The 204,895-nt window shown below is 38.2% G+C and overlaps 5 protein-coding genes across 5 annotated transcripts; 2 read left to right on the forward strand and 3 right to left on the reverse strand.

Moving 5' to 3' along the window:
- Window positions 1–73,942: 73,942 nt before the first annotated feature.
- Window positions 73,943–91,000, reverse strand: LOC135467106 (cdc42 homolog). The gene is made up of 3 exons (XM_064744867.1): window positions 90,368–91,000; window positions 83,733–83,791; window positions 73,943–77,122 (listed from the first exon to the last, which is right to left on the reverse strand). The coding sequence occupies exons 1-3, from the start codon at window positions 90,591–90,593 to the stop codon at window positions 76,616–76,618; spliced, it is 792 nt and encodes a 263-aa protein (XP_064600937.1). The 5' UTR covers window positions 90,594–91,000; the 3' UTR covers window positions 73,943–76,615.
- A 1,292-nt stretch (window positions 91,001–92,292) lies between these two features.
- On the reverse strand, window positions 92,293–108,491 carry LOC135467430 (lysophosphatidylserine lipase ABHD12-like). The gene is given in 15 exon segments (XM_064745203.1): window positions 92,293–94,944; window positions 97,946–98,074; window positions 99,065–99,156; window positions 99,454–99,544; window positions 99,968–100,013; window positions 100,016–100,049; window positions 100,624–100,683; window positions 100,685–100,704; window positions 101,525–101,562; window positions 102,102–102,231; window positions 102,570–102,646; window positions 104,288–104,407; window positions 104,766–104,868; window positions 105,863–105,990; window positions 108,312–108,491. Coding segments are annotated over 15 exon segments (1,236 nt in total). The 5' UTR covers window positions 108,434–108,491; the 3' UTR covers window positions 92,293–94,898.
- Window positions 108,492–108,621: 130 nt separating this feature from the next.
- LOC135469034 (DNA replication complex GINS protein PSF1-like) lies at window positions 108,622–116,182 on the forward strand. Its single transcript, XM_064747550.1, has 7 exons — window positions 108,622–108,749; window positions 111,812–111,876; window positions 112,837–112,932; window positions 114,338–114,428; window positions 114,802–114,918; window positions 115,374–115,448; window positions 116,061–116,182. The coding sequence occupies exons 1-7, from the start codon at window positions 108,675–108,677 to the stop codon at window positions 116,127–116,129; spliced, it is 588 nt and encodes a 195-aa protein (XP_064603620.1). The 5' UTR covers window positions 108,622–108,674; the 3' UTR covers window positions 116,130–116,182.
- A 3,495-nt stretch (window positions 116,183–119,677) lies between these two features.
- On the reverse strand, window positions 119,678–196,247 carry LOC135469273 (WD repeat-containing protein 62-like). The gene is given in 35 exon segments (XM_064747888.1): window positions 119,678–122,110; window positions 122,383–122,456; window positions 123,180–123,472; window positions 124,827–126,843; window positions 129,686–129,803; window positions 130,692–130,808; window positions 132,363–132,428; window positions 134,367–134,397; window positions 145,266–145,435; window positions 147,049–147,161; window positions 148,774–148,874; window positions 150,817–150,998; window positions 152,418–152,519; window positions 153,982–154,058; window positions 154,654–155,036; window positions 155,657–155,770; window positions 156,346–156,597; window positions 157,000–157,118; window positions 157,338–157,534; window positions 161,613–161,704; window positions 162,226–162,340; window positions 162,594–162,660; window positions 163,095–163,198; window positions 163,201–163,240; window positions 163,975–164,088; window positions 164,516–164,591; window positions 165,447–165,607; window positions 166,294–166,476; window positions 166,854–166,949; window positions 168,772–168,888; window positions 172,949–173,041; window positions 182,060–182,180; window positions 186,031–186,122; window positions 194,843–195,039; window positions 196,175–196,247. Coding segments are annotated over 34 exon segments (6,396 nt in total). The 5' UTR covers window positions 194,927–195,039; window positions 196,175–196,247; the 3' UTR covers window positions 119,678–121,795.
- Window positions 196,248–196,607: 360 nt separating this feature from the next.
- Window positions 196,608–203,992, forward strand: LOC135468410 (serine racemase-like). Its single transcript, XM_064746656.1, has 9 exons — window positions 196,608–196,821; window positions 197,278–197,319; window positions 197,930–198,096; window positions 198,821–198,905; window positions 199,153–199,279; window positions 200,581–200,631; window positions 201,590–201,717; window positions 202,140–202,190; window positions 202,947–203,992. The coding sequence occupies exons 1-9, from the start codon at window positions 196,642–196,644 to the stop codon at window positions 203,085–203,087; spliced, it is 972 nt and encodes a 323-aa protein (XP_064602726.1). The 5' UTR covers window positions 196,608–196,641; the 3' UTR covers window positions 203,088–203,992.
- Window positions 203,993–204,895: the final 903 nt, after the last annotated feature.

Consider the following 204,895-nt stretch of genomic DNA (forward strand, 5'->3'; position numbering starts at 1 on the left):
AGACAAACGTCGTCTGTCTTAGGGAAACTCGTCTCTTTATATGACATTCCAATCTATCGTGTTACAGTGATAACACACAGTGCAAACATCGTGAATATTACCAAATATTCAGATGGTCTACAACACATACGTTCTAAGCTTAAATATTTATAATATATAAACACTGACAGAATATATATAATTGCCATAAGCTATATACTAGTATTGCTCAAAAACTATATATATTGACAAATCTTTTGCTAAAAAAAAATACAGTTTTTTTTTTCAATTTTTAATTTTTAGGCATACATAAATATCGTAATATCTGTGAAGCATTCAATATTTTAATTGATAATATGAACATTAAACAGTGTTTAATTCTGTTTGCTCCAGAAATGTTTTGTCACATGAGTGTATGTTAATCTTGGAAATGGTCTGATTGGAATTTACTCGTGTGTATTGCCAGAAGCCGTGTGCTTGGAGATGGAGAGCGGGCCTTTTCCCTTATGGACGAATCCCCCTACGAACATTTTCTCCATCAGACTATTCCCCTAATACACACAACTATAACCAGGAAAAGAGCATGTATATTTTTACTTTAATTTGATACAATTTAACGTCTATCACTGTTTATATCATGCATGGTATATTTGCATAACTTAACGTTCATTACAAAAAAAGACAGGCCAAGCAATTTGATAAATGTCAGGCCGGCCGTAAGTGGGAAGGTCTGCCAGCAACCTGTGGATGGTCGTGGGTTTCCCCCGGGCTCTGCCCGGTTTCCACCCACCATAATGCTGACCGCCGTCGTATAAGTGAAGTATTCTTGAGTACAGCGTAAAACACCAATTAAATAAATAAATAAATAAATAAATAAATAAATGTCAGACTGGTAATCTGGCATCTTATGTGTTGGCTGGCATGCTGCAATCATAAAGTCTTCGTTTTTAATTCCCGGTCTTTGTGTGGAGTAGTAGTACACAGTCAGCAAATATGCACTTTCCCCAAGATTTTGCATAGTTTCATGGAATAATTAGTCAAAATGTGCTGCAAAACCCAGTAGTTTGGTGGAAATACAACTAAATCTACCATATGATATAACAACAAATGTACACATAAAATATACTTCATATTTTATCGAAAAACTGGGTTAAATAAATACATGGGAGGAAATGTCCAAAGAGCAAAATATGTCCGTAGAGGGAATTGTTCATAGGGAAAAATGTCCGAAGGTGGAATTGTCCAAATGGCCATAGGGGGAGATGTCCATGGGATAAATGTCCTGGGGGGAAATGTCCAAAGGGGGACATGTCCAAATGGCAAAATGTCTTTAGGAGGGTGTTATTAGGGGGAAATGTCCATAGGGGGAGATGTCCTAGGGGGAATGTCTAATGGAGGAAATTTCCATATGGGAAATGTCCATAGTGGGAAATTTCCAAAGGGAGAAATGTCCTGGATGTCCGCTTGGGGATGTATAGGTCCTACTCATGGAAAATAACTGACTTTTCTCGTGTATATATGATTGCTTTTGTCTTATCGCCACTTACAGGCAGTAGACCTATTCCGGCGAAAAATTTGCTTATTTTGTTGCGATAAATTCCCCATTCACTCAATTTTTACAATGCGACAGTTATTGACATACTTATGATATACTGATATATAACTTGACATTTCTTGAAAATGTGGATTCTGATAAAATTATTGCTTGTCTGTTCGTTGATAATTAACCACTGATGTGTCAAGATGCGACACAACGCTGTCGAGGATATTTGAGTTTGGCTGTATGATCCATACAAAATAACGCATGCATGAGTTCTCAACAACCCGTTAAGAGGTTAGATTGTCATTGACCATCCCAAGTGTTTAAATCTTCATAACCGTCTTGTTCTCATGCAGCAATATATAACATACACTTCAAGATTAGAAAACACAACCCGACCTCTCAAATCCTCTCTGTTTTCTTATAAAAATCATTGCTAGAGGATAAAATGGATGATCTAATGGAATGTAGGAAGGACACGATTGTTGGGAAACACAGCGACACCTGACACGGGAAGACTATATGCTTAATTTTACACAGCAGAATGTAATCAAAGATTTTTAAAAAGCTCGCCTCCTCTCGCCCTCCCCTCCTCTCGCCCTCCCCTCCGCTTTTAAGGTGTTGAACGTGGGTGCAAGGTGTAGTTACGGTTCAGGTCATCAAACGGCCCAGCAAATCTGTACCCTTGAGATGACATGCCTGTTCAAGAGAGGTCGCCGTGTCCTGCAGCTGTAGAACGGAGCCGGCGTTGACGGCTACAGACATACGGCCACCTGTCAACTGTCACTCGAATCTGGAATGTCTTAGACTGGCAGGCTGTGTTAACTTCAATGTCACTCGTCTTGTATTGGATTAAATTTATATGCCCTGTGATATCCACCATTTATATGACATCCGGGTGTCTTTTGGTAATGTGTCCTCTGTATACACTGAGTATACAGAAACTGAGCTATGTCTGAACAATGTAGTCCAACTTTCCAAAAAAAAAAAAACATGCACATAAACAATGTCACTCGTATTTTCCACCAAATTGTCCTTTACGTTGTAAATACCTGGATTTAACGTCATTTCTGAGGAAGGTTGAAAACAGACGTAAATGGTCATAACAATTTTGTTCTAGCATGTTAACTCTATAAATCAACTTTTAATATTGACTTCTCATACGAAACCATGGGACGCTCGATTTAAAAGAAACCTGAAGCACGACGTTGTGTCACTCTTACCCACGATCATTTGGGCTGAAAGGCGAAAAATCTGAGTTCAGGTGATGCCAGCGGAAACAGCTGTGTCATTGCACCTGTTTTTAACTATGTTTAAGCCATGGGGCGGGGTGTAAATTGTTACTTTTGAAGTATTTAGATGAACAAATGGAATACATTCCTAACTCAGGTAATCTGACAATTGGTCAGATTTCTCCGGTTAAGCCTACATTTGTCAACCATTTTGTCACACAGCCTTCGTTGCCCCAATTCAATCCTCTATACCTGTATGTATATGTGCATGTACATGTAAGTACGTATGTATGCTCTGAATGACGGCGAGGGGTCATCAGACGTGTGTACACACGGTGTCTTTTCTTAGCCACCATTGAAGCATCATGCCGAAGACAACCCACTCATTCATATTAAACTGACACCGGTCCTAACCAGTCCTGTTTCCTTGATTTAACCTCTCAGTGCTGAGCGCCAAGCGAGGCAGCAGCAAATACCATTCTTAATGTTTTTGGTATGACCCGACCCGGGTTTGATCCTAGGACTCGGGAACACAAGACGATCTTAATCTTAAGTCAAAATTGAACTTGGTACATTCTTTTTTAGCTGAAATTTGATTTACAGTAACTTAACGAGAATTTATGTTGTCAAGCAGTATTTTATATCCAGAGGCCTGGTGTCCCGACTTATAACTTTCTATGCTGTAGTCTTATATATTATAATCTATTTCTTTTAGAGAGTCGTCTGTATTCAGCTCGTAAGTGGGAAGGTCTGCAGCAACCTGTGGATGGTCGTGAGTTTCCCCCGGGCTCTGCCCGGTTTCCTCCCACCTTAATGCTGGCCGCCGTCTTATAAGTGAAATATTCTTGAGTACGGCGTAAAACACACGTCAAATAAATAAATAAATATATTGAGCTCTCTGTAAAATCAGTCATAACCCCTACCAAAGTTGGCTTTAACCACTTACGCGTAATAACCCAAGTTGTTATTGACATGTTGAACGTCAATTATAAGGAACGTCAATTATAAGGAAAATGCAATTAGAATACTTTTTTTAGTTCATAATGTTAACCTCCATAAACTTATTTTCGACACCACGAACTCTTTGCCTCAGGTAACGTATTAATCATTGAAAAGCATGTTGCATACTGGACAATGGACGTGGAGAGTAATTTTTTTTACCACGGCTGCACCAGCAAGCGGTTAAAACAACTCCACACAATAACACAGCCTACACTACAGTCTTTGCATGGAATAGACTGCACAGCGCCTTAAGATCATATACTACAAGAGATAAAATAAAAATCATTTGTTAACGTTATACACCGAAACGTGTAAAAACTTTCAAATATGGCAGTGTCAGTAAAAGGGTTTTAAGTTACGCCGATAGTAGTTTAGGTAACTGTTATTTTAATAACTATGACGTCATCCGAGGCAAAGGGTTCTTGCCGTCGAAAACCGAGCTTATGGACTTTGACATCATGAATCAGACAACTTCAAGATGAAAATGTAACTCCATTTCCCTTGCAATAATACAGACTTCCAACGTATCCATGTGTACAGTGTGTGTTGTTACGTGTCGCTGACTAAAGACAATATTGGTAGCAAGTATGGCTGATTTTACAGTGAGCAGAATATAGGCGACTCTTTAAAAGAAATAGATTACAACAGTTTAATTCCAGGTTTTCAACTCAGTGATCTAAAATGGAGTGTTTCATACGTTTTTAATCTGGGCTCTTCTCATCCAGACGATATTCATGGGGCTGTCATTTTGTATAACACCGCAGCAAAAAATTAAGACAATATCCAAGTGGGTAATGTTCCGACAGAGATACCTGTGGGGTTTTCCCTGTAATGGGTGTGGCTGTGACTGTCTGACAGCAATGAACCGCTTGCTGGAGACTATGACAACTTATAACATGTATAATACAAGACATTTCGGTGTGAGTATTAGCATCGTTATCGGGAAATTAACATCTGTACTATACATATAGGCTGTTTAAACCTAGCAGATCATCAATAAACAAGTGAATGAGAAAGATATAGAACACGTATAGGTTAATCAAAATGGAGGGAAGGACGGATGGGGGGGGGGGGGGGGGGGGCACAACTTGCACCCATCGGAATACCTATGCACTGTTGATGTATGGTTTCTCCGAAAATTCACATAAATGTTATTAATGAGAAATTCAAGTAACTCGAACAACGAACGAAACATCCCGTGGATGGTAACCTTTGTAACAGTAGTTGGGCACCACAACGTCGGTGTGTTAATCGGTGCGTTGAAACAGAAATTGGTATACCACATGCGGATCGATATGGACGTTCCAGGTCAATAACCGCAAGGTCAATTCCCCAAAAGACGTTTAACACAAACCACCAAAAAACAAAGAAAGTATATAAAGCACGAAAATTATGAAGGAATGGTGCAAATAGAAGCAATCAATAGTTTTCAGTGAAGGAATATTCTAGGCGAATGAATGTAATCAGTATTCAAATAGTATGTACCATGCCACTATTTAAGTTGTTCATAATGGAAATATGTATCTCAGAACGCCAGTGATTCTGGACACTTTGTACCATATTTACTTACAAGAGAATTATACTCATTGTAAAACTGGGTGTTTGGTAGAATACTAGTAATCTTGACACAGCAATTTTTGCAGTAATACCTGGTGAAGATGATTGAAACCGTCGTATCACACACATAACACACATAACATAACAGACGTATCTAACAAATACTACAGGAGGAGATACGCTCCTATGAAGGACCCCTGGGTATAAAGTTATAAGGATAAGGATAATTTACAATGTCAAAATTGAAACTATCCATCTTGTTGTGTCTGTAACACAGGAACTTGTAGTCACTGTATTCCCCACAATCACCCATTTCATTGGCCAACTCTGTATATAACCTATGCTGTTGATAGCTTCTGACAGAAAGAATACTGCATGCAGGTGTAACATAAGCCAGATTTATTTATTTATTTGATTGGTGTTTTACGCCGTACTCAAGAATAATTCTCTTATACGACGGCATCCAGCATTATGGTGGGGGGAAACCGAGCAAAGCCCTGGGGGACCCACGACCATCCGCAGACTGCTGACAGACCTTCCCACGTACGACTGGACAGGAAGCCAGCATATTTATTTATTTATTTATTTGTTTATTTATTTATTTGTTTATTTATTTATTTATTTATTTATTTGACTCGTGTTTTACACCGTACTCAAGAATCTTTCACTTATAGATGGCAGCCAGCATTATGGTGGGAGGAAACCGGGCAAAGCCCGGGGAAAACCCACGACCATCCGCATGTTGCTGTCAGAACCTCCCACGCAAGCATGAGCTGGACTTTAACTCACAGTGAGAGGCTTCTAGGTCAAACCTAATTAAAGCCTCCATAATGGCCAGTGTAACGCATTTTCCTATAAACAAGGCCACAAATGTTTAAATAATTCTGATGAATTAGACTTCAAAAGTTTAAAATTGGATAACAGTAGACTCTTATTCGTAGCTCAGATGTGTTTGGTCAAGAGATAAAATTTCATAGAGGTGCCATTGTTCTACCTTGTCTGACTTTCTTTCTATACATGGCAAAATGTTATTTCTTCTCTTATTAGTGTCATCTCATTTCATTTGAATTTTAGATTGTTTTTGTGCATGTACTTGCTAGAAAGGCAGTAATAAACCACTGTGCGGATACGAGACGCCGTGCTTCAGGACTCCTGAAAATGCATAGCGCTTCACGTGGCTTCGTAAGAATTCCATATTAATGATTGATTTATAGAGTTACCAAGTATGTTAGAACAAAACGGTTGTGGTCGTTTAGGTCTGTCTCACACCCTCTCCAGAAATGACCAAGGTTAAGTTATTCGTTGTCTTTTCTTTTACGCAATAAATATATTAAAGCAAATTAATTTCCTGCAAATGGCTTAGAAGGCATCTCCGGCCATCGAAGATTGTTGAGCTTCCGTCGTCTGTTCCCTCGTCTGTTGTGCTGTGATAGTCATAAGCCACATGCCTTCTTAAAGTTGGGTGATCATAAGTTAGGTGACTTGTTCATCATAAGGTATTTTGTTCAAAACGTGTATAAATTTTTTTCCTTTATGGAGCATAATCGAGTTTATTGTGCGTAATCATTAACACTAACCATTATAAGTGTCAGAAACCCCTGTATATTCATATGCAAATTAATGACTTCATGATTATACTAATTAAATTTTATTCATTTTGCTATTTGCAAATTAGTGATTTGAACAATTTCAGATGTCAAAAAGGAGATAGACACTGTTACCAGTGAACAAATCAAATTTTGGTAAGCCACGCAATTCTAGAACGATAATTACCTCTATCATTTTCAACAAAATGCGGTCAAATACTTTTTTTTGTTTTACAGTTACAGAGTGACAACAACTGGAAAATTCTTCAGGCTTTCTTCGACATTTCAGAGGAGCACCCAATTGCCTATGTTAGGCCAAAATAATTTTAAAATATATCCTGTTTTTACTTTGCAAATATATGCTCATTAATTATGTTACTTTCATGCATTGTGCTGTTTTCTAAATTACATGGAAATGGCAATGTAACCTTCAAATATGCAGATTATTACGACACCTGGCAACTCGATCAAATGGTTACATGTTCTGGGTAATCCAATCCCTATACTTAGACACTCTGCTGGAAACACCGTTTTTTTCATGGTTCACACTTCTCGTTTACAAACGAGGCAATCCCAGCCAGGTTTATTTCTCTGGTTGCATTCCTCACCACGCAGATCAAAGATCGCCTCTGTCTCCCTGTAAAAGTTTTATATGTAATGTATATGTAAGTTTAGCAGATTTGCCTTATTTGCATTATCATATTCGTAACCATCATTGTCTGGTAACAGAGGAGGAACTGAACTATCACTGGAGTTACTCTTCTTAAAGTAAGATTTGCAGAGCTTCCACCATACCTTACTCCCAACATTTCCGGATTCTATTTTCTCATTTAATTTGTCTTGGTGAGATTTCTTGGACATTTCTAATCAGTGATTAACGTGATTTCTCTTTGTTTTGTAAGCGGTGATATGGAGTTAAAATTCAGATTTGCGCCTTAATTGAGCAAGACTTAATTATTTCTGTCTTAATTGTCTTGTCATGAGGATTTATTGTTACCTTTTCCGTTTGGAATATTTAAATGAGCTGAGTCTAATAAGGCTTTTGTTATCAATAGGCACATTTCGTCAACATTGTCAAAGGAGATTTCTTCCCAGTTTACCGGTACCTGGGACAAACATTATGGTACCCGTTCCAGTTTGCTGCATTATATTGCCAATTAATCTTTTTTATTTTTGCATCTTCGGGATTGTAGATCTCAAACAGACAAAAACAGGACAGTGATCACTTCAAAAGTTTGATATAGTCCCAGACTCTATTACCAATCCACGCTTGTTGCATATAATGAGATCTAGCAGCGTGTTAGCAACAGGACTCGTCGGTTCATCTATTAACTGAGTCATAGCAAAGGTAGTGGTAATAGTTGACAAATAGTTATCACATGGATTCAAGAGATTTTCACTCAGGTCGCCCGTTAGAATTATGTTGTGATTTTGGAAAGTATCAGTGACAGATTCCAGATTAACACGTCCCACATCCCAACTCCTGTTCCTGGAGGTATATAGATCACGCCAAGTAATGTGGATGGTTTCGCGCTCTTCTATGAATGGAGGAAACCGACATGCACGAAGTAAACCACCGACTTTTGCCGAGCTTTCCCACTTGTAACTTACGTCATATTGGTGTAAGCCAACGAGTCTCCAGCAACCGTCGTGTAAGTTCACACTATGAGCAGCGTCGACCTTGTCTTACCACGAGAATGAGATTGAAGTCACCAAGTGTTGGGTGATCAAAGAATGAGAGAAAAACTACTTAAAACAATCAGTCATAATGAGAGGATTTACAGGACTGATGCTATACGCGAAATGGCGGGCCGCATTGGACCAGTAATTAGCGTGCCAGAGCGGCACAGTGATCCTATTACAAATGCGGTTGCTGTGAGTTCATGTCCAACCCTTGTTGGCTTCATCTGCGGTCGTACATGGAAAGGTCTGCCGGAAACCTGCAGCAGATCCTGGGTTTCCCTAGGCTCTGCTCCGGTGTCCGTCCATAATAATTCCATAATGCTTGTTGCCGTCGTATTCTTGAGCACGGCGTAAAACAACAATCAAATAAATACATAAATAAAAAAATAAATAAGTGAAATATCTGAAACGTGAATCCGCCCCTTACAGTGTGATTTTCCAAATTCCATTCTCGTTAAGACTGTAAGGTCGTTGTTAATATCCGCAACAAGATGGCCATTTTTTTGTAAACGAACTTAGGGTCCTGAACTATGATTATTTGTTATAATAAGATGTATTTTCATGATGTATACACATTTAATGTAACTGAACAAGGCAATTGCTTATGAACACAAGAAGACACAATATACATACACACACCTAGTGACTCCTCGTTGTCATGAATAAAAAAGTGTTAAGTGCATCGTTAAACCCCAAGCATGCATGCATGCATACATGCACACATACATACATACTTACACACATACATACATTTATTTATTTATTTATTTATTTATTTATTTATTTATTTATTTATTTATTTCATTGGTGTTTTACCCCATACTCAAGAATATTTCACTTATACAACAGCGGCCAGAATTATGGTGGAAAGAAATCGGGCATAGCCCGGGGGAAACCCACGACCCTCCGCAGGTTCCCACGTTCAGCCGGAGAGGAAGTAAGCATGAGCTGGACTTGAACACACGGCGACCACGTTGGTGAGAGGCCTCTGGGTCAAGGCGCCGCAGTTCAAAAGCAGTTGCAGGGCGCGGCTTTACACGCTTACCATTTGATAGGCTATTTCCTTGCTTCCAGTTAACACCTGTAATATCACCTGATTTTTGATCGAGTGAGGCAATTTCTCCAATCTTCTCAGTTATGTAGGCCTATATATTTAAAGAATCTCTCTCATTCTTCACATCACGGAGAGGCGAAATTCTTTCTGGGCTTATCTTGCTCACATTACATGGTTATCAAAATTACAAAACAGGCAAAGAATTAATCACACACTTTCAGTGAATCGCTGGAATCTCGTGTATATTAAACTCAAGAATAAACAGATGATGAAACAATCTATTTTATCTGTCCTTCCCAACTGACGGTGACAGAAAGTATGGCAAGTCCTGGCCGAGGGTCAGTCAGCTGTTTTCAAAATATCACAAACAGACACATGCCGGTTAAAAGCTAGATAGCTGACCAGTGATAATAGTGCATGTGGGTATTTATACAAGGTGTAGTGCATGGCAAAACCGTCTAAATGTCCTGTGTGAACAAACCTGTTAAAATTTTATGTGAAATCAAGCTGATTGCTTTTGCAGTGAAGATTCCTTCGTTTTCTATTTAAGCTAGTTGCAACGTAACCAAAACACAAATATCCTCACCCATAGAAATCTATACCGATTTACACTGAATTAAAACTACACATGGATGTATTGTTTTAATGTAGTAGGAAATCACTCGCACTCAACAATCCTCCAACGCTTGAGGAGTATGAACAGGTCCCTTTGGTCGTAACAAATGTCAGAATAGCAGCAAGTTTCATTCACATAAAAAGAACACTTGTGTTGAAATATAAAATAACTTGACTTTTGTTGGAAGGAATACAAGTTTGTGTTCTTACAACACAAGTGTTTTTGTAGGAGATACTTTTTGTGTTATTATAGGAGATACACCAACAAAATATGTGATCTGTGATTAAATATTAGCTGTATATAGCAAACGCTGTGAAATATATCCAATGTTGCTGGATTTGAAGCAAAATACAGGCTCCTACGTCTCAATGGGACAAAACAAAGTCCACAACGGTCCACTCACTGTACGAAAAAGGGATAGTTTCGATTTTAAACATTGTGAAACATTACGTAAGCATTATATTCTGTTCTGTATAGTGCAACATTTCTGTTTTCCTTGTAGGTCGTGTCTGTAGCCTTACATATATACAGGTTATGAGCATCCACAACGGTCCACTCACTGTACGAAAAAAGGGATAGTTTCGATTTTAAACATTGTGAAACATTACGTAAGCATTATATCCTGTTCTGTATAGTGCAACATTTCTGTTTTCCTTGTAGGTCGTGTCTGTAGCCTTACATATATACAGTTTATGAGCATCCACAACGGTCCACTCACTGTACGAAAAAAGGGATAGTTTCGATTTTAAACATTGTGAAACATTACGTAAGCATTATATCCTGTTCTGTATAGTGCAACATTTCTGTTTTCCTTGTAGGTCGTGTCTGTAGCCTTACATATATACAGGTTATGAGCATCCACAGGAACACTGATTTTAGTCATGACACACACCACACGTTAACAGCAAATTTGAGGTGGACGTATTCTGTTCACCGAGCCCACAGGCGAGAGGTCTACGTTGGTCACCTTTTACTTCAAGTTTGCCTCGAGTGCAAAGGTCCTATTCTTTTTACCCAGGAGACCCCAGGGTGGTGAACTTTGGTGACAGGGTATCGAATTGAATAGAATTAACGCCCTTTTCAACCAGACTTAAACATACTAAACCATGATTATCGCTGTCTAGGTTCGTTCACACCTGTATAGATTATCTTGTAATCACCCCGATCCTTCCCAGCGTCTCCCTTAGATGTTGCGATCTTCATGAGTGCAGTGTTGACGCATATGCCGTGTTTTTTGTCAAGATGTCAACGTGAGAGTGATTGATCGTTAACTAATATACGACTATACCTGAGAAAATCATCCAAAAGCTTTTTGAACTCGCTGATTACCCTGGCTCTTATCTTGTAACTGCTTGGTTATACAGTTTCGTAAGAGTTTTTTTTGTGTGTGTGTTTGTTCAAGCTACATTACAAAGACACAAAACGTTACAAAAATTAGGTCATTGTGTAAACAACCTGTATTGATCGATTTAAAAATCGGAGACACGTGAACAGTTCGTGATCAGTGAATGGAGAGCTGACGTCATTCGGAGAGTATGTATATGTATGTATGCTTGCACTTTAACGTCGTACTTAACAATTTTTTAGTCATTCATAAAGTAAACTCCCGTGGGATGACATATGCCAGTGATACATGACTTGTATACATTAACTTTATACTTTGAAAGATCAAGTTCATATTTCTTAAGTCAATATAGACCTTTTCAAACTGTGGAATTTATTTATTTATTTGATTGGTATTTTTCGCCGAACTCAAGAATATTTCACTTATACGACGGCGGCTTGCATTTTGGTAGGAGGCAACGGAGCATGCAGAGCTCGAACGAAACCCATACCCATCCACAGGCTGCTGGCAGATCTTCCCACATACGACCTGAGAGGAAGCCATCAGGAGCTGGACATGAGCTGAGTCAATGCGACACGCTGGCACGCTAACCACTCCGTCAGGGAGGTCTGTACAGCAGTTACAGGGTGTGGCTTTACAGCCATACCCATTCAGTGACCGCATTAGTGAGGGCTGCTGGTCCCTGTATTGCTCTAGCAGGCCGTAGAAAGTGCACATGCATATAGTATTTTACCTGTTAGATCTGTCTAATTCGATTAAGCAGTTTATTCATTCATTAAATGTTTTATGGATGTTCTCATTGAATGAATCATGCTAGTGGAAGGCAATTGATCTGTACCTAACTGAATCCAAGGCCATCTACCTAACTGAATCCAAGGCCATCTAAGCGCTCACTGAATGCTTTTGGCTGAAAAGATTCCCAATTCGTGATTCGTTGATTGAAAAGTTCGTTGGTTCAGCCATTCAAGGAAATAGGTGTATGGATCATGTATTTAAACGTTTCAGAGAGTTAAAAGATACCAGAAATTAAAAAAAAAATGAAGACAGGTCATCCACATCAAAGAAATCATTTAAATGTTTCAATAGTAAGGTCGGCTTAATGGATCATATTTGGTACACTGATTTGAGCTAAGTCATTAGTTTCTTTCCAAATTGCAGTTTTCATGAAATCTTTCATTTAAATATAGTATATAACTAAAATCACATATAGAACAGTCAGTTTGTATTGTACCCGGATTACGATGAAAAAGACAACACCTGATGTTACAGTAATAAAACAATTTTTTATACTAAAATATATCGCATAAAACCCATTTTACAGTTTAGAAATTTAATTGAACTTTTCCTGATAAAACAAATTAATAGAATTTTGACAAAACAGAACCCAAAATTTTAGATAACAGTTTATTACGTTCTTCGTGTTGATGTTTACCTCAAGTTTTGGTTTTAACCTCCTGGGGTCCGCTTTAACCTTCTGGGCTCCGTTTTTCAAAACTGTTCAAGGTTTAATAAACTTTGTGCCAAATTTTCAATTTTGTATGTAACCCTAAAAATAAATGTGGAACAGTATATAAAATATGACCTAAATCTGCTACTGTTATACGTTGTCTTTGGACAACCACATTGGCTGCTGAATTTGGTTCAAATTTAACTTGCTATTATTACCTAATGCACTTTCGAACAATTGGGCCCTGAAGGATTAAGTGATAGACGCAATTATTGATAGAGCGCTTTAATCGAGGTTTGACACCTGTTCTTACAGCTTTTCCTTTTAAGGACAAATAGTATGTCACGGATGAATGAATCTGATAAACATAGCACTGGCAGCTGTAAGGTCATGTCAGTTACTAGATCCAGCGTTTTATTGAGTGGGAGAGTGATATACTGTTTGGCATGCTTCGTTCATGAGTGCATGGTTTGTTGATTGATCGACTGATTCATTGAACGCTGTTTGGCATGCTTTACAGATGGGTGGTTCATTGATTGAGTTATTCATTTGACGAGTGAAGCCTTAATTTTGCATGCTACATTGATAATTATTTAAATGTTTGAGACATTCATTGAATGAGCTAGTGATATGTTGGTGATCCGTTGTTTGGCGAGTTTCACGAGATGAGATGATCAGTTTCAGTATATCATAGTAAAAATCCATGTCAATAAGTGGACATTAAAAGTTACGAAGACACTGATGTAATCTGTAAAACATGCATTTAAAATCGATCATTTTAAATCCGAAGTCAAGAAAACTCCCGTTCCTGCACGTGGACATTCATACAATTGCTGTCACGTGTTCACTGTTAGGAATTAGCGTTCTGTAGGAATTTGGTCAAGGCTGTTCAACTTGTCACAACGCAAAGAAATACACGTAACGTTTGCGTAACACACAAAGTTGCCAAGTATATTTATCTCACCGTTACATATGCTTTTATGTTATCTTACATGAAGTTCGTTGAGTTTGGTGGATATCACTATCATACCTTGGAAAATTCGTCTTTACTTTGGTTGGTGATTTACTCAGGCACTACAGTTTTCACTGGTTCATAAAGGGACTATCGTATATGGTAAATGGAAATCAGGGTGTTAAATAAATATATCTGTACGTAAGTATGTTTGGGGTTTTACGTCGCACTGAACAATTTTTCAGTCATATGACGATGAGGAAGGTATGTACTTATACTATGTCTTCTTGTGACCAGGCAAGCCCATGCTGCCAAAGTGCTGCCGCCACTGAAGTATCATGCCGAAGACACCAGACATACCACACCACCGTCTATACTGACACTGGGGTGACCAGTCCCGTTTCCTTGCTCTAACCTCTCAGACCTGGGCGCCAAGCCAGGCAACATCAAGTACCATATTTATAGTCTTAGGTATGACCTGACCGCGGTTTAATCCCAGATCCTGCGGATGGTCGTGGGTTTCCCGCACGCTGTGCCCGGTTTCCTCCCACCATGATGCTGGCCGCCGTCATATAAATGAAATATTCTTGAGCACGTCGTAAAAACATCAATCACATAAATAAATAAACAATCCCAGATCTCCTGGACTTCGATCAAATAAATATATAAATGTTCGATTAATGACCATTGCCTAAATGTTTCATGCCACAGAGACCATGAACGGCTCGTGAATCTGAACAACTGATTATCAAGAAGAGTTCAAAGGCTTAGGCAACTGTTCAAGGGCTGATGTCAGTATATACTAGTGTGGCTGCATGTGTGTCGTGTCTGAACTACACTAATCATCTGGATGACATGACTGAACTAATCGCCAAAGTTCCATTCCGCACGAAGCAAACGAAGTCCCACAACATTTTTCACAGTCTGCATATAGTCCAAGAAGTTATCCGTCTTTATAGCTGAAACTCATGTGAATGTGAAATAGCGGTAATGCCATGAACAGAAAAATCTAGAGATGCATTCCTTAAGGAAATGTGAGATTGTGTCAAAATCATCTCTGACAAAACGGTCTCTTTCCATTCGCATTCCGAAATAGTTTCTTCCTTTGTAAGCAATGCTTTAATGATCCGACCGGAGGTGAAGAGGACAAAGGGTATAACGTGTTCAACACGGAACAGCTTGTCGACACGCAAAAGTTGCACTTAGTCCTCTGAACGGGCCAATGAACCCAACGCTGTGTAACGTACACACTGTTTATTCCACTGTATAGTGACGTTTGCGTGTAAAACTGTACCATGCATTGGGAATCAACATTCAAACTTACCATATTAATTGTTTCCTACTCACTGCTGAATAACGCTTAGGAACTAAACAATTAATCATGTGTATATATATATATATATATATATATATATATATACAGAGAGAGAGAGAGAGAGAGAGATTATCATCACACCGTCCTGATATATTTATATCATTTATATATTCTACTGACAGTTGCATTTATTTGGTAACATTGTTTTCATCAACAATAAAGGTTTTCATCTTAATCTACGTTTCCTTAAAATAGATTTCATTAGAATTCAAACAGTGATAGAACAAGTCCCCAGTGGTCTTATTCCTTCTTTTCCAACTGACATGTTGTATAAATATGTTGTAAATGTTTGCTGAATTTTTAAAAATTAAAAAAAAAAATTGTTCTCACGTTAATGTGGTTCACGTGCATGCATGCACCCGTAAAAAAACAACTTTGTAAGCCAGGCCAGTCTGGCTAAAGCGCCTGATGTTTAAAGGAAAATGTCAGGGAAGTTGGTATCCCGGTCTCGTAGAGAGACCAAGATTTGATTTTGCATCTAGTTTTTGTCAAACGAAAGCAACCGAGGATTCTAGCCATGTAGATTGGGGCTTCCATTTTGGCAATCACAATAACCGACGTGATTGGATAATTCATCATCATTTGTCCTCACTCAAAGGTATACTTACCAGGACCTGTATAAATGTCATTTAATATATTTAGTCATCATGGTTTCTCTTTTCTTCCCTTTTTCTATTAGCTTGCCTTTTGTTTCTCTTGTCCACTAAACGATGTCTCCATATTTGGTATAATGTTATGAGGAATCATGACAGTGGATGTACTAATGCGAGGGTTAAACATCAGACAGGTAATTTGACTTCTATCTTTCCGGAGTATTTAATTTCCTGGCTACAAAAACAAACCTTGCTCTGTGATATTTATAGTGCTTATATATGTGGACAGTATTTGAGTAACTTGTCAATATCAGTAATGTGGCACGCAGGCCATCTTGGACTATGTATTAAAGTCGACTTTTTAACCCAGATAAGCACGGTGCCTCCTAACGGCCATTAAACTGCTTTTAACATTAACTTTTCAGATTTGAATTTCCACACATACACTGCTATCACCCAGATCAAAATTAATTTACAGCCATCCTTTTTTTGCTGATACAAACAATGTTGTAGACGCATGTTATCTTTCCATGCATGCTTTATTAGGTCTTCTCGCGTGCAGGATGTAAGACGTTGTTTGCGGTTTCGATGGGGAATAAGCCGGCACAGATCAGTTTAATAAGGTGTCTGATCTATTTTCCTGAAAACCACTTAGTCATCATCTTTGAAATTCCGCGCAAGTATGGACACCATGAAATCAAATTTGACAGAGAAAAGGCTATTGAACCAGGCTTACCTTATGTATAGTCTGATCTTCAGCGACTGTTAAAGTAAACTATCGATCTAGTTCAATCCTCAGAAACTGTCACACTAGAAGTATACTGAGCAACAGTGTGTAGTTCATCGGACATTAGACCGAGATTGCTCTGACGATAGGATTGGCTAGGCTGTTACATGGCGCATACTCTGACGTTGGTTTGTGTCCTTCCTTGTTCGAACATAATTTTCCCCAAACTTATAATTAACGCCAGGGCAGTCTCCGACTAATTGGATATTCCGTCAAATCATTAGTGCTAATTCGCTTCACTAAATATAACTTTATTTAAGTTTTCGCAAAAAAAGTGGACAGCAATGACCTTGGTGTTACTGTGACTATTATACCTGTATTTTGCGTCAAAATTGACGTCTTAGTTATGATACTTTCTGTTAAACTGTATGTATATCTTTTCTGTCATCAGTATGCATATATCATAACCTATGTGTCGCTTATTTTACCCTGAAAATAGTGCCACATTATACATGTTATATATACAGGATCTTATAACAATCCTGTTCTATACGATTGCGCTTTTGTTGAAAAAAATCCTTTCACCAATTTCTAAAGTCAAATAGGCCTACATGACTTGCGCTGTCCGGTAGATTTCCTCAGATAAGTACATGTATATTTGTTGTCGAGTGGGTCGTCTTTTGAATCCCGACGGTGACTCAACGTCTAGGCACGTCTACCCGCCTATTTGAATCACCTGAACCCTGGGGACAATCGCTCAAAACTCACACAAAAGTTCCCATCAAGGGTTGAACCGCTGAACAGAGAACAAAAGACTGAAAACAGATCCTGAAGTCGGGCTGAAATGTAGTACAGGTACCGGTATACCGATATATTCAAAACACTAAATACTCCTTGTTCCTGTCACTGAACAATTTTTACCCGCGAATAAGCAGCTTTATAAGTCAGTAGTTCTGTCTATTTCTCGGTAGGTTGTTCAAATTTGTGAGTTCCTATCTTAAAAGGAAAAGACCTCTAAAATTGAAGTGGGCATCACTAAACAGACCACTTAAAACTATGCATAAATATACTTTCACTTATTTTTTAGATTTAAAGAGTTAAAGGCGCTCAAACAATTGAATTCTAAGGTGCGCTTATTGGACCATGTGATCAGAGGTTACAGGAAGTTTATCCAGCTCTAATCACGACACTGAATGTTGGAATAACCCATGAGTAAAAAGATGACTGATATAATGTTCCCAAAATTTCCTTCCTTCGGGTGAAGATCAGTAAAAAAAGGTGATGTGACGTTAGAGTTCCCAGATACCAGCAGTATGGCTCATAAAGCCCACCTGGTATTCAGATATATGAAAAAAGAAATTAAATTATTTTTACGCATAGTTTTTGTTTTACTTTAAACGTAGGTATTTCAAATAACGAGAGGCCTTATAATGTTGCAACTATTGTGAAATGGGACTTATTTTAGAGTAATTGCAAGCTGAGAACATCCAAATAAACGTTACAATTTTTTATGATCATTATGCAAGTTCGTGTTGCGTACAAATGACTTGCTCGACAAAAACCAATGTAGAAATCACCATAGTGTAATTTATCCGCCTGCTTATATGCCGTAGACTAATACACTGCAAATGTTAACGACGCATGACATGTATTTATCAAAAACACACGCATTAATGTTGTTGTTGTATTTATTTGAACGCAGACGTCTTACCCATAAAAGCGTTACATGTATATGGCGGGTCTATACAAGACTGGAATCCTTTTTCTAACATTGACTTTTTTAGTAAATCATTTCAACGTTTTCTCCAAAACATTGGTGTTTTATAGAAAACATGTGACATGCCTTCTACAGTGATCAAATAGCCTTCTTTATTTTAACGTGTGTATATGCCTATAAGTTTTTACTGTGTATAATATCGATATGCATCTCTCTGATATTTCATATCAATTTAATAATAATACATGCTTACATGCACTGGGACTTCATGGATCAGCCAAACCGATCAATGATACACAGGTATTAATTGAAACTCACACGTGACATTAAAGTGACATGGTCGCCCAGAATTTGGATTTTTAGACAAATTTTGAGTACGACGTCTTAACGAAGTTTTAAAGTTCGTTCATAACTTAAAACACTCACACTGAAATAAGAAAAATTAAAAGTTATTGAGTATGTAGCTTGTATAAGGGCGGAGAAGTCGTTATTCGAAGTCAACACAAAGAGGCCGGGCCCTCCTCCCCTGCCCACAACAACAACAAAATTAGCACCCACCTATCAAGCAGTAGTTTTGCGACATTTTCGTGCTGCGTGGGACACTTTTCTTTCTTCAGTGTACTCCACCGTTCAAAATGACCACCAATTACGCCGACAATTTACCGAGCGTTGTGCGCATACTCCATTTCCACTGAAGTGACAGCGCCTCATTTAAATATACTGGCAAAATTTTCATTTTTAAGATTTTTTGTTATTTTTACACGTTCACTCAGCGTTCAATGCTAGGGGTGGGATTAACGAAAAGCTTGTGACTTTTACTTTTTGAAAAAATTACTCGATAGTCATGTCATTCTGTAATAAGGCAAAAATACCTCATATTTGGGCGATCATGTTACTATAAGTAAACGTGTTTGTTGTGGCATGATACTATATACGTATATAGTTTGAATCTTAAGTGTAAATTAAGTGTGAACACGAAATGGATACCATCCGGGTGTGTTATATAGTGTGAGTTTGCTAAGATTGCAAAGTATACGGATCGGGTTACACTCGAACAGATTATTAAAACATAATCTTCGTGAATAAATGTAATACACGACATGTTCAAAATGATTCAGGAAGCAATGTGTTTGTGACTGTTGCCCCTATATATAGCCTCCAGATCAGACTGAAGTATCGTTATAGAAGGCTTAGCAATGTATAGTTCATTTGTCATCGATATTTTCCACACTTTTTTGGTGGTAGGAACTTTCCAGTTCATAAAAGTTTAGATTTATTTTGATCTGTAGGCCACAAATTCGTAAAAATGCGTTTTTGCATGTTGCATAGAAACGGGAATACTAATGATAATGTAAAAAACGTTGCGTAGAAATGGGACAACCAATGATAACATAAAAAAATATGTCGACCAACGAACAATTATACATTGGATAAGCTGTCTGTAAGTGTGGATTTGTATACAGAATCGAAGGACACAAATAGGGCTGACCCTATTTTTGGACGTGAGTCCTGATCCCACCACAAGGAGACATCTATACTTTGATGATGTCAGAGAGAAAGGAAATGATAGTGGTTCAAATTGTGTTAAAATAACAACAGAGACGCTTTGATCTTAAGCGGGCGTGGACCCAGTTAACATAACAGTTGTATTACTCACAAACGCGTATTGTCAAAAGTTACTGCCTAGTCACAAAGTCAAAGCAAGTATACCCTTACTAAATTAATTAAAGTAACCAGAGGGAGTTAACCGGTAATCAGACTTCAAGGGCTTTAGTTTCCTTCGCAAATATACGGAATGCGTACTTTTTAGAAGGTATGTCTATCCATACTGTATTTGACTTAAACATTCGTCCCAAAAAGTTTATCTTTAAAGGGAAAAGAGTTCATAAATGCTACCTTTGGTGCGGAAGTTTATTTTTTTACCAGTAAGATATCATGCTGTGTTCCAAGCACACATCAAAACGCCTTTCTAACTCTCAGAATAAGGCAGAATGAGTAATTCAGTGCTTGACGAACTTTTAGATCGAATACAGTATACTTACAGCCTTCTGCAGGCAATGTCTAAAGTTCTGAATACAAGTCAGTGAAGCATTCGTAGTGTCAATATGCCCTCAGACGCTACTAATTTTCCATAAACGACAGTGTTAACTTTTAATTCTATGATTCATCCCCAAACATTCCGTGGCCAGTAAGCATTGGTGCCCACCTTGCCCAGCCTGTGTGAAAGCAGCCATTAAAATGTTTACATAGGTACACCGTCAAAATTTCCATGCCTTCAGCTGGGAGAGATGCCTAGCAACATCAAGGGAACGCCACTCGCAGCCTTATCACCAATTTCACAAACTTTAATCAATAAAGCTCATACTTTCTCAAAGTTTAAACAATTTCCACTGTTTCAGTAATGTCAAACATGCACTTGTACATGAAAGATGGGGGCCTTTTTTTCGAGGCAAAAAAAAAAAGAAGCTTTATGCCCTAAACACACAAATTACATTGGCACAACGGAAGTTGTAATAGAGTCCAGATTCCATGTATATACATATACATATAGCCCAAGCTAATAACCTGTAATCAACTCATCTGCTGATCTGTATACTTGTCTGCCCACAGACTATGTTTATACCGAAACCGAAATGGTTCCTGTGCTTGTATAGAAATCTTATTAAATGCATGAAAAACGGGTAATAACAGCCTCAGATGATGCCTTGTCAAAGTACTGACAGGCTGTATCAGATACAGTGGATATACCTCTTCACATTGGCTGGTTTGTCTGCGTGTTCCTTAAAGTCGCGATTATATCTTTTCATGGAGGACATATATGTGCTAAAGTTTACTAACTATAAACAGGGGAGACTTGAGTGCTATAGTCGCATATGTTGGTAATTGTGATAACATCAACAGATAGTGCACTGATGAGCGCCTTCCCGAACTACTTTTGTCCGTTAGGTTTCAATTCTGCGTGCTGCCAACTACACGTTTCAACGTTGTTTTTCTGGGTCATTTAAAATTAGCTAAGGTAGGCGAAATAGGCCATCAGACTGACTGAAACCAGAAGATACTAGTTAGATATAAGCTATAAGATATCATGTCTTTCAAAACGTCTTCTTTCTGAAAATACAATTCCTGGACATTACCGTCTCTCATTGCAGGATATGGCATGGTTAAACTTTTCTATGTTCCAATTAAGGAAATGACAGAAACTTTAGAGTTAGACTGAATGTCTTGAGTATGGAAGCTGGTTAAGGACATCATATCACCATTGTGTCATCCGACTATTGCTTGACGATGGTACGAAACGATGGGACGTTTGCACTAAGCGATATCTGACAATGATACGAAGCCATAGGACGAAAATACGGGGCCATGGGATGATGGCACGAGGCGATGACACGATGAGCATTGCGTCGTATCATCGCATACCATTACTTCGTGTCATTGTGGCATGGCTTCGTTCCATCGTCGTGCGATACTGTACGATACAACAATGGTATATTATGGACTTAGCTTTCTTACTGTGGAGATTTGCGCTGTCCTTCATTCCGTCGTCGCCATGTATTCCTTCATGTTACTAATGTCGGCGCAATAACTTCTTGATTCATTGCCTTCCGATTTGGACAGTGGTATAATATCACTGAAAGTGTTAGGTGAAGTCTGCACAAGATTTTTGCACAACACTCAACTCCACATTCAAAGCTGCACGAGCTGCACTCTGGCGAATATGGTGTTGAATGTGTGTTAGAATCTTGTGCCAACTTATCGAGCTCACTGACTGGCAGGTTTGGATTGTTTTCACCTATTTGCGCAAATTGATATGGTTGCCGCGGCCATGTTAGTTTCCCGAAGGTTAAACTATGTAAGCTTATAACCTGAACATTTTGACTCATCATTGCCTTGTGATTTGGACAGGGTTTACAGGGATTAGTTGCCACATATATATTGATTTCCGATCATTAAACTTTGATCACTTGAGAACTTTGTGGCCGATTGCTTTCAGATTTCGGCAGTATAGTATGATATTTGAGAAGGTGAAGAAGAAGGCTTGGATTGGTTTTTATCTTTGTTCAAAAAACCAACGCGGCCATCTTCCTTTTTCGGGCCGTTCCATTTTTGTTGAAATATACATGTAAATGTATATTGATAGCAATGATACTCTGTCATTGCATGGATGGACACGCATCTGCATGTATGACTCTGATAGCTTCCTTTATCATATTAGCTGATTTATTTATTTTATTTGTTTTTTACGCCGTACCCAAGAATATTTCACTTATACGACGACGGCCAGCAGTATGCACGGAGGAAAACGGACATAATCCCGATGTAAATCCACAGCATTCCGCAGGTTGCTGATTAACCTTCCCTCATACGACCTCAGTGGAAGCCAGCATCAGCTGGACTTTAACTCACAGCGAGTGCACTGGCCACGTGGCGACGGTTCCTGGATCATTGTGCTGCACTTGCACCCTAACCACTATATGCCACACAACATGAACATGTACATAATGAAATGAATGAATGATTATGACTTAACGCCACTTTGCCAGTATTACATATCATATCGTGGCGAATGAAGGCTTATACTTAGAAAGAGAATATTTACATCTTTTGCGCTTGTAGGCGGACGATCTGGACTTAATGTTGGTGTATTTTTTTTTAGATGTTTTACCTTGCACCAAATCAAATAATCTGACAGAAGCCCCGGTGTATGTAATCGTTTTAAGAATTGACGTCTTGACACGAAAAATCACAGGTGATTAAAATTTTTATATCATTTAATAGTTTATAGGCCTGTGGCACAAATGATGTGTTATATTCACCCATAATGTTGGTGTATTTTTTCTCTTTTTTTGGATGTTTTACCTTGCACCAAGTGAAATAATCAGAGAGAAACCCCGGTGTATGTAATCGTTTTAAAAAACAAAACGCAAGAATTGACGTTTTCACACAAAAAATCACAGGTAATTAAAAATTTTATAGCGTTTAATCGTTTATACGCCTGTGGCACAAATGACGTGTTATATTCACCCATAATTACCTCCCTTCTATGAAATAAAACGCCTAACTTCACGCAACTCTGACTCATTCAAAGAAGCAACTCTTTAATGTTTTATTTTTTTCACTATATCAAAAGAATGTGCGATGTTTAACCATATATAGTGCTAGACAAGGCCTCTGGCTGCGTCTTTGATGGTGATAAGTATATAAAGGTTTTTATATTACTCCTTGTTCTATATCATCGATATCATAATTTATAAGCCTCAGCTCACTATAGCAAGCATTTCCCCCATAGTTAATAACACTAACATGTTCCACTGAGGTCACATTGCTGATATCATTATCTTTGATCTTAATACCTTAAAAAAAACCATTTATCCTATTGTATTAGATAAGGTACAGCGGATTATAGACTGTGAAAGATAACACCAAAGACGAATTCTCTCATATTTTTTTTTATATCGATACATTTCTTTTTCGGTCCGTGAAAGTTTTTCAATATGTAGATTAAAACAACAGCTGATAAAGCACGTGGAAATGATCAGCTTATTTATACATCAAATAACGTGCCGAATAATGTGACTTACATGATAGAAAGTGATTTATTTATCTATGTATGTATGTATGTATGTATGTATGTATTTATTTATTTATTTGATTGGTCTTTTATATGAAAGCCGATAGAGGACATCTCGCTAGCAAACTACCTCGATCTATCTACTACAGGGCGGGCCAGCGACGTAACAAGGTAGCGAAGCGAGGTAAGAGGTAACGAGATGCCCTCTATCGGCTTTCACATAAAAGATCAACCAGTTATCTCACTGCCTCGCCCGGTATAAGAAAAAGGTCGGTGCAGCGAGGTAGCGGGATGTCCTCTATCGGCTTCCACAGTTTTACCCCGTGCTCAAGAACATTTCACTTATTATACAGTGGCCAGCGGTATAGTTGGAGGAAGACGGACGGAGCCCTGGGGGAAACCCACGACCATCTGCAGGTTGCTGACAGACCTTCCCACGCATTGCCGGAGAGACAGGAAGTGACGTCATATACATGTAAATATTAGTAGAGGTCACATTATATGTACTAAGCTCAGAAATGAACGAATTGTTCAATACTAAAACTCTTTCAGAGTTAACTATAAGCTAAGTCTTAACTAACTAAAACTACTAAAACTTATATAGTAATAGTATTATATTTGTAGTAACAGTCTTATTAAACATATATCTAGACTCCATGCTTATATGGATTTATAGCTGCTTTAATAAAAACTATGATCTAATACCACATATGGCTATAGTATTAGATAAATACAAATTTAGAACAACCACACCTACTTTGTTACTAAGTATATACTGAGCCATGCTTTTCAAAACTTAAATATACCCACCGCCATCCGCATGTTGCTGGCAGACCTTCCCACATAAGTCCGGAGAGTAAGTCAGCATGAGCAACTCACAGCGACCGCATTGGTGAGAGGCTGTATGGTGTGTGGCGTTAACCAGTTCGGTCCATCGTTCCATCGTTCTAATCACCATTCTAATCACATATACAGAAGTATATATAACGCTAATCTAATGTCTACGAAGGTCAGTGTACATCTATATAGTGCACTGATATTCTTTTCGTCCATTTCCGTATAAGATACAAAGAGAATTAACACGTCTATAAATTAGCATTGTGATCAAAACAGGAGATAAATTATTTATAGTTGAATATCAATGTCCAGTATATCGTGTGTGGCATTCACAGTTATTCCGGCGCCCGTATATAAATATATCAAATTAATTTTATACAGTGCTATATTTTTTTCTGTACATGACTTTTTTTTCCAGTGGTCAGCTATCTGACTTAATCTGGGTCAACAGCAGGACTGGTGATAAATGTCACACATTTTTATTATCTCCCCATGGCAAGTTATCTCAGTCTGTATGAGGTAGGTGCTCGCCACGACGACCTGATGTCTTATCACATTACACAGGCTACAGAACAAGTATATACACGGTATTTAAGTATAAAATGTCTGAGCGATATCCACTAGGTGACAGTACATATAGTCACACATACAGGTATGTAACCTACATCTTGGCTTGTTCACTGTTGCCAAGCCACATTATGTACTGTCCAATTACACAATATTATACTCTTTTTTACAAATCCCATATTAGGGGGATTTTACGCAGTATACTTGTGGATTCCCATCAACGATCGACGACCCTAGTGAGGTCATTTGCTCAGTCTAACGTTCGAGTGCATATATCTGTGTACGTCACTCTTGGTAAAGTTCTTCAGCAACTTGCCAAAGGTCGATGGTTTAACCCGGGCTCTCCTCCCATAAAACTGACCTCCCTGCATCGTACAAATCAAACATTCTGAGTATGGCATTAAACAACCGTCAGATATATAAGATTTATATGCAGGTGCTTTACTAATTCATCCATCTATAATGATGGATTCGAACGTGAAACCAAGCCTGAACGTCAGACGGTGGCAATTACGCCAGTAACTTGGTAAAGGTCAGTGCAGAGTTTACCTCGAGCTCTCCAATTTCTTCCACCCACAAAACTAACCACCATATAAGATATAATTATAAAAATCTTGAGTGAGACATTAAACATCCATAAAATAAATAAATAAATCAAAGTGAAGCCTAACATGCGGTTTTAACAGGTGAAACAGTTGAGAAATTTTATACTGCATGTCATGTGCCTGGAGGGCGGGTAAGGCTAACGTGATAGTATCAGAATATCGCATGCAGTATCGTTCCCTGACGTTGGCTTAGCATTATCGCTATAATGTTGTTATACGGCATCCCCTGTGTCCCCGTATTTCGATTCATTAGTATGCATGCTTGGTCATGCGACAGTTAATTTCAGTTTTAATTGCATCCCAATTGATCCTTATCTACAACTTTATTGTCTTTTCGTCTGTAATGAAACTAGGATGCCAATGCATTGTGAAGGGAGCTAGACGGCGACATTGTACATACAGTGTATGTCCGGTGGCTGGATTAAAGAACATCCCTTATATACTCATCTGACAACAACAGAGGAAGCGCATCCTTTATAGCATACAAACAGAAAACAATTTATATTTGATGTAGCCAATTTCGTTAGAATTAATTACAGCGTCATTATTATAACTAAGAACACAAATGGCGTCTGTTTGAACGGTATACGTGAGTCTGGTCAGGCCTATGTATACGTTTTGGCTAATTTTGGCGAAACACAAAAGGCGCTTGTTCCATTAGGTCCGTTATTACCTTTACTGGGAATTATTAGGACATTTTTTCAGATAAAACTATCAGGTGCCGCATTTTGACGAGAGAAGTAGTGAAATTATTATTACTGAGCGAGCTATATATAGGGATACTAATCATCCCTGTATATAGAACTTAGATAACACGCACATCATGCTGCTGTCGATCCTTTAATAGACCTATGGTTTAAGATCGAATTTTCATTATACATTTGTAATGAAATGTTCTCCTTACTTGATCGTATCCAGATTATGCATGCATCTTTTTTTATTGTAAATATGCGATTTTAGTTACGATATGGACAAGCTGTATATTGTGTACAATGAACCTTGGTCCAAACGTATCACACCAAATGCATGTGGTAGTATATGGCTTTTGAAACCGTTCCCAATATATACATACATATCAACATCGATGTCAAATACCCCCTGTATCAAAAACCCTAATTAGGGGAATCATCTTACTTTAACAATTATGTAATTAACTCAGTATAAATGATAAATTGGATAATTAAACTCATAAATAAGATAATTATACATACAGATCGATGTTAATTTGTAACAGGCAATACGGAACGGCACACGTGTTTTTAGTACATTTGCTATAACATATAGCCATGAAGAGGCTAACAATACCTATGGGGTAGTTGCTTAAATACCTTAAATTAGGTAAAACTCAATTTAGTTGATACTGTTTATAGACAGAGGTAGTACATGCATACCAAAGAGACAAACCCGCTTTCGTTCCTTTTCATGTTTGCCCTATAATTCAGCGCATGTATTGGATATATGTACAATTGTTTTGTATACATGTATAATTCCAGAATGAATATCAGAACTGTCTATAATGCTAGCCGCCGTCGCATAAGTGAAATATTCTTGAGTACGGCGTAAAACACCAATGAAATAAATAAATCAAAACGGTTTGCTATATTGGATGACTTCAGTATTTGTTCACGTTCATCACTCTGAGGAGTTTGAAATATTAAACATTTTGACCCCTAGATGTGCGCTTGTACTGTTTTCTCACACCTTGTCTTTGCTAGCTGGGTACAGATACAGAGCTGAAGTGGCCCACAGCTTCGGGGCAGGTTGATGCTGATAATGACAATATTGCGCCTTTGATGTGAAGGCTGAAGGCGAATAGAGGTCGCTGGGTGGGTAAAAGTGGCGAAGACAGGTGAAAAAAAAAACTAAAAAACTAACCGCCGCTTGCTGTTCGCCTCATTTATTCTGACGAATTTCACAGCATTTATAACCATTACAAGTGCACAAGCGCAAAACATGAAAATGGTCACACCATGTCCGAAACAATTAACAAAGACACAAAGATTAACCAGACGTATAATTGGCCTCATTGTTCGCTGACTTTGCTTTTTTAGGTGAGTGCAGGCCAAAAAAAAAACATCTTTTAGTCTCTAAAAGCGAAGGTTTTCTATAAATACATACAGGGCGTATATGGGAAAGGGTCGACATATGTATTAAATATATGCATTTGCCATCAAAGCAATATTTTGCATGATCACTGCGCAAGAGAAAAAAAGCCACTCGGCCTGTATAGATACTGTATTTGAAGAAATATGAGCACCATAAGACACGATTTGTGGGATAAAAATTTGTTTACTATTATTTCATTCCTTGCAGCAAAAAGTTATAGTTCTTCTGGAAACTTTCTATTTTCAACACGTCCATGCGGTTAATGCTGTAGGGGTGTGGTGTTAGACTAGATGCATTGAGGTCCGCAGGGAGATGATATTAGCACCCAACTTTGAACAAGCCCCCCAGGGTTAGATCATAGCATTGTGCGCCTGTATAATGGCGAAGTTTGGCCTCAAATGACCGGGGATAAATCTCCCAAGCAAAGTATCATCACAAGTTGATTGGGTAAAACCCACCCTTGAGATTTAACATGTCCCCGTGAAAGTAAACATCACATGGACCAAACAGAATGTTTTTTACTCAAATTAACGCATCTAAGGATCAGATTCTATTGTAAAAATCATGTCCAACGACTTGGCGAGTAGACGGGAGAGTAAGGGAACAGCTTGTTGTTGTTAGCAGAGACAGCGTTGTGTAAAGTCCCTCAAATCGCTGTGTTTGTATCTCTCTTCAGTAGAGACGTGTGACAGAACAACAAGTGTACAGCCAAATCCAGGCCATTGTTTGTCTGAGCAGACGACATGGTTCCCCTTACGCGAAAGTCAGCTGACTTGCAAGAAGACACATGAACGTATCGGAGGAAGACAAGCCGAGTGTATACACGCCAGAGAATGGAAGGAGATTTGTTAGTAAAACGAGTAGAGAACGCCTATAAGCTTCTATATACCACCCACCCCTTGCCTTGTGCAAGATCCAGACATAACACGTGACGACATGCATTTACACATGTTCGTATCCGCTTTCAATATGTATTCCACGCACGTCAATCTATGTAAGGACATCACATTGGACTAACGTCCACAGAGAAAATGTGACATTCTTGAGACGCTAGATAAAGAATTTCACGCAAAAAATCTTCTTGCATGCAAATACACAATTATATTGAAGGACACATTACGGCTTGGTTTTAATTACATAGAAACAAATTTCTCTAGGCGTCTTTTTCATGACTTTTTTTTCTTCCTAATTTCATTGAAGACATATACATTGTAATAACAGGCATTCCCACTGTTACAATTTAAGCATTGTTATGAACAATTAGAATAAAATCGTGACTGAAAAAAGATTGAATAGAAGGACTTCATCGAAAATATCTCAGTGTTTATCTGCTATATAACCGTGTCGTTGTTTCTTTGGTTCACTCAGTTAGGCATGGGTTTTGAGTCATCCATATATTTATTTTATCTTAATTTGATTGATGTTTTAAGCCGTACTCAAGAATATTTCACTTACAGGACGGCGGTCAGCATTATGGTGGGAGGAAACCGGACAGGGTTTTCCATATATGTTTTGAGCTAAGCTTAAACCCCGATGGGACTATTAATCCTTGGAAATAGGGACGGCTCAATTAAATACTAAAAATGCAGAAAAGAAATATTTGTCGTTCATTTTTTATTTCATGGAAACTGAGCAAAATGGCTCTCTAGCCTGTTGCAGATCAGTCACATCTTATATCCAGAACAGCAGAAGAGATACCATTTTGATCCGCATGAAGACCTTGTGTAGTCCAAAAAAATCCCAATCAACGGATCTCAAGTTGTAATTGTGCAAAGCGTTTGTTTCTCTTCGACAACAGTACAGCAGTGTGAAGATAAAGGATCATAATTATGTATGTGTATGTAGTAACGGCCTATGAATACAACATTTGGCATATTTGTTGAGGAGACCATTGATGTGAATTTATCGCCTTAAACGAAATAAATAAGGAATATACAAGCCCTAAAACGCAATGGTTATATACGAATTTAATAAGCAAATCAACATAGATGATGATTCAGTGTTTATTAGACGCAGGGGCTAAGCCATTAAGCTGCTTACATCCACGCTTATCTGATTTAGTTATTCATGTCACGCTAAGAAAAAATGAAGGCTAAATGTTTGTCTAATGGCGGTATTTCACGTGGGAACTCAGCGACAATGGACTTGCTTGGACTGACGTAATTTGGCGTGAATGATCAGAATAAGTCTGTTCAACTACCGAACATGTTTTTAATACTAAATAGCCCCTGGACAAACTGTTGATATGGTTCAGCCGTTGTCCTCAGGCCTTTTATAACTATGTGTCATTTGTTTTACAGATTTAGAAATAATCTTTACCTCGTAAAATGAACTAAAACATGTCACGCTAAGAAAGGTTTTTCCTTGTCTGATTCATTGCGTTGTCATTTGAAAGGTCATTAAATATATATATATATATATATATATATATATATATATATATATATATATATATATATATATATATATATATATATATATATATATATATATATATCTGTTACATAAAGTTTATGTGTATAACAATACAAGATTATTGTGTTTTCAGGCCTAGAGAGCTATTGACTTATATTTCTATATATGCAGTAATTGACTATTGTAGGGGGTTATGTATGATGTTAACTGATAACTAAGCCTTTGAGCCTGTAAAATATATACTTGCTTTCTTACGTGAAACGTTTCTTATCTTCTGTTAATTAGAACATTCTGCGTAATCCAATGAAATATTTTCTAAGGTCAAACTGTTCAAACAAGTGTAGAATGAAGTTTGACGTACTTGTAGCACATAACGCGAAATATTTCTTCCGTTTAATCAGTTTTCATGAGCTGGATTTATTCTAACTGTTCATGTAGCACCATGACGTAAGTAGAATTAGGTAAAAAGGTAAAATTCAGTGATGTTAATTGCAATTTATTACCCGTCACTGGTCTAGAAATACTCAAAATGCTGTCTTGTCATCACATTTAACATAGGCCTATAACAATGCATAGGGATCAAGAACTAAGAATATATATAAAATGAAATTGGACGGATTGAAACAAAGAAAAACAGTCGACAAGTTTCAGTGAAGACTACGAAGATTAGTGTGCTAGAATCAAACCGGTGTTGGTCTGTCAGTGAAACCTTTTAAGCTGGTTTATACGGCGTACATGGTACAATGTATGGTTATACAGCAAGCCGTATAAGTTTGAACATGCATATTCAAGTAGGTATGTAATATTATTTATTTCATTTTAACTTAAGAACTGTCGGTGGAGTATCCACAATAAAACACCGATCCTTTACAAGTCACTGACGAACTTGATTTCACCTGGCGTTACAGATGAACAGGTAAGCGCATCATCTTGGTGGAGGCCATGCGGTGTTTAATGAACGTTAAGCAGAAAAAAACTGACACACATGACACCTCGACCGATTATTGTTACCACTCAAAAAGGCTCCGCGAGCAATGAAAGCGTGCAGGGGAATCCATGTTAAATTCCTTTCCCAAGGCCAGGATTGAACTCAAATTTCAAGCATCTTCACTTGGCCACAACCCGCTCCAGAAATGGGATACTTCATATCCTCTAAACAATGTCATGGTTTGTTTCAAGTTATTCATTGACGTGTTCGGATATATCTTACATGTGTTTAAAACGTGTACACCTAACAACCGGTTTTCGATTTCTTTGTTATCGTTAGGTGTAGATTGCAGTTTTATTGATGTCATATTTGCGTGAATAATTGATTAAGCTGATATAGGTGTGGCTGTGATTAAAATATTTTGTTTATAAATTAGAACGTTGACGTTAAGCTTTCAACTGCCGGATTATTATTTTGTTTGCACCTAACCACATTGCGTTAAACCAGAGTTTATGTCAAGCTTATCTCCAGTTAATTAAATTGCGGTTTAAGTGCATCCGATCATATGTGAACACGAGGTGTTCACGCCAAGGTGCATGTGTGAATCAGACATATCTGATGGCGCAGTTGACGTCACCCATTATTCGCTATAGTACAAAAGACACCAGCACGCAGGGTAGCGACGACAGTGTGATGGTTGGCAAAGTAACCAGTGAGTTTAGCTCAGTTATTTTGACTGTTCATGTAAATGGTTAAAAAGTAGCAACTTACACGAGCACTATACACCACGGGGCACGCGGAATTAGATAAAGGCAAATGCAGTTACTCAAACGTTCTATCGTCGTCACACTTATTGAATATTTACATGGAAACAATGCAGAAGAACCAAGCCCCAGAGAATCCATTTAACACCCCAAGACATTCAGCACATTATAGAATGTAATGTACTGGCGCATGCGTAATTTATTTTCTGTGCATCAGAGGGCCTTAACGACAATACACTTTTTTTTTGCACGAAAGAACTGGCCTTTTGCACGAAAGAACCTGTCTTTTGCACGAAAGAACCTGTCTTGGTGTAGATATAAGTGATCCAACGAAATCAATTACATGCATAAATGATATAGCCGAAATGTAGAATAACTTTTAATTAATATGTAATTCTTGTTTAATGCCATAATTAATAATTTTTCACAAATACGAGGGTGCATGATCCTGCAGTTGTATAGTAGCAGGAGTAAACCATCAACGTTTGTCGAGTAAAGGGCCACTCGGTTTCCACCGAGTACGATAATCGCAGCGATTCCCGCAACGGTTCCCGTTACTGCACCCGCAGTGGATCACTTCTAACATAAATAAGCACAACCATCTGCAGTGTTTTCCGCATCCAGTCACTCCCTCGACTGATTTCACTGCGTTTCCCATTTCGTCTTTTGGTTTGATTGGCTGGTAGAAATCAGAATCGCAAAAGAATTTTCCATGTCAATTATTGAAGTAGCTAGTAGAAATTTGCTTTTCCCGCGCTGTGATTTCCGGTTAGAACCGCAAGTGGTGGGAACACTTCACCTTACGTTAAACGCTACGGGAGCCGCGGCGGGAAACGCAGCTGCTCTGGTAAGCACGGCCCTTTACCGGCCAATGCTCCAACGCTTGAAGAGGAAGTACTCTGCTGTGAACTTCATGCAAGACCACACAAGAATGAGGGACGGTCCCTTTTTGACCCAAGACCCCGAGAACAAGGATAGTATGGCAATCCTGAAAACTCCTTGTTAGAGAATGGGATTAATCCACGTCTCATGCCTTAACGATTAAAAGCACCATAACCACTCGGTCACTGGTTCCTTTGCATTGCTGCAATGTGATTGTGTATTAAATATGATGACAACACAGTATCTGGAGTAATTATAGACCAGTGACGTCTAATATATTGCACTTAACATCCACGCATAATTTTTTTACCTAATTTAGCTGTGTTAATATAGTTGGTTTGTCTGAGGATCCATTCATCTACCCAGGATTGATTAAATGTATAATCAAGTGTTTGGTGATGTAGGTACATTGAAATATTAAGTGACTTTATTATTATTTTAGGTCCTGGGCTCTTATTTATCATGCAACTTAAGACTTCAGTCATAAGTTGCAAGTGCCTAAAAACTCACTGCGAAGTGCTACAAACAGGAAGGAACTCAATTTAACGTTGGTACATTGCTCTTCTGAATCAATGAATACACATTTTAAACTTCCTTGATAAAAACATTTAAATTGTAGCTGTGATTGAATTTTTTATGTAAATCTTAAGGCGCTTGATAAAAATGTACCTGGTAGCGACCTGTCATTTTGGATATCACGGTAATGTAGTAAATGATTTTGCAGAGGAATATACATACTGCATGTGGTATGACATACCAGGTCAAACCACACTTAGCTGACTTAGAAATGAACAGCCAGAAGTAATGTGAAATATGAAGCATTTCTTGCAGCTTGATTAATAAATTTGCGGTGTATGCATTGAGAACAGTAATGACTCACAGAAGTTAGTAGCAGATTTATTAATAAAGTCACGATTGTCACCTGTCGTCTAATTCCAGGTAAGATATGTTACACCTGTAACACCAGACATTCTCAGTGCGATAGTCTGTGCTGATGACGTCACAAATGCTTTATTTGCGCAGCATAGTACGTTGTCCCCAGGCTAGACAAGTCGTGAAGAAAACGCATAATAAATCATGTGAAATTTATTGCCGAATGTAGACATAAATCTGGTACAGTTTATGGCCATTTAATTGCATCGCCTCAAATAGTGTGTGAAGAGAATATAAATTATCTGGACACCTCAGAGCCAGATACTGACCGAATTTCTGGCAAGAACTGTCACTAAACCTCAAAAGGGATGCTGTGTTCCACGTTATACTCTATGGTGTAGTCTTTTATATCTTTACGATATTTTTTTGATGTTATTTGAGGCATCGCTGGTTCGGAAAGTTGAAATTCATGACACATGCGATCGCGAGTTCGAATCCAGCTTTCGCAGCTTCGACTATGGCTTCAAGCCAGGAGATTGGTCAGCTACCAAGAGCCAAGGGCGTTGATTTGCATCGGGCATTGTCGTTTCGTTTGCCCATTAACATGACGGCAGTAATTGCTTTCTCGTCTATACATGCTCAGTATTATATGGGATAAACAAGGCATTGTATATCTTCTAATTCTAGTACGTACATCAGTAAAGCGGAAAGCATGCAACAAATTACAATTCTCAATCGCTTTTTTGTGGGGGGGGGAAGTAAAAATATATGTCACAATTTTAAGTATACTGAGTAAATGAACACATGAGATGTCCCAATAATAAGAAGAATGACAGTAATCTCAATGTTAAGTGTGTCTGGGTAGCTATAGGGCGTCATGTTTGGTGTCTTGGGCATGATGTTCCAGTGAGACAGCATTACAAATATATCTGATGTTAAGCCACACGCCACCGATATGACTGAAATAATGTTTTCAAAGAAGGTACAGAAACTTTTCCGACCGATGGTGCCAGATGCAGTCATTTTCCTATTTTGGGTTTAGTTATAAAAGGATATACTGACTACCGATATACTTCATAACTCTCATTTTTGGTAGAATATTTTCGTAGATGATTTCGTCTACAGATTAATGCACCCTAAGATGACCTGATTTATGAGGAAAATTGCTAAAAAAAGGATTAACAAAGTTTGTGAAAGTGGGTTGGGTCACAAAATACCAATTTGTTCTCTTTCTCACCCGGGATACAGTATATATTTCTATATGCGGTGCTGTGAAATTTAGTTGAACTCATCTTAAGCCATTGTCTTGGCGGATCCAGATGCCTTGTCTTGTCTGGGATAAGACCAATTTCAAATACAACTAATTCTATTTCTTTCGTCGGGATTTACATTGGAAATATCATCTAGGTCTTGGCCTCGTTTATATTTATCTCTTTATTTGATTGGTGTTTTACGCCGTACTCCAGAACATTTCGCTTATTCGACAGCGGCCAACATTACCGTGAGAGGAAATAGTACCGAGCACAAGGGAAACCCAAGACCATCCGCAGGTAACTGGGTGCCTTCCCACGTACGAGGCTCGTTTATAGGAAATTTCGCGAGAAAGTGATTGGCGTTAGAATGCCGTCTTGTTTACTTCACACGTCTGGAAGACATTCACACCTCAACAGTTTGGCCTGTCAGAACAGCGTTGAAGCGTGGATGACGCTGGCCAGCTGACGGAAGTGTCCGTGAATGTTACTGCCACCAGATACTGTGTGACAACCACAAAGTCATCCGTTACTGTCGCCAAGGCTGACAACAACAGATGGGCAGATGTTTTGTTCTTAAGACTGGCGTTCATGGTGTTGTGAAGATCCCGTCATAATATAGCGGTCGAGGTGTTAATAAAGAAGACTGACATACAGTTGTGTGAATTATGTCCATGCCTTTAAGATGGATGGATTACTATAAAGAAAAAGACTTATTTACTTGACACTTGTTTTACGCCGTACTCAAGAATATTTCACTTATACAGTGGCGGCCATGCAGCATTATGGTGTGGTTAAACCAGGCAGAGCCCGGGGGCAAACCACGACCTGAAAGTTATTCACGAACCTGTCTTCCCTGCTCTAGTTTTACTATCCTTGTTTTACCCTTTTGTATTGCGTATATCGACTTGAAATACCCATTTGTGGTTTACGAGTACAATAAGACGATGCTGCTTTAACCGTGGGGCTATGGGGCGTGTAATTCATATACTGTTGAAGCATTTACATGAACATTTAGAATAACTTGAACAGAGGCCTTCGTCGCTGCTCTGGTTTTACTCTCCGTGCTGTCAGTCTTATATTGACGTTTCGATCATGATGAAGTGGCAAAGTGTCAGATGAACAGCCACAACCGATCAGGCCACGAAGAGGTGGACTTGAACACTCGTCCCCTTTGGTCAGCGCTACAAGTATTCTTGAAACAAGATCCAATCGACCGCCTTCCTAACCGAGGCCAATAACCATGTTTCCTTACTCAGTTTCTGTATAAAATACAATCTGAGGAAAACAACATGATATCCTCAACATGTATAGATTTTCTTCTAAATGTTAGCTGAAAATGACGCACATATATATGTATGATTATTGATGATCTAAGCTATAGGTATGCAAAGACTGGCCAACATAAAATACGTATTAATAGCCTGGTTTGAGAAATTTATACAGCAGTTCAGCTGATATGATGAAGAGGTGAGAAAGGACAAGTAGAATAACTGCTAATCCTTAACACAAGTATATTTAAGTTCAGAACGACAGTCGATGCGTTCTTCGTGTGAATGGACGAAGGATGTTTCTCTCTCTCAGATATCATCCTCAGTCGAAATAAAACTCGGTCCATGAATACGCAAGTTTTATTTGCTGATAGCTGACATTCACGTAATAGGGCGACCCACTCTGTTGATACAACGTGTGTTTGTGAAATCGGCGAATTCCTGGTCATAGCGCAGAGAGGCCTCAGAGCACGGACCAAAGATGGCCGCCACATGACTTGCATAATTAGACGTCAGGGTGCTGCGGCTTAGTCACATTCCCACCACGTTCGACTGAGGTTGCAAATTTTATCCAGTTGCCTTTACTCGACGGCACCTGACGCAATCCCGTATTCCTCGAGGCGAAATCCAAATAGATGTGATTCTGGAAGCTGACTAAGTATTGCTAAGCCCAATGACTACCTACGTCTGAAGTGTAACATCAAAACAACACGTGTTGTAACACTGAGAACTGGTCTTCTCGCCCAATCCCGAACCTCGTGTAATGTGGACCGGACAGGGCCATGTGATAGACAAGAGCTGTATTTAACTCCCGTCAGGTGGTTTTGTCCTGGGTAAACTGTGGTAAGCTCGACCAACAGACCTGATCTGAGGGGAGATTCAGCCAGTCTGCAAGAGGACTGCAGTGTGGATGTACACACGTATTAGTGGACTCTTGTAGAAGTACACGTGCAAGATATGCCCTGTGTGTGTGACAAAATGCTCTATGGCACAGCTGAAATAAATAAAGAACATATCATGTATGGCCGCCGTTGTATAAGTGAAATATTCTTGAGTATGGCTTAAAACACCAATCAAATAAATGAAAAGATAGGTAAATAAATAAATAATCAACGAATCTGCACCTCTGCATGGGAGAGTAGTCATGAACGTATTTATGCCTACATGTATATACGGCTTTATTTTGTCACCACGTGACTAAAATTTGCCCGTAAAATACAGCCGCTACGCATATGTATATGTTTTTCAGTCACACTTTTATTGTGTTTCCCACAATGCTAAATTTATAGCATATATAAATTACTGACTGGGATTGAACACCACATTGACCATGATTGAACTAAATATTGTGCTTGGGAAAATCAAAATTATAGCATTAAAGCACATTACTTAACACCATGGGTTACTAACAGGAAGAAGAGAAAGGTTATATGAAAATGAAATGAAGCATACCACTCCATAATCAGACAGTGCTTTATATAAGTTCATGGCAGAGCCTTATGTTAAGGAAGACAAGACGAAGAATGTATGCATGACGAAAACACCTCGTCTATACAGGGCGAGGCCAGAGAACGTTTCCAATTAATAAAAAGCTCTCATAAGCAAATGATCTTGAACTAAATTTCTCCGCTTTACCTTTCTTTGTTCATCGATTTCCATGATTGAAAGGTCGTGTACTTAGGTTTCTGAGTGAGCATCTTGAGAAATCCCTTCTGATTTATTTATTTATTTGATTGGTGTTTTACGCCGTACTCAAGAATATTTCACTGATACAAAGGCGGCCAGCATTATGGTGGGAGGAAACCCGGCAGGGCAAACTTTCTTCTGAGACACACTCATGACATAAACACCAGTTTATAGTTTGAGATATACGCTTTTTTTCCAGTACGGTATATTTCACTTTACGAAAGCCATCTAATCATTTGCAATTCCAAAGACCTTCTTTAACAATTTTTTTACGTATATTTTTGGTCAGTGATGTTGACTTTCGGTCCCTTTTCCGACGAAAATTGCCACACAGTGGAATTGCTAAGGTTCATGAACACCAACAATCACAAAAGTTTCTAAAACAATAAATTCCCCTCCGGGCTTCTCCCGGTTTCCTCCCACATTAATTTTGCCCGCCGTTGTATAAGTGAAATATTCTTGAGTACGGCGTAAAACACAGTACGGTGGCTAAGCAACATAAACATTGTTAAATCTAGTAACATGCAGGTTATCATGATGTAGAACTATGCAACTCTAAACACTTGCATCAGCTAACTGCACTGCTAGCGAACCATTGCGAGACTGGGAATATGGCCCGAGCTCACTAAACATACGTCATGATATTGACTCTGACCAATCCACGCGCAGGAGTCTTGTCAGGAATTCACAGGTCAATCCCCATCAACGGATGTACACATGCAAGAAGATAGAACTACAAGATATCTCGATATACTTCAGCCCGGTACAGACATTTTGACCTATCTTAACAACTGTTCTCATTCCTCAAATCATCTTTGTTACAGGTCAAGAGGACTTACCTGGGTAATATGTCTGACTGAACCTTGACACGTTCTAATCACGACTGTGGAATTCCTAGGGCAAACGCGTGATCTAGTCCGCAGTGGATTATCCGTATGTGTCCCATATATATACCGGTTAAATTGTCCTGACCTGACAAACAATTTTACAGAAATTATAAATGTGACATATCTAAATGTATATTATTAAGCCGAAACCGATACATTTCACGTACAGAATATATATGCTACGAATTTCTCCATCGTTTGAAACTATTTTGAAATAATAAAAAAAAATGTCTTCATTAAAAATTTGTTTAACACGCTAAATTTCTTTCATGTACAGTGATCAAGTTGGCCGTATTATCACGTTTTTGACCCTATATGGCTAAGGTATAAGAGGTCATTGAACGGTCTGGAGTTGCAATACGTTTATAACTCACGGCGGTCCACGTATAACCTTTTACTTCATCATGTAAACGCAACACGGTGGAGTTTTGTGCAAATCATTTATAACATCGTTAAATTAGCCCAGCTATATAATGAACCTACATATTAAACCTATTAAAGTCATAATCTCTTTTTCATCAGCAAGTCCGATGTCTAGGTTAAAATGGTCAAACTTGACACATTGACCTGAATGCACATTTATATGCGTCACAGAATAAAGGCCTACTTCTAACAGATATAGATCTCTATACATATATATACTCATAACTAGAATTAATAGGTACTAACTGACAAAAGCCTTTTAGCGGATAAAAAAGTGGGAAATTCATGATTGCATTACAGGGCTTTGTATACCGAGATTATTCAGCAAGATAGAGTACCATAAACTGGTTTTAAAGTGACACATGGGAGGGCGATAAGTATTGCCTATCTTCTGTTAATAAACGCTCAGTAACCTAGATAGGTCACACTAAGGTCATCAACGGAAAAGTTAACGTTTGTAATGTTTGGTAAAATCTCCTTTAAGTGAATTCTGGCAAAAAAAAATTGCAGATAAATCCAGTTAAGCATGTCCATCGCCGGCGATCTACAACTATAATACATTAATATAACAATAATATAAAAGAAGATAAATGGATGAATGTAGGAGTCCTCGCGCCAATGGTTTTCCTCTCTGAATCCGATCTGACTCCATGGTCGCGGGCTCGAAGCCAATAGTTGCTGTTTCGTCGAAGGCTTCGATGGGAGGGTTGACAGGCAGCAGGTCAGAATGCTCACGTCTCGGATACTGTTTCCATCAAATTCGACCTTTCTGTGCATAAGTACATTCTATAAGTACATTTCTGGCTAAACTTACGAATCGACGATTGATCCATTTTAATATGTCATTGCAAGGTTTTCTCTTTTTTATTTTCGCTCCCTCTCTGTTTCTCCCTTCCATGTTTCAACAACTATAAATTTTCTGCCACATGCACGTCCATACTCCCCAGAGTGCAGATTTTAATAAGAAGGTTTGAACTACTAGTATAGCTGCAGTTTTTGGCCACCCTTCCATTCTTTTTAAAGTTTAATTTTTAACGACTGCAGTCTTTCGGCTACACTTCCATACTCCTCACAGTGCATGTTTCAGTTGGCAGAATACCACTTATTATTCTTTTATTCGTTCATTTGGCGTCATCGATCCAGCCCTGATCAATGGGGTAATTGGTTCAAATCCACCTCTCGCTGGTTTGGCCCGGGTTTAAGGCTAGGGTTTGTGTCAGATGTCTGGCGAGGTGTGGTACCATGATTCCCTACACCCTAAATGTGGTGTGGAGGATTAACACACTTTGGAGACACCTGAAAAGGTTTGACATCTCCCACTATGTATCAAGATGTTAAAAATGACTAAGTATCTGTTTCATGATGTTTAATTGCTAAGCACGATTAGTGTATTCATGTAATCGTCGTTTATTGGTCATAGCACATTTGTATGAGCACATCCGAGCTAAACACAAAGATGACACAAAGTTAAGCACTTATCTGTCTAAACATGTGAAATTGCTTCACGGAAAAGTAGGCACATTGTTAAGAACACAAGTAACAGCTAAACATGTCTATATGACGATGTTTATGACTACTATTTAGTTCAGTTCGTTTATGGCGCATGCTCGCCATGCTCAATAAGAACGCGTGATCTTATTGAAAACGAGGCTTGTCGCCTGCTCATTTTTGGAAGAGAAGATGTCGAGAAGAGTATGTATTAGCGATACCGGTACTGGTATGTACTGATTGTTTTTATCTTTTCTTATAAAATTGTTTGTGTTTGTGTCTGCATTTATGTTGTGTTATGCATCATTATATACGTGCGAAGATTTTGTGGCCAGTAATGACCTCCAAATGGTGGGTGTGTTGTAGTTGTAGGTTACATTTGGGACTAATAATCATTATTAGTTAATAGCTGTTAATATGAGAGATAAACCCAGATTACATGAGGGTTTCTTTTCACGTGATTTTCAATTGTATTCTCCACATGGTAAACCTGTCATCATTCACTGAAACAATATGTATATATCCATAAGCTTTCGCGTGGTACTATATCACATGCAACTTGCACTTTTCTGTACACCATATAGAAAATTCAAGCCTACAAACACCCAACGGTAGTTCTACCGTGCACATGTGTTACTGCTACTAGTGCTAGCCTATCAATTGTCACCATTAATCATGGTGACCTCTAGAGAAGTGGGTAAAAAACCATTGACAAACAGTTTACAGTTCTGTCCAGATCATGCAAAATTATGATATATCTTAATTAGTTTTAAAATAACATCGGTATAACCACATGCAGCGTTGGATGAAGCAGTCCGTATGTTCATCAGTATGTATATGTGTACGATGAATCCAGGACAAAAGCCCCGGTGGACAAAAGCCCCAGCGGACAAAAACCCCAGCGGACAAAAAACACCGGCGGACAAAAAACACCGTCGTCTTAATTAACCGACAAACTATATCCGATAGTCTAACAAACATGATGTTAAATAGTTGTTGACGGGAATTCGTATGGTGTGACTTTGATTTCCATCTAAAAAGGATCTGGTGTGGTAAGGCGGGGAATCGGCCCCAGTGCAAGAAACTGTGAACCTCGAGTAGCGAAACTGACTATAGCTGTGAGTGACAGCTGCTGACACACTTGTCTGTTTTCAGTTTTGTTTTGCTTGTCTTTTAATGCGACCTATGCAGCATGCGGCTTATAAAACTAAACATGCACTGAAGCGATGCATAGGTCATAAAATCGAAAACTTGTAGCCGGTTTTCTCTTTTCTTTTGCAGTAGACACTGTACTACAAATATAACTTTCTGAAAAATTCTTGAGCACGCAATTATGCACCAATCAGTTAAATAAATATATAACAAATGTAACTTATAACTAACAAATTCAACCTTATACTTCCTCTATGCATAACATATTAATGTTAATGATATGTTGTGGACCACATATGCTCTCAGCCATGATTCACGTATGATGTCGCCATAGTTGCCAAATTACCATAGCTTATCCACTCTAATTCATGATAGCCCTTTTTAATACAAGACGGCCAAAGATAAAAAAAAAGAGCCACAAAGATTTGAACACTTCCCCGATGTGCAATCTTTTCTACGCAGCAACTTCGTTAGTCCCCTGTTGTGTGGAGGATGCCTGTGGAGGATGGCAAAAATATACATTCTAAACTTGCTAAAATATGACAAAACTCATCACATTATAAAGTTTATGTTTTACATCTGAAGACAAACGTTAAACAAAACGAAACTTTGACAGCATGTAGAAATAAACACATGAGGGTTTCAGTAGAGATGTTTTTTTCTGGTTAACGCTGATTTTCATATTGTAAATTAAAAACACAGTTACTCGTTCAAACGAAAAATTTGTGTTTTTTTTATACAGAGTGTGTTTTTGGAAGGTTATTACTAAATAACCATCTCTTTTATGGCGTTATAACTCACTTGAGTGCTTTGGCCAAGTTTATACATGTACTTCTGATTCTGAAATTTACAGAATTGTGCTGGGATTTGGAAAATGGTACTTTCTTTTCGCACCTTTCTGGGGCCGATTCTCTACCTTACCGTACAAGGTCCTTAAAACTTATATATACATGTAATTCCCCGGAATCGGGCAAAAAAAGAATGCTGGCTGCATGTGTTTGAACATCAACACTCTGAATCGATTTATTTCTTTTGTTTTCTGTTGTTAAATCCATCACAGCTACAATTATTTGGAAACAACCATTTTCTTTCGAGGCGTTAGGCTATAACATGTAAATTGTATGTCCGGGATAAGAACAACAGACACGATAGCTCTACGATGTCGTCAAAAACGGTTAGAATACATGGAGATAGAGCGAGTAAGAAGGGGCGCTATTAATTGCAAACATGTATTGAAATCTGAAATCTCAGGGAGAATCAGCTTTTCTCAAACAAAAAACAACTTATGCCATTTACCATATACACTTAATACTGATCGACGGGCCTATGTCCACGGGGTTTTTGTCCGCCGGGGGTTTTGACTGCGGGGCTTTTGTCTACGGGGTTTTTGTCCGCCGGGGCTTTTGTCCGTCCTTTGTGCATGATGACTCATGTGTTTAGGCAGTATGATACTGACTCCATCTCCAAACTTTTCAGATACTGCTTGAATCTTAACATCTTAACATGAGGAAAGTACTGCGAAGCAATGTATGTAGAAATAATGAGCTGATATGCTTGGCGATCTGTAATCAATCTCCAACTGTGAATAGAAGAATGGGGACCGAAATTTTAAAGTAAGTTTTAATTGATTAAAGGTGCCTTTTCCTTGATTTGGGAAAATTCTGTCACAGAACAGATACTTATAGGAATCGAAGTGAAATCATACTTAGAAACAAACATCATAGCATTGAATGTCCATTGCAAGGTGTCTTGGAGCACTAGTTTACCGGAGGGATACAGGTAGGCCTACAATGCGCCTGTGTATTTGTGTTTACCGGGGAGCAAAATATTGATATTTATTGTCAATAGCAATATCTCGAAAATGAGGCTGTACGAAATTCATTCATGCCGTTTGTTTTCCATTTTAACATACATTAATTTAGTGCAATTTCCAAGTTATATGTAAGACACTGCGCATGCTAGGACCTACATGCATTATCCCATGCAGGAGATGTGAACCTGGTAAGAGGTATTACTGTGTATCCTTGATTCACAGATATAATATATTATTTTTACTTATGTGTAATATATACATGTATTATTATATACTTATTTACTAGTTTATTTGCATTTCCAAAGGAGTGACAGCAAGGTATATGTGAAGTGAAATTTGGAGCATGGTTATTTTAGGTATAAAATGGATACAAATCATTCAGTTTATGAACCAGTATATGTACGTGTATGAGTATGTATGAGTAACTTTAGCCATAAAGGGATGAAAACTTAGAAAAAGCTCAGTTTCCAAAAAATTACATCGGTTTTTAAACACCTTGACAAAATAATTTTTAAGGTCATGTTCCGTCATCTTTCAGGATTGGCCGCGGCATCTTTCATCGGTAATTTCAAGTATACGAAGCACGTCTCAATCGATGAAGTGCTAGAGCAAAGAAGGTGAGGTGGCCAATTTCATTGACCGTCTTAAGTATGCACCTTAGACGACAATCACACTTGTATTTTCTATAGGAGCATGACAACATGACATGTGACTGAATGTATGTGCTGAGTCTGAGACGAGCTTTCAGTGACTGATTGACCTAGATAAGATTCACATTTAACTAAGTCGAACTGTATGTCCCTGCATTCTTCAATTCAACCAAAGGTCCTACTGCAGCGAAGCGAACATGACGTTGGATTTGTGAAGGTGGTAAATTGAAGAAACAATTGAAGATAGTCAGTTCATTATCATAATATCAGGACAAGACTGACAGTTTTAGTATTTAATGACCTACAAATAATGTTTTCCCGGACAATGTCTGAGTTGTGTGTTTCTGAAATTTCTCTGAAATCATCATAATTGCACAATGACACCCACTGAGGTTATGTATTGCGCATAAAATACATGTACGTTATAACATTATGTTTATTACATGTAGTTGTATTAATTCAAGCTTTCATGTGCACAGAGTACACTTGTATAACTCGTTATTATCGTTGTTTCCATAGTAATGTGATTCCATGGACATGTTAATTTATTACTTTTGCAATATTAAAGCTTAAATTTATGATATCTTTTGGTCAGTTTTTATCTTCTTGTTGCATTAAATATTACGCTATCATATGAAAAACAGTAACTCGCAGCAAAAACAACCCTGTGATAGGACATCGGTTGGCGTAGAAGCGTGGTGTACTATTCAGGTAGAATGGCTGTAGGTCTTGTGAAAGGTTTGTTTGTTTGCTACGGTTTAATGTCATTTTCAACATTACCTCAACGCTTTGTGCTGAATGGTTAAACGTTGCGTACTTTTGCATACCTTCCATAAATACTGGTGTGAATGAATACATTTAATTCCACCGTAGAACAAGCTAAGCACCTCCTTTGTATACAAGCTTAAGTGATGACATGTTAAAAAAGTAGAAGCAGGCAATGTGTGGAGGTTTGCAGTTGCTTTGTGCTTAGGTATCCAACATGTTTAGCATACCATATGTTTTGGGGTAAACATGTTTAGGATTTCTTGACTAAAATATTTTGGGTCCTCCACATGTTTAATGCCTCCACGTTTCAAGTTAAACATTTTTTTCTCATTACATGTTTAGCAAATTATGTGCTTAAAAGGGAAAGCAAGATTGTGTGGAGCTTTGTGTTTAGGCCCTAAACACATATTTTAGAGTCTAGGACTATTTGTCTTCATCTATAATTAAACCAGATTATACCAGACAATGAGAAGACAACAGTGGTTTGAATCAGCGATAACCCTTTTATTAGTACGGTATTTGGTGGAGAAACACAGGTGAGTGCATGCAGTGAGTAAAGCAGATCGCATCACAGATTACGCATAACAGGTGAATACAGGCTGTTTAACCAACCTGTTAGTAAGACTGATTTTTTCATGCATGGGGAGTGGCTAAAACTTCAACAACCATTTCTCCATCAAGTCATTTCATCCGTGCAGTACATACGGCAATATGCCCTTTTGTGTTGGCCATCGTACAGGGTGTGGAGGTTTGTTCAAGTTAGACAGACCAGCAAAAAAAACACACACTTACATGCACGACAAAGATGAAAAGCGCTGTGAGCACACAAACTGATATGAGCGTGTGCCAGCTACACATTTGTGGTCGCCCTGACCTATCACGAACCGCCGCTATACTTCCCTCATCCTGCCCATCTCTGGCTTTTCTCTCCCCAGCAGACCCTAAAGTCAGCATTGTGCACCGTGCCATGGATAAGCAGAGTGTCACTGTGTAATTGCATGGGGTCGTGGTTTACCACTCGGATCTTTCATCTACACACTCATCTTCTTTTCAGCTCCCTCTCTTCTGTTTAAATGAAGAGTATCTGGTTGGTGTATACATACACTGTTCCCCCCTGGGACAGGCATTACATTCTTACATCTTTTTTAACTGTCGTGTTCTCTATAAAGGTAACTCTAGCTTTGAAGTATTGTTATCACAATTCGTTATGCACTAGATATGGTTAAACATTACAAACATTATATATATATATATATATATATATATATATATATATATATATATATATATATATGATAGATCAAAAGGTTTGTACGAAAAATTTTGGTTTGCAAGAGTATATTGTGTGTCCTGACACGTATAGACATCTTCACCTCTTGAAAGTCAGGGTTCGTTTTTACCTTTGTTCCATGTGTATCCACAATTCACGTTAATTTTAAGCATACTAACATGTACAGCCATATGCAAACCTGAAGATACCTATACCTAAATTATACATCGCCGTCTGAAATTTTTTTCATTGCTATCTTAAAAATCTGATTTAATGCATTTCTGACATGTTTGATGCCTCCTCCAGGAGTTAGAGAGCGAGGGGGGGGAGGGAATGGGGATGTTGGTTGAGTAGTAGAAGTGCCAAGCGATTGATCGGTGTCTAATGCTGCAGTCAAAAATATTTCACTTCCAGTTCTGTAGTTTTATGGGTGCTTGGAGGAAAACAGTATCCGGTGTAAATAAGCCATCTTTGGCAAGTAACTGTACAACCTAACTGTGTAACCCCGACCCGTACCCTTAAAACAAAAGACACCATGTTATAATCTCTGAGTTAAGTGGAGTGGAAATACACTTAAATGGCTACAGCCATGGTGTTCTGCCGGGATTGGTAATTCCGTACATCAGCTTAAAGTGGCTTTTCTCTACGCTCGCTTTATATCATTGCTACCATGCCACAAGCACGTGGGCTTGTGTAGGCTTGGCCTCACCACTTGGGTCCTGTAATCAGCAGTCATCAATAAAACTGTGTCATTTGGTCGTTAGAATCATGTTGAACATACTTTGGATAACGAGAATGCATGTGCATCATGTATTAACAGAAATAGAGACAGATACTTTGTATTTTCTGACATCACCTCCCGCTTCATCACTGTGACCACAATAACCTCGGAGTTGTTCAATATTTCTGCGCAAACTTTGCAAGCGGTGGTAGTGATGTAAAGCGAACGCAGGGAGCGGCGCATGGGCTGTAAGGGGTAAGGTGTCCCACGCTCATTTTGCTACAAGGCAAAAAAGGGTTCGCGTGACATAACCGGAAACAGGTTCGTCTTCGGTTTATAGAAATAACTCAGGCCTGAATGGTTAAAATTGATAACAATGCGGCGTTTTCGATTTTATCAATGCCCGCGTTTGTACATGTATACTTTTGATCTAGAGTTGTGTTTTTTCAAAAACTTGTGACATATATATGTCACCACATGTCATGTTGACGCGTAGTACATCTCGTTATGTTATATTCAAGCAAGGTGACATTCAGATGTTAAAACTGAAATTATACCTTGCTTGTGTTGGAAAGGAGACAAAGAGGCTTGTATGGGATAAGTGTAAAGAAAATGTACGATGGCTTAAAGAAGAATCTATGGAAGGAACATTCAGACCTAAACTTTGACATATGGCTTTCTTAGATTCACAGGTATAAACATGAAAGCTCCAGGAATTAAATTTCATATAGCAGCGAGTGAAAAGTCTGCCTGTAGATGATTTATATGGCGTGTGATACGAGGCCGAGTTCATTAGTGCGATAAAAGATTAGTCAGACTAAAATATTAAAACAAGTGTCAAGTTATTATTTAGACTACTCTTAACAAAGAGGTTATGACACACAACAATGTAAAAAAGAATGCTATATGCGGCTTATATAGCAACTTATATATAATCATGCATAAATATGTATGGACCGTATTTGCCCCAAAAATTCGCCCGAATAAGTCCATTTTGGAAAAACCATTATTATGAAACATTAATTACCGTAGTGAAACTCGTATTTTTCAGTAGGATATTTTCTTATTTTCCAAACAAATCTCAAGATCAATAAAACTCCCATAATACGGCAAAATGAGCAACTTAGTGATGGGCGAAATCGGAGGTCCAATAAGGTATATATGCATCTGCTGTTTCCCTTTTTCGTTGGCATCCGTCACACTACTTAACCTCTATTTAAGCTATGTCATAACAGGTGTATGGCAATATGAACCACATAATCTGTTTCAGCGCAAAGAATTCCTCGCCCCGCTGTTTTTAGAATCGTTCTTGTGCCGTCCATTTCCTCCTTGGCTCGCGCCCACTGCGTTCTTGTAGCCGACCTTAACCCGTGAACCGCGTTACGCGCTGTCAGTGAGAGGCTTCGTCGTGCTGCCGTGGATTTAAGCGCGGGTGAACAATTTTCACTGAAATCTACTGGAAGGCGTAACAGGACGGTTAAGCTTGCCGGTAATCCACCAGTAACCCAGTCACAGGTATAACGGGACCGTCTGGTGACATGTGCCCGGACAGGACAGTGCCTTGGATACAGGTTGACTGGATCATATCCCTGCTCTAGATACAGCCTCTCTTTTACACTACAGACGACTAGCTTAACCCTCCCGTCTAAGAACGCCACATAAGCTTCCGTCTTCGGAGGATTATCTCTGCCATCGGGATCAAAAGCTCGCCATCACGGAGTTGTTAATAATGACAGCTTCGGTGACAGTCCGCCCGATCATGACACCACCTAACCTCCGTACCAATCTCACTCTGCACCGCCCCCACCCCAATCCCCCCCTCCTCCTAGAACACTTCCTATACAAGGCAGATAACACACTGGGTCAATACATTGGTATAGATGTGTGCACAGATATTAGCCCTGATCAGGCGGTGTCATTTACCATCCACAACCAGATACCATCTGTAACCCTGCCCTCGGGAGTGATAGCTCAAGCCCCTATGGGATCTTCTTGTCTTGTAGACTATAGGTTTGTATTTGTACCTCAATTATGTGTGCCCCATATACACCCACCTCTTAACCTTCTGAACCGTAGGTCAATGGACAAACTATGTTCTTCAACGGATCATTCGTGTTTTCGAAAATAAATAATCAAACTGTAATAGGCCTATATTGTGTCAGAGGCCTCCGTATCCGAGGTGGTTATACGCCCGCCCGGCGCAATGACTCAAGAGCCTCTCACCAATGCGGTTGCCGTGAGTTCAAGTCCAGCTCATGCCGGCTTCCTCTCCGGCCATACGTGGAAAGGTCATACAGCAACCCGCGGATGGTCGTGGGCTTTCCCCGGGATCTGCCCGGTTTCCTCCCACCACAAAGCTGTCCGCCGTCGTATGAGTGAAATATTCTTGAGTACGGCCTAAAACACCAATCAAATAAATAAATAAATATATAGTGTCAAGGCTGTACCTATTCAACTCCTTGCATATTACCAACATAGATTGATGTACCCAGATCTGCTAAAGCTGCCTTGACACGATGCGATTTGTCCTTCGAAATAAAACAGGACAAAGGCTATTTCACACGGTATACAAGAACATTTTTTTAGTCCTCATTTCAATCGAGCGTACCAAATAGACCAAACATACGAAGCACACGCAGTATAAGTGTAATAAGGATTAGAGAGATATGTAATAAATAATGTAATAGATGCACATATTTACACCATTTTAAATAGTTTATATACATTATGTGCAACTTCTTCCTATACAAAATAAGTGCGAACTCATCACTGATTCTGTCATACCGCTATGTCTTCTTTATCAAAAGAAGTGTAGACACACAAGAAAACCAATAATCTTTCTAACTGATATCAGGTAGGGTATTCAACCCGATCACTTAATTGGAGATGCTTATATTCAGTTGTATTTCGTGACGGCTTGCATCGTTATAGGATAAACACCACAGTGATACATACATAAATAATTGGATCTTCACACAATTTTAATTTGATGAAAATTTGAGTGACATATGGTTGCTTCTAGTTCATATCGTGAAAAAAAAATAACATTTCGCCAATTGTTCTTTAGATAAGGTTTAATTGGAATACCACTGCCTACATCTAGGGCATGTCACTGAATCATGTTGATAACATTATAACTCTATCAAACTAGCAACCTACGGATGGTCTTTGTCTCCCTGCTCCTCTCGCTATAACGCTGAAATATTTTTGACTACGGCGTAAAAAAAAAACAATCAACCAAACAAATAAATAAATCTTTGACTGCATTGATCAGTCCATGAATGAATAAATCGAATGAATGAATGAACGAAGCATTCAATTTATCAGTTGTTAATCGATCGATGTAACGGTCAAAAGTACTGCAAGACAAGAATTCACTCATCTATCTCATCCGTCAATCAGTTAGTCAGTCGATCAAAATCGATGATGGCTTCAGTACCAGAAAGATCATTGACACACGTCAAAATTGGAGAAGATAGAAGACATTTAATTTATTTATTCTGGACGATTTTGATCAATCTTTTCGCGTGACCATAGGAAAGGGTTTATCTATCAAATCTCCCTGGGTAATCCACGGGGGTCCATGAGACGGGTCATAAATCATGGCAGAGTAGCAAAACAAAGACAGATTTCGATTATTTATCAGTGTCTACTGTCCAGACACGAAATCCCCAACAATGACCCCTGCTACAATAACCTTTGACATTTCACCTTTGGGCGGGAGAAAGGGTCGTTTTCGAAAAGGTGTCAATGGGGCAGTGAGGCTACCCAAACAGCTGGGTGCCAACTCTGATAGAACAGGACTGGTAGGATCACGGTAATATGCCAAATTTTCACCCCATTGTGCCTGTTACAGGTAACCAGTTGCCGATTGTTCTCAGTGACAATGGTACTCCGCCCGTACTACCTATTCGCTGGGGAACTCATTGTTGCCTGGGATGATCAGTAATTCCTTTAGCATGCGTGCCACGCACAACCCCTCGGTAGCCATGTCATTAGTTTACCTGTATCCGCGGGCCTTTGTCTCTTATAAAAACGATCATGAAAGAAAAGCGAGAGACAAAAAAAAAAACATCGACAAGACTGTTTCATGGAAAATAACAGCCATACCTGAATAATGGACACAGACCGTGGACAGGCTCCAACTTGAAGTAAATTACACGATTCCTGAAGGGTCACGGTCTTGAGGAACAAATCCTATCAGCACGTTTTGACAGAGATGTTTGGGCTAAGAGTTGTAGAGCAGCCATATTAACAAACCCACGGACAATACAGGCGGTAATTAAGCCATCAAGGTGTGAATATCCTAAAAATTACCCAAGCGAACAAGACCTTGAACCTGGTCTACTTCAGACTTCGGGGATCTATACAGTACACACCCCCACGAACTGTAAACCGGACTCTATACAGGAATTAAGACCTGCCCATGTGGTAACTAAGACACTATAATTAACCTAATAAAGCCGGTGATAAAGTACCCACAATTTACTGTCGGTATACCTTATGTAAGTGCTATACTTGGGTTGTGCTATAAAAGAAAAAGGTTCCAGGTCCATTCCTTGGCTTATGATTTCTAATGAGGTATCATGGAATTTATGACGATGAATGAGTATTAACCATTCCGTTTTTTTGTTTGATTCGTTGTTTTTTCCTCTGAGATTACCGTTGCTTTCTCATTATTTTCGATGTAGCCTACATATACACTGTAAGTGCATGGCCTATATGCATATTTCTTTCGGGCAATACGTTTAAATCTTCTAACCAAACTGCGATAGCATGATCGAGCACCTGAGAAGCCGATAGTTGGTTGATCGATTGACTGATTGATTGTATGGTTGTACTATTTTAATGTCAGTCAAGATTCTTTTCCCATGTTATGGCGGTCAGCTTTATGGTTACAGAGAGCCCACGGTAAACCTCCGACCTGGCAAGTGTATCGTTGATAGAGGATCTAGCTTCAATACCATCTTGGGTCAACCTTACGTATAAGACATAAGAATTGGTAATTGGTAAGAATTGCGTCACTGAACTGTGACGATAGGTCGGGCGTCATTGGAATTACGCTCCACTGAGGCAGTATGTAGACATACCACAAGGAGGGTGTCATTGTCATATTACAATGTATCAAAGTTGTGTTAAAATGCGATGCTCGAACTCCTGTCAAACAAACACCTAACAGACACACATAAAAATGATGAGAGTTTTCTTTATTAAATGGACAATGTATTGCACCTTGAAATTGTTAGACATGGTTAGATGTTAATGATTTCAGTGTTACGTACACACTATACACAGTTTGAAACTTGGAATGATTCGCTGTGAGAAGTTGTCGATATCAGTTTCCTTGGTGGCGTTTAACGCCATAATTAACGACAGTTAACACGTTGGACTCCATCCAGGACCCAGTTTTTCGAAAGTGTATTAGCTATAAAACTGGTATTGAGTCATATTTTAAATTTAAAATTTTAGCCAATATACAGTTGTCCAAAGTCAAAAGAATAACAACAGCAGTTTTAATTCAAATTTAATATGCTGTTATTCAATTATTTTTGGGCTATGTACAAGATTGAAGCTTTGGCTTTTAGTTAAATCTGTTAAAGTCCTAAAAAAAAGTTTTGAAGAACCGGTCCAGGTCAGATTTTTCCGAAAGAAACACTGTGCAGATCTCCTGAACAGTCATAATAACCTCGTGAGGGAAAGCCATAGTCGATAAACTGAGTGTAACACTTTACACCAATCGGCCAGGGGTCGATGGCCTCAGCAAATGCTAAACAGTTTTGTTTTCTTGTTTACGGACCACTTTTCACATTTCAGACTGGTAGTTGGTCGAGCTGATGTTTACTTTAAGAATGCTTCACAAGAATCTAACAATAAAGTACTGCATACATTTAGTGATCAAAGATGACTTGGTAGGAGGTCATGCAACTTTTTAGAACTGAACGATGTATTGTAGTGTGGGACAGTGAGTGTTTTTGCTTCATGAAAAAAAAAAAACCCTGGCCATTATATCAAGTGATGAACCGTGAAGTCCTGTGGTAAAATCTATTTACTTCTCGTCAAAGAAAGCTATTTCTGTGGAATTCCTGTTCATGTTTGGATCGGTCAAACGACTGGGTGGGCCAGACGGTATCAGGGTACGGCCTAAGTGAGAGAGGCGTCTTAAAGGTTGTTTTCATAACATCTAGTGTTGCCTGAAGATAAATCGTTGTAGTTTCAAGACGTGCTGATGCTAAGTGTGGGATCTGGTCAGTTGTAAAGGCAAGTTGTATTGGTCAGCCAACAAACCCAACAGTATTAACAACCAGCGCAAAGCCCGAGTGTTGTTTACATCACGACCCAACGTCAGCCGTGAACCATCCACCGCGCCCCATCCCCCTCCCGAGATAGTTCGCGCCTTAAACAAACTGACTTTTTATTTGCCCTGTGGTTATCGTACATTGGTTAGGCGACAGCTTTGGGGTGTGAAAGAGGAGTGTGAAATTCTAAGGTTGCCAGTTATAGGGTGGCAATGACTCCCCAATCCCACCCCATCTAGTAGGCCGTGCGAAAAGAAACGGACGACAAGCGGTAGCGTAACCCTATCCGCAAACACAGCGGTGAGCCAAGGGTTTATTACTAATTGAAGGAGACATGGGACTGACACTGGTATTGGTCAGTGACCGCTGTCCCTGAACATTTGATCATGCGTGTTTTCGCGGGTCATTAGTTTCACCAGCTCCGACCACCCTTTCGCCATGATAACTTACATGTTTGAAAACTTCGTCCGTTCCTTTCCGTTCAAGAAAACATTGATAAATTCAAATATTTGATTTTGACTCTAATTTCATAACAAGTGCCCGCGGGGCACTGTCGGAGAGCGAGCTGTACACAACATCTAGTGTGAAATGAGCATGGAAGGAGCCTAAGATTATAATGACCTCTTCAACAAAATACACTATGCTTAGCCTTCCATTACTGTATTGTATAGGACTGTCAGTGATTTATTTTTCTATTTGTTCCCCTGTGTTTCTGTCTTCTACAAATTTTTATTAAACCCCGCAAGGTGCTGTAACAAATAACATGTTTGTGAAATGTAAATACTTTTAACGAAGACTTATATGTGAGAGCTATATATAGCCTATATTTCCAAAAATAGATTTTTTTAATAAAATTCTTCATGGGAGGTATACTTTGAGAAAATCCGAAAATTATAACCTTAATAACAAGAAAAACGTTCTTTTTGTTAGGATTTATTAAGAGTAAAAGGCGAATAGATAACAGCATTATGAAAGGAATGCAAGCTTCAGCTTATAAACCCGCTATATATGAACAGCAAATATGTGATTCTGGATTTTATTTTATTTTCAAACCTCTCGCCAAATAATGTAATAGATTTCCATATTGACAAAATCAGTTTAAGTCTTTGATTAAATGAAGTCTTAATAATTTTAATAGACGTTAAAACTGCTTTACTCCTTCGGTCGGATATCCATTTTCTTCTTACCAAAAATAATATGCTTTTCTATGTTTACACCGACCAGGCGAACAACTTGGCATCGAATGGGAATATTGGTTACGGAAACCATGACGTTACTTCAAAACGGCGAATTTCACATTCATATATGTGTATATATAGTAAGTTAAATCCCATGTAGATAATTTCTTTCTAAATAAACTGGTCTTGAATTACATCCACAAAATGTTAAATCACAAATCATGCGAATATGATCATACCAAATAAGACGTCAATGCTACATGTTATAGCAGAGCGATAATCCCGCCCATGCAAGGTGAAGGTCATCGATGTCAACACAGCGGACATTTTGTCAATAAAAGAATTAACTAGTCAAGTAGAAATAATCCTCACTAGAATGTGTTATCCAGAAGTCTATCTATATATAACAACGTAACACCCTGGTGAAGAGTGGGATAAGTGTCGTTACTAAACACATTCCAAAGGCTACAGGATTATCGCTTCCACTTCATTAGCACACAGTCGTGCGTTATTAGCGGAAGTCGGAAGTGCTTGAGGATAAAAGAACCAAGTACTTAATAAGGGATTAGTACTTGTGACTCAGCGACGTCCGCTGGTGCTGTTACCATAAACAACTCGCATCCATTCACAAGTAGATCTACATTTGGTCATTCTTATAAAACTAAAACAAGCAACGATAGAAAAGAAAGAAGGTAAAAATATAAAAGAAAAATTGTCCAGTTGCTTTGGATATATTCCAAAAGGTCTTGTACACATGCATGTCAATTGCTTTTCAACACCAACTACACACACAAAAAACTTGTGTTGAGATCTACCACAAACACTTTTGTTGTTTTCATTCAACACAGAAATGTGTTACCCCGACACAAACATGTGTTATATAAATGTGAAGTACACATGTTTGTGTAACAAAATAATAAAACACAGACTGAAAGTGCATATAGATATGTATTCTAAGCTGTTAGAATACTGTCACGAAACATACAGTCTTCAAACATGAGGTTTATGGCAACTGTTAATGATGGGAGTTACCATAGCCTTGGTGATGTAATTTATAGGTACTTTCAGTTGTAGATTTAGTAGTTTTGAGTTGAGAGAAAGCTTAGATTAGACAGTGGCTGGGGCACATTGACAACAGTCCCGTCGTGCATATTCACCGTAACTGTTACATCGCTTGATCTGTGATATAGTATTTTTTATCATATCTGAAGTTTCTTATCATGGTAGGCTGACATCCTGAAATGATGCACTTCCGCTTATTATGTCGGCTAACGACCGAGTCGACCGCACCGACTTCCACGTCTTCGTCTCGCTGTACTTTACCTGTGGCTCGCACAAGGCCGTGTTTAGCTCGGACTGAGTTTGAGTGACAGGTGCACGTGTCAGCAAACTACACTACATGCAGTGGCCATTGTTAATACCATGCAGCGGTCATCCTTATTACCATGCAGCGGCCATCCTCAATACCATACAGCGGCCATCCTTATTACCATGCATAATGACCCAGGAGCCTCTCACCAGTGCAATCACTGTGAGTTTCAAGTCCAGCTCAAGCTGGCGTCCACTCCTGACGTACGTGGGAAGGTCTTCCAGCAACCTGCGGATGGTCGTGGGTTTGCCCCGGGTTTTGTCCAGTTTTATCCCACCATAATGCTGGCCGCCGTCGTATAAGTGAAATATTCTTGAGTACGGGGTAAACACCAATCAAATAAACAAATAAATAAATATTACCATGCAGCGGCCATCCTTAATACCATGCAGCGGCCATCCTTATTACTATACAGCGGCCATCCTAATACCATACACCGGCCATCCTTAATACCATGCAGCGACCATCCTTATTACCATACAGCGGCAATCCTTAAGACCATGCAGCGGCCATCCTTATTACCGTACAGCGGCCATCCTTAATACCATATAGGGGTCATCCTTACTGTCATGCATCGGCAATCGTTAACACCATACAGCGGCAATCCTTACTACCACATAGTATAAATCCGTAATACCATGCATCGGCCATCCTTATTACCTTGCAGCGGCCACCCCTACTACCATGCTGCGGAAATCCTAAATACCATGAAGCGCCCATCCTTACTACCATATAGCGATCATCCTTCATACCATGGATCCGCATCCTTATTGCCATACAACGATCATCCTTATTGCCATACAGCAGCACTCTTTAGTACTATGCAGAGACCATCTTTAATACCATGCAGTGGCCATCTTTATTACCATGCAGCAGCAATCCTAATAACACGCAGTGGGCTATCCTTATTACCATGAAGCGGCATCCTTAATACCATGTAGCGGCCATCCTTAATACCATGCATCGGCCATCCTTATTACCAGACAGCAGCAATCTTAATACCATGCAGTGCTTATCCTTATTACCATGCAGCGGCCATCTTTAATGGCATCAGCCATCTTTAATACCATGCATCGGACACCCTTAATACTATGCACTCGGTCATCCTTAATACCATGCATCGCCCATCCTTAATACCATGCATCGGCCATCCTTAGTACCATGCAGAAGCCATCCTTATTACCATACAGCAGCAATCCTAATATCATGCAGTGGTTATCCTTATTACCATGCAGCGGTCATCTTTAATGGCAGCAGCCATCTTTAATACCATGCAGCGGCCATAATTATTACCATGTGACATCTTTGTGGCTCAGTGCATCGCTTGTTATAACCATTGTGGAACCTTTGTACAAAACTCACCATCCCTTAAAATTGTTTCATAAACGACGTTGCACGGCTACGATATAAGGAAACTAAAAAGGATCACTTGATCACGAGAAAAGTGCTTTGGTGAACTTCACGGCTGGTTGATTCTTGACAAGATTCAAAAAGAAACCACAAAATGTTGAAAAACGTAATAACCAAAATTTACCACTTTATTACGGTACCATAAATATGTGACGGGCAGAGATATAGTAACAGCAGTTATCCTTATATAGTTAACTCATTTATCCCCATCCAAAACACAACTGCGACTGAGGACATCTGCACACAAAACACAAAAGACATGTAAATTCAAGCTTATAAGTAGAGTGATAGTTGTTCAAAAAGGTTGGATTCATATTTGCTTTTCTTGAACGATTAAGATATGAATAATAAAGTTGTCACGAAAATATCCCGTCTCTTGTGATGTCACATGTCAGGGGGATTCTCATTGCTTGAGATGAATGCTATGATGTCTGGTTCTGTCACGATATCTATTGATGGTTTTCATTGGTTCAGGGTCTCGAGGTGACCGGAGTGGATTAACTGGCGCGAGTCATCATATCTACGGATCAGCCCTGACGGCCGCGATTACCCTGGCCGCTTTGATCTTGTCACGAAGGCTGTAATTTCAAAGATGACTCAATCATATATTGATCAAAAGTAGCAATTCTCTGATAAAGCCATGGCTATCCGACCGAATTACAAAGGTCTAATAACAGGCTGTAATGACACTGCCCAAAATAACTGGCGTCTCTGACGAAGAACAACTGTGAGAAAATTGATAAAAGACAGAAACCACAAAGCTTCGGAATTTCTGGCTATTTTTCTTCCATTCATAACAATCAACTGAAGTCGTCGTCATCTCAGTGTATGTGTATGGGAAGAAGCTTTCCCATGGCGGCCTGTATACATTAACTATGTAGTCCCCATGATGAGTTTCTCTCCACTGCCTCTGGCTATGTTTGTTCTGTACACGACTCTTAATCATACTTCCACTAATACCATAATAATACCACCTTTATCGAATCGTTCTATACCGTCATGTTTCGGACAACTCACAATGAACCAACAAAAAAACGTTGTGACTTATCACAAGTTCGGCTCGGCTACAAAAGACGAGGACGTGCAGTAAGAGCGGAGCAGATGTGACGAGGGAAGACCATTTGTCCAGTGATAATACCTGACTTTACCGCCGAGATCAAAGTCTTCTCACATGACACTCTTCTGTCCATCACGTCCAGGTCACACAGATAAACACGGCAAATTAACCATTAACCAGAATGTTTGACTTCGAGGCATATTCAACCCATATACAAATATTTCTGTTAACTGTGGAAACTCCGGCTTCGAATAGCTTGACGAAATTGGTCATATATTCTGAGGCCATAAAAACAAACTATAGTCAGACAGTAGCCATTAGTTGTCTGCCTTGTGGCCAGGAAACAGTTTATAGTCAGACAATATTAATCACATGTCTGATGCCAGGGCTTATACAACGTCAAATATATACTCGGACTTCATTAACATTTTATGTTTGTAGTCAGGAAGCATCTTCGAGTTGTTGGACACCGTTGGTCATGTTTCTTGAGGTATTTTAAACACACAGCTTCGAATAGCTTGACGCATTCAATCGTTTGTCTTTGAGGTTAGGGAACAGCTTCGAGTAGTTTAACACATCTGGTTGTTTGTCTTTAAAATTAAAAGACAGATTCGAATTGCGGGACAACGTTTATCCTTTGACTTGAGATCAGAAAATTGATTCTTATAGTTAGACAAATTTTGTTCTTTGTCATGAGGTCAGATGACAGCTTTGAATAGTCGGATACCTTCGGGCGATCATCTTGAGGTCATGAAATAAGCTCTGCACATTTGGATACCTTTGGCATTTTATCTAAGAGGTCAGGAAACCACATCTACTTGTTATTAAGACCATAAAGCATAATCAAATAGCCGGGCAACGCGAGTCTTAAAACTGTGTATCAACCATCATCAAACACAGCCATGAAGTGTACCCATGGCAGACCTTTACACATATATGACGAGGCTCGTAGATTGTGTGGTCCTACCGGCCGACTAGAACTGAACAATATCTTACACAACAACCGGAACTCTTTCAACATTAAATTATCATACATGCGGTTCTACCGACCGACTAGAACTGAACAATATTTTACACAACAACCGGAACTCTTTCAACATTAAATTATAATGCAGCGATAGTAATACGCCGAGTGTATGCAGTGGTCAACGAGTCGTGAACGCCACCAGGTCATCTGTCTCGGTCTATGCATAAGATATATGATAAGTGACTGTTATTTAAAGGAACATATTGCAAAAAGATTGTGTACGTCATCTACAAATAGTTAAGACCTTCCGTATGTCTGCTGACATGTATCTGTCCTTGAGTGGACAATCGAATGTTCAGTTTTATCCGGGGATTCTCTTCGGCCCTGGCTCCACGCACTCGCTCAAATCGCTATATTTAGAAACGTGGCCGAAGATTGACTCTTTTGACTGATTTACCTCCCCTTGTGGCGCCACCTGTAGTAAAGACGATAGACTCGTTTAGCACAATTCAAAACGATAGGTTGACACGTACCAGTATAATGGCTCGGTGGAGCATCTTACTTGCCTTCGTTAATTCGTCTCAGTGAAGCAGCATTAGATAAAAGAGCGGTGGAAATCCTTCTTGCAACAATGAGGCACATTGCAAAGAATTTAAGGACTCCTTCTTCGTCATGTGATTGCTAAGTTCGACGCTAAACCCCAAGCACTCACTCACTTATTATATGCAAATGTTCCCACAAACTTAATGTCCGCATTCCAATGAGTCAAACTTATAAAAAATTAAGAAATATATGGTGTAAATGTGACGAAAGTAGTGCACCTCATGTCACTATCATACAATTTCCTCGACTGGTAGACGTTTCCCGAAGTTAATGAAAGAGTAAGGAGCAATGACTTGTGAAGCAAGTGAAATTAACACAACTCATGTCTTGCACAAAGCACAGCGTTCCCAGGTCTAAACGTTTGCAAATAAATTAATTTCATGTAAATGTCATCAATCACATGAAAAGCTGTTTTTATTTTCCTTTTAGTATACGAGCAGACCTTTCCCTTACACATTTCTTTATATTAAATTTCTGGAGAATGGAATGCACCCAAATTATCGTCCCCTTGAAAGCTACATGAAAACAGGTTTCTTGGTTATAATTTTATTGCCATATTAAAACTCCTACATGTCATAAGTCATATTTTTGTTCACGAGTCAGTGTAATCCTATAAATTAAATAACGTCAATGACCGTTAAGAAACATTAAGTTAATGAGTTTTCCAGAATAACATGAGCATGCAAACACCTGCGGTGTTATCCAATGTGTTGTTATGTCTATATCCCTCAGGTGTTCGCGTCAATTACGCAATGAGCCTGTCACTGTACAGCCATTATGTTTTTGTGTACATTTCACCACATGACATTTCAGCAATCGCTTTACAAAAGAAAAAATAACGATCAAACCATGCAAAAGCACCATATACCTTTTCGTGATCTCCAACGGACAAAGCCAGCATTGTTTCTGCGTGCTAAATATTACATGCTCGATATATAAAACAACTAATGCATTTTGCACACATTTGCTGCCATCAGCTAAATATTTACGTAGCGGGGAAACACTGTATTGATATACGACAGTGAAGCAAGACATTGTTTGTCATGACTTATTTTCTCGCCTTGTTTTTTTTTTTTCTTCTTCTTTTATACTCAAGAAATATATAGACTACTGTAATAAGGTATGAGTCATCTACCACTAATTGGTACGGAGTACATATGGTGAGCAGTATGGTGAGCATATGGTGAGCAGTTGAAAGCCACAGTCATATTTCCTTACATTCTTCACATCACCACGCGCACGTCACATGTAAACGCCGGGTTGTAAAAAGTCTTGTCTATAGTCCTAAAGACAGCAAAAACAACGACTTACGACCAAGCTTAGTAACGCCTGGACCACTGAACGAACGATTCTTAGCCCATTTGGACCACACAAGAGGATTGATTTTACCCATTTACAAATATGGTACACATCCTACCATCCATTCATCATCAACCCATGCAGTGTGTGACGTATATTATGGCGCTAGTTCATGGTATCTTTGTCTCGTCGTTCACGTTTCGGCGGGCTCGATTTACTAAGATGTAGTCCCAAATCGAAACTTTGGAGTTGAATTACACGTGTCTTTTGTTACACCAGAATACTGCTAGTTCATGGTGTCTTTGTCTCGTCCGATTACGTTTCGGCGGGCGCGTTTTACACAGTGTAACACAGGCACACATCAATTGTAACAAATTAATATAGGAACATCAATGTGTGCCATGCATACTTCATCATTATATACCTACACTTTTACAGTGTACGAAACTGTAAATGTGATGCGCGTCGTGTTTACACGTGTATAAAACGATACACGTTTGCTTTTCGAGAGTATAGCATCTAGTACATAAACCATATTATTTGATGATAAGAATAAATATTGGTGCAGTTGCACGTACAAACAGCTGGATTAAATGCTTATTAAACCACAGGCGAATCGGAAGCATGTATTGCTTGTTTAACTCTATCGACCCAACCATGCAGAATTCCACTGACCTGAGACCAGCAGACATGTGTTAAGTTTGAGCCCTGCAGTCTACTCAAGAAAAGAACCTGTTCTCACAGCCCTCTCTTGAAAAAGAGGAAACGAGTCCGGGTGAAACCCATGACTACCGGCAAGTAGCTGTCAGGCCTTGCCTTGTACCGCACTGATCAGACCGCGATGGCTCCTGGGTCATTGCGCTGCACTGATGGTAACCACTAGGCCACGGAAGCCCAACAAGTTTATAACCACGAACCATTTCCCCGAATCATCTCCCCCCCCCCAAAAAAAACTTAACAAAAAAGGTGATCATGCAACACAAGCATCTCTTCTAGCAGGTCTCTCCAGAAATCATCTTTCAGCTGACCATTCTTCCACAGCATCTCTCCAAAAACATCTCCCGAAGTAAATCACATATCTCTTATATCCCCTGACACTCCCTCAGCAAGAATAACCGAATGCGCATATATACATTATGTGTTCTGAAATCTTGGGGAATGTGGGAAAAACCTTAAAACCTTCACATTTTTGTCTGGCTGATTTTTTCCTCATAGACATATTTTTTCCTACAAATGTATTCATTTTTTAAAAATGACATCTTTTCTTTTATTTCTTGACGGACGGATTCAGGGAGCAAAGAAGCTTCTTGAAACATTGAATTTATTATTTTTTCCACTTTGAAGATGCAGTATAAAACCCTGATGTAGGATAGACGTCATACATTTGAACTACCAGCTATCAGCCGTGAGTGAGTCAAATACGTGACTCCAGGTGATCACACCGATTAGATAGTTACCTTAAAAATCACGTCTGAATGACAACTGTCCATATTTTAGTAAAGGGGAGTGAGAAATTAAATGCGTTATTTCAGGTTATTTTAGACTTTTTGAGCATTCATGTGACAGTTAAGTGAGATTTGCAAATAATATTATATACAACGCTTTTCCTCACGTAGATCGCAGTATGCACATGAATGAAACACGCTCAGTTTGTAGATATATGACGTTGTGAAGAATTAGCGGTGTCTATACTATGCTATTTCAAATAAGAAGGTACAGCTTGATAAATTTATAAATCTATTTATGTCTCCGTGCTCCAGCTGAAGCTACATACAAGTGATGTGGGTTTATTGGACGTATCTGTGTGTACAATAGTGGGTTAATGTTTAAATGTAAATCTTTATAAAAGTCGTTCGTCAACCTTACGTCCACTGTTATAACGGCCTATGCCCGTGTTATTTACCAAGAGTTTAATTACATTGGTGTGATTCGACTGTTTTGAGGTTTTAACAGGAAGTCCTTTCTCTATAATAAAGTATGTCTGCACGCATCTGTCAAATATATTTAAATGAATGGGCCAATCGCTTTATTGACTTCCATTATGTGCGGAATTCTTCCGTGGGATAATCAGCGTTAATGTATACTTTCTAGTTTTAACCGGGAATCAGGTATGTATATATTTAATGATTAAACGTGAGTTAAAGAATGTATGAATGCTATCATTAATTTTTGATACATCACTAGGTGTGGAAGTTTGCCAGATGCCTGCCAAAGACCGGTGGTTTTACATAACCGCTGTCATTTGACTGCTAAAATCTTGAATACGTTATCAAACGCCGTTCAAACAAATAAATGCATCTCTTGTTTCCATGTATCAATCGCTCAAAGACGCATGCACATAGAAAATATGTCATATACCGTTTCGCAACCATTGAACCTTTGTATCAATGAAATATTTATTTATTTATTTATTTATTTATTTGATTGGTGTTTTAAGCCGTACTCAAGAATATTTCACTTATACGGCGGCGGCCAGCACTATAGTGGGAGGAGACCGGGCAGAACCCGCAGGAAACCCACGACCACCCGCAGGTTGCTGCAGTCGACCTTCCCACTTACGGCCGGAGAGGAAGCATGAGCTGGACTCACAGCGACCGCATTGGTGTGAGACTCATGGTTCCTTACGCTGCGCTAGCGCGTTAACCTACTGAGCCACGGAGGCCCATTATCAATGAAACAATTTCGAAGCCGTAAAGCCTTCCTGTCAGCAAAGTTGATATTGCGCTAGCTTGACTAAATGGAAATGTACATAAAGCATATACCAGCTATATCCTGTATTATGCAGTATTAGAATGTCAGGCCCACAATACAGAGCAGCGTATATGTGGCTTATACGCAAATATGCCTACTGATATGTCTCTGGTATATATATACTTAAGTAGGCTATAGATGTACATAATAAGCATTAATACGAACTCTGCCATGAACGTATCATGACAAGAAAACCACCTGGTATCAGGTCGCTGTATTATGTCTGCACGGCTCAGTACAACACATCCAAGTAAATGCCTGGTCAGCACACATTATTGTGCATTGTATGTGATCAGCAGCGATGCACACATCAACTAGCAAACCAGACGGTCGTTTTCACGGTAGAGTGTAGAGGTCACCAAGGTCATGATTCAGATGTTCTAGTCGCCATGCATATATAGCTGATTCATTCTCATTGCCTTGCATTGCTAGGACACACGTGGTCAGAGTTCAATCCCAGCCTTGGGCAGTGGATCTTTGTGTGGAGCCTCAATTGACAATAAGTGGTGAGCGACGCTCTTTTGGCCGTTTGCGCCGTCTAAGCTTCGTTTTAAAATCACTTTTCTTTCACTAATATAGTGTGCATCACTCGTTTCTCTGTAACTTGCCAACGGCCGTTGGTTTAAATTGGGCATTCCGTTTTCCTCCATCCATATAGTTGACCGCCACTGCATACAAGTGAAAAAAAAAGTTGAACACGACATTAAAGAAGCTATTTGAGAGATTTTGGGCAAAAATCGATCAGTGCAAATCCAATCGAAATCCAGTCCCTCCAAAATCGCTCATAAAGCTCCCAAAATTTATGAGTTTTACTGATATTTACTGAAGGGCAATACTTTGAAAATGTGTCCTGAGTAAATACAGAAAGTTTGATTTGATTAGCAAAAAAATTTCCGGCAAAGCCTCCTCTAAACTACAATCAAACAGATAAAACGCATTAATATTAATACCAACAAAGTGAACTGGAGAAAAAGAATATGGCTTACATAGAGGAAAAATTGAAGCACAATTCTGTAATCGATTTTCCAAAAATCAACTTGAAAGCTGATCAGGCTTCATTTTATTTGCACTCAATGAAGTAATTATTTGATTCAAGCATGAAAAGGGCAAATCAGAACAGGATTCTCCAGGTGGACTAAGCATCCCCGAGGGCTGGTCTCTTTGCATGTTTTTATACGATTGTGTGTTAAATGTGATGACAACAGAGCATTTTGAGTAATTCTAGACCTCTGACATTTAACAAATTGCAATTAACATCTCTGCATATTTTTTTACCTAATTAAGCCATTTTTTTTTCTAATTAAGCCATGCTACTAGGGGCTACTTCATGAACAGTTTGAATAAAACCTTGACTCAGTTGAATTGGCAAGAGTCCGTATTTTACCGGTTACGTTTCACCATTTGCCAACTGTAACACTGCTCACGCTGCCCAGGTTTTGCTTTCTATGTTGCACGTCTTTAATCATATTTGTTCACGTCTTCTCTCTTCAACAGCTTTTGTTTTCAGGAACAACAATTTATGTTTTCAGTACATACTGAGTAATAGTAAGCTTAAGGGGTATAATGCGCGAGATGGGGATGTGAGGATAGAAACAGGATGTTCATATTTGCGTCTAACATTTTTAATGAGTGAGTGAGTGAGTGCTTGGGTTTTAACGTCGTCCTTAACAATTTTTCAGCCATATAACGACGAAGGAGACCTTAGAGTGCATGGAATGTGCCTCCGCTCTTTTATCTAGTACTGCTTCACTGAGACGACTTATCGAAAGCAAGTATAAAGCCGTCCAATCCGAGCCTTTATACTGATACGTGTCAGTTTGTCGTTGCAATATCCCCTTCATGCTGAACGCCAAACGAGTTACAACTTCCCCTTTAAGATCGACCCAGGATTGACCCTGGATCTACCGCCTCCCGAAGCTGATGCTCTACCAACTGTGCCATTGGGGTCGGTCATTTTTAATTAAGGATTTAACTTGTCAATACAACACAGCGTCATAGGTTTTCGTGGTATTAACACTTTGAGAAACAAGGGTAGAAGAAGTTTTAAAAGTAATAATTACTGTTGGACATCCAATACCATCAGCAGATTGTTTACCGGAATTAAACTCGTTTTGGTAGAGGTAGTCAAACGATCCAATTCATCCTTCGCTCATAATCTCGTGTTGGCATTGGCGCGAAAGTGTGAGTATCACGACACGATACTATATCGCGCCATGCCACATCGAATCAGTTAATGCGCGAAATGGTGATAAAGTATCTAAGCATACTCCTGTCCACAACGTCTGAGAATCGATCATGTTTCAAGCTGTTATGTAACAGAGCACTGAGGACACTTACAGACTGTAAGCTGCAGTCCACTCGGAGCTGTCGTTGACGACTTCGTCAGCATTTGTTTGTTTTCCCGACCGGCAACCTGGCGTGTTGTGTAATGTTTGTCCGCCGTCTGAATTTGGACAGCCCAAGCATATCTGCAAAATAATGTATATTATCGAGATGTTTGATTTCCTAATGGAAGTAAACATTTGCAATTTGCTTTTCTCCAGTGAACAGATTTGTCTTTGGGGCGGGAAACATCACAGCTTTTGAAGTCTGCTTACCCTTAGTGAGAGTTGCGCCCTATGAGAACTGACCTGCTTGCGTAGAGCATGAATTCAATTTTACCCTTTCCTTACAATTTAATAATAGGCAGGCAATAAACGTACATCCACTTAGCATACTGTCCCACTAAAACATGCCTCTCACTATGCGACAAAGAAAAGGTTTTCTCTTCGAATTCATTTTCATATTGGGAAACTACTGGCTTTGATAATATAAATAGCCAAAAGGTAATATATTTTGCTTGAATCTGATTGATTCATCCATGTTATGGATGTTCAGAGTTCAGAGTATTTTGCAAAGTTTTATTAACTTCTAATCAGAAAAACTTAAGGGTTTGCATCAAAAGTATCCAGTTAAGGTCTTTGTGTCTTTCTGAAAGTGCATTTTTCTGATGACAACCTATAGGTGATATTGTTTACAGACACGATAAATACTTTTGACATTGACAGATCAAAGCAGTCACGATTCTGTCGATAGCCTGAAACAGTAAGGATACTGCTGGCGTCCAGGGCAGTGGAAATACGTCCAGGAGCAGTGGAGATACTGCCAACAGCTCAGAAAATGGACAATACCGCCAACAGCTCAGAAAATGGACAATACCGCCAACAGCTCAGAAAATGGATAATACCGCCAACAGCTCAGAAAATGAACGATACTGTGGACAGCCCAGAACAATGACGATACTGTGGTCAGCTCAGAACAATAACGATACTGTGGACAGCCCAGAACAATGACGATACTGTGGTCAGCTCAGAACAATAACGATACTGTGGACAGCCCAGAACAATGACGATACTGTGGTCAGCTCAGAACAATGACGATTCTGCCAACACCTCAAAACATTGACAATATTGCCAACCGTGAACAATGACAATACTGTCAACAGTTCACCACAGTGTCGATACTGTGGACAGCTCAAAACAATGACAATATTGTGGACAGCTCAGAACAACGAGATACTGTCTAGAGCTCAGAACAATGATGATACTGTCAACAGTTCACAACAGTGTCGATACTGTGGACAGTTCAGAACAGTGATGAAAATGTGGACAGCTCATAACAAGATACTGTGGTCAGCTCAGAACAATAACGATACTGTGGACAGCCCAGAACAATGACGATACTGTGGTCAGCTCAGAACAATGACGATTCTGCCAACACCTCAAAACATTGACAATATTGCCAACCGTGAACAATGACAATACTGTCAACAGTTCACCACAGTGTCGATACTGTGGACAGCTCAAAACAATGACAATATTGTGGACAGCTCAGAACAACGAGATACTGTCTAGAGCTCAGAACAATGATGATACTGTCAACAGTTCACAACAGTGTCGATACTGTGGACAGTTCAGAGCAATGACGATATTGTGGACAGCTCGGAACAACGAGAAACTATCTACAGCTCAGAACAGTGACGATACTTTGGACAGCCCAGAACAACAAGATACTGTCTACAGCTCAGAACTCAACGACGATACTGTGGACATATCTGAACAATGACGATACTGCCAACAGCTCAAAACATTGACAATATTGCCAACCGTGAACAATGACAATACTGTCAACAGTTCACAACAGTGTCGATACTGTGGACAGCTCAGAACAATGACGATATTGTGGACAGCTTGGAACAACGAGATACTGTCTACAGCTCAGAACAATGACGATTCTGTGGACAGCTCCGAACAATGACGGTACTGCCAACAACTGAAGGCATTGACAATATTGCCAACCGTGAACAATGACAATACTGCTAACGGTTCACAACAGTGTCGATACTGTGGACAGCTCAGAACAGTGACTATACCGCGGACAGTCACGCTGACACCCCAGAAACAATGACGACACTGTGGATTGACAGTTGCTTATAGGACAGTGAAGATTTAACCGGCAGCCAGCCTGTCCGTTTACTCAGTAACTCGGAGTTGCGCGACCTGGTTGTTTTCGGACTAGCTAGACCGTGAACAAACAGTTGACAAAACCTTGATGATAGTACAAACATTGGAAGAAGGAGGAGAGGAAAGCCTGGTGAAGCCGGTCCATAGATGCGTCCAGACTGGCCAAGTTAGCTGCCTTCTTTCACATTAAACACAGAGAGGAGAGCTACAGGATATGTCCTCAACCCCTAACATTGTAATCAGAGTCACTTTCAGTGCACTTTCTCGTCACGCAAGACACATAATTCAGTGAAACTCATGTTTTAACTTCAGACAGATACATTAAACAGGTGTCTGTAAGGCGAGATCGATTGGCTGGCTTAGTTATCAAGGTTGCTGATTTGTTGATTCTCTATACATATAGTGCAAGTGTACCCAAAGTGGTGTTATCAGTCGCAATACATGAAGATTGTTGAAGTGACCTCTTTTTTTCTTCGTTTTGTTTTTGTTCAGTTCTGTATATTGACAACAATGACATTTGTATAAATGATGAGAAAACGACCGCAAAACCGGAGTTTTGCATGCCTTAAAAGGCCTCAAAAACCTAATATATTGCATCCTTGTATTTCAGAGCCATACTTATTTGAGCGACATCTGCTTGGTGTCATACAGACCACGCATTACAGCAGGTGTCATTTAGATCGAAGTTTTTGACTGATTTCCTAGGGAACGTCCATTAGCACAATATCTGAATTTTCCCAATCATAAAAGACTAGAGAGATGTCTGCTTAATTCCCTCGTCATGCATGTGGACGGAAATGCTTCTTCCCGACCACAAAAGACAATACACAGATGTCTGCGTTATTCTCTCGCCATGTGGACGTAGATGCCAGTTCCTGGTCATAAATGACTACAGTGATGTCCGCAAAAGCCACTTAATTCCCGACCAGAAAGGGTAGCGATGCCTCCATGATATTCTCGGCATGTGGTCGCAAACGTCACTTCCCAACCATGAAAGACTACACTGATGTCTGCGTGACTTTCTGGCCATGTGGACACAAACGCCACTTTTCCATCATAAAAGACGACATTGGTGTCTGCGTGATTCTCTGGCCATGTGGACGCAAATGCCACTTGCCGATCATAGGACTACAGCGATGTTTGCGTGAATCTCTCGCCATGTGGGCGCAAACGCCACTTTCCTATCATAAAAGAATACAGTTAAGTCTGCATGATTTTCTTGCCATGTGGACGAAAACGCCATTTCCCGATCATAAAAGACTACAGTGATGTCTGCTTGATTCTCTGGCCATGTCAACGCAAAGGCTACACCTCGACCACAACAGACTACCCAACCATAAAAGTTTATTTTCTGTCTGCGTGATTATTTCGACGGGTGGACGCAAATGTCACCTCCTCATCATAACATATTCTCTTGACGGAAGGATGGATTCGTGCTAATGCCACTTTCGAGCCGTCAATGTGGTTCTGAATGCCGTCAATGTGGTTCTGAATGCCGTCAATGTGGTTCTGAATGCCGTCAGCGGTTCTGAATGCAGGAGCTTAAACATGGTTTTTCTCGACCTTCGACAATGATTTTATCTCAAGTAATTCTGAATATGTATGTAGGCTTGCTGCTTTACGTGTTACTTAACAATTGTTCAGTCATATGACGACGAGGAATCATTGTGACAGGGCGAGTTCATGCTGCCAAAGGTCCAAGACACCCGACAGGACACATTATACTGACACAGAGCCAACCAGTCCTGTTTCCTTGATCTAACCTCTCAGTGCTGAGCCCCTAGCGAGGCAGCATTTTTACAGTGTTTGGTATGACACAACCTGGGTTTGATCCCATGTCTCCAGACTTCGTCAAGTAACGGAAGCTAACTGCACACACATACATAGCGAGGTGAGAAGGGCACACTTTCAACGACCCCATATAAGAGTTGTTTACACCAACGGTTAACTCTGGGGGCGTGGTGCGATTAATGGGTGATTATGACCAGGTATGGTTAAGTTGAACCTTTAATTCAGACGCCCTTTAGCGGAATACCCACGGCCGTACATTCCTGTGGTATTAACTAAAATGCATTCCTTTTCCTGGTAGCTAGTGAACTGCGACCGTCACACAATGACAAATGAACGCGATGTCCATTAAAGCTGCAAAAACATAAGGTGGACTTACACATATAGACCATTGTCACTGTTCGACAAATATACATTATTATCCCCGCTGGGCGGGCGTAAAGTGAATACGTATCCGCTTGGCTAAGTCAAGCAAGTCGTCACTCTCGCGGCAATTTGCAGCCCTTCGCCAATGAGGTGACGTGTTTTAATCCAGTTTAATACTGATAGTTCGTCTGCGACTCTAAGATTACAGTGTAAGGCCACGGTTAAACGAAATAATTAAAAATTTTAAAAAGTTAAATACCCAGATGCAGACAATTAGCAGTAAAAACTCATATGTCGTTTGTAACTTTGAGTATTATTTGTCTCCGGCATCGACAACTTTCAATACATTGCTTGATTTGTTTGTTTGTTTGATTGGTGTTTTACACCGTACTCAAGAATATTTCACTTAAACCACGGCAGCCAGCATTATGGCGGGGGGAAATCCACCACCATCCGTAAGTTGCTGGAAGACTTTCTTAAATACGGCCGGAGAGAAAGCCAGCATGAGCTGGGCTTGAACTCACAGCGACCGCATTGGTGAGATGCGCCCGGGTTACTGCGTTCGCGCTGGCGTGCTAACACACTCGGTCTCGGAGGCAGCAGCATTGCTTTATGAAGAATGAACAGTTTACTGACTTTGACAAATGTCAGATTACTGGAGATTTGTTTGCAAGTTGCTTAACACCAAAGAATTTTTCACTTCTGCCATGACAGAGGAAAATGGGCTGTTCGGGGTAAAGCTATGCCTTAATTAATAGGACAAAAATATGGGGATTAATGAAAGGACGCCGCCTGGACACCGCCATAGCTATGGCATTATACAAGAAAGCCATAAAGCTACTTAAACGGTCAGAATCCGCACAGGATGAAAATATAATCCATATACCATGACGTTATGGTTGATCGAAACAGATTAAAACGGGTCATTAGAAACTTTCCAATACCTATATTCGTAATTTCAACTTCCCCGTTACATAATGAAACATTCAATAACTAATTTACCTATCACAATCTCCATAGAAATTAAAACAATCCATATGGACGTTTTGCCTGGTTTGTCACAACAGATGACCGGGGAATTAGAAGCCTGCCAGATCCCTGTACTTTCCCATTACGCTATCAAATTTACATAATGAGTTGATTGGTATTTTACGTCGTACACAAAAATATTTCATTTATACGATTGCCCCCAGATTTATCGTGGGTTGAAATGGGGCATAGCCGTGGGCCCTCTTTCACAAAACTTCGTAAATTAAGTTTTTGTAACTTTTCTCGTAAATTACGTCGCCTTATGACACTATAACCTAGGCAACTTCTTTTACGCAAAAGTTAGGAGAAATGTGACTAACGAAGTTTTGTGAAAATGGCCACTGAGAAACCTTCAGCCTTCAACAGGTTTATTGCCTTATCAAAGTTTCAGAAACCAAGAACACGGGGAAAGGTATATTGCTAAATTAACATACTGAACGGTCGATGTTTTTTTTATCTCACTGGAGGAACCAGGAAAGAGGTCGGGGGAAATCAGTAGCTCCATGTGCATGCAGGAGAGAGTATGCGACAACCTACCTGAAACTTTTAATTGAAAGTATACTATATTCAGGAAAACAAAAAACACAATGCGAAAATTAGCGACAAGATGAAAGCTGCCGAAAACAAAAGCTGGCTAAACCAAAAAAAAACTCGATGAAGCAGGTTTGGTTGAGTTTGACACATCACACAGCGGACGAGCATGTGTATAACCACAATTTGATATTCATAATGCTAATGTGTCTTGCATTACGAGAGCATAGTGCAAGAGAACTGGCTTAGACTGCTCCACGACGCATATATTTTAACTGCGAATAACTCTGTTTTGTATTTACAGAAATGACTAGCATGGGTCATCTATCCTCGCTTACATGTCAACCGTCCCAGTGTGTTTATCTACGCTCAGTTTGGCCGACATGCGTGCACAGGCTGTTTGCGTACATGCTCAACTCAGAGCTTTGCAAGACACACATGGCTTGGAGGACACGATCAGTAAAAAGTTTACAGCGCTGAAAATACACATATAGCCCGAGGGAAATAGTTCTAGGTGACGTCACCGATCTTGAGACGCTCGATGGAGATTGAAGGTACCTCGGATGAATCAGACTTCCACAAACAGCTCGGGGGTCAGCGAAGTCCCTGGAAGCTTTAACACCTGCCGTACAAAACGGTCCGTCCTAACAGCTATACATACCCATCTCAAGGGGTTATGCAACTATTGTACGTCCCAGTGAAACACCACACAACAGGCGCCGTCATGAAAATGGTAATTCTGACAGCTTATTAAAAGATTTATGTGCGTTGAGATATCAGTTGACAATGTGTCATAATAAAACTATGCACACTTTTTATGGTCGAACAAATAAAACTGTCATCGGAAAACTCGCGAGCTGAGAAAGATCCTACCCGAGCAGCGAGCTCGACGACAAAGGTTCTTTTGATCAAGACGCACGATTTGTGAGAGGTCAGGGGTCATCGGTACACGACGAATAATGTTATTGCGTCATGCAATTACATTACATAACAGGTATCATTACATAATTATTGGTGAGAAAAATTGTATCCACGGTGTATCCTGGAATCACCGTATACTGGTGGAAATCCTGATACCAAAATGCAATTGCAATCCTTGCCAAACATTTTGCCATTAAATTCCCAGCAAGGTGGTACGCTTATAATACAGTGAGCCATTACACTATATACTACATTTGATCAAAAAATTTGCCCAGTTGGTGCATTTTTGAGACAAAGGTCATCATTTAACACCTTTGTGGTGAAACTTAGATCACACTACCTTCCAAACAAACCTCAAAGATCTTTCTAAGATGAACACAACTCTAACCGTCGAGCTGTACTGTACTAACATAGTACCCGTACGCATCAGTCATGTCTGACTCGGCTATCAGAATCTGGCAAAATGAGTGAACTTAGTCATGGACGAAAACAGACTGAGTAATTTTAATTAACAATATGGGAAAAACAAACAAAAATTTTCTTTCAAGGCAAAGATGCAATAGCTTTAATGTTTCTCTATTACAATAGAAAAGTGGAATGTGGTACAAATAGCCATTGGGTGAAGCGACTTGAACTCTGAATACAATTGTGACATGTATAAACATATAAAAACCACCGGCGTAACAACCACGTGGTAACGCTAACAAAACACAAACACTTTGATGACATATACATCCTATACAGCAGAAGGCATATTGCGCGTCAACACTCTTCACGGAAACAAGCGTTCTTAACAAAAGAAACGAATACAATGTTTTTAAAAACTGTGTTACAAAAGCAAGACATCACAAGACGAAAAGGTGGTACACGAAAATGGTGACATGTTGGCATTCTGTAGCACTGAACAAGCTAGGTTTTGTTTATATAAGAGGGTTATATTAGGGTTCTGGATATAAGACAGCAAAGTTGTTAGTTCTTAAGTTAAGTGCTAAGGTACTGATCTGGAGAAATGTCAATATGTGCTTGTGAAAACTAATACTTGTGTGTAATAAACCAATTAATTTAAACAAGAGACATTAAAACTAAGAAGTGAGTGATAAAATCTGACACGCATGTAATTGCTAAAGGCTGAACAGGGGCTCCCTTTATAGGAAGAACCCTATAATGATCTTCACGTGGGGTTGAACTCTTTAATATGTTTTAATTTACAATAAAAATAGTCTGTACATCTCAATATTCACATAATTTTGCATTGATATAAATATATATTTATACATAATGATATTTTTATTTGACTACCATCAATCTGTATGAAAATACAAAACTATCTGCTCTTTTGTGGTGATATCCACCTTCACACTATCAGTATAGAAACCATTAGGCTGTGTGTACCGTCATCGGAAAAAAGCAGGAAATTAGCAAGAAACAGGCCATGTGGTCAGGAATTTTGGACAGATCAGCTGGCAATATTACAATGTCAGAAACACATCTAAAACACCGGTGGAAGTCAAACACAAGCCCGAGGAGAGGAGAGCCTAGACTGGATCTAACCAGCCACCAATCACGATCGCTTGGCAATCTGTTTTGTTAGGGCATGAGAATCTGACAGCTTCAGTGTTGTGTGAGTATGGATGGAATTAGCACCTCTGTGCTAGCGGTGACTGGTGGTCAGTAGGCTACAGGTATTAAAGGCCTCTGGTCAGACACCAAGCAGGACCCGTGCCACCCTGAGTCTCCCTTTGTTCCGCTTACCCCATCCCACTTCTGACACCAAAGGTATGTCACATTCATGTCCCAAGCCTGTGTTCAACAAAGCAAACAGAACTGAAAATACCAGACACCTGTCTTGAGCCACAAGAGGACAAATGGTGGCCTTTAGCCACATCTGACTGTAAAGTCTTTTAGATAAATTCTACAGCGTGACTTCAAAATCATGGTGATAAAAAAAGAACGAAAAAAGCCCTGCTATCCCATCGGGTGTTGGCACGGAATAATAAAGAAACTGTGAAGGTGGAAATCACTCTTAAAACTTACCTTAATGAAGTTGTACTGTCATAAAAATACTTATCTAAGGCTTAACAATCTCTCTGACATTGAGATCTTCTTGCATTCTATAGTTTATCACTTAAAAACAAACACACACTACTACTTCACCATTTATACATCTCGAAATCTGAAAGAACAGGGCATTATATTCACAACATGTTTAATGCTTTAATACATAACATGATCACAATCAGAATTGAAACAGATCATGGACACAGTTCTACTAATTTCACAATCTGATATTTGACCTTAAAAATCACATTTTCTGAAAAAACAACTAACCAGGAGGAGGTCAGAAGGCATGCAGCGCTCTATGAGCATCGCTAAAAGTAAGAAGTGGGCAGATTAGAATTTGAGTGCAGTGGCCTTGGGGGCAATTAACATACACATGTGCAGCTGTACAACTGTGTGTGAAGCTAGGCTAGGCTTGAGAGCGGCAGCAACAATTTGAGACTAGCAGAGAAGGCTCTAAAACAGGTAACCTTGGAGGGATAGAGCAGGTTCTACACACAGGTATAAAAGTCAACCAAAGCAATGTCCCTCCATGCTGCTAACTAACTCAGGACAAGACCCAGCTACAACATGCACACAAACCGAATAATATTAAATAAAATAGCTTCTCTCTCGCTGGTTGTTCTTTCAAGCACTTTGCAAATGTTGTTAAAATCACTCTACCACTATTCTATACAACACCACACCACATAAAATGTCCTAGAAAAAATATGGAACAAATTTCTATTGGGGTTTCATTTGGAATTGAACATGATATTCTGTTAAGATGTTTTACAAATCAGCAGTGTCCATTTGGAATGGAAGACACGTCAGCTAAGATCCTTCATGTAGATTTTTGAGAAAAAAATCATTGAAACTGTCTGGTCATCTCTGTTATTTGAGCAAGTTTTTTTAGAGTGACTTTTTCAATCAAAAGCCACTGATGACAACTCACTTGGAGTTCCCACAATCACATATCACCATGGCAACGAGAAAGCAGTAAGCCACATGACTGTTTGAACAATGACCTTGGCATCATGATCAATGTCAAACGTATCTGATTGCCAGGTATGACCAGTTTTCTTACTCTCTTCAGTACTATATGCCACTATACTTATACAAACTACTTTTTTTTGCACAAAAACTCCGGAAGAATTCACAAGATGCCATGGACATCATCAGGGAACTAGGCAACAGAACCTCTTCCAACCTTTCTGCTTGGCCGCGCTTACTTGTGAGATTCCAGACTGGGTAAGCGATGTTCGGCTTGGCTCATACTGTGGCTTATTTTTCGATCTTTTGCTGCTTTTCCTTCGTTTAACTGGTCGAGAAAGTCTCAGAGAAGTGATGATTGCGGAGTCAAACACCTCTTTAAGGTTCTTTTGGGTAAGTGCGGAGCATTCGATATAGGTCATGGCTCCGATCTGCTCTGCCATGTCTTTGGCTTGATGCTCTGTCACAGGCTGCTCTGTGTATTTGGCCAAGTCAATGATTATTTTGACGTCATTTCTCAGGTCACACTGAGTGCCCACCAGAATGATGGGTACCTTAGGGCAATGGTGTCGCACTTCAGGCACCCACTTGTCAAGGATGTTATGGAAGGATGTGGGCGATACAACACTAAAGCACAGCAGGAAGACATCGGTACTGGGATAACACAAGGGTCGCAAAGAATCAAAGTCATCCTGTAAAGACAAAAAAAAATTTTATTAGAGAACATCCTATACCTGGATCTTTCACTCTTCAATCAGTTATTTATTTGATTGGTGTTTTGATTCTGTGCTTAAGAATAATTCACCTAGAGGACAGCAGTCAAGTTTTATTGGCAGAAGAAACCGGAGCACCAGAAGAAACAGAAGTAAACCTGTGACCTTCACCAGGTACTTGAGAAAATAACTTTACTAAAACACAGAATCTGCTTGATTCCTTTCAGTTTTTGGGAATGTTTTTAAGAACCACTAATGTAAAATCCCACCACAAAAGTTTCAAGTATGGTACAGTGCAAACAAAAGTCTTTTGTTTTGTCTGACAGTTATAAACTTTGAAGTGTAGTGGAGATGCAAACAAGGAGATATGTGCCAGATAATTATAAAAAGTTTTTCGTCTAACTTTGGTGAAGTACCATGGCTTGGTCTTTCACATCAAGTTGTCTGTTTATCGACAACTATTTCCACAGATAATCCCCACTTTCAACTTCACAGTAGGCCTGAACAACACACTTCTCAAGATCTCTTTGGTTAATCCCTATATTTACCACTATTTACTGTTTGCAATAAGATAATGTACTGCTGTTTATCTGTCTAATCCTTTGTAAGTGTATCAAAAGTTTTAAGTTGTGATGTCACATATTGTCTGGGGCAGTAAGTTGGGCAAAAAAAACCAAAACATTCCAAAACCATTGAAGTTCTGTAACATCTAAAGTGAGCAATTCTGTGGAGTAAACTGCATATCCTTTTTTGAGAGTCTCCACTTGAGAGACAAAATGAATACTACCTCTGCGCACTCAGGCATAATCTTGCTTTTACAAATGTGTACAACGAAAAAATGTCATAGGTCTAAAGAATTTCTCCAAAATTCTGTTTATACAGAACAGTAAGAGTTTCTGAGCGTGCTGCCATCAATTACTTTAATGCCATTATCACGGGTCTATTATTCTCTTGTCATTTGTTTGTGGGTTTGCTTATGTGAGGTGAATGCTGCTTTACCAGGTGTCTAATACAGGGAGTCCCTGAGACCCACCTGCTAGAGCCGACAGTGGGGAGTGGGGGATCAGGTCCTCACAGAGTGGGGACAATACTGGCCCATGGCCAGGTGAGTCAGGATTACACAGAACTCATAGGGAAAACTGTGGATTTCTATGCACAATCTAGCCTCTGTTAGTCTCAACTTAAAAAACTCGATGGCAAATCGTGAATGTAAGGGGACAAAAGATTAGACCATGTTTATACCTCTGATGAATATAACATCAAGCCCAGTTCAACTTACAGCCTTTCATCTGACACTGTCATGAACAGTGATTTATTTATTTATTTGATTGGTGTTACGCCGTACTCAAGAATATTTCACTTATACGATGGCTGCCAGCATTATGGGTGGGTGGAAACCAGGCAGAGCCCGGGGGAAACCCACAACCATCCGCAGGTTGCTGTCAGACCTTCCCACGTATGGCCAGAGAGGCATAAATAGTGATTCTAATTTAGGAGTTTTTCGTAACTATTCTTAAACGTTCTTAAATGCCTCAGACAGTAGTGTTACCAAAAAAATCTGATGTCTACTCATCACTGTCATAAATTTGAATGAGCTTAAAGTGTATCTTGAAGACCAATAAACCTGAGGCAAAGCTAAGAAACTGAAGAGTTTATTTATTTCATTGGTATTTTGTGCTGCTTCAAGAATGTGGTGTGTCTAAATTGTCATCACCCAGGCTACTTCTCAGTCATGTTGATATTTATGCCCAGGCCACCTGGTGACATCACCAGCTCTATCCACTTATTTTCTAACACAAACTTTCAATGGGAACTATTAACAGTACTCTTAACAATATTTATCCATTAAGCCATGATTTCTCCATTTCTGTACTGTGCTGATTTCTATCTCCAACACAAAACAGTTCCAACTGGAGCCTTATCAAGATGCATTCACCATGATCACAGACAGCGACAAAGTTAATGCCAAATCCGTGACTTGCCTAAATGGGATTCTGACATGCCACATTAAGTTTTATCTCCAAGAATCTTGTCATGTTCATATTCAGTCAGCCATTTCTAGTCCTTATCACCTGCCTATTCAACGCTCTGAACAAGCTTGACCCAACCCTCTTTTCAAGTTCATGTACCACACTTTCACTACCTGTAAATGGCTTTGTTCGTAAAAATTCACACATCTGTTATGACAAAACAGACGGAAATATCTGTAACATGATGTGAATACAGACTTAAGAAGTTGCTTATCCCTTTTGGCAGATCTCGAATACGTCAAGTATAATTTTGTCAAATCTGCAAAAACTTGATGTATATGGAATAAAATATATCTAACACATATTTGTACATGTATGCCAATGTGATCTTATAAAAAAGCAAGATTAGTCAGATGTAATTTATACTAGCTATCCAAAATGTAGAACATCTAAAACACACACACACAAAACAAAAAACAAAAGCAATTTGCACCCAAAAACAATTGAATAATGTTGAGCTTCAGGATAGTTTTTAAGTAGACCCATAAATAAAGTCTATCGTTAAACTGTGAAACTGCTTCATAATACGGTTGTTGTTTTGCAAGTTGTTTGCAGAGTTTAATTTAAAAAAAAAAATACATATCACTTAGGATGAAAGAGTTCTGTCACTGTTTGTCTACAAAATTTGTTAGAATGTTGTAAATGATGCTTACTGCTTAAAAAAAGATGACCTCAATTCTTAAAATAATTGTAAAGAAAATCACCCAAAATAGATATTAAACCTTGACATGAATTTTTTTTTTCAGTTTTACATTGCAAGCGATCACTAAAATTCAATTCTGCAATACCATACATACATTAACTTGAATCTACGCAACTGATATGTAGCCATAATTTGGAAAGGACACATTTTTTTTTAACTGTATCTTGGTGAATTTCTGACTGTCATATAGATAAATTTTCTCTGAAACAATGCAATGAAAGCAAGCTGTCTGATCCATATATCTAATGTACATTTATCTTCAAATTAATATTATTCATACATGAATACACCCTAAATGACCACGAATTTCGTCCATGACTAACTTGCCCATTTTTCCTGATTCTGAGAGTTTAGAATGGTGTTTTGAGGTTTGCTTGGAACATGGGATTATATTCTCCTGGAGAATTGTTTCAGCACCAAAAATTTGTGACATTTGTTTGCCTCCAAAAATGCACTTTTGTGGGCAAAATTTTAGGTCTTTTAAGGTACATGGTGTTGACATGCCTGATAATTTGCCCACTTAAATATGCAATAAATTTTAGGAATAACCTATTTAGGTAATCAGGCATTAAGCTTCAATTAAACAAGTTTTTGTTTTATAACATGGCAAGCAAAATGTGCAATTGTTCATGCACGCACACGGCTTGTCGTTCACGTGAACAACATGCATCCTGATCATTTATAGCCTATGAATCATCCATCCAATATGATATGTCACTAACATAAAAATAAGAAAATGTGCATCATCCCTCTGGTATATAAACTCATATGCATATAATGATGTAGACTTGGCGAAAAAAGCGAACATGTATAAATGCTAATATAACCACACAATGAGGAAGCCAGTTCAAAAAATTTATGACACCCCATTAACAAAAACCTCACGCACATGACCGTCATGTGGTAAATTTACCACCAGGAACATTGACGTCATTCCATAAATATTCAGTCTTTCCCTGTTTCAAAACAAACGTTTCTTTATATTTCCGATTTGTAGACAAGGTATACTTTCAATTGTTAGCTTCAATACATTTTTGAACAAACCTCACCTGTGGTATACCTTCAAGGATTTCATAAGTGACATTTAATTTCAACTGTTTATATACTGATACTAATGTTATTTTTAATTCTTTTTATCACTGACTTATTTGTAAGTTTTCCTTGTTAATAATGTGAGTTACTCATTTCTGTTTATTTTGTCATATTAGATTTAGCATTTCTGTCACTAAACAGAACTTATGACCTTAAGACAGGCATGCATTTTAATTACATATAAAGTCAAGTTTAATGTCACAGTTTACAGATCAATCTGACCTGAGCAGGTTAACTTAACAAAAAAAAACTGTGTCAGATGTCTTGAGATTACAACATCTCTTATTTCCTGTCAGCAAAGAAACATGTTCCATTGACAGTTATCAAAAAAAAAAAAAAAAAGCTACGAATGAGTCATAATTTAGAGCAAGAAATCCACTAAAAAGGAAATACATATATCCTAACCAGACTGTCATAGATGATGTCACTGTCACTTCTATTTGAGTACCCTAATTTTACCTGCATAAATTTATACTTTAATGACAATTCGGTGGTTTTGACAGTTTGTTAAAGTATAATGTAAACCTCACACAAGATAAGTTATAATTAAACAAGCACATCAGATACTGTCTTGTCATGAACAAAGAAATACCCTTACCTTTAACGCCAACACATCAAAATACATATCATTTATATTAAATTAAACTGATAGATAAATATATTTTACTGCTGCTTACGGTTCTCAGGAAGATCATTGACAATGTCATCCCCAAGAAAAAAAAAAAAAAGAATTAAAGACCACCCATAAGTCTACAGAATCTAGTCTAGAAATGGATAGCAGCATTATTAAATCTGTCGTTAGTTTAATCTCTCATTTCATAAGAAGTTTGAACGATAAAGTTATCAGATTCAAATCAACTGCCAAAAGTCTGGTTTCAGTCCAACAGATCTTTGCTACAGGTAACTATCTTGAGAAGGTATCTGTTTGCACAGGAGCTCACTGACTCATTGAATTGACTGACTACAATTTCAAATCAACTGCCGAAAATCTGTTGTGTCCAACGGATCTTTGCTAAATGTCTTAAGAACATCTATCTGTACAGGAGCTTACAGACTCACTGAACTAACTGACTAAAGTTCCAAGCAAAAAAAAACTTAAGACTGTTTGGCTGAGCTGTTTGCTGTTAAGTCTACGCTGGCATTGATTTCCACCCTCCACCAGGAAACCGCGATCACCAACAAGGTGAATACAAACATAGTAACTCAATAGGCCATGTCTGACAACTTCAAAGTCTCGTCGGTTGAACAAACACCAGCTTCCTCTAGCGGCCATTTAGGGACAACAGAACGCTTGGCCTGGCGAGTGAGGGAATGCTGGTGGAATGACGTGGGTACAGCCCCTTCCATGAGGCCAGCACCCGCTTCACAGCCACACTGCAACACCGCTAATTATTACAGACATCCACGGAAAACAAATCAAAAATTTATTAGATGTCCCGTGATTGATGGCAGGCCTGTTTGTATGCATTATGGGAGCGAAACCTTGCAATGACTTCCCAGAAAGTAAAGATTGTCAGGGCATGGCTTGACAGCCAAAGATGTGTGTGCACATGTGGGAAAAACAACCGGAACAGCATTACGAACCACATAAAAACTTCCAGAATTATTTGAAAATAAAAAGCAAAATAATATTGCGGAAGAAAAATGTTGTAAAAATTTAGGTTGCATGCATGCAGTTGAAACTGTGCGATGCAGAATAGGCAAGATTTTATTTCCTTTGCAAACTGCTCAACAAATCAGATTTGAAGTTTAGACAGGAAACCATGTTATAATATTGACTTTTTTTTTTGTTATTTGGCTTTATGCAATATTACCCAGCTGTGTACAGAGAAGGCTGGCAGTGTAGCTTTAGCATAGCTATATTAGGACCAGATCATCATTCCTATCACAAAAGGGCTATGGGCTACACACAGCAGTCTAACACACAGTTACTGAGTCATCTTCACCTGGTTATGTCAAACTTATATGACACACCGCTGATAACGCAACTTTATATAAATCATATAGACCTACATTTAGCGCAAGCCCGCCAGCTCTCAGGTATGAATTCATACACCCCTGTGTCAATACAGTGTTCAGTCTGAATACAAAACTTCTCACCGATCAATACACTTTTGCCGCATTGCATCCTGGCAACGCATACACCCTGCACGAACTAATTCAGTTTACACTTTTTTTTTTCCAGGGGTATGATTTAAAACTGCTCAGATGTAACGAGGTTGCGCCTCTGCACTCCAATCAGCAGGCTTTGATAACAACAGAGAATTTACGCAAACATTGACTGACAGACTTCAAAATTAATTCGATAAACAAAACATCAATCACCACTGGCAAGGGCGTGTAAACTGCCCTTTATGTCTCTTGTATTGCCATAATTTTTAAACTTTGATAACACATTGTCATTTAACTGTCGCGCATTGGAATTGATGGTCAGGAAAAAGTCTGAAATTTCTCAAGAAAGTCTGAAAATACCTTACCCTACCTCCAAATTACATTAACAAAGCTGCTGTCTTTGGTTTTTCAGGTTTTAAACTGAAAAGTCTGGAATCAGCCAATCAGAGGAAAATTCCCAAGCCACTGTTTTGTTTGGTTGGCTGGCATCTTTTACCATTGTATAACCCACCAAAATAGAATCATTCAAATTTTCACCTCGTAATCATCACTGCATAGCTCCTAGTGGACTAACAACTTTACTGACCATCTAGATAACTGACCACCTAAATCACGGACAGAAGATCAAAGATTCAGTAAAGTATAAACCTACCTGACCAGCTGTATCACAAAGCTGAAGACGGACAGGTTGATTGTCTACTGTAACCACCACTGAAAACAACGGAAAATGAAAAATATAAATATAGACATATGCTTTATATGTATATCTCTTCCCCAGTTGGCCCAGTTTCGTCCCACCATAATGATGAGCACCATCTTATAAGTGACACATTCTTGAGTACACCAATCAAATAAATAAATCAATATGCTAATGCTACTGTTCTTCTAAAGTTTCAACAACAACCATTGTATCAATAAAGTTACATTTATATCACAAAGGAACAATACTGTATGTTCCTTTGTGGCATCTAATTTATTTATTTATTTATTTGATTGGTGTTTTACGCCATACTCAAGAACATTTCACTTATACGACGGCGGCCAGCATTATGGTGAGTGGAAACCAGGCATAGCCTGGGGGAAACCCACGACCATCTGCAGGTTGCTAAAGACCTGGCATCTAATTAAAGGTTGCATTACAAAACTTTTTTTTTTCAACTTTTGCAAAGAAAAAAGTGTTAAGTCTACTTAATACAGATATGGCACCAAACAAGTGACCATTACACCAAACAAGTGACCGTTACACCAAACATGTGACTGTTACACCAAACAAGTGACCATTACACCAAACATGTGACCATTACACCAAACAAGTAACTGTTACACCAAACATGTGACTGTTACACCAAACACTGAACTGCTCGCAGAACTACAAGTTCATTACTTAAACTGCAAATACAATTTCTGACTTTGATTTAAACATTGTTGCACCAAAGTGCGAAATGCTCATGTGTTCAGTCAGCTGGAGCCAATAAATGAAACACCTGTGTAAGAACCAACTTTCATCGGTTACAAAAATAAAAGAGGTCAGCAACAACTGCTGTACAAACAAAAGAAGCAAACATGAGACTGATTCTCTTGCCGGACACTTTACATCTTTAAATTAGTTGAACAGTTAAACCTAGATTTAACCTGCTTTCCAAAAAGAGCATTCTAACATGTCAAATGAAGTATATAAATAGAAACACAGATGGATAAAAGTTGACTTTCCCTACATTCCATGTGACACCTTTAATAGAGGTCTGTAACTTTCAGTCTGATGTGTATGTAAGAGAAAAAAACTTACTGTATTCATAAAGTTATCCATAATTAAAATCATTTCAGGATACAAGAAAAAAAAGTTTAGTGCTGTATCTTTACGCTTCTCAATCCAGATATTACTAGATACGTTTCAGGATGTAACATTAACATTATAAATGGTTAGCATGTTTTTAGAGACTATATAATACAGGATGCTCATGGTTTAAAGCCAGTCTGTCTATGGGGCCGATGAACAGGTCTGACGTATATACCTGCTCACCAGGTTTGTGTACTTATTCCAGATCTACTTAAAACTCTATAGAGGGTATATAATACAGGCGAGCTGAAGTAGCTGAGGGCTGTGGGTCAGCCCATAGCTCCGCATATCACCCGAATAAACAGACAGTTGAATGAGACGAACCTTTCTCATGCCCCTCCATTAAGTCTCATGCCTATATAGACGATGACACAGTGGGCCATTCATTAGACTGGTTTTCTCAGCTTACCTTTAATATACGTCGACCGACACAAATAAAGCTTCAAGTCTGCACCCAGGTTTTTACCTGTATTTGGGGTCAGCCTAGGTGAAGCATAGGTACACCTGTGTGCGAATCCGCCTAAGTGTCATTGCGTTCAGTTTATGAATGGGGTAATCTTACACCACTAAACCAAACCCCTTAACTTAATACAATCTTCGTAGGAAGTTAATTGTGTTTTTTTTTTATAAGGGGGGGCCCCCCTGCAGCAGAGGTATGCTTATCAGTAGGCACATTTAGCAGTAAGGTCTAGAAGGTACAGTCAAGTAAGGTTAGTTTCTCATGGGTTACTTCTAGAAACGATATAATGTTTAGGCAATAATTATAAACTGCTTGGGTTGCACACACTAATCTAGAATAAATACTGCAAGTATTGGTATAATTTTGGTGGATGTTTTGTTCATGTTACTAATCTAGTACAGGTATTGCTCATCTAGTACAGGTATTGCTAATCCAGCACCGGTATTGCTCATCTAGTACAGGTATTGCTAATCCAGTACTGTTATTGCTCATCTAGTACAGGTATTGCTAATCCAGTACAGGTATTGCTAATCCAGTATAATGAATGAATGAATGATTATCAGCATAGCTTTACGCCATCTTGGCAGTTTTCCAGCCATGCTAACATAGTGTCTGGGTTGTTGCCGTTTCATCTAGTACTAGAACAGGTAGTTCCAGGCAGAACACTTGTGTTGGTGTTGTATTCTAATCTGCCACTGTAATTCTTCAACCTTTTCGCATGTTTGCTAGGTGTTTATTCAAGCATATTCTAAAGGCATTATTCTGTGTTCACTAATAAAATTATACTCTGTGTGAAGCCCTGAAACCATCCAATCCAACCCACGTAATTTTGTTCCCAAAATCAAATCAAAAACGAGCATAAATTGCATTGAAAACTGATATTTCATATATAAGTCCATAAATATAATGTTTGAGTGGATGTTATATTACAGGTTTATTACAGGTATAGTCCAAGGGGTAATAATGTTTTGGTGGGTGTTCTATTTTGATTTATTACTGGTAGTTCCACATAAAATGTTGGGAAAGGAAATAGTTCTAAGTGTTACTTACAACTTTGCATTATGTCAATCTACTTTTTCAAGGTATGCTGTTTTTTTTAGTAAGTTTAGCAGATGAAACATTTCGGTGGATGTAATATTCTAACAGCTACCCTCAGTTATCTCCAGGTCTTATAACTAGAATGACTGGGGAACACAGGTACTGCTTACATTTAGTGCATGGAGATCAGCTAAGGTAGTTCATAAGCGCCGCAGAGTTAATAACACCTGGCCTTGATAAGTAAGGTGCAGGTAAACCTGCCCTACGTCAACAGGACACCAGAATTTATCTGCTCCACGCCCTTAGGAAATGTACAACAGGTAACTAATCACCTCCTACCTGTCAAGTCAAGTTTTAACAGAGTGGTTACACCTTGGGACAGAATTAGTGATCAGTTTACACTGATCCTATAAAAAGTCACATTATCCTAAGGTAATGAAAAATGTGCATGTATAGATGATAATATCATATATACAGTGGATAAATGACTAAACTATTAACACTGGCCTTCAGAAAAAAAGAAGTTTTTTTTTTTTCTTGTCAACCAGTAATTTAATCTGGATATAAAAAGTGCAACATTTCACGTACTTTAAAATACTAAACTAATTCAACCAAAGACACATTGCATGTTTTGGCATATCAGGAATGTCATTTTATCTGGACCAATAATTTCATAATTTATTTGAGGTTTAACTGTTTCCCCATGTGAACAATAAAGTTTACTCTTATGAATTTTGTTTCAAAATTTCCACTAATGCATACTTGAATTTGGTGCCATGAATGAGGCTTTAAGGTGTGTTGCACATCAGCTACGATAATGAAAACAATGCCAGCAGTACAGGCGTTATCCTCGGGCCAACTTTTCAGAAAGATATACAAACTTTCAAAGTTTTATCTTCCTACAAAGGCAGGGTCAATAATCCCAGAGCTTCATCCCAAGACTTGCAAGAAGATTGTTGGTTACATCCTGGGGGTCTGACTAAATATCCTACCACATTACTATGGAGTTGGGGGAGCATTCTTCTCACAACCCCTGATCGATCAAGCAACTGTTGGACCAGAACTCCCAAGTCCTGGCCAAGCTAAATTGATTTATCTACAGAATCCCTGGAAATCAAGCCCTGGGATCTGGAGCGTTCCTTAACAATGCAACAGCTTTGGGAGGATTTACACTGGCCACACACATAACATGGCCTGTAGCTTGTATGCTCTCGGGCAAACCTGTAAGTTATATAGGAGTCTATAAACTCCAGTGTAATGCAAGCTTGTAACAAGTAGTCAAGCTCTGTCAAACTACTTAAGACCTCACTTTTCGTGGCTTTGAATACCTATTACAGTCCATCAGAGTGGATTCACTCCCAAAATCAAAAGTCAGTAAAATGCAACTTTAAAAACACTTGCGGAAATCAGAGCAAGCAAGTACAAAATAATTTTCTAAAAAAAAAAAAAAAAATACAAACCTTTTAGTTGTTAACAGTCAAATGCAGTGAATGCAATAAAAAAAAATGTCAAAAGCTTCATCCAATAGTGAAGAACAACATGCAACAGATGTTACTGTTCACATGTAAAAAAGAAAATAATACTCTAAATTTTTTAAAAACTTATAGCAACATGTATGTCAAATGTATTTCAGTGATAGTGAATTCAGGAACTGGTCTAAATGCATACTTCTGAATTATTGTGATTTATGTTATCCAGTTAGAGAGAGCTAAGTTGTCAAATGAAAAAATAAGAAACAAGAATATGGGAAAACAATTTTAAAACATAATATTTATATAAAAACTTTATTTTTTCTTTAATTTATACACTATACACTATATAAGTACAACAGCTTAGATCTTTTTAAAAAAATTGTTATAACAGCCATTAAATACTTTTTTAAGAATTAAAAATGGTTATTTTAAATGTAAAAGTTTTACTTGACATTCAATTAACAATTAAACTTGCTGATAAATTTTTGGCAATTTTAATGTGCTGTTTTTGACAGTAAATGTAGCCTAAACCTCTCTCAATGAACAGCCCTATTTTTTCCACTGATGTTTTGGCTGTGTGCACAGCGATGACTTAAACGATCACACTTATAAGTCAACAATGATTAAGTGGTTTGTGTGGTTCTTCATGAAAAATTTATGATTTTACTATGTTCAGATTTAGCACTTAACCGGCAATAATGACCATAAATCACAAGAAGTAAGAGGCACATAAAACACCTGGGTCATATTGCCACACTGAGGTGTGCCATATTAAATATTCATAACACAGGTATGCACTTGACCAGACATGCGCTGCTACAGTGTTGAAATAAATATATATTTGATTAGCAAAGTGGTATTAATGGTAACAATGCTCTTAAAATTAAAATGGTTGTCAAAAATATACATTTCCATTTATTAATATGCAATATTTGATTTTGATAATTATATGGCATACTTCAGAGAGGAGTGTGGATATTTTCAGACAAAAGCCAATTCATTACATAATGACAGATCAGTGGTATAGCTTAATGGGTATATGGATTCAGGTGTCAGCTGTCAGATACGGGGTCACACAGCTGTGACCAGTGGTCAACTCCACAGAGTGACCAGTGGTCAGTTATAGGGTGTAGTCACATATTCATCTTAGGACCAAGGGGCATGGTCAGTTTATAAACACAGGTTATTGCACTCTTTTCTTATTTTGTGTACATTCTCAGTTTGCAGAATCTGTGCAAAAACAAACAAAAAATGTCAGAACAAAAGGATCTTGTTTACTTTTTGATGGTCATTGGTCAACTGGCAACTCCAAGCCAACAGCCCAAGCTGTAAACATGTCAGCACTCACAGTCCATCATCAATGGGCTCAGTGAGGAAAAAAGGTGTTAGTTATCAGAGTGATGACTGAATGAAAACCAGCAGGACAACTTGTGGGGTGTTTTCTGTAATTGCTTGACTGCTGGATAATGGAGCGGTGTGGAGTTTCACACATAGCCTGTAGTCTGTCAAACTGCTATAATATGACTGTCAGCTGAGCAGTTTAATTTGTGCTGTATACAATGCCAGCGGCCATTTATACCAACAAACACACCCAACATTTATAGTTCTACAGATAAAAATATTCCCTCTTACGGTTGCAAATCTCTTAGTGTCTCACCCGGCCCTGCATTCAAATATAGTCTTTCAAGATGACATGTGGGAAGGTGGGGGTGGGATTGGTTTGGATAAGTAAAGAAATTGTGTAAGGCACTAATATATTGTGGTTGGATCAGTGGGTTTGTCCATTAATATGTATCTTTATGTTTGATATTCTTGAGTAACGTGTAAAACACCAATCAAATAAATAAATAAATAAATCTTTATGTTTGTTCTGGTTGCAAAAGAAATAAACTGTAATATGTTTAAGTTGTTCAATCCCTTTTGATCAGTTAGGACATATCAGTTTCAACAAGAGTAGGCTACATTATTGCAACACTGTAATGAACCAGTAACAAATTAGTTGATATCAACCTAATAATACAGTAAAATACCCCATATATATTTATATAAAGCTTTTGATAGGAAGAAGAAAACCGGATTCACTGTCATTCTACACTGCATTAAGTAACCAACATATTAGTGATTAACTTCAGCATGGATTGGATATGAATAAAAGTACATATTTAACGGCTTAAAACAGATTACTAGTTTCAGAATATTTACCTAAAAGATCTATCAAAATCTATACATGTTTACTTTCCACACCTCCACACCTTTAGGGCTTAATGCCAGGGATATGATGAAAATATCTTTATATCTATATATACAACTTGTCACTGATTTCAGAATATTTAACAAAAGCTCAACAGAATTGATATGATTAATTTCCACACTCACCTCACCTCACCTCTTGGACTAAAAAAGTCAGGAAAATTATGAAAATATACACAAATTGTCTGAATTTATTTTCTCATTAAAACGTTATGTTAAAGCAGTATTACCTGAATAGTTATCAAAAGCCGTGGGTACATATTCCGTGGGATAACCGTTGGTTGTGTAACTGACCACTAAACTGGTCTTGCCCACTGCGCCGTCTCCGATGAGGACACATTTCACACGGGCCTTGGCCGGGGGTAGGGACGACTTGTCGCTGTAGTCCGAATCCAAACCCAGTAGACCCGCTGTCGTGTCCAGATTTTGTAAAGGCATGGTCCAATCTTTACCCATCAAACAGTCAGTAAACACACACGCACGCTATCACAGGCAAACAAAACACTAACAGTTTAAATTATGTATAGCACTTTTAACTGCGGTCAACTTGGTCACTTCACACTGGCTGGGTGTGTGTGTATAAGTTTGTCGTCGGTGTGCGCCGAGACTCCAGCTAAGGCGGCCCGTGTCAGTTTAGCCCACCTGTATATACGGCTCACCCTGACAAGTCCCTCAGGTAAGTTCCACAACACAAAGTAAGGCTCTTATATGACACGTTTAAACTCTCCGGTAACGTGTTCCCTTTTCCTCAGATCTAAAGTATGCCCCAGCCTACATGTCACAGCTTCTCGGGAGGGGCACCTTAACACGGTGTTGGGAGGGTAATGAGCAGAGGTTTCTGGGTGACCACTTCAGACACCTGTACTGAACTCGAGCTGGTCGTTCACTGTGTAATCAATGGCATTGCCAGCTGAACACGGCTTAGCCCCGACAGTCAGCTGTCACCCGATTGGTCAGCTTGTACAGCTGACATCACATGCTCGTGACTCATTGGTCCAGAGTTTAGTGAGTTCTAAACTCAAGTTTAGGATACACCGGCCCTTCAAAAAGATTTGCAATGTGGAGACAATTGAGCTGTTTGAATTACTGGCCCGTTTGAATTATTGGCCCGTTACATAATGTTTATATATTTCATATCCAAGCAAACAAGACTTCAGCATTTGCGCATTTGACCAACAAAGGACACTCCCCAATGTTCACACAGCCTGGGGTCATAGCCTAAAGGTATGAATTGTTGTTATTTGGTACAACAGGTAACTTGTAGGACGTGGACAGGTAAACAAAACTTCAAAGGCACCGCCCAGCGGTGTGGACTTCTTCACCCCGGTTCGAAACACTTATACACTTCACTGATGCTACCGGAGAAACACATATATGATATTGTTCATGAAGATTTTTTTATGTAGATGAGTGTAAAACATACCATAATTTACCAATCAAATCAACAAAGAATCACTTTTACGATAAACCTTCACAAAGGCAACACACCTACTATGAACCGTGAAGGAAACCATAAACCAAGTTATGGGTTATGTTAAAGATAGTGTCTTGGCTATTACCACTCAACTATGGTAACCATATGTGTGTGTAAATATGTTATTGAGTCTATGATTCATCAACTCAAAGCAAGCGATTCAGCGAAGATACCTACAACATAATTCATGCAAGAGAGAATCCTGCTGGTTTGTTTTTTCTTTATCCAGTTAGACATGACTTAAGTTTCGAACTCACGCCCTTGAACAGGTAACCCAATGCTGTGATCAATCTTGCAGTCAGAATCCTGAGCATAAATATTGTTGTACCAAATTTGTAATTTTCAAAATTGTAACCCTTTTATCAGATCCCTTGAACCCTTGAAAACCGTTTGACAATTTTCAACCAGAGCAGGTTACAACGTAAGCACAGGTCACTCACACCAGGATGGGTGTAAGAGTTATGTCCCTTGTTTCACTGGGTTTTTTTTTCTCTCTCGTCTTCTAACGTATGGAGATAGTTTCCATTTATTCCAATACATCATTTACATACTAATTTGGAAAGTTTCTGGTAATTGTAATATATTTTTTTCTAAAATTGTTTACACAGTTTTTGGACATTCTCGACAACTGGATGAAAAGACAAATTCCAAGGACAAGCTGAACTGTTAGGGAGCGGAGCATTCATGTTTATTCACCAAGATTTAATCTATGGATAAATAGGTTAAACCAAACTTGAATAAAGCAAATTTATAGTGTCTAATCTACCGAACAATAGGGCATTGGGGAAAATATTCAAAAACAATTCACTACAACAAATAATGAAGACAAATTACGAGTATGACCGTCGATGAAATGGCAAGGAAAAGATTAAAAATAAAATACATGTATGTAGGTGTAAACATTAATTGTAACTTTACAGTCACTCAATTTACCTGCATGATCACTATCCACAATTACCTCAAAATGAGGTGAAATAATTTACCTAAACCTGATTATCTGTGATGTACATTCTTTAGACAAACCAAAATACAATGTCTCATATCTGTACTGTATTGGCTGTGCACATCTGCTAATACTTGTAGTAAAAAAAAGAGAAAGACAAACTGTTTTTTATATAGGAACTTTGCTTGAAAAAGATCATAACTTGCACATCAAGACAATTCATACCAGATTCCTGTAAGCTCACAACAATATTCCCGCGCATCAGTCATGTCAGGCAAAATCACACTTTAGTGCCAGATTTGCAGCTTATTGGATAGACTTGTGTTCATGAGTCAGTCCCATCATTTTGAAGGAAATTCACCTTGAGAAGTGGGATTTCACATTGCATGAACTGTCACCCAATATTTGTTTTAGAAAGAAAATGAAAGATTTGTCCAGCAACAAAATGGTTGTGAACTACAATTTCTGCAAAACTAAAATCTTTGCATATCACCTGTATGTGATTGAAAAATCATTTCATTTTACCCCCAGTGTACATCAATAATGTAATCTAGACAACGGACAAGTGATTATATATCAAAATGTGTTATATACACTATAGGCTGCTGATGTATAGTAAAAATGGATTTAAGTCTAAAAGTGCTTTATGCTTCAGATCCCACAATGCAATGTGCATGATTAGGCAGTGCAGTCATTATGCTACAGGAGCTACTTTCACAAAACTTCATAAATCAATTTTCTCGTATCTTTTTTGCCGAACTATGATATCTAGGTTTATAAAAACACCATTACAAGGAAAGTTACAAAGTTTTGTGAAAGTGGCCCCTGGGCTATATGTAATCACAGCTGGGTATGCTACACATGTATGTACAAGGGCCACTGACTTCACATATCAAATTGTGTATACTTATCACACTTGAATATATTAATCAAATCATATAATCGCATTACAAGCTTGCATAATTGCCATCAGCCATTTTGTCTGTAGTATTCAGCCAATGGTTTTATCACATTTTAAATTCATTTCATTTCAAATATTACAATCAGAAAACCCAGAAATTATCTCCTGATGATTTTAACTCCATAGTTTTCAAGGCATTCCAATAATTTGTATCAATGCTCCAAAAAGTGTCAATTAATTTAAATATATTAAAATTTTCAGTATGTCATCCAGCAAAATATATACAGCCAATTAAAATTCGTACATATTTAACAGCAGTATTAAAATGTGCACAATTAAAACCAACAGCATGTTCCATCATATATACAAATTTATAAAAATTCTTTGAAGAAACTAAAAGAAATCATGCAACAGATGTTTAAAAAATTCAGCAGGCATAAACCCATGCTGGGCCAGATAATAATTGCTTAAATCTTAAAACCAGCTCCAAACAGGAAAAATAAAGAGAGATCATACAGCAGATGGTGTAAAGTTCAGCAGGGTTGACATGGCTGGTGCAGAAGGATTGTCCAATCTTTTTAGCAGTTCAGCAGCCATGCTGTGGCAGCCATACAGGGGGTTTCCTGGACGTGACAATACTTATCTGCAGTTTATGTTCTAATAAACAATCACAATCAATGTTTCTGCTGAACTGAAAACCTAATCTTTCACAAAACCATATGTAACTACAATGCATCAACATATTTTTGTTCACCGTATGCAAGGTTTTGACAACGTTTTATTGATTCACTCATAATGTTAAAATTTGTAAGGTTTGATCTTGGGCTTTTGCATAAATGCTGCATTCAGCCTGCACAAACACACAACTAACACTTGGCTTTTCCCTAAAGGATTACTCAACTTCCAAAGAGGTTTGCTTCCCACCAAGAAGGGCTTGCTAAACCTGCATACAAAACAGACGGAGCCTAATTGGATTATAGTCTGGTCTCACCTGGTCACAGCAGCAACAAGCTAAACAAGGCTTTGTCTAGACTTAATCCAATATATCCGCTAAAGTAAGACCCCACACTTAGTTCAGTTAATCCCATTTTGCCAATTTATTCTAGCCATTATTCAACTAGATTAAGATAACAACAACAAAAATCTAAAACTATTCTATTCACACATTCATGGCAAACACCCAAAAAAATTTCTATATTAGTTAAAATCTCAGATTTAAAGATAAAAAAACGTTCTAAATTATGCTTATATCAACTTCAGACTTCACAAACAACAATTAAAAATAGCTTTTGAAAAATCTGATGTATTTACCCTGTAAAAGATTCACTGCGCAAAAGCTTATAAAAATCACAGTTAATTTTAAAAGGAAAATCCTAAGAGATTATTTAAAATAACAACGTAAATTGTTAGCCATGTATAAGATCATCTGAGGAACACTTGTCTTCATTGTAAACCTTCATAAGCTTCAATGCTTTCTGTCACAAATTTCCTGAAAAGACATGAAATGGAAAAAAGTTCATGATTAAAATCAAGCATTTAAATGTCCATCCTTTGACTCACAAAGTCACATTAAAATTACATGTGCCACCTTTAATTCCAATCATTTGTTGAAAGAGATCTGTTTTAACAGATTTTCACCTGTCCAAAGGTAAAAGGTGGAGACAACATATTTAGTGGGTGTTGTGCTAATAGGTTTCAGGTCAAACTAATTAGCAAAGCTGTAGACTGAGCGAGGAAAGACAACAATGACAAAAAAACAACCTTGGAGAAATACCAAGTGTACCAATGAAACAGATCCACTGACAAAACTAAAAGACACATGCTTCAATGATAAAATAACCAGATTTCCAGTAAATTCTGTCCAATGTCTCTATAGGATTGTGGAAAAGTCCACACAACTAGCTCAGGTTTAGTCCATTGTCATTACTCATGCTTTTAAGATAAAAATTCTCATTACAAATGTGTTACCCCTGATCGTCTGCCTCTTCTTTCTTTTCAGTTTTGGAATAATATTCATTATAATCAATTGTGAAATTCAAGTTCAATCTTGTCCCACTGCTTTGTGGACCTAGTCCATAGCAGATACAAACTACCAAACAAATGTGGAAGGTAATGGCCGTGCATGTCGACAACCTGGCCTCAAAGAGACCAAGGTTTCAGGAATTCAAAATTTTTTTTTTTGTTTTTTATTTTACATGTACGTTTGGTTATTCGAATTCAACCCCTATAAATTGGGGATTCTCGCCAGCTTAATAGGGGAATTGTATTTTGGTAAATCGTATAATTTATTTTACTCATTGGTTGGCAAGATGGCTGCAGCCAATGCCTACAGCAAACTGCACTTTCTCTAACATATACATGTTTTAAGCTAACCATGTTGAAAATAATTAATGATGGACTTACATTTTCACTTTGCATAGAATTCTAATTGAAACTGCCTTTGACTTCCCAAATTACAGGCTCAGGCAAATCAAATTAACTGTTTGAGTTTCAGTGTTAAGTTATTTAGGAAGAACACATCACACTTATTCCTGTAACAATAGACTACAAGGTTACCAATTCTGCACACCTAGAACACAGGCCATCAGTACCTCTTGGCTATTTATCCTAACAGTGGGGTGTGGAACATTGATTGATTAAGGAGTTTCAGGTTGTTACATAATTACTTTAGCTGATAAGGCCAAGTCCACACAGACCCGGGGGGGGGGTGGGGGGGGTCAAAGAGGCTAGTCCTCCTTACAGGTAATTACCCCTTAGTCAGACCACAATTCTCACAGCTATATGCTCATTTCTCAGGTAACTCTATGTAATCCACAGCCCTGAAAGTATTATCAACACTGTGTACAAAAGAGCTGAGCATGTGACAATTAAATGGTCCCTAAACCTCTTAACTCACAAGCCTCTTACTTCAATACCCCTCACCTCCACCTGTCTCTTTACCACTCCTCTCCTACCGCATGCATAAAGTCCATACAATAACTATACTGAGGCTGAGATATGGACAGGCTCCACCTGTCTGAGCACTAGCCCTGTCACTTGTAAGTTGAAAAGTCAACTTGTTTACAAACCATATGTTCTCCAGTGTTAACAATTAATACAGGTGTATTAATCAACCAATTCCCCACCACAACAACATGTTAACCCTTGACCAATCAGAACGGCTAATATACACACTCCAAATGTTTAAGGGCATTAACTGTTCTACCCGCTGAAATACAGGTGTTGTTGCTCAAATCAGGTACATGCATAATAATTTCAACAACACAGTTTACAGTTATTATATTAATTTCAGAAACTATTACTGGGTCATTATTATTCAGAGACTGGCAATTAGTTTCCCCATTTTGTAGAGATAGTATAAAGACTTTCTGTCAGTCCCCTCCATTAAAAAATACACCATAAACTGTCCTCCTCCCCTAGTCATACTGAAGGGCACATATAACTCTCCATGTATATCCCAAATGACTGGTACCAAAAATTAATCCACTGCACAGGTGTAACTAATTGAATGAAGCCTTTGAATGTGACAAAACCACCTATTCAGTAAACTGAGAATGATAACAAACCCTCCACTAACTACAATGAGAATAACATAACAGTTTTGACTCTGGGAAAGCCAATGCACTGACAATAAATACATAACAGTTTTGACTCTGGGAAAGCCAATGCACTGACAATAAATACATAACAGTTTTGGCTTTAGCAAATCCTCTGAATGTGATAGAACATCCTACATTTATCCTATTTATTTGATTGGTGTTTTACGCCATACTTAAGAATATAAGATGGCGGCCAGCATTATGGTTTGAGGAAACCGGGCAGAGCCGACAGAAACCTACAACCATCCGGAGGTTGCTGACAGACCTTCCCACATATGGCAGGAGGGGAAGCCAACATGAGCTGGACTTGAACTCACGGCGACCGCATTGGTGAGGCTCCTGGGTCAGTAGGCTGCTCTAGTGCGCTAACCAACTGAGCCACGGAGGCCCCAACAAAACAGTTTTGACTTGACAGTAAAGGGCTATGAGTGTGATATAATCACTGACCCTACACTGCAATAAATACATAACAGTTTTGACTTTAGTAAAGCCTTTGAATGTGACAGAAAAACTGACACAATAACTACTCCCTAGCTAAATTCAGAATTTTCACACAAGTTCTGACTTTGGTAAAGCCTTTTAATATCATGAAACAAAACGGCACTTTAACCACCCACACACAGCACTGAAAATGATTACATAAACGTATTTAACCTTTTGAATTTGGCTGCATGGTTACTCTGAAAGCTTTGACAGAGGAATATATTTGTCTTTATGAAACGCACACTGGGAACTAATGATTCAAATGCCTAAAATCTTAATTATGTCTTACTAAACTGGGGTTGAAAAACTGTCTTAATAAATGATAACTTCAGCTTGACTTGCATCAAAAACAAGTCTTACATTTCCCACCTATCATGATCAGCATACCACCCAAAACAACAAACTAACCTGATGATATCTGGAAGTTCTGGAGCTTTGAAGATGTGCTTATGGCCGTAACCATGGTGATGTTTGAACTCCACAAATGTCAAGCTCTCAATTTCTGTAGAACGACCTGCTTTTGGCTGCATCATATAGCTGCAAAATGAAACACAGTCAAATGGAATGCAAAGATACAGTGAAATGTTAATTTTGTTTTTGGATTTGAAAAAGAGACTAGACACCAACCCAATCATATAAACATCACACCACTTCTGTCAAAAAACCAAGCTGTCCCTGTTAACATCATTTCAGCCATATTCAGTAAGTGTCTCCTTGGAGAAGGCAAACCTCAATGTTGACACTGTTTTTTCAGATAAAGTTTGGTATTGAAAAGCATTTTAAGAAGCACACGAAGGTCTTTACATCATACTTTTGATGCCAACATAAAAGTTTTTTCTCATAAGAAATTAATGAAACTTCACCACAACAAAAAATTCTCACATGGCCTTGTAAGGTGGATAAATCAATCCAAAGCAAGTAAAATGCATCACTTGCAAAATACTAAACTGGGTGAAATATAGCATTCACAATGCTGCCTCACTGACAGACAAACCCAATCCACACAACATGATGAGCTATCCAACTTTACTGACCTTGCTGGAATGTAACTGGTCTACCTCCCTACGATTACTGTGCAATCATGAAGTTTTTTTAGTCATGACAAACTCAGTATTGAATCCAGCTGTATGTTTTCAGCTACGTTAACACTAGGATAAAAATCTGTCCAGAGTGTGAGCCCTAACATTTTCAGTGTGTTGCATTCATTCAATCAATCAAACATATGGTATATAACACTGAGTGTAACACTGAGTGTGATTATGAAATTTATAATTTAGTGTTACATTTATGGTACTAAATTTAAATCTGTTTATCTTTTTCCACGTAAAATGTACCACATGGTTTTGTCTATTAAATATCCCAAGGCACCCAGTTTTCGATACTAGCAGAAAGTACACTAGCCAAAAAATCAAGTTACTGCTGTCAAATTTCAAGCATAGACAGAGCAATTTTATTTCAAACATCATCCTTTCAAACAGGATGTGCAGTAATTTGTTCTTAACTTCAGCAATTAACAGTTCAACTCACTTGTTGCTCGTTGCCATGAAGTTGTTTTGTAGGTTTACATTGTCAATTCTAGAGGTCAGAAGTAAATTTCTGTCATGATTATCTTTCCTGAACTGAAAAAAGCGTGCCATCTATCCAAATTCATTCTTGGGCATGAGATCAGTTACAGCGCGTGTGAACAGTAATATGTTCTAATACGTTATCTATTTCCCAATTAATCTGTATAGATTTCAGTTTACACTCCTGACCGACTTCCCGATATTGTGTGAACGTGCTGAAGGGTCATGTTTAAGAGTCACATGGTCCAATCAAAAACAGCCGTCAAACAGCAGTCATAGCACACGGAAGAATAGGTTGGTTGTGTTGTGTTACCCTGGGAATTATGACAGCTTTAAACTGTGGCCATGTACACTGTACTTACTCTCTTCCCCCAGCTCAATTGGAACGATGCGATCATCATGTGCGTGCAATATCAACAACGGGGAGGTGACATCAGCTATACTGAAAACAGGAGAGAAAACGAGTTCAGTGGTACAAAATCATGTACAAAAGCACACAAGTATGAAAATAAGCAGCAGGATAGGACAATGTCCTGTTCCAAGTAGTATTTTGACTAGGGTTAACTGCTTGGTGCAGGACAAAAACTGTCATGCACTGTAACTTTGTAATAATGTGAATAGCTCTGAGATTTACCATTATGTCCTGCACCAGCTTAAACACGACTTTCAGGTTGGATGCACTGTATACATATAGTGGTAGTTTACAACACAACCACAGCAGATGAAGCAGTTGAAACATACATATCAGCCATTATTGAAAGAAGGAAGGAATATTGATAAGGAGATGAATTAAATAAAAAGCATGATGAAGTATTTATTCAACAATGAAGCTTGTAATAAAGATAATAATAAATATCTGTCTTACTTTTCATCACTTGCAAAATGGATATCGTGGTCTCTGATCGTGTCAGGAAGATGGAGCTGAACCCAGGTAGGTATTTGTAGGGCTGTAAAGTCAAGAGAAAATTCCATGGTACATGTAGGATTATCACCAGTCACACGTAGTTTCACAAAATGACCTAACATACCCTAATTCTTCAACCTTTTCAACTACCATTGTGTCCAATATTTTGAAACATTCTGAGAGAACTATGGGATGTAGAAGCAGTTTGATGAAGTTTGCATCTTTATTGACACAAAAAAATCATTTTTTTGTTCATTTATGTATACATAAATTCAACTGAAAAGGTGCTTTGGTGGTTGAAAATATTGAAGATTTACATAAATCTTTGTGTTCCTCATATAAGAAATGACTAGATTTCACTCATCTGGTGGAGGCTCTCCCATCACACTCAAGTTAAATATTCTGTCTGTCTGTTGAAGAACAAGTCCCTACGACTTGATACACTCTCATCTCAATAGTATCTGAAAACTTAATATCTTACATGAATTTTTAAACATTTTCTTTCACAAAATCAAATGTCATCATGAGGATAAATCCAGAGATCTAATCAGAGCGAACTGCTGCTTCTCCCCAAGCTGAATACAGAAAACAGGTCAATAACTCAGTTTAAGACTTACTGCAGCAAACGGATGGCTGGTGGCAGCATCTTGTATGTTGTTAAATGGAGATTCAAGTACAAACACCCACAGGAACATCATCTGAAAAAAAAGGACATGACATGTTACAGAATCTGATGGGATGCACAGATCATGAATGAGACAAGAACTAATTCATGTATTTGGTATTTCATGCTGTACTATTGCTGTTTTAACAAGCTATCTTACCTTGGGCAATGCCAGTTGAACAGCTTTTGCACTCTTTACAGCTAGAATCAAGCTACTGACAGTTTGCTTAATTATTTTCTATAATAGAAGAGCTTAACCGGGGATATTTTATTCATATGATGGCCATCATGTATATGGCTGAATAAAACCATGACCACAGGGACACCAGGTAGAACAACAAACAATCCAAGTAGAGATCAGAGGAAACCCTGGGGGAAAAAACTAGGAACAGACCCAGAGGAAACCAACCAGAACCAAGAGAAAACAAGGTAGAGCCCCAGAGGAAATTTGGCAGAATCCCAGGGAATACCAGACAGAACCCAGAGGAAATCTGGCATAATCCAAAGGAAACTAAAACAGAACCCAGAGGAAATGATGTGGAGTCCAGAGGAAACCAGGTAGAGCCCAAAGAATACCAGGCAGAACCCAAATGAAACCAGACAGAGCCCACAGGAAACTAAGGATGTCGGGCAGAACCCAGAGGATGTCAGGCAGAACCCAAACGAAAACCAGGCGAATCCTTGAGGAAACCAGTTAGAGCTCAAAGGAAACCATGCCACTCATCCATCAAGTAACAGAAGAAAAAAAAAAAGAGACTGACCTATGCCTGATGTAAAGCAAGAATGAGCTGGATGCTCTATGCTTATTCCTCATACTTTGTTAACATACGGTAACAATTTAAACAAACACTTACCTGTACTTCGCAGCATTTTCGCAACCTTCGTTGTTATCCTACAAAAGAAGAAGAAAAAGTATGTCGCTGAGAACATCAAAATACACGACACAACGCGGCGATAATCCATGATAATCCAGATTACAAATATCAAGCATCCACTGCCTACAAAGGTGAGAAAAGCACAAACTGCTTATAACCATTCCCCATTCACCTGAGGTATAAGAAGGCCCTCGCTGGTATGTTTGTCAGGTACCTGGTGAACGGTGGTGGTTTACTTTTCTGCCTATAAACCTAACTGACCTATATAACCAAAAATTATTGAGCTGGCGTTAAATGCCAATCTAATAAATAAATTAATCAAGATTATTGTCATCTTGTAAACTAGAAAGACTGCAAAAGTATAACATGTACATGTACGTGGTGAAAATGTCAAACTTTAAAAGTTCTTAAATACAGCTAAACTGAATTTCTTGTCACCAACCCTTTCACAGAGTGTTTACAGAGTTGTACCCCCTTTAGTCTGACCACTGACAGCATTCACAACATGGTCATAATAACAGTAAAAAAAATCAGAACAGGATTTTCAAACACTCACCCTGTGCCCAGAGAATGTCCCCACAGAAATAGGGGAGATGACCCTTTCCTCTTCTCAATCCAACGATAGACAAACAAGGCGTCTTCACACACGCCATTTTCTGTTGGAGAGCCAGAGGAGTCCCCATAGCCTGGTGACAAAAATAGGCACCAAAATTACAAAAAAAGATTAAAACAGATATGAGGTTATACCAAGAGAAAAGGAACAAGAATATAGGGCTATATATATATAGACAAGGATGGAAACACAGCAAAGTGGTAGTATTAATAAATATAAATCTGTCTGATATATCTGGCTTAACCAAATTTTCAACAATAGCATAAAACAGCAATGTCGAATTATTCTTTTCCAATCTTGGTAAAAACGCAAACCAGGCTAGATGTAAACACTAAAATACACTTCAAAATTTGGACACAAAATACACTTCAAAAAATCACATTTTTTAATGAACATGATAACCAATCTCACCTCTGTAGTCAACAGCAACAACATGAAAGTCCAGACTAGTCAGTAGCTTGTACAACTGAACTCTGTGCCAGCCAGCTCTAAAGGGAGATAACACATCAATACAGGGTTAATGGTGGACAAATAAGATATTGGTAAGGGAAAGTTACTTATAAGTGTGTGGTGAACACAGTCTGTCTAATCACTGACTGCTGGGGAATATTTTAAATTTCATATCATTTCCCTTCAAAACACAATGTTCACCTATATCAGACTACAAAGCTAAAATACTGAAGTACAAACTTATAGAAAGTTTCCCATGAGCATGTTCATACTTACTGAATGTGAATCATTGAATGATTAGTGTCCAGACTTAACTACTGGTCTTAATTATAAAGATTATAACCTGTTTAAACAGTACGTTACCAACAGGGTTTCTGACAAATGTAACAATGACTTAAATCCACTAAAAACAATAGATTTGGGAATGTAATAATGACTTAAATCCACCTAACACAATAGATTTACTGTTAAAGCCGATCTCCAGCCAGTCGCCCTGTACGGCTCAGTGGGTGGCATCATAGATGGCCAATCCATGTTTAGGTGTCCTAAATGACCTGGCAATTCATTTAACAATGATTTCATTTTCTATGAATTCTAACTACACAGTTCGTTGTCATATGACTGAAAAATTGTTAAGCATGACGTTAAACCCCAAGCACTCACTCTAGCTACAAAGAAGCAAATACACTGCCACATCAATTTGAACCCATAGTGGACGACTTTGAAGTTCCGATTTATGGCACTAACATCTCTGGCCAGACTTTAGATTCTGAGTTTTCTGATACTGACTTTGACCTTTGTCCAGACATTTACAACTGCCCTAGCAGTACGGGCTGGTAAGCTATAGATTTATCCTGTGCCACACTATACATGTTGTGTGTCTATCTTAATATTTAATATTTATTTACTATTCTTTCCCTCTGTCCACTTCATAATATATATCATTCTATTCCCCCGAGGGATTCTAAATTCATACCTATATGCAATGACAAGTACCTTCACATGTTACTGTCGGCATTCCTAAAAGCCTATGCCTTTACGGGCCTATAGCTGTGGACAGTATAAATAAATGCTTATGTATGATATGGACACCGGGTTAGTGTACAGACATTTACTATCTTTCAGCTTTCAGTTCAGTTAATAGTATTTTATAACTATCGTGTGCAGATGCCGTTGTGGAAATTCAACTCTATTCCTCTCGTTGATTTCAGCTGTAAAGTGGCTAGAGCACAACACCGTTGTGTGTAGTAGGTACATAATCGTTCTATCTTTGCAGTAAATCCATGCCTTCCCAAGGGCCAAACCATCTGGAAACAAAAACACTCCAGGGTCCTTCGTGAACCTATCTTTACAACCATATGCAGAACAGCAACCCATTTAGTGGATAAATTTGATATGGCTGTTGTCACTTTTTTCAACCCTGGTCTAAATGGCGAAGCTCTCACAGCTCGTAAAGTTTAGAATTGTATGACGTAATTCGACGAAGACTGACGAGTGTTGGTGGAAAAAAAGTATAAAACCAGCTTCATTATGTAGTGATTTTAAGTGCAATTTCACTCGGATTAATGTAACCTTTTTCAATATTTTTTTCCACTTAATTTAACAATGTTAATAGGGGTAGCTAATTATGAATAACTAAGAAATGTGGACACTAATCCTAATAATACAAAAGAAATTACCTTGTTCCCGTGTTTCCATGAAGATATAAAAATATAGGTTTTCCACTCGATAACGAGTTTTCAAATGTGCTGTTATCAATTATGTCACTGTTTGTGGTGATACTGCTTGGCAATACTTGCCTGGAATGACAGAAAACATTTACAAATCCTTATCAAAAAAAAATCAAATCTTTATCAAAATAAATATTGTCATTATCATAGTTCACACATTTAACTCCTACTTGGTTCCATTTCACAAAACAGTTCTCTGTTTTTCCGGACAACCACCACTGAATTCACATCATGTATGTTATTCTGAATTAAATGTCAGGGCCCACTAGCATTAGGAACACCTATCACTAGGTGCACATAACTAGCATGGCAATCTGCACTCTACGCATTAGGTTCCCATTGCCTATACTTCCTCGTATCATTAAATGATCTTGGTGCTTGTGGAGCCATTCAAGAATTTTTTGACCAGAATGTCCAATGTACTCACCACACCCCTAATGTTTCCTCCTTGTGTCTTAAATGCATATTCCTGGCTCCTTCCAAACCAAATTCACTTGGATTACTCAAGTTAGCCAAGGGAGGCCATCTGACTAGAAAAAAATGTATTTATTATTAGGACCTGAATTATCAGTTATCTGCAAAATAGTGCAAATAAACATTTATGGGACTCCCAACTGCAACATCACAGTTCAAAAGATAAAGTTTGGCCGTTATATAAGGGGCATCATTTCACAGAGGCATTGCAACTATGTACATATGCACTGCAGGTTGGTTTGGTTGCATGTCACCCTAAATGATCTAAAAATTCGACCACAAATGAGCATTTTTGGAGTCATTATATATTACTCTTGCTGATAAAAATTACAGGTCCAAACACCTCTCAAAGTACCTTTCTAAAATCAATACAACTCCCAGAATCTGAAAAAATGAGCAACTTAGTCATGGACAAAATTTCCAATCATTTAGGGTATACTTACATGATGCTGCCTCAATGAAAAGCCTCACCAAGAACACCAGGCATAAGGCCGACTCACTGTATTTTGACATTGAGTGAAATATTATGGAGTCAGCCTACTATTGTGAAGAAACAAATGAACACTGCACAAAGATTTTCGTCATAATCAGACAAACCTCAGGACAAAGTTTGAAAAAATGAGCAACTTAGTCATGGACAAAATTTCCAATCATTTAGGGTATACTTACATGATGCTGCCTCAATGAAAAGCCTCACCAAGAACACCAGGCATAAGGCCGACTCACTGTATTTTGACATTGAGTGAAATATTATGGAGTCAGCCTACTATTGTGAAGAAACAAATGAACACTGCACAAAGATTTTCGTCATAATCAGACAAACCTCAGGACAAAGTTTAGGACTTGCTGTCTATATTACAATAACAAACCTACAAGACTCCTATCCAATCATAAGTTCTTTGCTAGAAATGTAACAGATTTTGAGTACAGAATAACTGCTACATAAAACGTCATAAAAATATATCAAGTTTGTTAACTATTGACAGTAAATATGTTATTTCACAAATTCCAATATCTTTACCAAATTCTATATTATACACTGTAACTTACTCATATTCAGAAAGATGACCTTTGATGGTATCCATGGGTTAAGCCAAATGAATCCTGGGATACATACGTACACAACGACAAGACCAGACCCCACAGTTTTGAAGAGAAATCGCATCCACCATGGCATTCTGAAACAACAAACCATGATAGAAACAGCCAAGAATTCTTCCACAAACAATTACAGTTTCTCTGAAGAGTGAGTAAGTGCTTGGGGTTTAACGTCGAACTTAACCATTGTTTCTCTGAAGACAAACTAGGCCTTTCAGGTAGTTTTGCACAATGTAATTTCCCATGAGGGAAACAGTCTGATTAAAGTAAAACTGGCTTAGCAATGTAGAGAGGTAAAGAGACACTGTATAACTGAACAATCATGACTCCCCTTTTGTCCTCACACATCCACAAAGGCATTTCTGTTTAATTGACACATCTATAACGTTGCTCTATGGAAAGTCACATCGGTTTGCAAATACATGTAGCTAAGTTAGTTACTTCAGTTAGTTTGCCATATTCTTAGCAAAGTACATTAATAGCATTATTGTGTATGTCACAAAGATTCTTTATTCACTGCTTAAAACACTATATGTACTTCCACAAATTCTGAGGTTTTCTGACACGTTTATCTTATGGTCATAAAATCCCCTCTGATGTACATACACTTATACTGATGTACATGCTTCTCAGCTAGTGGTCTTCCCAATTTTGAAATTTTTCATCCAAAATAAGGCCAGGAAATTTGTGAACATCGTCAGGTCAACAAAAAGGTTCTACCAACTATGCAAATTATGATACACAACCATGTGAATTCAAGATATATAGCTTCTATATAATATGTGATTTCTTCATGTTAAATTGCTCCTTTCAGGCAGAAATTAATGCGGTACAGTTCATGTGATGCACAGCAAGATATTAAATATTTTATAATGTCCAAAGATGAGTTGATTCTGTAAGAAATGTTTGGTCACACAAAGAAAACAGCTCATTTATGCCAGAAAGCCAAAGAATGCATAAATCTTTTGAGGACAGCCGATAAATAACTAAAATTGGAATTGATATTTGATTGAAAAATATGACTTTGTTCTGAAATTTTAAGTTTTAAGCTACCCTAATTCTTCTAATTTTGGGAAATCTGATCTGCTCTTTTTAGCCAATACACAGGTAATTTTTAACAGAAATAATCAATACATAATTTTCCTTTCCTCACATTGTTAGTCATCTAATAGAAAAACATATCCATATATTTATTTGCCCAGTTTTCTCCCACCATATGGTGCTGGTTGTCGTCGTTTAAGTGAAATATTTTTGAGTATGGCATAAATCACCAATCAAATATAAAAATAAATAAATCATATATTTACTTTTCTGACAAAACTTAGAGAAAAATGCAATGAAATATTTTTAGATTTCAGTATTACCTTCATAAAAACAAGTTTTATTTTATTTTATTTATTTGATTGGTGTTTTACGCCATACTCAAGAATATTTCACTTATATGGCAGCGGCCAGCTTTATGGTGGGAGGAAACCAGACAAAGCCTGGAGGAATCCCATGGCTATCCGCAGGTTGCTGCAAGACCTTCCAACTTACGGCCAGAGAGGAAGCCAGCATGAGCTGAACTTGAACTCACAGCCACCGCATTGGTGAGAGGCTCCTGGGTCATTATATTGCACTACCATGTTAACCAACTCTTCCATAGAGGCCCCTAATAAATAAAAGAAGAATTACAGTAAAGCCAGTATGTTAGAATGTGAGTGTTGAAACACACATGCAGCTGTATTTCACACGAACTTTGTCCAATTAATTAGGTGTTGACTACACTATTAATAAATTGCACTCCATTAATGTTAAGTTCTGAGTGTTCCAAGTGATTCTCAGAAAAACCTGGTCGCCAGATATATAATTCGACATTTTCCTGGAGTAGAGAATGCGATATCAAAACAAGGTCAAATGTAATAAGGGACTTTTGTCATCAAGCATATGCATATTACACTATTTCATCACAATTTTCACATATGAAAGAGCAACTGTTCATGCCCAATTTAATTTGATTTTGAAGACAAAGCTACACTGGTTGGATTGGCCAATTTCAGGGCTTCACAAAAAGTATACGTTTATTAGTCTACGCAGAATAATGCCCCCGAAATAAGCTTAACTGAATATATTGCAAACATGTGAAAAGGTTGATGAATAACACTCCCTGGAGAGGTTCGTCACGACAACATCTGTGCTCATAGCCCTGGTGCAAATAAACTTTATTTAATATGTGCATACAGCCTTGAATGGACTTTGACAAATGAATGAAAGAGTGCTCTATCTAAGGAAGAATGTGTTATGACAAGGAAACAGTATAAATTTCAATCCTGTATAACTAATCGATAAGTACCGGGCAATAGCAACCTTTGGACCCTACACTTCTACACGTACATGACAATGAAGTTACAACTACCGATACCTGTTTTTTGTTGACTGGTTGGACGATTTCACTTTTAGACTGTCTTTATCACTTCTGTTTTTGTCTAAATTTTCTCTTTTACTGTTTCCCCTCTGACCATATCGTCCCTTCTGTGTCATCATACAAGAACAATTCGTTCCATACACTGTTTACACACTGCTACTTTGTTTGACCTAAAAATCTTCCGTCGACCAGCTGAGGAAATGTAAACAGTCAAACTCTTCTGTTTCTAAAGGTAAATTCGGCATAGGAATTGAAAGTGACCTGTTCATTGGTTGATTTAGAGAGCCCTTGGCCAATAAGCGGCATGCTGTTAAAAGTATCACTGTATGGCGGGAGATAGCAAAGAAGTGGAAAACGAAGATGCTCGGAGAAAAGGCTTTATCTTTGATTCGAGAACTGCAGCGAACGTCTGATGTCACACCTCCGGTGTTTAATGTAAGAGTAAGTTAGGTGACAATTAGAGAAAACGAACGAGTTGCTTCAATGAACTCACGGTGAAATCTCGTGTAGGATATCGCTGGCAAATCCGCTACAACAACAACAGCAACATCTTTTGGAGTGGGAATGTGTTGGACGAGCTGTTGGAGGGAGCTTAAACATATGTCATACGTAGGGAAGTATGCAGGCTGTTGTAAAGTTTCTGGAAGTAATTCAGCAAGTTAAATGTGTTACCGTTTTTGTATTTTGACATTTACTAGTTGCGAAACACTTAAATCGAGCAAATATAGTCGTTCAAGGCAGATAGTACCAATGGCAATTATTATAGTAACACTAGGCAGGTCTATGCGCCAATTTAGCTGGTTCCCTCCCATTGACATCAGATGGCGCTAATCACTTCAGTCTTGTTCGATGTTGCAAGGGATTAATATATTGACAGACGGCCTACGGCCACAGTGGGTGTAGTGTCTGAAAATGTATTTATTTTGTGAAGTTGTCATGGATTGTTTTTGGGTAGGTGAATCTCAGAATAGGTTTGTTGATTATGGTAACTTGGTTGACATCGATTAAGGCTAGGGAAGTTTTAATGAGCGTGTGAAGATGTGGTAAATGTTCCTTACACATTCCGACACATTAGAAACAGTTTCTCTCCGTAACTCTCCCATCACTTTGTGTTGCTCGATTTAAGAACTACAATCAGCAAGTAAACATTTACCTGCATGATCTAGTACAGGGTTGGACACAGGGCCTCATTGTGTCCGTCAGATGGACTCTTCTAAAAAATAAAATGGTCCTAGAATGGAGAAAAAAAAATCAAATGATTTTATTTAAAATTTTGTATTTTATTAAGTCTTTACTTTAACAGCACCTGGAGTCTTTTACTACTGTAGGCGCCAACAGCAGGATCAACAGAGAAGCAAAAACAAAAAAACTATAACACCCCCACATGTCTCCGTGTTTCGAGTGGTAGCCGTGTTTGCGTGAAAATTTGTCACGTTTGTTTACGCAGGCACAGTGCAACCAGTTCTGGTGTATTGCTTGGCAGCACATCTTGCGCATACATATGCTTCTGTTAAGCGCAAGTGTTATACATTATGTGGGTCCAGATACATGTATGAACAACCAAATGAATTCTTGCGGATTATTAGCTCTTGTACCAAAAGTACCGTCTTGTAGTTGTCTTGAAGTCAGCTAGCATTTGTAATCTCTTTTTTTAAACAGCCATTATTGCGTTAAAGTGCGTTATTGCGTTTGAACTTTACGGCAACAAAGTTGCAAAAGTTGGTGAAGAGAGCTCCCTTGAGATGGCTTGTTGATTTGAACTCACAATTTATAGATACTGTTAGCGCTAACAACATTTCCTTAGTATAAAAACACAACGGCATTGTTGGATTTTCAGTCAGAGGGACAATTTATTTCTAAAGATTCAGTATATTGGCTCCAAAAGCAATATTTATACAAGGCCTATGGGACCTAGTAATAACTGAAACACAATACAAATCAGTGGGTGATAATTTTCTTTACGGTCTCGAATTTATTTGCAAACAATACACTAAAAAGGTTTCAGCAGTTCACCTCCAAAGCCTTTAAAATTTGTTTTATTAAGCTAAGATAAGAAACCCATTAACTATTTTGTGGTCTGGATTATTGTGACTTGCATAATTAAATAGTACAAAGGTATTCCTATGGTTTCAAGTAATTATTTGCGAAGTTAAACTCCAATCAATGAATGAGATTATAACAACATCCTTGCTATATGGTGTAGTTTTCAGTAATATATTCCCTTTATAATATGTGCACAGAAACAGCTTAAAACAGCTTAAAATGCATTTTAGAGCATCAAGAAAGGCCCTCAGACTCTGCCTATTTTGGGTCAGATTTGCTTTGCTGCGCTTGCCAACAATTTTTCACAAAAATCAAATGAGGACTTAATAAAAATTTCTGTATTCAACCCTGTAGTAATTCAACAAGCAAAATGTGTCTCCAACTTATGTTTTGATGCTGACATGAACCAGTTTGGTTGACGTTTGGAGAGGCAGCCATGTTTTTTCGACTTTAGAAACACATTCTTGTGTGACCTTATTACTCTTTGGATTTATTCAATCTTAAATGTCAAAATTCAGATTCAGTTTTAGGAAATCCAGGAGAAAAATGTTTATTTCATGTAGCCTTTTTACATGTTCACAAACATTGGCGTAACAAATGAAGAAATTAATTCTTAACTGAATTATGTTGGTACCTCAGTAGCCTCACCTATTTCTCAGATGTTTATTGTGAAAAGCAGATTCTTCAATGAATTTATGAGACTCTGCCATTTGACACAACCTCAACTTTGCACAACTCAGTAAAGGGCATTTAAACGTTCTTCGACATTTGGAAGATAAAAATATTTGGTACTAGATGTACTTTGAAAGCATCAATCATTAGCTCAAGTAAATTAATCGTCGCTTTGCCAGCTCGGCCCAATGATCAAGGAGCCTCTCCTCAATGCGGTCACTGTGAGTTCAAGTCCAGCTCATGCTGGCTTCCTCTCCGGCCATACATGGGAAGGTCTTGCAGCAACCTGCAGATGGTCGTGGGTTTCCACTGGGTGCTGTGTTGTTTCCTCCCACCATAATGTTACCCGCCAGAGTGTAAATGAAATATTCTTGAGTACGGCGTAAAACACCGATCAGATAAGTAAATGTCACTTGTTATGAGTATATGAAGATATGATAATGTGTGGGCATATCAATCTTTGATAAAATTACTTCCAAATCTAGTTCAATTAAATTTAGTGTTGAGGTCTGTTGTTAAAATTGCAGATATTTTAATTTACCTGCCTCAGGGTTTAATCCTCAAACTGTCCTACTGTCGAAATGTAGAAATTTTTGCAGTTCACTCAATTACATTAATCTGAGAACTGAGCTATCTTGAAACTATGAATGCATACTCAGAAAATTGAAGTCATCAGTCAGTCTTTGAAAGTTTTGTTTTCCAAGTGTTCCAGGATCAGATTTTACTTTTCTGTGTTACCATAATAATCCACCTTTATGAATTCATGATTTGTGTGTTTTCAGGATGACGGCGTGCGACAGGTGCTGGAGGAAATCAAATCTTTGTTTGAAGAAAACAGACGAGATGTGTATGTACTGATGCAATATTATCTGCTCACAATAAACTGTTGGTTCCCTGTTATTACTGTAAACACCACCATCTGCAAGTGTCAGAAATCCACCCATGTGTGAAGAGGGATTGTCATTTGATCCCGTCACCAGTCTGTGTGATCTAACTGCATTCACCTGAAATTTCGGTATATTATCAGCCTTTGACAGATGGGAATGTTTCAGGATGGAAATGTTATGCAACAAAATGAGTAATTAGTCAGTAGGAGGTGAGGATTTTCATGTGGCTCTGGGCTGGTCTCCTAACTATTTGCATTAATGAGGGAAACATTGCTCTGTAAAACAACAATCTAGTAGGCAAGGAAATAAATATAGTCCAGTTTTACTAGGTTTTGTATATTTTACTAGGTTTTGAATGTATTAAAGAATAACGTGATTTGTCATCAGAGTACCTTGGCAGTGGCTATATGGTCAATCAAACCCACTTTACAATTCAGTCACCTAGGTGGTTTCATGGAGTCTAAGAAAAAAAAAACTCACATGGCTGTATTATGAACAGGAAAGTAACACAGTGGTTTGCAGCATTTATCGCATGTTTCCAAACAATGACAATGTGCGCAGTCCGTTTTTCAGTGGAAATAATAATCATGAAAAGGACCCAGTTTGGACTCGCAACAACTCCATGCATCACAGAAAGTGTGTAGAGGCCAAAGCTGCTGCAGACTTCTCCGAAGAAAATCCAAACAGGACAAAAGTATTGTATTGAAGTGTACATGATTTAGCTAAATGTACTGGAATTGTATTAAAATTCATGTCTTTTAACAAATATATCATGTACTTGACTGGCTGAATTTGGGTTACCAGAAAATTTTCGGGCAACCAAATTCTCAAGGTAACCTGCCCGAAGAGCTACCAAAGGTTTGAAAATTTTGTGAGCCCTGTAGTAATGTATTTTTCTTACAGCTACATTGTACTTACAGGGATTCTGCAGAAGATGGCCAGAGTGGTTTGTTACCAGCTATCAAACTTCGACATTACGCTGTCTTGAGAAACAAGAGATGTGTCCTGGCTTACCTGTAAGTTTACTTGTGATGTACCTTCACCTCATACTTTATTCTTTAAGTTATTAATTAATTACAAATCAACTCAGCTTTTTTCCCCTTATATAGTAAGCTTTTTTCTGAAAACAGCTATAATTATTTAGCACCACTCATCAATTATTACAGGCAAATAAAGGTAATAAGATTTTACTTTTGATGTTGAAACTTGTATTTCTTCAGTAGAATATCCTCCTAATGTACTTTCCAAAAAAGTCCCTAAAACACCTTTCTAAGATCAGTAAAACTCAAATTTTGGCAAAATAAGTAATTTCATCTTTGGCAAAATTATAGGTCAAATACTGTAAATGCCTTTTTATTTGCGGGCATAAACTTTCGCAGATTAAGTAAGAAGACACATTCGTGGGAATCAACTTTCGCGGATCCTAACAGAATTTTTCAACAACTGGTAAACGAAAATCAAACTTTAATACAGAACCGTCATGTAATAAGAAAAACCAAGCATTCAAGTAACAGTGTTATCATTTAAACTTGTTTGTACCTGTAGGATGTGACAAAAATTCTATACAATACAGTAATTTGATCAGACAAAGGAAGTTAATCCTCCTAAGCTTTTAATCTTTTGAAGACTGTTAATCTTTATAAGACGAAGCCCTCACCTGCTGTGCGAGCAAATATTCGTGTGACTCCCTCCGGGAGATGATGAAGGATTAAATGTTATATACATAAATCCCACTGTTTAATTCCCATGCATCAGCAGTGTGAGTTAAACTTTGAGTGAACTCTGACAGATTTGAGTAAATTTCTCAGAAATCATCATTGTGAAAAGGAAGTTTGAAGTGCAGAAACCCACCGATGCATGGGGCGCATCGGAAAGGTGATCTGACTGGAAGGCAAGTACAGTCGATAAAAAAAACAGCCTCTCTCATCGTATGCATATTGTATCACATACACACGCCCAGTACAAATTATCGATTTGTATGTCTCTAACCGCGGCATAAATCAGCAACATTGCAGTGTGGCGATACTTAGACAGAGCTAAGCCTTTAAAAGAAAGCACGATTAACTGATGATCTGTTAAGTTGGATTTGTGAAAGCTGGAATACATTCTAATTAGGTATTTCTAATTAACATGTTTGAAAAAGTATTAGAATCGTAGTGCTTGTTAACAAATTTATAATGGTAACGCATGCTGCATTAATAATTTTACTTACATGGATTTTATATTCGATGGCACTTATTTTCCTGGAAATGTGTTTGCCGCGAAATCCGCAAATGTTAGTACCGAATAAAAAGGCATTTACAGTACAGTATATTCTTCCACCTTTCATTGTTTGAAAAAGTTTTGGTGCTCATGTGTTTGTAGTACTTATTTCATTGAGTAACATATGGTGTCAGAATGTTGTTCCCTACTATTTTACAGATACAACAGGCTTCAGCGGATAAGGAAGTTAAGATGGTCATTTGGAAGTCTCTTGCCTGCTGATGTAAAATACAAATTGTCAGAAACTGAGGTAAAATGCAAAGTTACTCTTTGAATGATCTTTATGGCTCTCTTGCCGTGGTAATTATCCAGGTAGAATTGGTTAAAAGTGATATTTTTACATTAGAGTGATAATTTTGTCCAGATTAAATCTGATGATTGAATCGTACAGTTTTTTTGTTTGTTTTCTTTTTTCATTAGAATGATTAAATCTCGTAAATACACGCCATGAGAATGAAAACTTTGTCGAGATTAAACGTCATAAATTCATGTCATAACGGATGAATGATAACTTGGATGAAGAATTAGGAAGTATAGGTGAACCATGCACTCTTGCAAACAACTACTGTCCGCACGTACATTAGCATGCCAACTATATAACACTATTTATGCTCTTTCATCAGGTGTCTTGGTTCAACAACTACAACAAGAGCTTAGCCATGTATATGAGGAGTATTGGAGGGGATGGTGGTTTTGACCTGACCCAGGATCTGAAGCCTCCCAAAACTTTGCATGTTGAGGTGAGAATGCTGAATGTATGTAAACCTTCGTCTCCAGAACAAAACACTGTGAGAGCAGGGACAGAAGTGTTAGACACAAGCACTTATGTGTCCATGTGTCTGTTTTACAGCACGCTTAGCACTGTGGCTGCTAAAAGCTACAATGGCTGTGAAATAATACTGCATGTATTTTTTGACTGTCCAGTGCTGCTTCACCTTTGAAATAATATGATGTCAAAATTTAGAACAAACTGTATGTGCACCATAGTCATGATGTTTTAAGTGAAAAACCGAGTTCTTCCAGGGCTGTAAAATAAGTGGAAAAATCTTGAGCACAGTCGTACAAATAAGCAAGTCAATAAATAAATAGATCGTAGTGAAAGAATTAACGTTGTGATGTTTCAGACAATGTGACAATCGTTTTGGTTACATCTGTTAAAAAGGCAGCATTATCTTAGTCGTTTGTGTATTTATAGGTGAGGTGTTTGGTGGACCATGGGGACTTTGAGACACAGGATGGAAGTGTGATTGCCCTAACTAAAAACAGCCAGGTAAGTCTACATTTGTTAGATCCTTTGTGTGATGTGACCATTCAATCATTGTCAATAGTTAGTACTGCGAAAATTGGCGTGTCAAGGTTATTCCATCAAACACCGTCACCCTGAAGTTTCTTAAGTATTACAGTGTGTGTAATTCTCCTGTAAGTAAATATGGGCAGATCACCTGTGGCTAGGGGTCGTACATTCGTGTTGCATTAAATCGCCATGCTGGCCATTTAATCTGAACAGTTGCAATCAAAGCGCAACTGAGACAGATATAAGAATCGTTTTAACACTATAAATAGTATATTTATGTGTCTGATATTGATTAAAGGGCAATAATTTGAGCTGTTTATGGCAAAAACATGTACAGAATATTTGATTACTGGATATGGATGTTTTTGCCAGATTTGTTCGGTGTTGTCTCTTTAAAGGCGCCATAAGCTTTTTACGAGTTCATGGCAAATATTTACACAGCTTTATTGTTTAGACTGACTGAAATGTTTTACAGATGGTGAGATGGACTTAAGAATTCCTGGTGCCTGTATCACAGTATGTTATGTTTTCAGACATTGTGGCATGGTTGATCTCAGTGTGAAGGTGTATGGTTTGGTTTATTTTCAGCACTTCCTGTTGAGGTCGGAGTCTGAGTATTTGATACGACAAGGCATCCTGGAGCATATTGTACACTGAAGAATGAAGAGGACAAATCACCATCTACTCCAACCTTCAGCATTGAATCATTCATTTATTTATTTTTGTAAATAAACCATTATATTTACCAAAATACAACTGCTTTTTTGTTGGTTTTTTAGTAACAATAATTAGGTAATATATAACATAGCTTTAAAGTGGGTAACCGTAAGAAAAAAGTCCTACTGTAACTATTTTTGATCACATTTGGTATAACATGAACATGTGAATAAAGTTTGACAAAAAAAAAATAGAGCAGACGAATGACAGAGAAAATTAAGGAGCTTGTTGTTGTTGAATTTGATAACTTCCTAAAGCGTAGTGATATCATTTGTGCCTCTGGAACATAGTGAAACGGATTGATAAATTAAAGGGACGTACTGCTAATATCTAAAAAAATTGTGCTGTTATTTTAGATGTCATCTACATGTAGATGAGACTTCTAGATGCTTACTGACATGTATCTGACGGTGAGTCAAATGTTAATTTTATTCAGGGTTTCCCTTCTCACCCATAAACTCCCTCAAGTTGTCTTTAGAAAACCTGATTTTTTTGAGTCAGTTGAGCAGACGACCGGAAATGTTCAACGAACTTGAAATGTCAGACATGTTATTGTTTGATTTATTTGATGTGTATTTTACGAAATTCTCTAGAATTTTTCACTTATATGACGACAGCCAGCATTATGGTGGGAGGAAAGCAGGCAGAACCCCTGGGACATTATTGTGTTTTGATTACCATGTAACTTCAGTTTTGTCATACAGATTGTTAGGAATTACAAATACTTTGTAAAACATCAACAGAAAGGAAGATTATAATTGGTTTATTAGACTTATAATTGACTTTCTAATGTTATATTGTTTACATGTATGATCCACGAGCAAAGGTTGCATTGTGGGAATTTGTGCTGCCTCGTCTCATTGGGCGGACAGTTTACACCAGTGACCCATTTCCCCTCATTATTTTCTTAATTGACATTTTTCAGAAAATATATACTCAGGAAGTGTAGTTATGAGTCAAGCACAACTCATATTTGTATTTATCTGAAAGAGATAAAAAAATGAATTTTTTGACGTTATGTCCCTTTTATGATACAGTATGCCTATTTTTACCTTTAACGAAAAAAAAGTTCAAACTTGAAGCTCACCCATTCTGGGATTTGGCCACAAACTGCTGTTACCATTTCATCCAACGGTTTTTGTGACTTCTTGTAGTCAATGTGAAGAAAGCTTTTACTTTTAGTCACAAAGGACTACATTAGATAAAATGTTAGCAAGTTTACCTAATTTGTTGGTGTCATGTCGGTGTGGTCAGTGTCATTTTTGGTGTCTTCAACATGACACTTCAGGGAGGCAGCACTATTATAACTGCATTGGGATCTTCATTCACAAGCCAGGGTATGAAAATGCTCTCTTTTTTTTGGAATACTGGTATTGACAACATTGTGAGATTGACCAATATTAAGCTTCTTTGCCCTGGGGCAGGGCATTACTTAAAGTCCAAACAGTAATGGTAGTATAAAACTTCAGATGATTTTGTTGTTATAAATCATTTGATGTATCACGGATAATTTAAACGTGTATACCAGCATTCAACAAGTGCATAAAGGTGTGATCAATGGATCATCCCATTGCTTTCATGTGCTGATATTAACTGTCTAGCAGAGTTATTTCCCTTGTCGTGGAGGTAACGTTGCACATTTATGCCAGTTGTTCACTCAAGAATTTTTCACTTACAGTGGCGGTCAGTTTTATGGGTGAAGGAACCTAGAACACCCAGGGAAGCCAACATAATGCCTGGAACCAAGACCAAACATTCTTATTCGAAATGATTAAACAGCCACTGAGCATTTTTATGATATTAATACATAATTCACATTCATAAATTCAGTCTCTAACCCCAGAAATGAACCGCAGGGCTTAAAATGTTTTAAAACTGTTGAATGATGTTTGGGTGTTTGCTTTCCTAATGAATACTGTGCAAACATGATGGTTATCAAGGCATCTGGCAGAAAGAAATCACCATGCCAAAAACTGGCGGGAAATTCAAGCATCCCACGATCCCGCTATGTCTGAGATTTGGACGTTATCAGATAAACTATTGTTACGTCTGCCCCACCATTTCGTAGAGAATTCACGTTGTTAAGCATAATTATGCATTACATGAACAAACCCCACAAAGCTGAGACAAACTGATCAAGGGTTGGATTTGAACATGCTACCTTGCTTTTCACTAGGCAAAAACAAATAATCTGCCATTCCATGATAATAAATAAAGAGGAAGAGACGAGTGTTAAGTTATGGTTGTTTATTGCTGGGAGTGTTGATATGTTTACACTGGACCACTCACAAAGAAGCTGGGCAGGCCGAGTAACGACATAAATAAAAATGTTAATAATAATATCCACAAGCTTTAAACCCTGGTTTTTGCACACCTGTGGAGGTCAGATATGCAAAATAATGTACATGATCAAACTGAAGAAAAATCAGCCTTGTCAAATAATGCTAATAGGCAATACAAATGGAGTAGGGAGATGTGTATCTGACCATTTGATGCTGAGACCTGACTGTACATTACCCTTTAATGTTCTCCACAGACCAAACTACTACTGTAGCAGTGAATGTCAAATTGATAACCCATGTATTGCTACTGAACAATGTACAATGTAGACTGCAGACAACTAGGATATTAAATGGAGCCTGTACTTGGCAGCTGATGGCATAAAATGATTACAATTGATAACTGATTCTAGAAAAGTCAGACAAAATTATGTATAAAAAACATGTAAAATGCTTTGTCAACACATGTTATTTACATGTTTTGTGCATGCCTTTGACACCACAGTGGAAGCACAGAAAATAATCATAACATTGGCTATATTTCTAGGTACCTTATGTTGCTAGCTGTTCAGTCAAAAACTCTCTGGAAGCTTACATTGTTTAAGCTAGGAAAATAATGCACAACCATGAAAACCTGAGGCACATCATTCTCACTCAATATAAACACACTCTGCTCATCTGAACTCACCTCATAATCACTATATCAAAACTTTATCTCTGCTAAATCGCACCTCACAAAGGATTCAATGTCTATCCTCATTCTTCCACGCAGGTATATATATTAATGCTTTCCATATATATACACATACATTTCATGTGTCAAAGGTTGCCAGTGTAAAATATCTTTAAAAAAAAAAAAAATTGGCCACAGTCATGTTTAATATGAAGTGACATTTGATCATTCAGTTTCCATTCTAGAACTTATCGCATCAAATATTGTGGGGGCAGGAGATGATTACAACTGACAACGCAGCTGGCATAATTAACAGTAAGTGTAACATAAACAACTTAAAACAACAGAAGGTAACAATCGTTGATGTTGAGAGACATTCCTCTAATAGCACCAATCTTGAAACACTCACGCACATATATATACATGTACAGTTACAACCATATTTCTCAAACTCAATTTTTTAGCATTTGTTATGTACAACCTCAAACACTGAGGACTCTGAGTGTTTGTGTGTGTGTGTGTGGGGGGGGGGGGGGGGCAAATATGTACAGGTATGATTCAATTGTTGCACATTTAATAAACAAATATGCAGCCAAATCCACAAAGGCACTTTGATCATAATTGCAATTTACCAGTTATAAACGAACAAGGCATGCAACAAGGCTCAGAAGGAAATAACCACAAAGTCATCTAGTGATGTGTATGGGCATTCATGAATATACAGATGTGGGAACGCGTTGATGCTCCTAATCAGTCAAATGAATAGGTGAGACTGCTGAAAGACGATCAATGGTAAGGCACAATCTTGAGGACTGGACAAATGAACTGAACTGAAAGTTGACAACAAAGATTTGGAGAAGTTATGTTTGGATCATACTTTACAACAAGCTGGACTACTTGTACCACAGGGAGCTGTAATCACTCTTGGTGGTGGTGGTGGTGGGTGGGGGGGCGTAGCTACCACATGGCCTTTATTTTGGAAATTTCACTTGGGTTTTATGCCGTACTCTAGAATAAATCCTTGAAAACCTCTTGGGGATAAAGCACAGCCAGATGCAGTGAGATACTGCTTATAGGCCTATGTATCATGCAGTTGGATTGTAGAGAATTAGAATGAATGTCAATGTAGAAAACTAACAATTAATCCATGCGGTGATCTTAGGAGATCCATGTGATGATCTTATTACATACCCATATGTTCATCAATACATGCAGATATAACACAGAGCTAGGGGCCTTCAGTAAGATACATTTCTGAGTACATGTTCATATCCTCTAGGAGGAATCCTTCCTGAGATGCCATGATAATGGTACTTGAATACAACACCGAAGTACTATAAGCAAAAGAAAACCATAGCGCGTGTATGCCTATAGAAGAACCAATACAAGCTTTGTGGTAAATAATTTTGGCAATAGTTTCTATAAAACACTCTCCAGTTCTGAAATAATGGCTGATAAATTGCTAGTAAGGCAAGAATACTCTATGGACAAACCGTCATAAAGACAAAACTGAGACGTTCCTGCAGGATATAGCTATAATATTGCATAGGTATGTAACTGCATGTATTACAGTTCAACAACAACAGCAAGGAAGCACCTGTTTTCTAGTCAGGACAGAATATAACCTTGTCCTCCACCAAAAACTAGTAGTTAATGAAACATAATTGGCATCAAGGAACACTGCCATTATAGACACAAGCAACTATAAAGTAACAACAATGCTAACATGTTATATAAAAGAAGCTTTGTGACAGCACATCATCAGTTCAGGAGAGTGAAAAAAAAAAAGATTACTACAGATGACACCTACAATTTGAAAATTTGACATTATTGCACCTACATTACAAAAATATATACCAGTGTCAAGATATGCAATATTCGATATGATGATAACACTGCTGTAGGTAAACTGAATGGGCTTCCAGGTATGGTGAAATACAGCAAAATAGCAATGCTGGTAGTGTTGCATGGTCATTTTTAACTTCTGGAAAAAGTCTTACTCTTTTCACAGCTACTGCTTTTAAGTTCCTTGAAACAGCTGGACCCTTAAATTTGTGTCAAGAAAAGGTCCAGTAATGATCTGTCTGTCAGATGTTAAGAGTTTCTCTGAGAATCTCCGTTTTAGCAAGCTAACCAGCCTCTGACATTCACCTGAGATGACTGTATTCTGGGCATGGTCCAGACACCAACTGACAGACCTCCCCACATTTGTGATAGATCCCCACAACCCATCTCAGGTTTATAATCATTCCGCAGCTGGAATGTGGCATGTCCCCAAATGTGAAGGGGAGCACCTCACATCCCTGCTTAGAAGAATGAACACTTTCTCAGACAGGTAAGATACCCCCAGTATAGTCGTGCTACGCGTCAGACGAAGATGATGGTGTTGAGTCAAGCCTCCGCTGTATCAGACTGAACACTTTCTTGGACAGGTAAGATTCCCCCAGCATAGCCGTGCTACGCGTCAGACGAAGATGATGGTGTTGAGGAGTCAAGCCTCTGCTGTATCAGACTGAACACTTTCTCAGACAGGTAAGATTCCCCCAGTATAGTCGTGCTAAGCGTCAGACGAAGATGATGGTGAGGAGTCAAGCCTCCGCTGTATCAGACTGAACACTTTCTCAGACAGGTAAGATTCCCCCAGTATAGCCGTGCTACGCGTCAGATGAAGATGATGGTGTTGAGGAGTCAAGCCTCCGCTGTATCAGACTGAAGACTTTCTCAGACAAGTGGCTGGAGTAATGCTCTAGAATAGGCTGTAGCATGTTGTAGGCTGAGCTATCCACTGGAGTCACTGATCTATTGGTCAACATGTCATCTTCAGGGGTGGGCGTGATCGGTTTAAACGTCTTTGCTGAAATGTCAGGTGACCTTGCAGACATCTCTGCCAGTGTTTGCTGAATGTCGTTGAGTGAAGCAGACAGCGTTTCTGCCATTTTTCTGGACTCGGGATCTCTGCTTTCAGCAACCTGAGCAAGAAAAATAAGATTTGCTATTTATATTTTATTTCTCAATTTGAGAAAAATACTCACAATCTATGCGAAAACTCTTAGGCATCTTTCCATCCAAAAGGTAACACTATTTACAGGCTTTTTTCTTCACAATGTAAGTGTAATCCAAGCACTACTGCTAAAACTGATATCGATGTCAGTTTATTCATGTACAACACTAAAATATATATATTATATTGTATATATATTTAAATTTCTAGTCTACACTGTATTTGACATGTTATACATACCTGTTCATATAGGTGTTTTACTTTCTTCACAGCCTTCCTCATGTCCAGTATAGCTTGGTCACAGACCGTGGAATCTGTCAATACAGGAAATCCCTTACATCACATCTATGTCGCAAAATCACACATTTTTACTGTACTCAAACAAACATACTGTTATCATACTCAAAGAGAAACACTGTTATCGTGCCCTAAGAGAAACACACACTCAAAGAGAAACACTTATCAAAGTCTAAGAGCAACCCTGTTGGAATATCCAGAGAGAAACACTGTTATCATACTCAAAAAACAAACACTTTGGCATACCCAAAGAGCAACACTTGTCATACCCTATGAGAAACTCTGTTGTGATATCCAGACAGGAATACTGTTACCATACTCACAGACACACGATAGAAATTTTTTTTTTTAATTCTTAATTCAATTTAGTTATTTACATATCTTCATTTCAGTTATCTTCCTCTTCTTGACCAAACATATTGTGCAATCATTTATGCAATCGTTTAGGCTGTCAGCTCTTAACTGTATTCTCCCTAAGGAGAAAGTTGCACGCCTGTTTGGATGCGGGTTACAATGAAGGCAGAAGGTTCATTTGTCAGTTAGCTCATTCATATACCTGACATCCATGAAATACTCTTAATTATGTTGTAACTCACAATCAGGCAAACAGATAAATAATGAAGATGAAATCTCAAGTTCAATCAGAGTTTAAGGCAAGACTCAGACTGTATCTGCTTGCAAATGCCACACTACAGAACAGATATGGAAATATAACAAATATTCTTGTGTACAGTAATTACCTGACTCTTCTTGTTTCTTGGATGAGCTGACCTCTGAATTTCGTACAGGTAACCTTAACTGGGACTTGTCTGGTCTGTTGGTTGGCATAGCTTTAGAATCTGGTCTCTGGGTGGGGGAATCCTTCGTGGGTTGCACAGTGGCGCTAGGAGTGAGATGGGTATTGCTTGGTGCAGATCCTCGTCTCTGCCCATTGGGCACCTGGCTGGTGGACGGGGCCACAGGAACTGAGGGTAGGGACATCTTTGGTTTGGAGGACAGCTCGGGTTTGAGGGTGCTCACTTGATTAGCAGACCTGGTGGAGGAGAACATTTATAAAACAGGAGTTAGATTAGTCAGTGTATTAAGCCCCATCAGAGCATGACAAGAAACAGCCGTATGTAACTACATGTACAGTAAACAGAATGGAGCAGTTGGTCCTGACAGATGGTACAATGAAACAAAACCCCCTTAATCACAAACACACAATGCCTGAGCAACACTGACATACAGGTTACTGAGCAGGAACAAATCATTAATTTCCTCCTCACGACATGTGAATAAGCATACCTACAACATGAATGAGCTGGTTGTCACGGCAACTGGATTGATGATTAGGCCTCAGGTAGGCTATTTAATGGACAACTGCTAATAACATGTCATGTGACATGAACACGTGTTAATTAGGTCAGAGGGGCATCATTAGCAGATGTACTAGTCACCTGTAATACATAGTCTCTGTAGATTACAGTTTGTAATGCCTATGTTGTATATCTACCACATGTATCTTCTTGTTAAACAAAAGCTGTTTGTAGCAGGAATACAATACAGGAACACATCTACAACTGAAGTATTCTCATGCCAATGCAGTACTTCACTTGCCTATGTTACTACAGGTACTAACTGCAATAAATATCTCACTGTCATCACTATCAAAACAAAACAAGGTAGTCATGACAAGTCAAAACTTCCACATATATGTCACCCATAAGCTATGTTTTGTTGTACTCTATTTCTTCAAGTTTTTCGCTTGGTGTAGTTTTAAGCCTATTCTGAGAGCATTTCTCTGTCTAGACCAAAACCATTATTTTTTCTGTAAAGCCCTTATGTTGGCAAACCCACCAATACATATTCTAGCCATTATCAAAACATTACTGTGGATAAATTGCATACGAAGTTGCCCTCAAACCCAGAAAAAGGTTGAAGAGATATTACACCCAAAAAATTTCATCCATGACAAAGTCACTCATTTGGACAGATTCTGAGAGTTCTGTTGACCTTAGAAAGGTGTTTTGTGTTTGAATTGGAAGGTAGGATGACATCCGACTGGGAAAATGTTTGAGCATTAAATGTATGACCTTTATAAATTTCTTTTTAGGTTTTTAAAGAAAATTATGTAATTTTGTAAAATCAGTCTATGAACAGATCATTCTGATGGAAAAAATATGAATTAACTTTTCTGTATGTTTGACATGTGTAATCATGACAAATATTCTTGAATTGAACCATAAGACTAACAGTCAATCAGCACAAAAAATATACAACACAAATCTAAATTACGTCAATATGTTTAGAAGATTTCAAGATTTATGTGTAAAGAAACGAGAATGTTGAAGACATGAGAAAATTCCAAATTATACACCCTGATTATATACTATGACAATACATACCTGCTATTTAACATGGTAGACACTGGGAGACGCCTGGGAGGTCGCTTGGGCTCCGACTCATCAGTATCAGAGCTGACCCCCGAGTCCGACTGGGCCTGTTGTGGTCTGCCATTGACCTGCCAGGGTAAGACCACACCCCCCTGACTAGAGCGCAGTTTGGAGGGCGTCACCGTCAGAGCTGAGATCTCATCAAACTCTGAGCATGAATCTTCAATGGTTTTGTCCATGGATGCACTACGCAGCTGTTTAGGGTTGGAGTTTGAGTTCAAATCCCGCGTTTGACCAAACATCATGGCTTTACGAAGGATGCCTCCTGAAGGGGCTGGGGAAACGCCCGAGGCTTTAGTCACAGGGGTGGCAGGTTTACCTTGCTGGTTGGAGAAAGACTGGGACATAGGAAGACTGGCACCTACATTGACAGGAGTGGACTGTTTGGGGAAGTTGAGATCCCTGGGGGAGGTAGAGCTAGCCGTTCCCACACTGCCTGTGTCTCCAGAGGACAGGGAGTTGGGAGACAAGTCCGTGGTTATATCACTGATGTTCGATATGTCCTTCTCAGGTCTTCTGTGGACATCCAGATCTATTGGCCTCAATTTACTGGTGGTGGTGGAGTTGACCTTGACTGTCTGACCTTGAGGCACGTTCCCAGAGGAGGAGGATTTACCCACGGCCGGGAGCCTAGAGGAAATCTTGCTGCCTGAACTCACCCCACCATGTACAAGTTCTCTCTGGGTGGAAGGGTTATCTTTTGTTGGTGGTGATACTGAATTTGTGTCTGGTCCCTTTACCACATTCCCGGATGACTGAGTGGAGGGTTTGGATGGTTGGTCCCGCACTGGTGGTTCAATAGGGCTGGCGTCTAGCTCAGCCCGGCTCATTAAGCGGTCTCCAGACGGACCTTTATGGTCAGATGCGTTAGAAGTAGAACTTTTTGACAAAGATGAGTTTTTTGTAAGAGATAGGTTTACACCAGAGGTTGCCTTCGAGCTCAGATTGCTCTTGGAACTTAAAAACTGTTGTTTTAAATTTGACACAGTACCATTTTCCGGGTACTCTGCAATGGTGTCTTTCTGTTTTGGCCTTGAGCTGTTTGATTTTGAAGGTCTGTATTCACTAAGGGAAGACTTGCCCAGAATACCAGAGTTTCCCAGCAAAATGTTTTTGGCCTGCTCCAACGTTAAATCGGGAGCTGAGCGTCTCTTGGATTGGGCTGCCTTTCTAAGGAAACCAGTTCTTGCCACCTGTGTTTTGGAAGGAGGTGGCATTATGAATCTATCAAAGTCCTCCCTTGATCTAGGTGGCCTGGCCCAGCTAGGTTTGCTTCCCACAAGATCTCCGGGCAGAGAACGTCGTGTGTTCCACTGGTTGACCTTTCTGGAGGAGTCTCTCATGGCGCGGCTGGAGTAAGCCGATCGATTCAAGGCTATAACAGCAGGTTCACTCACGGCCAAACTACTGCTATCAGAATAGCTCGAGCTAGTCTCATCAGCGTCCATGAAGTCCGGCACGCTCTTGGAGAGGTCGATGAGATTGCACAGATTAGACGTTTCTTCTTCTTCTTCCTCCTCGAAGCACGTGGCCAGATTAGGAACAGACACGGTCTTCTGGCGGGACAAGGAGTGACGGAAATTGTCAAAATTGGCAACAGGTGCGTCAATGTCTTGAAAGCTGAGATTTTCCATTGAGGAGGAGTTGGCCAACCGTGACAGGTCATCTGTGCTGCTTGTTCGATCACGATTAAGGTTAGAAGAGGATGCAGCACGCGCGATCTTGGCACGCGAGCTCTTTGTGGGCCTCAGGTAGGAATGTTGTTCATTGGAATGACGTCTTGTGTACAGCCGAGTTTTTTCACTCTCAGCAGCCACTTCATTGGGGATGTTTTTCTCTGAAGTACCTTTTCTGGACATGAACGATGAAGATTCGTTCTTATCCTGAACAGTTTTTGATAAACTTGAAGGTTTCGGTGGCTTCGTTGGTTCTTCAGAAATGCTTTTGGGCCTCAGCTCAAAAGTACTCACTGCAACAAGAGAGAGAAGGAATTTAATCTCTTGTAAGATTTTCAATTTCAATTTAAACACAAAATAAAACCACTTTCTCAAAATAAACCAAGACTTATTTTCAAACACCGTAAATTGTACAAGCACAATTTTTACACTTACACAAGAGGCCTGATGAATGTTTTAAGATGTTTCATAAGCATATGCTGTTTTTTTTCTTTTGATTTTCTAAACTCATTGCAAATTATTATACTAGTATTTCTTTTATAATAGCATATAAACAGTGGTGTGAGCACGTTCAACCTAAGTCTACCACTGACAATAACTCGTGCACAAGCATTCTCAGCAAACAGATGCACAGTACAGAAATAAGTAATCGTCAAAATTCTATTAACTCTAAAATTTAAGCATTCATTTCAGGCCGGACAAAGCAGACCTGTTCTTAAGTGCATCATGAATTCAAGCTGTGAGGAAAAATTTAAAACATGGACTAATTTATTGTGTAGGCATGATACAAACAATGTCTCCAAGTCCTCTTATTAATTTGAAAATACTTTTCTTATCTTATGTGGCACAGTGGTAATGGTGATATCCCTTGTTTCCAATGATGTCTGCTATAGATGGGATAGGCATTCAAATAACTTTAACGAGTCATGCAAATGGTGTTGACTGACCCTCAGACAGCGTTCTACTCAAGTGACATGCAAATCATGAGTGTCTTCAGCAAACTGCCACATAAATTCTTCTCCTGATGCTTAGATATCGCATAATTCATGAATGTTACCACGTGACAAGCTGTTTTTAATATATTAGTATGACTTGATGAAATGACATTAATGCATTGATGATTAAGTAAAATAAGATTTATAAATGTGGCTCTTTCTTTCGATAGATTGTTTGTTTTGATGAAATATGCCAGTTAGAAATGTTCAAAGATAGATATTGCTAAAATGATAATTTTCTGGGGGTCCACAATTAATTTAACTCACATGGATAAGAATATTTCTAGGATTAAAATTCGTACCATTTTTAAAGCTCACATTTTTGTTTGGATAAGAGATGTTTTTTCCTTTCACATCAATAGTTATTTAAACACAAGTGCAAAAGATTATTTTCGGGGTATCCACTATTAAACTAACTTTCACAGATAAGATTCGGATAGAAGATCGGTGTCAGTTTTAAAGCTCACATTTTTGTCTGGATAAGGAATGTTTTGTTCCTATTACACCAATAGTTATTTAAACATATGTTCGGTCTAGTTGAATGAACACCATCACAAAATATATCACAACAATCAAGACATCAAACGAAACAAATGAAACAATGAAAAATGATAATTAGTAGTCCTAAGAAACATGAGATGAGACATTGCCACAGATATAAGACGCTTGCAGAAACAACAGAATATAAATATAACAGAATATATATACATGTATACCGATGAATTCTAATAGCAACCACTAGGCGAACAGTACAATTTTACACATAATGAATTTATATATATAATTAATATATTTCACTCTGAATTGATTAAATATTCTTGGTACAATAAGGAGATGCAACCAAATATCAGCCATCATATTGCAAATATATAAAGAATTGAGAAGTCCTTTAGCTGTCTGGAGAATTTAAAAAAAAAAAAAAAAAAATTAACTGAAAAAGTAGAAAAATAACTCAGGTTATGAGTAGTACAGCAGATCAGACTAGCACTGTCGTTTGAAAGACATTCAAACTGGTACATACAGAAGTTTATACTCCACGGTTACAATATGGAAAAAGCAAGCCGATCTCAGATGTAGTAATAATGACCATGAGCCAGGCATGCAAAGAGCCTTTACCACGCGGCTTGTTTGGCAGCGCTCCCGTAGCCTTAGTCTTACAGCCATTAGGCAGGTTTCGCAGAAAGGGTATACGGCTGTTACGACCCTTAGGCAGGGGTGGTTTACCATATTTGGCCGAATCTTTAAGAGAAGAATCCTTATAATTAGAAGAAATAGCCTCTTTGATTGGCTTGAGGAGGTCTGCAGATGACCAAGATCTGCGGATTGATGTGCTGGGCTTCCTACGCCTGTAGCCTAAGTCACAAAAACAAACACGAGTTCTGGGGTTCATTGTTAAAGAACAGGCCATAAGTTACATACTGAAACTATCATCAACGTATATAAAATTACTACGCTTAAAGACAAGAAACCTCTGGTTCATTTACAATGGTCACTTAAATATTTCGCAAAGGATATGTAACAAGTTCAGGACATGTATGTACTTTTCACAGTGGCGCTCTTCAAAAGAAATTTTGTGTTAATTAAATTAGTTCTAGGTCGAACATGACAATGATTTGTTATTAATCAGAATTCTTATTGAAATGATTAAATAGCCACTGAGCATTTCTATGGTATCAATATATAATACATATTAACAAATTCAGTCTCTAACCACAGAAATGAACCGCAGGGCTTAAAATGTTTTTAAACTAGTGAATGATAGTCACTATACCTACACCACACCTTGCCAACTAAATTCTACATTATAAGAATGTAGAAACCTACACCCCTCTACTTCACACACATCAGAACTCAGTTCCACAAGTAAAACGAAGGTTAGAAACAACACAAAGAAAACAGATTTGCTTAATGTACATGTCGGCCAATAGGGGGCAGCTCATCAAGCCATACTGGTGGCACCAGCTACATACTCCATCACACAAGGGAGATAAATACAGCTGTGGTCAATTTGCAGGAATGTCTTCATCAAGTAGCCACTGTAGCAACAGGGATAAATGTTGCCGAGGCACAAGCCGACAAACTTAACCTGGAAAGTGTTGCTTTACAAAAGATTGCACATAACTTGAATCTTACAACTTACCACAAGACTTATCACCAGCATCGGCCTTCCCCAGTGAAACAGATCGTACTGGTGAGCTAGGGGCGACTCTCCGTGACTCGGACATGTTGGACTGGTTGGAGGATTCTGTATTAAATTGCTGAAATATAGGTATGGATGAGATAAATTACAGGTACAGTGCAGGTCTGTGTCTGCAGGCCTACCTTAATTGGTCAACCTTTTTCTGTATGAAAAACCAACTTTCAGTTCCATTTATGCACATTTTTACCATGCACCTTGATTTTGAAGACATGACTACACTGGTTGGGCTGGCCAATTTCAAGGCTTTAGAAAAAGTATAATTTTGTCAAATTACACAGAATATAGCCCTTAGAATATGCTTGAATAAGTATCATTCAAAAAGATTAAAGAATTACAGTATGGTTTTTAAGACTTAGAGGTGAATAAATCTTATTAAAGAAAATTCCAAGTCACTGGAGCTGTCAGAAATTGTTAATTTATAAATGTTCGATGATTCAGTTTTTCATTTACAGTTTACAAGAAGACACTTATGAACACTACACTAAATTGCAAGTATTTTCTTTTACAGTAAATGACATGAAATTTCGCCCACACACATTTTGCCTGATTCTGAGAGTTCCATTGGTCTTAAAGGTGTTTTACGGTTTGTTTACAAAATAGGATGATGTGTTAGTATGACAATGTCAGATTCAGCACCTAAAGTAATATTTTAAGACATTTTATTTGCCATTAAAAATGCAACAGTTTGGGCAAAATTTCAGGCCGTTTACTGTATATCAGAAAGCTAAGCCACATCAAATATTTATAAACTTAATCAAGGAAATTCACAGAATTTTTAAACGTTACTTTGATCTCATTATATACAGTGCAATAGTTTTGTAAAAGTGCTTGAAATATGTTTGAAAAACAGATCACACAATAATCTTGAGTGTGGCATAAAATGTTAAATAAATAAGCAAATACGTAAGTAAGCATGTAAATAATACAAACAAAGTGAGACACATACTCTCTTTTTTAACCTAGGGAGGGAGTAGTAAGTGTCAGGAGCAAGGGAGAGTTTGGCCCCTCTCTCTGGGGGTTGGTCAAGGTGGGTGTGGTCCGCTCTGTCACCGCCCCAACCCAGCTAAGAAATAGGGGGAAAAACACAACAGTCAGGGGAGGCAACCAGTGAGACATGTTAGCTGAAGAAAACTGGTGTTAATGTAGTATAAACCCACAACCAAGATTTGAAACTTCACTCTTGATCAAATGGGACATAAACCCAGGAGTCAAGCTTCAACTTTTTCACACATCAGACCTTGCCACAGACAGGTGAGCCAGCAGTTGTTCTGACCTTATGTTGTTTTCACTGAGACTTTAAGTCGGGAGGATTGTCTGGTACCTAGCACAGGGTGGTGGTTTCCTCTACCCATAAACCTGACCACCATCATATTAGTCAAAAGTTTCTTCAGCACGACTTTAAACACCAACCAAATACACTAAACTTTTTTTCTGTTCAGATGATTTCAGGAGAGTGATAGACTGCTCATCATGGTCTCTTACAATTTGCCACAATGTGTACCATTGTAAAGTCTACTCTCCCGCAAGTGCCAATCCGCATGAAAGCAGTGGACAACTGTACATGTGCTATCTGTCAATGGCAAGGCTTAACTGTACATATATGCATCAATTTGCATCTACTAGAAACTCTGTAAAATGTTCGAACATTCACAAGAGTGGCAGTACAACTCAACATACATGTACTTATACCAGATGTTCATGACTCAAACTGAACAACAAAGTTGAGTATTCATCACATTTACTAGCAAAGATCAGAATCAGATCAATATGAACTAACAATTACATTTTAACATACAAGGTTTGCATGCTTTCTTTACTTATGTCTTTCATAACGCCCTATTTAATTGTTACAGCATTCTAATAAAAGTTAACAGTAAGCACATCAAATGAAATCTAACATATCACATAAGCTTATAAAGTTTACAAAACTGAAGCTGTTAATTACACGTCAATATCAATTGTTAAGTCTTTTCACAAATTTATAAAAAGGGCTCAATTTAAAACCTCACCAAGCACATTTAACAATGGCAAGGGGTCAAACACAACAGTGAACTCTACCTAAGCAAGGCAATCCAAAGCTCTCATTTTTTCAGTTTTGCTGCAGTTAAGCAATTAGCTAGAATACTGATCTAATAAAAGACAGATTCTATACACATAATAACAGTGATATAACAAACCAGCAGTATACAGTCTTTTCTGGGACTGATGACCTTGAGTTGCCGACAGTGGAAAACGGCTGCCCAGGTTTTTGAAAGTGGGTTTCAACACCATTCTCCACCATTCAGTTCATGTCTTCCAAAAAATAACATGGAAATCTCCCCAAGGAGACCTTAAAATGATTAGCATATCTCTGATTGTCCAAAGAAGTCACACTCACCCTCAATGGGCACTGCTAGTAGGTTAGATCATTGCTATAACAGAGCTGTTATATACAGTCTGGTTTATTTTGATTGCTTGAATACACGTGTCAAAACACAAACCACCCACGTCCAATCTCAGCCTTGGACAACAATGCCATCCACAGGTAGAGTTCTCCATTGCTGATAAAATTCAAGAAAACAAATCCAAGGGAGAAAACAAACAAAATGCCAGTGCAAGAAAGTGATAATGAACTTACAGATTCCAGTTTCCGTCTCGTTTCGTCAACTGCCCTGGCCATGTCGTCTTTCCGTTTCTGTACAGACTGCAAAGAAAGAAGATAGAAGTTGTGTATGAGGGGAACACTCATGGCTGGAGCTCATATGCAAATATAGTATACAGAAGAAGGTCAACTAAGGCCAGACACTGACCCGTCCAGTTAACAGCTGACTGGGGCAAAGGTTTATTACAAGGACCAATTTGTACACACCTGTACAGGTGACCCTCATTAATGTCGCAATGGGCTAATTACATACAGGTATGTACCCTTAAAATACATATACCATCTTACTTCTAAAATTAAAGTGTTCTATATTGCTCCCCTGAGTTCGCAGGCCACACATGTGAAAGATATGTTTACACTTCCAAGACCCCCTTTAACCCATTTTAACCGCATTTTTGTATTGTTTACACATATAACTACGCACTATGAAACCCGTGTGTGCAAGCGTTCTAAAAATGGAAATGCAATTTATGATCCAGGTAACACTGCTTGAAGGCATAAAATATTCTCCTATATGGATCTTTAATAAAGTCTTGATGTTTAAAGATTTAGTGTATACATGTGTCCATTCATATCGTCCGAAGATCAGATGAAGGGGCTCACCTAAAGTCTAAATGTCCCTGGTCAGTTAAAGTGATCACACAATGAAGCATGGTACTGGGTTAATAGACTGTCTCTTATAGACTTTTGACACTGTAGAAATAACACAATGCTAGGCACACTGCCAGAATGGCTGTTAAAGTGAACTGACAAGTGGTGACTCATACCTTTACAGTTACAGGATGTACCACCCTCAAGTGGATAACACCATTTAATATTAAGGTTAAAGTACTTGAACACGTGAAACTAAACTGGAGAAACCCCATTCATATCTTCCTATATTCTGTAAATTTGGTACTTTAACAGAATCAAAAAATCAAAAAAAAGTAATGGAAAAAAAATTTTTGTATGCAATTCTTGTTAAAAGCCCGATTGGATTAGAAAACACTGAAATGGAAAAAAAATACAGCTTCAACAAATGCAGCTACAATGAGACTTGAACTCATGACTACATGTAATCTGGTGCTTGAGGAAGTGCCAAGCTTGTCAACCTGTACAAGACTATGTCTTCCTTGATCACTTGGTCACTGGAGGCTTATCAACCTGTTGTCCTGAAAGAAGCAAGTCTTCCCTGACAATTGTCAGGGATGAAAAGAAAATGCTTTACAGCAAAACCCATACCAGAAAATGTTTAAATTTTACAAATATTATGAAGTTCAAAATTTAACATCCTTTGGTTGCTTTTTCTCAGTATAAAATTGAAGCACATGTACTTTGGGCTCGAGGCTTGTGTGATCCACCGGATACACTTAATATCTAGTTAAATCCACAAATGATAAAATGAAAGAAAGTTAAAATCTAGCCGTACACCAGGGTAGTAACACAATGTAAGACATCAAGAATAATTTCAGATATACGCCATAGAAATTCAGAAAAAGATAATATCTGAACCATTCATTAACGCATCTTTTTCATCTCATCCATTCACTGACATCTTTTTTCACATCCTTTCATGCAAACTTTAGGATAATAACACGCTCTCAAGTTAGAGATAAAGCACATGGCGAAACTAAGCCATGCTTTTTTTTTACCCCAGTGAGCAAGACTTCAAGCGTACAGCTGATTAACAAGGCACACCGATTAGCAGCTAAAAACAAACACTACATCAAGAAACTACTGATCCTTAATTAACAAATGAACATGTCAAACACACAAACACCTACAACATGGATCCACAGCACTGGGCTACTGGTCACTGGGGCAGCCATGTTGACAGGTAATCCTTGTCCCAGGTGTAACGAAAAGTCCTGTCCTGCACAGGTAAATGTCAGCTTCTAGTTGCTTCTGTCCGTTACCCCACCTGTACACTGACACTTAACCTAAAGTCTAACTCAACTTAACGCTAATGGACTACAGGAATCCCTACATAAAAATACTTACGTCAAACCAGGTATCTTGTCGGGCCACATTCCTGCAAAGACATCAGAGACAATAGTAGACTAACAGGACCAGTAAAACTTAATAATCACCTGTGCTTGAAGGGGTAAGACTGCTAAAAACATGGGTCCAAGAGGACAAGAAATAATACAGTATAATGCAGCCTGAATAGAAACACAGGTACAGGTAAAGTGAACAAACACAATGCAAATGTATCATTATTAAGCATCAATGCAGTATGTGCATCGAACTGACAAAATGCCTTTTGTGTATTTGAAGTAATGACTGCCAGTATCAATTATTAGAGGGTTTTTGGCACATGCTATAATATATTCACAATGCATAATAACCGCAGGAGGCTAGCACATGAGCGACATTGAATTACTGGACCGTGAATATCAGAGTCACAAGACAAATAGACACAAACCACTACCTCTCAATGAAATGTCAGGGAAAAGTGTTTTTGCTTTTGTTGTGATTGTTGACCATGTATCTCCATGTACACTTGTACCATTTTACCTTTGTAGCATGACACGCCGTTATGTGTTACATAAATATGCCCCACGAGAAGTGACAATGGTCAGTACCATCCTCACTGGAAAGGAAACCCAGCAAAACTTCCCTTAGTATTATTCATATACCCTTCTTCAAAAGGTGTTTCGCACATTAAGTGGGTTAAATACGAACTACTCTAGAATCATTATAACAGAGAGTCTGAAAAGTTCATGAATAATTTACACAGCAGTTACTTAATTACCTGGGTTATCAGGCACAACAATACAACCTGCAGATGGTCGTGGGTTTTCCTCGGGCTCTGCCCAGTTTCCTCCCACCATATTGCTGGCTGCCGTCGTGTAAGTGAAATATTCTTACAGCATAAAAAACCAATCAAATAAATAAATAAATAAGTATCCTATGTTATGTATTACTGATGTGACATAAATGTGATATGTGACTTGATGTGACATAAATGTGATATGTGACTTGATGTGACATAAATGTGATGTGTGACATGATGTGACATAAATGTGATGTGTGACTTGATGTGACATAAATGTGATATGTGACTTGATGTGACACAAATGTGATATGTGACATGATGTGACATATGGTGTCATAAAGCTTAATCACCCCAGGTGTATGCTCTTTTCATTATTAATTAAGTGTTGAGGAAGAAACCCTTAAGGTCTGCAGATAAGGCAAGACACGATTACAGTATCCATCCATCATTATACAACGATGTCGTGTAGGGGGGTAAAAGAGGGATCTGGGAACAGGTGTAAAATGATCCACCTATATGTATGTGAGGTATACAACCATGGTATATATCATGATCACATGACAATTGAAATCTCTTTGTTAACTGACATATGATCAGTTTGTTTACTGCACTGTATGAGGTCAGGATAAGAATTTGTGACATCACAGATGAATACACATGTGCCTATAATGAATTATTGTACGGAATTTATACCATACATGTTCTCCAGAATGCTTCACTCAAAATACAATGGCAGTCAGATTTATGGTCTATGCAGAACACATAGTTCAGGAGCTGATTGTGACATCTTTGGTGAGATTAACACTTCAGCTCAATGCATCAGAGAGAGCCCTAATTTTAGCAGATTGACAAACAGTAATATTACAGCGTTTTCAAATGGGACAAAATACATGGTTCACAAAAAAGCAAAACGAAGCCATCTGAAATGTCAAATCCATGTCATACTCAACCCTGAAAGACAGTGTGCTAACCCCAGGGCAAATCTGGATGTGTAAAACCGGCTGGTCTCTGTAAACATTCCACCTAACTGTCATGTTGATATATACATGTGCCATAAAGTCCCTATATTCACCAAATTAACTGTCAAATAGTTCCGGAATGACACCATGTGTTAATATTCTAAAATAATGCTATACAGCATGTTTTATAACATCAAAATACAGCGACTTCATCCGATATTGTAACCTGATGAATGCACAAACATGAAAGATAACAAAATCGATGTAATAACAATAACAAATGAGTAACACACCCTTTTATGCTGATTAGGTTGTTCTCATAAACATGTCCACCTTTTAACACCTGATCCAGGTGAGGTGTTAAATGTGCACCTGGCCTGTTATCACAGAATTAGCAACGTACTTCCTGTCGTCTAACTAGCCACCATGTGCACAACACTGTACATGCAGCTACTTCTACCGCTCAAAGACTTCTTCATTAAGGGTGTTTGAGATCAGAAGCCTGAATCAAACTGGTTGTGATCAGACCTGAATCACACTGGTTGTGATCAGAGGCCTGAATCAAATTGGTTATGATAAGAGGCCTGAATCAAACTGGCTGACATCAGGGGCCTGAATTTATCTGAGATCAGAGGCCTGCAACTGGTTGAAATCAGAAGCCTGAATTCAACTGGTTGAGATCAGAAGCCTGAATTAAACTGGTTGAGGCCTGAATCAGATTGTAGGCCTAAACCAAACTGGTTCAGATTAGAGGCATGAATCAAATCGGTTATGACCAGACACTCAAATTAAACCAGTCCATATATAACAAACAGTTCACTCACTTATTCACCAGTCCAGACTTCAGTGATGAGAATGCGTGTCAATAGTGATCAACTCTGTGACACTGATTTCAGCCAGCTCTGACCTGATCAATCCATATTCCACGGTTTCCACCCTATACCTGCCCATGTAAACACAGTACACAGACATCTGGGTGTTTCAAGGCACTGTCAATATATAATATGTGACTGATAGTGCCGGCAACAAACCACACCCCTTCCACCTATTCAGGTGCCGTGAATACACTTTAATGCTTTGCCTGTAGTAAGCCAGTACACTGGGTCACTGGTGTAGAGTATGACAGCTTACTTCTGATATCCTGTAACTAACTATTGCCCTACTTAGTCACTTCCCAAATCCCCTTTTTATCTCTCTACACAACAGTAAGGCAGAGCAACCATTCGTTCAGATATGCATCAATGGGAGGGTTTTTTTTTGTGTTCGTCTTTTAACCTGTGGGGTTTGAACAGGGTGTCACCAAGGGGGAGTCATTAACTGTTATACTAGTCACGAGGTGAGGGGCCATGTGTTAGTCAAACACGTCAGTAAATTCCTCAGTACATACCTGAGGGGTATGACAGCAGGGACTAAAAACATCATAATAGCTACATATACTATCTATACGCCAATGTGACAGCAGCCTAGAAGTCTGACTTAATCCCTGGCTTGTTATATACTCGGGTGCACCTTTAATGATGTCCTACTTTATTTATTTCTGAAACACCTTAAAGTTAACTGAAATGTTCACTAATTAGCAAAATGAAAGAAAAACATTATCTTTAAAATTTATTTTTGTGCCTATGCAGCACCTGCTTTTCATCTCAGAATGCTGAACACAACCCAAACTATTTGTAGAAAATAGGCACACTGAACTCGAGCACAAAAAAAATTCTTAGAACACTACAAGCCTAGCATTCAATTCTCATATTTGTTTGTGAAGACTGCCTCTCAACTATGACAACTGAAACCAAACAAGCATTCCGAAAAAAAAGCTAGAATTATATACAAATATCAGAAAGAGTTGAAAATTTTTGATAAAACAGAATGTACCTTTACTGACTAAGTGTTTACACAGTTGGGATAACCTGACCCTGACAGGTCCCAGGTGAATTGTTTATGAAGTCATTGATACAAGGCAAGAGCTGGCAGTCTGCTACCAGGCTTATAGGGCTACTAAGGTGAGGGTGAGGGTCAGGTCACAGATAAGCCAGATCTAAGCTCGCTACTTAGCCCTCAAGAGCCCCCAGAGGCTCCTGTTGTCTGCCCTCACTAACACATGAGCTATACCTTTAGTACCCAGACATGACTACCCCAATCAAAATCTGTTACACTTTTACTATCTACCACTGGCAATGGTTTTTCTAGTATAGCCCAGCAGCATGGCAACAGGGGTGAAAGCTTGACGATGAGCCTTCATATAATGCTAGCATCTGCCTTAAATTCTCAACAAATTACACTACAGGCATAATACATGTTTTGGCATATTAGAGGAGAGCATTCTGATCCGCAAAGCTTTTCATCTTACACATGTTCATATGTGCCCCAACCCGCATGTATTTTAGTTTTCAAACTTTGATGAACTATGTTATCAAATTACCTTTAAAGTCACATTTTCCTGGTCAAATTTGTTGAGTACATGTAACGATGAGCTGTCTCCTGACTGATGGTTATCATGCAAGTGAGCAGTCACCATTACATAGATGAGTTGGACTGATAATATCAGTGCTTCATTACATAATTAATGAAAACTGATAAGGTTCACATGCTCGAGTATTATCTCAATAAATACAAATGTTGTACAGGTAAAATGACTCTATATAACATATGTATACAGATTTATATTATAGAGACTTTCTCACCTTTTTAATACTACCGTAAGTCCTCAACCTTTTTCACACACATGTGTGAAAGAGCAAATTTCAGAGCAATTTATACACATTTTAAATTTGATTTTGGAGACAAAACTACACTGAGTGGATTAGCTATTTCCAGGCCTTCACAAACAGTACAATATTACCAGCCAACACAGAAAAAGGCCTTACGAATATGCTAGAATAAACACCTTGCAAACATGCACAAGTGTTGAAGAATTACAGTAAACTTGTAATTTTTGTATGACTGACAAAGTATGACAACATTTAAATCTACAAAAATGTGGATATAAATGATAACACACAGTTTTTAGGAATACAATGAATTTGGTATGATTTAAAAAATCTTACTGACTTGAAATATTTCTTCTTGACTATGATAATAGCCTATGTGTGTTATATCAGTTTTATTTATTTCTACATCCTGAACATTCTGTGCTTATCGTGGGTTGATACATTTATGTAGAAACCTCAGGAAGAAAAAAAAACAAGCAAACAAACAACCTGATCAGGATATAAAATAAATCAAGTAATAGAGAAATTAAGAAAATCATCAAACATACTAACAGGATTTGTAAGCGTTCCTCAGACTTGCTCAGGCCTCTGTTCAGAGGGGTGAATTTATACGGCACAGGGCTCATCAGGCTGAAATGGTTCGACATTTTCACACCTGATATACTCTTGTCACCCATGGTCCCTTGATCTGTTCAGGTAAACTCCAGTAGTTTCAGGAGTGCTAAATACACAGATGCTAAATCATAACACACCAACTGCCGTACTTCCTAATGTGAATGTGACTGGACATGGATTCACATGTGACTAAACCCAATGACTGTCTGATGGAAATCACAACGCTGTCAATGTGAGAAAGTCAGGGTAGGCATCACCAGGAATGTCACGCATAAGAAATAACAAAGGGAATCCCGCGTACGACAACGCGATATGAGTCAGCTGTATTGATTAGTAGAGGTATCGCCTATACATCCATCACAGGCAGCAGATCCTGGTTAACAACAATAAGCTCACCTGTACACGGGTAATACAGCTGTTCGTGAACTGAATCAGGAGAGAACAACTCACTGCTACTTATTGTGAACAGTCAGCAGCCAGCACAGTTAACACTGCCGCTGAATACAGGTAAACTGACGTATCACTGAGCATTTGCCAGCAGCTGGCCTATGGACATCCTCAACACACGACACTCTCACTGCACAGCTTCTCACTGAGCTCCTATTTAGCCAGCCTCAGTCCCACTGGCATTCCGCAGGTTTTAAATAATAATCATTGTGCCTGTCCAGGTAATACCCCGGCTTCGTAAGCAGCCCCTGACCCACAAAGGTGACCTGCTGTACACACAGTCACATACACCCACGTGCTGGACTTCAGAAAAAGTAAGATCAAGACAACACAGGGATGCAAGACGAACAATCAGCTGTCGACTCCATGCACGTATGTAAAACTGTGAGAAATCCAGCTGGTAACATGCATTTCCTCCTCATTAGACGGTTATATCATGACTAATGATGTCAAATGTAATGAAATACCCCCAGAGTTTTGAGATACCCCTGATTCTTTTCCGCCCTGGTGTCAGTACCAGTCTCTATCAGTCTTGTCTCAAGCTAGGCTTCTCCCCAGCTGACTGAAGGAACAGTAAATCAAGCTTCACCTATAGTTGGACTGCAGGGTCAAAGGTCAGACTGCACAGCGTCAGGGGTCACCTCTCAAAAAATGTATATTCTATGTAAATGATATTTTTTCCTGGCTGACTCAGCCGGTTCCCCTCTCTCCAGGTGGAGGAAATGTGGGGAGATAATTTCCTGATTAACAGCTTGCACCCCAGACTCTCAACAGCTGTAGAGGAGCAGATAGAAGACTTCCTCACACAGCTGGCTGTTCTCTCTGGACATGCAAGTTTCTGCTTAATTTAGCAATCTCAATAGATCACCTGTCATGCTGGTCACCATGGATCAGAGAGAACTGAGCCATGACCTGCTGATGCTATTTGCGTCTTTTAACAGAATTCACAACAAACTAAAAAATATAATGTTTGCTGATGAACCTTTTAATCCACAAGTTCTTACCTCAACTGGATTTGTTCATGAAATTGTTTAAGTTTTTTTTCTCCCAAAGAATGAATATCTTACAACAACAACCCATCATGTAACAGGTACAGCTTATGGAATACCGTGCCTCCAGGCAAAGTTACTTCATGCAAAATTTGTTCATTGAACATACAAACAGCTTTTTTTTGTTGCTGTTGTTTTTTGCTGAATTCTGCAAAATTTTCAGAAATCATGAGATACTGACATGCAAAGGCACTGATGGAATACACACAACTTGAACATCCCACCCTAAAAAAATCTATGTAACAATCAGGTTATCATACACAAAGAAATAGAACATGCTTAACTGATATAGAAAACAAATGCATACCACAAGTAATTCACAATCATAATTTATCTGTACTGCGATAAGCCGTCATGTTCCGGTCAGATTTGACACAACAGTGACACCCCCTCTCGAGAGCCTCGGTCTGGTATTTAAACTGCGCCTTGAAAGCACATAAGAAGTAACCAGATGTTCATGTAAGAGAAGCTCGGTCAGGTAACAGTGTAATGGAGCTAGCCTGAGGGCTTCTCCACATCTGTGCATGCATGTTTTGTCCCACAATAATGTACACACACACACACAATTGTTGAAATAAGCTGGACATGCAAGAATGCAATGATTCTCTATTTTTTAATATCCCGTTTTTGTTTTTCCGCTATGTCACAGATACACATACACATGTAGGCTAACCAGTGACTGATTCTTGACAAATTTTTCGAAAATATTTGTAACAACTGACGATCAAACATGTATAAATGACAGGCATTGTTATATTTGCTGGGAAGCATTTGGATTGTATTTTCCCCCTTCTTTTGTGCCAAAAAAAAAGAATTAAAAAAAAAAGAAGAGTGAGAACAAAATCAAAATAACTGAAAAAGAAGGTTTATATTTAAATTCTCTTCAGTGCAAATTTTTTTTTACATATAAGACTCGTGACAGATGCGCTGTTAAAATAAAAATATTTTCTATGTCATTCACAATTAAACAAGGTGGTACACCGATGTATTTGCGTGTAAACCAGACCTCTCGGACACATGGTTAGTTTGTTATTAATAGCTATAACTATCTACATGACCACAAACACTTCCTATGAAGACTAAAATACTCAGGTAGATCATAGCTGAGGGAAACCTGGCTTACCTCAGGCAAGAGAAGACACTCTGTGGTCAGGGGATTACAATAGAAGGTATGATGAGAGCATAAGGGCATGCATGAGTTGTGGTAGTGTGGGGCAGATTTTGTTCTGTTCTACACAGACACACTGGTGCCTGTCTTCTTCAAAATCAAGATCTCTAAGGAATGTCCACAAACACTATATAATTTTTTCCAGATAAAATCATGTTCAGTGGTCTTCTACATTAGTGTAGAGTGCACAGTCCACAGCCAGACTGTACACACTTCAAAGAAGTTCTAATCTGATGTCACATGAAAAGATGTAATTTACATTTCTCAAAGCCTGGATATACATTCATATTACAAAACATTTTAAAGTCTCAATGTCGTTTCAGCAGTTCCAAATAATTGCATCTTTGAAGACAAAGCAACAATGTACCATGACGATATCTATATTTCTGAATCTTCAAATGTGCATTCATCTGAAGTAAGATATTTCCTCTCAAGAGTTCACATTTAAAATAGCTCCCACATGTTAAAAGTTCAGTCTTCATTCTGTCCAGTAAATTTCTGCGGGCTGAGTGCATATAAAGTGCTGTCCAACTACAGACACAGCTATTCAACATAATGTAACTCTTCAACCTCTTTGCATGTTTGCAAGGTGTTTATTCAGGCATATTCTGAAAGCATAATTCTGTGTAAATTGACCACGTTATACTTTTTGTGAAGCTCTGAAATTGAACAATCCAACCAATGTAGTTTTGTCTTTAAAAATAATATTAAAAGTGTCCATAAATTGCACTGAAAGTTGCTCTTTCATATGGGAAAAGGTCGAGGAATTAGAATACTTTATTATGGGCAATGAGGGCGAGTGTTCTGGTGCATTATCGGGCTACATAACGACAAATCCTGAACAGTGAAACACAAACACTGGCATGTCTTTCTCTTCCCACATGGCCCATCCTTTTGACCCTGTACATCTAAAACCACTTATCTGTTATATAAGAAAAACAAGGTCTGATGTCCCTGCTAACTGTCAGCATTAGCATTCATGCTTCAAAACATGTGCATTGTATTATGCACCCAGGCAATGACAGATTCTGTCCTGGACAGTTCACTAAAACGAACCTTACCAAACACAATGATAAAGGATTGCACAACTGCTTTGTAAATATACTGATAATACAAATGGTATAAAGAAAAAAATTTAATTGTAGGCAACTTCAGATTCTTCAGCACCTTAGCTAAGTACTGAAACAATGAATCAGCTAATGGACACCTGTACATTTTCCAGAAATCTGAGATATGATGCATTTTTAGTGATTTTCATACATCAGGAAATACAGTTATCTGCATGTGCATTCCTGAGTTATCCATACATCATGATCAGTTGTACAAATGATCCCTGATGTACTGTTATGCACCACTCACCTCCTTCACCCAAAGAAATCTCCCCGTATTATCATATGTGTTTCCTGCCAGAGGTTCGTGAACCTGTCACACCAGTGGTGTGCTCTAACTTCCTTATCTAATCATCACCAGGTGTGTGACGCTATAGTTAGAGATAAGATTACATATCCCTAGCATACCAGAGCTATACTATAATATCACTCAAACCAGTGATTATTGAAGTTTAACTCTTGTGTTCTCCAATAATAAGGAGCTACACTTACACTGGCTTATGTGGTATACATTTGCTAAGACTTACAACAATGTTAAAAGTCTTTCTAAAATTAAATAGAAAACTTGCATGCCTAACAAGCACTTGATATTGAAAAATTCTAGCAATAGACTACATTCATCAGTTTGGGAAGAATATGGATAAAGGCAGAAACACTGTTCAGACTAAACCATGTAGTATATAATTGCATACTTTAATATTTTCCATGAATTTCGTGTCCCCTAACGTATTTATTTTTTTTTCATAACCTCATGAGGCTCTACTCTGCATGTTATTGTATTTAAATTTTGAAAATAAATAACTTACTCATTTTGTCTAATTCTGAAAGTTCCATTTATCCTTGAAAGATGTTTTAAAGTTTATTTGGAAGGTAGGAAATTTGGATGCCCCAAAATCTTATTTATTAAATATTTTATTTGTCTCTAAAATTAAACCTTTGCGTGCAAATTTTTATGGTGACTACAGTACACCAGATACAGAAGAATTTCAAAAATCAAGACAACAAAGGAATTAGTGAGTAAATATGTCACAGACCTCATACCCTAATCCTGCAAATGCTAATTATCCCAAATATGTAGGTTTATATATAAATAAATGTATCTCATAAAAACTACACCTATTTGCATATGCACTATATAAATAGAGCAATCTATTCTGCACACTGATCCTATAATGTCCTTGACCACCCAAGTTCACACCTTACGCAGATAAACACACATACCCATTGACTGTGTTAATCATGTTGACTGCTTGACCTCTAATTATCCCTCTATGACCTCATTTGTTGTTAATTTGCATACAAATAGGCTAAAAACAGAATATTTCTTCACTAAATACACATGTCACAAGTCTAGTCTATCTTTGGATGATCCAACATGCATAAAACACTTTTGAATTTCATGGTGCTGCAGGATGTCCAAACAATACTGTGTGCTGTTTTGAAGATTCTAATAGTTCAGAAGGTTCCAACATATACTTCTGGAACTGAAGATGATGCCGGATGTTCCAACATACAGTATACTGTTCTTAAATCTGTAAGCACTTCAGAAGGTTCCAACATATACTTCTGAAACTGAAGATGTTGTGGGATGTTCCAACATACAATATACTGTTCTTAAATGTGTAAGCACTTCAGAAGGTTCCAACATATAGTTCTGAAAATGAAGATGTTGTAGGATGTTCCAACATACAGTATACTGTTCTTAAATGTGTAAGCACTTCAGAAGGTTCCAACATATAGTTCTGAAAATGAAGATGTTGTAGGATGTTCCAACATACAGTATACTGTTCTTAAATGTGTAAGCACTTCAGAAGGTTCCAACATATAGTTCTGAAAATGAAGATGTTGTAGGATGTTCCAACATACAATATACTGTTCTTAAATGTGTAAGCACTTCAGAAGGTTCCAACATATAGTTCTGAAAATGAAGATGTTGTAGGATGTTCCAACATACAGTATACTGTTCGTTCACCAGGTTTAAAACTCTCTGGTACAATAAAACAACCATATATATATATATATAAACATTTGTTTGCTGACAAGGCTATATACAGTAGTCCACTCACCTTGCCCCTCCAGCTCTGTTGAGGAACTTGGCTGATATGCTCAGCCGTGGACTAAAGATACGCCGAGAATCCTCATCAATCAGCTGACGCTCTATGTTATCCAAGTTCCGACTAAACTTGTCCTGGGCAATGGGAGTAAAGTTCTCGATGTTGTCATGGATAAATCGACTCTGAAACAACATGTTTGACACATAATAATACACTGGTTATCTGCCCAAAAGGATACATCTAACATTTTCATCAAGTCTCTATTTGATGTTTTGGAAAGACATTACAGAGAAGATTCAAAAAGAAAAAAATATAAAACCTGATGGGAGCAACAAAAAAAAATAAATATCAAAATACAACATTGTATTTCTATGTGATTTCTTGCCACTTGCATTAGGAGAATCCTAATGAAGAAGAAAGCAAGATCCTTTGAAGAACACTGGTTAATCAACTTAAAAGCATGCCCATATTTTGCATTTTTACATTTTCCTGAGAAAAGCAAAAGTTGTAATTCTTAAAATTTAATTCTCCCCTGCAGGCAACAGAAAAAAAAAGAAAGTTTGAAATTTGTTTCATGTACCTGCAATTAAAATCTAATCAGATTTTCTGATGGAAAAAAAATATATGCCAAATGACTGCTGAACAGTTACAAATCAATGTCTGCAAATTCCTAATATGTGCATTTCAGCTGCTGGTCAGACCACAATACACTGGGAACAACACAAATGCCCCATTAAACTGTAGCCCCTGACAGGTAATATTAATTATTAAATGTAGATATATAGATCTACATTGTTCTAAGTAACCTATCTGGTCACACCATGGGATCAGTGGAGTGCAGTGAAGCGTATGAAATCTATACATGCACTCATATATCTAATATTGTCTTTACATGATGGGGTCAATGGTGTCAGGTGAGGAGTTCTTTAATCAACTGTAAACAATCCACAATTACATGAAAATGTGCTGTGTGTGCATTTCCTCAGGTGTCAATCTCCAACTACAGTACACATTATCATATATGGAAGCAGTGATAATAAAGCAGTCCCATAATAGAGCATGCCAACATATTTACACAATTTTTAAATGAATGTGGCTTTATACCAATGTAATGAAACAATTTTATAGTCATGAACAATCTGCAGAAATTGAGTCACGCTCAGGGTGTTATTTTTTTTTTATATTTTTTTGTTTTGTTGGTTCATAGATACAGGCTTACTACTTAAGGCATTTGGACTTGTATACCCTAAATCTTCAGCAAATTCCACCACACCTTGTGCATGTTTTGGCATATTAAAGGAATGTTTAAAGCAGGTTAGTCTGTAACTTCATCTGTAAGTTCATCTGTGTCGTTATCTGAACAATTTAACGTCTCAAAATGAAGCGTGCTTCCAAATTGCACCTGATGTTAAACCATTCTGGTCAAACTTGTTCTGGATTCAAGATATTTCTAATCCAGAAATCTTGAAATTCTTGGTGAGAGAGTTGTCCTCGTTTGGCAATGAGGCTCAGTCTTTGTGACTGAAGGCATCAACAAGTCTACATTTTTGAAGTATATCTAGGTAAACATTTTTACCCAAACTCAAAACTGCTTTCTCAGATGGAGAATAAACAAGGTATTGCTGCTTAACTGCAACCACATTTTGTCCCGAGCTACAGTGCTAAACATTAAAAGTGTTTCGAATGTTCTCAGGCTGTTAGACAGGGGCAATACATACTGATTACTGTCAGCTAAAATGCTCTATTTCCTGTAGGCAATGAGTAGAGCAATGGTAATAAGAGTTATGTCCCTTACCTTGGTAGGCGTGAAATCTCTCTCTGGCTCTAAAGGTGTTGTTGGTAGAGATGGAACATCGTCGGACTCCTCTTCTACATCATCAAGAGACAGAGGGTCTGTACTTTCTGAGTCTATGATAAAATGAAAATATTTGCGAAGATTTTTAATGTGACAACAACTATAACAGACTAAAATAACAATGGAATTCCAATGAATAGAACAGTACTGAGTGAAACTCAAATGGACTTGAAATCCTATTTCAACTTTCGAATAGCTAAAAGCATTTGAGTTACCCACAGACTTTTTTAGTACACATAGTAACGGTAATATGTCACATTTACTATTTCCTATGGAACACAGCTTCTCCCTGCTATCAGCAACAGTGTTTCACTAGAAATGTACCAACATTACAGCATAGTGTTGCTCCATAATACAATTATGCAACCTCATAATATTACTAACCTTCAATATAACCTTAATTTCAGGGAAATGAAGTCCCAGACCTGGGGATGATTCCACAAAGCCATTTCTAACTTAAGTTAAAATTTGAAATAAGATCTCAAAACTTATTTTGGGGTTTCAGAAATTATAATTTTGTACCCCTCATCAATGTTGTATTAAGACAAATGTGTCCAAATTTTGTCCAGTAACAAAAACTAAGCGTCACACAAAGTTTTTAAAACCTTGACTTAAGTCAGAAAGGGCTTTGAGGAATCCGCCCCTGGCCAATGACTTGACACAAATCCATGACTTTAAACCATATCCCTTTTTCATGTAGGTACCTAATAAACTGACTCCAATTCGTAGCTGAACAAGCCAGACTCAGATACTGTACAACCGAGCACTTACCAGAACATCACCAGTGAGTCTGAGAAACCAACTTCGCTTAACAGATGTACCTAATTCATGTATATACATGTAACCAGGATAAATGTAAAACAGACTGCTCCATATACCTAGTCCAGGCTAAAAAACCACTGACTAGCCCAGTCATGTACAGTGAGCATTCCTATAGACAATATACCGTCAACAGTCAACCAGTAGGAGTCTGAGAGTGGGCGGTACCACTGAGGACAGCGGGTGCTGGAGCATGACAGTAGCATGACAAGAGGTGATATACTCAGGAAACTGTCTCTGACAGATAAGTGTCAAATTACAGGTAAGGTGCTTGATTACACATCAACAGGTCAGTTGATTTATGCTGGCACCTATTCTGCTCATCCCCAGTGTTCCTCAGAAGTCACACTTGAGCAACCCTATTGTCATCGAGTACAGAAGAAATCTCCAGGTACATTACACGGCTGATTTATGCCACACTTAAAGCTTACGACCTTCACAAGCTTGGGATCACATGCCTGAATTTCTATCTATTACGTGTAACTCTGACAGCCATAGACGACTGACACAGGCATAATACTGGAGCGATTCTTATACAGGCACTCTGTAATCGATAATGTGTGCGGATTCAAAAGCAGCTCTACGGTCACTGTAGGTGACAACATTAGTTTACATTCGGATGTTCCTCTCTTATCATGTCACTCTCTTGTAGCAACATTCTTAATTTGCAGTATAAATCTTATTTACTTATTTCACTGGAGTTCTATGTCGTACTCAATAATATTTATCTCATACGATAGGAAGAAGTTACATCTTCCATAATCTCAGTTCATCTTTGTACAAGAGGACCTTGAAAGGCTAGCAAATTCAGGAAAAAAGTATTAAGTTCCATAAGATTCTACTGACCAGCATCTCTGAAAGAGCTTTCAGAGCCCACAGTTGACCGTCGCAGTTTATTTCGTCCTTCTTTAAGTTCATCACAGGAAATGGCAAACACTTTGTAGGAGCTGTCAAAAGAAAAAAAAGAACAAAATGGTTAATTTTACCCGCATACCTGGGGAATGTGTTAAGCTATATGTATGTATATGTGGTAAAGTGTGTATGATAATGCCATCAGATGAATGCTTTTGCAGCCACAGAATAAAATGAACTGCATTTTTTCACAAATGTTAGTGGAAGCACAGTATGATAGTAATACTGGTCAAGTGAAGACACACCACAACCATAATCGTTCAACAGTTGATAACACCATATTTCATTATAATAACCAAAATTAATTTGTGAGGAACTCAAACTTTGGTACATTTTCACACAGTACAAGTCATAATGACAAATTCTGGTCAATTTCATACTTCTGACTGCAAACTACCATCTACCCATCCACAACATACCTGTTCCCTTGTTAAATCTGTACAGGTAAGACAGCCAAACGCTGGCAATTCAGTTTGACATTTACCTGTATTACCTGTAATCTAGGACATTACAGGTGGGCTTACCTCACAGGAATGTGTACACATCCTAATTACACAAGAATCCTTCAGAATAACAAATGATCAAATCAAACGATGTCACTGTTGTAAATGATAGTGAAATTATATTGACCTCAACATCTCTTATGAGGAGATATTGCGTTTTATTCTTTTGAGCACAGGCCATAAATTCACAGAAAAATATTTTGGCTTCTGTCAGGGACAAATTTTTTGAGAGTTTACACCTGATCTTTTGGGACAGCATATGGGAAATTGTTGTTTATTTAAGGACCCCAGTTACCATGGTGATACAGGTGCTCCTGTGCATCCAGACTAAGATTGCTTGAGACAGGTAAGGTACCCCTGCTCTGTCTCGCTAACCCTGACCTCTCTGTAGCTGCACCCAGACAACACACATACTGTTACGGCAGACAAATGCTCAGATAAAGGTTAGGCATCTGACGTTTTTACACCGGACAAACTACTTCTACTCAAGTGTCTTCCTCCAACTGCATTTCAAGTGGATGACATCATTTAAAATCCTTGTGAAAAATACCCAGAAATAAGTCTGTTTGTTATTCTTTTTTTTGTCCTTTCACCATTATTTATTTATTTTTTTTTTTTTTTTATTTTCTTTTTTTGGTTTTTTTGCTATTGCATATCAGACAAATATAAGAAATTACATTATTACATACCTAACCAGCACATAAACAATAAAGACTACAACATTTAAGACACATTACAACACAACCTCCTACTAATGCATTTATGCTAATATTTGCTATCCTTGAGTTCAGCCTCTTGTGTACGAAAATTGTTATAACAATCTTCCAAAGCTATCATCTATTCTCCTGAATCGTTTCACACCGTGGAGCCACTAATATTTTCATGATGACAGGCCTTTTACCCAGGGAAGAAAAGGTAACAGTTCATGAAAGTCCATGAATTTCAGTCATGCCAAGCATGAACTAGCTTGGATGGATTGCATTATGTGGAGCTTGGTTTTCATCCCCTTTTAATGCATCACATCAAATATGAAAATAGGCCTTGCAGCTACCTGATAAACCACCAGACATAAAGCTGCAGCTAGATTCAAGTTTAATCTCTCAATCCTCAGGAGGCAATTAACCATGGTGAGAACATCACTTTATCCGCGTAAGCCAGTGATGGTCACCCATATTTCTTCTACCCCTCTACAACACACACGTAAGCAAGAGTATATGAACAGCAAACTGCTTCATATCAATTGCCAAATGCTGTCACCGAGAGTTCAAGTGCAGCTCATGCTGCCTTCCTCTTCAGCTGAACATGGGAAGGTCTGGCAGCAACCTGCAGATGGTTGTGGGTTTCTCCTGGGCTCTGCCTAGTTTTCTCCCACCATAATGCTGGCCGCCAACGTATAAGTGAAATATTCTTAAGTGAGGCGTAAACCACCAATCAGATAAATAAATTAATCAAATCAAATCAAAGACTGACTTACTTGAAGTTGGCATCAGATGGGTCTGTATCCCCCTGGGGATAATATATCACCTCCCGTGTATCTGAATCCGTTTCCTCATCATCAGCATCGTCTCCGTCAACGAGGAGGCTTCGCCGACTCGTCCATTTGTGGTTCAGTCCTGGAGGGTCACTGCCCCGTGAAATGTTGATCGAACGATCAAACTGACAAGGGAAACCAAAGTTCTGGTCAACATCAAGCGGAAGTGGTTTTCCTACTATAGTTGAAGTACACAGGCTTGTTTGTCTGCTGGGACATTATGTATAAAGGCTTAACTTCATAATCTGAATGATGTTTAAACCTGTACTCAAAAATATTACATGCTTTAAAGGTTTACGCGTTAGTAAGAACACAATCTGCAGGAAACCAATGTGATGTAAAATCTCAAAAAAAATTCTGACTGTCCCCAGTTGATACAGCCAGAGCTAGATTTGAAAGTCCAACCTGATACAAATGACATTACAGGGTAATTTTTCACTCATGTACAAGAATTCAGTTAATATTAACAGTAGTATAATATATAGTTTTCTGTTATCCTTCTGTTGACAATTACTTTAATTTTTCTCTGTTTTCTTTTGAATCAAATAGGAATTTGTTTTGAATCTTGTGAAATTTGTTCAAAATGAAATAAAAAAAGTTGACAAACTTGGCTTCTATACATGTAACAATGCTTGACACAAATCATCTTTAAATGAGAAATACATTAAAACTGAGTCCTTCTCTAAGTGGTCTGAAGAATTAATGCCATCAACAAATGTGTCACACAAATAAGTAGAAGTGTCAAAACAAACCAACTTCATCAACAACACGAAAATAGCACAAACAATTCTAATAAATCCATACCATTGTTTGCACAAGCCCAAAATAAACTTAATCATCTCACAGAAAACAGATAATCAGAAAAGCATATCAAATATCAAGCATTCCAGCAAACACTTATGAATACTTAAATTACAATAATACAAAACGTGGGAAATCACATCTACATGTGTCTACCCATAAATCGTTAGCTTCATAAAATATCAAGGAGAGAAAGTCATTTAAAATTTATTATAACATAGCCTTATTACACAACAAACATTTCACAATTAATGTCTAAGAATAAAAATGCAGACTTTCTCAGACGCATTATGAATAAAATTACACAAGACTCTCGAAGTGTGACATTACGGCGATATTACATCCTATGGTCACATGACAGTGACACAACAGGGCAAATTACAACTTTGAACATGTGGTGATAAACATTAAAATGGCAATTATTCCACAATCATAATCTTTTTTTTAAAACCATTATCAAAATGGTTGTGGTGATAATAAAACTCAAAAATAAAGAATTTTTGCAAACAGTGATCATTTGCAGGACTGAAGGGTTGACAAATGACCCACTGTTCCATGAAGTTCCATGAAAAAAAAACAAAAAAAACATGGAATCAAAAAATAAAAAGGACACAAATTTACAACATGGAGAAAATAGTTTGTACAATGAATCATAAAAGAGTACATTTTCCAAGAACACAGACTTAACTACCCCATCACCATAGTAACCACCACTATAATACCTGTACAAATGATATACTCACATCCCCACTACGATCCAGGTTCCGGGGCCCAAATGATAGGGGTAGGAAATCATCATCATCTTCCAGGTTATTTTCATCATCAGCAGTAATGATGGGTAAATTCTGAGGGGTGTAAATAGAGGATGGGGGGAGGAGTAAATAGGCAGCCATGCAGAGTACCAGCCAAACACAGGAGAGCTCATCATACCAGGAGGAGGTAACTCCTACATCAATGTCTCAGCCAATCACTGTACAATATAGCCATATCACAATCACACCACAGCCAACAACATGTTCATCTCTCAACCGTTAAAATTTTACAATTATCTTATATTGCAATTAAACATACATAAAAACATACATAAAAGTAGGTACAAAATTAAAATTAAAACAGATGGTTATTTAATACTAAACTGTTTTTTTAAATCGTAAACAATGAACTCTTTTGCATCTAAACTGTTCATCGTGAACAAAGAAAGCAAAAAACCATACAGCCAAACTCACTACATCTCACCACACCACACCCACCACACCATATCTACCAACATCCAAACACAATATCTACATAAGGCAGGGCTTTTAACACTAGATACTCCCCTTGTTAGATTCCATCTCCACAATGTCAAGGAATATGTGTTCAGTGTATTCTTTCAATACATGACCACAGCAAAATGCCAAGAGATGGTCTATACATTTACCAAAAGCAATGTAGTCTTTGGATGGGAAAGTAAATCAGCCAATGATGTGAGTTATTTGCTTTCCTCCATCCACACTCCAACTAGGAAGAATTTTTTAGGTTGATTATATATACCTCCAGCCAAACCCTGATTCACAGACTCACTGAAGCGGGTTCAGTGTGGCAGGACCAGTGCTTTGGATGTTCGCATGATTCATTGACACTTCACCCGAGCCCACTGGGTGACAATCAACAGTGATGCATCATCACCAGTGGATGTGTTCACATGCATGTACAATCTGCAGGGCCCCCCCAGTGGGCGACAGCCGTCCCTCTAAGAACCAAGTTTAACAGAAAAAGTGGCAAGCTGTACCAGCTGTTGTGATTGAGGTATAACGTTAGGCAGGGTCATTGTTGCGACACAGACATTGTAAGTTGTCTAAAATAAGACCGGATGCTGGATTAATTATTTACCACATGTGAATTCCAGAGCTGGATGTGACTGTGAGGTGAAGGGAATACATCTGAACAGGCTTTTACACAAATCTTGACATTGTGAAAATAGTCTGTTCCCTGTCACCTGACAACTCAAGTGTTCAAGTGCTCAGGAAATTTCCACCTACCGACAACACAGCAGTTTCAAGCTAAGCTATGCAGTTTTTCATGTTTGTATGACAAATCTCAAAGGCATGAAGATGTAGCACTGATGTATTAAAGTCTCATCATCACATCAGAGATAGACAAGCTTCTGACTAAGACCCAAGTTGTTGCTGGTAGTAAGGTGGGTTTCCCAGAGCACCTGTTCTTAACAGGGAAGGCTGACTTCTAAGTTTTCTCTAAATGACAACCTGTAGTTAACATAACAAAGTGCACAATCAAATTTAACCATTGACTCACAAATGTGCTTACCACAGGAGGGGTTTCAGGCTTGGAGATGACTATCGTCTCTCTCCTCAAGGCATCAGCTTCATATGTGAATCTGCGATCTAAAAACACACAATATTACAGAAATAGGCTTGCTGAATTTATTTTGTTTGACTGGTGTTTAAGGATGCATGCAAAAGTGCTCTAAAATGAGTAGTATGGTTATCAGGAAAATGAAGAAAAATATGCCCCAACAATTTGGATCATAATATTTTCTGTCCATCATAAAGATATTTGGAAATGTTGTCATCAATGAACATACTGGGAACACCAAACCAGCTTAGTGCCCACAATTCGAGCTTTCCAAGCCCCCCAAAATTGTTTTCAGATCACCGCTGACATCACCACAACAGGCTAGTTAATTTCCAGACTGACCACTGGGGGCTTACGAAAACTGCAGTTTACGGCCATTTCTACACCCCATGAAGAAAGCTGAGAAGCTTTTTGCTATTTTTCTACCATTTGTATTGCTTAAATTATAATTATGCAACCCATTCCAATAAAAATGGCATCTGATGTAGAAAAGCATGTGTGTACAGCCCCTTATAATTTATTAGTTTAAAACGATATACTGTTTGCAAAAGGGGATTATTTCAATTAATATCTTAGCTGCATGCTGAAACAAGGGGCATAATCTCATCCTTGACTAAGACTGACCATTGGTTGCATCTTTAGCCAGCTCTATGGTCTTCTCTCCATCCAGCATAGATTTTACTGTGATGGCTTGGCTGTCCACCCGCTCTGCCCACTTCCCTCGAGGTTGACCCACGAGAGAACTCTCGCCATTCTTACTGCTCTGGTCAGCAGACATCGGCTTGGCCCACTTGGGCAGGGATCCCACGCTGAAACGGTAGTCCGCCCCAGGGGTAGGTACATTAGGCCCCGACTTCACATCTCTGCTCGGGATTTCATCAATCTTGCCTAAAGCATCCAGTACTTTTTCTGGAGATTTGAAGTCAGAATCTTTGAACACCGGGAAAATTTCACTGGAATCTGTCTGATCAAACACAATCGGCTTGGGCATGATGAAACTTCCTCGTCTGAAATTTGAAGAGAGATAACTGCTCAGATATTTATTTGTACTGAGCTAAAATGAAATCTTTACCTGAAGCGGATAACTCTGTCAAGTTTTGTCTCGTCTCTCATACCTTCTATAATAATAATACACAAAGATGTAGCTGGATATACAATTCAAAACAGAACAATACATGAATAATACATCTTCCTTGATATTAACATTAACCAGACTGACATTTATAAAAGAAAATATTGCGCTTTGAAATATCCAGAAAGGCAAAAGCAGAAACTAATGATTTAGTTGGATTTCATATTGAACCAAAATATAAATGATTTCTATAACATTATTACAAGAGTAAAAATCTAAGTCTCCTTGAAAAATTCATCTTGTTTTTACTTGTGTGAAGATCAAAGGAACCTCAACAGAAGCTGGTGTAATAGACTTAACCACAAACTTAATTAGGCCTTGCATTTTGAAAATGCTCTGCGACAAACCAGAAGCAATCTGTTCGAGGAATCTTTTAATCTAGATCAATGATAACTATCACATTTTGAAGAGTCAGAAGCTCAGTTGATCAATCAGCTAGCACGAAAAAGGACTGACCAGTTGAACCATAAATTAAAAAAGTGGAACTTTACTGACTTGATTTCGTTCTCTGTTGTAGTGGAGAGCTCTTTTGGCATTCTGCCCAATTCTTCCAGCCGGCTCCTCATCTGCTTGGTGAAGTCAGAAGAGAGTCGCCACACAAAGATACACCTGGACAAATATAACAGGTACAGAGAGTAAATTAGATGAAACTACAGATACAGATATATGATCAACACAATTAGTAGATTCTATATCGTATGACCCTCGCTTAACACTAATAACAAAGCATCTCGTCATGACAATATTTTTCTATAATACCATTCAAATTCTTACATATATTACAAAAATAGTACCTCCCACACAGATTATTTGGTTCAAAATACACAAAGATATAACACAAATGCAAATAAACATATTGTTTTCACGTTTCCTTCGTGAAACAGCAATAAAAGAGGACAAAAATCTTTGACACTCCCCCCAAAAATGCTGCTCTCTCTGCATACTGGAGGCAAATCTTTTGCGTTGATAAATCATGTCAAATCATATTTTTTGCATAGAAAGGGAAGTTTTGATACATTTTCTCTCTCAAGAACACAATGAGAGAGTGACTCAAAGCTTCGCCGAGTATTGCCTAATAATCAGCTGTCAATAAAAACAATTGATACTGGTTATTTTTTTTTATCAATATCACCAAAATCATTCCTAAAGAGTCAAAGTGACACAGTTTGTATACACAAGCTTACCCTTCAGCCCCTGTTGTGATGAGATGCTTGAGATCATTTGTGAACTTGACCCCTGTCGCTATTTCAGAGTGACCGAACATGGAGGCTAGGAACTCTCCTGTGTAGAAGTCCAGAATACACAGGTTTTTGTCTGTGGAGCTTGTGGCAGCAAACGAACCAGAGGGATCCAGGTGGACTTTGGTTACAACTCCATCGTCACCTATTGACCCTTTGTAGCACTTCTTTTGTTTGGCTGTTTTTATGTTGTATATTCTTTGTGGGAGAGGGTACAGAAAGAATTTATTTATTGACATAAAACTTGAACTCTTTTATATGAGTTTGTAATGGACAAATTAGTTATTATGAAACTGTTGCACCTCAACTACAAAGCTGTTCTGCAACAAAAAGATATTTGTAGATAATTTTCTTAATATACTGAGAGCACTGATACATGTCAAGTACATATTATTGCATCCCAATTATCAGCTAAACTCATAAATAGTGCATCACAAAAGCCATTATGATCATACCATCTTTCCTTTCTAAACATCAACAACTACCTTGCTACTTCACTTAAAGGTTGCTTTTCCTAATAAGCCTACCGAATACATACAGACCCGGGTGAATTTGAGCAACCCAGTACTAAGACGTATCCAGCAGAATGGAGACACATACCTGATGTTTCTGTCCTGACAAGCCGTGGCTACAAACTTGTGGGTGGGGTCAATGTCCATGTCATACAGAGTTGTCTTCCCTACCAGGTGGTGACTCAAGGAGAACTGGAAACTGGGGCTCTGTAAGTCATAGATACAATATGTCATGGTTTATGCTGATACACAAGACAATGGAAATCTTTTAGAACAATAAGCATGATGACAACACGCATAAATTAAAACTACCAGAGTATCCCTTTAAAACAGAAACGACTGACTTCCCGAGAAATTCAGTACACAAGCCAGTACACAGGATTCACACCTGAATAAAACCAAACTGATCAACACATGAATACTTACCAGGACTGCATTACGAAACAACAGGGACTTGTCAGCTCCACAGCTGAGCATCTTTATGGTGTGGTCAGTCTCCGTGAATTTGACCGCACTGATAGAGGAGGAGTGGTCATCTAGAGTCTGGATTAAGCCATAGTCCTGCTCTACATCAAACACGTGGACTAGTCTGTCCCTGCTGGTGGAGGCCAGGAGGCGGGGACCTGCAGGTGGATGGAGTGAGATTAGTGTCAGTTAACAATGACAGAGGGCAGAAGGCAGGGACCTGCAGGAGGATGGAGTGAGATTAGTGTCAATCAACAATGCCGGAGGCCAGAAGGCAGGGACTTGCAGGTGGGTGGAGTGAGATTAGTGTCAATCAACAATGTGAGTTAGTCTGGTGGTTAACAATGATGGAGGCCAGAAGGTGGGAGACCTGCAGGTGGGTGGAGTGAGATTAGTGTCAGTCAATAATGTCAGTTCGAGTCTAGTGGTTAACAATGACGGAGGCCAGAAGGTGGAGACATGCAGGTGGGTTGAGTGAAATTAGTGTCAGTCAACATTCTGAGTTAGAGTCTGGTGGTTAACAATGATGGAGACCAGAAGGCGGGACATGCAGGTGGGTGGAGTGAGATTAGTGTCAATCAACAATGTGAGTTAGAGTCTGGTGGTTAACAATGATGGAGGCCAGAAGGCAGGAACCTGCAGGTGGGTGGAGTGAGATTAGTGTCAGTCAATAATGTCAGTTCGAGTCTAGTGGTTAACAATGACGGAGGCCAGAAGGCTGGAACCTGCAGGTGGGGGAAGTGAGATTAGTGTCAATCAACAATGTGAGTTAGAGTCTGGTGGTTAACAATGGCGGAGGCCAGAAGGAGGGAACCTGCAGTGGGTGGAGTGAGATTAGTGTCAGTCAATAATGTCAGTTCGAGTCTAGTGGTTAACAATGACGGAGGCCAGAAGGCGGGAACCTACAGTGGAGGAAGTGAGATTAGTGTCAATCAGCAATGTGAGTTAGAGTCTAGTGGTTAACAATGACGGAGGCCAGAAGGCGGGAACCTGCAGGTGGGTGGAGTGAGATTAGTGTCAGTCAATAATGTCAGTTCGAGTCTAGTGGTTAACAATGACGGAGGCCAGAAGGCGGGAACCTGCAGGTGGGGGAAGTGAGATTAGTGTCAATCAACAATGTGAGTTAGAGTCTGGTGGTTAACAATGGCGGAGGCCAGAAGGAGGGAACCTGCAGTGGGTGGAGTGAAATTAGTGTCAGTCAATAATGTCAGTTCGAGTCTAGTGGTTAACAATGACGGAGGCCAGAAGGCGGGAACCTGCAGTGGAGGAAGTGAGATTAGTGTCAATCAGCAATGTGAGTTAGAGTCTAGTGGTTAACAATGACGGAGGCCAGAAGGAGGGAACCTGCAGGTGGGTGGAGTGAGATTAGTGTCAGTCAATAATGTCAGTTCGAGTCTAGTGGTTAACAATGACGGAGGCCAGAAGGCGGGAACCTGCAGGTGGGGGAAGTGAGATTAGTGTCAATCAACAATATGAGTTAGAGTCTGGTGGTTAACAATGGCGGAGGCCAGAAGGAGGGAACCTGCAGTGGGTGGAGTGAGATTAGTGTCAGTCAATAATGTCAGTTCGAGTCTAGTGGTTAACAATGATGGAGGCCAGAAGGCGGGAACCTGCAGTGGGGGAAGTGAGATTAGTGTCAATCAGCAATGTGAGTTAGAGTCTAGTGGTTAACAATGACGGAGGACAGAAGGAGGGAACCTGCAGTGGGTGGAGTGAGATTAGTGTCGGTCAACAATGTGAGTTAGTCTGGTGGTTAACAATGATGGAGGCCAGAAGGCAGGGACATGCAGGTGGGTGGAGTGAGATTAGTGTCAGTCAATAATGTCAGTTCGAGTCTAGTGGTTAACAATGACGGAGGCCAGAAGGCGGGAACCTGCAGGTGGGGAAGTGAGATTAGTGTCAATCAACAATGTGAGTTAGAGTCTGGTGGTTAACAATGGCGGAGGCCAGAAGGAGGGAACCTGCAGTGGGTGGAGTGAAATTAGTGTCAGTCAATAATGTCAGTTCGAGTCTAGTGGTTAACAATGACGGAGGCCAGAAGGCGGGAACCTGCAGTGGAGGAAGTGAGATTAGTGTCAATCAGCAATGTGAGTTAGAGTCTAGTGGTTAACAATGGCGGAGGCCAGAAGGAGGGAACCTGCAGTGGGTGGAGTGAGATTAGTGTCAGTCAATAATGTCAGTTCGAGTCTAGTGGTTAACAATGACGGAGGCCAGAAGGCGGGAACCTGCAGTGGGGGAAGTGAGATTAGTGTCAATCAGCAATGTGAGTTAGATTAGAGTCTAGTGGTTAACAATGACGGAGGCCAGAAGGAGGGAACCTGCAGTGGGTGGAGTGAGATTAGTGTCGGTCAACAATGTGAGTTAGTCTGGTGGTTAACAATGATGGAGGCCAGAAGGCAGGGACATGCAGGTGGGTGGAGTGAGATTAGTGTCAATCAACAATGTGAGTTAGTCTGGTGGTTACCAATGATGAAGGCCAGAAGGCAGAGGACCTGCAGATGGTTGGAGTAAGATTAGTGTCAGTCAATAATGTCAGTTCGACTCTAGTGGTTAAAATGACGGAGGCCAGAAGGCGGGAACCTGCAGTGGGTGGAGTGAGATTAGTGTCAATCAACAATGTGAGTTAGTCTGGTGGTTACAATGATGGAGGCCAGAAGGCAGGAACCTGCAGGTGAGTGGAGTTAGGATTAGTGTCAGTCAATAATGTCAGTTAGTCTGATGGTTAACAATGATGGAGGCCAGAAGGTGGAGGACATGCAGGTGGGTGGAGCGAGATTAGTGTCAATCAACAATGTGAGTTAGTCCTGGTGGTTAACAATGATGGAGGGGAAAAGCGGGGACATGCAGGTGGGTGTAGTGAGATTAGTGTCAGTTAACAATTTGAGTTAGAGTCTGCCGGTTAACAATGATGGAAGCCAGAAGGCGGGGGACATGCAGGTGGGTTAAGTGAGATTAGTGTCAATCAACAATGTGAGTTAGTCTGCCGGTTAACAATGATGGAAGCCAGAAGGCGGGGGACATGCAGGTGGGGGGAGTGAGATTAGTGTCCAATCAGCAATGTGAGTTAGTCTGGTGGTTAACAATGATGGAAGCCAGAAGGCAGGAAACTGCAGGTGGGTGGAGTGAGATTAGTGTCAATCAACAATGTGAGTTAGTCTGGTGGTTAACAATGATGGAGGCCAGAAGGCAGGAACCTGCAGGTGGGGGGAGTGGTTAACAATGATGGAAGCCAGAAGGCAGGAACCTGCAGGTGGGTGGAGTGAGATTAGTGTCAATCAACAATGTGAGTTAGAGTCTGGTGGTTAACAATGATGGACAGCCAGAAGGCAGGGACATGCAGGTGGGTGGAGTGAGATTAGTGTCCGCTCAACAATGTGAGTTAGTCTGGTGGTTAACAATGATGGAGGCCAGAAGGCAGGGACATGCAGGTGGGGGGAGTGAGATTAGTGTCGCTCAACAATGTGAGTTACTCTGGTGGTTAACAATGATGGCGGCCAGAAGGTGGGGGACATGCAGGTGGGTGGAGTGAGATTAGTGTCAGTTAACAATTTGAGTTAGAGTCTGCCGGTTAACAATGATGGAGGCCAGAGATTAGTGTCAGTTAACATTGTGGGGTGAGAATGATGACTATGTTGACCAGAGTCAGAATACTAACCACCTAACATGAAATCAAAATGTTAACCATACATGAAAACTAGTCAGGTGGTGGATAATGTCAGCTACAGTCAGGAGTCTGAATGTTGGCCATGGCAACCCGAGTCAATCTTTTAACCAAGCCAACTTCAGTAAGGAATGAATGAATGAATGATTATGGCTTAACGCCATATCGGCAATATTTCGGCCATACAGTGACGAACTTCAGCAAGGATGTCAACTGTATCAACCAGTCACATAGAATAGAAACTATGTAAACTAAGGTTAAACTTCTAGCCAGGTCAACATTCTAAGCTCTTTGTATTCACACTGCAGACTTAAGTATTCACAACACGGTACAAATTTCGATATGAACAGCCTGACAACCTATGCAATGTACAGTTTCAGACTGATGTCAAAAGAAATATTACTCAAAATTCTCCTATACTTATATTTAAAACAATATGACTGTTGATACCCAATGACTGTGTAAGTAAGTCAAGCAGACCACAACAACGGACATCAAACTTTCAAGCCACTGAAAAAAAGAGGCTATGGAGACTTATAAAATGGCAGATAAACAAAAGTGAGAAATTTTCTAACCTGAAGGGAAATTTGAGTATTCCAGGGACAGAACTTCCCCATCATGAGCCTCAACAATACTGATCTCTTCCATGAACTGAAGATCGTGTATCCTAGGCAACAGAACAGTAAACAGGTTTAAAGGAATTGTAAAATGTAATTTTATCACTAAAAATGGAAGCATTAAAATAATAAGTTTAATCTGTTAGTTATATTTTCAAACATTTCCTCCTTTTACACACCAGGAAGACAAGTTATCAGCTATACTGCTTACCCTAAATTCTCAACAATTTCTACCTCAGACATAGTACATGTTTTGGCATATTAGAAAACTGTTACTTAATCTGGACATGTTACTTTATCATTTCTCTAATTCATGTGTGTCCGTACCTGAACAATAGATTTCAGTCTTTAAATATTACGAATGAATTTATTCTGTTTTTTCAAATTGCATCAAAAGTTATACTTTACAGCTGAAATTTGTTGAAAAATTCATACAATGTGAGGTGAGAATAGACAAGATTACGAGTTCTACATTTATTAACTGAATTATTTGGAACACTCTTACACAGTGTTTAATTTGAAGAAGACGGAACCTATCAGTTATTCGATGTTGAGCATCAGCTGGTGTTACCTTATATTGCCGAGTCTGTCTCCAGAGGCTAGGTGTTGGCCGTCAGGGCTTACTTTGATCGCCCTCACACCATTCTTCCCATCATAGTTTGTGTCAGTCTTATCCTTTGTGCCAGCTGGAAAACATTCAAACATATTTTGCTTTTGAGGCACATGCTTCTGCAAATTATTCATTTAGGAATCTACTTTTATTTCTCAGTAAATTTTATGGATGTTCCTAAATCATGTCTGTTTAGTCATTATTTTCTGTTGTTTTACAAGCTCTATCAACTAAATCCCTTTGTTCTTTCCATTTATTCTGAATGCAGTTTATTACAAAAGATAGCTGGGTATCTTGCAATGAAGCTTCAACTAAGACTAGAAATTTACCTGGGTTGTAATTAACATCACAGAGATTGGCGAATGTAGGGTCTACATACAAGATCTTTAGAACCTCCTGAAAAGCAAAAAAGGTAAGCTTAACAAAATTTTGGAAAATGAAAAATTTTCTGGTATCTTTGTCACCATTTATCTTTAGCAACATTATTTAAACAATATAAAACCAAATGGGTTTGGTTTAAATAACTTCAATTTTACTGACAGCTTTTATTTGCTGACATTAGATTCTAGTGGACAACACCTCAAAGGTGAAGGAAACTGGAGAGTGTGCAGCAGAGCACATGGAAAACCTCCTGAGGTCGAGCTAGTACTTGATTGAAACACGACACATGCCATTGGTTAGGAAAGGGCTAGTCCCATTTTAGGACTACATATTAGATGACAGGCAGCAGGGCCTAGAATCTTAGGTACCCACTAAAGTGTGCAAGACGTGGGCTAGCGGCATGCCACAGAGAATTCTCACACTGTGATGCTATGCTTAACAAAGCTTACATGACTGTAGATATTATGCTTGTAGGTTGTGTTCTCTGTCATGTGAGGATCCAAATTCCACACACGTATTGTGTCATCGCTGGAACACGTCAGAAAAGATCCGAGGGGAGTAAGGGGGTTTGACCTTCACCTAACCTTGGGTATGTCTGCAAACGTAGAACATGGTGATTTAATATTTAATCACAAATCTATTACATGGATATCAAATAACTGTACAGTACTTGTTTATTTAAAAATATTTCAGTTATACGACAGCAATCAAATTTATGCGTGAAGATAACCGCAGAGGTGGACTTGAGCTTGCGACATCAATGGTCAGTGACTAATTGGCTGTGGTAAGGCAAACACATTAAGCAAAACCAACAGGTGGCCCCAGTACTGATTTACAAGACAAAATAGGCATATACACACTCGGCCATAAAAAATACATTTTTTACCGCCAAGAACTTGTTATAATGAAAATTTTTGCTGTATTTAAATTTTATTTAAGTTTTATGCAGTATTCAAGGTCAGCCAGCACTACGGGATGCAGTGCAGTTTAACTACCCAATGCACTGTCCAACCTAAAGCCAATGAAGTGCATATGTGCATATAACCTTCGGCAATTCCTCTGTAGCCACGAGCACAAGATATGATGAATCAATATATAAATCTTTAGCCACACACACTGGCTGTTAGAAAATATTTACAGACAAATACATCTATTTATTTATTTATTTACTTAAGACAAGTGTTGTGCCATACATCAGAGCCAGACATGCTAGAGAGCAGAGAAATGCTAACCAATGCACCTTGCTAACTGAAGTACATGATGAATCGTCAATGACGAGATAAGCAAATTCTCTTCTCGGTATTCTCCAGGGCCTATAGAATGACTTACCTCTATACCCCATATACACGAACTGTGGAAGAGAAAGGACCAGGCTTTGCCCACTTTATTAAGGTCCCTCACATCCCATATATATAAGCTGTGGTCGTTGTACACACAGGTTATCTGTAAATATAGGCAGTCAAAAACCATATCAACACAAACCAAATGAGGAGATCCCCAGTGACCGATGGGTTGTAGGACATTTTCATAAAGTAAACAAAGAATTAAATTAAACACGGGCAGAAGCACCGGCATAAATTCACATTGGTATAATATTCGCATTCAACTCACATCACATTCATATCTCTTAGAAGAATGCCAATAAAATTAATCAAAACTTTTATACAATTGTGATTATCCAAGATCTGTTCATACGTTTTGAGCAGGTAATATATTAAGGTGTGATGCCCTATAACACTTCTTGATTGGCATCCCTAAGCATTACCAGTTGGAAGCTGTTGATATTTCCCATTTTGCTTTAATCTTCAAAACCCAAAAACCAAAATAACTATTCACCTGACAAAATGAAATGTGACAAACTTTAACTTACCTTTTTGTTGGTGATGTCTGTGACTAAGGCTATTGTATCTGGGAACTTGGCATTTTCTTTATTACTGACCATGTGACTGTGGAGAAACCATCAAAACAAGGTGCTTCAGTTATATAAGCACTCAAACTACGTAAAAGAAATACAGCCTGTTGTCCTGTCCACATAATACTGCCATGAGCCTGTTGTACATAGTAACAAATAATGTCCTTCTCCTCGCTTATCACTACAGGAAACAGAGGTGAAACTTTATAAAAGCAGGAGTATATAATATTCATACAGAATATCTGTTCTCCTCTGAACCTCAGGAATGTTGATGACCAAGCTTGTTTTACCAGAGCTAATTACGTGTAGCACTCCCATCCTTTTAAGCAAAACCCACTTTTTGCTTCATACATTACTAGTACATGAACAAAGACACATGCATCATGTTATGTTTTCCAGTGCCAAGTTAGTCACAAATGTGCTGATACACTCTAGTACGAAAACATACACTTTGAAAACAAGTATTAACGAAGCAGATAATAATAACAATAATAATAATAATGGTACTTTATTTTCTGAGGGAGATCAATCAGTTACAAAACCAATCTTTTCGAGTCCCTCTTGCATACACACATTCACACTAATGTCATTTACATGTATATACAGCATATATAAAATATAGATGAACAGGGTATAGGATGACCAAAGACTATATACAATTTAGTGAATCATAAATTATAACATATTCAATCAAAAGTAGATGTATATCTTATTTTAAGGTAACATGGAAATCCTTTCTACTGTATTCAGTATTATATCACTGACTGTCAATTCAACAAGCAATCAAAATATTTAACATTTAACCTTTTTTAAGACCTGTTCCATCAAAATCAAAAAATGAGGATCTTTGTTTTAATTTTTATACCATAACCAATCTCCTATGATTTACCTGGGACTCGTTGCTGCTGATATATCTACACCTAAGGCATGAGGCTTGGGTAATGTTGTGACAAAATGGAGGGAGTTGCAACTAAACACTCGAACTATACCACCGGAACAACCAATGAAAATGTGGTCCTCTCCTACAGAAATACAGTTGGCACTAGTCGTCTGAAATAAACAAGACCACATACTAGAATTTATCTCTTTGTTTATTTGAGTTCGGTTTCAAGGTGTATTCAAAAGAAATGCATCCATACACTTCCCATCCAAGGTTTATAGCCACAGCTGAACTGTAGATCTTCATCCTTCTCAACCACTAAAGCCTTTTTTTCAGTGGATTTATGCATATAATTATTATGAAAATGATGCTAATAATGATTTGTTTGTGTCATTAAAGATGTAAGCTACATAAAACTGTGCAAAGTATTTCTCTACACCCCATAGTTCTCTCAGCATGTTTCAAAGGTGGTTGAAAAGGTTGAAGATTAGATCATAAAACACAACTTCAGTGTTCAAGGCTTGTAGATTTCATGAAGACCATTACTTTAGATGCATGGGCTAATGAAGGCAACACATCATGTTCATTTAAGATTTCAAATGTATGTAATTCTATTTTTTTTCTTAGATTTCAACATTTCACAAGTACATCTTCTAAGCTAAATATTTCATGTTATCTTATATTTAGGAGGCTAAAAAAGGGAAACCATAAAAATATGATTTTCTATTATTTCATCTTGGTAAGAACACAAGAAATCTGTTTTGCCATTAACAACTATGTTTCATATTAACATTTTAACACTACATCTCTGTAAGACTTGACTTCTTCACCCATGACTGGCTGTTTCTTGACGTACCCTTAGCTCCACCCACTTGCTGAGGTAGCGCTTACTGTCCAGTTCGCACAGTAATCCGGACTGGGTGATACAGAACGTACTGCCCGCAGTCGAGCCACGTCCACAAGCAACATCACAGAAAAAGTTGTTTTTTTGATCCTCTAATATTCCATTCCTCCCTAATAGCGGAACAGTCTCGTTAACCTGAGTAAATGACAGAGATAGAGAGAATTCTAATTATTTATTTACCTTTTTGTATAAGGTGTATAAGGTCATACTCAAAGCAGTTTTCAGACGTAAAAAAACAAAAACAAAAATATTATTGCAATAATTATGTATGCAAGAATGTGCATGCATAAAAGAAATCCCACAGACCATGTTAGGAGGTAGAAACTAATGGTTAATGCAGAACAAATTGGCATGTGACAGAATTGAACCCTAAATTCATGACTCACAGACCAACAAATTTCAGCACACTAAATTCACAATAAATACTGTTACTTATAGGTTAATTTTAAAAACACTATGTACTAACAGGTCCAAACCGATATTTATTTCTTTTTTGAGGTTCCATATCTCACCTTGGATTTATGGTTCTCGAGATACCAAAACTTGACATGTCTGTTCCCCACAGTAACGAAATAGCTGCCATCTTCTGAGAACGCTACAGCATTTACCTGTGAAGGTAAAGACAGATTTATGAACTATACAGCACTTTAGCAAGTGACAGTACTATGTAAGTAATAGATGACAGGGGTGAATAACCTTGGTAAAAGCAAATATAGGTATGCAGTACTGTACAATGTACACGGCATTGTAGTCACAATTACCACACACAACACCTGTGCACAAGGCTAACAGATAATATCATCTAATCTGACAGATTTTTAGCATTTTGAGTTCTTTATTAAGATTTGGAGCAGCAGAATACAGAAGTCAGTGTACAGCCACTGTCAGCTTAACCTAGGCTTATGTATAAGGAGACAGAGAACCAGATGGGCTTCTGTTATGAGATATACACACCTAACAGTCACCTCATGCCCCCATGTAAACCTGTTTGTCCTCTCTATACGCAAGCCTCTCATAGCACAAAACAATTACACGTTTATATAAAAAATATGTTATTTATTAGAATGAAAAACCAATCCTACGTCTCCAACTACTTCAAGTAGCTGAAGAATGTTTATAAATTGTGTGGGGTTTTTTCTGTACCCTTCTTTAACTGATGAAGTATGCAAACAGGTGACTAGTATAAATTTCTACACGGACAATGCATAATGCTCAGTGCGACTGAGTGAAGAATATTCACTTAAATGTCCTTTGGGCAGTGAATCCGACCCCAAAATATTCTTTGCACAATAAGACAGTATAAGATTTAAATAATCTCAAGGTATACTGAACAGTAGTAAAGCAGTTTACATCAAGATTAAGAGATGGTTTAACAGACCATACAAGGTTACAAGACTACTGAGAAAAAATTTGAACCCCCCCCCCTCCCCAAAAAGACTATTTCATTCTTTTGTCACACATTAAAACTATAGTATACAATAATGTGAATAAGAAAACCCTAGCTTACAAACTCTGATAAAGTTAATGATAATAAAAAGTACATATATCTCTAAGATTATTTCTTGGCAAAAAAGACAGTTACGTTATAAATTAATGTCAACTGTCACTGTTTAAAGCAATTCAAGTGAAATACTGAAAAATACCTGGCCATCAATGTTTTTCATCTGCCATGCCCAATGCTCTCTCTCTCTCTCTCTGTATATATATATATATATATATATATATATATATATATATATATATATATATATCTGTACAAATGTTATTCTAGGCTTTGCACACTTTTACATATATGGACACACATGTACATAAATACTGCAAAATGGTCACTTTACAAGAAGGCACTGCTGCTTCATTTCCATGTTTAATTACCTCCATACTCAAGAACATTTCACTCAACTGACAGTCATTAGTCTCATTGATGGAGAAAGCAAAACAGAATCTAAAGTAAACCACTACCCTTGGCCAGGTACAACCTGACAACCGTCTAGACTTTAACCTGCAACCTTGCCAGTAAACATTTGCCTTTCCTCACAGAACCGCACCATCACATAATCATACTGCCCACCATCACTGGTAACATAACACAGTGACCCATGTGTGACCATGTTGTACGTGTAGATGTTGTGCACTGTTGTGCATTTGCTAGATTACTGCACTGATTAAATTCATTATTAGTTGCTCATTACAAGAAAAAAAACCCTATGCTGGTAAAAACATGACACACACATTGTAATTTCCTGAACATTGTAACGCCAATTAATATTAAATGGAAAAATGCTTTTAAGAGTTAAGCATTAAATGTTTTAATGTGACCTGACCCAGAAAATAATAAACTTCAAAAAACCAAATTATTTTGGTGTTGAAACGGCAGCTGTGCTTGGTTTTTCTACAACATACCCTAGTACATATAAAAACCTTACAACTTACCTTACTCGATACTTTGTTTGATTTGACTTTACTGTTTGTTTTCCAATTCCACACGTTCACCATCATGTCATGTTGAGAGCCCACCGACACAATGTACTTCAGGTTGGGAGAGAAGACCTACAGAATACATATCAAAGGCATATGAATGGAAGACTCAAGTACGATCTGCACAAAAGGTCCAAATCCAAGTAGATCACATTGCTTTCTTCTGTGACATTGCAGTTCTTCTCAACTACATGTGCTTTACGATCACACATATACAAATAGGTGTGACGTAATAAAGGAAAGAACAAAAAAGTTCATAGTTGAGACCGTTTTGTTACACGTAGGAAGGAGTTTTACGCGTTCCCCAATGGATAGCAAGATTACAGTTTGAAAACTCTCAACGTTTTAAATAAACCTGCCCATACCTAATTCACATCACCTAATGTACAGCGTTACTTTTGGTAACACAATGAGATTTACTTTCTGTATTTCTGGACCAAAAAAAAATACTGAAATCAGTTGAGAATAAAGTTCTCCTGCCCACGAAGATAGGCTTTATACGAGTTTATAATGTTGTGAGGTTTAGAAAGAATTCAACTATCACAGTCATCAACTGCACTGCACAAAGGTAGTTATAAAAAATTTTTTTGTTGAACTACATGACTGCTAATTCCGCAAAGCATTACCCTAATCCCTCAAGCTTTTCTCATATGAAAGGGCAACGTTCAGTGCAATTTATGGAAATTTGTAATTTTACATTGGAGACAAAACTAGATTGGTTGGATTGGCCAGTGTCAGGGCTTCATAAAAAGTAAAATGCTATCAGTCAACACAGAATAATTCCTTAAGAATATGCTTGAATAAACATCTTGTAAACATGCTAAAAGGTTGAAGAATTACAGTTACTGGCATCCGATTTTTGTCAATCCCAAAAGATGGCTAGTAGTTTAATAGCGTATTAAGAGTGAAGTGATACCTAAACTCAATAACAGTACAGCATTAATAACAAAATTAATGGACTTGAGTTAAGATTGGCATTAACATCGGTCTTAATTGCGAATACAGTCAAGACTGGCAATAACATCAGTCTTAACTGCGAATACAGTTAAGACTGGCAATAACATAAGTCTTAACTGCGGATACATTTTTTCCAAAAACTGGATAATCACATAGTAAACAAAGTCATAGGAAGCATTTTCTTTGTTGAAATGAGCTGTTGTAGCCTCATAAAATGTCATCTATTACGAAGAGCACAGTGACACAATACTAATATTTACAGATAGTTGTATATTTTCAAACACAACCATTAGGCAAACTGCCCAAGCTTGTTTTTAGTGTAAACATGACTTTAATTACATTATTGGTGACCAAATCCATTTCATCTTTGCCAATTTCTAGGTATTTGACTTTGAAAGTTAGAATAAGTGCAAGTATACCCACATTGCCATTACCCACGTCAGTCTGGCAAATTTGTTTATTGTTTTCTGGGAAGGTGATATGAAGATGTGGAGTGTATGATTGTTTACAGATCCATTACCAGACTGTGACTGTTTGTGAGCTGGAGAGAGAGAGGGTCAGATAGTTTACTGTGGAACAAACAGGTAGACCTCAGCCCGGACTTGTGTTACTCTGCACTTTGCAGACTAGCCACAAATGTAACCAGTCTTACAGCAGATATAGGAATCGTGCTAAACAGAGCTGGCGGAAAGGGGAAAGTGGAGCTGCGATTTACGATCCCAGGAGACCTAATAAAACAGTTGTCTACATAACAATCCCCAGCTACTGACAGAGAATGATAGGAAAACCTGGCCTACATAGTTAATACAGAGTTTGGTAAACATAGACGGCCAGATTAGGAGCTGGATGATCTCTAAAGAGGCCTTGCATCAGGTTATAATAACAGACACGGTCAGGAGTGTGTGTGGTCCCAGAGTTGAGTGTTACAGCAAGCAGATGCACGGAGGGCTGAGATTAGAGATTTCAACTACCTTCAGACTTGGGGACATTATCTACTATTCTTCTCTTGATAAACACTTGCCAGCAAGCCTCATGCCAAAAGTAAAGTCAACTTAACCTCTGAGTTAAGAAAATTTTTTAAAAACTTTTTTAACCAATAGAGCCCTTTTTTCAGTGGAAGTTATGCATACAATTGTTATGAAAATGATGCTAAAAATGATTTATTTGCGTCACTGAAGATGCAAGCTTCATAAAACTGTGTAAATTATTTGTCTACACCCCTCAGTTCCCTCAGAATGTTTCAAAATATTGGTTGAAGAGCTGGATGAAAAGGTTGAAGAATTAAGGAAGTCCATTTCTTACATATAGCCAAGGTAACTTCTACAAGCAAGTTATTCTGAATGTATCTATCCTCATCTCACGAAATCACAGCAAATCTAGAATTCCAGAATATACCCCTACCCCAACTTTTGTGTTGTATACCGTATTTATCTACCTGAATTCTCAATTGCTGGAAACACATAAATAGAATGTACTTAGGACTATATATCAATTTGATGCTTTTAACACACAACATATATGTATGTATGTGTTTCTCAGAGGTAGTGCTCTCAGCTTACCTGCAACCTTTATATGCCACAAAGCAATATTCACTTATCCATCAGTAGTTTCCCAGCAGAGATTGCACAGGGGACCTCTTTCCACTAAACAAAACCTCCTCTACCAGCCATAAATTGACAAAATAAAGCCGTTACTTATCTAGTTCCTATCTTGAATGTATGTATGTACATATGTTTATATCACTTGTACTGCAGTGCATTTTTTTTTTTTTTGAAAAGCAATTCAATTACACATAGTCATATAGATTTTTAAGTGCTCCTTTTATAACCATGTATTTCACACCTGGCAAAGAAATGCAGATCCATGTACTTAGATAAACAATAAACATTCTTTATTTTGCAGGGGTTAGGGAAAGCCTAATAAAAAAATCAGATGATGAAATCTTGAGTGACATGAACAGTCTTTGAACATGTACATGCCACTGACGAATAAGAACCAGGCTACTCCTGCAGCCGAGAGTTGTACAAGCACTTTTAATTTCCTTACACAATGCGTACCATTTTCTTCCTCACCACTACTGAGGCACATGTAGATCTTAGCAGAATGCCTCAGCCTTGAAGTGAGAATGTTGTCTTGTCTGAAAAGACCCCCCCCACCCCCAACCCCAACTTCCACAACAACACCTGGGCAGTGATACTCAGTCTTAAGGTCATCCTTATGCTCTCTTGCCCTCTGCAAAGTTCACAAGCCTATATTTATCCCATAGGCATTTTTCTTATGTAAGCACCAACACACCGCCATGCTTCAGAAAAACAGACCAGGCTGTTGTGCTGCCTGCTGGTTAGCAGGTTTTTCTTTTCTCAGGTAATAAATCAATTATGATGATGATAGGCCTGTTTATTTACATCCCCGCTGGTGGCTTTGCAAGAGAAATGCCTTTTACCCATTGTGGAGAATCTTACTCAGTGCAGGGAGTTAAGTAAATATTTAACTGGCTCTGTTTATAAGCTGCATTGTTTGACAACAAAATTTTATTCATATCCACAGATTGCTACATCACTGCCACACAGAATCCAAGATAAAGAATATACAAGTAACTGCATATCGCCTAAAGTTTAACTGTTTTCAAGTCACACATATTACTTGGTTCTAGTCCACATTTACTTACAAGGCAACTTGAGAATGTGTGTTTTCTGATGTTTAATTAATTTATTTCTTATTAGAAAAAAACACAAGTGTTGGAATTACAAACATGTACCATTTCAAGACCTTCATATGCTTCTGAAAATGCATTTTTACAAGCCAAACTTCAAGTGCAATATAGTACAGGTATATACATGTATATATTATTTTAATGCCTTTGTTAATTTAGGTGCCAAAGTGTAAAGAAAAAAAACAAGAGTTTAATTTAAAGCTGATTCTAAATATAAGCTTTTCATTATGCCAAATAATCAACAAGTGACAAATGCCCTGAAGTTGTACAGAGGAAGATGACCCCCCAGAAGGTTTGGGGCAATGTATTCTTCTTAGCTGTGGATTACAATACTTTCAGAAAGTTCTTTGTGCAATCACATCTGTCATAACAACTATGATCCACTACAATTTACTTTGTTACATTTTGTGTAGACTATGCATAGGCTTTTGAATATACATATCCACAAAATGTGATGCTTACCACACAGTTGATGCCAAATTTATGTCCCAAAAACTGTGCCACCTGTGTCTTCTCTTCCACATCCCACACTCGTACAGCCGGCTGGTGGCCACTCTGCCAACACAAATAAGCAAACTTTTTATTTACTTGATTGGATCCTTGAGCATCATGCTCAAGAATATATCTTCATACAACAGTAAAGTTCATGGGTTGAAGAAGACAAGGTATCTTGTAAACCAATGTTTGGTAAATACCTAACAAACCTACCAAGTTGGGAAATAAGCAAGAATAGTGTCCTGCAACAACTAGTAATTTGACAGAGAGCCAATTTGAGAGGAGATTTGCCCTTCACTCCTATGTGAACTTTTAAAATTATTTACAAACATGCCTAATTACTTAAAACTGCAGTTGAACCAGTGAAGATTTGAGGTAGTGATCTCACTGGTAAGGGGCTGACTGAACTCTGGTCTTACATGTATCTACTTGAAAGTAGACGCATAAGACTTGCATCTTATTCTTACACTTATCCTCCGCACTAATATTTAGCCTGCCATCATATCCCAAAGATAAATTCTTTACTCCTTACTTTAACTATGAATGGCCTTCTTATTTAGGGGCAAACAGCTAATCCAAAAAATACTCTATTTTAATTATCACAAAATCATTCGACACATGCAATTTAATTACAACACCCATAGCCATTATGCATAATAGTAAATACTGTATCTTAAGAATGTAATTGAAACACTTTCGCCCTACATATAAAGTGCATATTACTTAACTATAGTCTTAGTGGTTATACTGTAGCTATATTCTCAACATCTGCAGTATTGAGAGTACTGGTTTAAATTCAACATCCTTGGTGTCTTGGCTGATCAGTGCTTTCTAGTTGTTTAGACTAGATATGGGGAAAATATCACCAGTTATATATACAGGTACGTATACAACTCAGAAGTTCAAAATAGCATAAACTGACAACCCTCAGTAAGGTGACAGTCTCATCTGATGCACTGGCTGTAAGCCAGTTCCCCGAACAGGTAGGCAATAGTTTCCCCTCTGGTTAGACAAGTAGACAGGTATTTAATGGGGGACATGTTGTACATAAGAGAGGCTAATTGGATAAATCAGGGGTCACACTCTGATACCTGGTCTCCACTATTGTGCACATAATTTGTCCTCTACAAGTCAAAACAAACAGCACAATAGCCTAGCTGATCAGCCAACCACACCAGGTGGACGGAATTTGTGTGAGTGCCATGCTTGAAATCCTACACATCTTCACACACTGTACAAACCTTCTCTTGGCTCTATAATGCAGCCATGAAATCTCTATTTACTCTAAATGGACATATTTTAGGCAACAATTTGGGTGGAGAGGTTACAAACAGATTAATCTAAACCTCAACCCGTTGTACATTTAAAGTGCAGTGCTGAACAGACTTCAGTCACAATACCTTAAGGTACAACGATAATGACAATAATACCTCTGCTGGCCATGAACTTTGGCCATCCCAGGAGCTATATACATGTATGCTTTAACAAACAGTGCTATATTTACCATAGGGCTATGACCAGACACATGGGCAATCTGGCTGACCAACTGCCAAGTGCTGTGCTGTACAAACAGTTATAGTCGCTCTAATGTGTGCTAAACCATTAGTGTTTGACATCATAATGATGGTCAGAAACAATGTGTATCATCAGCTACTACATACATGTACATACAGTCAAACTACTTCTTCAATCCTTTCGCATGTTCACTGGTATTATTTCAGACATATTTTCAGGGCATTTCTTGCCATACACTGAAAAACAATATTGTTTGTGGGGCCAAGATATTAGCCAACCCACCAGACATAAATAATTGTCATAATCACAAGAATATTTCACTTATTTATTTACTTGACTTGTGTCTTCCGCCAAACTCAAGAACATTTCACTTACACGACGACAGTCATGTTTATAGTACAAGTAAACCGAACTGAACCCATGGGAAACCCACGCCCATCAGCAGGTTGCTGACAGACCTTCTCAAGTACGGCCCTAACACAGCTCTGTGTTATGATTACATGACTGCATCTATAACACTTCTGATCCAACCTCCATTGTGCAAGACAACCACCATAACTCTTCAACCTTTTCGCATGTTTGCAAGGTGTTTATCCAAGCAAATTCTGAGGGCTTTATTCTGTGTAGACTGATAAAATTATATTTTTTGAGAAGGCCTGAAATTGGCCAATTCAGCCAATTATGATAGCACGTCTTAGAGACTGATGATGAGATGTTCAACTGATGTGACTTCGCACACAATGTTAATATTTCATTCAAAAGAATGCTGTAGGCTTTCCTCAGCCATAACCATTTAACATACGCATGCTCTGTAAACAAACAAGGGAGGATGGACAAGGTCTCTTTCTCTCACAAGCATAAATACAATTGATTTAACCCTGGGTTATTGCTCAGGTTATTTCCAGGCTTGTTTTGGCAGAGTTCCCTGATGAGCACCAATATACGCTGATAATGCAGTGTGAGGAAAGAATGTGAAGTTGTCAGTGAGGGGCACGAAAGGGGGGGGGGACTGGGGTCGGGTGACAGATGAATGGGGAGTCAGGCAGCTTCACAAGCCTGCTGACATGGGACATCACCCACAAGGCACTGATCAGCACCTCAAAACAGTACTACTGCTGCAATAACACTCACAAAGATAATATATAACTATATTACAAGATTTCACAAATGATGAATGGATTTCTTCAAACAACTTCTGTGCACAGGCAAATATGTGTGTAAAAAAGAAAACTGTACTACTGCGGTAATGATCCTAAAGACAATAGATTATGACAACATTTTGAAAACTGATATATTTACTACTGACATATGCAATTATATACGATGTAATATGCACCTTTCAAATTTGTGAAACATGTACACGTATGTACAAAAATTAACAATATAAGAATTTCTTCAAATACCTAACTTCTGCTTAATAGAGGCAAATATCCTGTATATTAATCCAAGCTAAATCACATGTACTAAGACAAGGCTTTTACCATCAATCATTCGTTATCGAAACACAATTTATTCATGTTTTGCAATGGGCATAGCAACTTCATTTCACTTGTATTACGGACATAAATGTTACCAACAAAAGTTATTCACAGGCCCTGAATCAAGCAAATGAAGCAATGCACATGTATAAGGTTTCTCAGAATACCTTTCCAGTTTTTAAGTTTATTTTAAGATCCAGGGCATAATATTTACACTATGATGAACTGGATGCATCTAATGTGTTTTTTTTCTTTTCTTTTCTTACTCTCGCTTTCTATTTGACATCCATGAGAGATATACGATTACCGCCAGCCTCACAACACCTAAACACCTTAGCTCTAGGCCTCTGGCTGGAAAAGTTCTAAGTCAGGGAGCTACTATACTGTCTTACACCCTGGCTTTAACATGATCCATTCTCAAGGCCAGGATCCTCGACAACTTACAACAGCTCATTCATCATGTTCATCTACATCCAGCAGAGAAGTGCTAAACCTCAGTCCATGAGCACAGATCCCTCCCTGAAAACTTCTCCCTCTCTGAATTTCCCTTGCTTATGAAACAAGGCTATTTTCAAATATTTACAATGTACATGTATATACATAAACGCATGTAAAAGCATAGCTGAAATTTATCCAATGAAATATTGTAAGAAGGCTATTGTGACTTCTTTTTTTGGGGGGGGGGGGGGGGCACCTGATCCGCTCTTTTTAGCCAATACACATGTAATTGTAGCAGGAATATTTAGTTTCTTTGTTTTCACAGGGTTAGCCCATCTAATGAACCTTGTATTCATATTACCTTTCCAAAAAACTGGGAGAGAAATGTAATTCCTCGCTTTCAGCACTACTAATATCTGTAGGTATAAGAGCTAATAAGGTACTAGTAAACTCCTAAAGTTAGAAGAATTAGGGTAATCCAAAAACACTATAATTTTCAGCTTTCAGTATTTAGCACCTGTTGGACAAAACCGTTGAGTTGTATTAATTCTAGGGTTGTCTTTGGCAAATCACTGACCAGCTTTCCCTAATGTGACATGCATATATGACTGTCATATTGATGAAAGACAAACTATGGTCTTCAGTTAGTTAGACATTGCAAAAGGTCCAAAAACTGTCATCAAGCGCTTGTCACCATCGCCCAATGAACTGTCAAAATGTACATGTCTATTCTGTCATAATACTATTAGTACAAATAAATTAATATTCAAAACAAAAAATACAAATAGCTACTCATTTTGTGTAAGTCCATTTACTGGAGATGGTTTCTTTTTCTAATTCTTTCACGGCTATATATAATTATGTACAGCATTTAGCTATCTGATAATTACAGCATACAGGTCTGTGGAGTATTATTAAAGCTCACAGCATTAACAATTAATATACAACAGTGTACATGCACAAACAGCCACAAATTAAAGAGCTTACTTCTATAATTGCACACTTGACAAAAAACACAGATTTAATTACTTATTTTAATTGTAAGTGCAATGGGAGACTTGAGGAGGAGCTACACAATCCAAATGACATTAGAACACATCACTTTCTTCTGTGAGGTTGCAGTGTGTGTGTATTTCATGTATGTTTTATGAGCACAACTACACCAACAATGGGAGACTTGAGGAAAAGCTACACAATCCAAATGACAGTAGAACACATTACTTTCTTCTGTGAGGTTGCAGTGTGTGTGTATTTCATGTATGTTTTATGAGCACAACTACACCAACAATGGGAGACTTGAGGAAAAGCTACACAATCCAAATGACAGTAGAACACATTGCTTTCTTCTGTGAGGTTGCAGTGTGTGTGTATTTCATGTATGTTTTATGAGCACAACTACACCGGCAATGGGAGACTCGAGGACAAGCTACACAATCCAAATGACAGTAGAACACATTGCGTTCTTCTGAGGTTGCAGTATGTGTGTATTTCATGTATGTTTTATGAGCACAACTACACCGGCAATGGGAGACTCGAGGACAAGCTACACAATCCAAATGACAGTAGAACACATCGCGTTCTTCTGAGGTTGCAGTGTGTGTGTATTTCATGTATGTTTTATGAGCACAAATACACCGGCAATGGGAGACTCAAGGACAAGCTACACAGACAGTCCAAATGACAGTAGAACACATCCCTTTCTTCTGTGAGGTTGCAGTGTGTGTGTATTTCATGAATGCTTTAAGAGCACAAATACACCGGCAATGGGAGACTCAAGGACAAGCTACACAATCCAAATGACAGCAGAACACATCGCTTTCTTCTGTGAGGTTGCAATGCGTGTGTATTTCATGTATGTTTTATGAGCACATATACACCAACACTGGGAGACTCGAGGACGAGCTACACAGAGGGTCCAAATGACAGTAGAATGTATCGTTTTCTTCTGTGAGGTTGCAATGCTTGTGTACTTCATATATACATATATATATATATATATATATATACATATATGTTTTATGAGCACACGTCTACCAATAATTATGATGTAATAACGGAAAGAACAAATTATTACACAGCTTTGGACCATCTTGATACACGGGAAGGAGTTTTACAAGTTCCCCATTGTGACATAATAAAGGAGAGAAATGAGTTCACAGCTTTGGACTGTCTTGATACAGGCAGGAAGGAGTTTTACGAATTCCCCATTGTGACATAATAAAGGAGAGAAATGAGTTCACAGCTTTGGACTGTCTTGATACAGGCAGAGAGGAGTTTTACAAGTTCCCCATTGTGACATAATAAAGGAGAGAAATAAGTTCACAGCTTTAGACTGTCTTGATACAGGCAGAGAGGAGTTTTACAAGTTCCCCATTGTGACATAATAAAGGAGAGAAATAAGTTCACAGCTTTGGACTGTCTTGATACAGGAGGGAAGGAGTTTTACAAGTTCCCCATTGTGACATAATAAAGGAGAGAAATAAGTCCACAGCTTTGGACTGTCTTGATACAGGCGGGAAGGAGTTTTACAAGTTCCCCATTTGTGACATAATAAAGGAGAGAAATGAGTTCACAGCTTTGGACTGTCTTGATACAGGCGGGAAGGAGTTTTACAAGTTCCCCATTGTGACATAACAAAGGAGAGAAATAAGTTCACAGCTTTGGACTGTCTTGATACAGGCAGAGAGGAGTTTTACAAGTTCCTCATTGTGCATACACCTTTCTCTCTGGCTAGCTTGTTGGTTATTTTACAGTGTAAAGTTTTATACAAGTAGCTACTTCCTAGCACATGCAGATTTAAAAATAATCAGTGCTATTGGCAAACAAACTACGATGTCTACTGTCTTACATCAATCAATTTCACGCATATATTAATACACCTGGGGACATCACACCTGTGCTGTCTATAATCTTTGCACCTCACTACAGCCACATGAAAACATCTCTGAGTCACGGGTTTTAATGGAGTAGAAAGAGCAGCTAATTAAAACTCGATGTAACTTTTGATACAGTTCACGTTTTTTGGGAGATCTCTTCTGCAGTTGAAGAATTACGCTTTATTATCGAATGCTATATAATTGAAAAATATGGACTGAAATTTTCTACAACATCACATTTCAATTGATTCTTTAACATTCAGCTTTGAGTGAGCGAGTGAGTGCTTGGGGTTTAACGTCGTACTCAACAATTTTTCAGTCATATGACGACGACATTCAGCTTTGAAAGTGCAAAGGCATCAAGATGTAATGTCTCAATGCTTCATCTGACTTTCAATAAATTTTGGATTCTTTATTCTGAGGACATTAGTATCCTATATCTAACCAGCAACTAATACCTGAAAATTGAAAAATACAGACTAAAATTTTCTACAGGTTTGAACAGATGACATGTCAATCTTTTAACAGCTGGGGAAGTTTGAAATTTCTCCCTTCTCTCAACAGGGTCCTTCCAACTTCAAGGAGAGACAGTTGTGTGCAGAGTGACAGAAGTAACAGTCAGTTATCATTTGGACCACGGCTAATTATTACAGGCAGCCTTTCCAGATGTCAGACCCCCTTAATCGTCTGTTTTTGTTAGCTTAGTTCCACAAGATGTGAAAGATCAAATTCCGGCGAAAAAAACCCCCACCAAAATAAAAACAGGTGATTCATGACCCATGGGACTAAAATAGACAAATTTTAAACATGAAAAGATAAATCATGGTACATTCAAAAGATATAGCCTAAAGGAAAAGTAAACCAAGATCAAAAAGTTCATTTATTTAATGTGTCTTGATAAAATCTCCTATCAATGCCTATTGATTTTAACTCAACTTCAAAGTTGACCATGGAATGCAGGAAATTTAGAAGTTATCTGTTCTTGTTTTTTTCTTGCCCTCTTGGAAAGGTTGTTTTGAGGTTTGTTTCTTATTGAAAAAATGTAAGTTTTATCAACAAAATTAATAATGTATGACATTAATTTGCCTCCAAAAAACCAGGGTGCAAAACTTTTCCTCATTTGACATATATACATACTGTTTCTGTTTATGTTTCATGCCAAATAAAAAAAAAGAATAAAAAAAATTTGCTCAAAAGAGATGCCTATCATTGTTGCCTCGTGTGAATCTGAACTCCTGCACATTTATGGTATACAATGTAGGTGAAAGTGCCAATACGAATGCCAGACGAGTACGCTACTCAATGACAATGCTAAATTTGGGTTGGAGTAACTCGCTTACCAAAATAACTGTCATAACATGCGGTCCTTTTTGTTTACAGCATCTCAAAGACAATCTATTTTTACAGGCACACTAATGGAGGGGTTGACTGCTTACACACCAGGCAGTCCTAGAGGAGTAAACCATAACACTGTTACATCAGAATGGCAATAGTGCTATTGCAAACATACAGAACTGCTAAAAAAACAGGGAATCGCACAGAAATACATGTACCTAGAATGACAGCATTGGAAAATTGAATGAAGGTTCTAATATGACAACGCAAGCTAATAATGATGAAATCCTCCACACAGATTTTCGTACTTTGCAAGTCTGCTAATGAACCGCCTAACAAGGACATTATAAGGCTTAAAACCTCATCTTGTCAGATACAAACTAAGTGGTGCCTGGCAAAATCCACAAGTAAATAACATACTGAAGCTTTAAAACACTGACTGGATTTACATAAATTTGTCAACTACATGTATGCCTCAAAAAGTTATTTGCATGGCTCTTGTGAAAAGTAATTAAATGTGTCATGAAATCAAAATCATTTTTCTCGTGGATGACGAGATATTTTGGAAAGGGGGGGGGGATGCACCATTAGAGATGGGTAATTAGTGGGGAAGTATGGTTAAGACGGACCCGAAGAGCGGTGGGGGGGGGGGGGGGGGGCATTCCTGGCATTCTAACAGTTTTGAGCCTCCATAACATCTGTCTAGTGTACATCTTAGACGCCAGGGACAGAGATATGTCTTCAAAATGGTTTGTGTCAAGTCTGTTCTATACTGTTTCACTTATTGTTGATAAATATAGCATTCTGGTAGCTGAATAAATGAAGCAAGCTGTACTTGTTCATGAATTTAAACCTTACGTTCAATTTCATTTAATGTAAGCCTTTAACCATGTACAGTTTACCTTGTAAGGTATTAGACGTATACTGAACATATTAAAGGGTACCTGTATCTGTTAAAATGTCCCAAAAAATGTTCATCATTCAAAAAATGTTTTGCCCGTCTTGTACTAATCTTACAGCTGCAGAAATCTCCCATGTTAAAACATTTTATTTCTTTGCTTGGGGTTACTTATTACTTAAGATAATTTTATTATTCAGGAACTCTGTCGACCAGTCATGTTCTTGGTTCTCAGTGGCAAGCCACTAGCTCACTCCTAACATGGTTATGGCATTCCACTAGCCTATACATATGTCCTGAAGACACACAGTTACTGCCTTCACGTACACAACAGCCAGACCATATGATACCCTTCTACAACTAATCCTCTATCATTCTAAAGACCGACTGATGAGACTTTTACCAATGCTTTATATCACAATTTAAATGTTGCTAACAAACATTAGGACACACCCATGAGGCAGATGCTTTGAACATCTGAGGGATAAAATAAAAGTTGGTAATCCTGAAGTCCAACGTATAGCGGACAGGTTCTTACCTCCCCTGACACCAGATGTCTGCCATCCCCAGAGAAGGCGACTGTTGTTAGGGTCTTCTTGGACGAGTTGAAGATGTGGGTCTGCTTGTTCTTCCGTGGGTTGAAGAGAACAATAACACATCTGAAATTAATGTAAAGCAAATGTGAAAATATATCTGTACTATACATGTATGTTGCACAATAGTCTTTGAGAGAGGGGGAGGGGGATAGTGAATATGAATTAAACTCATATTTCGCATGCATTAGATGTGTATCATAAAACAAAACTACAGGTTTACAGAATCTGGTTTATCTTTGAAAACTCAAACAGCATCTGTAATCCCTGAAAACCTTTAGTATGTAAACAATGGGTGTAACAGTTATCCTAATGCCATCAAAGACCCACAAACAACGTGCAGCATTTTTCACAGCACTGCTAAGGGGTGTAACAGGCAAAATAAACAGCAAAGTTTAGTGTACATATAGATGCCAGCTATCACAACATGGTAACTCTCAAGCCAGGTGAGCTATGGAAACATAGACAATTAATACTGTAAGGTTTAACCTCATCAAAAGAATACAAGAGCTACCATTATAGAGTACCATTATAGTTTTAAGCATGTATTAATAGGTAAATGATCTAAAATTCTTCCATCGCTCAAGACCAGCTCATGCTGGCTTCCTCTCTGGGCGTACGTGGGAAGGTCTGTCAGAAACCTGCGAATGGTCGAGGGTTTCCCCTGGGCTCTGTCCGGTTTCCTCCCACCATAATGCTGGCCGTCGTCATATAAGTGAAATATTACTGAGTACAGCGTACAACACCAATCAAATAAATAAATAAATAAAATTCTTCCATGACTAAACTGTATATTTTGCATATTTATGAGAGTTTTCTTGACCTCAGAAAAATGTTTTTGTGGTTTCTACATGTGTAATTGAAATACCTTGGACAAGATGTTGTCATTATGCAGTGCTCAAAAATCTAACACAGACTTCGGTTAACATTATAAAATGAAATGTCCATGTCACAAAATACACACAGATGCTCACTACTACTGTAATTCTTCAGCTTGTATGCATGGTTACAAGGTGTTCACTCAAGCATATGCTGAAGGCATTATTCTGTGTAGACTGATAAAATTATACTTTTTGTGAAGCCCTGAAATAGGCTCATCCAACCAATGTGGTTTTGTTCCCAAAATCAAATTAGAAATGTTCATAAATTGCACTGACAGTTGCCCTTTCACATGCAAAAAGGTTGAGGAATTAGGGTACCCGGCAAAAAGAACATGTTCTAAGGTGGCTCAGAGGTCAGCTTCAGGTGAGAAAAAAGCACCTCTTTAAGTCATACAATGGACAAAAGCAAGGTGTGTACACACACACAATGTAACGAATAATTACACATAAATGGGTCCAAAAAAAGACGTGTTTAAACAAAAGTTTAAACAACAATGTTAATTACAGCACATAAACAAACAGGTTCATTTCAGTAAGCATGAGATTAGAATATGTGCACATTGTTTATATCTTCAGCTTTGGACTACAAATGCTCTTTATTACACAATACATAATCATACATACACATCATATACTCCTGTAAGTATACAAGTGCTTCTACCACAATGACCTGTTAGCACGCTCTTCTGTACACATGACATCCATGTATCTGTAATAGGGTGACTGACCTTCTGACCTGATAATCCATCGTTTATCTCGAGTCTAGCCAAAACACAGTCTATACCTTTCAAGGAATTTATAAATCAATAAGTGGGTATCAATTTAGACAAGTGTATTTTTAGTGACTTTTGCTTTTTATTACTATGGACAAAAACCATGAATAACATCAAGGATGGAGAAATTATTTAGTGTCACATGGTCTAATCAATATGATGATCGTACACAGGTGTATGATCGATTTTGAATCTAAACAGAGTTAATTTGATACGAACCATGGATTATTAAGTATTTATGAACAGTTAAAAAGTTCAACTGTCAGACTACAAAAAACGTCAGACACAGGTTTATATGTACATGTACGTATTAAAGGTACAGCATGACAATATTGCTGCTAATAGTTGGAATTGCTGATATGACGAGCTTTTAATAATGATGATGTCAGGCCATCTGTCACAAATCACAATTGCATGCACATGTATGTAGACACATGACAATAATACATCCTTGTTAGAGTACAACCATACCTGCACATGTACCTGATTATGTACAGGTGGGAAAATACCACTCTCTACAGGTGAAAGATTCTCCAAAGAGAAACCCATAGAAAACTTTCAGTGGGCTTTTTTCTTAATTGTAGTTTCTGTAGTCTTTTTCATCTGGCAACGCCAATTTTATTTCATGTTTTATGGATGCATCAACACAAAAAAGAAGTCCACAAATAGAATAAAAATACAACTGAAAAGTCACTTTTATTATTTCGTTTGATCTTAATGTTTTTACGATTTCTCTGTTCTTAAAGGCTTTCCAATCATGTAAATATTTCTTCAAAACAGGATAGTCCACCTTTTCCACAAGTTTCAAGTTTCAGTTTCAGCCTTAGCCAGATGTATAAAAGTGTTCCCCAATGACCCACCTTCATTTGTCGGATAGGATAAGGTTTTGTCAAACAAAGAACTTTTTCATGACAGCCTTATGTGCATACTACAGAAGGACACAGTTACACAGGGAGAGATCAGCAGGCAAAAGGACATGTATCTCATTTTATACACAGGATATTAAGGAGTTATAAATGGCACATTAACTACTGAATCATAAGAGTAAAGTTCTGTTATGTGTGGTTCATTTATACACTGTCAGGAGACAGGCTTTAGCCATGTTAGATAAGAGACCCCAGGATGGATAGCTAACCTTTTCTGATATTTGCTTTTCTCCAGTTTTTTCACACATTATCTTTGACTTACTGTATACAATTTGCAGAATGTGCAAGAGATGTAGGACTACATGTATGTAGCCAGTGCTACATGTATATGTATCAGCTGCAAGCAGAGGATACAGAGCAAAAAATGGGGACGTTGTTAAACACAAGAGAGGCAATCTGCAGACAAAAGATTATGTCAGGCATGCCAAATATGTATATCTGAGAACATGCAAAAATGTAACGGATACGGAGTCAAAAGGTACTGTTGGTAAGAATATAATGCTAAGAATTTTTTTAACACATTATAAGCATGTTATAAGAACCTTTTTGTCATATGATTATCTTAATTGCATTCATAAATCTTCATTCCAAATATACAATATAATAATATGTTTTTCACTTACATGTATCTTTGGCCCTACAGTATCACTTTGTGTCAAGTAATATTTCTATTTTACTTTTTCATCCTAACACTGTCATTACACAACCATAATAAATCTTTACTTTACTCTATGTTTTCTTTTGTCATTTTGAAAGGTCAATATCCTTGAGTTAAGTGAGTTAGATTGTTTTCCATTAACATGCTGAACCGGTACATGTACCTCAATTGTTCAATGACAAATGATTCTTCAATGATGGCTACAAATATTTCAAATTCATTGCTCGCTCTGCAACGTGGTCACATTAAACTTTAACATGCAACATTGTCACATTTCACTTCAACAGCCTAACCGTTAATTACTTATTAACTTATTAATTTACTTATTTCACTGGTGTTTATTGCGGCCAGTATTATGGTGGGAGGAAACCGGGCAGACCCCAGGGGAAACCCACCACCATTTGACAGATCTTCCCACATACGACTGGAGAGGAAGCCAGCTGGATTGTGAAAATGTGTGCTACTTGAAAAGGGCACTTTCAAAAACATTGAAACATCAAATTTCGGTCAATTTATTTTTGTACAGAATGTAATAACATAAAGCTGTGTATCTACACAAACAAAAAAAAACTATGAAAGTTGGTTTTACATAGCTTTCTGGAAGTGGCACAAGGCTTACTCTTACTTCTGAATGGCAACTTCCAACAATAAGGAACCTTGTGTGCATTGATTACTCACCCTGCAGGATAAGCTATTGTCCCCGAATTAGGATCACATGCCAGCCCGGCATTTTTACTGACTGTCAGACCCAGTACCTTCTCCAAGGTCACCTGAAAAACAACAAAATACAACAAATATATACATGTACATGTACTACTTGTAAATTATCTTTGTCAACATATACGTATGCTTATGCAAGTACATTCATATGCACATCGCGAAATAAACCCATCAACTCCAATCTAAAACCTTCTGTTATACAAGCAGTCAGTTGGATATTAAATTTCTACTTTTCAATGTGACATCTTTAATCAATATGCTATGTAGTAGATGAACAATGTTGTAAACCAATAACTGTTAATCCTTTAATGAAATATACATTGTGTGTCCATAAGAAAATTTTTTTTGAATCTTTGGTTGTAAGGCATCAGGAATGTTCTCAAATGCCAGTACCCCACAAACCCACACATCCCCCCACTCACGCCAAACATTGCCAGTGGCCTAAAACTGAAGTCTAGACATTGCAAAGCATTTTATTTATATCAGCATGTTAAGTTTGCAAATAAAAAACTCTAATGATTTTATTCAATATGAAAGACAAGAATCGCATGATGCATGCTGGAGTATCAAACATTCCTATTGCACAAAAAAAAAAAAAAATGCTGCATGAAGCGCTGCACATGTATGAAGATATGGTTTAACAAGTGTCACATGTTACATCAGTTAAGCAACACTATGAAGGAGAGAATCAGTTTCCCTTGTCCAAAATGCCCACTGGTAGATGTACATGTCCTTGCACACACCTGATATGTGAAGTCTATAGAACTGTGCTACTAACACACATGTACAGGTGACCTGTACCAGGAACACAGGTTTGCCCTAAAATGTACGACACAGCTTATCCAGGGAGAAATGTATAGGAATACATGTCCATGGTTACTATGAAGTGATCTAGTGATGCCCTGTCAGGAGTTGGAGTTGATGATAAAATAACATGCAGCGTTATTCATAACATAGGTGCGTGAACATGAATACAATCAGCATACATGTACCAAAAATGTATGTCTTTTGTGTTTTCTGAACAATAGCATCCTACCACTTTTGTGGTCCCCTGAATAGCACATACAGTACATGGACACAGCTTGAAACGTGCAGAAATACGTACATATATGTAAATGTATACATAATATACATGCATAGGGTGTACATGTATATACATATATCTGGCATCAATATTTTCTGGTTCAAAGATCAGTTTCACAATATTTCATACTACATTTTATGTCCCCGAAGTTTTAAAGTTTTAAAAAGAACTTCATCATTATACACACCACCGAACTGCGTCTACTATATTTTCACTGTTCTCTTAAATTTCTACAATAGATTTAAATGCATAAATTAAATATTTGAATTTTAATGTGAGTTTTAATATTGGACTATGAGTACAGTGTAAAACACCAATCAAATAAATAAATAAATAAATAATATTGGACTGCAAACATAGTGTTGGGAGCTAACCTTAAGGATAAGAAAAACTTTTGCCATCACTAAAATCAAACATCAATATCATAAAGAGAGCAATGTTGGTGACTAAACTTAAGGGTAATAAAATGTCATCTTTTTGTCATCTCAACATGACTAGGTCAAATACATTAACACGGTCAATAATGGCCGCCTCAGAATTCAAATCAGTGAATCTTACATTTACATGTCTTACAAAAAGATTTCAGATGATTTCATATTGCTATGTTGTTTATGTTTTCTGATATGTTGTGATCAAGTAAGACAGTTTTTGCAATTTCTGTACGTGGAAAGGTCTGGCAACAAACTTGCGGATGATCGTGCAAAAAGGCAAAGGAATGAGGGTATGCACATGCTTGCTGGAATTAAGACAGACATTAATCCCAGATGTCACCTAAAATAAGAAACCAACTATAATTTCATGCCCTAATGGTCACAGTTAACTAATACTGGTCACCTCCCCACCCCCACCATGAATAATCCTACACATGTGTACCACCTGGTCACCTGATCCAATAAGACACATTTCACACACTGACCTACACATTGTGCATATATACCTTACGAGTAGTGAGTCATAACCATGTTCAATCATTGATGATATATAATCTTAAATGGGAGATTTTTGGGATCAGCCAGTAAATTTTAATTTTGAAAAGGTATAACTACTAACCTATGCTGTTCACAATTTATAACCCTATTTCTTCTCAAATTTGGGACACCTGGTCGCTCATTTTAGCCAATATATATGTAATTCTGACAGGAATAGAGTTTTGGAATAGAGTTTCTTTTTCTTCCCATGGTTAGACCATCTAATGATCAACATACTCATATCTTTACTTTTCCAAAAGGCTGCTAAAGAAATGTAATATTCTACTTTCAACCCTACTAATATTTGTCCCAAATTTCAGAAGAATTAGAGTATATATACATATATATGTATACCAACACACTGATTAGCATTTTGACTGCTGACTTTCATTGATGAGGGTTGGTGAGCATGTGAGGCATTCATTGTTGTCAGACAGGTAGATGTCTGTGGTGCTGTATGAGTCAGTATGTGGGGGTTGGGAGTCAGCTGAACGGACAGGTTTATATTGACTATCACACACTAGTACAGGTACCTGTCACCTGTGCACACCCACCTGTACTCAGATGAGGGGGTGAGAACAAACACACCCATAAAACATGGTCAAAATACAGGCAAGGATCTACTATTTGTTTGAACAACATATTGACAATTTGCAGTGAAATTCAGTGAATATTTAACAGGATTCTAAGTTAGGTCAGGTTTACTACTAGAGCTTTTTTTTGATATATATATATATATATATATATACATATATACGCATACATGTACATGCATACCTAATCTTCAATTCAGTTACTTTGTGCTGTTCACATGACACACTTTAATAATTGATGGATTTGAACCAACACATGACCAGCTCCCGACATTTAAGTACATCAATAAATCAAACAATGAAATAAATTCACTTGCCAATAAGCTCCAAGGTGTCAAAATTTTGAATTACTTTTATATTTTGATTTTTTGAATTACTTTTATATTCATCTTTCATCATAATGAAGGCTGCATGTAGTCTTTTTAGGTTTTAATACTACAGTTCATCAGGTCTTTCACAGCCCTATCTCTGTGACGGGCGGTTTTAAAAAACATTTCTACCCCTGCAAATTTCATATCATTTTTTTCGCAAGTACATGTCACTGTATAATATTTACACCATAACAGGCATAGAATATTCATGCATATGATAATTACTCAACAACTGAAATCAGATTTTAATGGGAGTGAAATAAATGCACTTTGAGGGATCAAACTTTCATGTACGCATACATATATATACGTGTATATGTATTTTTTCATATATATATATATATAGCACTAAAACAACTGCATAGAGGATGTGGCAAAATGCACTCCTGGTTTTGCACTGCAGTTGTAAATAGTACTTCTATATATACCCCAAGAGTAAGCAAAACATGAGGGTAAGGTATACCACAAGCAGGATGCAGTCTGCAGTCACTCAGGTGTACACAAGCCATTAACCATGCACTTTTGCACTGTTCACCTTTTTTAGTACAGCGCAATGCTCAGCAAAATCCACAAATGCAGTTGGACTTCAAGAGTTGTGTATGAAAAGAGTACTGGTAGCAGGATTTTGCAGGCAGCTCACAGAAGCCTAGGGTTACAAACTGGTTGATGCGACTGTAAGGTTAGGCAACAGCTTAGCAGCAATAATACCCCCTTTTAGCAGGTCAAGATTACCTGTATAGCTTCTCCGACAATAACAGAAGTCACTGATAAGCATAGAGATAAAACTATTTTAACATCGCAGGCACCTGTACATAAATGCGATGCTTGAGATCTGTCGGACGCAAAGACGACCAGGCATGAATGTAAACTAACCTGTTTGGTTCACAAATACAACATCCTGTGCACAGACAGATCTTTCTACTACAATATTCTACATGTACCTTGCCAGGTGTGTTTAAAATTCTTCAAAGGTAAACTCAACTAAGTGAAGTTTAGCATGATCGCGTTGCCAGCCAAAAGAAAGAAAACAATACAAGAGCATACATGTACAAACATACATGCATGTGTGTAAACATGCAAAGCATTTCAATTGCTTTGAGCATACAAGTGCATCCGTAAGATTTCAGAGGTCTTTACATATAATTACACATATAGGTATACATGTATGCGCAATGTTTAGTAATCTTTTCACGTACTGTCAACAACCAGGTATACCAACGCCCTGACATAGACAGATGCGCATCAATTCAATTCTACATTTTCTAAAACCAGTCCTCATTCAAATTACATGTACACACCAGGCAGATATCTTTCATCACTACCTTCCTGTCAAAACAACCTTAACCTAATTTTGTTACTGGTACATACATGTTCCTGTAAGCGCCAATTTGTCTCCAATAGAAAAAAAATAGACATTGATGTCAAAGAGTAGTAAGTACACCTGGCTCTTCCAACAATGACCACACCCATCCATATAACATATATCATGTATTCACCTGATATCCTCAATGATATCAATGGCATAATAGTGAACCCTTTCCATAAACGCACATGTGTTCAAGAACTCAATCCAAAATCAGCATGTGTGTGTCAGAGCTGTAGTTTACTTCCTATAGAACACCGAAGTGGAGTCAGCTTGCATTCTTGTACATGTTTACGAACTCAACACCTCTGGTTAAGCGCTGTCTTTGGAAACAGTCGGCTTTGGTGTGATAGCATCTTTGATCTCAGAACCACTTCAAACCCTCAATACATGTCCTTCCATATCAACAGGCACAACCATTATCTTACAGAGGATCTAACCACCATCAAAGGAACGCATAGTGAAGTCAGCTGGGAGAGTTGAGATTAGGTCTGTGGAATGCTATACATAACATCGTGTTGGTTATGTCATCAATTATTGCCCGACTGAATTCAAGAATATAGACAAGTGTGCGAAAACCACTATATATACGTGGATGAACCTGCAAGTACAGTATACACTACAATTTATGCAAGACGTTTTGTGTACATGTATGTAAAGACATACATTTATAAGCAATATGTCAAAGTGCATTTTACCGGTGCTCACGACAGACATCAGAGTTGCACCAGCTAGCCTCCAATCGCTAAAATTTGCTATAGCAACTTTTATAGTCACAGGATAAATTTCAGGTAACATGACTTTTTAAAATAATTTATACTACACCAAAGCTTAAAATATTATTGAAATATAAAGTCGATTTAGAAAAGCCAACTTCAACTTTCATGACATCACACCAGCATATTCTGTGATGGAATGTTCATTTTGTGTTTCCTGTTGACTGTGCAAGCTTAGTTGATCTAATCAGAATATACAACATGTGCTTGAATTATATGTACACAATATAAGATGTGCTACAGAACGTAGATGTATTGTGTTGTAGACTAGTGAAATGTTTGTGTTACACAGGCTTTACCCAGCAGTCATGCACAGAGGCAGACAAATCCTCCACATCTGGTGTACATGACAAACACTCCACAATAAGCCTTATTGATCATACATTTGGTCAGAATTAAATCCCTTCAACATGTAATGCAGCATGGCTAATGAGTTAGGGGTGGCGAAGTCAAACTTAAGGTGGCTAAATATTAAAATGTTAAAACGGTCGAAAAAGTCTGACCTCTTTGTCATCCATCAAGGCAAAAGAATGAACATACACAAATTCAATACATAGGATCAGTTCAACATAAACATTGTATTTTCAAATTCCAATTAAAGAATTACACTGTACAAATGCTATTTAACACATTTACCTCGTAACACTTTAGAATTCATGTCTGATAATTACTCAGGATCGGTGTGTTTGTCCAGAGCATGAAGATAGTAAACGAGATCAGCTTAGCACACATTAATAAATGTATTTATCACAGTGGATCAAGTATCCTACATAAGTCACACATGCATACATACTGACATCTAATACACATGTATTAGATTATCATTAGCAGTCTGTTAAAGGCATCTATCCAAGGAATTGGATTTGTACGTATCTCTAGGTGTACCAGAATACTTTCAGTATCCTTACTTTAAATAGAAGAATAAAAAATTCCTCTTGCACTTTATCTGTTACATAATACTACTTCATATTTGCATGTGTACATGATACTTCATGATATAATTCATACTGTGCAGCTGTGCAAGACTAAGCTATTACCTGTGAAGTGGCCCTTACAACTTCAGGCCTAACACACATGTGTGCTGGCCCTGACAAAACTTCTGGCACACAGAAGTTAATTGGTGTGGGAGAACATACCAGCAGTACATGTCAAGCATTAGAACATATAGAACGTTAGCACTATACAAGTTTGTATACTTAGTTCCTTTCTTCAGATTTCTTTGGTGTTTAGTAGCATTCAAGATCCAGCCTTTCAAATATTTCTACTGATGTCTATTCAAATTTACACAAAGTTTTCAACCACAAAAGAGCGTAATATAATATGGAGGCAACTTAAAAGCATGGGTTGAGTACTACAACAGAAGGCTGCCCAGGGCCGTACAAAGGGCAGCTAGACCTTCACCGTCTAATATTTAATCCACAAAGACATGGGAAGCTTTGCTATCATCTATGCTTTTCAAGTTACATCCATGGACACTGTCAGTAAAAAAGAATATCTGCAAACAAACCATTCTTTAACATTTGTTTATTCCTTTATCTGTTAAATGTTGATGAATACACATAAATTTCCAAATTTCAACCATGATCAAAGACTTCAAACAACATTAAACTGTTCATTATGAGTAGCAGTACATTGTCTCTTGAGCTGTGGACAGACACAACGCTATGCCTATAAGCGACACACATGCCCCAGAAGAATTAGTACAATCTTCATGGTCTGTGTCACAACACTCAACTGATGCCCCTGCCTGCATTAACACCCATGTTCACCATATAGACTGGACAGTGACACATCACTGTTGGTGAAATAGTTAAAAAAAAAACAAAAAAAACACCTAAACTTATAGTTTGTAAGTTGTAACATGAATAGGTGACAAATCCTATATATATATATATATATATATATATATATTCTGACTCTCTTGTTCTCTTCATCAATACTAATAACAGCACTAAAACGTCTACATTGCAATATTGTGGTACACATCACACCTACATGTACATATATACACTAGCAACCATGCACATTCAACTCCTGTATCGAATGATGACAATCAAACCTCCATAATCCCCTAAATCCTTCTACAATCAATACAACTGTATACAACAGGTATAAGCCTGTAAGTACAGAACAATTCTGATATTCCTGGAATAGTGCACTTTAACACTGCTGTTTATGTATACACTCCACATTGAATGTATTATCAACTATATACAGAGAAAGAGAGAATGATATGCACAAACACATGCACATGTTGGTTATACAGTAAGCATTCAAACCATCACAGTAAGGTGTTGTTCTGCTAGGCTGTGCTGTGGATATGTATATATGCATGTACACATTGCATGCTGCTCAGAATTGCTGTCTGTACTGGCTCAGGTACAGCAAAGTGGCCAACGGACATAAATCTATCATGTATAGAATAGATGTAGAATAAATGCAACCAGGCTGGTTAATGACATCATCCATCTGGCTCAAACTACACATACCTGTTCAAGAACAGCTGGGAAGAATTTGCTGTCTATCAGATTTGAAATTATGTGCAGAAATATTTAGGGAGTTTACAAAAAACACAACTATATCCAGTGGTAAATAGAAAAATATCTAAGTTATCAGACCTGTAGACAATTAACCACAGACCCTCTCCTCATTATTAAACAATCAACTTGTAACGTGCACAGCAGTAGAGAGGAAACATCACTCATGAGGGTTTAGTCACATGTTTGCTCATAATGGTATTACAATTGTCAACATACACTCAAGTATGCTGTCAGACTAAAACACACACTGTGTATGTACATTATTTATCCATCAATATAATACACTTACATTAAAAATTCATTAATGGTTACAAACCAGCCTTTTTGTCAACACATATTACATGTACCTGATAATAATCACAATAAACACATTCTGGATTTCTTCATCTAGGATATTATGAAACTGATTAAATGAGCGATCTTACAGAGCCAAAACTACAGGTAAACACATATAGCTAAAACACAGTCACATACGCCTGCATAGTTTTAGCCGGGAGTGGGTGGGTTGTGTCTCAGTGTCTTTGAGACACCTTATTTTGGTGAATTTAAAATGGGAGAAATAGGGAAAATATGAGCAAATGTGACAGGCTGATTTCAAATTTTGGCTAAATCTATGGGTGTCAGAACTAACAGATGTCAATGATCATACCTCACACCATAATGCTGGCTATAATCAAAATGATCACCATACTCAGTTTTCGAAACATCCCAATTACTAGCACACCCTCTGTCGCAGACATTGATATGACCTCATCACTCTGTTACACCATACTCAGTTAGATTGTCATACTTGGTTAGTTTGGTCACAATACTCAGTTAGTGAGACTTCACAATGACCACAACGATCATGAGTGTGGCCCCAGCATTCCCATGTAGGCAGAGTTGTGCATAATCATCACAATTTTGGCACAGCATCCTAAACACATCACTGGGGAAGTGGGGTGGGGGTGGTTCTATCGTTGAAGGGTTAGCCTACTAGCCATCGTATAAGTGAGAGATTATTGAATTCGGCATAAAACACTGATCAAATAAATAACTAAATGAATGAATGATTCGACATTATCAGCGTACTTACCCGCTGTGTAATTGGAATTGTCTTGCTCTTCCTCTTTAAATTGGGAGAGCGCAAAATTTTCTTCACTATAGGCTTAGATTCCATCACTGGTATATCCTGGAACCAGGCCAGGTATTTCCCCTATTGTAGTGTTCCCATGTTTACAGGGCTGTGTAACTTTACTTTTCCCTTATTGGCTTTTGCCAGCCTTGTACAGTCTGCAAAAGAAAGTAGCCATTGTTAGAAATCAACTTTCAACATATGAGTTCACCTAAAGTCTTAGCTTATACGTACAGGAAAGATGCCAAAAGCCAATGAAATGCTCTGCTTCAGATGGTGAAATTTCACAATCATGCATTTAAGAAATTTAGGAACTTCATACTACTAAACAAAAAAAACCAAAAATGATAAGTACAAGCCACAGTACAAGTAAATATATAAAATGGATGTCAATAATGACAGATGACAATATAATAAAAATACTCCATTTCATTTTTACATACATTATAACAAACCTTTAACAGTAACGTAGCATTAAACATACAAATGCTGTTCTAGAAAGCATATATCAAGCTGATGCCAAACAAACAGTTCAACCAATTTTAAGAGCCATGCTAGCCTTATTCCACTTACACTGCATATTTGACCTGAGCAATGAATAATCCTCAGTTCATTATGTTACTTCAATACTAAACTGGCTGACCCACTATCAATGATGACAATAACAAGAAGCCTATATATAGTTGGCCTGTTTTAGAAACTGTTTAACAGTTACTATCATATAATTAGTTTATACATTGAAAGATGCAAAATATCAACGCTGTGTGTACATGAGCTTGACATAGTGTTACCATGGTGTTTCTATATCTGTTATAACGCAACAAAAGTCACACCCAACTAATTCAAACAAGAAACATGACTTCCTATCCCGGAGATGAGCATAAATGCAGCAATCAGAAACATACCAGGATGGGGGATGTCCATCCCTTGTTAAATCAATGAATCGCTCGTCTCAGTTTAAAAGTTGCAGAAACTACTGCTGTGCAAAATGTACCAAACACACTTGACCGAAAGCTAGCTGCTCTGTACAGTATGATCTTGGCTATGTCAACACCCCAAAAACCAGAACAACAGAGACATGATCTGCAACTGCTGAACTAAGTATTCTATTAAAATAGGATAACGCAAACCTCGCCGCGCCAACAACATGATAACCACACTGAGCCCATCGCCAGGTGTCATTTCAAAAACACAGAAGCTTCCAGCGAACTGAGGAGTGTAAAATTTAATTAGAATGAACCAGCAGACTTGCGAGAAACTGACACAAATATAAAGCCACCGTTTTCAACATACCTCACAATTTCTTGATGCTTTATCGCCCGATTGTATGAGACAACGTCCCACCTCCGCCAGTACTACTTGAGTGACATTCAAGTTTGAAACTCGGTCAGGTTCTCTTCGGCAGATCATTACATCTAACCTTCATTTTGATTGGCTAACGCGTCCTGCACATTTTGGAAAGAAACTACAGCTTTCTTTATTTAGTGAAAATATCACATGGTTTAACTAGCTCTGGACTTTAGTTTTACTAGTAAAATGAGCGCACGGTTGCTGAAATGCATTCTTACCTGCTGCATTTCTACAAAATATTGTACATAACCTCAGTCTGCGCGGTACACAATGCAGCCAATGAAAAGCCAGTTTACACCAAGGAAGGCAGTGGTTTAGACGAAAGAGGGCGCAAGTGTCTGGCTCACGTGGGGAATCTCCCCGCGGAGTAGGCGGGAGGAATCCCCTTCAAGCGTACATATACATCAAAGATGTCTAGGGTCAGTTTTGAAGACGTCCTGAAGGCCCACGAAAGAATTGTCAGTCATATTCACAAGACACCCGTGTTTACCAGTTCGTCAGTAGACAAAATAGCAGGAAGAAAAGTGTATTTTAAAGCCGAATGTTTGCAGAAAACTGGATCGTTCAAGGCTAGAGGTGCACTAAATGCTGTGAGGAGAAAACTATTTTTAGTTAAACCATAATAAAAGAACTTTTCGTCTCAAATAAAATTAATGAAGTTAACAAGAAATAGAAGAATTTTTTTTGTAATATCTCTTTGCAAGACCATTTTATTGAGAGGTAATCAGGACAGACTGAGAATTAATAATTGAGACATTTTCATTGAAAAAATAATAAATAAGTGGACTTTACTTTGCAGCATAAAACTGATGTGATAGTGTGCTCATAACAAATAAATTCCTGACATTGGTGACGATTTTGAAAATAAGCCGATTGAGTTAACTAGCCTATATGAGCTGCCGCCAAATAATTACATATGCTTGGGCATATAATTCTGCATTGATATGAATAATGAAAACTATATTGGAAAACATATTGCAGACTAATACGGAAACTTCATCATACTCTAAATAATGGAATTATCCCACGATAATATTTCTTTTCAGATACTGGCCCTGAAGGACACTGGCAATTCTTCTGCAGGAGTGGTAATTAACAATTATTCTTAAACTTCTGTTGATTAATGCAATATGTATTGTAAACTTCGGGGGAAAATTTGTGATAGAGATCAAATCAGCTTTTGTCAGAATTGCCATGAAAGATACATCTTTCCTCATCATATATTGTGTATGACATAAAGCGAAAGTGTTTATGCTTTTCTTATTACAAATCTTTTCATATTTGCCAGTCTTTGTTTAAAAGCATACACCACTCCTCAAAAGAATCATTCTTGCTTGCAGTGATCACCAAGGAATTCAAATTTGATACAGTTTCCAACACAAAATCAAGACAAGTGTTAATTGTTCCCAGTTTTAAATAGATGTGTAATAGTATACACAACTGACAAGTTCTACTTTGTAAATCAAGTTGTGATTACCTGGAAGATGTTTCGTCAGTGAACCTTCTTTGATGTCACCATTTCTAGGCAGCTAAGTTTCATTTTCTATATTTAGCTGATTGTTTGCATAATTTAAGTCAGTGTGTTGGTATGAACATCCATCAAAAGTGAAAAAAATGGTAGCCAAAACAAACAAGATAACTGAACACTCAACCATTTTATTGTACCTCCACTAAGACACAGAATCGTGTGTGTTTTAGGTAACTCACAGCAGTGGTAACCATGGCCAGGCTGTGGCCTGGGCGTCACGACTGGCTGGTCTCCCCTGTTCTGTAATAGTACCACAAGATACTACAGCCGTAAAGCAAGATGCCATCAAGGGCTATGGAGCTAACTTAATTCTTTGTGAGTCCAGTCCCACCTCCAGGTAAGAGTAGATTTAGAGTTAGCAAGTGTCCATTAGTTCAAGAGGTATGTACTGATTAGGACTACCTGTTAATCTGGTAATGAAGTTTTGTTCTTAAGATCTATCAGATTCTATTTATTTATCTATTTGATTGGTGTCCTACGCCGTACTCAAGAATATTTGACTTATACAAAGGCGGCCAGCATTATGGTGGGTGGAAACCGGGCAGAGCCCAGGGGAAGCCCAGACAGACCTTCCCACGTACGGCCGGAGAGGAAGCCAGCATGAGCTGGACTTGAACTCACAGCGATCACATTGGTGAGAACTGAGCCACGGAGGCGCCTTTTTAAGATTATAGATAGATAAGTATGTATGTGGAATTTTGGCAGCTCCAGGGGATTTTAATGAAGACATCTATAGTCGCAATTACAGTCAGGTGTTGTGTTATTTCAGAAAATGATGAGAATGGAGATTGTATCTACTTGAGCCAGCAAACATATGAATGAAAAATTCCAGATTATGGCATTTCAGGGGCCAAGGATTTCAAGGGGCTTATCCCCCAGTCTTACATGTTTTTCTAAATTGCTACCATTTTTGATGGGTTGGCCTCAGAAAATCACTTACGTTTATACTTATTGCCCCCACCATGGGAGTGGTTCCACTGACCATGCATTAGGCAGCAATCAAATAAATAAATATTTACTTGATCATTTCTGGTCTAAATGGCTGTTTTTTAATTTGGCAGAGTTGAAACATGTAACAAGGTTGCTAAGGAAACGGGCCAGGTGATTATCCCACCATATGACAAGTATGAAGTTATAGCTGGTCAGGTGGGTGCCCTTAACAAAAAATGATCAATCATTTACAGGAGGCTTACATAACTTTACAATTTATAGGCTCATAATGGTTAATGGTAGATGTTGGTACTGGTATCACATGCTGAAACATTTGTCACAAGATGCCTGTTTTTAGTATGCCTGTCTGTTTAACATTAGATGTCGTTCATTATGATGACCTGTATTTAACTTGAGAAAAATGAAAAGATGAACTTGAATGTCATTGATCTGGCTCTTGCAGGGAACGATAGCTGTAGAGCTGCTCACTCAAGTCCCAGACTTAGATGCCATTATAGTTCCCATCAGTGGAGGGGGCCTGATATCTGGCATAGCCACGGCAGCCAAGGAAATTAAACCTAACATCAGAGGTGAGAAGGGAGTGGGATGGGACTGAGTCATTAAGGTGCTTGCCTTTCAGTTTCACGGTCACCTGAGATGAAGGTGAAGTACCATTCTGGGATGGGGGAATTTTCAAGAATCCACTGAGTGGCAACAAGTGGTCAGCTCTGTGATGTTGCCTTACATGAAGTTCACAGGAGATCATTTGCCTTCCACCATCTCATACATGGAAAAGCTTGGTAGTATAACATACCAAAGGTCAATGGTTTACTCCAGGCATGCATGTTACCTCCCCTCATAATATACTGCCCACCATGGTATGAGTGACTATAAATTACAGGGTTCTTCCATTTGGCATTATGCTCCAATGATAAAACTACTTACGTTCCTCTATTTTGGTCAGGGCATCCGTGGCTGAGTGGTTAACATGCTCGCGCAACACATTCATTCAGCAGCCTCTGAACAGTGTAGTCCCTATGACTGACTAATCTGCCATGTGGGAAGATCTGCCAGCAACCAGCAGATGGTTGTGAGTTTCCGCAAGGCTATGTCAGATTCCTCCTGCCATCATTCTGGCCACGGTCGTATAAGTAAAATATTCTTAAATACAGTGTAAAAGACCAATCAACTTTATAAATCTGGTAGGGTTACAGTATCCTTGGATTGGTGATTCCAGGAAAAGAATGGACGTTAAGTTTGCCACAGTACATTATTCTGATTTTTAGCTCATTTGTACAAAGTAAGTAGAGTTATTGTGAGAGGAGGATCAGATGCTTTCGGTGGTGATGTCAGTTTCCAGTTTGGATAAAGTTTTTGGCCAGTCATAGGGTTGCAGTGTCCACCCATAGTACACAGATAGCCAGTGGTCAGTAGTGATTGGTATATCAAGGCCCAAGCAAATTTTTTACCCCTTAGCTCAACATTTCCTCAGCCATTCACAGCATTGCAGTAGTCACCCATACTACAAGGATTGCCAGATGTAGTTCTCCATTTACATATCAAAGGCCTCTGCAGTAAATTTGTGCACAAACTCCCCACAGTAATGATATACCACAGCAGTGATATACTTACACATACAATAAACAGCTATGGTTGTGACAGTATAATAACTTTGGCCTTTCTTGTTGATTTAATGATAAGATCTTTGCACTATTTAATTAAAGAATAATATCTGTGGATGACAGTGTCAATCATTCTACTTTATTTTGGTTTTGACATCAATATTTGAACGCATCACATGACTTTAACCTTATTCTCTGAATACCATGTTAGTTATGAGAGTAACTGTGAATAGATCGTTTGTAAGTATCCTTTTTTTTTTTTCACCCAGTGTATGCTGTGGAACCTGTGGGTAAAGATCTAGAGCATTGCTTAAGGGAAGGTAAGTGTTTCTGAAGATTAGAAAAGGTGTCATTCGGTAATCTTACAGAGCTCAAAAGATCCGTAAAAGTATGGCAGTTATGAGTTAGAACTCTTTTGACGCTGAAGGTAAAAAATCTTAAAGTACCCTATGACCTGTCAGAAATGTTAGGCATCTATTTTTGATTACAAATACCAAAAAAGGTATATAAAATAGCTATATAAAAGAATATTTATAGTAGAAGTATTGAGAGCTGAACATTGTAGAAGTCTTGAGGGAAGTTGGTGTTATTTGTGTCTGCAGATCAGGGCGAGACGGGCGCTTGGTAAATTAATGTCAATAATAAGTCACATGATACAGTAGGATTTTCAGCTTGAATGACAAAAGAGTTCCAACTTGAAACACCCAAGTTGGAGCAATCCATGTGTTGGGATAGTCAGTACATTCGTTATTTGATGACTGATGCCATTTTATTGATGTTCCAATGAAACATTCCTTTCCCAGCTTATTGTAAAAATTTGTCACATCAAAACGTTAATGTAACAATGATACTGTAGAAATTGATATACTGTTACATCGTAACAATAGCTCAAGGTCCTTCTTCACACATCACCAATGTGGTCGCTGTGAGTTCAAGTCCAGCTCATGCTGGCTTCCTCTCCGGCTGTATGTGAGAAGGCCTGTCAGCAACCTGCGGATGGTCGTGGGGTTTCCCCCAGGCTCTGCCCTGTTTCCACCACCATAATGCTGGCCGCCATCGTATAAGTGAAATATTCTTGAGTACACTAATCAAATAAATAAATAAATTCTTCTTCACACGAGAGCAACTTCACTAGGTTAAAAAATATGCTGTCTTCCACATTTATGTAAAAAAAAAAAAATTCTCCTGAATCATGTAACACAGCAAAGACATCCTTTATGATGAGAGAAATGAAATTTACCAAATTTTGCCAGATTCGTTGACCCTGGTTGTTTGCAGGCAAAAGGTTGTGGCCGAATCCCCCCACGTTTCTGGATACAATAGCTGATGGTATAAAAACACAACAGGTGGGGCAACTCACCTGGCCTATAGTTCTAAGTTTGGTTGAGAAGGATGTTTTCACAGTGGTAAGTCTGATCAAAAAAGTAAAAGTTCAAATTCAAATAACACCAGCTATTTTTACTTGCTGTGTGATATTATTTACCGTATGAAACCAGTTGTGAGAGTTTATTTGATGAGATTTCTACTGGTTTGGTTTACCATTCAGTGTGAAAACAAGATCAGGTGAATAAGTTTGAAATGTTATCATCAATTCTGAATCTCTAATGCCAATTGTGAACCATAAAAAGAACATTCACATTTTGCCAAATTAACAAGTCTAATTTCTAAAACAAACAATAAAGCTGATAGGGCTAGTTAAATATTAGACAACAATAAATATTAGACAACAGTAGTTTTCATAATGATGGTGACATTCATAATTTGCCCTAAATGGAAGTCACATGTATTTTAGTGATGTGTAAATGCTTCCTTTTGTTTACACTTTCAGAGTGATGAGCAGATAAAAGATGCTATGAAGTTTGCATTCCAGAGATTGAAGGTACATAGTGCATGCATATGAAATCACATTGTAAACATCATTGCCCAGTTGTCCCAAAGTGTATTAGCTAATACTAATATTAAGTCATATTTTTATTAAGTACAGTGTATTATTAAGTTTATTAAGTATAGACTAATTTTAAGTCAAGTTTTTAGCCAAACTCAGCAGCCAATGCAGTTTTCCAAAATCAAAGTATAGCTGCAGCAGTTTAGTTCATATTTAATACAATGTTACACATTTGTTTTTAGGGTAAATACAAAGTTGAAAACTTTAAACTTGAAAGCTTAAAATTAAATCTGGTATTAATTCTTCAACCAGTTTTGAACAACTGGGCCTAGGGCATTTGAATGCAAGATGCTGTAATGGCTTTTGATGAACCTTGTCTAATGCATGTTTATATCATCTGGTCTCCACACGCCACAATAACACATTTACAAAGCACAGAAATGGCCTAAGATAACTAAGCTTGCCTTAATCCAACATAAACAAAGTGGAAATATGTGTTGTGAAACTAAGTATTTGAATCATAAGGCAGCATGGCCATGAAAGGGTAGGCAGTTTATAAAGACGATTAAGTCTCTTATTTCAGATATGCAAAATAACTTTCAATGTGAACAAAATAATATGTGTATATTGATCACAACGGCCTACATAGAAAAGCAGCAGTCTTCTGTGTCACATTAAATAACTGCATTATTAATTCTTGATAATGATACTGTGTTTTCTAATGGAAATCAATACATTTGTTGTTTACAGCTGGTAATAGAGGCTGCAGCTGGTGCAGCTATGGCTGCTGTTATATCACAGAAAATGAAACAGCTTGATCCAGCCATTGCCAAAGTGGGAGTGATTCTCTGTGGGGGTAATGTGGACATCTGTAACTTACCATGGAAATAAAATTTCCACATTATTGTCCAGATACAAAATGTTGCAATTTTTAAATTTTTTATACTCTAGTCCAATTGTTTGCATCGTATGTGTTATTGAAAATTATAATACCTCTACACTGACATTATTTTTCCAGGGTTTAATGTAATTTTATAATAGTATACACATGAATTACATATCTATTCCTGTATTTTGATGCCACAGTGTGTGTGATTTACCATTACAGTTAACCTACCAGTTTTTGTGTAGATGCCTGTTTCTGTAAGATGTCAGTTTTGTCTCTTGTGCCTGTATTCTTCCTCAGCTGTTACAAAAATTGATGTGGTTTCATAGAAAGAATAAAACTAACCCCAATTACAGTTAGGCTGTATGTTCACATCCCACACCAGTCAGGTAAGCTGGTGGTGTGAGGTACATGTAAGGTTGTTTTTCCAGTGGGATATTTCTTGACTCATATATTTTAGTGCTAAAGAATAAGAGAAAAATACTTCGCATGTGGTGCTATAAGAGAAGTCAGATTTAGACAGTTTCAAATATATGGGCTGTACATAGTTTCATAATCATTATATTGTGAGAAATAAATGAGGTACCCATGGCTCAAGCTCTAACTTCTGTGGAATTCAATCTAGAAAGATTGCTGTCTACTCTTCCAAACTTTTTGACCGGCACCGATAGCACAGTTGGTAGAGCATCTGCTTCGGGAGCAGTAGATCCAGGGTAAATCCTGGGTCAAGTCACACCTAAGACTTTAAAAGAGGAAGTTGTAACTTCCTCGCTTGGTGTTCAGCATTCAGGGGATAGTGCAACAACTGGTTGACCCATATCAGTATAATGGCTCGGGCGGGCACCTTACTTGGCGCCTGAGTGAGGCAGCACTAGATAAAAGAGTGGTGGAAATCCGTACTGCAAAAAGAAGGCACTCTAAGGATTCCTTCATCGTCATATGACTGAAAAATTGTTAAGTACGACGTTAAATCTCAAGCACTCACTCACTCACTGCAAACTTTTTGTCCTCCCATTGTTAGCTCGCCTTACAAAGTAAGGAGAGGTGTTGTGAGAGGGGGATCAGATGCTGTTGGACTCCAATTAGGTTTAAGTTTTTGGCCAATCATAGGGTTGCTGTGGCCACCCATACAACACAGATAGCCAATCATCTGTAGTGGTTTGCATATCAAAGAGCAAGGAAGTTTTTTTACCTTTTAGCTCCACATTTTGCTCAGCTGTTCACAGGGTTGCAGTTGCCTCCCATAGTACATGGGTTGCCGAATGCAGTTCACAATTTGCGTATCAAAGACCTCCGTGGTAAAGCTGTGCTCTAACTCCCCACATTGTCTTTTTACCACCACAATGGTGTTCAACTCTATAACATATGAATTCACTTCTCTGCAATCCTTACACATATGATAAACATTCATACCTGTGACAATGTAATAATTTTGGTCTGTCTTGTTGATTTAATGGCAAGATCTTAGCACTGTATAATTAGAGAATAATATCTGCGCATGGCAGTGTCAGTCATTCTACTTTATGTTGGTTCAGAGGTCAGTGTTTGAACGCATCACATGACTTTAATATTATTCTCTGCGTTCAATAAAATATAATACATGTAATGCTAATTATTGTAATTAATAAGTAGAAATAGTGTACAGAAATACATTTTCTTTTAAATAGAAATTGCTCATTGTGAATATGTATACAGTGTAAAAGACTTCTCCCTGCTGACTGAGCAGAAAGTATATCGCTCAAATTCACCAGTTTCTTAACATTTTGGATGGGAGTTCAAACGTAGCTCTTGCTCCAGTTGCTTTACCGAGAAG

This window comes from Liolophura sinensis, chromosome 6 (assembly GCF_032854445.1).
Source record: "Liolophura sinensis isolate JHLJ2023 chromosome 6, CUHK_Ljap_v2, whole genome shotgun sequence".
NCBI lineage: Eukaryota > Metazoa > Mollusca > Polyplacophora > Chitonida > Chitonidae > Liolophura > Liolophura sinensis.

Excerpts from the sequence above, each read along its gene's own strand:
- LOC135469034 (XM_064747550.1), top strand. The coding sequence starts at position 108,675 with ATGCTCGGAGAAAAGGCTTTATCTTTGATTCGAGAACTGCAGCGAACG. Across the intron at positions 114,429-114,801 it reads ACAAATTGTCAGAAACTGAG|GTGTCTTGGTTCAACAACTA; the intron begins GTAAAATGCAAA and ends CTCTTTCATCAG. Across the intron at positions 115,449-116,060 it reads CCCTAACTAAAAACAGCCAG|CACTTCCTGTTGAGGTCGGA; the intron begins GTAAGTCTACAT and ends GTTTATTTTCAG.
- LOC135467106 (XM_064744867.1), bottom strand. The coding sequence starts at position 90,593 with ATGGGTAAAGATTGGACCATGCCTTTACAAAATCTGGACACGACAGCG. Across the intron at positions 83,792-90,367 it reads GGCTTTTGATAACTATTCAG|TGGTGGTTACAGTAGACAAT; the intron begins GTAATACTGCTT and ends CGTTGTTTTCAG. Across the intron at positions 77,123-83,732 it reads TTTGTGATACAGCTGGTCAG|GATGACTTTGATTCTTTGCG; the intron begins GTAGGTTTATAC and ends TTGTCTTTACAG.
- LOC135468410 (XM_064746656.1), top strand. The coding sequence starts at position 196,642 with ATGTCTAGGGTCAGTTTTGAAGACGTCCTGAAGGCCCACGAAAGAATT. Across the intron at positions 198,097-198,820 it reads GAGTCCAGTCCCACCTCCAG|AGTTGAAACATGTAACAAGG; the intron begins GTAAGAGTAGAT and ends TTAATTTGGCAG. Across the intron at positions 198,906-199,152 it reads ATGAAGTTATAGCTGGTCAG|GGAACGATAGCTGTAGAGCT; the intron begins GTGGGTGCCCTT and ends TGGCTCTTGCAG.